The sequence below is a fragment of the Plecotus auritus genome (assembly GCF_963455305.1).
Source record: "Plecotus auritus genome assembly, chromosome: 4".
NCBI lineage: Eukaryota > Metazoa > Chordata > Mammalia > Chiroptera > Vespertilionidae > Plecotus > Plecotus auritus.
The window spans coordinates 66,712,413-67,000,770 of record NC_137775.1 but is presented as its reverse complement, the minus strand read 5'-3'; the positions used below and the strand labels follow the sequence as shown (position 1 = coordinate 67,000,770).

At 38.5% G+C, this 288,358-nt stretch overlaps 1 protein-coding gene across 1 annotated transcript; it reads right to left on the bottom strand.

Annotated features, from left to right (window-relative positions):
- Positions 1 to 158,245: 158,245 nt before the first annotated feature.
- On the bottom strand, positions 158,246 to 270,165 carry COL12A1 (collagen type XII alpha 1 chain). The gene is made up of 66 exons (XM_080665369.1): positions 270,074 to 270,165; positions 266,963 to 267,076; positions 260,113 to 260,229; positions 257,919 to 258,062; positions 257,407 to 257,466; positions 254,438 to 254,701; positions 254,096 to 254,260; positions 253,256 to 253,429; positions 250,701 to 250,991; positions 249,873 to 250,475; positions 248,370 to 248,642; positions 246,118 to 246,390; positions 244,189 to 244,461; positions 235,479 to 235,751; positions 230,327 to 230,593; positions 229,686 to 229,878; positions 228,499 to 228,620; positions 225,679 to 225,828; positions 225,478 to 225,597; positions 225,214 to 225,378; positions 224,503 to 224,649; positions 222,080 to 222,219; positions 221,409 to 221,538; positions 219,289 to 219,431; positions 218,856 to 218,985; positions 216,856 to 216,992; positions 215,658 to 215,787; positions 213,033 to 213,172; positions 212,656 to 212,788; positions 212,534 to 212,560; positions 212,024 to 212,166; positions 208,603 to 208,732; positions 208,058 to 208,197; positions 207,524 to 207,653; positions 206,267 to 206,409; positions 205,060 to 205,189; positions 204,473 to 204,615; positions 202,565 to 202,694; positions 200,403 to 200,522; positions 199,149 to 199,295; positions 198,289 to 198,405; positions 197,990 to 198,136; positions 197,375 to 197,449; positions 195,606 to 195,745; positions 193,507 to 193,630; positions 193,190 to 193,333; positions 191,473 to 191,637; positions 190,108 to 190,146; positions 189,873 to 190,011; positions 187,490 to 187,632; positions 186,968 to 187,077; positions 183,045 to 183,194; positions 180,996 to 181,073; positions 179,651 to 179,737; positions 177,989 to 178,042; positions 176,891 to 176,986; positions 175,645 to 175,698; positions 175,237 to 175,290; positions 170,953 to 171,006; positions 168,859 to 168,930; positions 165,161 to 165,196; positions 164,987 to 165,053; positions 163,676 to 163,864; positions 162,700 to 162,768; positions 161,499 to 161,669; positions 158,246 to 159,280 (listed from the first exon to the last, which is right to left on the bottom strand). Exons 2-66 carry the CDS (start codon positions 267,033 to 267,035, stop codon positions 159,108 to 159,110), a joined length of 9,360 nt encoding a protein of 3,119 aa, XP_080521495.1. The 5' UTR covers positions 267,036 to 267,076; positions 270,074 to 270,165; the 3' UTR covers positions 158,246 to 159,107.
- Between the last annotated feature and the right edge of the window lie 18,193 nt (positions 270,166 to 288,358).

Genomic DNA, 288,358 nt, shown 5'->3' with positions numbered 1-288,358 from the left:
TATTTGTCTTTTTATGAATAAATATTGTTCTATTCATTTATTTAACAAAGTTTTCTGAGTGCCTAATACATGCCAAGCACTGTTCTATTTTAGGCACTATAGACATAGCAGTGTAAAAAGATTTTAGAAAATAACAACAATGATGATGATAGAGAAAAAGAAATCAACAGCATGAGCAAGAAGAAAAAAAGGAAAACAAACAAAAGAATTAGATAGAGAGAGAGGAAAGAAGGAAGAGAGGGAAGAGGGAAGGGAGGAAAAAAGTAAGAGAGAAATAATCCCCATTGCTCATCTGACAATTTATCTATATATATAAAAGCCTAAGAGGCTGAATGACTGGTCAACCAGTCACTGACACGCACTGACCACCAGAGGGCAGACGCTCAACACAGGAGCTGCCCCCTGGTGGTCAGTGCACTCTCACGGCGGGAGTGCCCTCAGCTGACTGACCCATCCCAGGGGCCCACCAGCCTGATGACAGCCATTCACTCCCTCGGTAGTCCTGCAGGTCCACTCTCCAGAGAATGGACCAGGCACCGTTGGACTGGCATCACCAGCAGGATCTCAACAGCACCACCAGCCTCCTGGAAGTTGGCCTTGGGCACCGTGGCTGCTTTCCCTCCCTAGATGCTCCACAAGGAAGAAATGATATAAAAGCAGCCACCAGGTGGCTCCTGACAACTGGCACAAACATCAGCAGGACGGATTCGGATCCTGGGCTGGCAAGGGTATCCCATTGCTCACTTGGAGGGCCAATCGTGTCCCAGCCTCCCTCCTCTCCTTGGGACAGGGGCCAGATGTAGGGCTCATGGCTGGCGAGTGCAGCTGTAGTGGCAAGAGCCTCTCCTGATCAGGACTGACTAGGCGCGAGCCTGTGGCAGGCGCAGCTGGGCCGGGATGAGCAGGAGCAGCAGGCAGTTGGACTGCTGGTTTCAGCTCAATCCCTGCAGGCCACGGCGAGGGACCCCACCCATGCACGAATTCGTGCACTGGACCTCTAGTAGAGACAATAAAATGTGAATAAAAAAATAACAGATAGTGATAATTGCTATGAATGGGAAAAAAAGCAGAAAAGGGGAAAAGAGAGTTGGAAGTATGATAATTTTAATATATTGATCAGCAAAGGCTTTTACTGACCAAAGGGAATTTGAGCAAACACTTGAAAGAGGTGAGGGAGCGAGTCACTGACTGACTATATGAGAGAAAATAAATGAACAGCAAGTGACTGCATGTTTGAGGGACTGTAAGGAAAATCACGTGGTTGGAACAGATTGAGCAAGGAGGGAGTAAATAAAGGAATATGGGAGGGTAGAAGAATGTGGGGGACTGGAGCATGAAATAAAATGATCCAGAATTACATAATATTTTTAGGCATTAAAATTATGATGACAGCCCTGACTGGTTTGGCTCAGCGGATAGAGCATCGGCCTGCGGACTGAAGGGTCCCAGGTTCGATTCCGGTCAAGGGCATGTACCTTGGTTGCGGGCACATCCCCAGTAGGGGGTGTGCAGGAGGCAGCTGATCGATGTTTCTCTCTCATCAATATTTCTAACTCTCTATCCCTCTCCCTTCCTCTCTGTAAAATATTTATATTTTATTGATTTTTTACAGCCAAGGTACATGCCCTTGACCGGAATTGAACCTGGGACCCTTCAGTCCGCAGGCCGATGCTCTATCCGCTGAGCCAAACCAGTCAGGGCAATAAAATATATTTTTTTAAAAATTATGATGACAAATGTATTGAGAATAATTAAACAGGTTTAAGGTGTAGAAGTAAGGCAACCAATTAGGAAGAGGTCAGCAAACTGTGCGGTTTGCTGCTCTGTTGACTAATGAGTTTGCCGACCACTGGTTGAAAATGGAGAAAAATGGCAATATTATGGATATGTTTTGAAAGTAAAACAAATATAATTGGCTAATAGATTGGATTTTGAGTGTGAGAGAAAGAGAAACATGAAAGATGATAAGATTTTTTATTTTAAAAAGTGTGAGCAAATGGAATTGTTATTTTAAGTGTATTGGGAAGAACATGGCAGAAACAGGCTTTGGGAAAGGATTAGATTGCTAAGGATTATTGTTCATTTTAATTCTGTATCACAGATGGACAAATTAAAACAGTAAAAACTAGAGCCAATTGCTATAATGCCATGATGCTTATAATATTCATTAGGGCTACTCACAAACATTCTAGCTTTCTTTTTAGGGATCTGGTAGTATTATACTTCTCCATCCAATATGAACTTACTAGGTGTACCGGTTAATAATGCAGATTTTTTTAATAGATGGAGTTACACATATGTTGATATATATGTGATTTGATATGTATGCTATTTTCTTGTATTGACAGCAAGCTTTAAAACTTTGTATGTCAAATTTGCTGAAGGTGTTAACATCATTGATATTTTTACTCTTAAAAATGTCAAATTTAGTGCCAAAAAAGAGCATTTGTGGGAAGTTTTAATTCATTACTTTAATTTGAAGAAAAAGTTATCGTATACTTCAGGAAGCTTATGGTGAACATGCTCCATCTCAAGACACTTGTGAACACTGGTTTAAACTGCTTTAAAAATGATGATTTTGATGTGCAAGACAAAGAATGTCCAGGTCAACCGAAAAAGTTTGAAGACCAACAATTACAAGCATTATTGGATGAAGATGCGTGTCAAACTCAAAAACAACTTACAGAAAGATTATATGTTGCTCAGCAAACAATTTCCAATTGTTTACAAGCAATGGGAAAGATTTTAAAGGATGGAAAATGGGTGCCACATCAACTGAACGAAAGACAAATGGAAAACCGAAAAGTCATCAGTAAAATGTTGCTTCAATGGCATGAAAGAAAGTCTTTTTTGCATCAAATTGTGACTGGCGATGAAAAGTGGATTTATTTTGAGAATCCCAAATTTACAAAATCATGGGTTGATCCAGGTCAACCTTCAACTGTAAGGCCAAATCACTTCAGAAAGAAGACAATGCTCTGCATTTGGTGGGATCAGGAAGGTGTGGTGTATTATGAGCTTCTAAAACCAGGTGAAACCGTTAATACTGATCGCTACCGACAACAAATAATCAATTTGAACCATGCTTTGATCGTGAAACGACCAGAATGGGCCAGAAGACACAGCAAAGTAATTTTGCTTCATGATGACGCACCATCACACACTTCAAAACCAGTTAAAGACACATTAAAAGATCTTGCCTGGGAAGTATTAACTCACCCACTATATTCACCAGACCCTGCTCCTTCAGATTACCACTTGTTCTGATCGATGGCACACGCACTTTCTGAGCAGCACTTCAAAACATACAAAGAAGTGGAAAATTGGGTCTCTGAATGGTTTGCCTCAAAACAAGAAAAGTTCTGTTGGGACGGTATCCACAAATTACCTGAAAGATGGGGGAAATGTGTAGCTAGCGATGGACATTACTTTGAATAAAGTGCTTTTGATGTTTCTCCTGAAATTATCGTGTTTTCTTTGATTACAAAATCTGCCATTATTAACCAGTACACCAGTAGGTTTAGCCAAGTAACTTGCTGTAGTCAATGAAATCTAGTTACATGGACCCTCCATCAACTGGAGCCTCCAACCTGAGTCCCTGAGCAACCACAAGAAGCAAAGCTCTTCTATTGTCCTGTATTGCACATGTAGCTGGAGCAAGAACTAAACTTTGTTGGGTTAAGCACTACTTAATATATTCTTACTGATATGGAAATTAGTACTCAATGTGAAATGAAATCATGGTATACAACATACAACCAGAAATACATAGCATTGCTTAGTAACCAAGTGGTGGGCAGCAAGGAAAGGAAACTGTTATTGGAAGCTGAAAGGATGATGATTAAAGCTATATACCAAAGATACTTAAAGCTGTTGCCTGAAATAACTTGGAATGAAGATAATATATACAAACAACCTGTATGCTGGTTGTTGCTGGCTTCACTTTGATAAGATACAGTAGTCCCACGTATCCATGGGGGATAGATAGGTTCTAAGACACCAGTGGATGCCTAAAACTACAGATAGTACCAAACCCTACATGTATTCTGTTTTTTCCAATACATACATACCTATGGTAAAGTTTAATTTATAAACTAGACATAGTAAGAGATTAACAACAATAGCCAAAAATAAAATAGTGTAACCATGTAGAAACTCCATTTCTTTAATATGACCTTTTCTCCTTTCTTTCCTTTTGATTCAAACTGGCCTCATCCAGCACCCTGACTCACCCACCTCCTTCTCCCTAGCTGGACCACTCCCTTAATCATTAAGGCCTCTGGACAATGAGGTTCTGGTCAGCATCAAATAATCTTAGGAACAGAGTCTCCTGTCTGTTGACCCCAGAGACAGAGTTTCTGGGGTCAACAGACTGGAGACTCTGAGGCCTAGATGTTATCTCGGACTAGAGATAACAACTGAGACCTAGATGTTATCTCGAACTAGAGATAACATCTACGCCTCAGTTGTGCTTCAGCTCCAGGCCCAGAAAATCTGTGAAAACAGAAAAAGCGACGCCATGGCTGATACCAGGCCCAGATGCACTGATTAACAACCCCCTACCTGAGTGCAGACCAAACAGTAGAGACCATGATCCTGACCATGACCCTAACTCCCTTAGTCACCATGATTAATGATTTTTCCCCTATGAAGCACATCCTGAGGAAGCCATCTGGAGCCAATTCTTTGAGCATTAGCTCACCTGTGATGGGCATGGGCCACTTTTCCCAACTAATAAATCCTTACTTTCTTTGCTGCAAACTCCTATTTGTGTCTTACCAGACTTTGATGTGTACAAGCAAATGGACCCTTTTAGTCCAATAACAATTGAACAATTTTAACAATATACTGTAATAAAAATGATGTGAATGTGGTCTCTCTCTCTCTCTCCCTCTCTCAAAATATCTCATTGTACAGTACTCACCCTTCTTGTGATGATGTGAAATGATAAATGAGGTAAAGTGAGGTGAATGATGCAGGCATTGTGACTTAGCATTAGGCTACTATTGACCTCCTAATAATATGTAATAAGCACTTTATGGCTTCTCTTCCACATATCCATCACTACTCTTGAGCTTTGGGGCCATCATTAAATAAAATAATGTTTACTTGAACACAAATACCATGACAGTCAATCTGATAACGAAGATGGATACTAAGTGATTGATTGACAGGTATCATATACAGCTGGATAAGCTGGACAAAAGGTAGTCACCTCCTGGGTGGGATGAAGCTGGACAGTGCAAGATTTCACCACACTTCTCAGAATGGTGCTATTTAAAAATTATGAACTGTTTATTCCTGGAAATTTTTATTTAATATTTTTCCACCATTGTTGACCATGGGTAACTGAAACCAGAGAAAGTGAAACCTCAGATAAGGGGGAGGATACGGTATTATGAGGAAGAGATGAGTTCAGAAAAGAATTGGCTAACTTCAGGAGTAAATAAAAGCAAATAAAATGGAACAACAAAAACCTACAAATAAGGTTCAAGATGCTGCTAATTCTCCTTTCTCAACTTGCAAAAGAAAAACTTGAGGATTTCTTAGAATAATAAAGACCAGTTATTATTGAAAGCCAATTAAGGGTGTGGCTTTCAATCTCATTGTTAAAACCTCTGAATAGATTAAGGAGATGAGAACAGCAAGAAACAACTAAAGGTTTAATGCTCATTTTTTTCTCCAATTGACAAAAGGGTTTAGGGAGAAAAAACAAAAACAACAATAACAAAAGCCTGGTAGTCTCCTAATTAACTCAAGATGGAGACAGAAGAACTTTAGCAAAATGAATTAGTATGTCTAAAAATAAACTGTGTTCTATTGGCACATAGAACTGAATGGAATCTAGTAGATATGATGCTTGCTATGTTTTCAACAAAGTTATACTACCAAAGAAACCGCATATCTGAACTGAACAAGGTCAGAGACTGTTCAAGACTTAAAATTATCTTAGGTCTCTGACTTCTCACAGTCATGAAGCAGATTAATAACACTGCTCAGTACTCCACAGCAGACAAATTTACTAGTATCTGTTTTGATTAGGCCAGAGAGTAATGGAAAAGGAAGAATCTTCTAGAGTGACAGGTTCAAGATCCATGGGACCAGTGGACCAGGGAGCTCTCCTAGGGAGCAGAGTCAAGGTCTAATCAAGAAACATTCTTCACTGTCAGGCTAGACCTAGCTGGATTTAAGATTTGCTATGAATCTGTAGTCGCTTTGTGTCTCTCACTCTTCCCTCTTTCTAGATGGGAATGCTTATTTTAGTTGTCATAACCTTCTTCCACCATTGAATAATGGGTGTGTGGGAGATAGGTAATTTGTCTACTACATTCATAGATCTTCAGACTAAAAGAAGCCATGTCATGTTCAGACTTGGTAAAGAAACTATGGAATATCACTCAGAGATTCTAGACTTGGGGCTGGATGGAATTTTGGGTAAGAAGTAGCCAACTATTTGGGAACCAGAAAGGTAAATTATGGTGGTGATTAAAGCTGCTCACTTTGGCCAGTAAAAACTGACTGAAAGTGAGATAAGTCACTTCCAGATGGCAGCTGTGAGAATGTGGGATTCCCCACATTCCCTTTTTCCTCAATCTGTCATTAAGGAAGTATATGAGGGAGTGGGGAAGTGTAACTCCTTCATGTGCCAAGGAGAATAGAAACACTTGTGAGTAGCATTAATGACCCACAGAGACTGCCTTTTCTAGTCCCAGCCTCCACACAAGTGAAAGAGAAATAAAAAAGCAGACCCTTCCCATTCCTCATTTTGTTTATATTTTTTGCAGTATCTGTATTGTTGAAAATTTTACAGATTTCCCCTTCCCTCCCCGCCCCCCATTGACTCCCTCCATCCCCCACCAACCCCCAGGCCTTCACCACACTTATTGTCTGTATGTCCCACTCCCTATTTTAAATCTACTGGGAGAGAGGAAGAATTAAAGTTTCAATCAGAATGGAGATTAGAGTTTTAAAATCAACTCACTCAATAGTGACCCCAATTTTAATCTGTCCAAGATGTCACCCATGTTACAAGAAAGAGAAATTCATCTGAGTGTGGTTCTAGTCAGTGACTGGAGAAAACAGAATGGTTTCATATTCATTCCCCACTGAGTTCAGACTGTTCAAGAAACCAGTTACAGCTGTGACCCTGTTGGAGAACTGTTGTATGAAGATAAATGTGGACTCTGAAAAAGATGAATGTGGGAAATACTAATGGATGAGATAGGACTGAGTTTAAAAGCACATAGAGAATGCTTTAAATCTCCTAAGAAAGTGTAAAGTGATACTCAAAATGTTTAGAAAAGGGAAAAAAATATGAGTACAGTCTTAAGAGTTTGCCAAGAGATGGATTTCTCTGTCATTACTAGGGAATAAAATAAAGTAGCACATAAATTGATTTTTAAAGTCCCTCTCTCAGACCCTGAATTTCAAAACAGGAAACCTCTTCCTAAATAAGAAGTGTAGGTGATGATGACCTAAATGCCAGGATCCTGGGATATGAAAACAGTCCTATGTGCCCACACCTAACCACATGACCCAAGACATTGGCTAATGTGAAGAAGTAGACAATGGGGAAGGCTGTATTCCCTTTGATGCAAGAAGTAAATTACCAATTACTGAGTTTACTTTTTCAAGAGTGGCATTCCTATCCATTAGTGCTTTAGTGACTATAAATGAATGTCTCAACTAATCAAAACAGACTCTTGGATGTGTTGAATCCCAGAATTGGAGCCTGTCAGTTTTTTGGATAAACACCAAGAGGCTGGTTGAAAAGGTGTCTGCTAATATACAGACTATAACAATGGACTGATCGGAAGGCTTCTGGACAAGGTATCTTTAGACTTAAAACATGTGGATGATCTCTTTAAAACAAGTGAAGCAGGACAATTTTGGCAACTTGCTTTGCCATGAGATCAATCTGGCTAAAAGTCTGACATTTCTTTCATCTTCTTTCAGCTACTGATGTTAATAAAGGTAAGAGCAGAGGAAGACAGTGATGGCTCATATCTGAGATTTTAGAAACAGGTGCCAAATAGATGATTTCAGGGGAATCAGCCTAGTCCCTAACCAAGTAGAATAGACAAAGCATTAATCAGCTGCTAGCCAGCTTTTAAGGAATCGCAGGGTAAACACCTTTGCTGAGGTCCCTTCCAAAATACACTGGCAAGGTATGAGTGGTAGTACCTGCAAAGGGACAGGCCCATCCACCCACCTGCCATGTGACTGACTGGGCGACAAGCAAAGGTACAAAATTTACAGGTCTGAGCCCACAGTGAGGCTGAAAACAACACTGCACAACCACAACAGGAGGATTCAGAAGTTAAAGAAGTGCAACTGTCCGTCTTTTAGCATTGCTTTCAACGAAGGTACACATTTTGTGGCAGGCTGTACTCAACAATATAAAATTGAAAGCATGAGAATTACATAAAAACAAAGGTAGACCTGGTGGATCTTGAAAATCACAAACCAGTTTTAAGGGGAACATTTCCCTGGTTTCACAAGAAACTTAGTTTCTGTTCCACTTAGGGGAGAGAAAAAAAACCTGAAATTACCTCTGGTGATGGACACATAGTTTCTAGGAATTGGCTGTGACTTGGCAGCACTGGCCTCTCATGGGCACAGGAAGGATTTGCAATGCTTACAGTCAGGATCCTCCTCTCCCGGGGACCTAAGTAGAAATAGGAAGGGGATTAAAATGTGATAGACTTCCTTAACCAAATGGTTGCAATTCTGAGACTGAGGAGAAGTGAATAATGTGTTTGAGATTGGAAGATTGACCCAAACTTTTGTTCAAAATTAAATCCTTTATGACTTCCTGTAAGGCAAAGCAAGTTTTCAGTACTTGATGAAGCTCTAGTTGCCTTGAGCAATCAACCATGGGAAAGTGAAGAACTCAGAGGATTCTTGCCCAAGTTTTCTGACCAGTTAAGCCATGGAACTTTTTCCAAGGCCTCTGAAAGAATATAACCCTCTAAGAAAAATAAAACTAAGGATACATTTCCAACCCAAAACATATGAAGCTTTACAGATTATATTTGAGTACCAAAAAATATTCAGGGAGAAAATTCAAGTCTAAATACATATATTGGAAAAATATGTCTCTAATCAAAGGCTTTTTTCATCCAAATACATTTTTTGCAATATTTGGAATATGTGGATAAAAAAAGACACAAAATATTTCCATAATTTTGCCATTAAAATAACCGGCCATTAGTGACTAATTGGTATATGATTTCAACTAAAAGAGTCATTCTAATGGGTCAGAATATGTACCTCTTGAAACAAACAATATTAGAGTTGCTCAAGGTTTGATGTAGCTGTTGTTGTTATCTCCGGTCTCATAATTTAAATATCATCTATGTATTCTGATGACTCAAAATTTATATTTACATCCTAGACTCAATTCTAAGCTCCATGCATCCAACTGCCTACTTAATACCGCCACTTGATGTTCACCAATCAACCTTAATATGCACTAGTCTCCTATTCCACTTATGTTCTTCACTTTAGTCAAGGCCATCCCCAGTTGTTGAAGTAGGAATTCTGAGAATCACTCTTGGTAGTGCCTGATCACTCATTCTTTTTTTAAAAAAAAAAAAAAAATCCCAACTACTGTCAGTTCTACACACACAATAGGTGTCAAATTCATTCACTTTCACCAGTGCAACTGTCCACCCTAGATCTTCCCTCTTGTGGACCATGACAACACCCTCCTAATTTGTCTCTACTCTTCCTCTCCCACTGCTCTCTATACTCTTTCTCCATCATCCAGTATGTTCCTATCACATGAAGTCTTCTTTCAGTTCCTCTGGGCTTTCGACCCTCTTTACTCTCTCCCTGTAATATTCTTCTCGCCTCTTTTCCTCTAACTCATACTGTAAATTACAGGAGCATCGGTGAATAATTTCTGCATGGTGTTATCAGAGTGTTCGATAAACACTTAATGCATAAATGAGGTGATCCTCCTAGAGATTATACTAAAACAATGTTGCAAAGGAACTTAAAAGCCATTCACTCAGACCCCTTCATTTAATGACTAAGAAAAACAGCAGGTATCTGGTGCCTCACTCAAAGCCGTCCAACTGGCCAAGTGGCAGAATGAAAATTTCTGATTCTTAGTCTTTGTATCTCCTACAATACTACTTAAGTATAATAAGCTTAAAACATCAGCCAACACTCATTCACTTTTTCCCATCCATTCATTGAGTGCCTATCATGCTGGCACTGGGGCAACAATAAAAAACAATATAGACACTGACCCCCATGGAGCTTTTAGTTAAGTGAAAATTGGTTCCTGGAATGAAATATTGGGCATTCAACATAATTTATAAAATTCATTAATTCACTGATATTTCACAAGAATTTAAGAATAGTTTATTTCTTCAAAAGAAACAGTTTATTCAGGAAAAAAAACATTTTCCTGAATTTAGTAATATAATCCTACATGAAAGCAAAAGCATCTGAACATTAAAGAGCTCAAGACTAATAGCCAAGCTCATTTTTAATATCTTTATCTTACAAAATCAACAAAGCTTGTCAATGACAAGAAAAAATATTGACCACTCACTTGAATGTTTTGTTAAATTCAGGTCTTTGGTATTACAATAAAAAGTATTTAATGTTCAAATATTTTAATTTTTATCTGCAGGTTTTTAATATTATTTAGGCATCTGATACTTTTTTAATGTGTGTGAGATCATTGTGTTCTCTGCTGGTCATCTGCTTATTGTTCAGCTATCAGGTTTCCAATGCAACTGCTCACAAAACTCTTTGGGAGATATTTTTAAATTCCTTTTTGTTTATATGATATCTTACTTTATTACATTTGCTTTTTTTAAAAAGAAAGGTTGTTATATAGACTTTGCAACACAACTTTTTGCAAGAAAATATTAATGAGGAAATCACTATCAGATTTTTTTTAACTCTTAAAAGAGCAAATGTGATATATTCTGAAAAGTTCTACAATTTTTAATGACTGTTGATTTCATTGAAAAACAAGAAAATTGTGCAATAAATGAATTTAAACAGGAACAAAAAGTGTGATGTGCTCAATGAAGAGATTTTATATATATAATACATATATGTGTACATATATATGTATACTGTACACTAACTAATTGTACATCTAAAGACTTTTACTAGGAAAGGTTAGGAGGTCAAAAAATACCTAATAAAGTTAGATGTTTATTTATGAAAGCACTTTCTTTGAACTGAATTCAAGGCCCTGAAGTGCATGATGCTGGAAATAGTTAACAATGATGGGTAACGGGGGGTAGAGTAAGAACAGGTGGACTTCTCAACAGATAAAAAAATTTTAATGTTAAATAGATAGAAGAATTAGCTTGTTTTCAAATAGAGAAGAAACATGGACATATGAAGTTGGGTGAGGCTTAAAATACTCTATTTCATTTTCTCATCAGGCCCCAAATGGCCTACTTTAGCACATGCATTGAAGAATCCCCATGTGGGAGACTCATGTGAACTACTTATTCAACATTTTTGGTGATTTAATCCCTAAAAGTAGAAAGAAGCACCAAGATTCATGACTGTGCTGCTACTGGTGTCACAACATCAAAAGGAGCGAAGACGGGAATCCAGCTGCTAGAATTTGAGTTAGAAGAAGAAACCACGGCGGATTGTTTATGGAAGCACAGATGGCTAAAGGGAAAACAGCCGTCTCTGAGCCAGCGCGCCAGGAGAAACACTGGCAGGACACAGTTGCACTTTGTTAACATTTCCCTCCAATTTGAAAGGGTCCTAATTTTACTGCTGGACAATGATATTTGACACTTTTCGTATATGACTTGTATACAGACTGCAGCTATAAAAGTTTGAACTGGAAAACATCTGGAGGGAGAAAAAAAGCCGTTCACCTAGCAGGAGGTCAGGGCACACAACGACCTTTTGGAGCCCTCAAAAGAATTACAGAAGCTTAGGAATGGCCAAACATGGAATGAACCGCCAAGCATGACAAACACATAATTTAAAAAGCATGGTCAGATTCAGAGTTATAAAAAATAAAATCAAAGGAAAAGAATGCATTCGTAGACACTTCATGATCACTGTCCATCAAAAACAAGAGGAAACACTCACACTAAAGCTTGAATGAATATACAAAAACAAGTTGTTTAGGAACAGTTTGAACAAGTTTGCATAATTGTTTATAGAGAGTGATACAATTAAATACGTAGTGTAGTTTTTATTACTTTATTTTTACTTTAACTTCTTATATTTTCCACTCAAAGAGAATAATGACTAAAAGAAAAGGAATACATCATTCACCTCATTCTACTTTCTAACACAGGAAAAATTTTCATATCACACAATGGCCTGATCAGGACATATCTATGTAGATTGAAGAAGAAAAAAAGGGTGGCGATAATAATTCCTTAAGCATTTATTTCATTTTTATTTAAATTTTTTAAATTTATATTTATTTAATTTTCTAATAAGAGTGATCCAAGAGTCCCGATCCTAGAGTGACAATGGACATTCCTACACACTCACGCATCCCACACCCAACTGGAGGCCATTTGAGCATCAGGCACAAGAGGGTCTGGTTTCTGAAAGTGATGGTTTTCCTCAACTTCAATCTAAACAAAGCAAGGAATGTGGGAAGAAAGAAAATGTGACTTATCCCATCATGTCTACCCAGTTTTACATAAGGGAGGACTCAGACCAACTAGTGTTTAACTATGTTACTACTACATTATTAAACTATGTTAATAAAACATATATTTGACAGCCTGGGAAAACCAGATACTTCAAAAATAGCTTCAGAACAAAGTAAAAAAAAAAATTGAACACATACTTCCACTCTTATTTTCAAGGATTATGCAAATCCCCACTCCTTAGACATTCTGTTATTGCACATACACCAACCTTGCATAGGAATGAGCATGTTTACTCTCAAGTTCTATTCATATGATGCCAAATATCCAGGGACATGCAGGAGAATTCATTTGGTTTTTCATGGACTACCATCTGCTCCTCAATCTCCCCCCTGCCAGATTCCTGCCTTTCACAGCTTCATTGCCTCTTCTGAATTCAACCAGAACCCTATAGGACAGTGATTGTCAATGTGTATTCTGGACTATCAGCATCAGCATCCCCTGACTAAAGTGTCTAGTAACAATAGAACACCTTAGAAGCCTTCTGAGAATATCGCCCTGACCGCCATCTGTGGTGTCACCAGGGAAAGGCTAGACACAGTAGACCCATCAGAAGGCTGTGGTAATTATCCAGGTGAGTGTTGTGAGTCTCAGTCAGGGCTGTGGTAATCGGGATGGAAACTCTGCAAAATATTTAGGACTTTAAAATGGCAGGAATTATGCTACACTGAGTCAGACGGAATGGAGTAGGGAGAGAATGAAGCAGCTCTGTTTGTGACTAAAGGCAAGGATCTGGGACGTGTAGAGCCCCAGCAGTGCCACTTACCAGCTGACCTTGAGCAAGTTACCTTCACTGCTGAACCAGAGGCTCTTCATCAGAAGTAGTGCTGACTTAATAGAGTTGTACAGGATGAAAGGAGATCAGAGATGGTGCGATTGGCATCAAGGCTGACACACAGCAAGTTCTTGAGAAATTCTAGCAGATTTTAAGACTATTCCAGAAAGAAGGAAGAAAGGGAGAGAGGGAGGGAGGGGGAAAAGAGAAAGGAGAATAGAAGAAAGTGTGTGTGAACATATTTTTGGAAAGTAAACTTTAGTTATTCATTATTTTTAAATATTTGTACATTCTTAACAAATTCTTGTTTTCTATTTATAAACTTCTTTTTATGAATTGTCTTGTACATCAAAGGATATTTTTTCTACTTCCCACCCACCCACAAAGACACACATTCTTTCCTTGAGCAAAATACTCCTCACTCTTTAAGAACCAGCTCTCTGGTACCTCCTCTGCTTTCATGTCACCATCCCACCTCATGTAGAAAGGACAACCACCTGCCTTGTGCCACAGGTGTGCCTACCAGTAATGGGCACATAGCCCTCCTGCATGTACTGATTCCTGGGCATGTCTCCCAGAGTGAGGTCCTTAAGAAAGCACATTATCAACCTCTCCAGCCCCATTACCCAGCTCAGTACTTGGAACAAAGCAAGTGTATGCACCTCAGCTTTATTTCTCTAAAAAGTTATGTCCCAGATATTAACACAAAATATCTTAATGTCAGACATAAATCTCTCTATCTCCTTAAATCATCAAACTATGTTGTCAAATTTACTAAGTGCCAGAAACAACAACAGACATAACACAGTAAACTTCGTGCTTTCTGCCTCCAAGGAATTAAGGAAACAATTGAAGGAGTAAGAAATAAGTAAGTGAAAAGTTAAATAGCAATAATACATCTCTATAAAAGTTCAGAATAATATGGAACACCATGTCAAGGCATGAAGTGATTAACTTCCTAACAAGTTAGTGACTAATTTTAAGAGCTATTGGAGTTCAGATGGTGACCATGGTTAGGGGTGACTTTGCAGAAATAATTGGACTTGACCTTATCCTTACAAGATTTGGATAGGTGGAAAGGACTTCCAGAAGAAGGTGGTCCAGGTGAATAGGACAGTGTGACCCACATTAGGAGAGCATGAAACACAAACTCATTTTTGAGGACTGAAAACTCTGGTTGGCTGGAGTGCAGTAATCAAGTATGCAGAGGGAGAGTACACTAACCAGGCAGCTTAGAGTCCGGCTTTGGGCTGCCAATGAGTACTGGGGAGTCCAGAAGGTGGGGATAATATGTTGGAGGTGTTTTAGTTAGATTGACTTGCTGATGGTGAACTTGGAAGGGAGGGGAGCATATAAAAGGAAACTGATGAATAATCTTAACTTTTCTTCATAGACTCTGGTTTGTATCAAACATTGTGTTTTACATATATGATTTTGCACAGTTACCCCAATCCTGTAAGGTAGCTGTACCAACCCTGTTGTAGTTATCCAAGCTGGTCCGTGACATGGTTTGGATTTGATCCTAGGATGTCTAACTCCAAAGCCCATTCCAGATCAGATGTGTGCTATTTCCAAAGCATAATGTAACACGGGGCTGTGGGATGCCCCAGGGGGGTCAGAGACCTGGGAAAGATAGAATAAAGGTCAAGTCACCAGGGCTTGGTGACTCTTTGGATGGGAGGGAGAAGTCAAAATTAGTTTCAAGCTATTATGTTTTAGGGATGGGAAAACACTGATGAGCTTTAACCTAGGGAAGGTAGGAGAGGGAATAGCTTTAGAGGACAGCAAACAGATGAGTAGAACATTAAATAAGGTTCAGATGGCAGCAAGCTGATAATGGAAATGTTTGCTGGGGGAGGACGGTATTGTAGCGCTCGCACCGCAGTGGAAAATGAAAGCGCCTGTGGAAATCCAGCTTCAGTCTGGGGTCACAAGATCCCGTCTTTCCCAACGCTTCCTACAAGTTTGCTTAAAAATGTGAAACATGAACAAAATATATTGTACATGGTTTTGAAGGACTCAAACATTGTGGTTCAACAGAGCAGACTTCTTTATTTTCCGACCAACCAAGACTTTCCTGCCTTCTAATGCCAATTTATACTCAAATACCCTTTTTCCCCTAACAACTTAAAGTGTGAAAACATATGCTTTCCTCTGCCCGCACCCTGTCCATAGCACATCCTGTAAAATTCCATACATCGGAGGTTCACTTGTAGCTTCAGAATGATATAGGTCTTAAAATAAAAGTTGGAGGGCTCAAAGAAAACAGTGGGTTCCTAATGTAAATATACCACGAGGCCAAACATTTAAGAAAATATTCACATTTCATCATTTCAGCCTTTCTGAAAAGAGTCTTTTGAGAGCTAGTGCTTTTCTTCCTTTCCATTTTAAAATATGAAGTTTGTGCAGGAATCATTTCCCGTAGGGTTGCAAATATAGGCGAGCTGGACTTGGCTCTCCAAGAAAGGTACACAAAGCCTAACTCCAAAGCGGTATACTCTGGAAAATGAACCTTGGTGGGATAAATTGAAATACCGAATTTAGTGCATGTCTCACTCTATGAGAGGAAAGTTTTTTAAACTTCAATAAACTTTTATTTCTAATATAAATAAGATCCAAAAGTAGATAACGTGGCATTGTTTCGTAGCTAAAAGTTAGACGGTGAATTGCTCTGTAGCCAAGCCATTTCTATATGAATTCCATAACCACAAATAGAAAGTCCAGTGAATAAAATGAGCATGAATATCTCATATTTTGTCAAAACCTATAATAATGAAGGCAGAAAGGAGAATGAAACTAGTAATTATAGTGCAGGTGGATTCAATTGGGGGTGGTGAGGTTTGGGGATCCAGAAATTGCAGAGGCATAATAGGCATCTTTTGAGTGGGAAAGAAAAGGGGTATTCTTCTATTAATAGTAACACTCAGAGTAAGACTGATAGGGTGGCCAGAAGAGGAGAACAGCAGACAACATGTAACCAGCCCTGGAAGTTCATTTCAGCAGACTGGTTGACACTGCCTAACTTATTTCAAGGAGTGCCCGATAATAGGCAGTGTTTCTCTGCGGTAGGAGTTTGGCGTGGTTTGGTCTCTCCCTGGTCCATTTCTGAACGTAAAGGATGTGAAATGATAATGTCCGAGGGGCATGCCTGTGTCAGCAGGCTGTACCATTTGCCCTAAGAAAGGATTACGTTATATGTAAACCTCACTTAGACTATCAAAACTCAAAAAAATATTAAGTAGCCTCTGCAAAGTATAGCCATTCCTGTAACAGGAATCCCAAATGCAGTTCCTTACAAAAATATTGAGTTCAAATTTGACAAAGAGTATGAATGATTAAGGGTTGTTTATTTGTTTTGTTTTGTTTGCATGAAAAGTAACCTTAGTTTATGTGTGCAGATCATTGGAGGGCTGAGAAAGATCAAAAGGTCACAAATAGAGGAATGATCAGCCAAATTATGTTATCCTAATGAAATATTATGCAGTCATTAAAAATGTTAATTATGAAAACTAAAAAGGAACATTAAACCCATTATGATTTAATTACTATTGATAATAATACATCATTGATTACAATTATGGAACACAATATTTTTGTAAAAGGCTAGAAGGGAGTATATCACATGAAAATTATGTTTGGATGACCATATAATGGGTGTTTAAAGAAAACTTTAGATCAATTTTAGTATTGTTTTATAAATTTGAAAACGATTTTTGAACAGCAATTGCATTATACTTTGCTTATATGTATAACAAAAATAGATATTTAAAACTCAAAATAAAGCAAACTCTTACCTTCATTAAAGAGGTAGAAGAGCATATTGTTTGACTGGGTTCAAAGCCTTGCTCTGCCACTGTATTAGTTGTATAATCTTGGGTAATTTTGCCTTTCTGAGCCTCAATTCTCTCCTCCATAAAATGGAAATACCAACAGGACCAACATGTCATGAGTGTTGTTAAGGTTAAATCAGATAATTCATTAAAAACCTTAGTGGAATGTTTGGCACACAGCAAGTTTTACTAAATGACAACTATTATCACTAACCTGTAAAATATAAACGTGTGCGTTACATATAGTTTGTATGTGCATTCCTGTCACATACACTCAGTAAGTGGAAGCTATCATACAGTACTCATACAACTACACTTAGTGAGCACTAGCACATACAATGTGCCAAGAATTCTACTAAGGATCTTAAACACACATATTATGCATTATATGTGATATGCTATAGGTTCTATGTGATGGTATTTCATCCTTACAAAAATTCTGAGATTTAGGAATTATTGTTCCCATTCTACAGATGAGGAAATGGAAGCTCAAATAGCTTAAATAACTTCCCCCAAGATCACAGAACTGCTAAATGGCCGAGCTAGACAAGAACCAGACTAGCTGACACTAAATACCAGCTATAACTGATAGCCATACTGCTTTTTGTAAATGAGAAATAAGATACACTTTGCTTATGCTTCAGCCCTTATGCCTCATCAGTCTGGTGGCATTTAACAAAATAGAGGTGTCACTTATTTCCTGCTGTGAAGCCCTTTGACTTTTCTTCTCAGAAAGAATTCTGATCCTCCTCACCTTAATTGGACCCTGGAAAGCCCATTGGCGACCCTACTTTCAGAATGAGGATGAAGGGTGGTGAGGTCATCCCAAAGTGGTGCTGAGGGAAAATAACTTCCCATTAGAAGAAAGGTGTGCAAAGAAAAGCCTTCCTCTGCAAATGGGTCATTTCAACAATTTAACGTTATTAAATAAGTTTCTATCTTTACTGTCAGAACTCCTCTACAGTTTTAATGTTGTACCATGAAATTTGCATCTTCCAGAGAAAGATTTAGCATGCAATACTCCCAAGAGTATTTTCCTTTCCAGAATCCTTTATTCTGGGAGCCCCAGTGAACACCTTCCAGAATGAGTATCCTAGGAGCCCATTCCTGAGGTGCTGATCTAGTGGAAAAGCCACTACCCAGCATCAGGGGACTGGAGCTTGGATCCCAGCCCTCCACACATTCAATGTGATGTTAGGCAGCTGCTTTACACCTCGGTTTCCTCCTATAAAATTAAGAAATGGTATCTAATACGATATGCAGGTAAATAATATCTTCCTGTGTCAAATGCTGAAAAAAAAATCTATGCCCATAATTATTCCATTCCACGGTGTGGCTATTAATTCCATCCTTCCACATGATAGAGAACTGGTTGATAGAGGAACAAGTGTTAAAAGGATTGGAGCCCATATATATCGGGTGCTCTCAGTGTAATACAGGAGGACTGTAAGAGTTACAAAGCTAATAGTGAAAACCTTAGCAATCTAACAGGAATCAGAAAAAAAAATAATTTTACTCCAGGCAACACACTGATGCCATGCACAGCAAGCAATCTCAAGTGTGTGTGTTTTTTAATTGATTTTTTAATAGAGAGGAAGGGGGACAAAGAGAGAGAGAGAGAGATCTCCCTGCCATGTAATGTTCTACTCTTCTGTCCAAAATAGTGCCTCTCACTTGAAGCCTTCCTTGGTTTAGGAGATACTGAGCTTAAGAATAAGAATTCTGTCTTGTATTTCTAACTCCTTACATAATACTAGGCATGTTGTAAAGACTAAATAACGCCAGCTGACAGTACTCTCTCCTGTCTCTAACTCTTTTTCTACTTCTGTAATCATATGGATAAGCATTTTTTAAAATAGATTTTTATTGATTTCAGAGAGGAAGGGAGAGGGAGAGATAGAAACATCAAGGATGAGAGAGAATCACTAATAGGCTGCTTCCTGCACGTCCCTTACTGGGACCGAGCCCACAACCTGGGCATGTGCCCTTGAGTGGAATCGAAGCTGGGACCCTTCAGTCCGCAGGCTGACACTCTATCCATTGAGCCAAACCAACTAGGGCCAGATAAGCATTTAAAACTAGAAACCAAGATGGTGGCATAAGGTATACACCTGTACATGCTGCTTCTCACAACCACACCAAAACTACAACTAAAAGACAAAACGACAATCACCCAGAACCATGGGAAAGCTGGCAGAGTACAAGTTCTACAACTAGAAGGAAAAAAAGAAGCTCATTGAGACTGTGTAGGAGGTGCAGAGGCGCGGATAAGCAGAGGTAGGGAGACTCGCACAAATTGGGCTGGCAACTGCATGCGCTGTTTTTTTTTCAATTGGGAGGGAGTTACAAGCTCCAGACTGCTCTGAACTCCAGTTTCCGGCGAGACTCTGGGGACCCAGACTCATACGGGGAGAAACTGGACTGTCTGCCATTGGGTCGGAAAGTGAGGGTGGCTTTCTTGCAGAGGTGGGCGCAGGAATCATTGTTTACTGCGCTGGGGCATGGGGCGTGGGACATGAATGCGGAGACGCCACTGCTGTTTGCCACGCCCTAGTGATTCCCTGAGACCCCACCCCACCCAATTTACAAACCTGGCTGAGCTGTGCTCAGTGGCTTTTGCATATGAATGGCCTGCCCTCTCGCAGCTTAACCTAACAAATTGCAGCTGGGTCAGACAACTCCAAAACTTCCAAACCCCAAGCAAAGAGAAGAAATCTGCAGACCTCCCTGTAGCTCCTGCTGGGTGGCCTCACACAGTAGCTGACTTGCACCTCCTTGGAGATCCAGGAACCAGTGTATCTAGAGGTCAGTGTGAGACAACACCAGATTTCAACTCCTCACATACATAAGTGACACACTCAAGAGGCAGACTCAGTGAGCACCAAAGCCCCACTGAAGCAAGTCCTGCCCCTTAAGGGTGTCTCCAACACAGCAGTTCTTCCATTATAGACACAGCTGATCCTCACAGCCAATTGGCCTGGAGGTCAATTCCTCCCAGTGTACCAACAGCAATCAAGGCTTAACTACAACAAGACTGTGCACCCAGCCCACAAAGGGGTGCACCAAGAGTGTCCACCTCAGGTGATTGGGGAGGCTGAGCCACTGGGCCCTATAGGTCACCTACCACAAAAAGCCACTCCATAAACACAGGGAAGCAGCCAAAATGTGGAGACAAAGAAACATGTCATGAATGAAAGAAATAGAGGAAAGCAAACTACTGGATATAGAGTTCAAAACCATAGTTATAAGATTACTCAAAAATCTAGAAACTGCTGAGAAACTTAGTGAGACATCTGAGGAACTTAGTGAGACCTTCAAGGATCTTAATGAGAAATTGAAAAGGACCAGTCAGAAATTAAGCATACACTGTCTGAAATAAAGAATAATATACAGAAATCCAACAGTAGACTAGAGGACCCCAAGAATCAAACCAAAGATTTAAAATATGAGGAAGCAAAAAATACCCAACCAGAAAAACAAAAAGAAAAAAGAATCCAAAAATATGAAGATAGTATAAGGAGCCCCTGGGACAACTTCAAGCATACCAACATCAGAATTATGGGGGTGCCAGAAGAAGAGAGAGAGCAAAACATTGAAAACCTATTAGAAGAAATAATGACAGAAAACTTTCCCTACCTGGTGAAAGAAATAGACTTACAAGTCCAGGAAGCACACAGAACCCCAAACAAAAGGAATCCAAAGAGTACCAGACCAAGACACATCATAATTAAAATGCCAAGGGCAAAAGACAAAGAGAGAATCTTGAAAGCAGCAAGAGAAAAACAGTTAGTTATCTGCAAGGGAGTACCCATACGATTGTCAGCTGATTTCTCAACAGAAACTATGCAGGCCAGAAGGGAGTGGCAAGAAATATTCAAAGTGATGAACAGCAAGAACCTACAACCAAGATTACTCTACCCAGCAAAGCTATCATTCAGAATTGAAGGTCAGATAAAGAGCTTCACAGACAAGAAAAAGCTAAAGGAGTTCATCACCACCAAACCAGGATTATATGAAATGCTGAAGGGTATTCTTTAAGAAGAGGAAGAAGAAGAAAAAGTTAAAGGTAAAAATTATGAACAACAAAGTGACAACAAATACATATCTATCAACAAGTGAATCTAAAAATCAAGTCAATAAAAAATCTGATGAACAGAATAAACTGGTGAATATAATAGAATCAGGGGCATAGAAAGGGAAGAGACTGACAATTCTCAGGGTGAAGGGGGCGTGAGGCGTGCGGAAAGATATTGGACAAAAATCTTACACCTATGGATGAGGACAGTGGCGGGGGGTAAGGGCATGGGCTGGGGGTGGGGAATCAGGTGGAGGGGAGCTATGGGGGGGAAAATGAGGGATATCTGTAATAATCTGAACAATAAAGATTTATTTAAAAGAATAAATAAATAAAACTATAACCTGCCACATAAAATTATTTTCCTATATGTCATAGATATATGTGGTATCTCCTTTAGGAAGTTATAATAAACTCTTTTATTCCTTCATTTGTTATGATACATAGCATAGTATTAAGCAAGTAGAACATATTCTTTAATAAATGTTGATTTTCTATTTGACTGTAGTCTCTTTTTAAGAACAATTATATAATATCAATATTGGTAGACTATGATTAGCACTTAACATAAATTATGATATTTTCTCTCATATTTAACTTTGAGAAATGTAATATCATTCCCATTTTGTAGATGAGAAAACTAAAGTTTAATGAGATTAAAAAAATTTTTCAAGGTCATGCAGCTACTAAAATAAGTGATTTTATTTATCAACCAGGATATATCTGAGCATGAGCAAAAACACTAAAAATCATTAATTATATGACTTCTGGATATTTATGTATGAACTTATAATTAGTTTTATTATATTGTTAAGTATGTAAAATTGTTTTATTTAGAAATTTTTCAAAATGATAATTCTTTTCTTAAAATAATTTTTTATTTTTCAATTACAGTTGACATACAATATTATATTAGTCTCAGGTGTACAACAGTGACTAACATTTATGTAAGTTACAAAGTGATCACTGTGATATTTTTACTGTGATTCTTTTTTAAATAAAAATAAAATATATAAAACAAAGTAGAAAATATGATTAGCTGCACATTAAAAATACAAATTTTAATAATTGGTTTTGATATATATTTTCATCTCCAAAATTATATTATAGTGACTTTTAAGAAATGTTTTTCATTATGGTCTCATTAGTTTTAAGTTTTTCACAAAATTTTCTGAACAATTTTAAATTACCTGATATGATAAGTAAATTTAAAATTGCAACACTCTCAATAGAATTTTCTCTATAAAACAACATTTTAATTAAAAAATACTTTCTAAAAGTTTTTATGTACTCAGAAATATAGGTCCTATAAGTAAAAATATAGTGAGAAAGTTGAAAGTACTATTAAAGGGCATAAAACTACAAGGGAAATAACAGAAAACATTAAAAATGGTAAGTAGAGAAAAATAACAAATGTGTACATATAAAAGATGAATTGTTTGATAGTGGGAATACTTGTGGAGCCTAAAGAACAAGGTTTGCATGCCAGAGTTGTGCCTGCCTGTGCAAGACAAAAATCAAATAATCCAAATGTGACCTTCATCAGGACAGGGACCATGTCTGATTCTTCAGCTTGTTTGCCACGCCAGGCACAAGTTCTGTTAAATATTTGTTGAATAAGTTCATGATTCAACCAAAAACAATCTATTAGGTCAAATAGAATGACATTGTAGTGTATATTTAGAGTATCAGCATCAGTGTTTCTTAAAGAATAAAAGGAAAAACTTAAAGCCTGAGCCTGATGAAAGTGCTCATGCCCATCAATTATTACTATCCAGGGATAATTCAGTGCTTTTGAGACCATTTATCATCTTCAGAAGAAGACTGTGTGGCAAAGTAGTACATGCAGTATAGTGTTGCTGCTAAAGAGCTTCCTACCACATTAGAGGAAGGCGCTACATGAATCAATGTTGCCCTGGTCTAGGAAAATGACTGGATTTTTTTAAATGCCTGATAAAAGTTGTCAACTGGAATCACATGATTGCATTGGTTTACAAATGAGCAAAGAAAATTTATTGTTTCCTCACAAGTCCTCATCACATAGTCTAAGAGAATAAGATCTTAACTTTGCTGATTAATGCCTCAACATCTTCCAGGACAAGAGACTCTTTTCTGTTATTCTGTCTTTTTGAATAAATGCTTAGTCATTCAAATTTACTCCCTCTCCATCCAGAGGGATCTGGGTGATAGCTGGAGGGAAAGTAAGTTTACATGACTTTAGCCCTGCATCAACAAGTCTGCCTTTCTCTAGTCCTGGTGAAACATCCATTTTCCTCTATTTCTATAAGCCCTTCTGTCAAGTTCACCAGTCAAACTCTTAAGTATACAGTATTCCACTTCTGCCCCAGAACATGACAGGATTCCTAGGTCCCTTCCATAATGCCAGAGTCCAAGGTCAGCTTGAGAACTCCCAGCCAGACTCATCCACTCCTGCTGCACCAATGTACACCACTGCCATCCCCCGCCATGTCTTTGAAATCACACTCTGAAGCAGTCACTTTCTAAGTTCCCAAAAAAGGAATGATATAATATTTCTCTACTTTTAATATTCTCTTAAACTAAAGGACACAATTTGTTCCCTGATATTTGAGGCCATAGTCAGAAGTCTTAACATATTTGATCTTTATCTTCCCCTTCTCGTGATCCCAGTTGGCCTCCTAGTTCTTCTTCCTTTCTGAGTAAAACTTTGTCTACATCTTACCCTACTTCTTCCAGAGAGGAGACATTTGTCTCAGTCTAAATGGCAAAAGTTATCCTTTCTTTAAACTAGATAAGAATTGTGAATCAGCCAATTGAAGATCTTCACAGAGAAATCATTAAATGACTTGGAATTGGGACTTATAGATGACAAAAATTTATTAGTTCAAATCTTTGAAATTTTATTCCCATGTTTTCCAGTTTTAAAACTGAAGAAACAAATCACACTCCTAGTTGACACCTAACCTGTTTGAGGAAGAAAACTCCCTATAATCTGGGCAAAGTTATTTGTGAGAAATATAGTAGACATATAAGTTACTTACAAGTACTATAAAAATGCAAGATTTAGAGATAATGTATAGTATAAATCCTATTCATTGCTTAATATGGAACCACACAGCTAGGAATTTAACCATCCTAATCTTCTAATTAGTCTGCATAAATACCTTCAGTTGTATCCCAGATAAGCTCCATTAGCTAAAGTAAAGAAATGAAGGAAAGTTCAAATTCTGTGTTATAATACACATAAACTTTAACACGTTGACAGAGAAATATATGTATGGCAATAAATTATCACTTTGTAACCATTTACAAAAATAAATCATTAGCAGCTCAGGGAAGAGTAATGAATTTTACTGCTCCTGAGATAATCTAACTATACAGCGAGGACAAGATAGACAAAGGGATGATTCATGTCCTGTGCAGGATGGAGCAGGACAGCATGAGATTTCATCACACTACTCAGAATGATGCACAACTTAATACTCATAACATGTTTGTTTCTGGAATTTTCCATTTAAAATTTTTGGACCATGGTTGACCAAGGGTAACTGAAACCTGGGAACACAAAACCACAGATAAGGAGAACTAACATAATAACATTCACCAGGGTTGATGTAAGGACTAAATGAGATGTCGGTGTTAAAAGCTTATCATAGTGACTGGCATAGACATATCACTTCTCTTTCCAAAGACCATTTAGGTTATGTCATCTGTTTCCTTCCCCCAGAGCTGTGTTTGATCCTCTGAATTTGTTCGTTCTCTTTGAGAGCTCTGTGTAGCTCATTTGTTCTAGAATATATTTCTTCTTGTATGGGGATGGAGAAGAAGAAGAACCAGAAAAAAACAGGATAGGGTGAGCTATGGAGAATCAGGTGGTTTATGATTGACAACTTTGGTTCCAGCTTTATACAAAGACTAGAGGCCCAGTGCATGGATTTGTGCACACTGAAACAAAATTAATTAGAAGGTGGCTGGCGGGGCAAGATGGGCTGGACACACCCTGGAGCCAACCTCCTGTGGTCCCTCCCCGGCCAGCCACACCTGGGGTGGCACCAGGACTCGAAGGGTGTCTGCAGAGTAAGTGGGGGTCCCTCTGGCAAGTAGGGTCCCTTGACCTGGTCTGTGGGCATCAGGCCAAAACTGGCAGTCCGACATCCACCAAGGGGTCCCCAGAGTGCGAGAGGGCAATCTGCAAAGTTTCTGTTGCTCGGCAGCTCCTGCATTGAGCATCTGCCCCCTGGTGGTCAGTGTGCATCATACCTATCTGCCGGTGGGCTGATCAGCCAGTCGCTTAGGCTTTTGTATATATAGATATTACAATGCTTGGCCACACACATAAGTTTTCACTGTATCTTATTTTATGGTGCCTCTAAGGGTTAACAATATTTAATCTGCTAAACTATTTCAGATGTAAATTTTTAACTTTATTTTGTCCTTTCCTTTGTATGTTTTATATGGAATCTGTTCATTTCTGTTTTTCCCATCTAGAGACTTAGTGAATTCAGCGAGTAAATTTGGTTTCTTGAATTGCCTTGTTCACATTTGGTTTAATCATATAAAAATGTCAGAAAAAAATAGATCATTACATGAAAAGACCTAGAGACTTTAAAATAATAATAATTAATCAAATAAGAAATTACTCTATCATTTGATATTTATAACTCTCTAACATCTCCCCCCCCCCCGCAAAAGATTCACTTATAAAATTACAGACAAATAAGATTTAAATTCATTGAACAAAATTCACCTTAATAAAAACCAAATCCAGTTGAAAACAAAGGTCCAGGATCTGGAGCCCAGAATAACAGCAACTACTGCCATTGAGAAAGCTGCTCTCTTTTCCTCAAAGTGGTGGTTTTACCACCCACTATCTGACCTTCTACATACTATTCTAATAAGCTCCCTTAAAATTAAAAAAAGAGGAGGGGGATATAAATGCACATTCTATTGAATTGTATCATTTTTGAGAATTCTGGCACTTTTTATTATGATAGAAATCAGTTTCTAAGAAATGTGTGTGTGTGTGTGTGTGTGTGTGTGTGTGTGTGTGTGAGAGAGAGAGAGAGAGAGAGAGAGAGAGAGAGAGAGAGAGAGAGAGAGAGAGAGAGAGAAGAGAGATGTGTCAAATATACCCTTAAAAGGTGTGGAAAGAAATGTAATTAGTTGTTAATAATGCTCATCTCTGAGGAATGAGATTACAAAGGGAGAACTTCATATACTCCTGTATTGTTTAAATTTTCCAAGAAATATTATTCTTAACATTTTTCAAATAAAGGGCTAAGATGGTTTTGTTTTCTGAAGTGGGCAAACTTGAAGGAGAAATTATTTCAAAAAGGAATAATATTTCATGTGCATATAACATAAAACATAGCAACCTACATTTAAGGGTTAGGATAATTTCTCCTTCAAGTTTGCCCACTTCAGAAAACAAAGCCATCTTAGCCCTTTTACTTAGGTACAAAACTAGGATTCATATTTGTTTCTCTTTTCTTTACATAATACTTCCAGCAAGATCTGTTGGTTCTACCCTCAGAACATACCCTGAACTCAACCAGTTCTCACGACTCCACCAGCAGCAGCCAGGTCCAAGTCATGTTCTCTTCTCATGTGGGCTACTGCACATGCCTCCTGCTTCTGCTCTAACTCTTCAAAGTCTATTTTTCATGCTGCAGTCATAGGGCCCTTCTTTAAACGTACATTACTCATGTCAATTCCCTGCTGTAAAACCTGTTCACATTTACTAAGAACAAAATCCAGCCTCTATATCATCAGAATGATCTGGCCCTTGTCCTTCTTTCCAATCCCACCTTCTACTACTCTCCCCAGCTTTCTTTCTGGCCTACCTGTTGCTTACAAACATATCCAGCTCTTACCTGTTGATTTACTTGTTGATTTTTTAGAGCTGCCATAACAAAATACCACGTTCTGGATGAGTTAAACAATAGAACTTCATTTCCTCCCAGTACAAGCGACTAAAGATATAAGATCAAAGTATCAGCAGGTTTGGCTTGCAGATGCTGCTTCTCCCCATGTTTTCACATGGCTGTCTCTATATGTGTCAGTGTCCAAATCCCCTGTTCAAAATATCCTATATAATAAAAGCCCAGCGACCAAAACAGCGGAATGACCACACCCTCCAGCGAGCGGTTAGGGGCAATCAGGCAGGCAGGTGAGTGATTAGGGGCAATGAGGCAGGCAGGCAGAGGTGTGGTCATTGGGTGATCAGGGGTGATCAGGTGGTTAGGGGTGATCAGGCAGGCAGGCAGGTGGTTAGGGGCAATCAGGCAGGCAGCCCAGTGGTTAGGGGCAATCAGGCAGACAGGTGAGCAGTTAGGGGTGATCAGGCAGGCAGGCAGAGTGGTTAGGGGCGATCAGGCAAGCAGGCAAGCAGTTAGGAGCCAGGATTGCAAGAGGAATGTCCCAGATTACGATAGGATGCAGGCCAGGCTGAGGGACACCCTCCCATGCACAAATCGTGCACTGGGCCTCATATATATATATTTGTATTGATTTCAGAGAGGAAGGGAGAGGGAGAAAGAAATAGAAACATCAATGATGAGAGAGAATCATTGATCAGCTGCTTCCTGCACACCCCACACTGGAGATCGAGCCTGCAACCCAGGCATGTGACCTGACCAAAACTGAACCACGACCACCTGGTTCATAGGTGGATGCTCAACCACTAAGTCACCCTGGCCGGGCATATCCCTTCTTCTTATAAGGACACCAGTCATATTGGATTATTTACTTATCGAATCAATAAACAGATTAAGATTTTGAGAATTGTGCACATAAATATTTATGAAGTCCTTCTAATGGCATAAAGACAGTAGGTTAAAAAATGACAATCCCTCATAACGACTATGCACAAAAATGAGCATGGAATGTGTTAGCAGTGGTCATGATCCTTAAAATTAATGTTTACTATTAGCTGATTAGCAACAAATTTAATAGACTATGTTTTATCATGGTTGCTATAATTTATTAATTACTGAATTAGACCAGTTGTTTTCAACCAAGGACAATTTTATCTCCCCAGAGGATATTTGGCAGCATCTGATATATTTTTGGTTGCCACAACTAGGTTAGGGGTGCTAATGACATCTGATAGGTAGTGGTCATGGATGCCATTAAACAATATGCAACTCAATAGAAAACTTGTCATAACAAAGAAATTTTGGCCTGAAATGTCAATAATGCTGAAGTTGAAAAACCCTGGTCTAAAATAATTTTAAATCAGAGTAACAGTAACAGAGATTCTTTGACTAATCCACCCCTAATTTACCCTTATGGCATATTTTTAGCATAAATAATGGGCTCTATCTAATAAAATATCAATATATCTATTTAAAATGCCCTATTCCTAGCCATCTCTAGACAAAACTGCAAATTAGTGAACTTTGTCTTAGGAAACTTTCATTTTTCCTTTTCTGCCTCACTCCTCTTTTGATACCTTTTTATTCTTATCAGTATAATCCTTTAAAGGCTAGAATATCCCACCATCCAAGCTCATTCCCAGAATTTTTACTAGAGACCATACCAGGATCTATCCTTACCTAAGCTCCAGAACACCCACAAGCGATGCCAGCTCAAAATGCTAGAACACTGGGAACAAACCATGAAAAAATTTAGCAGAGAAAAATGTAGAGTTCTGCATTTAAGTTTCATGGACCAAATTTCACCAGGATTAGGAAGATGCTTTAGCAGGGGTCATGTTGAAAAGATCGGGAATATTTTATTTACCCCCAAGCTCAACATGAACCAGGACTATACTGGAAATTTGGTGCCCCAATCCAAGTACATAGAAGACTAACCATACCTGAAATAAATAAGAAAGTATTGGGGACCCATAATCATTATGTGAGCATCAATTTCTAGGGGTACATTCAGAAATCACTACCTTCAGAGGAACTTACGAAAATGGCTGGGAATCCCAAAGTCATGCTTTACATGGAACAACTAAAGAAACCTGAAGTACGGGTGCAACAGAAGAGAACACTGAGAGTAGATAGAATAACAATCTCTAAATGTTAGTGCGATGACTACAAAAAAAAAAAAAAAAAAGAACAAACTTTTTCCCTTGCTTTAGAGAGAGCAACTAATACTATTGAGCTGAAGTCTTAAGGATGGCGTGGCTGACATGCTCAATATGGAAGAATTTTATGACGTCTTGGTAAAAAGTGCTGCTTCACAAATAGTGTGTTTCTTATTACTGGAAATATGCAAGCAGAGACCACAGGACTGCTTCTCAGAGACACTCAGAAAGGATTCCTATTTGGGGTAGGAAGTTAGACCAGAAATCTCTACATACCCTTCCAATTCTGGGATTCCATGAGTCTAACCATTATTTTTTATTAAAAGCAAAATATTCAACAATTCTCTACAAAAGAAAAATACATTTGAAATAAGTTTTTCTCCTTATTCTCAATAGTTATAAAAAATCTTGAAAGAAATGTATTATTTATTATCTTTCAAACACTAGGTTACATGATTAAATAAGTACCCCATTTTGATGTTATAATGAAAATTTAATTGATGTCATTTTTTTCTGATATATAATCATAGGCTACTTTAGGTATAAAGTAAGAATATGTATCATTTCTAGCAGTACAATCCTTCCCTTTTATCTCTTTTGGTTTTTATTTAAATGCTTTCTTAGATTTTTTTTTTTCAGGTAGGTATAAAAATCATCTGTAAGTTTCACTTTTTACCAGCCAATAGGAAATAATGAAAAAAAGCTATTCATTGAATACCAAGAGACAATTTCTTAGTTTTGGTTTGTTCCCCGTGTTCTAATATTTTGAGCTGGCTTCTGGTATTCTGGCCACTAATAACTGTGTCCTCTGTCCAATTAATAAGTCTCTGGATCGCATTTTTCTCATCCTTAAAATTGGGGTTTGTACTAGTTATCACTGAGATTTCCCTAATCTCTTACTTTTTATTATTCTATTTCTTCACATCCTAGATGAAATTACTAAATCTACCAATGTAAGTCTAGAAGACTTTGAAGAGTTATAAAAATGAATGAGGCCAAGAAATCAAAAGAATAGAACAGGCCACAACCTTTTCTATATCCTGGTGTTTCATGTGCTATTACTGACATATAAAGGTTTGAACAGGGCTGTGGTGCTCCTACCCACTTAGTTTAGAAATCATGGGATTTTAGGATTAATCATTCATGTAGTCCTGTTTAGTATGATGCGATCAAAGAGGATAGAATGCACATATGAATAAGAGCAAGAGGGATAAACCTATATCACATTTGTTCTTTTTCTTTCGTTCAATTCTTCTCAAAGACCCACCACCTTGCAGCAGTTAAGAAAAATTGAATTTCTTTGGCATGTGTAAAGTGGCCATTCTGAAATGTCTACAGCAGCCTGAAATGTCAACCCACAGTGCTGATTAATATTGGTTAGAGTACTGATTGATGCCTCAAAGTTGATTTTCTTCAATGCCACATCAATGTGACTGTAAAACCACATGGTAGCCAAAGCCAATACTATGAGTTGACTAGTGAAATACAAGTCACCATAAAAGCTGCTGTCTTCCCCTCTTCACCAGATGGGGACAATTTTTCTTTGATCAAAATAAAAATTCAACCTCAGTTCCCCTGAGTAGCATATGTATCACTTAGCTATTGATTGAACATGGATTATTAAGACTCTAAAACTTTTTAAATAGGCTCTTGAGATTCCCTAATCAGAAGCTCTATATGATTTCAAAAATTTAAGCAAGTTATGCTCTTGACAATAACAAATTATCATTGCACTTTAACAAATTTCTCAACTTGATGAAAAAACAAAATCATTGTTCAGTTATGTTTATCCTACATAAAAAAACCGTCAATATTGTGGCTTAAGTCAATAATGTATTGATTTAATAGTTCATTGACTATTTTTTATAATGTATGTCTCAGATTTTTAAGTGACAATATACAATTTTCTAGCATATGATATGTAAGAGGTATTACTTGGGATTGAGAACTCACACTCAGAATCTGATAATGTTGCTGATACCTCAGAGTACCCCTCCAGAAGAACTCTCCACCCTTGTCCTCCCTGCTCTATGCTCCAAGAGGCCAACTTATACTGACCATATCAGTGAATTCCACAAACCAATGTGGTATAATCCATCTCAGAAAGACAAAACTAGATTTAATTTTGAAAAAGAATCCCAAAACATAGATTAATTATTGATTTTTATGCACATGCTAGTGATGCAATGAGTTTTGGTTTTTTGGGTTGTTTTTTTTTTGGCGGGGGGTGGGGGGTTGTTAATCCTCACCCAAGGATATTTTTCCATTGATTTTTAGGGAGAGTGGAAGAGAGAGGGAAAGACAGAGAGAAACATGGATGTGAGAGAGACACATCAATTGGTTGCCGCCTGCATGTTCCCCGACCAGGGCCCAGCCAGGGAGGAGCCTGCAACTGAGGTACATGCCCTTGACTGGAATCGAACCTGAGACCCTTCGGTCCGCAGTCCAGCGGTCTATCCACTGAGCCAAACCGGCTAGGGCTACAATGAGTTTTATGATATTCATTTCTCTTACAAAAATATCTGAAACTACTAAAAATAAACCTTGACTTTGTCTTGTTATATGTATATCCTCAATAGTTTAACAATCATTAATTTAGACTTTCTAATTTTGAACTATATGAAAGTTAAGCTGGCACAAAGCAATATTTACTTAAAATTGTCCATGAAAAGGGACTTCTGGACAAGTTCATCTTGTTAATAAAATTTCATGAGGCATATCTAATCTTCATCAATTAAATATTCTTATTAAAGAACTTAAAATACTCTATATAAATTGAAGATGCTAAATTCAATTAAATCTTGTAGTATTTAGCAGCAACAGCTGATCAAGCGCTTCAGTATTTTTTTTTTTTTTTTGCTTGACATTAATGACTAAGCCAACTTGGTAAAATAGGTTTAGTTCTGTACTAATTCTTCCTGCAATTAGTCAGGACTAGGGAAGTGTCAATGTTCTTATAGCTAAATATATTTAACATAAATTCAAATTTAGTTTGTTTTCCTCATGTAGAGCTGAATTAAGCATGTTGATACTGCTGCATTGAGTCCTATTCAGAGCTTACTCTTGTACATACTTGTGATGTCTTTATCAACCTGTAGATAAGTCTGTATACTATTATCAGCCAAATGGTTTGACAGATTTATTCCACCAATTGATTCTAAATAAAATTGTTCTCCTTTTTAGTTCTGTAACACTTCATTTTTTAGGGTTCCGAAGAACTAACAACTATAAAACCAACTTAAGTCTACAAATTATTGGTATTGTTAAGCAATGAATTTGATGTATACACAATGGTCTCGCTGAGGCCAAACTTCTTACCACCAGTGTTTGGCCCTGTGACAACATGGGGAATCAGATTTCATGCTGTCTTTGAGAGTTTTCCTCTTGAGCCTTTAAAATGTGTCCATGTGGCACCATGTAAACCAAACATTCAATCATTTTTTTTTTCTTTGTAACACGGTTATTTTTAGTTTGTTATATAGGTGAATACTGAGTCAACAAATAATGTTACCTTCAAAGGATTTTGCTTCTCTTTCAAGTTAATTATTATTTGTCAAAATATATCAACATATTAGGATTTAAGTCAGGGTCCTTTTTTTTGGTATATAAAATTCTTTCGAAGGTATTCAACTAAATATGGTTCTAATGAAATGCTGGCAGTAATGTCATAAAGTAGCTAAGCCTTCCAGGCAGTCTGAAATTTTGTTTTCCAGGAAGCACAAAACGTAAATGGTTGGAATGCATCTTGGGATGAGGAATATCAGTGGCATGCTTATACAAACAGAGGAGATAACTTTTCCAGTTTGCTAATATACTAGATCCCTAAGAGCACAGGGAAACAGTTGGCATTATATCATATCATCTTACTCGCTGTGTGCTGAATTGAACGCATTGTGCTCTGCCTTAAATTATCAGCTCTTTCCCATTCATGGTTAGTCTGAATAGTTTCACCTAGCCACAGAGCCAGAGCTGCCAAAAATGCATGCAGGCACACCCTCCTTCTTAAAATGGATGTTCTTACAAATTTCAGAAGCTCTCTTGCTTAATGTCTCCAGATTTTCTGCTATCAGTCTGTCTGTTCAACTTTAAATAAACTTCTTCATCTAATCACCCAGAATTTAAAAGTGTTCCTTTGCCTACATTCTGGGTCATGGTTTGCAAGCAACCTCAGTCGTTCATTTTTGCATTAACTGGTTGGCATTTGTTCCAATTGGGGCCTTGTTTCCTTTTGGATGAAGGTAGAAGTCTCCAGAAAGGACGGAGAAGTATGTGGAGAAAGAGAACCTGTACAGTCCCCTACAAGTTTCCACAGTCACTCTTTACTACCCATTAGTTTGGCTGGTTAATGTTTTTATGTGAGGTCGGTGTTATGGTCTTTCCTACAATGGATGATGAACCCAGCGTCAGTAGTCAAATCTCTATAGGCTGAGACTCCGGTCGAATATGGTGGCCAATAAGTAGGGTCAATTGTTAAGTTGGCTGCCTATGGCAGAGTCTCCCTCAGTTCACTTTATTATTTTTTTATTTTTTAAATATATTTTTATTGATTTCAGAGAGGAAAGTAGAGGGAGAGAGAGATAGAAACATCAATGACAAGAGAGAATCATTGATTGGCTGCCTCCTGCATGCCCCACACTGGGAATCAAGCCTCTTGGCTCACAAGTTGATGCTCAATCACTGAACCACGCAGGCCGGGCCTCAGTTCACTTTAACTGAGGATACTTTTGGTCAAACTGGAACTTCAACACCCCAGAGCCCCACTAATATCTCTTTTTGACTCTCATTGTTCTCTTTTTATTCCACAACCTTAATTAATTAACTGTCATCCCAATTGGACAGTGCTTCATGACATACCCACTCATTAGACACTTGCCAAGCTGCAACTGGGCACTGTTGGATCAAAAGCCCAAGTCTGATGCAATGCAAGTCCACCTCTGAGCCTGTAATGAGAGTGTAGTAATTTTAGCAAGATGGAAAACAGCATGTGATTTGCACCCTGACTAGCTCACACAGAGCAGATCACCAGTCCCCAAAGCCTTACAAAATGTCTTTTAATGTGGCATGTCCTATATGACAGTAATTTTCACTTAACTTTTGGTTACTCTTGAGTTTTGTTCAACTAATTTTTAGTAAAACTTTAAATACTGACTTGGGTTGACAAAGTCTTAATTTTGTTTTCTTATTTTGACAACTAGCATTTTTAGTAATCAGTCTATTGAATTCCTCTAACTGACTCTAAGACTTATATAAGCCTGTTCTTCTGGTAGATAAAATTTTACATTTTAGGGTGGGGGGGATTGAGGGTGAAACTACACAGATGTAATATTGCATTTTTTAGCTGGGCCCTCCCCCACAAAAAAAAAAAAAAAAGATTATACTAAGGTAGAAATTCATAAGATGGCATGACAGGAAGGTTAAGGTTATGGAAGCCAACAACAGGGCACTTGCCTAAAATAACTGCCCTTCCTGGGTTCTCTCAGATAATTTAAAAGTAGGAATGCAGTGCAACCTGTTGTTTTACAAAGTTGACACTCAGGACTATTTGCCCTGCTCTGGAAGTGTGTCCAGGTCCAGAGGGTGAGTCCACATTTACTGCTGAAGGGAGCATCCCATTTATATGATCAGCTATTTCAATAAATGTCACAGAATTATGAATTACAAAAGAGAAAGGGTTAAATAACTTCAACCCCTTAAGAAAAGCAGATTACTATCTTTATTACTTAAAATATGATTCTCAGACTTCAGATACATTAGGACAGCCACAAAAGAAACTAATCCAAAGTAAACCAGAAAGACAATGAGATAAAACAAGTTGTGCCAGGTAAAGGAAAGAAGAAACAAGCCAATTCTATGGCCAAGATCATTAGTCAGTCAGAAAGTTACCTTCATTGATATTCCTGCGGTTCTCATTTCCACCTCATGCTAGGGCATAGCATATAGCTGCACAGGTTGTTCACTGCATAGACCTAGGGCAGGGGTGGGCAAACTTTTTGACTCGAGGGCCACAATGGGTTCTTAAACTGGACCGGAGGGCTAGAACAAAAGCATGGATGGAGTGTTTGTGTGAACTAATATAAATTCAAAGTAAAGGAGCGGAGGGGAGAGCAAGAGAACCCTCCGCTCTTTCAGCTCCGCAGGCCAGATAGAACAGCCGAACGGGCCGGATCCGGCCCACGGGCCGTAGTTTGCCCACAGCTGATCTAGGGAGTGCTGTTCACATGGGTAATATTCATATGAACTGTATGATAGACTGTGAGCCCCTTGGACCTGTGCAGTGCAGCAGCTGCCTTCTAGTGTATGTAGCATAAGAGTTATTGCATTAAAAGACACTTGTCTGTTTGCAAGTGTTTCTCTTCTGGTGTCTCAGTGGATGTAGCATTTCTTTATTGTGTATGGGAATTTAAGGCTTCCCAGCCTGAACAACAAACAAAAGACAAAACAGAAGTTGGAGTCAATTCTTTCCCTAAAGTTTCACCTCTTCCAAGGTGACCCACATCCACAGATTAATTGATGTGGGCCTATAAAGGCTTGTCTTCTCCTCTATCTGCAGACAGCTCAGAAAGGCCATCCCATCATAAGAACGACCCTCATTGTCAGCTGAAGTCTCCAGGGAGGCTGCAGCAGAGTGCAATTTCGTCCTCCCACCTCCTTTTTCTCCTTCCCTTCCATGGGTGTTGATCTCAAGCTCACTCCCTAATAAACCTCCTACAGACCCATCTTCATGGCAGATTCTATTTCTGGAGAACCCAAGGTGAGGTGAATTCCAAATGCCATGCTCTTTTCAGCAACTCACACTTGGCATCCTCATGCAGTTTGTCCATAGTAGATTCAGAACAACTTATTTATACACAGAAACAACAATTAGACCCTTTTCTGTTATTTTAGGGGGAAACCACACCTGCTCTAATTTTTCCATCCCCAAAATATCTCTTTCTCATTGTTGATTTGTAAAATTCCTTTAACAATGCAAAATCTTTCATTCTATAATCAGAGTCTATTTTTATAAAAATGCCCACAAAAAAGCAACCCAATAAAAAATGAGTATAGTCCATGATATGCAGTTCAAGGGTAGGGATCCAGCTACTAGAAAGGTATGCAAATACTAGTATGTAGAATAATAATACAACCTACCTGGTAAATGGATGTATAACCTGGTCATTATTAACTCTGTATTGCATCTGCATATTCAACAGACATGTATGCATTACTCCCTCTGCCCTCTCTATGTCTAAGCTGCAGTCAAAAGTTTTAATGTTCTTTTACTCATGGTGATTTAGTCATGCCTATCATTTACATATAATAACATGATCTCATAAGCTAGACAGTCTACAAATGGAATCAGATTCAATTTCTTCCTAATAATTAAAGAAAACAAAATTTTGTTCTCCTTGTTGTCCTGTTCTTACCCAAGAAGAAATGGGTGAAACCACCTACAAATTTGCTCATTCTCTACTGTAAATATAAAAGATCTACACTAATAAAAGAGAAATATGCAAATTGACTGTCACTTCGCAATGTCCACCAGCCAATCAGGAGTGGGTATGCAAATTAACCCAACAAAGATGGAGGCAGCCCCTTTCCCCAGCTGCTCTAGGCCTCTGGGCAGCATGGATGCAGGTGTAGAGCAGCCAGGCAGGGTGGGATGCTATGAGGGGGAGGGCAAGGGCAGAGGGAGCTACAGGAGTAGCACTCCAGTTGGAGCAAAGACTGAAGGCGGTGGCCAGAGCGAAGGCCTGGGCCCCAGGTGCCAGAGGAAAACGGTTGCCGGCAGCCAGGGGAAGGAAGGCCTATTGCACAAATCTTCACGCAACAGGCCTCTAGTTAATTATAGAAAGAAGTGAGAATGCATGGCATGAAGGGAGAAGGGTAATCCTCCAGTGCCTATGTAAGCACATATGCCTGCATTAGCTCATGCCAAATTGTACTGTGACAATCAGAAGCCCTGATGGCTTGCAGCAACCAAGCGGCTTTGCACTCATATTACCTGCTCATCACAGGCCTTGCCCACGTTATTTCATCCTGGATCTCAGGCTGAAGGAGCACCTCTGATCAGGTTTCTTCTAGGACTTAGTAAATATTGGTATAATGTGAAATGGTAGAAGAAATTATTTAAATTTCATAAGATATACATGGAATAGCAAGCAAATTAATTGTTTTTCATCTTAAAAAAAAACAACAACACTGGAAAACTGAGTAATAAAAAGCTTTCTGCGCCATGATTTGCAGCATATGAAAAGTAGATTTTGTTGTATAGGTTGAAGACTTCCATTTCAATTTCCTTAAGAATATAATCTAGGAAGATGCGCTGTCCATTTAGAAGTGAATAGAAGGCAAATATGGAATATTTTGTCCTAACACCCAAAACTGAGGTAAAAGTGATTATTCAAGTCAATATCAGATTATCACTTGGTAAGTTTATCATCTTCCATCTTTGTTCCTGACTCTTTTGTCCAAATTTGACTCACAAACCTCTGTGACTTCATACCTGCTGAGACAAGTGCCTCCACCTGAGGATCTTGGCCATAGTGACTGCACACACGAGAGAGAGAGAGAGAGAGAGAGCGCACAAATAGGAAAGTAGTGAAGAAAAGAGTAACAAGAACAAATGGTTTGAATGGGTATTTTGTAAAAAAAGAAAGAAAGAAAGAAAGAAAGAAAGAAAGAAAGAAAGAAAGAAAGAAAGAAAAAGAAATCTTCAATAATAAGGACCTTGTTTTGATGCGAAATTGAAACAGAAAGCAGATACTCATACTTAAGAGGAAGTTTACTATCCTAGATACCAAAATACCACACCTGGGACTTTAGGGGGAAAGTGACATAAAAATAAGAACTTTATTCCCATTATTTGGATGACCTCTTGCATTTAAGTTAGAGAAGCCAGCCACATCTTAACTCCAGTGTTGTCAATTACCAAGAGTACTGTCCCATTCTTGCCATATCATGCTGCCTAATATTAACTGAAATTAGTTGCTTCTTTGGATTACGATAGTTAGGGCCACTGGTCAAGCGTTAACATATTAGATTGTCTTTTTAAAAGACGAAGACAACCCTAGCTGGTTTGGCTCAGTGGATAGAACATTGGCCTGTGGACTGAGGGGTCCTGGGTTCAATTCTGGTCAAGGGCACATGCCTAGGTTGAGAGTTCGATCCCCAGTAGGGGGCATGCAGGAGGCAGCCAGTTGATGATTCTCTCTCATCATTGATGTTTCTTTCTCTCTCTTTGTCCCTCTCTGAAATCAATAAAAATATATATATTTTTTAAAAGACACAGACCTTATTCAGTTATTTTTTCTACCATTTATCAAGACCTGAGACAAAAGATTTCCTAGAAAACAAGAGAGAAACATGTAGGGTTAGTAACAGCACAAAGTGGTCCCCTTGGAGGACTTAACCCCCACTACTCAGAATCTCCTCCAGCCTCCCCCAAAGCCATCTCAAATACATGTTCAATCTGAAGAAAATGGTGTGTCTGTTCCCAAATGCAGCTTCACAGCAAATCTCACAGACCTTCCCTTCCAATCAGATCACCATCCTAACTTCCTTACACAATCTCTGCTGTGGCCTGACCACAGGCCCACCCCACTATGAGTGGAGCCAGATAGCCCCACAGATAAAAACTCTGGTGAGCAAGACAGGGACATTTGGTATCTGAGAATCTGACTTGGGAAACAACGAGGGGAAGGCAGCCTGTCAGTTCATGGTCCTGTCAAAACATGTTTCAGTGTAGTTTGCAGAAGTGACAGCAACAAGAATTCCAGCCTAGCTAGTGGGACAGAGCAGCAGGCATTGGCAAGGGCAAGCAGGGACAGGACAGTGTGTGGCATCTTGGTCCTGGGAGGTGGACACATTCACAGCAAGGTCCCAACCAGGAATGGGGGTTCAAAGGACAAGATCAAACTCCCTGGGAAAAGGCTGCGAAACATTAACTACAGTGTCAGGATCCCAGGTGAGGAGCTTGGTTCAGCTAATGTCATTACAAAGACAATCTAACTCAATTCTTGCCAAAAAGATCCACCATGCCAGGCCACTCTTGGCTTAGAAACCAGATGATGTTTGGGCCTAAGCATAGCTCTACTTTTTGAATGCAAAAGAGGCAGGAAAATGGGCTAGACATTTTTTAAAAAAATAATCTATATTTTATGGTGCATGTGCTAAGAAAGTTCTTATGAAATGAAACATATAGTTGTAAAAATTAAAAATAGTTGGCTTATGCTATTCTGATTTTGCTAAGTTTTTACAGAAAGAAAATAGAAATGATAGGATATCTTTTGCAAGAACTTGCATTTTAGAACAAATAGCTACTTTATTTCCTTTGAGAACATTATACAGTAATCTGATAATATATTAACATTCAAATTTGACCAAATAGTTATATTCAGAAGAAACAAACATTTCCACTTGGTTTGGTGTTATTCACCTAATGTTTAAAATTTAACATGTGGTCCTTCATTCATATCAGCTCTCTATATGCCCCACTGTAAATATTTAAATTCAACCACACTAGAACATCACAAGAAGCTTCCCCCTGGGATTGTGATTATGTATTTAGAAACTCTAGGTAAACATGGCCCATCACTTCAACTGTGGATAAAACAAAGGCCTCTTTCAAGGGCTGAAACAAAGCTAACCATGGGGCAGGGGAGCCAAGGAAAAGCTGATGTGGAGACGGTAAAGTATATCTCTGGTTTTCCTTTTAAGAAATACATTAGATAAAACAAACTATCATATACAAAGATGTAAAGTCTCTTTTAGATAGGACTCTGCCCCTTTTATGGCTTAATGTCTTTTAAAATGTGGAGGAAATGACTTATATCTCATGTTCCATCTTGGCTCGTGTGGAATTTTATTGGCTCTCAAAAAAGAGGGATAAAACATACAAACATATCAGGTTTACAGAGCTGTTAATAGATGTGAACCTTTGTTGCATGTTGCTAGCTCTACAGTGTCAGTGCAATTCCTTGGAACCACATAGATGTGCAGGGTCAGAGGAAGAGATAGTCAAACCAACAGGGAATTCCAGCATTTAGGGCGATTGATATGCCTATGTCTAGACCCCCTAGATGTCACTGTGTGTGGGCATACCTCTGACTTAGACTGAGACATGCAGAAGAGGAAGGAAACCATCACAGGAGAGAAACCCTGTGATGACAGAGGTAGAGATTGTCATGGGCATCTATAAGATATTGAGCACCTAAGACTGACTGCAGCACCAGAAGCTAAGAGAAAGGCATGGAACAAGCTCTGCCCTGGAGGCCTCAAAGAGATCCTTTGATTTTGGACCTCTAGCCTCCAGAACCATGAAAAATAAATTTCCATTGTTTTAAGCCACCGAGTTTGTGGTACTTTGTTATGGTAATCCTAGAAAATGAACCCAACCCAACCACATCTAAACCAAGTTACCTGACCAGCAATGCCCCAAGTCTAGTCATTTCTGGCCACACTCCCTGTTCAGCAATGTCCAAACTTCCTAGCTGTCTGGATTACTGATAAATGCTCTTTTCAACAGCTACTACTTATTTTTCCCAAGAAGTTCCAGTTACTTTTTCCACTTCTGGCTCACTGCAAAGAGTTCCAGAGGTTTAGGAAATGTTTGGGAAACCAGAGGTTTCTTTTTTCAAAAGGAAAAAGAATTCTCTCATCTTAAACGTCTCTCCCAGAATGACCCTAAAAAAGCTTAAAATTATAGGTTATTATCGGTAGCTAAAAAGTACATATTTGAAGACTTGTTTGGGGAATTTCTTTTCTGGGGATAACACTGGCAAAAGAAGATAAGAGACATTCTTGCTTTAGGTTGGCTCTCTACTGCTGTTTTTAGGTCTACCTCAGGAACAATAGTAAGTGGCCTACTTGACAGAGTAGTAGATAAATAAAAAACATTTTCTCAAGTTAAAACTATTCTATCAGAAACTAGGGTTCTCTTCCCATATACATGTGATCTGAGTCAAGACATTTACCTTCTCTAGACAAATTTCATCTCTTAAGGTGTGAAATGGCTCTTCATAAGATCCCTTGCATCAGTAAAATCTGACTGATCCATACATTGTTTGGTCAAATTCTTTACCCTCATGTCTTCTAACCTAAATTAGAGCATAAAACACATCTTTTCTCCAGCACTGGTACATATGTTTTATTCAAGAACATGGTTGGCCCTAGCCGGTTTGGCTCAGTGGATAGAGCATTGGACTGCAGACTGAAGGGTCCCGGGTTCAATTCCAGCCAAGGGCACATGCCTGGATTGCAGGCTTGATCCCCAGTACAGGGCGTGCAGGAGGCAGCTGATCAATGATTCTCTCTCATCATTGATGTTTTTATCTCTCCCCCTCCCTTCCATTCTGAAATCAATCAATATATAATATATATATATATATATATATATATATATATATATATATATATATATATATTAAAAAAAGAAAGAACGTGGTTGGTTCTTCAGACTTTTGTTAGACCTCTGACTTTTCCCAGAAGACTTCAGCTTTTACACTTTGCAATGCATGCTGTGGCTTCATCTCCCAGTCATTGCCAGCATGAATGGAAATCACATTTGTATAGCCCTTCAATCTCTAGAAACTAAATAAAAAGATATAGAATATGATTGCAATCCTGGCCAACCCTCCTTTATCCCATGTGAATAACTCGGGGAGACGTTATTTGGAAGAAATGGTGAGTGGAATAGAACTAAGAGGAGTGAGAAGCTTACACCAAAGCTGCTCTCCCTCGTGCATAATTTGGGGGTGAACTTCTCAGAAAACTTGGAAGGGAGTTATCCAGGTAATACATTAGCAATCTTAGTAGAAAGGTAACTGAGTGAGTATACATACCACACCTCTTTCACAAACTGTGTTTAAAATTTTATTTAAATTAGCTGTTTAGTCTAAAAAAATCTTGACCCCAATTTCTTGGATATGGCAATCTACTGACAAAATTCCAGCCACAAGAAAAGCCAGAGATAGTTACCTAGGAATTCACATTCTCTTCCTTTTTTCATGTATAGAGTTGCACCTACCAAGATTACAGCCACTAGCCAGATGTGACTATTTAAGCTTCAATTTTAATTAATTAACATTAAATGAAATTACAAATTCATCTTTTAAGTCTTGGTAGCCACACTTTGAGTGTTCAATGCCCCTCTGTCTAGTGGCTACTATATCCAAGAGCTCAGATATAAGCTTCATTCAGAAGAGGCAGTAGGTCCAACAATGAACTCATAAGAGGGTCTCAGCCTTGCATCACCATGTGGAGCATCCTTTCATTAGAGCAATTCAGCTTAAAATTCACAAAAATATAATAATGTATGTATCAAATTTTCTTCCTAATTAGAAAAATATGCAAACAACTTTGTTTAACAGAATTTTCAGTTTGAACATGTTTTTCCTCTAATATTTTTCTATGCCCTTAGAAATGAAATGTCCAAGATCATTGTAAAGACAGCTAATCTTGATATTTCACTGCATAATGAACATGACTCTGCTCTCCTTGTGTTGGAATACATAGGTAATTTGGTTTTGAAATATAAGATTCTGAAAATACGATGAAATACCATGAAATGAATACGTTTTTAAGGAAACTTTCCCCCTCGATGTTTAAATTTTCAAACCTGTTTTAATTTAAAAATGAAAATATTTTTTAAAAACATAGACACATGTGGCAATACAAAGCTATGAAATATTTTATGGTTCTCATAAAGTAAAACAATACTTATATCTATATATTTGATATCATGCTACATGTCATCCCAACTTGCACTGACTCTATGCTTTGCTTTGTACCTCACCATATTTTGAGCTTTATAACAAAGTCATATCAGCAATATTCTGATGACAAAGATATTCCCAAGTCAGTTTCAATTCTAAAAAACAGTAACAATTGTATTTCTAGGTTGTTTGTATTAGCTAAAATCTTATTTTAAATAAACCATATAGAGTTGACCTATAAATGTGGGTAGAAAAAGAGGCCATGGTTATCAAAAATAAGACAGTAATACCAGTAATTTGTGGTTTTCCTTATTTAAATCCTGAGATTCCTAATAAGTAAAGTTATAACCAGACACCTCCTCTCCCAATATACGTTCTATTGGAGAGTGCATATGACTCTCCAAAAAGTCTAATTACCTTTCCAGTAAAAGAAACACATGCTCTGAACATTGAGTCAGTAGCTCCGTTTTCCTACATGAAATAACACATTGCATCTGAGTCACTTAGAGGTTGATGAGCATCAGAATAGACTAAAAATAAACTACAAATTTATATAAACATACCGTGTTTATGTTTCTCCTCAAAGACACTTTGTAAAAGTAATATAATCTTCAATGAGTGTCCACATAGAGCCGAATCAATCTGTCACTTTTAAAGAAGGTGTGGACTACATGCATTGTATTATATGCAATATAATACATTATATGTTTATTTAGGAATGACTAAAAATTTCAATATGAGACCAAAAGCATACAGAGAGAGTCCATGAGTGAAACTCAATTGTATGTCAACTCAACAAACATTAAATAAGCAACTACTATACATAAGACATGTGCAACATGAGAAGGTTAGGGGCTGGAGGTGGGAAAATAAGAAGTAAAAATTAAGAAAAAAATGACAATGTTAATTTTCATTACTTGTATCTAAATTGGCCTGATTTTTTAAAAAATACAACTGTTCTCCTTACTAAACTGGATGCATTAATACTATCTATAATAATATATCTATAATAATAAAAGCATAATATGCTAATTAGAACGGACATCCTTATGAACAACCTTCTGGATGACCTTCCAGACGAAGTCGGGGCTGTGAGGGAAGCCAGGGTCCCAGGTGCTAGAGGGAAGCCAGTGCCTGCAGCCAAGGGAAGGAAGGCCTACTCTTGCACAAATTTTGTGCATCGGGTCTCTAGTTGAGTAAATAAATGTCATTAAACTGAATTAGGTTTAGTTTTTCTCTGTAACTTTTCATTGAAAAGAAAACATAGATATATCCAAATGGATCCTATGCTATGTGGTTTTTGGATACGTTACCATGTATGAAAGGCATGCTTACCACTTTTGCTGAGTTAAATATTCATAGTGGTTATCTACATGGTTACATATATATTAAAGTGCAATTTTTAAGATATTACATATGTGGAGGAAGTTTGACGCTACATAAGAGGCTCTTTGCAGATACTATAATAGAATGTTTTAATTTTCATCTAAAATGATACTGTACAAATACAAAACATTAAATTACCTTATTTTAAAAGAGAGCATCAAGAATACAGGAGAGCATTATGTTAAGTGAAATAAGCCAGGCAATGAAAGAAAAATACCACATGATCTCACTCATTTATGGAAAATAAAGAACATTATAACCTGATGAACAAAAAGATAGATACAGAGGCAGTAAAGCAACGAACAGACTGTCAAATTACAGTGGGAAGGCTGGGGAGTGTTGGGGAGGGAGGGAAATAGATCAACCAAAGGACTTGTATGCATGCATATAAGCACTCCAATGTACACAAGACACTGGGGGGGGGGGGGGTGGGATGAGGGCATGCGACAGGGGTTAGGGGAGGCTGGGGGAAGGTCAATGGGGGGAAAAAAGGAGATATATGTACTAATATATGTAATACTTTAAACAATAAAAAAAGAATTAAAAAAAAAAGAATACAGGAGATAATTTTTTAATTTCACTGCCAAGCAAGTTATACTGAGTAAATTTAGTCTGTCAGAAAGATCTGATGTTCTGAACTGTGCTTCTCAAACTTTAATATTCATGTGAATCACCCAAAGATGCTGTCAAAATGCAGATTCTGATTCCCAAGGTCCAGGGTGGGGCCTGAGATGGTGCATATCTGACAAGTTCCCAGGTGCTGCTGTTCCTCCTCACTTCAACTAGCAGTGGTCTGAAGAGTATTTTTACGAGCAAGATCTTCTCCTTGTAGACTTTATAACAGAGCAACTTAAAACTTTTGGAGTTTCACAATTAATTTCGAAATTAAGATCTCAGATTACCGGTAGACAAGAGAGTAGCCTATGTTTGTGGCTTAGGGGCCATTAAAGATATATACACAAACTCCCCCCAAGGAAGAATAGGAAAACAAGCTAATCATGGAGGATGACACATAATGATCAGAAACTGAGTTATTTGCCTTAAAGTCATTTTTCCAAATGCCTGAAAACAATTGCTGAGGTCATTATTAAAACTATAGATTTTCTGGAATCCATCCTGGACCAGCTAAACTTGAATCTCCAAGGATGGGATCTGGACGTTTAACAGTCTTGGGTGTTTCTTGCCACCAGGAAAGTGAGAAACAAAGAATTACTTCTTCAAGTGTTTTATTTTAACTACAAATGCCACTAGGAATGGCCACCTCCTAAACTTGTGTCATCAGTCATAACTCATCCAACTGCAGTTCTTGTGACAACTATGATTAGAGTTGATGGGGAAGAAATTTGGGTGAGATGAATAGAGGTCATTTTAAAGTGCTATCAAGAGAAAGCTAGACTAGGTAAGGTGTCACAGGAGAGGATCCCTAAGCAATCAGATCATGAGAAGTGCAAAAAGATTAAACGGAAATAATAGCTCTCATTTACTAGCAACTTAATGTGTGCCAGACTCTTCTAAGTGTCACGTGCAATAACTCCTTTGACCTTCAGAATGTCAACAGAAGGTAGGTTCTACTTTTAGACCCATTGTCCATATGAGGAAATTGCAGCAAACCAACTACAAAATGGCAGCTCGGTTTTCAAACCTAGACAATCTAGCTCCACAGCCCACATTTTTATTCATTATATTAAATCCCTCCCCTCTCCAATAAATTCTGATGATTTTACAAAATCTACCCAAAGCCAATCATGTTTATCTGGGTTTTATCTGAAAAAGGAGGTTGATTTTGAGCGAGTCACAATACTATAAACTTAACTGTTTTTAGATTTTAAAAAATCAAATATTGGTCATTTTTTATGGTACAATCTACATTAAATGTTCGAGTCTTTGAGCATTCACTTTCTGTCTAATTCTGTGCTAGTTACAATAATTCCCTAAGGTACATAAAGTATAAGGAGTAGCAACTAGGTCAAATGGCTATTTAGGGCTTCTGTGATTGTGAGCCATACAGTCTCTAAGCCAGTCTCTCTCTCCTGAATCACTCTACTCTCCTTCTAATGGTCAAAAGCACAAAGGAAGATTTTTTTCCTCCTTAAGGGCTTTCTCTGGAAAAAGCAGGGCAGAAACCTCCCAGTAATAAAGGCTGCTCGGCTTGGCAAACCATCTCAGAGTTTGCAACCTATTGTCCCACAGACCAATTACTAATTAGATATATGTTTTATTTGGCTTGCACAATATTTTATTTTTTAAACAAATGAATTAAATATCGGTATTTTAAATGTGAGAGATACTTTTACATGAACAAGTGGATTTCGGGCTCCTCTTGAAACATTGGAAGACCAGACATGCCCTCATCTCCTTCTGACAATGGATTGCTGAAGATGTTTAGCAGGGTACTCACCACCAGCCTCTGTTTTCTCCTAGACCTGCAGCATTTTTAAGCCATTGGAGTTTGATTCTCCTTGTTCTATTTTGGGTTCCTTAAAGTCTTCTCTCTCCTAGAAGAGCCTCAAGCAATTCAATTATGTTATCCTCCCAACATCACCTTCAGAGGTCATTCACAGGAAAAGGAAAGATCTAGGAACACAGGTTTTGGAGGTAGATGAACTAGAGTTCAAAGGCCTCAGGAAATGGCTCATGTGATAGCAGTTTCACCCCCAAGTGAGTCATGGAGACAAGACAATTCACAGCTTTTTTCTGTTTGATCTTTTCATAATTCTGTCTGTCCTCCCCTGACTTCTTCAGTGCAGGTCTTTTTTGCACCTGGAAAGTGACTTATTGTTTCATCTTTTCTCTCATTTTCCTGCCAAGACCGTGTTTCCCCTACCGTGCATTTGGCCTGAGTTGGAATTTACTGTCTCCAGGCATAACCAGTTAAATAAAGCCTATTTAGAATTGGTGTACCTTTTCAAGCCACCAGCAAGACTTCAAATATATCTGTAAAGTGGAAAAGTTGTTCTTTGGTTTTATTTTGTCTGTTGGTTCCACTTTCCTATTTTAATCTACAATAAGACTATCATCTGGTTAGTATTGTACTAAATATGCCTATTAAAAGGAATTTGTTATACTTTACATCATCCTTGAATTATTTTCTATGCATAATTTCTCCATGTGAATTTAAAGATGCTTACAGGCAGAAACCACTCTTCTATGTCTTTTGTGCATCCTGGACACTTAAAACAGTATTAGACATATCACAGGCCTCAAATAAATACTTCTTGGTCAGTGACTCAATTTGTATTAGTTCATTTTATTTGCTTAAAATTTAGTGGGTTTGCTTTCATTTGAGAAAATATTTGTTTTTATTTACTTAAAGCATAATCAATAAACAAAATATTAGGAAATCACATCAGGAATTTCACAGATCTTCTGTATCATTTGTTTGAGATTTTAGTCAGGAACGAAACTTTGGTATTCCATTCATATTAAAAATAATGCTATTAGACAATGAAACTTCAATAAATATATGAAGCAAGTCCTCTGCCTTAAAGAAACCGATGTCATTCCTACTTTAAGAAATGTCTATCAAAGAAGGCATTTTGGCCTGAGTTGCATCTACACATTTGGTATATTGTCCAAAATATTAATTCATTGCTTATATTTTGAAAAATTTTAAATGTCACTTCAAAGGGAAACTCAAGATCATAAAATCAGAAGAATGGAGTCAAATAAATGACAAGCAAAAGTGGAGAAAAGCAAATATAGAGAAATAAGCAAAAGTTGCATGTTAGGAGGAGTAGGAGGATTAGAGAGTAGTAAACAGAGTTGACAAAATTCAGGATTAGCTTTGCAAACCTGATGTTTGGCAGGACATGTAGCATTGCCAATCCTGAGGCACATGCAGCCAGGCTGGCTCTGCACTGCCAACTCCACAGGGCACCATGCACACAGACTCCAATGGGAATGGTGCCCTGACCTGGATAACAGAGAGGCCTGGACAGTCATGAAGACACCAAACCAGTCCAGACCAGCAAGCCCCGTATTGCGTTACCAGAGTAAGGGAGCCACGTAGACAGTTTAGAACACACCAACATATTACTTTACATTTCTGTACCTTATCATTTTTTCCCATTCCAAGCAAGCAGCAAGATCTTTACTGTTTCCCTGGGCTTACATTAAAAGACTCTTCTTATTTTTTTGTAGCAGTCTGTACTACTAAAGATTGTCCTATATATCCCAAAAGGAGAATGGAAGAATAAAACATTGTCTTGCGAGGAAGAAGAGAAATGAAAGATTTCCAGAGGCTGGACGGGATATAGTGTCTGCATGGTCCCAATAATATTGGGGAGCCACTTTCCACATACAGAGCCAGAACTTCAGAGAAATATTTCAAAGCCTGAAAAGACTGCAGTAGAAGGTGAGCCCCAGACACCAGTTGCTCTCAGCTTAAGCAAGAACTTCACACTCATAGTGGTCCAGAAGGGTCAGCACCCCAGACCACCTCACCCAGGCCAGCCTCACCAGTGCGATGTCAGCAAGCACTCAGGAATGAGATTAGAGGCTCTCTCACAGCCCCTTGAAGCCTTCTTGATTCTGCTGTGACCTAGGGAAACAACTCAAATTGAATATGCTAATATGCTGCTCATTTATAGGGTACAGACTTCTAGACAGGTCTTAGTTGAGACCATTTAAGTGAGTCTCATTTCTTACTCACCCATTTGCATCTTTCTTCATTCAGAAATAATACTTCTAGCTGTGGCATCCAGAACTAGAGTTATAGAAACAGTCAAGAGTACCACTAGTATTGCTACATAACCATGAAATGTATTCTTATTTTTTGATTGCTATATGTCAAACCTGTGGTCCCTCAATAATTATCACTATCCTAGCAGCTAACAGAAATACTATTTCATGCTTATCCACAGATTTATTTATTTCATCCAAGAAAATAAAGTCACACCAATAAAAGAAGGAAGGGAGGAAAGGAGAGAGGAAGAGGGAGAGGAGAGGGGGAAAGATTCTATTATCTGACTTGCTCATTTTAAAATAAATGGAAGTAATCTGATCAGCCTTATGTACAAAGAAATGCCACCTGAATCCATAACTATTGAAAATGACAAATTGAATCCCTTCAAAGAATGGTTCAAAAACCACATCAAGTACCCTCTGTAGAAAAACAAATTGTATTACAGATTTTAATCACTATCATATGTTCATTATCAAGAGGTTAGATATATTTCCTCTATTATTTTTAATCAATGAAATACAGTCAAAATAAGATAATTAGCTAATAAAAAGATTTCAGAGCAATTTAGTGCTGAAGTAAGTGAAAGCAGACTCTTACCAATTTTAGTTTATATGCCTTTGTTATTTAACTCCTTAGCCTCACTACTCACTGGATGGAGTATTTTACATTTGTTTCTGAGTGGCACCCTGTTGCCTTGTTTGAAATGAAGAATGCTGTTGGCTTAAAAACTATTGGGTCTATGCTGTACCTGTTTCCCCTCACCTCCCCACCCCAAGGGACACTGGTATAAGATAAGCACACAAGCAGTAAGTAGTGTAGAAAATTCACTGCCCTGGTAGCACAATCTCTTCAACAGAGAACTCGAATAACATTCCATTAAAAGTAGGGTGTAATAAGAAAGTAATTTTAACATGCTAGAAAACATAAAAATATGTACTGTGTACCCTTGTCCTGTGGTTCAAATCATAATGAATGACAACAACTATATACATTTGGTTCTTATCAACTGATAAATAAGAAATATTATTTAGCAATACAGCTCTTGGAATTTCTAAGCCAAATACAAGAGCCCTCTACTGATTTTAAGATAAGAATCTTTTCCTGGACCTAGAAAATTGCTTCCCAGATTGTAAGAAAGAAAGAATGAGAGAGAGGGAGACGAAGAGGATAGGAAAGAAAGGGACAGAAAGGTAGAAACAAATATACATGAAAGGGAGGGAAAAAAGAAATTACTATCTTGACTATTTTTAAGTATACAAAAGTCTCTTTTTAAAATTATATAATCTGGGTTCATCTTTGAAGCTTGTAACATGATGAAGCAAAAGCACTCATCTTTTACATGATCTCCAATAGTGATCTCTCGCCTGATTTCCTTACATCCAACTTCTTGCTTCTCACATTTATCCTTAATTCCCAGTTATCCACCGAAAACACAGATTGGATCGTGCCACCCCTCACTCTACAACATCTTTTATATAAATTCTGTTACCCAAATAATTTGGCCCGAATTTCACCATGCAGGTCTACTTCATTCACTTACATTATCACTCTCCCACACAATCTCCCACAGCATTTATCCAGTCTTTATTCCCATAAATCCCAACCACTGAATTACTCAGTCACAAAGAAGGCCCCCTGTGTGTCACAAAGATGCTTGTGTTTTGGTTCATACTCTTTCCTTAGAGTCCCTTTCCATTCCCTTCCAAAATCTTTATCCCACTGCACTGCAAATGTCTCTCCCCTCTGCTGTGAACCTCATGAGACTTGGGACCAACTTCTATTTTCTTCTCACCACCCTATTTCCAGCATCTGGACACTCTGGAGGGCAGACACCATGTTTAATTTATCTTTGTATCCAAGGTGCCTTGCCCCACATGAAATGAATGGCTCACCAGTGTTGGTTGAATTGAACAAGTTGAAATTTTACATTTTGAAATTCTGCTATTTTTCATGACTCACCTCAAATGCAACATCATTGTGAATCCTTGTCAGATCTATTCTCTCCTGGCACATTTTTAAAAAGTCCTGTGGTATCACTTGGTTCCTCCTGTGTTGTAGCATCATAACGGCTTATGTGTCTTTACCCTGTAACTTTATCCTAAATCCTCAGTCAGAAGCAGATAAGAGTTTATTTAGTACAACTCCTCACCATTGTAGTACTGCTCCTCCATCACCCGATGTTTTCAGCCACCAAATCTCCTATCCTGTCTCCTGGCATTTCACGTGGCAGTTCTAGACCTCTCACTACCCCAGTGTTGTAATTTTGCTAGATAAACATTTGCTAAGTAGTGCCTTGGGGTGTCAGATGGTGAGCCTGTTTTAACCAAAGACCACAGGGAAATTGAAAGAGAGAAGTTCTTTTTAAAAAAAATAAATCTTTATTGTTGAAAGTATTACATATGTCCTCTTCTCCCCCTTCCCCATTGACCCCTTCTAGCATGCCCCTGATCCCTGCCCCAGGCCTTCACTACACTATTGTCTGTGTCCATGGGTTATGCATATATGCATATAAGTTCTTTGGTTGATCTCTTGCCACCGACCCAATCGCCAAGTTATTAATCACAGGCTCTGGATGCGGTACATGGCACAACTCAAGGGGCCAGTTGGGGAAGTCAAGGCAAAAAGTGGAAAGAGAACATGACAGGACCAAATCACATGTCTTTATCAGGGTCCAGAGAGGAGTGTTTTGGGGTTTCTGGACCTCAAGAATTGGTCTTTTCAAACCGTAAAACCTGGGGTTTTGGTAAGCTACTGAAAGTCCTATCTGAGGGATATACAAGAGGAAGTCCCAGGGGTGGGGGTGGGATGGGGAAACTCTTTATCACAAGGCCATTGAAAAAGTTATATCAGGAACTCACTTACTTGTCACTTTGTGAGCTATCTAGGGCATGCACTTGCATGGGGGAGGGCATCTTTAGTAGTGATCTTTCACTTAATTTCCTCACCTCCAACCTAGTGTGAGTTTAGGGCCCCTGCAGGCCACTTTGCCAAACTAAAGGGAAGCCAAGGCAGCAATATCATGGAGTAGCCTAGCTAAACTCTCAACACCCAGACTCTCTTTTACTCTCTTAAGTGGCAGCCAGAATTAAACTTCTTAATTCAGCTATTCTCTGCAACCCAGGGTTCCTTCACATTACTGTTATGTTAGACCTATATTATTAATATACTAGAGGCCCCGTGCATGAAATTCATGCACTGGGGGGGGTGGGGGCAGTGTTCACCTCAACCCAGCCTGCACCCTCTCCAGTCCGGGATCCCTCTCACAATCCAGGACCACTAGCTCCTAATTGCTCACCTGCCTGACTGCCTGATCACCCCTAACTGCCCCCCCTGCTGGCCTGGTCACCCTCAACTGCCCCCCCTGCTGGTCTAGTCACCCCCAAATCCCCCCACCGCCGGCCTGGTCACCCCTCACTGCCCCCCTCTGCCGGCCTGGTAGCCCCTCACTGCCCCCCCCACTGCCGGCCTGGTCACCCCACACAGCCTGTTCAGTAGTCCGTTCAGTTGTGATGGTCGCTTAGGCTTTTATATATATATAGATTCTGAGGTAACCTTAGGATTTTTAGAGGCTCTTTTGCTTGTTAACCCTATATTAATTTTATGATCAGAACTTGTCTTTAATTCCTATTAAATCACATTTCATTGGTTGGGAGCAAGTTTCAATCTGTAATTCTGTGTTTTGCCTACATCATTATTCTATTTTTTGAGTGAACAGTTTGTTGAATGAATTGTTCATTGAATGAATAAAGTGTGGGTCAATCATGAAAAAATCTTGACCAATGGAATATTATAAAAAAGCATTTTCAGATGCTTTTCTAAAATCAATACAAATGATAATAATCAAATTCCATTGCTTCTCAACACATGATCTCCAGACTGACAGCAGCAACAGGACCTGGGAGCTGGTTAGACATGCAGATGAACTGGCCCCATGCCAGACCTACTGACTCAGAAACTCTGGAGGTGGAGCCCTGAAAGCTGATTTTAACAAGCTCTCCAGTGATTCTGAAACACACTAAAGTTTTAGAACAACTGTCCTAGTTTATCAAACTGATCATTCTGATGTGGTCCCTTTGATTTGCTGTCCTCAGTAGCTCTTTCCTTGTAATAAGGAACAGCAGGCTTTATTTCCAATATATAGCATGTGCAAACATGGTGGTCTTTAGCAAATTATTTAAACTGTTAGACCTTCATTGGTAAAAACAAAAACACAATAACAACAATCTTGCAGCATTGTAGAAAGAATTACATGCAATCCTATATAATAAAAGCCTAATATGCAAATCGACTGAACAGTGGAACGACCAGTCAACAGGGGGCGGGGCCAGCAAGAGGGGAGCAACAGGCCAGCCAAGGTGGGTGCCAGCGGACAGAGGGAGGGGACAGTGATCAAGGGCAGCAGTGACTGGCAGTGGCAGAGGGGTGATGAGGGCGGGGCTGGCCGCTTGCTGACCGGCCCATCCCCCATGGGCCCTCCAGTTGCCTCCCACAGAGGGAGGTCAGACAGCAGCTTGTGGGGAGCAGGCCTAAACCATCAGTCAGACATCCCCCGAGGGCCCCAAGACTGCGAGAGGGAGCAGGCCAGGTTGAGGGACTCCCTCAAGTGCACGGATTTTCATGCATCGGGCCTCTACTCCTATATAATAAAAGGCTAATATGCAAATCGGCCAAACAGCGGAATGACCCGTTGCTATGACGTGCACTGACCACCAGGGGGCAGATGCTCAATGCAGGAGCTGCCCCTTGGTGGTCAGTGTGCTCCCACAGGAGGGACACTGCTCAGCCAGAAGCTGGGCTCAGCTGGCGAGCACAGCAGCAGTGGCGAGAGAGCCTTTTCCACCTCCATGGCAGTGCTAAGGATGTCCAACTGCTGGCTTAGGCCCACTCCCCGGACAACCCCCGAGGGCTCCTAGACTGTGAGAGGGTGCAGGCTGGGCTGAGGGATGCTCCTAAGTGCATGAATTTTGTGCACCAGGCCTCTAATATATATATATATATATATATATATATATATATATATATATATATATATATATGGGCACTAGATACACTACGGTACTTCACATATTTGTTCTCATCCCCTTTCCTCCTCCTTCATTTTATTTTCATATTTATGGCATCACCTATTTCTTGATACTCTGTCTCAATTGCCCAGTCTGATTTTTACACAGTAGTATTTCCAAATACTTGATCTTCATAATTCTCATTTAGCTAAATTTTCATGTGTCCATGAAGTTTCTACCCTTGGTGATTTTATATGCAGGAAATTACATTTAAATGCAGAGTGGATGTCATGAGTAGGCTTTCCATCTAGAGCTCACTTTCAAAGGTCTAAGTTCTTTAACATCACCTTTCCTGAGGTTCTTCCATAACAAATATTTGCTGAGTCCACCCAACAGTTTGGGTGACAAGCCCTGGGTACTGGGGACACCACGGTGGGTACAACATAGCCCATTTCCTCCAGGAGCTGCCAGCTGAATGGGTTTATCTTATTTATCCATTCATCTTACTGATCCAGTTGACTTCTCCCTTAATACCAGAATTTACTTTTCTGAAGAAAAAGCTACTGTTCAGTGACTAAAATAGGAAACATGATGGAAATAGAAGTATAATTGTGTGCAAGATTGATAAGATAGGCAGCCTGTCTCAGAATACAAAACCCTGATTTTTTAAATCTGCCCTTCAGTAGCACTCACTAGAAGGATTTCCAGTGGTAAAATGCTAGTACATTACTAAGAACAAATGCTAGCCCTGCCAGGAACTTCTGGGAATTTAAACTCTCTTTTAATCACTACTGAAAGTAGAAAAAAAAATATCTGTTTAGAAAAGGCTTGATTAATTTCAGTGTTCTAATTACAATTGTGGTCAAATGCAATATTATTACTGGGTATTCAGAAGTTTTGGTGAAAAGTCTCTTGGTTTCTTTGTGAGCTTGATTTGCTCAAAAGTGTGTATATCACTAGCTACTTGAGAAGAAGTAGAGAACAAAAATGTATCTTGCCCACAGATCTACCACAGTGTGCAGTCCACAGTAAGACCTCAATAAGAAATCATTTATAAGAGGTCATGGTGTATTTTCAGCCAAAAAGTAATCTACAGGGGATCTGTTGGTTCCCAGGATATGCTCATTAAAAAGCATAGATTGCCCTGGCCAGCTTGGCTCAATGGATAGAGCATTGGCCTGCGGACTGAAGGGTCCTGGGTTCGATTTTGGCCAAGGGCACATGCCTGGGTTGCGGGCTCGATCCCCAGTAGGGGGTGTGCAGGAGGCAGCCAATCAATGATTCTTTCTCATCGTTGATGTTTCTGTCTCTCTCTCCTTCCCCCTTCCTCTCTGAAATCAATAAAGAAATATATTTTTTTTAAAAAGCATAGATAACCTACACCCAAGAAAGGTGATACCAATTTACATTTTCCACTAATAGAAAAAAAAAGTGTACATTTTCTCAAATACCAACACTGAATTTGTTAGTCAATCTATTCTTTGGCAGTCGAGTCAATAAAACATTATAATTCAATGTCCTTAATTGTATGGCATAGACATGAGGCTGAACATAATTTCTTCTCTACATTGGTCTATTGTTATTCTTTCTGTGAATTGTCTGTGTTCTTATATATGTTCTTTTTTATTTTATTATTATTATTTTTTAGAGAGAATGGAGGGGAGAGGAGGGAAGAGAGAGAGAGAAACTGTTCGCAACCCAACTGGGGTGGGAATCAAGCCTGCAATGGAAGTACATACCCTTGACCAGGAATCGAACCTGCCACCCTCCGGTGCTCAGGCCATCACTTTAACCACTGAGCAAAATCAGCCAGGGCTCTTGTATATGTTCTAAATAATATGTTTATCTTTTGGCTTACTTGCAAATATTTTTGTAAAATTAGTGGGTATGTCTTTGTTTTGGCTTTTTGCCTCGGATCTTACAAATATAGAATTTAGTTAAGCAGAAGATAATACATGTGTAAAATGGAATATTATGCAGTCATTTAAAATGGTGGTGTAGCTTTCTATTTATGAATATGAGCACATATTCATTACACATTGCTGAGTTTACATAAAAACAGGATAAAGACTGGCTTTTGTTTTATATAAAATGTATTAAACGTATGAACAAGTGCTCAAAGAACAACATTTTCCAGATTTTTTGGTTTTGTTTTCCAAAAAGGAATTCCAGTATCATAAATTATAGATATACTGCATACTAACAGTTTCTTAGTGATTCTCATAGCATAATTCAGATATTAAAGGTCCTGAGGAGGTCTACAACAGAGAAACAAGCTTAACCTAGCATTTATACCTAAACTCTTCTCATTAAAAAAATAACATATATACAAAAGGCCAAGAGACATATTTAAAAGAAAGGCTCAAAATCACTAATTATCTGAGAGATGCAAATCAAAACAACAATAAGGTACAATCTCACACCTGTCATAATGGCTATCATCAACAAATCAACAAATGACAAGTGCTGGCGAGGATGCAGAGAAAAAGGAACCCTCGTGCACTGCTGGTGGGAATGCAGACTGGTGCAGCCACTGTGGAGAACAGTATGAAGTTTCCTCAAAAAAGTAAAAATGGAACTCCCATTTCACCCAGTGATCCTACTTCTAGGAATATATCCTAGGGAATTGATAACTGGATTGGTGAGCTGAGGTTTTTTTTCTTTTCCTGGGTCGTGTCTTGCAACGCCAAAGAATGAGCTCTGCAGACCAGAAGATTTAAGCAACGGTGTGGAAAATTTATTACAAGCAGATTCAGACTCCCTGCACAGGGAGGCGGCCTGATAATGGGCTGCCCATGTAGCCTTGTAGTCCAGGGGTATATATTTTCTACAAGCATGCTTCTACTAGTGTATCTATCCATGTAGTCACCTGATTGATTCCCTCAATAGTTCTTGCCCAGCAATGGACCTGAACTTTCTCTGTTCCTATGCTGAACTTTCTCTGTTATGTGTCAGTACACCTTATTGTTGCTGACCCTCCCTACTTTCACATGCCTCCCGCTTTGAGTCCAGAAATATTTTATTATTTCTATATGGTTGGTTCTGGTGAGTAGGCTTGCTCAAACTGCCGTGTGTCCCCCTGCCTATGTTCCACCTGCCTTTGTTTCCCACTGGACCCCTGCCTGTGTGCTTGCATGTCAATTGAACCTTCTCTGAACCAGAAACACCAATCAGAAAGAATATAGTATATGCACCTCTATGTTCACAGCAGCACAATTTACAATAGCTAAGGTTTGGAAACGGCCCAAGTGCTCTTCAGCAGATGAGTGGATAAAGAGATTGTGGTACATTTACACAATGGAATACTAAGCAGCTATATAAAAGAAAGAACTCTTACCATTTGCAACAGCATGGATGGAGCTGGAGAGTATTATGCTAAGAAAATAAGCCAGTCAGAGAAAGATAAGTATCACAGAAATCTCATGAACAAAATAAACTGATGAATAAAATAGAACCAGAAACATAAAGCATGGAACAGACTGATGAATTCAGAGGGAAGGCAGGGGGTGGGGGTTGGGGAATGGGGGGGTTGGGGAGTGATTAACCAGGGAACTTATATGCATAACCCATGGACACACACAGTAGTGTGGTCAAAGCCTGGGATGGGCAGGTGCCAGGTGGAGGGAGTCAATGGGAAAAAATAAAACAACAACAAAAGGGACATCTGTAACACTTTCAACAATAAAGATAAATTTAAAAATAAATAAATAAATAAAATATCAGAAAACATTATAATAATATGTAATCTGATCCAGGGTTGAGTGGGGCACAATTTGAGAACTCAAGCATGGAAAACCATTTGGAAAGACATTCACCAAAATGGTAAGGATGCTTTTCTCTGGGTACTGGCATTTAGGTAACTTTTACTTTGTTTTAATATTTTTCTCTAATATCAAGAATTTTTGCACATATCATTTTACAGTTTGAATAGGTAATATAATCTTTTTCATTTTGAAAGAAAAAGAAAAGGCTTAAAAGAAAACCAAATTTGGGACTTTTAACAATAAATAAATCACCATCAGTTTAACTGACTTGTCACCAAAATGTTAATGACATTTGTTTTGTAAACAAACACATTGTCAACATTAACTAGAAATGTTTTCCCAATCACATGGGAGAATTTGGGCTGATTCCGCCCTACTCGTTTCTCAAGTACTAGAGACTATGCATTTCTGTACAGATACACTCAACTAGAGGTTTCCCAGCAAAGAGCACCTGTTGTGTTCCACTGGGCAAGGGGATAGAGGGAGGTTCAGAGAAGAGAAAGGCGTGCATTGACGGACAGCTGGACGGCATCCCCATCCCCATTCCACCCCCAGTTGATGCTCAGCATCCGCTCTCATCTTTAAAGACTGTGTTTCTGTAAAAGTAATGGTGCTGTAGTACAGTCCTGTGGCACATGACAACATTTCAGTCAATGGCACATCCCACACACAACAGTAGTTCCGTAAGATTATAATGGAACTGAAAATTCCTATAGCCTAGTGACATCATAGCCATCATAAAGTCACATGTTTGTGGTAATGCTGGTATAAACAAACCTGCATTTCTAGTCTTATAAGACTGTAGCACATACAATTATGTATGGTACATAATACTTGATAATAATAATAAATGCCTGTGTTATTGGTTTATGTATTTACTATATGGTACTTTTAATCATTATTTTAGAGTATATTTTTCCACTTATTAAAAAAAACATTTTCTGTCAAACAGTATGCCATGTTGTGCCAGAGCAGTCTCATATATTTTTATTACAACTCTTGAATGCATTATTTTCTCTTGTGCTTTGAGGAATCTCATGCTGTTTTGTACAGTAACATGTTGTACATGTTTGTAGCCTAGGAGCTACAGGCTATACCATAAAGCTTAGGTGTTTAGTAGGCAATGCCATCTCAGTTTGCATAAGTGCATTCTATGATGTTTATACAACAACAAAATTGCATTTCTCAGAAGATATTCCTGCTGTTAAGAGGATCATGAAGGTAGTAGCAGTGTTGTTCCAAAACCAGAAGAAAGGCCCAGCTGGTGTGGCTCAGTAGTTGAGCATTGACCTATGAACTAGAAGGTCATGGTTCAGTTCTTGGTCAGGGCACATGCCCAGGTTGTGGGCTTGATCCCCAGTGGGGGCATGAAGGAAGCAGTTAATGATTCTCTCTCATCACTGATGTTTCTATCTCTCTCTTCCTTCCTCTCTAAAATCAATAAAAATATATTTAGTTTTTTAAAAGATGGGAAGAAAGTAGAGATATTATTCAAGAAAAATGTGTCTGATTTCTTTTAAATAAAACCATCTCACCATTTTTATTTACATAAACATTTTTTCCCAGTATTTGCTGAAAGTACCTATAAAATTTTTTTCTAAAACAAGCTTCAACTTGGGTAAAAATGCAGCTGAGCCTGAATAACCTGAGGTTTTAGGGAGAACATCTCTTCATCAACATCTGTGAACAAAACCAGAGGCAGAAATTTTGCAAGAGATTTGCTCATATGGTGGCACTTATAGGCATTGACTTATTGGGCAAGCAGCAACTTGGAAGGGGCAATGCTGATTCCAATAAAATGTTTTATTAAAAGCGTAGGCAAATTAAAAATGGTATTCATATCAGAAAGACTGCTGCCAACAGCCTTAGGGGCAAGAAAAACTTAGAGTAGGGTGGCACCACAGTCTCGTGACTCAAGCTTAGTCAAAGTGTTATGTCGGAGTCTTTCAAGGTTACTTAAAAAAACACACTAAACATCTGGGAGGGACAATTGGTTCTAGACATAGAAATTATTAGAGCGAAAACTGCAAACAAAAGTAAGCTTCCACTTAAAGAAAGCCTAATAAATCAGGAGCCCATTGTTACTCAAGAAAGAACTGTCAGTGGCAATCCTGGTAACCACTCCACATCCCTGGCACAATCTAATTTTCATCCACATGGTTGAATGTGCCAGCTCAGCCAGTAGAGACTAACACAGAGCTGAGGAGATCATGCTATTCAACAGTGACTGACTTCTAATCCAGATTAGGGAATGGAATTCAGGCAGAATTTATGTTTACGTCATGCTATCCAAGACAACTTACATGTTCTGAAAACCTAATCTGCGTCAGACGGGCAGATCAGTCTCATTTTTTCCATGGGAAGGGAAGGTAATTTGTGTAAGAAAGACAACCTATCATAAGAAGCCTTCCCAGATTCCCTGAGAAGTTATTGGTCTCTCCCTTCACTCTAACACGTTCTTAGTATTTCTGTTTGGATTTGAGAACACAGATCTAATTTTCCATATTTCTATCCTTGCACATATCTTTTTAACAGTGAAAATAAAGGCAAACATGGAGCATCATTAACCAAAAATCAATGTTACTTAAGTTGTTCTTCCCAACTCTAGGCAAAAAAACACCTAATCTGTTTAGAGCCATGCCATCTACGTAATGTACACTCAGGAAAGATGACTTAAATACAACTAAATTGACAGTCACACTTTGCAGGTGTGTTTTTGCTGCTTTTTTTTTTTTAGATTGTAGCCAATACTTCTAACATGTTTGTATAGCACTAAATTATAAATATTTTTCAGCTTGAAGAGATTTTAGCAGCATCAAGTAATAGTAAGAGTCAACACTTACATTATACTAACAGTTTAGTAGTTATTACTCATTAATCCTCAGAAAAAATCAAACAAACTGGACATTTTCATTATCCTCATTTTACAACCGACACTGAGGCACAAGGAGTTAAGTAATATGCTCATAGTTATATTAACCAGTAAGTGACAGAATCTGAATTTGAACTCAGGCAGTCTGGCCAAATGGGTTTTGCCCACAGAGCATGCTCTTGCATTTTTGGCTTAACTGCTTCTTTTACAAATAGATTCAGGGAGAATCCTAAAGTTGGAGAACAGGGTATGCACTCCTGAGCTAAAGTCAATGCTCTTATTTTCAAATTTGGATACAATCTACCAGATACCTGCTACTAGACAGATTCCCAGAGATGGACCACAATATTGATTCATAAAACTCCCAAAGAAGAGATTTAATAGTTCAGAGGAATGTATGATAGCCCTCACCGGCAAGTCCTTCTTTTCATCCATCAGGTCACTGCTTCCCCATTGCTTTCCTTGCACACCGAGGACAGCACCCTCTTCAGAGCAGCCCTTCATGGAGAGCCCAATGGGAACAGAAGAAGCAGCCTGGAATCAGGCATCAGGGTGTCTGAGTTTCAGTCCTGGCTCTTCACTAACCAGCTTTGCGAATTTACAGAGAATATTTCATCTCTTGCAGTGTAATTCTTACCTGGAAATTAAATGAGTCAGAGTGGTTGTTTTTAAAACTCCTTCTAGCATACATATAAGAGCTTGACAAATGTTTGCTGCACTAAATAAACTTCTGGCAAGACATTCCGTGTTTTAATATTCTCTTTTTACACATTCATAGTGTACTTTTTCAACCATTGATTATTTTGTCTCTGATTTCAAGCTGGGGACTGACAAGAGAGAAGGACCACAAGTGACCCTGGGAATAACTCAACTTTCCCAATTGCATTCATGACATCAATAAGAAGCCAGCCCCTCATCTCAAAAAAGTAATTGTGAATAATTCTACTAAGAATACTCTTATTCAAAGGTGACTCAAGCTTAGTCAAAGTTTTATGTCAGTCTTTCAAGGTTACTTAAAAAAAATAAACACTAAACATCTGGGAGGGAAAATTGGTTCTCGACAAATAAAATATTAGAGTTAAAATTGAAAACAAATATAAGCTTCCACTTGAATGTGCTTGTTAATCCATAAATTCTTTAGAAGCTTTGGAGAGTAAACTAGTATCTGAGGTAATCTGAACTGTAGCTGTCCCCTACTTCTTCTAAAGTCCTGGGGATAAGTGCCTAATTGGCACAGTGTGGGTCTCATGCCCACATACTGAATATACTCAGGGCAAATAGGAGGATTGGACCCCCTTTGGCTATTATAGTAGGAGGGGAAAACTGGAAACCATTGACATTGAGCCACATATGATAGTTATTCCCCACAAGGAATTTCAGGTTCTACTGCAAAAGGAAAGGAATAGTGGGGTACCAAACAACAAACAAATGTGCACTAAAAATAATAATGCATACATCCGTCCAACTTTTCTTTAGCAAAGTCACTAAGTGACTTTTCATTTGCTATTCTGATGTAATGTGACTGGCATATTGTAGCCAGATTTCATAGATTACAATCTTCCTGCTGAACCTGAGGATAAGATGTTTGACTGCATTGAAATATTTTTTATAGAGAAGCCAGCATAGCCCTTTAGCTCATTGTTTCCAGGCTTTCCTTATAAAATACCCCTGTTTGGAATTTCACAATCACATTAGTATATTAAAATCTGTGCATAATTCTGAAAAAAAAATGAACCTTTTTCACACTGTTTAATCCAAACTTATTTAACCATGGAATAATTATTTTATTTTTTCATTTTTATTGAGAAATAATTGACGTAGATCACTGTATAAGTTTAAGGCATACAATATGATGGTTTGATTAACCACATTAGGCACAGCTAACATTCATCTTTTCATATAAATATAATTAAAAAGAAAAAAATATTCTTTTTAGGATGAGAACTCTTATAATTTACTCTCTTAATAATTTTCCTATATAGTATATAGCAGTGTCAGCTCCAGTCATCATGTTGTATATTACATCCTTAGTATTTATTTATCTTATAATTGGCAGTTTGTACTTTTTTACCACTTTCTTCCAATTCCTCCTTCCTATTCCCTTAACCTCTGGTAACCATAAGTCTGATATCTTCTTCTACAAGTTTGAGGATTTTTTTGTTGTTGTTGCTTGGTTTTTTTTTTTTTTGTTGTTGTTGTTTTGTGTGTTTTTTTGTGGGGGGGGGGTTGGTTTTTGGTTTGGGGTTTTTGTGTGTTTTTTTAGATTCTATATATAAGTCATATCATACAGTATTTGTCTTTCTCTGTTTGACTTATTTCCCTTAGCATATTTCCTTCAAGGATCATCCATATTGTAAAGATGGTAACATTCCCTCATTTTTTAATGGCTGAATAATATTCCATTGGATAGATGATAGATAGATAGATAGATAGATAGATAGATAGATAGATAGATGACAGATAGATCTCACAACTTCTTTATCCATTCATCCATTAATGGACACAGGTTGGTTCTAAATCTTGGCTATCCTATATAATAAAAGCATAATATGCAAATTGACTGAACAGCAGAATGACCACTCCGCTAGGGGCAGGGCCGGTGAACAGGTGGCACCAGGCCAGCCAAGGTGTGTGCCAGTGGTCAGAGGGAGGGAATGGGGGTTGGGGGGGGGTGACCATCAGTGGTGGCAGAGGGGCAATGATGGTCTAGGCTAGGACAATGATAGTGCTGCCCCATTCACCACCCTGATTGCCAGTCTGGTCACCTCCCACAGAGGGAGGCCAGGTGGCAACAGCGTGGTGTTGGGGGCGGCGCTATCCCCTGATTGCCTGTCCAGTCACCTTCTGCAGAGGGAGGTCAGACTGCAGGGAGCGGGCCTAAGCCATCAGCAGGACATCCCCTGAGGACTCTCCAACTATTAGAGGGCACAGGCCAGGATGAGGGGACCCCCCCCCCCGCCAGTGCACAAATTTTCATGCACCGGGCCTCTAGTTATAAATAATGCTGCTATGCACTTGGGAGTGCAGATATCTCTTAAGATATCTCTTAGAGTTAATGTTTTCATTTTCTTCAAATAAATACCCAGAAGTAGGATTGCTGTTTCATACAGTAGTTCTATTTTTTATTTTTTGAGGAACCTCCGTATTGTTTCTATGGTGGCTGCACCAATTCATACTCCCATCAACTGTGCACAAGGGCTCTTTTTTCTCCACATCCTCACCAACTCTTGTTATTTCTTGTCTTTAATAATAGTCCTGTGCGGGGTATCCCATTGAGGTTTTGAGTTACATTTCCTTAATAATTGGTAAAGCTGAGCATCTTTTCATGTACTTGGCCATTGTATGTCTTTTTTGCACATATAGTTCTATATAGCAGACTCTACTTGTTCATAGAAGAATATCATTTTAAAGGAATGCTTAACAGGGTATATACATATCAGAATCATTTGTGAAAAATTTTTAAGCTATGTATATGTAGCATTTCCAACTCCAGTTGATGGGAGGACAGAAAAAGAGAAGTAAGCAATATCTGTATTTCTTAAATCTCCAGAAGTGACACTCACTCCTAGTTGGGAATAAATAACCTAGAGGAAGATAAGAGTCTCCTAGAACCCAGCATGAACCAGCGCCCTCAATTGATATGTAAGAAATATTAGCCTTTTGTTCTTTATTATTCAAAACACAGATTAATATTAGGTAATAATTAACAATCTATACATGCTAGCAGTTTATATTAGATGGCATACCAAAATAAAATTATTTTCTAGATAATATATGGCCACAAATGAAAGAAACCTGCAGTAAAATATAACATAGTAAAATTGGGTTGCTATTCCTCATTTAAAAGCTTAACAATTAAAACTTAAACTCACCCACTCAGTTCGCTTTCCTCCCAGCTGCAGAATATTAGACAGAATTCTTAGGATTTTGTGGATTCATTGGTATGGCTCCTGGGGAGTGTTGTGGGTTTAGAAGGCCTGCCATTCCAGAATCATGTTACTTTCTTTAACTGTAATTCTTTGAAGGCTGAGTTTTGTCCCTTTCTGGTTTTGATTGCTGTTGTGGATTTTCCCCCCTAGTTTTTGCTTTCTTGTTGTTGTTAATTTCATTATGAATTAGAGCAGGGAGATTCTACAAGGCAGCCTCATTTCTTATCCAGAAACTTTCTCTTAAATTTTGTAATTATGTTTATGAAATTATAATAATTTAACTTTATGTTAATTAGTTCTTTCTATCTCAATTACTTTGCTGAAATATATGGCAGGACTTCTTACATTTATCTAAATTGGAGGCTATAGAGATCTCATTTTGAGAAAGAAAATACATGAAACCAGAAATATGAGTCTCATTTTTAAAACAGAATTAGCTTTAATTTTTAAAAAAACTGAACACTCACCTACTATGTTGTACAAACCTTCACTTTGCTGGTGAGAGAAGCTAGAGGCTACAGAACACTTATGACCCAGAGAGCTAATCTGAGGACTATTTTCTAATTATACTCCAGTGTTGCTGATACTGTTTTCTGTTGTGTTTTCCACTACTAAGTGTAAAGAAATAATAATCTTATTGCTATTACATTCTTTATTTAATATAAAACCTGGTTTTTAAATTTCTCAATGCTTTTATGTATGTAAAGGATCATAAAATGTGTTTTTTATGTGATTGTGGTAATTCAAAAACTGGTGACAAAAAATGTAATTTTTAATCTTTAATTTCCCCACGCAAAGTTATACCCTTGTTTCCACCAGCTCCATTGTACACACCCTTGGTAGTTGCGGTGTTTGAAACAGCAGCGCTCTTTCTCTGCTCTGACATATTTAAAACAAAAATGACTTCTAAAGCCTCAAACCCTGTAACTCAAAACTTTGTTTATTCTCCAACAAGTTCAACTTATAAAAAAATTGTTATTAGACTATTAATCTTAGTTTTCTTCTCCTTTCCCCTTTATCTTAACTTCTTGTCTCTTTACTTATGCTTTTTCCCTTTTATCTGAACTCAATACCTATAATTTTCTGCTCCTTTTTCATAGTGGTCAGGTCATTGTGTACCCTACCAAGGATGCCAAAGAGCATATAAAATGTTTCTTTGACTTCCAAGGTAAATCGTTTTGAGCGGTATGCTACAAATGGTGTCCTTTCTCCACTCTCCTCTTGTATTTCTATTGGCCCTATGTAAGTTTTGTTCTGTGTTCTTATCCTCCAGAAAGAAGATCCCTATAAAGACCTGGTGTTTCCAAAAGACTAGGGAAATAGCAGCTCCTTGGCCCTGCTTATTCTTCAGTTGGATTCCAGTCAAAATTCCATCTGAGACTCTCTGTGAGGAGCAGGTTAACATGTGCCGTTTCTAATCCAATTCCCGGTGTACTTGAGGCCTTCATGTAGCACAGCTAAACCTACATGCGATCATCTTCAAATCCTACTCCCTAAATGTCTTACATTCTTAATATATTGTGCACATGTATAAAACATTGCATACATGCTAAATCTAGGTTTTTCCCTATTTCTACCCTCTTCACATAGGTTTTAAATGTCCCAGGATTCAGTGATCACTTACCCTTCTCTCCCTGCTTCCTAACCTGTGAGACCAGAGACCACTTGCATCCACAGAACTTAACTCCCAGGATGGAGAAATCAGGCCACCTGTGTCAACATGAATTAACTATTTACTCCAGGGCATTATTAGAGAAATATAAGGATGTAAATAAACAATTTCACTGCTTCTTTCAGTAAATTAAGGCAAACTGAAAGCTAGCCAAACAGCTTGCTTAAGACTCACTCAAGATTCTCCATTGCATTCACAGTCCTAAACTATTATTATGTCATGAACTTTGCTCAATCCCAATATGTTCCCCTCCTTGAAAGACCACCTTTAATCCCCTTGAGCCCAGATACTAACACCCTATAAATATCCTTCCCTGACCTCTCTCTTCTGAGATTCTTTTAAGACAATAAAGGTAGAGTTCTCTTTTATTGTATTAGGCCTAATAAGTATAGTTTTGATTGATTAGCAGGTTTTCTAGTAGTCTTCTAGAGAGTTGACATCTTCTGAGGAGACTTGTCATCTTAATGAGCTTGTTGTTGTTTTTTAATATGGAGAACAAATGGGAGTAGAATAGTATCATGTTCCCCCCCAAAGCCTGAGTCTAAGAATCACTTGCCTGATTTTCTAGCTGGTTTACCACCTGTGTCTAAATCTGAGACTAGTAAGAAAGGGAGATGTCCTCCATTGTTTCAGGTATGTGGGGTTTGTTTTGTTACACTAGGCAAAATACAGCTAGGTTAGATTCATAGAGTATTCTTATCCAGATATTGGCAATTTATATTGTCTTGGGAATTCTCCAAGAATCTGCAGTAGATTGTTTATAAGAGTAACATTTGGATTGCATTTTTTTTTACTACATTTTTATTTTTTGAACCATTTTAGAAGACATTGGAAGATAGTTTGTAAAGGGCTTTCAGGCAGATGTCATTTTCAACCATAATTTTCTGTTCCTTTACAAAGCAAAATATCTGTGTCTATTATTCAAATTGGCCATTCATTTGGTTTTTTCTTCTCTTCATTAAACCAATATTTATGGAGTACCTAGTCTGAAACAACTATTGTGAAAGGCGTTGAAGATTTGCCTTCCTTACTCTCAAAGACAATATACTAGTATTAGAGTAGTCCTATGAAAGTATAGCTTTTATATGCCTACCATTTAGGTAGATACAGATATTTCTTCTCGAGAAGAAAATGGTATTGCATAATAAAAAGTGGGGTTAAATGTTAAAGAACAGAAGGTGTCAAAAATAATCCCAACTATTTAAACTAGGAAAAGAATTCTTGTCTCAATTTTTTTTTGGAAAGACCACATTTCCAACAGAATTATTTTATCAAATTTCCTCTAGAATAGTCTTATTAATGGTCACTTATATAAATACTTGAGAAAACCTGTAATTGCTCCAGGCTAGAAGTGAATATTGACTTCACTCCTCTTCTTTCTCATGCACCTCTATGTCAGAAAGCAGCCCATAAAAAAATTACGAAGAACTGGTGTTTTATTGTGTTTTTTTGAAATGAATTTCAAATAAATTCAGTAATTATATACTGAAGTCTACTTACACAAGTCCTATGAGTATTACTGAAATAAAAGTGACTTCTAAGAATTTTTAACAATGTGCAAGCTTTCCCATCAATGTAACTCATGCTTGACCAATTTCTAGAATTGATATAAGTAGTCTAAATTCACTGTTTTTTTCCAATTAAAGAAAAAAAAAACAAAGAAGGTCAAAATTTAGACTCAGAATTAATACAGAATTAATATAGTAAAAGAAGAATTTATCAAGATATGATAGGTGATCTCTCCAGTGTGTGATGATCTTTTGTCTTGATTTTTCCAGAACAACCTTTATTTCAAATGTTTTGCTCTGTCATCACATAATAACTATTCAATATAATTAATTCCAGTCATAAATTATGGTCCCAGTTCCTATATTATATTATGTTTATGGAGTATAGTCCACTACATAGGACTCTATCTCACATACCGATTGGTTGACATTCCACAAAAGGTTTCACATTTGATTTTACTCATCAAGCCTTGGCATGAATAGTCCTGATAGGCCTAACATGAATGAATTTTTCATCTCCTCTTGTGTGCAAATACATAAAAGGGAGAATGTATAAGAGTGCTAGGTACATGCAGAGTATGGAAATTAGTATTAGAGAATATTTATTAAGATAGAATAGTACACAGATATGGAGATTTTAAAAAATAAAAATATATATACTATCTTCTCAGAATTTGCCTAGATTTGGCCCTGCAATGGCTTTTGTGCTCATGAACAATAAGAGTTACATGTCAGTTATATCTTATTTCACCCACTCTGCATATCAATAGCTATTAAAAGGAAATTGTTGTCATTTTTCTTCTTTCCCTTAATACAGAGGGGAAAAGGGATTTCACGGCAATCTAATACCAAAGTAATTTTTAAGAAAGGAAGGTATTTGTCCATCCCCAGGAATTAATCAAATTCTAGACCAGCTTTAGGAATATATTCTGAGGCCAAATTACACAAGTTAAATCCCAGTCTTTGCACCCAGCATAAAAACCTTAGTAGTTTGGCCAGTTCTGAGGCCAGCTTGATATTAAGAACAGAGTTTTCTCAAAGTAGGCATGAGAAGTTTTCAACAACCCAACCTCTGAAATTTGACTTGAATGTTGAATTTGGAATTCCCAGTCCATTTCAGTGTCTGACTATCCACTGAAATGAAGAGGAAAAATTTGACACCTTGTCAGTTCATATCATCTATAAGTGTGCTTAAACAGAAGGCAGAATTTCTTAAGAGACATCATTAAGATACAAGAGAGGAGGTAATAAACTTCCCATTGGCAAAGAGTCTGTGGATGAAGTAGGTGAGAATCTCCCTGGAGGTATAAGATGGCCCTCAAAATGTCCAACCCAAGACATTTCATGACTAATCAGTGAACTTCTGTTGGACATAAGTTATTCTGCTCATAGTAATAAATAGTTTTATAAATAATTTTGTTTTATATTACATAATGATAAAGGAATCAATCCAACAAGAGTATATAACCCTTGTAAATATTTATGTACCCAAAATAGCAGCACCTAAATATACAAAGCAAATATTGATGGACATAAAGGAAGAGATTGACAGAAATACAGTCATAGTAGGGGAATTTAACATCCCATTGACATCAATGAATATGTCTTCCAGACAAAATATTAACAAGGAAACAGAGGCCTTAAATGACACACTAGACCCAATAGATTTAACTATATTTTCAGAGCATTTCACCCCAAAGCAGCAGAATATACATTCTCTTCAAGTGCACATAGAATATTTTCTGAGATGGATCACATGTTAGTACATAAAACAAGTCTCAATAAATTTAAGAAGATTGAAATCATATTAAGCATCTTCTCTGACCACAATGATAAGAAACTAGAAATTAATTGCAAGAAAAATACTGAAAAACACACAAACACAAGGAAGTTAAAAAACATGTTACTAAACAATGAATGGGTTAACAACAAGATCAAGGAAAAAAATCAAAAGATAACTTGAGACGACCAAAATCTATGGGACAGAGAAAAACTAGTCCTATGAGGAAAATGCATAGCAATACAGGCCTACCTCAAGACAAGAAAAATCTCAAATAAAAAATCTAACCTTACACTAGAAACTAGGAAAAACAACAACAAACAAAATGCAAAGTGAGTAGAAGGAAGAAAATAATAAATATCAAAGCAGAAATAAATAAAAATAGACTCTAAAAAAATGATACAAAGATCAATGAGACCAAGAGCTGAGTCTTTGAAAAGATAAACAAGATTGATAAACTTGTAAACAGATCATCAAGAAAAAATAGAGAGGACCCAAATAAATAAAATCAGAAATGAAAAAGGAGAAGTAACAACTGACACCATAGAAATATAAAGGATTACAAGAAAATATTATAAACAACTATATGCCAACAAATTGGACAATCTGGAAGACATGGATAAATTCCTAGAAACATACAATCTATAAAAACTAAATCAAGAAGAAGCAAAATCTGAACAGACTGATTACCATGAACAAAATTGAAGTAATAATCAAAATGTCCTAACAAACAGAAGTCCTGGACCAAATAACTTCACAGGTAAATTTTATAAAACATTCAAAGAAGAGCTAACCCCTACCCTTCTCAAATTATTCCAAAAAATTCAAGAGACGGGAAGACTCCCAAGCTCATTTTATGAGGCCAGCATTATCCTAATTCCAAAACCAGATAAAGACACTACAAAGAAAGAAAACTATAGGCCAATATCCCTGATGAACATAGATTCTAAAATCTTAGCAAACAGGATCCAGCAATTTATTAAAGAGATTATATATCATGGTCAAGTGGTATTTATTCCTGGGATGCAAAGTCAGTACAATATCTACAAATCAATAAACATGATACACCAAATACACAAAATAAAGGATAAAAACAACATGATCATATCAATGATGCAGAAAAAGCATTTGATAAAATCCAATACCCATTTATGATAAAAACTCTCAACAAAGTGGGAATAAGAGGAGCACATCTCAACATAAAGGCCATATATGACAAACCCACAGCTAACATTATACTCAACAGGGAAAAACTAAAAGTGTTTTCCTTAAGATCAGAAACAAGACAGGGATGTACACTTTTACCACTCTTATTCAACATAGTACTGGAAGTCCTAACCACAGCAATCAAATTAGAAAGAAAGAAGTAAGACTGTTATTACTTGCAGATGACATGATACTGTATATAAAAAACCCTAAAGATTACACACACACACACACACACACACACACACACACACACACACACAAAACTATTAGAACTGATAAATAAATTCAATAAACTAGCAGGATATAAAATAAGTATTCAGAAACTGGTTGCATTTTTGCACCAATAATTACCTATCAGAAAGGGAAACTAAGAAAACAATCTCATTTACAATTGCATAAAAAAAAATACCTAGTAATAAATTTAACCAAGAAGGTGAAAGACCTGTACTCAGAAAAATTATAAGACACTGAAGAAAAAAATGGAAGAAGATGCAAATAAATGGAAGCATATGCCATGCTCATTAATAGGAAGACTTTACATCATTAAAATGTCCATAATAGCCAAAGCAATCTATAGATTCAACACAATTCCTACCATAATATCAATGGCATTTTTTACAGATAAAAACAAATAATCTGAAGATGTATATGGAACCACAAAAGACCCCTTATAGCAACAGCAATTTTAGAAAGAATTACCAAGTTAGAGGTATCAGAATACCTGATATTAAACTATGCTACAAAGCTATAGTAATGAAAACAGCATGGTACTGACACAAAAACAGACCATAGATCAATGGAACAGAATAAAGAGCACAGAAGTAAATCCATACCTATATGACACAGGAGGCAATAACATACAATGGGGTAAAGATAGTATTCGATAAATGGTGTTGGGAAAATTGGACAGACACATCCAAAAGAAAAATGAAACTAGACCACCTTCTTACACCATATATACGAATAAACTCAAACTGGATGAAAGACAAATGTAAGACTCAAAACCATAAAACTCTTAGAAGAAAACATAGGCAGTAAAATCTTTGACATCTCTCTTAGCAATATTTTTTTCTGATATTTCTCTTTGGGCCAGGAAACAAAGAAAAATAAACAAATGGGACTACATCAAACTAAAAAGTTTTTGCATAGCAAAGGAAACCATCAACAAAACAAAAAGCCAACCTACTGAATGGGAGAAAAATATTTGCTAATGAAATATCCAATAGGGGGTTAATATTCAAAATTTATAAAGAATACATACAGCCCTAGCTGGTTTGGTTCAGTGGATAGAGCATCAGCCTGTGGACTGAAGGGTCCCAGATTTGATTCTGGTCAAGGGCATGTACCTTGGTTGCCTGCTCAATCCTCAGTAGGGGGCGTGCTGGGGGCAGCCGATCAATGATTCTCTCTCATCATTGATATTTCTATCTCTCTCTCTCTCTCCCTGTACTTTCCTTTCTGTAACCAATAAAAAAATATATTTTTTAAAAAAGAATACATACAATTCAACACCAAAAAAATATACAATTGAAAAAATGGGCAGAGGACCTGAATAGACACTTGTTCAAAGAGGAGATACAGAAGGCCAACATATATGAAAATATGCTCAATGTCACTAATCACAAAGGAAATACAAATTAAAACCACAATGAGATACCACCTTACACCTGTCAGAATAGTTATCATCCATAAATTTACAAACAACAATTGCTGGAGGAGATCTGGAGAAAAGGGCACCCTCATGCACTGTTGGTAGGAATGCAGATTGGTACAGCCACTATGATAAACAGTATTGGAAGTTCCCCCAATATTAAAAGTGGGACTGCCTTATGACCCAGTAATTCCACTTCTGGATATGTATCCAAAGTAACCCAAAACACTAACTCAAAATATATATAACTTTATGTTTATTGCAATGTTATTTACAATAGCCAAGATATGGAAGCAACCCAAGTGCCCAACAATAGACGAGTGAATAAAAAAGGGGGTGGCACATATATACAATGGAATATTACTAGGTCAGAAAAATAAAATAAAATCTTACCATTTGCAATAGCATGGATGAACCTAGAGGATATTATGTTAAATAAAACAGTCAGAAAGAGAAATATAAAAACCAAATAATTTCACTTACATGTAGCATCTAAAGAACAAAATAAACAAACAAAATTGAAATGGATTCATAGATACAGAGACTGAGTGTTGCCAGAGGGGAGTGGGGATGGGAGATGGGTAAAAAAGTTATAAAATAGTCATGAGGATGTAAAGTACAGCATAGGAAATATAATAAAAAATTTACACTAATAAAAGAGAAAGATGCAAATTAACCTTACCTTCACGACGCTCACCAGCCAATCAGGAGTGAGTATGCAAATTAATCCAACAAAGATGGCAGGTTAATTTGCATATGCAGGTGCCGAGCGGCCAGGGGCAGGACACTTGCATTGTTCCGCACCACCCCAGCAGCTCCGGGCCTCTGGGCAGCATAGGAAGGCAGAAAGGCGGCTCTGGGCCGGAGTAAAGGCGGTGCCGGCAGCCAGGGGAAGGAAGGCCCATTCTTGCACAAATCTTCGAGCATCAGGCCTCTAGTATTATAATAACTATGAATGGCGCCAGGTGGGTACTAGAAATGTGGAGAGAATATTTTACAAAATAAAATTGTCTAACCGCTATGCTGTATACCTGAAATTAATACAAAATAATACTGAATGTTAAAAAAAAGACATAATGAAGGAGAAACCAAGATGGCGGCACAGATAAACACCTAAACTGCTGCCTCACACAACAATTTCAAAACTACAACTAAAAGACAAAACGGACATCATCCAGAACCACAGGAAGGCTGGCTGAGTGGAAATTCTACAACTAGAAGGTAAGAGAAAAGCACACTGAGACTCAGAGGAGCTGCAGGAGGCAGAGAGGTACCTAGACGCGCACACGAAGAGGGCGGCCAACTGAGAGCATGGCTGGCTTTCTCAACTGGGAGGGAGACAAAAGCTCCCAACTGCGCTGAACTCCAGTTCCAGGTGAGACTCCAGGAAACCAGACTCATACGGGGTGAAACTGGACTGTCAGGAAAGATAAAGGCACACTGAGACTCAGAGGAACTGCGGAAGGCAGAGGTACCGAGGCGCGCACGCGCAGAGCGGGCGGGCAACTGAGTACACAGCTGGCTTTCTCAAGCGGGAGGGAAACAAAAGCTCCAGACTGCACTGAACTCCAGTTCCATGGGAGACTCTGGGGACCCAGACTCATTCAGGGAGAAACTGGACTGTCTGGCAGCGGGCAGAACTTGAAGGCGGCTTTCTCTCAGAGGTGTTTGCAGCGATTACCAAGGGACCCTGAGACCTGGGGGCCTATTAGGGCAGGGCTGCCAGGAAACCAATATTGTCTGCTCCGCCCTGAGACTCCACCCATTCAAGCTGAGCACAGAGGCTTTTGCAAGTCTAGTCTCATAAGGGTGTCTCCAGCACAGAAGTTCTTCCATTATAGACACAGCTGATCTTCACAGCCAATTGGCCTGAGATCAATTCCCGCCCCCCCCCCCCAAGTGATACCAACAACAATCAAGGCTTAACTACAACAATACTGTGCACACAGCCCACAAAGGGGTGCACCAAGAGTGTCCACCTCAGATAACTGGGGAGGCTGAGCCACTGGGCCCAATAGGACACCTAGCACACAAAGCCACTCTATCAACTCAGGGAAGCAGCCAAAATGTGGAGACAAAGAAAGAGATCACAAATGAAAGAAGTAGATGAAAGCAAACTACTGGATATAGAGTTCAAAACCACGGTTATAAGGTTTTTCAATAATTTTCTAGAAAAGGCTGATAAATTTAGCGAGACCCTCGAGGATATGAAAAAGGACCAACTAGAAATTAAGCATACACTGACTGAAATAAAAAATAATATACAGAGATCCAACAGCAGACTAGAGGATTGCAAGAATGAAGTCAAAGATTTTTAAATACAAAGAAGCAAAAATCACTCAACTAGAAAAGCAAAAAGAAAAAAGAATCCAAAAATATGAAGATAGTGGAAGGAGCCTCTGGGACAACTTCAAGCGTACCAACATCAGAATTATGGGGGTGCCAGAAGAAGAGAGAGAGCAAAACATTGAAAACCTATTTGAAAAAATAATGACTGAAAACTCCCCCCACCTGGTGAAAGAAATAGACTTACAAGTCCAGGAAGCACACAGAACCCCAAACAAAAGGAACCCAAAGAGGACCACACCAAGACACATCATAATTAAAATGCCAAGAGCAAAAGACAAAGAGAGAATATTAAAAGCAGCAAGAGAAAAACAGTTAATTACCTACAAGGGAGCACCCATATGATTGTCAGCTGATTTCTCAACAGAAACTATGCAGGCCAGACGGGAATGGCAAGAAATATTCAAAGTGATGAATAGCAAGAACCTACAACCAAGATTACTCTACCCAGCAAAGCTATCATTCAGAATTGAAGGTCAGATAAAGAGCTTCACAGATAAGAAAAAGCTAAAGGAGTTCATCACCACCAAACCAGTATTATATGAAATGTTGAAAGGTATCCTTTAAGAAGAGGAAGAAGAAGAAAAAGGTAAAGATAAAAATTATGAACAACAAATACATACCTATCAACAAGTGAATCTAAAAATCAAGTGAATGAAAAAAATCTGATAAACAGAATAAACTGGTGAATATAATAGAATCAGGGGCATAGAAAGGTAGTGGACTGACAATTCTCAGGGGGAAAGGGGTGTAAAGGTGCAGGAAGAGACTGGACAAAAATCGCACACCTATGGATGAGAACAGTCGAGGGGCGGGTAAGGGCAGAGGGTGGGGTGGGAACCAGGTGGAGGGGAGCTCTGGGGGGAAAAAGAGGAACAATTGTAATAATCTGAACAATAAAGATTTATTAAATTAAAAAAAGACATAGTTATTTTTAACTATTCTGCCATCAATTAGGTTAATCAGTTTTATATTGTTGATCACTCAATCATTTGACTTTTTTAAATAACAGAAACAATTGTGAGATGATAAAATTTTCACATGAATTTTTTTAAATCTTTTGTTTGTGGGTTTTTTGTTTGTTTGTTTGTTTGTTTGTTTGCTTTTATTTAATGAAGGTGCAAACACCATCTAGACAAAGGAGAACAAGGCAAATACCATTCCCTCCAACCACCTTGAAGAGTGGTCATTTTTAAGAGGACAAAGAAAGGAGGAAGCAGGAAGCAAAGGAAGTACCTGGTCAGAAAAGGAACAGAGGGCAAATGGATGAGCAAGAGACTTATTAAAAAACACTTCACAATGAATGCCCAAAAGCCAAGGTGATAAGCAAATCCTATTAATTTCTGTGTTCCACAGAAATGTAGCTGTGGGCTCACCAAGGGCAAGAAGGAACCTGAGTCTGAGGAAGGCACATGTTGAATGTGGAAGTAGGGAGAATATATGGTATCAGTTAAAATCTTCAAAGGTACAGAACCAAGTGTGCAGTGTGCAAATGTTGCTGTGAGCCAGTTTGAGATCTCTCAAAACAAGAAATTCCTGGAAACAGAGGGAGGAGGTTGATCATGAAAGAGGTAGAAGAATTTTATAGCCAAAGAAAAGGCTTTCTGCAACTTGGAACTCCTTTCAGGTTAAGCTTACATGCCAAGAAATTATTCATGCCAAGGGTTTTTCAAAGAAGTCTGCAAGTGAAATAAAAACACCTGTCATGACTGTGGGTGAGCCCTTCTGGACAGTTTGGCACAAAAGAGATCCCCTTTCTCTGTGGGGAAGAGTGCAACCAATTACACGTTGTAATTATTGAGTAATCTGTTGTTTAGAAGGCATAGTCTACAGAGACTGGCCTGGCACTTGAATTATACTGTTACATTCTGTAGCCCAGAGCATTTCTCCATCTTTAAAAGCATGAGAATGTGTTTTCTATTTGTATGACCTAGTTGGGTCAGCTAACTACAACGAACTGCAGCATCGGCTCCCAACCATGCCTCACCACCTCCACCCACTGCACCTTCCACAAATAGGTGGGCCATCTGTGAAGCCTACAGATTACCCTACTGAAGTCTATATAACTGGCTGCCAGGTGCTCCCTGGGCAAACTAAAAAAGTAGGCAAAATTAATATATTTCTAACACTTGCATGAGGTAACAGCTGCCTCAGTTACTCAGGGTCAAAGTGATAATAGCCCAAAGACCTGGCCAGCTTCCATTATTCCAGACCATTGTACCTCCTTAGGGAATCAGCTTGCCTGGCCTTGGTTACCCTCATTTTTTTTTTAAATGCCTGTTGGTTTTATACACTTTGTATTCTAGGCAAGCTTTAATTTGATGAAAGGGTTCTACAATGCTATCAGTGTTCATAACCGCAAGCAACAAAAACCTACTAAGAAAAAAATGTTTAAGGAATTTTTTTAAGGACTTATGCAGAGGCTCTCTAAGATGGCTGCAGAACCATTATCACAGCACAGACTTACTCCAGTGAAGACAGCACAGGCAACACTCGCCCAGGCTCAGTCCAACACACACCCCAACTGGGCACAGTAATCACCACTCCCGCCACCTTTTGACAGAATTTAGTCCATATTACCCCTTACTCTTCTGTCACTAGGTTCTTTAACAATTGTAAACTACATTGGTATTATTCTAATTTTACTTACATGTGGTTATTATAAATAAAACTAAATGTCTTTTCGAATAATCTACAATTCAAATTTTCTTATGAGTCATAATGGGCTTTTTTTTACCCTATAACTTATACCAAATTAATTACCTTTTTCTTATAATCAAATAAATTGTAGTTCACATCACACAAAAATTAGACATCATGAACAAAATGTCAGAGAAGGCAGAAAGATAGGAAAAGTTTTAATTCTTAAAAATCCATGCTTGAACCATGTTGTCTCAATTCAAATTTTTGATGGTTTGAGAGAAAACATGAAGTAGTGGACCTAAAAACTTCATATAGATTCATCCATGTGCATCCATGCAAAATAATATTTTGGAAATGATTTAATGATATGGCAAAATGCTCGTATTTTTTGTTAAATGAAAAGGGGAGGTGACACAATAGTGTGACTACTATGATCTTAATTTAGAGTATGTACCTGTGTACAAAAACATCCCTGTGTGTAAAGACTAGGGATAGATATTCCAAAATTTTTAATATTTTTAGTTCTAAAAAACAAAGTAATTTTAACTCACAATATGTCATCTTTCATCTTAAAGTGGTAAAGTGGTCTACTACTGGGTGGTAAGGGTACTTAATTTTTTACATTATTTTGGCAATCAAATGCCTTTGGTAATCAAAACTTCTTGAATTATTACATCAAGTATGGAAGAATTGAAAACTATCTTCTACCCACTTCTAGCACTCTTTCCTTTTGTACCTAATTTTAAATTAAAATGTATACAACTTTAACCCTCATGAAGTTCTAAACATATGGGTTTCAGAAGTGAGATAATATGGCTATTTTAAGTTAAAGAATTTCAATTTTTACTTCTGTCTCATAATGTTAGAAAAGGGTGCAGTTCATAACATCCAGCAACACTCTTCATAGTCCCCTTACCAATAACCATACAATCAGACTCTGGAGACTTACATTCCATAGTACCAACTCTTTATTTTTTCTTCTTTGCCTTTGATTTTATCTCTCTTTTTTCTAATCTCTCTCTCTTTTTTTACAGCAGGATTTGAAGCTAGTTAGGAGGTAAAGAATGACAGAAAGGAGGTTGTCACTTGAGTAATTTGGTACAATGTGATAACATCCACTGACATAGGAAACAAAGAAGAAAAAAAGGAGAAAATAGTTAATATTCATTGAGTACTTATCATTGTTGAAACCTTGTGCAAAGAACCTTAATGAATTATCTCACTTGATATTTACCACAAACCAATGAAATGGATACTATTGTAATCTTCATTTTATAAATAAGCAAACTAAGGCTTCAAAAGGCAAAATTACATGTGCAAGGTCACAAAACTAACACATAATAGTGGCGTTGTCGTTTGAAAGCTAAGTGAGCATGTCATCTTAAATTTTTAGCCACTTGGAGACAGCATATATAATGACTTCTAGTTGGAATTTGGATAAATAGTTCTGACTCACAGAGAACTCAAAGAAGGTGAATATTAGGTAACTAGAATGAAATCTTTGAAGAATATCATAAACCACTTAGAAGTTTTAAAGTAATACTTGGACTCTGTTTCGATCGCTAACATTAATAAGCTGTGAAACTCATAGATAAAATGAGAGAATGGGATAATAGATATGATTTTCAAGGATTTTCTCTTTGACAATTTATGCTTGTAAAATTCACACACACAAAAAACTGCATTTCAAAAATAAAAGCAATTTACTTTTCTATAAAGAAAAATCAGAGAGAAACATATTCAGACTGAAAGAATTCTTAAAGTTACCCAGTGAATCAGCAATATTGGGATTTGCACCATAGAAAGAAGTGAGAAAATCAACAGGAAGCGTAAACCTTCTCTACCCCAAATAAGTTCTGCCTAAATCTTCAAAAACTGAATTTTTGTATTTTAAATATCTTGTAGGTAGTTTAACTGAAGACTAAAGTGAAAACAAATCTACTCATTTGGAAAGATGACTACATGCTATAATAACATTCAACTTGTCTATAAGTGTCTATGATTCATTCTGTCTCCTAGACAGGTTAAATGAAAGTCACCATGTGTAGAAACTTGTCAATGAAGTAAGAGGGATAACTAGAAATAGTAAGAGGGGGAAAAACTGGAAGAAACTAAAACAAACTAAGCGTTGGATAAATGATCTCTTTTAGTCAGAAAATCATGAGTCTATGATTTTTATGGCACATAAAGCTTTATAGAGGTAGAATTTACATACTATGTAATCCACCCATTTTAAGTATATAGGTCGCTGATTTTTGTAGTGGATTTATAGAGTTTTGGAACATTTTCATCACCCTAACAGGTTCCCTCAGCCCATTTGCAGTAAATCCCTGGTCCCATCCCCAGCCTCTGGCAACCACCACTTTGATTTCTGCCTTTTGTAGAAATTTTATGTACTATAAGTGGAATCATGTAATATATAATGTTTGTCTGGCATCTTTCTTTTAACATAATTTATGACATCTGTGTATGGTACAGCATATATCAAACAGCTTGTTTCTATTGATTCCTGAATAGCACTATATTGTATGGACATACACCTTTTGCTTATCCTTTCACTAGTTGATGGAGGTCTGGATGTTTTTCTAGTTTTGGGCTATTGTGAATAATGCTGCTATGAGCATTCATGTTGCAAGCCTCCATAGAGACATATCTTTTGATTTCTCTTAAATAGATACTTTGAAGAGGAACTGCTATCTCATAAAAGTCTATCATTGTAACAGCATAATCTTCAGAAAAGTGATTAAAGCAAAGATACTTTGGAAACCTAGAATCAAAGAATAAAAAGCCACATTTTTCTCCCTAACAGTCATCCTCCTTTCAGGCAAGCCCATTGTTTATTTTTATATTTCAGTTCTTTCTCCAGCAGTCAGCCCAGCAAAACTACTGCACACCACAGAGTAGATCATTTTGTTTCCGTTGAGAACTGCCTTTCCTTTGCCACTTAGAACATGAGAGGAAGCAAAGAAAATCAAGGTCATCTCTTTCTAGCTTTTCTTCTCAACACACTTGCACACTAAACATTTATGGGATTTAGACTTCTTTTAATAACCGGAGACTACTCAGCTCTTTATGAATTTGGAAGGACTTCACAAAATTGCACACAAATTTTTCTGGCATTTTTTTCTTTGACTCCTTCGTTGCTTTCTCTGCCTCTCTCCATCCTTTAAATAACCATGTTTTCTGGGGAATCCATTTCCAGGCCTCTTTTTGTTCTGAGCCTTCTTCAAGATAATCTCATCTACCTTTTTTTTTTTTTCCATATACCCAGGACTCCCAAATTTGTATTCCTTGACCTCTCATCCTACCTCAAGACTTACATTTGCTGATTCCTTTTTAATCTTCTTCTCAGTAACCTACTATAACTTTTCATTTCAACAAATAAATTCCTCTTCTTCATCCAGAGTCCTGCTTCCCCGACTCAGTTTTAGGAATTGGGATCACCTTGCACCTAAGCCAGCAGCATAAAAGTCATCCTTGACTCCTTCTCTTCTCTTTAATCTTTCCTCATATGTAATCAAATACCCATTCTGTGGATTTTATCTCCTTAAGCTCGTATCTGACCCTCCTCTCCATTCTAAATTCTTTTTTTTTTTTTCCCCTTTGGGCCTGGGGTAATCCTCACCCGAGGATATTTTTTCATTGATTTTTAGAGAGAGTGGAAGGGAGGGGGAGAGCTAGAGAGAGAGAGAGAGAAGCCTCAATGTGAGAGAGACACATTGATTGGTTGCCTCCCTCACACACCCTGACCAGGGCCAGTGATTGAGCCTGCAACCAAAGTACATGCTCTTGATCAGAATCAAACCTGGGACGCTTCCGTCTGTGGGCCAGCGCTCTATCCACTGAGTCAAACCAGCCAGGGCTCCATTCTAAATTCATATACCTTGGTTATAGCCCTCTCATCTCTCACCTGAACTACCCTGTCTACAACCTATTTGTTCTATCCTTTGTATTGCTTCCAGGGTGGCCTTTATAAAATAAAAGGCTGGTCATGTCTCTGCACATTTTAAAATCTGTCAATGGCACCTCATCACTTTCAGAAAAACAGCCAGCATCTTAAGAATGGTTTCTGTGCTTTGTATTATCTGGCCACTGTCTAGCTATTATTTCATATCCTGCCACTCTGAAATCACCACCACAGAAAAAAAGAAAAGACAAATAGTATGCAGATCCTCAAATATATGATGCTTGCTTCTCACATCATGTGTGTATCTTTTGCACATGCAGTTATCTCTGCCAGATGTGGTACTCATCTCTGCCCTCTTTCCATCTCCATGTTACAAATTCGACTTCAGGAGGCTCCCCCTGTGTCCCCTGAATTCCCTTGTGCTTCCAGGGTTTTTTCCATACCTTGTAATGACAGTCTCAGTCTGTGTTGCAGTTTTTCTTAGTTTTCTGACTTCCCCACGCCACTATGATTGGTTTGAGGGCATGGACAGTATTATAGCAATATCAGGGCACAGATTTTTTGGATTCAAACTTTGGCTCTGTCTCATACTAAATCCATATTCTGGGCCAAGTATTTAAACTCTCTATGCCTCAATTTCCTCATTGGAAAAATGGGAAAATAATAGTATCCTGTGCATTGGATTTTGGGGGAAATAAAATTAGTTAAACCATCTAAGACACTTTGAAGTTTGGCATGCTTCATCATCATCATTATCAACATCTATATATATTCAGTTCCCAGCTGGGCACACAGCACATGAGATATGCTATTTATGGAAGAAATTCGTATACTAACAGCCTTTATGGAAATAATAGCTCAAGTAGAAGAATGTAATATTGTTCTCTCCCATCCCAAAGGCTACAAAGACAGAAGTACATAGAGTCAATGAAATCCTAAAGAGTACCCATGATTAATAGGGTGATATAGTGTTACAGGGCAAGGGAAATGGTAAAGGGGATTGTTGATTGGTCTGGCATGTTTTGGAGGAAGTCAAGCAGACAAAAAACTGAAACTAGGCCATTTAGATCTGGATACTGATATTTTCGAGAGTGCACTTTTAGTGGAATGGGCACAATGTGAGTAACAGTGCTGGAGGCTGAGTGAGTGATGAAGAATTGGGACAGAGGTGCAGACCAGCTCACGAGACCTGACAGTCCATGAAAAGGGTAAAAGTATGATGGAAATTAAGGGGAGAAAGAGAATCACACCAGTCCATTAGTTTTCCCTATTGAGGGGATAATGTTGCCTTTATCAAAGGAAAGAATTGCTCGTCACCTTGTGGCCAACTTTTCTATTCTCCAATCATTAGTATCTTGCCAAGAATATCTTGCCAAGAATAAAAAAATAAAAGGTGACAAATCGTATGGGGAATGTCTTCTTTTTATTATCTTTTTTTTTTTTTTTTTTTTTTTTGCATTACTCCATTTACTTGAAGAAATCCATCGCACCACACTTTAAAAGTAAAGAGATAGATGTGGAGAGAGAAGAGCAAGGATGTCACCTGCTTGCTAAGACTTGTCAGGAATATATTAAATGACTGAGTCAGAGATATTAATCAAGACATTAGTCACTTTTACATCGCTTATCATGAGACACTATAAATTCAAAAATTCCAAGTAAACTGATCTTATTACTAAAAATAATAATGAATTTTAACTTTAAAATGACATTTTTCTGATCAAAAACTATACTAAATTTTATGTGAAACTATAAAAAATACAAAGTATACAACACAAAATTAAAATCTACTGCACAGCCTTTAAAATTTCTCTTCCCTTAAACTAATCCAGTCTAAACATATCAGTGATTGCATGAGCAATCTAAACGTAAGCATTCTCCACCAACTTGGGAAAGTACTTTCTTTTCTTTTTTTATTTTTTTACTCTTTTTAAATTAAATTTATTGGGGTGACATTGGTTAATAAGGTTATATAGATTTCAAGTGTACATTTCTATGATACATCATCTGTATATTGTTGTGTGCCCACCACCCAAAATCAAATCTTCTTCTGTCACCATATATTTGGTCCCCTTTACCCTTTATTACCCCCACCCCCTCCCCTCTGGTAACCACTATAGTGTTGTCTGTGTCTATGAGTTTTTGTTTGGTTGGGGTTTTTTTTGTTTGTTCATTTGTTGCTTTCCGTTTTATATCCCACATATGAGTGGAATCATATTATGTGCCATATCTTCTTTATCCAATCATCCATCAAAGGATACTTTGGTTGTTTTCATGTCTTGACCACTGTGAATTACGCTGCAATAAACATAAGGGTGCAAATATCTTTGCAAATAAATGTTTTCAAAATTTTGAGGTAAGAATTCATATTCCAAAGAGATTGTTTTTACCTGAAAACATTGCACTGCTTAACCTTGAAAATAGCACTGTATTTGATAGGAGGGAGCAAAGATGTCGGCATTTTTGAGAGGTTTGGGGTCTCTCTGTTTAAAGATGCTCTAATAGACAATTCTGAGACCTATGAATAAAAAAATATGATAGTATTTAATAAAATTCAATAAGCTTACCTTTGTTTTATTTGCAAAATAATTAGAAGAAAATTATTTCTGTTCATTGTAAAAAAGTACCTTTTCAGCTGATAAAATTCCTTCTCATGGTCCAATTACAATCCTTACATTATAACATGAGAGACCTTGAAACCATATTTAATGTTTTCTTTGTCTTCATATTTAATGCCTTGGGTTAATCAGTCCCAAATTTCAAAGCTAATGTTACTGATCCAAATCTTCTAGGAAATCAGTAATGATTTGGCACTAATTTTGATAGATTTTGACTTTTACTTACTATAAACTGTCCTATAGTTTCTTCTCACATATCATTTAGCCTGAAGCTTTACATAAGAACTTAAAGAGATTAATGGTGATCTGAAAAATGTAAGTATTATATAGAAGAGAATGGCTCTCATGTTGAATAATCAAATATTAGAATGGTTGAACTACCAATAGGATAGAGATGTTAGATTAAGCAATAGCTGGTGCCCAGAACCTAAAGGAACAAGTACCCCTGGCTTAAAATGAGTACAAAAAACTTTTCTATTGATTTTTCCTAATCAAGCATTGTGTAAACTTTTGTACAGCCACATATATTGAAGTAAATCTTTAAAGATTCATTTCCTAGGTTGTAAGTTAAAATTCAAAACCTACTGTATTTAAAATAATAAGTTCTATTTCCTAAATGCATTGTTAGTTATACTTAATGACCCCAAATCAAGAAAACGCACTCCTAGATTGCATTGAAGAGGTTTGCCCCTATTCTGATTGCCTTTCAGAGGATAGCGTGCATTTTCTCATGAAGTATAAGATAATATCTGCCAAACTTCTACGATATTTATAGTGTCTGGCATTCAGTAAAAAATTACCAGTGCTCCCAAGAAACAGAATCAAGAGAATAAATAGATTAAAATAATTCACTGGTGATGCAGAGTTGTGAGTTATCAGACAAACCCTTTAAAATAACTGTGATTAATTATTTAAGAAAATAGATGACAATAGAAACTAGAGCTGCAAAAATTTAAATCTATAGGAAAAACATAAAATAGAAATTCTAGAACTTAAAGATAACTAAACCAAGAACACAGTAAATGAGTTAAACCTATAGAATGGCCATCACTGGAGAAAGAAATTGTGAACTAGAAGACAGATCAACAGAGTATTTCCAAACTTACACATAAAGAGAAAAAACAGAGAATATGGAATAGAATGTGAAACATATGGACCATAGTGAATGTCTACATATGTGTCATTTGAGTCCCTGAGGGGTAAGAGAGAAAGAAAATGGGGAAGAAATTATGTTTAAAGAATAATAATGTTATCTAGGTTGACCAAAGAAAAAAGATTTAAATTACTAAAATCATGAATGAAAGAGGGACATTACTACAGACAGTTGGAAAAAAATTATAATAAAATATTATAAGTAACTACACACCAACAAATTAAATAAATTAGATGAAATGGAAGAATTTCTAGAAATATAGGATTACCAAAATTTACTTAAGAAAAAAGTAGAAAATCTGAATAGAACTATAATAAGAGAGAGACTCCTTTATTAATTTTAAAACTCCACAGAAAGAAAATCCCAGACTTTAATAGATTCCCTGGTAAATTTTACCAAACATTTAAAGAAGAATTAATACCAACTCTTTACAAACACTTTCATAAAATAAAAGAGAAAGGAACAATTTCCAACTCATTGTATGAGGATGGTGAATTACCCTGATACCAAAACCAAAGATATAACAATAAAAAGTAAATAACTACAGACTAATAGCTTTTATAAATATACATGGAAAAATACTAGCAAACTGAATCCAGCAAACTATAAAAAGAATTATGTAGTACTAGAGGCCAGGTGCATGAAATTCATGCACGGGTGCAGTTCCTAGGCCTGGCCAGTGATCGAAGCATGAGCTTCTGGCATGGAAGGGCATGTCCCAGCTGACCTCTGGGCCCTGGGCAGCACCTGGGCCCCCAGGTCACTGTGCGCACCCCTCCGCCTGAGTCACAATGCCCGAGTCCCCACACGGAGATGCTGTGAGTGCAGCCTGATGCCACAGGTCGGGGTGCAGCGTGGGCCTCTGAGCCACCCAGCGGCACTGCATGGAAGTCGAATAGGCAGGGCGGGCAGTGTGCTCCCTCCCGGCTGGCCTCACAGACTGGCTCCCACGGGGAGCCCAAACGGCCCCTGTGGTCCCAGTGGCTGTGGCCCGGCTCACCTGGAAGAGGCCATGTGGGTGCAGGGCAAGCTCCTCGCAGGTGCCTGGCACCTGAGCACAGGGGTTTTCCCAGCATGTGAGCCCTGGCATCCTTGGGGAGGATAACAGGGGGAGTGAGAGCGAACTCGGAGGACACCCCTCATTCTGCATTCTCACTGCACCTCCGTCCCCATCACCCCTGCCCCCAGGTAGCTGGCAAAAGGTCGCAGCACATCGCCAATGCCCACCATATTCCATGCCGCCCCCTGCTGGTCAGCGCACATCATAGGGAGCAGTTGAACTCCTGGCCTCCCAATCAAGCTCCCGGTCCAACGACCACCCAAGGGGACAATTTGCATATTAGGCTTTTATTATATAGGATAATTATTCCAGGAATGTAAGTTTGTTCAAAATCCAATTAATATAATATACTCTATTAGTAGAATAAAATACAAAAACCATATGGTCATTTCAATAAGCACAAAAAAAGCATTTGACAAAAATCCAACAGCCCTAACCAGTTTGGCTCAGTGGATAGAGCATCAGCCTGCAGACTTAAGAGTCCCAGGTTCGATTCTGGTCAAGGGCATGTACCTTGATTGTGAGCACATACCCAGTAGGGAGTGTGAGGAGGCAGCTGATTGATATTTCTCTCTCATCAATGTTTCTAACTCTCTATCCCTCTCTCTTCCTCTCTGTAAAAAAAATCAATAAAATATATATTTTTTTAAAATCCAACACTCTTTCATGACAAAAAACAAACTCAATAAACTAGGAATAGAAGGAATCTTCCTCAACCTGATTAAGGGCATCTATGAAAATAACAACTAATAATGGTTAGAAGACTGAATACTCTCTGCATATGATAAGGAACAAATCAAATTATTTGTTCTCACTACTTCTGTTCAACATTGTACTAGAGGTTCTAACCAGAGCAATTAAACAAGAAAAAAATAACAAAGGCATCCAATTTGGAATGAAACAAATAAAACTAAATTCACAGAACATGATGTTATAAAGAAAACTTCAAGAATTTACTAAGAGATAATAAGTGGGAATTTTCCAAAACTAATGACAAGTACAAGCCATAGATTCAGGAAGTACAAGAAATCCCAAGCAAGATATATACAAAGAGAACTACACCTAGGCACAATTTTTTATCACAAATAAAAACCAAAGCCAAAAAATCTTATAGTAACCATATAAAAAAACAACCATTATATTTAAAGTAGCAACATTAAGACTGACATCCCACTTGTGAACATAAAAATTGAAACTTTTTAAAAAATGGAATCACATCCTTAAAATGCCAGAAGAAGAAAAAAATTGTCTCGAGTTCTATCCCAACAATTTTTTAATGAAATTGAAATAAAGATGTTTCTGAACAAGTAAATTAAAGAACTACTTGCTAGAAGGCCTAAGGAAAAAATTATATGTATAGTTTTTCAGGCAAAAGGAAAATGATCCTAGATGGAAACATGAAAATGCAGTAATGAAGAACAATGGAATGTGTAGATATGTACTTTTTGGTCATATTAGCTAAAGCTGAACATCCTATGAATGAGTAATTTCATCATTACATATAATGTCTCTTAAAAGCACATATTTATGTGCACCAACAGTCATGTATGAAAATGTAGAGTAGCGCTATTATAAACAGGCCAATACAGGGGGAAACATCCATCAACAAATGTCCACCTACAAAACAGATAAATAAATTGTAGGATTTTAATACAATGGATTACTATTCAGAAATGAAAAGAATAAACAACTTCTATACACAAACATGGATGATCCTTTAAAACATAAAAAATACATACTGTATGTCTTCATTTGTATCAACCTCCAAAACAAGTAAAACTAATTAATGGTGTTACATATCAGAACACTGGTTAGTTCACTGGAAGTAGGCAAAAATGGGTTGCAATGGTCAACATCTTGATGCAGGTACTAGTTATATGAAGACATGTATTTTGTGGAAATTCTTCCAGCTATACGCTAAAACACTGTGCACTTTTACTTATGTACATTACATGTCAATCAAAAGTTTACTCAAATAGTCACAAAGATGTAGATTACAGCATAAGAAATATAGTCAATAATATCATGATAACTTTGTATGGCACCAGGTGGGTACTTGAAGCAGTGGGAGTTCCATTGTGTAAACTATGTGATTTTCTAACCACTTTGCTATACATCTAAAATTAATACAGAATAATATTGAATATAAACTGTAATTGAAAATGTTTTAAAAAGAAGTTTCATTTTTTTTTTAAAGTTCACTTTAGAAATATCAGTATGGTTGTTATGGTATTTGCAATGATACATTTTCACTTCACAGTTTTACAAATAGGTTTCCAATGGTCCTTGCAAACCCTTTATGTGGTGTCACTATTAGTATGTCAGCCCCTTGGTATCAGGCTTGAAAGTGGTCCTTGAGTAGTCTGAGACTATGAGATCTTGACCACTGCTTCAAATGCCTATTAGGGAATAAAAGGCCCACTAACATCTTCATCTTCTTTCGGGATCAGATTCTGCCCTGCTCAAGATAGTCATATTTCACAAACACCTAAATTGTAACTTTTTAAAACATTTAATGTTAAGAGTATTAATCTTGATTACACCCCATTGCAGGAGATTCTTATAATAATCTTTTTGACTGAAATTATGAAACAGAGCTATTATTTCTGTATATTGTCTTTAGAATAAAATAAGATGTCAGTAGGTATCACAAACATTCATTACACAGACATGTTGGCTGATATTTATGCCAAAAGAAGTTATTGCTCACTCTCTGAAGGATTTGTGTTTCATCTGCAATAGACTGGGTGGTTCCTCACACCCTACGGCTTTGCATGTAAGTGCAGGCCCCTGTAATCGCTCTCTATGCAGACCCATTATTTGGGTCTTCCATTTGGAATTATTTTGCACACACCTAAATTCATACTGGAGGTGGGGGGGAGAGGCAGACAGAGAGAGAGAAAAGAGAGAGAGAGAGAAAGATGACTTGCAAAACTATCTTCGTAGTTAATCAGGTGTGTTGGACAGGCAGACCAAAGGCCATGCCAAAGCCATTTGTTCTACCTCAGATAACCCCTTCCTTGTGTGACTGGATATGATATACATCTTCATCTTCAAACTTGTTTATTTTGGCTGCAAACAACAAGTTCACACTCTTGCAGGAGAGCAAGTGAAAGAAAAAAATCTCTCTTTTCCAATGTTAGAGAAAGCCCAACACTTGGCTGCATTTTCTTGATATTTTCTGGCTTGGACTCCATTTCATACCCTAAGTTGTTAGGCAGAATCAGAGGTTAATAAACCTGTCACAGTGAAGGGGCACCACACTCCGAATGTCTCCTGGTCACCTCCGCCAACCCCAGACCAGCTTCCAGTCCTAAGATCTGGCTAGAATAATGTCAACCACAAAGGTTTCCTGTAAGACATCACAGATTAATGGCTAAACACAGATATAATAACCTTCAATTTGTAAAATTCTGAGAAAGAATCAACATTATTTAACCAAACGTTGTGCTTAAAAATTAGAATTTAAAAGTAGTTTTAATTTCATAAGCCATTCATCTGCTTAGTACGGAAACTGCAGCCAAAACCAGTATCCCTTTAAACATCATCACATTACTCCTCTGCTCAGACCCTCCATGGCTTCCTCCTCACTCAGAGTTAAAGTAAGAGTCCTTGCAATGTCTATAGGCCAGTGAGAATGGCCCATCCTTCCTCCCTCCCTAACCTCTCACCCCTTATTCTGGATACTCCCACCTTAGCATATTTGTATCAGCCATATTCTCTGCCTGACATACTCTCCCCAAATGTATGCACATCCATGACATCTTCTCCATGTCTTTCCGAAACTATCACTTTCTCTATGAGGCCTTATTCAAAGTTTTAACACCAACCCTACCCAACACTCCTGATTCCTTATTCTCCTTATCCTCTATGGCAATTGTTACTTCCAAAAAAGTATATAATTTTCTTATTTATATCCATTACTTATTGTTGTACTCTCCCCTCCAAAATGTAAGCCCTGTGAGGCTAGGGATTGTTGTTTTATTTATTGGTTTATCCTAAGCATCAGAACAGGGCCTGGGCCATAATGGTTGTGCAATAAATATTTTTGAATGAATGAATTACTGAAACAAAAACAACTCCTCTGAATTCGGAAACTTGACAGTTGCTAGAACCAAGTTTCAAAAACATCCTTCCCACTTCCCAGTGGACTGACTCACAGGACACTGTGGCAAACAGAGCCCTGTATTCAACCTCTAAGCAAGGTACAGCAATCTTGAGAAAACAACGGAAAATAGCACTTGTTTAGTGCCTTATAATTCACAAAACATTTTCATAAACATTGTCTCATTAGACCTTCACAGAAACCCTGTGGAGACCTTATTGTCCTAATTTTTTCATTGAAGAAATGCAAATCATATATTCAAATTTAGTTTTCCAAAGTCTCTTCATGATTGATAGTCAGGACTTAAAAGTGGATCCAGGTCATAGTTTTCTACCATCCCCAGCCTCTCGTATAATAATAATATACATCATGTGGAATAGACCAGAGATACTTAAATTTAATAAAGATGTAAAAAAATCACAGAGTTCAGTAAAGGACAGACAAGCACTTCCCAAAATTACGTTATGAAAGATATAAAAAACCTGAGCCTTATAACCATGTGCATGTGACATAACTCTGGCCACTTCTCTTGTTGTATATCAGTGAAAGATAATGTCAATATACTTATCAGACAATAAGGCACCTTAGGAAAATCTAACTGATATCTGTAATATTTTTTAAAGCAGGTTAATTTCTAACAACCAGAACAGTTTTGAAAAATGCCCAGAACTTAACCATTATAGATCATTTAATATAGGAAAACGTATTTTATACACATAATAATTATAATATTTTCCATTATTCTACCATTTCACAAAAGGAGAATAATGTGGCTCAGTGGTTGAGCATCTGCCTATGAACCAGGAGGTCACAGTTTGATTTCTGGTCAGGGCATATACCAAGGTTGTGGGCTAGATCCCCAGAAGGGAGCATGCAGGAAACAGCCAATCAATGATTCTCTCTCATTGTTGATGTTTCTATCTCTCTCTCCCTCTCCCTTCCTCTCTGAAATCAATAAAAATATATTTTTTTAAAAAAGCAGAAAGGCTGGTGCGGACAGTCTAAGCATTTACTGGGAATTATTGAGTTTAAACAAATCAGTCATTTTCTGAAGTAACAACAGGTTAAGGCCTCGCCCATAAATTCAGAGTATCTTTTACATTAATTCAACATCAATTTATTGGGCACTTCATAGATGACAACCACTTGTAAAAAGATAGGAAACAAAGACAAGCATTAGAGTAGTCTCTATTCTCAAGGAGCTGACTTCTTGAGAGTTTCCAGGCAGCAGTGCAGAGAGGGGGGGATACCAAATGGAGCCCCGTGGATTCCGTGAGTTGAAGAGATGGAACTGAGACCAAGTGGCTAGAGTTGACAGGACAGAGTGCTGACAGTGGGAGAGCTTCACAGAAAAAGAACTCCAGAGACAGGCAAAGGGCTTCCCCCTCGAGTATTTAGCAGACTGCTGATCAGCACATGCATGTGAAAAAACAACCCTGGGCCAGGGATAGAGCCATGGATTAGAAAGAAACAAGGCCAGCCCTGACACAGGACCGAGAATAGTATCTGATCCTCCCAGGCAGATAAAAAAGACACGTAATTCATAGGACCTTGGATAGAGTAATTAGAGGGATCTTGCCTCTGTGGTGGAAAATAACCTCTAGACTGGTCTCATTAACAAACCTTTATATTTATTTATCTTTATTTTTGCAAGTATTACAGATGTCCCCTTTATTTGTTTGTGTGTGTGTGTTTTCCCATTGACCCCCTCCACACTGTACCCACTCCACCCACGCCTTCACCACTCTATTGTCTCTATCCAGGGTTATGCATATATGCATATAAGTTCCCTGGTTAATCACTCCCCTCTGACTCCCCCACCCCCACCTTCCTTCTGAAATTTGTCAGTCTGTTCCATGTTTCCATGTCTCTGGATCTATTTTACTCATCAGTTTATTTTGTTCATTGGATTCCACACATGAGTGAGATCATGTGATACTTTCTCTGATTGGCTTATTTCACTTATTAACAAATCTTAAAGTCAAGGCATAAAAGAATCAAACAGCTTCCAAGTATTTTATCTGTGTCCCAGAACAAAGCTCAAGAATACTTACAGGCATACAAATATAACCATACCTAAGAAGGCAAAATCTCAAAATATTCTGAATGAAGGAAAATAAAGCTAGACCAAGAACGAGTACATACTTTATGGTTCCATGTATATAAAACTTTAAAGAAGCAATCTAATCCATGGTGGTAGAAAGCAGATCAGTGATTAGTTGGAAAAGGGGGGGTGAGAGGAAGAAATTATAAAATGGCACAAGAAAACTTTGGGAAGTGATGGGTATTTTCATTATTTTAATTATAGCAATAGTCTCTTTGGGTGTAAAAACTTTTCAAATTGCACACAATAAGTATCTACATTTTACTCTATATCAATTATAGCTTAATGACACTGTTTAAACAAAATGTATAGAACTGCCCTAACCGGTTTGGCTTAGTGGATAGAGCTTCGGCCTGCAGACTGAAGGGTCCTGGGTTCGATTTCGGTCAAGGGCATGTACCTTGGTTGCGGGCACATCCCCATTAGGGGGTATGCAGGAGGCATCCAATCAATGATTCTCTCTCATTGATGTTTCTAACTCTCTATTTCTCTCTGTAAAAATCAATAAAATATATATTTTTTTAAAAAATGTATAGAACTGCTTCACTAAAAATCTTTCCCTGCTTGGGTCCTGTATTCATGTGAGTTTGCAAGAGAAGAGCATACCATTTTGTTTAATGGAATGCAGAATATATTTGGAAAAATAGCAGAGGACAAATAGAAGGGAAAGGTATGCGGATGTCCTTAAATGGCATCATGTTTGGGTGGGAAATGAGTAGGATGCAAAGGGTTTTGTTGTTTTAATTTTTTTCCCCAAAAGATTTTATATACTCAGAGTTACACTTGATTGAGCTAAATTTGCTAAATTGGGCAGTAGTGTTTCAAGATGTATAGAGAAGTCTAAAAACATAAAAGTTGTTTCAGAAGCCATCAAAATAGCCTGATTAATGAAATAAAAATTGAACTACATTGGTGCCTGTGTGATTTTCAAGGAGAGGATAAAGGTAAGTGTTTTTGACGAAATAGAGGAGGAGAATGACAAGGAAGGTCTTGATCCTGCATGATCAAAACAGAGGTGCTTTTGAGAGAAATTATCCCAAGGGGTTAATTTGGGAATGGGTAATAGTAGTAATTAGTTCAGATTCATAGACACAGTTTTATTCATTTAATAGTGATTTAGAGGTGCACTCCTATGGTCTATCTTAGAGTAGCCTAACTGGGAATTCATTGGTAGATCTGTGAAGGAAAATATGTTTCTAACTTCTCAAAAAGACAGTTTATTCCCAAACCATTGTTTCATATAAAATGTTCTTCACATGCATTATTTTTAGGATCACCCAAGAACTCTGTTACACTGACTCTCTATTTCTGTGCTATTCACTCCACTTTTAAAAATCATAGCTGCCAAATATGCATGAAGTGCCTATTGAGAAGTTTATAGCATCATCGGGAGATTAAAAAGACTCATATCCTGCCAGAAAGGATCAAATCCAAATCAAAAGATGTCATGCAAGAATAAATTTCTTTAATGTACATACAATTTTCCAAGCTTTGTAACTGATTTGACCAGACAAGAATGAAAATTCTGTTTGAGAAAAACTAGAAAGAAGCCATTAGATTGATGTACATCCACAGGATTAAAAAAAAAAAAAAAAAAAAAAAAAAAAAAAAAAAAAGACTGCTTGGTTTAGAGTCCATTTAGTTTTAGTTTAATAAATGGAACCACCATCAGTCTTTGAATTAATTATGTGGGTGACCAACTCTTTCAAAAAAATTCACTGTAACTAACAAAACATATTATGGTGGTGAATTTTTTTTAAATATCTTTTTAATTGTGAGGTTTTTTAAAATACTGCAATAGGGTATCGGTTGCAGAGGAGGAGAGATGGATGGGGATGAGAGTGCCAGAGACCATGCATAACAGTTTATATTTCCAAGGAAGCAGGAGAACAGGAGGAAATGTTCATGTGAAAGTTAGTGGGTTATATTTAACAGTCTCCAGATGGATTTGCAATAAGCAGTTCCATTTTCACTTACAGGCTTTCAGCTACCATTTTGCGAAAAAGTAATATAAATACATGGATTCAGTAAGTCAGATTTAACCAAATCTTAGGCTGAATTGCAGGAGTTCACACTCTCAATCCTTTTATCCTGCCTGGCTCTATTCTCAACAGTGGCATTAATTTACATTAGCAATCACATACCCTCCCACCAGAAGAGCTGGAAACTTTACTCATATTGAAGACAGGAACTTTGGATTAAATAGAAGCCACTAACTCTGACATGTTGGGAGTTCATATCTGGATAAATCAGATTCTCCTGTCCTTTAATTCTTTAGATTTTTGAATATGTACAATCTTTTTGGCTAAAATACTATTCACTACATTTCTATAACTGCACTTCATTAATAAATCCTTCCATAGGAGTCTTCTGTGAATTGAAAATCAATAGAACTGCAATTGAGCAAGGTATTGAGATGATAGAGGAGAGTAACAAAAGATACCCTAAAATTATAAAGATTTCCTCCCTGAAAAGCAAGAGTATTATAAAAAAATAAATGACAAAATATTCACATGGTATTATGTTATTGACAATGTATTTTAAACTCCTTATATAAAAACTATTTAAACAATAATAGAATCTTCATATCCTAAACTGCATTGCTGGAAAGGAAAGGAAAGGAAAGGAAAGGAAAGGAAAGGAAAAGAGAGGAGAGGAGAGGAGAGGAGAGGAGAGGAGAGGAGAGGAGAGGAGAGGAGAGGAGGGGAGGGGAGGGGAGGGGAGGGGAGGGGAGGGGAGGGGAAGGGAGGGGAGGGGAGGGGAGGGGAGGGGAGGGGAGGGGAGGGAAAGGACACGAGAGGAGAGGAAAGGACACGAGAGGAGAGGAGAGGAGAGGAGAGGAGAGGAGAGGAGAGGGGAGGAGAGGGGAGGGGAGGGGAGAGGAGAGGAGAGGAGAGGAGAGGGGAGAGGAAGGGAGGGGAGGGGAGAGGAGGGGAAGAAAAGGGAGGGGAGGGGAGGGGAGGGGAGGGGAGGGAAGGGAAGGGAAGGGAAGGGAAGGGAAGGGAAGGGAAGGGAAGGGAAGGGAAGGGAAGGGAAGGGAAGGGAAGGGAAGGGAAGGGAAGGGAAGGGAAGGAAAGGAAAGGAAAGGAAAGGAAAGGAAAGGAAAGGAAAGGAAAGGAAAGGAAAGGAAAGGAAAGGAGGAAAGAGAAAAGAAGGAAGGAAGGAAGGAAGGAAGGAAGGAAGGAAGGAAGGAAGGAAGGAAGGAAGGAAGGAAGGAAGAAGTTACATAGAGGTTTACCTAATACCACTGCACAGAACTTGTCAAATGGTCTGAGTTTAACATGACACTGTGCACATTGTCCTATCAGCTTCCAACAAATACTTGTCTGTGTCTGACAGTAGAATTCTATCTCTCCTTCCCAGGCATTGCATTAATTTATTAGAGAGATAATAATTACTATTGAAAGCAGAAAAAAATAGGTAAAACAATAAAATGGAGCCTAACCTACATTTGTAACTTCATCTTTTGATTAATACAGCCATCTGCCCACCCACCTGCTCTTTCCTCAGGTTCACTCTTTTCATGTTCTGGTGCCCTTAGCAAGTACTGTTTCCCTCTGAAGCGCCCTACCCATTTCCCCTTGCTATTAGCCTCAAAAGCGAATTTCTTTTCATAATATTTCCTGACCCTTCCCCAACGCTCCCTGGCACCTGGCCTGCATGGCCCCCGCACTCAGCACATTGCCTTCTTCATGTGCTTTATGTCTCTCTGCTGACAGACTGGGAGACTGATCGGGCAGCAGCCACAGTCTATCTCTACATCTCCAGCGTCTGGCACTGGGAGCATAAATGCAAACCCTGCATACATCACACTCTAACTCTGAGCAGTGTGAAAAATTGGTTTTGGCTGCAACTGAGATAAATACTGTGATGCCAATGTCTGCCAGGTGGAAGCTAGAGCTGAGCAGGTCATGTGATGACTGGGAAGTACAGAAGTCACCTTACTGGAGCACTCATGCTCCAAAAGGCATGCCTGGCATTCTGCTCCAAGGACAAGCATTTGCTTCTCAACACCAAACTGGAGTTTGCCTTGGAAGCATATTGAAAAGTCAGGCCATGACATGGCAAACTCTGTTATCAAGAATTCAGAGCAACTCACTAATGTGGTTTCTCAGTTTGTCCTAGGCTACCTGTTTTTAACAGACACTTTTATGCTCTGTATTTTAGGATAGTTTTCACTGCTTTACACTTCTGATTTTGCAGTGATTTTCTTTTAATTCTATAGAACCTTTTGGATTATTTTTAATAATAATCTCACTACTATACATACATTTCTTAGACAATGTCCAAATAACAACAAACAAATATTTTGAGATAGAATTAATCGGTAGAGAAAGGCTTAGTTTTTCCTATTTTACAAATGATTATACCTGTTTGGGCCATGGTCAATTCTACAAAAACATGGACTTGAATCTCTTTGCAGCTTATAGTGGCATATTTCTAAGCCAGGGTGAAGAAGAATAGTTGACCTTTCCAGGACATTTTAAGTTCCATGATTCTATTTTAAAATAGTTTTAATTTGTCACTAGATCTTCTCCAATCCAGCTGGAAAATAAGTCACCCTCGAAATCACTCTAGGAGGCAAATGAAATATGACTTCAATAAGTATATTTTCATTTTGTTTTCTATGAGAATATTTAATGTTATTTACTGTCAGTTTAAAGATCATATGCTGAATCATTTGCTATAATTTATGATTACAAAAATGTTATTTTTAGTTGAACTTCTGAATCATCCATTTACATGAAAGAGCAAAGGTGATGATTTCCAATTTGTATGGTTATCATTAGGGCTGCAAATGGAATTCATTCGTTTCTGTTGGCAACTTGGGGCTCTTACCAAGTGAACTTGAAAGAGCACTAGAAGTTAAATAAAAACACTCTAATTAACATATATCTGTTACACTTGGAATTTCCGGCATAAAATGGCTCCCATCTTCAAAGATCTACATACTATTTAAGAAGACAAGATTCATGCAAATGTCATATCCAGAATTCAATAAGACATCTGTCCAATAATGAAGTGTGAAGTCCGTGAAACAGAGGCTAAGTGTCTATGAATTTAGAGAAAGTGAGACCACCATGGCTGGCACTATTAGGAAGGCTCCATGGAAAAGGACATTTGGTTTGACCAGGGTCCTAGAGAAGATGTAAAATTTAAGAAGAAAAACAAGAATGAGTGGCATGGCATAAAGAAAGGTACAGATGTGCAAATAACTCAGTGTGTACAAATCACTGTGAGCATACCAGCCTCAGCAAATCAATGTTCAAAACTAGCATTTCCTAAAGTTCTTCCAAGAGTGCTAGATCCCAGGGAAAGAACAAATAATCAAATGGGTAAGCATGTGGTCACCTGAGACCAAATAATTGGGTCTGAATCCTACCCCTCCACCTCTGGATTGTGTAACCTTAAATGAGTTACTCAACCTCCCTTGTAAAATGAGGATACCAAGGGTGCCTTGGTATTGATACGTTAACTATTTTATTAGTACCTCGATACAATAAGCACATGATGTGTGTTAATTCTCATCAGTTATTCTATTTTTCTAAAAGACATTGTGTGATCAGATAGGCCTTTGAAGAAGTAATAAGTTAAAGTTCACAGCTTTATTTATGCATGATTTTCCCGAGACATTAATAGAATAGCATATGTCTTGTGAATCTGAAAACACGCAGGGTTTCACATATTTATTAAGCTATGGAACCCTTTTGGTGTGGAGCACAATTAACCTTCTGTGCAAAGTTTTGGAAAATACTATCATATATAATATACAGTACGTACCTACCGCACACAGTAAAATTGTTGACATATAAAATAGTTTTTATTATTATTAACAATAACTAGCATACACTGAGCATCATACTTCTAATTCTGCTAGCAGCAATCCTAGGAGATAGATTCTATTATGATCACCTCCTTTTCCATACAAGGAAACTGAGAAGTAACATTTTAAGGTTCACAGATCTAACACATGGTAGAGCGAGAATTCCTATCATGGTTCACAGACATGACCAGTGATTACGCTGTGCTGCGCAGAACAGCTCTGTCCTCTTTTGTTTCTTATGAACTCACCTTAAGCTACAAGCTGGCTTATCAAGGACTGTCTTCTTTTTTATTAAAAAATATTATTTTTATTGAATTTATTGGGGTGACATTGGTTAATAAAATTACATAGATTTTAAGTGTAAATTTCTATGACACATCATCTGTATATTGTGGTGTATGTTCAATCCCCAAAGGCAAGTCTCCTTCTGTCACCATTTATTCCCCCATGCTCTTTTCTTCCTCCCCCAACCTCCCTTCCCCTCTGATAATCACCATACCATTGTCTGTGTCTATGAGTATGGTTTTCTCTTCCGAAAAATATAAAAATAATTTTTATATTTTACGAAAATATAAAAATTATAGCTCGGTCAACTATGATTTTATCCATCTCTTTACAGAAAGCAGGCACTTAGGAAATCACATTCCAAAGCATACACTGTAGGTTTTTCATGAGCTTGCCATTGGCTTTGGTTCAGCCTTCCCACACCCGATGAGCCCTTAGTTACTTAGCCTGTCTTGGCGCTTTAAGAAGTGTGCACATTTCAGAGCCAAGCATATTATGTTCCTTTCTTTGTCATTAATTATGTCCCATTATCATGTTCTGTTCCACACCATGGAGAATTTCTTTTCTGGGAAACTGAACTTACTATGGACAGTAATGTCAAAGACAGTTCTCAAAGTGAGGTTCACTGCTGTCCAGGGCCAGTCCTGAGCTCTCTGCTGCTATCTGCGATAGAATTCATCCAGAACTTGAAATGGGCATTTATAAACTTTCACAGCAACTTAACAGAGTAATTTTATCTTTGTTAAATCTTATATAAAATGTGAGGGCTTATAACTTGCATGTTTGGGGGTCTTTTGTTATGAGTTCATTGACTTTCACAAAGATAGCAGTCTACAGAAACGGGGGGAAAGCTAGTTTCCTACCACACAGTTTAAGAAGAACCAACCTGGAAGGTAGGAAACAACTTTAGAAAGCCAATTCTTGCCCACTTTAGACATTTTATCACAATCTAATACTCCCCTAAAATGCCCAATGAGTTCCTATCTAAAGTTACATATTCAAAAAAATTAGTCACTTTAACTCTGGAATGCAAAACTGAAACTGGAATGTGAAAATAAAATAAATTCCTATTTTGTCCCTTTTCTCTTTTTTACATAGCTTAACTATGCAGTTTATATAAAGCCATGGCTAGGTAAAAGGAGTAATATTACAAACCAATATATTACAGGAAACTTTATTATGGAGGTTAAGTTTCTCATCTTTTCATAGTGGTTTTATGAAGGGAAACATGACTTTCCTCAAAATGCCCTGTATGCCACTGTCAGAAATGGGATTATGAGTTGAATGAATGACATTGCTGCACAATATGACATTTATTAAATCTTTCGTATCTTGCACCAATACAGAAAGAAGGAATAAGGTAAGAATGTGGATGTTTCTTGCTGAAGGAGTGTATGATCCAGAGGATGGGGGTGTTGGGGAGCACACGAGACTTGGTTGGAAAGTTTGTAAGGAGGACATTCCAAGAAAAGGAAAGTGTGCTGAAGACCACCTGTCCTGTTTATTGGAATTCCGACTTAGGGGAGTGCTGAAGGTGGTGCCCCTAATTATTCCTTGACCTTTCCAAACAAGTCTGTGCCCAAGCAGACCCCCAGGTGTTTACTGGAATCCTTATGCTTAATCTTTGGGTGTCCTTGCTTAAAGGACACTGCAAACACTTGTGCTCTCCCAATATTACTTATCCTACTGATTATAACTAAAAGATAAACTTTATCTCAAACTGCTGTTACAAGAAAAGCCTAACAAGGCAGGTGATCAAGGCTGTCTGGTTCCTTTAGCCAGGCAGTCCCTTAGTCCTCACTTTCACAGTGAACCTGTGTCAGAGTAATCATTCATCCTTTGCTCAGGGTCTGCTGGTCAGCCCCTGCATGGGAGCTCTGAGAGAAAGCAGATGACTTGCCACGTTGCACATAGGAAATAGCCAACAGTATGCAAAAAGGGACCCATAAGCCAGGTAGATAAAAACCGTCTGGAGAAAGGAAAGCCAGAAGGAGTCACCACAAATGTTATATTATCCTTTCCAAAGTGTTTAAAGAAATCCCTTCAGAATTGCTTATTAAATCTAATTGTTCACTCCTCCATTTTAATTGATAATTCAGTGTCATTCTGGAACAAAAAGATTAAGGGCCAAAATGGTTCTTCCTGCATTGTTGCAGAAAGAGATGCAGAAAACTGAAAGAATTTCCAGACACTCATTAGTTGCATTTCAGTATTTAAAAACAAAAACAAAAAACCTGTTTTTTTTTTGTTGTTTGCTTTTTAAATTTGCTCAACTTGTATTAGCCTGGGAATGACTTGGCTACTTTATTGGCACAGAAAGAATTTGTGTGTGTGTGTCTGCATGTGTAATATACATCTTTACAAACAAATTCTGTGTATCGTCTGCATTTCTATTTTCTCCTATTAGTTTATATGATGATCATATAGTATTTTTTCTAGTCTTACTCCACATTCTAAAAAAAAAAAAAAAAAGGTCCCAACGGATATGTAACAAAAGACTCTACATAATTCATAATATGAAGAAATTATAATAGCATTGTACTCATAGGCCAAACATGTATCAAAAGTTTAACCCACTTTATAGTTTCCCTTCATGTGATAGCTGTGCACTATATTACTCTTCTTATGGACAGTTTTATTTTGACATTCCCTGTTCTCTGACAGCTGTGTTTATGCTGTCCTTGCCAAATTATTTGTTGCCTTTTGCTGTTTAAAATTGTTTTCTTCTTACATCTCATGTTCTGAATTAGTCTGATTCACCCTTTTACTTCTACTTATAGCCTCTATTTCCTTCACATTTCTGCTTTTCTTCCATTCTGGTAAGATTTTAGAGGTTTAAAAATAAAACAAACCACAGTTTAACTCTGTTACTGTATTCTTTCTTTTAGCATAATTCTGTTTGCTAAATACAGAGAAACATGGATGGAGACATGTAAAACCCTCTTTATGCCTATATCACTACAACAGCTTCCCAGCTACTCTTCATTCAAGCTACCTACAGCTTTGCTAAGCAAAAAGCTTTGCTAAGCACTATTCTGTGACTTTTTCTATCCTAGCTGATTCTCCTCCAGCTAAATTTCAGGTCCAACTCTCTCCCTTATCACAATACCTAGTACACTCCTCTCCCATCCTACCAACCCAGTGTTACTTCTCCCCATTGTCCAGCATGTGTTTTTCATGGGAGACAAGCTTTCCTTGCTGCTCAGCAAACTTGGCAGCAGCACCCCTGCCTCTGGGAGGTTGTTTGTGCTGTTCCCATCCTCTGGAATGTTCTCTGACTTCTTTATAGTTCAGGAGTTCCCCTTAAGAATCTCTCTTACTGCCTTAACACTTAACTTTTCTCTTGTTTACATATTCTCTTAATCACCAGTCATTTTAAGGTTACATTTGTCATATCTTCTTGACTAAAGTATAACCCATCAGTTTAGAGAAAGAAAGATTACGTAGTGCTGATAAGGATCCTGGTAAGTGGACAATCTGGTTTTTGCTTGTGAAAATGTAAATCCCTACAATCTTAAAGGAAAGTAATTTGGTGATAACTATTAAAATTTAAAAACATTTCTCCTTTGACACAACAATCCTACTTCAGGGACTCACCTTAAAAAAATGAAGTACTAATATAGAAAAATGTATGAGCAAGAATGTTCATTGTTGTTCCTTTTGCTGTAACAAAAGTTCATAAACTTCCTCAATGTCTATCAGAAAGAGATTGATTAAAGGAATTTTAGTACATTCATGCTGTATGCTGTAGAGTTAGATCAAAATAGTTTGACCTTAGAGAAAACTCATATTACATTGTTAAGTAAGAAAAGCAAGTTGCAGAGTAACATATATAAAAAAAAAAATGGCTGCATTTTTATAAAAACATAACAAGTAGAAAGACATTTACTAGATTAATCGTGATACTTGTCTTGGGACATAGAAAATTAAAAGGAGAGAGGGAAATAAAGATTAAAGCAAAATGGAAAAATGCATGTCATGGTCATTCATTCTGCTCACTGATGCTTAGCTCTCCTCACCTTTTGGGCACATGAAACACAAATTTCCTGGCATTTTTGTGGTTGGGTGGAGTCATGTGACTAGTTGACCAAGAAGTTGTGAGCTGCAGTAATGTGCCACACTTCTGAGCCAGAGCACTTAACTACCAATTAGAAAACTCCAGAATGTCCTTTCCACTGCCACAGTGATTGATAAAGCGCCATTGATACAAAGCCTCCATCTCGGGGATTTTAAGTGACTACAGAAGAACAGAAAGCAGAGACTTTTGCTGAGTCATGTTAGACATGAGGTTTAGGCATGTCTGCTGAATTTGTGCAATTGTTTATTAATGCAAAATAACAACCCATCCTGATGGATATAATAAAAGGCCGTTAATTTTTTTATATTTATGTTTTTATTTAATGCAGGAACATAGCTAAAAAGAAATTCAAAGAGAACTAAAATGCTATAAAAAAGAAATCTTGCCTTATCTTTCTCAAAACCAGTTCCATTCCCCAGAAGTAACTAATTTCAAACTGTCAGCTAATTTTATGGTAGCCAACTCTGTAACACTAAATAATGTGCTTTTACAGCTGTTCCTTGATATATCAGTTTTAAACACTGCTTCTTATTATGGTAAATCAAGATTCTATTCTCTTATACCACAACCACCACTCCCAACATCACTAACCATAATAAACTTACTTCACCCCTCTCTGTTCTCCTAATATATCAGTTTTTTGGTTAAAAATAATAGTCAATGTTTACATTATTATGATTATGGATATAATTGTTCACAGGAATAACTGTCACCCTCAGGCTTCCCTTGGCCACCATTCTGAGAATCATTGTCTCTAAAGTTTTATGGATCCCATATTTCTATTTCCTAAATCCTCTAGTGGTTCTCAAAAAAAGGAGCGAGGACAGATGAATTTTCAAGACCTTGAACCATCTAGTACTATAATTTCTAGGGAGGATATAATTGTTCCTCACTAATCTGGTGTAATGAGTAAACCAAAATTAAATTTATATTGTAATAAAGAATAAAAAGCATTTATTTGAGCAAATTAGCCTGGAAGACAGATTTAGGTAGCAACATTAATTGTTCTCCAGAGAGAACAAAGAAAGTCAGGGTTTATACAGGCAAAAACCGTTAAATGTAATTCTTTCCTGCAAATGAAGGATTGCGGATAAGGTTAACAGGGGTTGGTTAGTTTCACTGTGCAAATGAGAGAGGCAAAAACAAAAGGAGGAGGTAATGCCCATATGTGTCCAGGCAGCAGCTATTCTTACAGGATGTTCATGGGTCAGCCTTGAGCTGAGTTCAGCAACAGGTTTAGCAACTTAATAGCAGCTCTGAGAACTGAGGCACAGACATGCACAGGCCCCGCTTCCATAAAATCCTCCCGACTCTAATATAAGTGACTCTGTTAGCAATGCTTATTCCATTTTAATTTTTTTCCTAACAAATGTCTGCAAAAAAATAAATCTCCAGGCTGCTGCACTAATACAGGAGGAGCACTCTCCAGTGCTCCAAGAGGGAACAAAGACAAGGAGTTTGCTTCTACACAATTTTTCCATTAACCCACTTGATTTTAGTCCCATGGCTTTGCAGCCCTTGGTGCCCCAACCTTCTGAGGCTTTGCAGGTTCTGTGGGGAAAGCTCAGCTTGTTTTCCTGTAGACACTTTCAGCTGCATCTTTCATTTAAATCAGTTAAAAACCTAATTTCTAAGTTCTGAAGAGAGACTTGTTGACATCTCTCACATGCTATCTGCTCCGTCTCTTTATTCCTTTGCGTTTCTATTTAATTTCCTTATCATTATTTCAGCAGTGTTCTGAAGGGCAGCAGATACAAACACTTGTGTTACTTCTGTTAACGTTTATCCAGAAGACAAGTATACAATTTTAAATAAAATAAATAATAAGAAAATCCAAGTTCTCTGAAGACAGGCCTCACACCCCGTTGACCAGGTCACCACAGCACCTGTGGCAGCAAGGAGAAGACGGGAGTTACCCAGTAAGAGCTCCATTTACATGGAGAGGCGCTTACACATTAATTCGCTGAGTACACTAGTATTTCAACAACTAGAACAAAGGATTTCTCACTTACTGTGATGGGGCCTCTTTCTGGAGGCATTTACAGTAAATTTGACCAGATCCTTCTCCCACTCATTCTTCTATTTGTTTTCTTTTAGGATAAAAAAAGAACATAAGAACATTTTGTTTAGTCTTTTTCTTCTGCTGACATGTGTAGGGGTGGGAAATGGAAAAGGGGTTCGGTTACCATTACTCACGTGGGTTTAAGTGGCCTGGGAACCCATGCACGTGGCCTGCCAAACCGCAGCCTGTGACCCACAGAACGCAATGCTGACTTTCTCCACGTATCCATCCCAGATAAGTGTACAATGTGTTAAAGACGCTGGAGCTCAGCTGTTCTAAAGGACAGCGGTGGAAGGAGAAGGGCACATTTTTCAATGATCTGTTGTGTGCCCCTTCCACTGCACAACCTGGGCTTTCTCAGAGCCTGACACTGAGGGATCCAACAGATGGAGAATGTGGTTTTAAGTTTGCCGAGTTAATTGTACTTTTTCCTACTCACAGCCCTCAGATTTAGATATCAGAGATGCCTGGAGCCTGCATCTAAATACACAGACCCAGTTATTGCTGGAGGAGCATATCTGGGGGATGTCTGTCTAAGTAAATCCCTCCTCTCTGTGCCAGTTTCACCACAAAATCCTTTCTATGTGATTCTCTTCGTGGAGAAATTGTCACTAGGGGTTTAGCTTATTACAAGTTGTGAAAACTCAATTAAGTTATTCCTCATTTAAAAGTCCGAAAACAAAGATCTTTTCAAGAAAGCTTATAACAAAACTTAATCAAAGGAGCATTCTTGAACTTATAATTTAAAATTCCAAAATGAACCACAAATTCAGCTCTTTCGGCCTCAGCCTCAATCCCACCCCGCCCTATCACAAAAACATCACCATTAAGCAATAACAAGCAAAGAGAAGGGGAAGGAGAGACAAATATTAGTTTTTTTTTCCTATGTTTACAGGTTGCTAATTTCTTTTATCATAAATTTAAATGGTATGGAAAATGAGTAAACCCTCTGCTATTAAATATTTTAATTAGGTTTTATGAAGATCATATTTGAAGGGGAAGAGGAGAGGTTCATAATTTTTTTTAATCCAGTGCATTGAGTGGAGAAGCATCCAGCATTTGTTAGCTGTCGACTTTGTGCCAGGCACTTTGCTGTTCCTTTATATAGATTCTCTCCTTTAATCTTCGCAGCAACCCACTAGAATAGGGATTATTGTGCCTATTTTATAGATGACAAAACTAAGACCTGGGTGGCTCAGTTAATGCTGGGGCTAGCTGGGATTTGAACCAAGTCTCCTGAGTGTGAATTATGTGAGAGCCGGCATGATATAAAGCACAGAGTCTTGCTCAAGATTGGCTTCATTTGAATCCTGACTGCACCCTTTCTAAACATTAGGCAAGGTGTTTCTATTCTCTGTGCTTTAGTTTTCTCATCAATAAAATGGAGACAATCAAATTAATAATCTCACAGGTACCCTGTAGAAATTAATGAAGAGATACAAATCCTTAAGCACAGTACTTTGCAAATAGTAAGCATTCATTGTATGTTAACTATTATTATCATATTGTCTCAACTTCCATGAAAATATTTTTCTTACTTATTATTTCTACTATTAAAAATAAGAAATGTTATAGATAATTAAACTAATAATAAGACATTCATCTCCCAAAATTTACTTCATACATATGAATTGAATTTTCCCAGGCATTCAACCAAATTGGAAGCTACAAATAAACTTAGTCATCTTACTCATTTATACATCCCAAAGGATTTCTAATATGTTCTTAAAATTTCAAGTATTTTCATTGGATCTGACATACATATTTTGATATTATAATACTTGAAGCATAAGAACTTATTAGGAAGCAGTTGGCAGCCATTATGGTCAGAAAGTACTTTTAGTTATCCATATTAAGAAGAAAAAAAGGCTGAAGTCTCAAGTACTGAATCTTAGGAGAAGGACCATGATGGACAAAATAGTACAGTGAAGTTAAGCCCATGTTCTTAAATACCTCTTTGCTTAATATTTGACAGATGCAAAATGTTTTCACACATAATTCAAGAGGTAGGTTATATTTCTGCCATCACTATCTGTTCTCTGCTTGAATATTTCTAGTGATGGAAAACACATTGCTTTGGGAAGAGAATTAGGGAAACTAATATTTGAAACTTGCTGTATCACATCAGAGTCTATCAGAGATTTTAAAGAAAATAAATTTTACAAATTATGTCCTTTCTGTGGATACTGGCTTTCTTAGAATTGATTAAATTAACTAAGCATTTACAGTCTTCAGGTTATTTCTTCAACCCATAGAAAGAAACTATTCATAGACTCTCAGAGTCCCATTAATATTTAGCATATGCTGTTTTAATGCAATTTTCAGGTTAATTAGCATGTATGTAATCAACGTGACAATACAATAGGTGGCACAAAAACTGGAGGGGGGGAAGAAAACAGAAGTTATTTTTCTGCCAACAAAAATGTGTTTACAGTTACATATATTATTCTTATAAAATTAAACAAGATGGAGTCATAAAACATCAGATCAGGTATGTTCTTTTGGTTTGTTAAGTGGTTTATCTTTAAGAAAAACAAAATACTTCTAAGCTGTCTATCTTCTTTCATAAACATCTTTTTTGAAATTTAAAAAATTATTACATTGCATGTATGCTCGTGTGTGTGTGTGTGTGTGTGTGTGTGTGTCCAAAAACTGATGCCACAGCTGGATGAAGATAGATGTGGAGCCATGTGGAAGAGAATAAAAAAAGAGTCAGGGATGGTAAATCCTCAAAATTGATAATTGAATCTTCAACCTCTTCCACAAATACTACCATTGCCCCACATCCAAAACAGCCCACAAAAACTGTGCCAGATTTTGTGTCATACAATGAATCCAAGTATTCCTTTAAAATACAGTATAAGGGAATCTTGCTTAAATATTTTTAGGCCCAAAGGTATGCTATTATGCCTCATATGTGTCTCCTTTTTACTAAGAGGCTTTAAGTGGCACCAGATGGGAGGACAGAAGGAAGTTGTAACAGCTGTCTATCTCTTCATAGTGACTAACAGAAATGAAAATAATAGCTCTGAGTTATTTAGAACACTATTCATCAATCTCTATATTTCACTTACATTAGTACCAATCCTCATAGTTGGTCAAGAAGATAGTTTCATCTTCCTTTGAAGACAAGCAATTGTTCTTCGTGATGTTTCCTTTCCACCTAGTTAAAATGATTCAACTTGTGTCTCTTACTATGTGTCACTATTTCAGAGCATTTTTCTTGGGCATTTAGACACCAATTTTATTCTACAGGGGGCTGAGTTTCAAATACTGGTATAGTGTGTTTTCCAAGGAGCTCAATCATATGACCTTGGGTTAAATTCAAGAGTAAAAATGGCCTAGCCAGTGTGGCTCAGTGGTTGAGCATTGACCCATGAACCAAGAGGTTACTGGTTGGATTCCTGGCCAGAGCACATGCCCGGGTTGCAGACTCAATCCCCATTAGGGGGCATGCAGGAGGCAGCCGATTGATGTTTCCCTTTCATCTGGTGATTCTATCTCTCTATCTTTCTCCCTTTCTCTATCTCTAAACATCAATAAAAACATATTTTTTAAAAAAGTAAAAATAAAGAACAATAGCACAATTCTAAAATAGGTCTTGATTTTTTATAATCAAATATCTCTATGTATTATTTTTCTTTTTATTTTCTCGACCAGTTTTGGTTAGGGAGGTCTCCCCTGACTCTATATAACACATCTAGTCTCACAAATTTTCTTGTAAATTTTTATTTATTTTTCAATTTTTGTTATTCTATCTGAGATTTATATTTGTGTATATATTTGTGTATATATTTCAAGATAAGGGTTCAGTTTTATTTTCTTCCATATGACTAGCCAATTATATGAAGGCACCATTTAATAGCTAAGTACTTATTTCCCACTAAACTGAAATACCAACTTTGTCACATGTTAACTTCTTGTACCTATGGGAAATATTTCTGCTTTAGCTACTTTATTCCTTCTACTTATTTTCTATTCCTATATTATTATTTTATTGATTTTATGACAGAAATTTTTAGCATGTTAGACTTTTGGTTATATCTAAGGAAAACAAGTATGTATTTCAATCTAAATAAGCATTTTTCTATATTTTCTATCTATATCAGATAAAAATATTGCTTGACATAGTTTAATTTATGTATTCTTCAGTAATTAAAAATGCAAAATATTTCACACATGGAAAAGTCAATAACTAAACTAATTTTTTTTCAAACTCATGCCAATGATGAGATTAGTTTCAAATAAACAGGATACCCAAGCCTGGTAATAGGGCAATACCTTAAGTGCAAAGGACATATCGCTCTGCTTTCAACCCTGGACTCCATTCTGTGATTCTATTCTAGATTCCATAGTAATTCTATTCTTCTCTTTGATTCCTAAGAACTAAAATTCCAATATAATATAAGTACTAATGCTCTGACAATAGGTCTGACTCAGGAAAACAATCTGCAAATATCATACTGTCTCAAACTGAGTGCACACAAGAAAGGTAGTCAGGAAGAGAAAAGCCATTCAAAAGGAAGCCTTGGGCCTAACAGATGTCTGAACAGTATCATTGGGGCTAAATCCATAAACAGGTTCAATATTAAACTAAACTGAAATATTATTTATCCAGGAATCATAAAACAGTGGGCCTGAAGAAACCAGGCCTCAGAAAGAGCCCCATGCTCTCCTGTAGCAACATATTCCAGATGCAAATGAGCAACAAGCTCTAGAATTGTACTTTAGCTGGGAAAACTGCAAAGACCCCAGGTAAGTCTGTTGGGTCAAGTTTCCTCATGCATATACAAAACTGAAAATCATGGTCCAAGCAAATAAATGCTAATTGGTTTAATCTAAAGTACAATGTGTTTCAGACACTTTATTGTAAGTACACATAACAAACTTTGGTAATACTGAATCTTTTATAAACTAATCTTTTATAAACATGCAATGTTTCAAAGGGGGAAATATTCCAGCCTAATGACCAAATTGAATTATTCTTCGTCACAAAACTCTTATATCCAACTGACCAGAAATATCAGAAGTACACTATGTACAAATTAGATTTCTAGGGCTCATCCCCCTCTTATTTTATAGTGTATATTTTTGGGGCAGAAAAAAAACAGTAGTGATGTATAATGCCATCTAAAACAGTGATGGCGAGAGGAGAAACCAAGATGGCGGCATAGGTGAACACCTGAACTGCTGCCTCGCACAACAATTTCAAAACTACAACTAAAAGACAGAACGGACACCATCCAGAACCACAGGAAAGCAGGCTGAGTGAAAATTCTACAACTAGAAGGAAGGAGAAAAGCTCACAGAGAATTGGAGGTACGGCAAAGGGGCTTTGTGCGCGCAGAGAGGAAGGGCGGCTGAGAGCTTGGCTGGCTTCCTCTGGCGGAAGGGGGAAGGAAGCCTCGGACCGCGAGCTGGGAAAGGCAGAAGTCTGAAGGCGCATCACGGGCCAGTGCGCGCAAAGGCTGCGGAGGTAGCCATAGGCTTTCCCTAGTGAAAGGGAGTCGGAGGATCCTGACTGAGCCCCAGTTCTGACTGCAGTGAACCCCGGTTCCAGGCGAGCCCCTGGGGACCCACGCTCTTGTAGGGGGAGTCTGGACTCTCGGGCGGAGACTCGGGAGCCGGGGAAGGCGGAGGACTGGGGGTGCGCACACGCTCCGCGCCGGTGCGCACAGGGGCTGCGGGGGTTGCCACAGGCTTTCCCTAGTGGAGGGGAGTCAGAGGATTCTGACTGCACCGAGCCCCAGTTCTGACTGCGGTGAACCCCAGTTCCAGGCGAGCCCCTGGGGACCCACGCTCTTGTGGGGGGAGTCTGGACTCTCAGGCGGAGACTCGAGCTGGGGAAGGCGGAGGACTGAAAGCGCACATGCACGCAGGGGCGGGGCTGACAGGAAGCCAAGACTGAGACTCCACCCCATCCAAGCTGAGCACAGAGGCTATTGCAATTTGGCAAGTCTAATCCTATAAGGCTGTCTCCAGCACCGGGCTTCTCCCAGCATAGACACAGCTGATCCTTACAGCCAACTGGCCCAGAGGTCAATTCTTCCCAGTGATACCAACAACAATAAAGACTTAATTACAACAAGGCTGTACACACAGGCCACAAAGGGGTGCACCAAGAGTGTCCACATCAGGTTAACTGGGGAGGCAGACCCACTGGGCCATATTGGAAACCTAGCACACATATCTACCTTACCAACTCAGGGATTCACTGAAAATGCGGGGTCAAAGAATCAGATCACAAACGAAAGAAATGGAGGAAAACAAACGACTGGATATAGAATTCAAAACCACCGTTATAAGACTTTTTAAGAATATCCTAGAAAAGGCCGATAAATATAACGAGACCCTCGAAGATATGAAAAAGGACCAACTAGAAATTAAACATACACTGACTGAAATAAAAAATATTATACAGAGACCCAGAAACAGAATAGAGGAACCCAAGAATCAAGTCAAAGAATTGAAATACAAAGAAGCAAAAAACACTCAACCGAAAAAGCAAAAAGCAAAAAAAAAAATCCAAAAAGTTGAAGATAATGTAAGAAGACTCTGGGACAACTTCAAGCGTACCAACATCAGAATTATGGGGGTGCCAGAAGAAGAGAGAGAGCAAGATACTGAAAACCTATTTGAAGAAATAATGACCGAAAACTTCCCCCACCTGGTGAAAGAAATAGACTTACAAGTCCAGGAAGCCCACAGAACCCCAAACAAAAGAAATCCAAAGAGGACCACACCAAGACACATCATAATTAAAATGCCAAGAGCAAAAGACAAAGAGAGAATATTAAAAGCAGCAAGAGAAAAACAGTTAATTACCTACAAGGGAGCACCCATACGACTGTCAGCTGACTTCTCAACAGAAACTATGCAGGCCAGATGGGAGTGGCAAGAAATATTCAAAGTGATGAATAGCAAGAACCTATAACCAAGATTACTCTACCCAGCAAAGCTATCATTCAGAATTGAAGGGCAGATAAAGAGCTTCACAGATAAGAAAAAGCTGAAGGAGTTCATCACCACCAAACCAGTACTATATGAAATGCTGAAAGGTATTCTTAAAGAAGAGGAAGAAGAAAAAAGTAAAGAGAAAAAATTATGAACAACAAATACATATCTATCAACAAGCCAACCTAAAAATCAAGTGAATTAAAAACGTGAGGAGCAGAATAATCTGGTGAATATAATAGAATCAGGGGCATAGAAAGGGAGTGGGCTGATAATTCTCAGGGGGAAAGGGGTATGGGGGGGTTCATGAAGAGAATGGACAAAAATCATACACCTATGGATGAGGACAGTGGGGGGGAGGTAAGGGCAGAAGGTGGGGTGGGAAAGGGGTGGAGGGGAGCTATGGGGGGAAAAAGGAGAAATAATTGTAATAATCTGAATAAAGATTTATTTTAAAAAAAATAAATAAATAAAATAAAATAAAATAAAACAGTGATGGCATTATACAAAATTATACAAAATAAAGTAAGGTAGCATAAATTGGAAATAAATGAGAAAGGAAAATTAAAAAATAGATCCATGAATAAAGCAAATACAAAAATTCATGTCACAAATTTCCATATATTTGGTGCCAATGGACAACAAGAGTAGATCTAAGATTTCCAGCAAACAATATAGTAGCCTCATAGCTCTAGTACCTTTTTGTAGATTATCTCACTACTACCACTGTGCCTGCAATGCAGGTGAGGTGATCCATTACTCAAGTGTATATTCTAACACTCAGGACATCATGGAGCATAAAGCATTAAGCCTCTCAAAAAAATGTATCCCGTAAACAGCCCTCAAAATTTTCTTAAAGAGTGCTATGGAAGCATCATACTTTAAGAACCAAATGGAATATACACGAAAACAAAATAACTTGCTGAATGTCTGCTCTACTCTATGCACTTTTTATCTAAATAGTTTATTACTGATGAGTCTCTAAGCTGGTTAGCAATAGCCTTGTTTAGATTATGAGAAAACAGAAGACCAGAGAGATGAAAGAACATATACAAGACTGAACAGCTAGGAAGAGTTAACACTAGGGTATACTATTATATCCCAGCTTTGGGCCCAGCACCAGTGTTCTTTCCACTGCTGTGTGCAAGTAATGGCTTGTTTTAGACTGAGGGTCACCATGAAATACTATCAATCCAAAATCTAAGTTCAAAATGGGCTACAAATTAAATATAAACTCCCTTACAACTGTTTTTATTATTTGGATACAATGGAGTGTCTAATCTAAGCTTATTTTATATTTGGATTGGACCTTCTAATCTAATTATTTTAGTAGATTTAGTAAACATTTTACTCAAAATGCCTGAAATAAATGTCTATAACAACAATGATAATAACTGTAGTTTAGAGTCCCTTCTAACTCTGATATTCTATAATTACATTCCTGAATTTTACATATCAGTTTACATGAATCCCGGAATGACTCTAAGTTATGTTTAATATATATTTTATATAAATTTTCAATTTCTACATCAAAAAATAATTAAAGTGAGGTTCTTCTCTAAAGGATTCAGTATCTGGTGCTCATTTTCATGAGAAAAAAAGGAGAATTTCCAAAGTAAAGATTTTGTAATTGACATCAAAATAACTCTAAAACTAAAACAGATACTTTCTCTACCTCAGTAACCAAAGCCATACAACTTTAATATACAAGCAACCATTTAACAGATATTATTATTGGCAGAATAACTAAAAAGAGCATAAGGAAGATTTAGGTTCTGTTGATAGGTTTTTAAAAATGCATGAATAAAAAAGAAAATGAAAGTAATCAAATAATTCAAAAATGTAAATAAATATATTGAGGCAGATTAAAGTAGATATGTCAAAATAGTAGAGATTCTTCTAAAGGAAAAAAATTACTATGCAAACAAGGAAGGCAAAATTCTTGTGGAAAAAATAAGAAAAATATACATGAGCAAAGAGATTGTAGTATCAGTTAATTCTGCCCTCCAATAATTGTAAAATAGAGAATTAATATTTTGCTAAAAGTTAAACTGGAAATTTTAGGTCCTGAATTTGATCTACCCTCTTTCCCATCCTAAATAGTCCTCAAATATAATGCTTTATTGGAAAATTATAAACATTTGAATAAAACATTTCCCTTTGACAAATACATTCTTTATTTAACAAGCAAAACTATATTTGAAATCTAAGTATAACACATAAAATTCTTATTCTTGGAACCTTCCATAAAGCTTCACTTCCTAGTAGATAGGGCCTTGTTAGGCAGAATCTCCCATTAACACTAAGTCAGCATGAGGCAGGCTCTCAGAGAAGTCATCAAGGTCCAGCAGGAAAAGGAATTAGAGGTTATCTCAGTCCAAACTCTTCATGGTAGAGTTGAGGAAACTGGAGCCAAAGGGTTTAAGTGACTCATTCCCGATTACATAATTACCAAGTGAAGAGTCTGAACTTGAACCCATATATCTCAACTCCTGGCCTGGTCTTCTTTCCACTCTGATCTTCTGACTTCTGGTTCAGTGGATACAGCTCCAGACTACTAATCACAATTGGTTGCCAACTTCACTTTGATCACTACGCATGAAGACTGTAATTCCAGAGAAAAGATAGGCACAGCAGTATTCACAGTCATGTACACCACATTAGTTTCCATTGCTACTGTAAGAAATTACCACAAACTCAGTGGCTTAAAACACAAATTTATGATAATATAGTTATGTAGGTTAGAAGTCCAACAGAGGTCTCACTAGGCTAAAATCAAGGTGTCAGCAGGGCAGCATTACTTTCTGGAATCTAGGGGAGAATTCATTCCTGTGCCTTTTCTAGCCATAGAGATTGCCTCCATTTCTTGGCTTGTAGTTCCCTTCTCCATTTCCTTTTCTTTAATATATTTTTATTGATTTCAAAGAGGAAGGAGAGAGAGGTAGAAACATCAATGATGAGAGAATCACACCTCCTGCACACCCCACACTGGGGATCAAGCCCGCAACTCGGGCATGTGCCCTGACTGGGAATCAAACTGTGATCTCCTGGTTCATGGGTCAAAGCTCAACCACTGAGCCACACTGGTTGGGCCTCTTCTCCATTTTTAATGCCCACAACATTGTACCCCTTGACCATTCTTTCAGAGTCACATCTCCCTCTCATTTGACTACAGCATGGAAAAAAAATCTCTGCTTTTAAGGATTCTTGTAAATAGATTGGGTTCATCTGTATAATCCAGGATAATCTCCCCTGGTGGGTGGAAAAAGCCTGCTACTAGTCCATCTCCAGGGGAAATTTTAGTTTTAAATTAGAAGTCTTGAGACTCTAGTGTCTGAAAGCCAGTGTTTGCCATTACTGATGGGATTTCAGGTATAAAATCTGAGCAGTGGGGGCAGCAAGAGAACTCTCCAGCATTCCTGGAAGTATTCTTAAATTTCACTCCATCTGTGTAAAACCATTCTAGCCAGGGATAAGGTCTCCACTCCCCTTCCAGCTTCCTTACTGGCAGGAAAAGGGTTTATAGTCTATTACCGTCAGAGAGCAGAAGATACTCTGAGTGAAATTTTCCAAATACCAAGGAAGGGGATCCCAAACTGGGTAAGTGAAGCATCCTATTCCAGCCCGTCTCTCCTCTGAGTCGAAACCGGTACGGATCAGAAGGGGTCACTGTAACTCTGTCAGATGACCGTGTGGTTGAGTTGCCATATTCAAAATTGACCAAGGGTCCTTAGATCTTCAATCTAGAACCCTCTAGTCCTGAGCATCCATGATTCCTGACTTTTACCTTCCTCTTTTGTCTTTAGAACCTACAGAAACCAAATAATTATACCCAGTTAAGATTCAACAATATCAGTAGATTCCAAGAATGCTAAAACTTGGAGGGAATTCACAGATGGTGTAATTCAATCCTCTTTCCCCTCCCCCACTTTGCAGACCCAGAAGTTTTAAGGTCTATCCAAAGAGATCACTCTGTTGGTCACAGTGCCAGAGCTTGAACCCAAGAATGGGACCAGGGTTCTTTCTAAGGCATAATGCTTTTATCAGTCTGCCCTCCTAACCTTTTGGAGTTTATAATAAGATCTTTGTCTTTATTTTAGTCTAGGCTCTTTTGGCTGCAAGAAACAAATTGCTCAAAGTGAATCAAGTTAAAAGGAAGAGGGACTCTCACAGATCTGGGAGATAGCAGGCATCTTGAGAACCTGGGAGTAAGAACCCAAAAGCCCTCATGCCCCCTTGTGGGACAAATAGTCCCTCTCCTCTGATTTCCTCTAGAGCATTCATAGATCAGCTTCTTTCACTTACTCATACTCCAGTTAAGCACATAGTACAATAGGTCACCAGCTCCAGTGTTCCTCCTATAATCTCCGTAACCCCGACTGCCTGCTTCCTTCTGTGTCCCCTATTTCTAAGTTTACAAAATGAAATCTGAGCAGATAAGATCAGCTATGTGTGGTCGCAGTTCTTTGCTCTAGAAACACACATGAGTCAGTTGTCCTCTTTTGGTTCAATCAGTGGCCACATCTGAATAAAATCTTTTTCTGCTTGGTGGGTGGTGGATTGAGCTCATTGGAAATATGGATATGACAAGGATTTTGACTTATATGCCTGGAACTATCTTTCTTTGACACATTTTTCCCTTTTAGATACAGAGGCCAAATTTTCTTTAATAATTTATTTTTTTTAATTTGCTCATGTTCGCATTGTATGCTGAAAGACTGAGTGCGCTTGATTCACTGTAGCCACATAATATCAGCCCAGGTCAGAGACTAGGAACTGGAGAATTTTCTGACCCTCAAGGCCAGACAAAGACAAAAGGGTTCCCTGAGAAGACTAAACGTTTAGCAGCCCTTCAAACCATGGATATATACAATCTCCTTGAACCTTTGTTTAATCAGATAAAAAGAATCAGATTTTTCTAATAATAAAAACTGTATGTTCTCTGCTCATATTCAAAATAAAGGATTTGTTATATGCATTCCCTTCATGTACTTCTGAGCCAGTCAGTATCTTGGGAGGCATATGAAGGGGTTTCACTTTAGTAAAACAAGCCAATTACCTTGGGAAATACCCCAATATCATACATCATTTGTTTTCAGAATAGCTGCTAACTATGCCTGACAACTTGAGAAGAGTGAAACTCTTGTCACTTGGTGAAGTGGTTTGGAACCGTTCCATTAAATTTGCACACGTAAAAAAAAAAAAAAAAAAAAATTGCACACGTTCTTAATAGAGACAGACAGGCCCTGGTGGAAAGTGTTTGAATTTATACTAAGGGCACTGTCTCTATCCGCTGGATCAAGACAACTTTCATCAATTATGTAACTCACAGTGGAAACCTCAGTTAACTGGTACCATATTTCTATTTATTTTAGTGACTTTCTTTAACACCGTTTAACCTGGATCTTGTTCAGATTGATGACTTGAGCCTATGAAGTCTGAGTTCCCTGACTATAATCAGACCCATGTATTTCCTTAAGTATTATTTAATAAAAAAAAATACCAACTTCATATATGCTTTTCATAAAGATCCTTGTCTACGAAAAAAAGGCTTGGTGCTCCACTTCACGAATATTATTAATTTTAAGGAGATAAAGTAAATCCTCTCCCACAAGAAAGTGGAAACAAATGTTTGAGCTGGTTTTTGCCTCACACGAATCCATAAAGAATCCTTGTAGGACTCCAGACAATATTCTAACTTTAAGTTATCGATCTCATAGAACAACTATTCTAATTAAATACAGAGATTCCCTACCAACTTTAATCCTCAATTAAGACTTGTTTTAAAACACATTAAAATGAGTGGCATTAATAAAGATGCTGACAAACTCATGACCATGGAGAGCAGAAATGCGTTTTCAATGAGCATGATGGTTACTGTTGCTATTATAATAAATGAGGTCTCATAACAAGGAAGGTCTGAGCTCTTCCCTCATGCTATTTAAATTAATCCATAGAAGTCTGTATGTGCAGTTTGTTCCACACACACCCTAAAAAAAAGTGTGAATGTAAAAGGCAATGAAAGTCCATATGTCTACTGATTGTAAAGGATGCTCACTCAGAAATCCTTTGTAAAGGCTTGGATGTCCATGATTTAGGTCAAGATTCATACACTGAGATGAAGAGAAACATCATGGATACTGCTCTAGAAACCCGGGTGCTCAAAAATCTCTACCCACCTTATAGTTGCAGGAAAAAAAATAATAAAAGAACAAATCCATGTACAATAATGACCCTCACAAGAGACTTTCGTTTCCTGGTTGTAAGAACTGTCTCCTTTGAACCTCACAGTCACTCTTCCTTCCTAAAATCTGAAGAAATGAATGTGATCAGAAGTGTAAATGTTATATGGAGTAATTTATACCACTTGTGATTTTTAAATCCAAAATTCGAAAAAAAAATCACTATATGTAGTTGCAGGAAAACTTCTTTGAACCCAAAGTAATATTAACTGGTTAATAAATAGAACATGCTGCTTTGTAATAAATGTACCAAAATATTATTTCAACCAGAAAAAAAAAAAAAAACTTACTAAAAGGGAACTAATGTGGAAGAAATTCATTCTTCTTCCAACAAATACACATCAAAAGTTGGCATTCTACAATCCTTAGGCAAAACTAGCATTCCATTAATAATCAGAGGTGCAAGCATTTTTCCAGATAAATGAATTCCATTTCTGGTCTATTACTTTGAAAAGTCTTACAACTTAGTTAAGTAGGTGGCAGTATACACTGCATCTAACAATCTCCAAGCCTCAACATCCTGGGGGAAATTATCAGTCTTTGTTTCTAACATATATAATTAACAAACAAAAATAAATTGTGAATTTTCCATGTGCATTTCCAGGTCATAACAATAAACATTTTAAAATAAGATCTGAATGCTTAACAGAGAGGAGGGCATACTATCTTCCTAAATGGGAAGATTTACTACCATTAAAATGATCATTTTATCTCAAAATAAAATACAAATTTAAGGAAATTCCAGTTGGAATCCCAATGGAGTTTTATGTAGAACTGATTAAAATAATTATATGTTTCATGTGATTAAAATGTGTATAAGTGAATAAATGAGTGAAAATTGCCAAGAAGCGTTTAAAAGAAAAGAGGAGGGTTGAGGTGGAAGAGACAATTAGGGACACTTGCCCTCCTGCATATTAAATATGACTATAATATTACTACAATCTAAACAATATTTTATTTACATGAAAATAGACAAATAAATAACTGGAATTAAGTAGAAAGCCCAAAGAAATCTTGCTATATGACAAAGGTGGCATTTTAGCTTTTAATGAATGGATTATTTAATGATATTAGCACAACTGCCATCTATCCAGAAAAATAAAATGTCATTAACATAAACAAATTTCAAATGGATTAAAGATCACATTGTGTATGGGAGTGTTTTAAGCTTTTTTAGATTTTATTTTGGTAAGAACACTTAGCATGAGCTCGTAGATTTTTTAAGTGCTCAATATAGTATTGTTATCTGTAGGCACAGTGTTGGACCTCAGGTTTCTAGAACTTATTCACCTAGGACAGTGGTCGGCAAACTCATTAGTCAACAGAGCAGCAAACCGCGGCTCGGGAGCCGCATGTGGCTCACGAGCCGCGGTTTGCAGACCACTGACCTAGGATAACTGAAATTTTATACATGTTGACTATCAAGTCTCCATTACCCCCATCCCAGCCCCTGGCAACCACCATTCCATTCTCTACTTCTATAAGTTTGACTATTTTAGATTTCTCATGTAAGTGGAATCATGCCATAATTGTCCTTCCATGTCTGGCTTATTTAATGTAGCATAATGTCCTCCAGGTTCATCCAAGCTATCACATATTGCACACGGAGGATATGTATAGACTTTCATCACAACGAAGAACCCAGAATTCCCAAAAGAGAAGATTGGCAAATTTGACTTCATTAAAATGTAAAATGTCTCCATGATAGAGATTGCACTTTCTCACTAGAAGAAAATATTTGCAACCCTTGTAACTAACCATAGGTAAATATCTTTTCAACAAAAAGCCCCTCAAATTATCCATTAGCAAAATAAACAAAGAACACAGAAGAAAAATTTGAACTGCTAATAAGCATATGAAAGTATTCAAATTCATTGGCAGTCTTTAAAATGGGGGGGGGGGGAGGCAACAACTGTGAGAGGCCATTTTTTACTCACCAGATGAATAAAAATTAGGACTCAATAATAGCTAGTATTGGAAGGGGCTCTCATATACTGGTGGTGGGAATATGAGTTGATACATTTCTAGAAAGTGGTTTGACCTATCTATCAAAACTACAGATGTGTGTAATCTTTGTTACACGAAGTCCATATCTAAACTGCTACCCACAGAAATAAGATGACCAAAAGCTTAAGGTGAATGTTCATTAATGCTTCTGCAGCACTGTTTGTAGCAGTAAAAGCTGTTAACCTATATCTCCATCAGCAGAGGAAGAGCTGAAAAAAACTATCATAAAATCACACTAGGAATATATGCAATATTTTATAGCTACTAAAAAGAATAGATTTAATTGATATATAGTGACCTAGAAAGATATTCATTATATACTTGTCACATTAAAAAGTTACCAAATAATATGTATAGTATAACATTAAACGTTTTAAAAACTTTGTGTCTGGGTCTATTTGTAGATAAACAGAAAAAAGCATGGAATGATATATACCAAGTGGTTAGCATTGATTTCAAAGAGGACAGAGAACTAGAGATCAGAAAGAGAAAGGACAAGGCTAATATTTGATTTGCTACATTATTACTTTAGGAATTTAAGAAGTCTATCTAATAAAAGAGTAATATGCAAATTAACCATCACTCTGCTACACCCACAAGCCATGCCCACAGGCTACACCCACCAGCCAATCAGGAGCCAGTATGCAAATTAACCCCACCAAGATGGTTGCGGCCACAGAGAGAGCAGGAGGGAGGCTTGGGTTTCCCCGGCAATGGAGGAAGCCAGGCTTTCCGCACACTCTGGCCAGCCCAGGGCTCTGCTTAAGGCTACAAAGTTTCAATTATAGAAGATAAATAAATCCCAACAGACATGGCTGCCGCCATGGAGTGAGCAGAAGGCTTGGCTCAGCTCCAGGCTACAAAGTTTCAATTGTAGAAGATAAATAAATCCCAGATACCAGGGCCTCTGCTTGGGTCGCGGGGGGGCGTGGCCGACCTGCAAACCACCACAGGCCCCTCGCCCAGGCCACCCCACGCCCCAAGGGAACCCCAACCCTGATCCGGGACACCCTTCAGGGCAAACCAGCTGGCCCCCACCCATGTATCAGGCCTCTATCCTATCTAATAAAAGAGTAATATGCAGATTGACCATCACTCTAACACACAAGATGGCTGCCCCCATGTGGTCAAAGATCCTGCCCCCATGTGGACACAAGATGGCCACCACAAGATGGCCAGCAGGGGAGGGAAGTTGGGAGGGACCAGGCCAGCAGGGGAGGGCAGTTAGGGGTGACCAGGTCGGCAGAGGAGGGAAGTTGGGGGCAAACAGGCTGGCAGGGGAGCAGTTAGGCATCAATCAGGCTGGCAGGGGAGTGGCTAGGGGGTGATCAGGCTGGCAGGCAGAAGCGGTTAGGGGCAATCAGGAAGGCAGGCGGGTGAGCAGTTGGGAGCCAGCAGTCCTGGATTGTGAGAAGGATGTCCGACTGCCCGTTTAGGCCCGATCCTGGTGGGATCGGGCCTAAACGGGCAGTCGGACATCCCTCAAGGGGTCCCAGATTGGAGAGGGTGCAGGCTGGGCTGAGGGACACACATACCCATGCACGAATTTCATGCACTGGGCCTCTAGTATAAATATATTTATAAAAGCAACATAGTACCATTGTTCACTGATACTTTTTTATTTAAAATTTCACCTGTTCCTTTGGCCTGCATTTGTCCTTACCTCTGTCTTCTGACCTCTCAAACTTGGTCACTCAGGGATAAACTGATCAATCTAAGACTTAGTGTGAATCAAAGCATTTTACTTACTGAAACATTGCCCAAGTGTGAACTAATAGAGGCTCTCTAGTAATTAGTAATAAAAAGGAAATAACTTAATTTTTCCTGTGAGTTTTTAACAAAGAGAAGAAAAAATATAATTCAGACTTCTGATATTCTTAGTCTCAGAAACTGTGAAAAATGATCTGTAATCTGAGCTTTCTGTGGACACAGGAGGAAGATATCCCAAACCAGTTCAGTTAGTTACCAAATTATTCTCTGAAAGCATATTCATGGACACATGAGTATTTTTATACACAAATATTAATATATTTTTACTTCCTAAAGAACAGGCAAAATTTCAAGCACTTTCTTATATTTAAAAAAATAACTAGCATTTTTTTTGAAGGCTTGCCTTGTGTCAGGCACTCTGCTAAATGCTTCATATATATAATCACCATCACAACAATTCCATTTGGTGGTTGTTATCATATGCTCTATTTTGCAAACAAAGAAGCTAAGGTTCAAGATTCTATGTAATCTGTACAAAGGTACACAGCCATGGATTGCCACTTTTCCCCCTACAAAGTAGCAGAGGTCCCAACTTGAACATGGACTCCCTCAGAATGTCTTAGTGCTGGTGAAACAGATTGGTCAAAGGTCCACTCATAGGCAGAACCACAAGTGTTCCAGAAGTTCCATTCATCTTAGGGTGGACATGTTGGTTCAAGAAAGTGAGCCATCTATCAGCCAATAAGTTTTTGCTTCACTACCTAAATCCTATAGCAACAGGGCTGTGATAAATGAGCAGGTAAACATTATAAAAATAGAAACAGTAATATTTCCATAGGACACTGAGAATAAGAGGAATCAACAGACCTCACATCTGCACAGCATAGCCATGGACACTTTACTATTCATTCATTCCCCAGGAGCAAACCAGAAGCAGACACATTTAGAGATGAGTCACAGTGGTAAGAGTTATTACCCCAAGTCCCAGAGCAACAGGATCGGGAAAAACTGGTCAGCAAGCATGTGGCTCTGAGTAGGCCTACATGCAGTAAGCTTCTGAACTATGCAAAAGCTTCCATCGAATGAGTAACATGCAGAAAAATGTTTATAAACAAGCATCATCTTTGCTTAAGCTTTCCTAGATCTGACCTAGATTTTACCACACAAAGAATTTTGGAGGAGTCTTCATCATCTTTCAATTCTTTCAGGGAGACAGCATTTAAGAAGAGAAGTTCATTCTATTTAGATGTGAGACTCAAACATGGCATTAAGGTATATACAACCATAGATAAGAGAACTCCAAAAACTTACAGAACAGAAACAAGTTTTAACCAGATTGTGTTCAATTAACTTAATAAATACACAAAACTAAATGCCTACTGGAAATACAAGGTTGATTTTCCAGTTTTTTTATTGCCCATGGGAATTTTCTGATTAATTGATTTCAATTTATGGAAGCCAAGTTAAGAAGTATATGGCAAGGCATAAGAGAAGTAAAAAAAAAATTGAAAAGAGATTTGTTAGAGTGATCCTTCTATATCAGTCTAGATACCAGCAGGAAACAGATAATATGTTCAAATAAAGAAAATATGAGAATTTTAAGAAAGGACTATTTACAGAGATGTAGGCAGGGTATAGGGAAATCAAAGAGGCCTCAAGAAAGTTGTTCTAGTTACCATTCCCACCACCTAAAGAGGGAAGGGGAGACAGTGGATACCAAGAAAGAGCTGTATGGAGGAGACCATCTTATAGGAGCTGTGACCCTCAAATGAGGGACATAATCAGCCACTTGAGAAACCACAAGTAGGAGGGCCTCCTCATTGACCAAATTTAACTCATAACCATATAGCAAGAGACTACTGATGCAATGCCCAAAGGTCAGCCTGCTTTCCATAGACAAAGGGGAAGAAGGATGGAGAGTGAGTCTGGAGAGACAAAAGGCAGATGCCCAGTACAGCATGTATCTTACATCTTAATGCCTGCAGCAGGCTAAGCTGATGATGGTTTAAAACAAGGAAGCACACAGTATCTTTTGGCATAATCCATACAACAGAAACATTTCATTCAGATGGTAAACTGAACGGCACAAACATGCCGTTGGCAGTGAGGTCGGAGGACAGGGATTCATTCACTGCTAGGGAATGTACCCTTTCCAAGAACAAAAAGATCATTAATTTTAGACTTGGCATCTTCCAATCTGTTTGTAAAACCAAAATATACTAGAAGCATACATATCCGCAGGGTCAACATAAACCCATAAACCCATTTCCATAGCTTCTTTCTTTATGGCACCCGACCTAGAGAAAAAATTAACTAGGAAGAAACAGAAAGTAAAAACGATGAATGTTCTTAAGGTGATTACAGGCCACACACTCATATTTTAAGCATTACTGGTTTTCAACAGGTCAAACATTTATTTCTGGCTACATGTAGGTGAGGGTATTGTGATGGTTTCCACTTGGGCAATAATCATCCCATGTGTCAAGGAAGGTTCATTTTCCTGTGATAGCTATTGGCAAACTATCAGCGTGTACACAGGGCCTGGACTTCCTTTCTTGTTGGAATATTGCAAGAGCAATCTCAACTGACATCCAGGATTTGTGACTGTGAGATGAGACGTTACTATGAGAGTACCATTTAACATATGGTAAGTTCAGATGTTAACCTAAGAGTGACATATAGATTAATACCTCTATAATGAAAAGTATGCTAAAATATATTTTATATGTCTGCTTGCTAGGTTTAAAATATCTTTAAATAGTTTTTTCCTACTTCTCTATTTTTTTAATTTAGAAAAACAAAACTTGGCTTATTTCTTATACTAAACTAGAGGCCCGGTGCACAAAATTCATGCACGAGTAGGGTCCCTAGGCCTGGCTGGCAATTAAGGCTGATCAGGTTCCCCGCCTCCCCAATTCCTCCTTCCCTTGCTCCCTCAGCACCCCACACCGCCATGTTCCACACCACCCCCTGGTGGTCAGCGCACATCATAGTGAGCAATCGAACTCCCATTCTCTTGGTTGAACTCCTAAGGGGACACTTTGCATGTTAGCCTTTTTTATATATAGATAGATAGATCAAACTTTCATCAGAGAAAAGTTCACACTATACCAAAAAAAAAAAATCTCTCTTTTAGTAGTCAGTTATTTGGTGAAAAAAAAAATTTTTGTCAGAGAGGGATTCACAGTGAAGGTCTCCATCAAGCATCCCTTCTGACCATAATGAAATGAGCTCGGCTCCAGAGCCCAGTCACTGAAGGAAGGCTGATGTAGAACTCCAGGCGCAGATGGTTTCACCGGTGAATTCTACCAAACATTTGAGAAAGAAATAACACCAATTCTGCACAATCTCTTCTAAAAAAAATAAAAGAGGAAAGAATACTTCTTAACACATTTTCTGAAGCCAGCATTGCCCTGATACCAAAATAAAGACATTACAGAAAAACTATGGACCAAAACTACAGACCTAATGAACATAGACCAAGGGTCAGCAAACTACAGTGTATGGGCCAATGGTCTGTGACTAAGTTTTATTGGAACACAACCACATCCATTCATCTGCCATAGCAGAGTTGAACAGTTGCAGATGCAACAGAAAATATGTGGCCCACGAGTCAACAATATTTACTATATGGTTCTTTACAGAGTTTGCCAACTCCTGATGTAGATGCAAAATTCCTCAACAAAATAGCCATAAAGTTGAGTGAAGCAATATATAAAGATATGAAATACACGGTGACCAAGTCCATGCAGAGGGAAGTGAGGTGGGGTGCACACCAAGCTGAAGCAGGCTGAGGAGGGCAGGATGCATGGGGACAGGGGCAGCAGCCCAAGCAGACACAGAGAGTGTCTTTCCAGAGTGGGCAGGGACCCAAGTAAAATGAAAAGAATGTCACATTGTAGGTGACAATGGCAATAAGAGAATAGTGAATCACACAGGGTATTGAGAGATAACATGTAAACATACAGAGAGAAATCTTCTAGCACCAGAAGGTAACTAAAATTCCTGAAATAAAGTCCCAAAAGAATTATGAGGATATGGCTAAAAGTAACAGATGGCCAGCTTCAAGGGCCTCCCGCTGGCCAAATTGTGGGCAATTTGAGCTTCAAAACAAATTATAATATTAATGGATTATAGTCTACTGAATAAAAATGAGTATCAATGAATCCATACTTATAAATAAATAATCAAATAAATAAATAAACAAACAAACAAACAAGCTGTTCTTTAGGGTTATAAGTCCAAATAATAAGTGTCCAAGGAACTATTGAATTATAAATAATCTCCATTTGGTAGCCAAAATAATAATAATTAATTCAACCAAGAAACACCAATGGATATTCAAACTGGAGGCATTGGTGGGCTGGAGTCAATTGTTAACATCTTAAAGATTTGATTTTTTGTGACTCAGTTATTACAATTATCAAAATTTAAATTCTATGAATGTGCAATTAAATAGATTATATTTAAACAAAGGTAACAAGTAATCAAACTTCACCACTTGGCTCAAACACCTCTCTCCAAATCACTACAGTCCTGAGCACATATTTATTTGCTTTGGCCCTGACACCCTGTACCACATCACTGCTGCCCCTCTCCCCTGCATGGGTGCCTTCTTACCTTGCTCAGGTTCTAACACCCCATCACCCCTCTCTTCCTCCTAGGTGAATGCCTATCTCATTTCCTTTAGTGGAAGTGAAATTGTCACCTGCAGCTCTAAACTTCTATTTTAAGACGTCAACATTGCCAGAGACAAAATCTTTCCTTCCCAATAGTTCTAGCAATGTTCCAAGGCTGACTCTGATTGGCTCAACTCAAGTCACACAACTATTCCTCAACCAATCACTGTGGAGGCGGAGAGCAGAGGACTGAGGAGGAATATGCTGACAGTAGAGCTGGGTTGGTCCCTCTGGGACTACATGGGCTGAGAATGACATGCAAATTGATTCTCTGAGGGAAAACCGAGGTGCTAGAACCAGAAGAAGGAAGATTGGAAACAGGGCAGGCAAGAAAACCCTGCAGGTACCCAACAGAGTTAGGAAACAAAGGGGAGTAGAACTATCAGACAAGAAGTTTGACAGTAAAAGGAAGGAAAGTGATAAAGTGTGTAAAGCCATGATTTTTTTTTAAAGGATAAAGCCAAATATATTTACAGGCAGACAGGAAGCAACTCATAAATTGTGCCAATTTTGAGAACTCTGAAAATTTATTCAGATAAAAGGATTAGATAGTTAATTGTATATTATTTGAACTTATATATAAGAACTTGTAAAGGGCAGGAAGTACAAGTTCTTCTCTATAGCATAGGATACTCTTACTAGTACTTCATGGGTTTACCAAGAGGCTCACGCAGTGCTTCTGAATAAATTAATAAGAAGAAAAAAAACATATTTTAAGTGTGCTCTGTTAAAACAGAAGGCTCAAAATTGACACATTGCACTTGGAAAGCCCCGGCTTTAAAATCTCCACTATCAAGCAAACAGAAGCAGGCGAAGTAAAACAAAACCTAGCCAAAGCTCTGAAAATCCCAGAGGATGTGTCTGAGTAGCTTAGTCTTGACCCTGGAGCATCATATGTCTATAAGGCAAGTCTTTCATTTCCCAGGAGGATTTTGCTCAATCGTTTATTCAAAAAGTATCTGAGTACCTGCTATGTGTTTTAATAATAACACATTTATAATGGGTATTACTATAGATGGAGAAGCTCTTTTACTTTATTGTTTTTCACACAATTTCTCTAATTTTTCAGTATAACCTAAAAATATCCATCACTGGGACAGTATTCCTGTTTGCAAATCTTGATGCATTCTCAAATGAGAACACACTGTGCCTCAGGCAGGAACGGAATCTCCTTGTGTTCTCTTTTCTCTGTCCTCCTTCCTTGAGGGTAAGACTAGTTTAGAAGAATGATTGTCCTTTTGAATAGTGAGCATAGCTGCATGCTCAAGAGAGTCCTTCTAAGTCTCCCTCTGTATCACCCTAATGAAAAATGAGAATAGGGAAGAAGTGAAGAAAAGTCCCTTAATAATAATGTAATTCCTCTCTCAAGATTTGTAGGATTTGAGTTTCCATTTAGTCAGAATTGGCTAGGAAATTCAAATATGTGTTAAATGCAGTAAAGGGCAAAAACAGATGCACCATGATGAAGCGCTATTGCTCTTCTGGTCTACTGACTCTACAAACAAATAAATTGTCAGGTCACCTAATTGAGATTTTATAAGCAAGTTTAGCTGTCCCTTTGAACTCAGCAAAATAGTCATCATCCCCCAGGCAAGAAAGGAACTCTAAGTAACCCTCTGCCAGTCTCATTCTCTCCCCTCTGCCTCCTGGCTGCCTTTCTATTGCCCAGCCAATGACTGGAGGAGAGAATTCCTGAGTGACTATGAGACCCATCTGTGCCAGGGAAAAGCCTGCATTAAATGAATGGCAACTTCTGATTATGTCACACTGGGAAGTAACTAGCTTCCTCTCTATTATCTCCATGGTCATCCTCAAAATAAATGCTGAGTTTCTCAGCTAGACCACAAGACCTTTGCTCCACCATCAGGCTCCTGTTTTCCTCTCCAAACCAAGCTCTGTGCCTGCCCCAGTCTTCCATTCCCACATCCCATGTTCCTTGACACTATTTCACAAATGGCTCCGTCAGCCAGCAATGCCTTTCCTCTGGGAAACTAAAATTGCCTAGTTATGTTGCAATGTTCTTATCTGAAAAATAGAGTAACATCTCAAATGTAGGTACCTCTTGCCACCTACAAAATAAACCTAAGTTTCAGTCTCAAGTTTTATTTTTGGCCTTTTTTAGGGAAGCCTAAACTCTATCTTTGGTAATCTACTCTGAACTGATAGATCATTAGGATTCTAATAGAAACAAGAATAACACCAATGAAACATCAAAGGAAATACTCAAAATTATATATATGATAGGCACAATTTGACTTTCAGTTAACTATGTATCTATGTATATAAAAGCCTAAGCAACCGACTGACCAGAACAACCGGTCACTATGACACACACTGACTGCCAGGGGGCAGACACTCAACGCAGGAGCTGCCCCCTGGTGGTCAGTATGCCCCACAGCAGGAGCGCCGCTCAGCTGACGAACCCGTCCCAGCAGCCCACCAGCCCGATGGCAGACACTCACTACCTCAGTAGTCCTGCAAGTCCAATCTCCGGAAAACAAGCCAGGCACTGATAGACCAGCACCACAGGCATGATCCTGACAGTGCTGCTGGCCTCATGGAAGTCGGCCTCGGGCACCACAACCGCTTCCCCTCCTAGACATTCTGCAAGAAAGAAACAATATAAAAGCGGCTGCCAGGTGGCTTCTGACAACCAGCGTGAATGTCAGCAGGACAAATCCAGATGCCAGGCCAGCAAGAGCATCCCACCACCCACCCAGAAGGCCTATTGAGTCTGGCCCACCACCCTCTTGGGACTCCACCTGTTCACAAATTCATGCATTGGGCCTCTAGTTGTATTGTATTATACACTATATTTGAAGCCACTATTGCTGGCTACTTTTGCTCACTTATGGCTGAAGCGCTGAAGGACTTATCAGTGGCAATAAATGTCATCATTTTTAAGTAAAAAAGCCACTTGAAAACCATAATTAAAGCTCATCATTTTAAAAGTCTTTGGAACCTATAATTTAAGCTTCTGGGGCACTTGTGTATTCAGAAGTTCATTTCAAATAAACTCTCATAACTATTACACATCATTTCTATAAAGCCAGCTATAGCACCAGAATAACCAGAAATTATTTATAGTTTTTAGTTTAATAGAGCTATCTATTCTAGTGATTTATGAAGATAAAGAACCACTAGTCTGGCCGGCTCAATGGTTGAATATTGACCTATGAAGCAGGAGGTCACAGATCGATCCCGGTCAGGGCACATGCCCAGGTAGTGGCTAGGTCCCCAGTGTGGGGTGTGCAGGAGGCTGTTGATCAGTGATTCCCTCTCATCATTGATGTTTCTATCTCTCTCTCCCTCTCCCTTCCTCTCTGAAATCAACAAAAATATATATATTTTTTAAAAGAACCACTAGTTCTTTTTATGATAAATAATAAAAGAGAATAATATCTTAATAATATTCATTGGAATATAGAGAACTGCTCCACCAATATCTTCTTTTGTGTTCCTCCTATATACTTTTCTTTCTTACATCCCCAAATTTTCATGGCTTATACACTAAAACTTAGGCCTTCTATTGGTTTGCCCAAGATAATTTCTTGGTGTTTTGGAGAGAAGAAGCATGAGCTATGGATAAAGCAACAAAGAAAAAGATGAACACAGACTTAAGTGTCATAAATAATGACCATATACATGCCAAAAGATGACATACTAATAGAATGAAGCATGTAGGTCTTGATGTGCCAGAGCCGAATTGATTCAAGCTGCTCTTGAAATAAGGATTCCTTGGAACCTTGATGTGCAGATGATCCTGGCTGGGGGAAAAAATCCCAAATAAAATAAAACATAACTGATGGAAGCTGGAAGAACCTCAGAAAGAAACCATATGGTATTGGAATAATAGAAAGTGTTCCTTATCTTTGAGAGCTAAAGAATTCTTACACCTAAAGAAGCTATTCCAATCACAGACATCAATTCAATGATTGTTCTCAACTTTTAATGAGAATGCCTATGCTCATCTCAATTGACTTTCCTTTCTCATGCTGAATGGAAAACAATGAACAAAATCAAGGGATTGGTGTTATTCCATTTTTTTATATTTTCAAAATTTACCAAATGATATTAGACAACTGTCCTTGAGATTTCCCATAAATGCATCCATCCAATATTTATGTGAATATTTTATTTTGGTAAATCACTATCTTCAGTATTTCTTTAGGAGATTTTACTTCCAAATTAAATATTCCATAAAAAGCTCTAAAAATATCACTGAGATAGTTTTCCTTTCTTGTACATTTGGTCATTAAGCTAACATATTATAGCCATCATTCTTCTTCCCATTGTTGAGCAAAATTTAGCTCTCAATTTCTCTGTGTTTCTTTCCAGATATATTTCTTCTCTTCACCAATTTCTTTATTTGTTTATTTTCTGCTTACTTTCCCTCCATACTCTCTAATTCATCCCTACATTTGACGTTTTAGTAGCCAGCCTTCTAAAAAAGTCCTAATAGCATATCAGAGCCCTCTAGGAAAGCAGAACTCTGTAAGCCTAATGAATAAGTATGCTTTTATTGAAAATTTGCTTTTTAATAAAAAAAATAATAGTTTTTTTTTAACTGTTCTTTCTTGTAGTTTCTGAAAGCTGGGAATGGAAAAGTAAGTTTTTTAAAAAAGTGTTCATTAGGAGTGGCAAAGTGGAGCCTGATTCGCCAGCTTCTATTATCTACAACTGTTGAGGTTTGTCATTCAGTCCAACCTGCCGCTTTCTCTTTCAGGTCTAAGTACTGAATGAAGACACTGGACATAGAGGGGCAGCTAGAGCATTCTAAATCTGGAGTCCACGGGGACATGAAATCTTTAGGCTGCAACTCTCAATGTCTGTTGTTCAGCACTGACGGTAACCCACTGGTACTCTTCTGTGACATAATTCTCCTTCCAGCATTTAGGAATCAAGGGAAAAGGTGCCTTCTTCCACATGCACTTGCAATTCCAGTTCTCCCCAACTTTTGTGCCATTGCATCAGTTTTCCTTATCTAGAGGAAATTCAACCTTGGATCATATGTGGCTTGAGACAATTTTCTCTTAGTGTTCCTCCCTTACAAAGATAAAATTTCCCCACAGCGCCTGAGATGGCTTCCAATTCAGCCTGTTTGTACTTGTATCTGTTCCCACGATCTAAAAATGACAAGACTTGTCATCTAATCCAACTCCCCACTTGCATTTTCAGCCTTTTGTGCCATCTTTGGTTTTGAGTCAGAGTATAATTTCCTGTCCTTATTACACTAGGTGAATTAGAGGCTCAGAAAAGCTAAAGCACTTTCCCAAAAAATCAATGAATCACTTAGTGACCAGTCCAGTTCTAATTCCAATTCAGAGTTCTTTTCTTAAACGTTGTCCCCTGAGTTATCAGTCAGAGTCTCAGAAGAAAAGAAATTTCTCCCAAAGGGCACAAATAATAAGGCTTTAATAAAGGGATAGTTTCTAAAAGTGTGAGCAAGTTAAGAAAATCAACTAAGAAAGGTAAAGCAGCCAGAAACTAGCCATGGGAACTTGCTAATGGAAAGGCATTACCACCCTCAGCGTGGAGACTCAGAGAGCAAATGTCAGGGAGAAACATAGCTATTGTTATTGTTATTGTTGTCAGAGTTCAACGAGAGTTAAAGCTGAGGAGAGGAAGGCACCCAGCGGGAGGCACAGTGTGGTAGGAAGTAGCAATTGCAGGAGGTGAGACTTCAAAAAGAGTTGTCTCCTCCCTTGGGTCTCCTGCTGCTGTTTCTCATTGCCCGAACCCATTTGTGAACTAACAAATGTATTTTTTAAAGTGCCATTCATACCACTAAAGATGTGAATTATTCCATTTAAAAGAGTCAGGAAAATACTTGATTTGAAATTTCATCTTTGTGTAATCTTAATTATAAAAAGAACATATAACCTCAAATATTCCTAAAAACTAGAAGACTCTTGTTTTCTGGCCAACAAATCATCCAGCATGAAGTGCAGTGTGAACCTCCCTAGGAGATTCTACATAGACCACATGAGAATGTTTAATGCCCTTTCTGATGGCAGGCTCTACTGAAAAAGCTGGATAGAGGTCTTAGCATGTGATCAACACAACATCCTAATTGGTGAGCTAACACTTTTTCTCAGCACTTTACAGTCACTGATTCAAGCGCAACCCTCCTTCCACTGCACCAAGGACCAAAGCACCCTGCATCTCATCAAAAAAGAATTATCATTTGTTCCTGACTTCTATATCCTACTAGTCCACAGCATTCTTTATCAACACTTCCAATTCCATGTTTCTAGCAGTGCTTTGTCATTTGATCTGCATATTTGATCTCCACTGAGAGGACTGTAGAGCTCTACTATCTGTAATTTGTGTTACTAACAGAATAAGTATATTGAGCTTAAATCTTCAAATATCCACCCATTCCCATCCTTCAAATTCTGACAGGATGCTCACCCATCCCCAGGGAAAATGCTCCCTCCAGTAATTGAAAATTACTAACCTAGAGTCCCTGGCCACGAAAGTAGATAGTGTTCAGGCTGAAGATACCTAGACTGTATTTTGCTGGCCCACATTTTCTCCAGCAAGTATTCCCAACATCCCAGATAGGAGTTCCCCCAGCTTCCCATGATTTGGTCTAGACTGGGCCTGTCACACAGATATATCTGATACAGCAATTGGCTCCAGAAGTCCTCATAAAAGTGGAACAAAGACTTTCTTGGCTAGTCAGACCCATATAGTGTAGAACATTTACCTGTGAAATTAATTCATGTCTACAGAAATGTGAGGTCTAGTTTGAGCTGTGGTTTTAACATCTCTTTTCTATTCTTCTTTTCGTGGTATCTGGGACCTGCATGGGTTCTTGCCTAGTTCCCTAACCAAACCTTAATTCAAAATGCATTTGCTCTGAAGTATAAATCATTAATAAGAACTTAAATTGCTTTCCACTGTCCTCACACCCACACTCAAAATAGGATTTGACTATAAGCAATGGTCAAAATCAGACATGCAAGGACCAAGCCAAGCACCTGCGGAAACTGAGGGTGATCTCCAAAATAAAAAAGTCTCTGCATTAAGTCCCCTGAGTCTATGACCTCCACTCAGCTTGCCCCTACTTTTGCTTTCCCTTCCTAGAATTCTGGGATCCCGCTACCAGGCCCAGATGCTGGCCTCCTTTTTTCTAATAGAATAGCTTTACTGAGACATATTTCACCAATTTAGTGTGCACAATTCAGTAGTTTTACTAGCTACCTAATAAAAGAGTAGCATGCTAATTGACCATACCTTCATGATGCCCACCAGCCAATCAGGAGTGAGTATGAAAATTAACTCAACAAAGATGGAAGTTTAATTTGCATATGCAGGTGCCAAGCAGCCAGGGGCAAGGCGGGATGCTTGCTTCGTCGCCATGGTAACGATGCAGGCATTCCACACCACCCAGCCACTCTGGGCCTCTGGGTAGTGTGGGAAGGCGGAAAGGCAGCTCCAGGGCCGGAGCCAAAAGCTCCCGCCAGAGCAAAGGCGGTGCCAGCAGCCAGGGAAAGGAAGGCCCATTCTTGCACGAATCTTCAAGCATCAGGCTTCTAGTATTTAGTATATTTAGTAATATTAAATTCATGTGTGGTGTGATATATTTTTTGGTATAGTTCCTAAGAAGTTGCATCATTTTGCATTATCATCATCCAATGTGTGATGGTTCCAATTTCTCCACATTCTTGCTAACACTTATCTCTTTTTTATTATAACCATCTTCATGGGTATGAAGTGGTATCCTACTATGGTTTTGATTTTCATTTCCCTAGTGAATAATGATATTGAGCATTGTTTCATATGCTTATTGACCATTTTTATATCTTCTTTAGAGAAATGTCCATTGAGGTCCTATGCCCATTTTTAAATTGGGTTGTACGTCTTTTTATTACTGAGTTGCAAAAGTTCTTCATATACCCTTATCAGATATGTGATTTGCAAATATTTTTCCTGTATTGTTGGTTGTCTCTTTGCTTTCTTGATGGTATTTTTTAAAGCACAAAAGTGTTTTATTTTGATGAACACCAATATATCTTTTTTTTTAACTTGGTGTTCTCTGGTTTTGGGATTTTGTTGTTGTTGGTGGTGGTTTTTTATTTTAGAGAGAGAGGAAGGGAGAGGGAGAGATAGAAACATGGATCAGCTGCCTCCTACATAGCCCCAACTAGGGATTGAGCCTGCAACCCAGGCATGTGCCCTGACCAGTACTCAAACTGGTTACATCTTGGTGCATGGGACAGTGCTCAACCACTGAGCCACACTGGCTAGGCATCCAATATATCTACTTTTTATTTTGTTGCTTGAACTCGCATCTAACAAGGTTTTGCCTAAAGCAAGGCTACAGAGATTTACTCCTATTTTTACTTCTAAGGGGTTTATAATTTTACCTCTTACATTTAGACTTATGACCTATTTTGAGTTAATTTGCATCTTGTGTGAGGAAGGAGATTATTTCATTCTTTGCATGTGGATATCCAGGAGTCCCAGCTTGAAAAGACTATTGAAAAGATTATTCCTTGCCATTGAATTGTCTTGTCAAAAATCAAATCAACATAAATGTAAGAGTTTATTTATGGACTTTCTATTTCATTCCATTGTTCTATGTGCCCATCCTTAAGCTTATACCACACTGTCTTAAGTACTATAGCTTTGTAGGAAGTCCTGAAATTGGTAAGTTCAGGTACTCCAACTTTGTGATTCTTTTTCAAGATTGTTTTAGTTATTCTAGTCTCCTTGAATTTCTATATTAATTTTTAGAAGCAGTTTGTCAATTTCTGCAAAGAAGCCAGCTGGGATTTCAATAGACTGTGTTTTATCTGTAGATCAATCTGAAGAGTATTGTCATCTTAACAATATTATGTTTTCAAATCCATGAATTTGGAATATCTCTCTACTTAATTAGGACCTTTTTCATTTCCCTCAACATTTTTTTTGTTCGTTTTCAGAGTATAAAACACTGAATGTACTTCTTTTGTTAAATTTATTCCTATTTGAGTATATTTTAATTTTCATTTAATTCATTTGGATGACATTGGTTAATAAAATTATATAGGTTCCAAATATACAGTTCTATGATACATCACCTGTATATTGTATTGTGTGTTCACCACCCAAAGTCAACTCTCCTCCTGCCATCTCCTATTTTATTCTTGTTGATGGCATTGTAAATGGAATTTTTCTCAATTTATCACATTGTTCATCGCCTATGGGGCAAAACTGTTGTATATTGATCCTGTATCTTGCAAACTTGTACATCTCATTTAGTTTTCATAGTTTTATATTGGGTTTCTCAGAATTTTCTATACATTATGTCATGTTATCTGCAAACATATAGTTTTATTTCTTCTCCTTCAAACTGAAAGTCTTTTATTTCTTTTTCTTGCTTATTTCCCTGCTTAGAATCTCCAGAATAATGTGAATAGAAGTGGCAAGAGTGCTCATCTCATTTCCATGATCTTAGAGAAAAAACATTCAGTCTACCACCATTAAGTATGATTTTTGCTGTGAGGATTTTGTAGAACCCTCTATAAGGTTGAGGAAGTTCCCTTTTATTCCAAGTTTGCTGAATGTTTTTATCCTGAGGTAGTATTGGGTTTTGTAAAATGCTTTTTATGAGTATATGGAGGTGATTGTATGGTTTCTGGTTCTTTGTTTTATTGATATGGTGTATCACATTAATTGATTTTCAACTGTTAATCTTCCCTGAATTCCTGGGACAAATTCCACCTTGGTCATAATGTATATAATTTTTTATCTGCTATTGAATTTGGTTTGCTAGTATTTTGTTTGAAATTTTGGCTTCTACATTCATGAAAGATATTGCTCTATAGTGTTCTGTTTTTCTTGTGATGTATTTTAATCTAAAGTATGTCTCATGTAGATAGCATATACTTGGATCTCGTTTTTTTATCCAGTCTGACAATTTCTGAGTTGATTATATTTTTCTATTCATTCACATTTAATATTATTTTTATATCATTGGGTTTGTGTCTGCCATCTGCTTTTTCTTTTCTGTATGTCTCATGTCTTTTAACTGATTTAAATCTCACTTAATTAATAAATTCTGTTCTTGAAAACATACAGCTTGTTATCATGCCTTTTTAAAACGTGAAGAGCAATAGTCTAGGTTAAAGTAATGTGTATAACCTCATGTTTGCCTTACTATTACCTGATATGAATTTAACTTGTAGACTGTTAGTGATTAATTTTACTAAACTGGGAATAATATTATAATGATTTAGAGTCTGGGTTCTCAGTTAGAAATTCCTGAATTCCAATCCCAAATTTGTTATTATATAGCTCTGTTGTCTATAAGTAAATTACTCAATATCTTCAAACTTTTGTCCCCATGTTATTATATAATATATTAGTATAATTGCTAAAAATGTTTTGAGCATTTACTATGTGCTGGGAACTGATCTAAGTGCTTTCCATGTATTAACTCATTTATTACATATCACACATTTGGCACCATAGTGACACAAGATAAAGCACTTAGTAAATGTTTGCTATTATTAATAACTAGAGGCCCAGTGCACAGATTCATGCACATTAGAAAGGAAATTAATTAGAAGAAATATTTTAATATCGCTATTCACCCTTTTTCTATAATAGAAGTGTCAACCAAATTCACAATTGACAATTGCAGATTGAAACACACACATGTGATTGGCACCAGCAAGAGCTTTATATGCATCATGCATGCACGAATCAACTTAGCCTTTTATAGGTACAGAATAAACTTGCTTAATTAGACCTGCTTTCTGATGTATCTAAACTTTTTCCAGCCCAGTGAAGCATGCCAACTTCTCTTTCAGGTAATTGTCAGCAATACAGCAATAAATATCAACACGAAGCAGATTATTATTGTAGATCACACAGGGAGAACAAAGGGTAAAATATTTAACTGCAGCAGTGTTTGACTATATCCTGCGTAGTGAGAAAACCTGAAGTCATTTTCAAGGTCCACCATTTCTTACTTCTTTTCAGTCAGGTTAAGTTTCTAAACTTTCTAAATCTCCATTTTCTGGCTAATGAAAAGAAAATAAGATTCTACTGAATCTCCTACCTACCTACTCCAAGACTTCTGTGAGGATCAAATGAGATGAGGCACAGGAAAACACTTCACAGACATTCGGTTAAAGTGTAAAATGTTTCCATCTGGCTATAAAGCAAGTCGTGTTCCTGGGCTGAAGAAACTCCAAGGAGGCTAGTTGCTAGGGAGAGGATGCCGGGTGTTGCTATGTGATGTCATTACCTGGCGCCCACAGCTACCATTTCCAGGCTGGGCTGGGCTGTGGGCCGCATTTTGTGCCATGGGATCTCAGCAGCGTTAGTTGTGATTTGGTGGGCTGTCACTCCGGGGTGGTGGCAGGGCCTGTGTCCCACTTGGAGGAAGCCGAATGTTGCTTTGTCGGCACCAGGTCTGCAGTGCCGTTTCATTGTAAATGGCCAGTGCACGTCACGGCAGCTCCTGCATTGAGCGTCTGCCCCCTGGTGGTCAGTGCACATCATAGCGACCAGTCGGAGGGTCGGAGGGACAGTTAGCATATTAGCCTTTTATATATATAGATGTTAATGAATCATCTTAAATGTTAACTACCCTTTAAAAATCAGAAATAAAACAAGGAACCCTCACTTTCTCTAATAATAAAGACTTCCCTAGCCTTTACAGAATATACTCATTCTACATATTTTTTCCAAGTATGTTGTAGGAATAATGCCACATTTTCAAGAGATTCAAATTAGCACAATTCTTGATGGTGATAAAAGGGAAGGCTTTTTTCTCTGTTTTGTTTTAGCTGAGGCATAATCTTCTCTGAGAAGATTCCCTCCTACTAAATCCCCCACTGCCCCTCACCCATCCTGCCAACCTGGTCCTGTTGTTCCCATATCACCCATAACTCTTCTCATATTATCACACTCAATATTTTTTAAATTTTCATAAGAGCTTATTTAAGTCACACCGATATGTGCTGGGGAGCAAGATCTCAAATGCTCCAGAGAATAACAGTTTTGTAGTTTATTTTAGGCATTCAAAAATACATAGGAAATGTAAGGAAGATTACATGGAGGTGGAAGAAGCAAGGCAGGGATTGGATTACAGGATAGTTACTATTCTGTGCTCTCTTGAGGGTGGTTATTTCAAATATGGGTTAACCTAGATGAACAGAAACAATGGACAGGATTTGCTTATGGCAAAACTAAACCTTTAACTAAAAAATTATATGCATGTGGTGTGAATGCTGACCATGACCTGCCCAGTTAGGAATTTATAATCAGATCACACAGTGAGATTACTTTCCACAAAACCCCTTTTTTTCATCCACAGTTTCCCCTTTTGGTCATAAATTGTTCTGAAGGGTTGATGACCAACCTTTTGAGCAGACTGTGTATCACACTCAATTTTAATAAACTTTTTAATAAGACTTCACTGAAAAGTTGGTATATGAGTCCCCAGTCATTTTAAGTGCACTAGTCACCAAAGCTTTAATGGGCCAGATTTTTAAGGAAGTTTCTCGCTATCCACAAGTTCCAGGAACAGACTTTGGATTTCACATGGAAAGTACTCAATGGTTATGGCTGTTGGCCCACAAGAATCAAAATCCCAACCAATATCCATCTTAAATAAAGCTCCTGTGTCCCACCCGGCCACATGCCACAGTATATCAAAGAGTGTTTTGACGCCTGGTTGACATGTGTGATTATTTTTTATCCAATTCTAAAAGAGTGGAATGTTTTCGGTGGTTTAAAAATTAAATTTGGCCAAGAGGCATTAAATTTGTCCATAAAGAGATTATGAAGCTCTAAATTTGTTGAAGTGATTTTCTAGACATGTATTTTATTCATCTGTAGATCAGAACATTTTCACATTGGATATGCTAGAAGTCCAAGGAATAATTCAGTCAACAATTCACTCAATGGCCAGCCCAATTTGAGGAAGCTCTCAAAATGCCCAAGATAAAGCCATCTATATATATATATATATATATATATATATATATATATATATATATATATATATATATATATATATATATAAAACCAGCAACCGGAATGCTGTAATGACCCAAGTGACCAGTCACTATGATGCCCACTGTGGCCAGTGAACCAGCCCAATGGGGGTGTGGCCCGCCAGCCAACCTTCTGCGGCCCTCCCCCCCACCCCCCCACCCCGGCTGGCCACACTCCCAATTGGCTTCTCCCACCCCAATCAAGGGCGGGGTGGCTGGCCAACCCTCCTGTGGCCCCTCCCCCCAGCCAACCCCACCCCCTATCACCCTCCCCTACCCCAATAGTGGGAGGGGATAGCTGGCCAACCCCCTGCAGCCCCTCCCGGCAGCCAGCACCACCACTGATCGCCCCCCTTACCCCAATAGGAAGTTGGGCTGGCTGGCCAACCTCTTCCTGCAGCACCTCCCCCTACCCCACCCCAGATCGGCCCTCCACCCTGATAAGGGGTGGGGCCAGCTGGCCAATCACCTGTGGCCCCTTCCCCTGGCCAGCCCCGCCCCCAATCGCCCCCCCACCCCATCAGCTCTTGGCCCCTCTGCCCAGCCAGACCCACCCTGGTGGACCCCTACCACCCTGATGGGCCCGTGGCCCCTCCCCCCAGCCAGCTCTGCCCCAGATTGGTCCCCCCACTTCAATCAGGGGCAGGGCTGGCCAGCCAATAGCCTGCAGCCCCTCCCCAGGTCTTGCCCCACCCCTGATCACCCTACACATACCAATTGGGGGCGGGGCCGGCCAGCCAACCACTCACAGCCACGGCTCCTCCCCCCAGCCACTGGCCCCCGGTCAGCACCCCCCCCCCACCCCATTCAGGGGTGAGGCTGGCCAGCCCACTGCCCACAGCCCCTCCCCATGGCCAGCTCTACCCCCAATCAGCCCCTCCACCCCAATCTGGGGCAGGACCCGCTGGCCAATCACCCGTGGCCCCTCCCCACTGGCCAGCCCAGCCCTGATTGGGCCCCAATCAGGGCAGGTGGCCAACCTCCCACCATCTCCTCCTCCTGACAGGCCTGGTCCCTATCCACCCCAATCTGGCCGGGCCAGCCAGACCCCACCCATGCACAAATTCATGCATTGGGCCTCTAGTAGTAAATAAGTGGACCACATCCAGCTCAGACAGTAAGTGTAATTAACACCTTGGTGCCATTATATGAATCAACAGGTCTTATAAACTATTTTCACTAGAACAATATCTATCATTTATTTAACACATGCCTTTACTAACATGATGACATCTAATCTTTACATCGGTTCTAAAGATAGTTACTAGCTTCCCTGATACTCCTTAAGACTTGAGATATATATGTGCTAAGAAATATGCCATGATAATAATTCTGCTAAACAACTGATTAATTTGAGGACTGTGGAGGAATTTCTAATCAGCCATAATTTAGACAGAGTATAAAGAATGTTTTTGAGGAAAACTATTTTTTTTCTGGTACATTCCCTCTAACAGCTTGCTGGTATCATACTCATTATAATGAATGACAGAACATCCATATGGAAATAATTCCACCCATTTAGGAATTTCCTAAATTAATTACTATAGATCAAGTGTTTATACATGTATTATCTCTAATACAATATTGCAATAGAGATAATATACCCATTTGTAGAGTAGAAGAGTAAAGCTCAGAGAAGTTTTTACTTTTCCAAAGCAGCTAGTAAGTGGCAAAGCCCAGACTCATGTCTAGGTCTTCCTGGCTCCAGAGCCTCTCTTTTTCCACTCCTGCACTGCCAGTCCCCAGGTGGGCTGCTTGCCCTTATTATTTTATCCTTAAAATGTAACCCTTGGCTCCACAACCTAAGAACACAATGTTATTTAAGAAAGACATAATTCCAATACCTTTAAACAGTATGGAAATACCCTCATTAACAAATTCTGATAGAGATTTTTTTTTAAGTGTTCCCAGAATTTTCCTGTTCACACATCACTTTTATTTTCCTCCTCCACATTCTTCCATTTGGTTAAGTCAAAGCGAGGAACGTTCAATTCCTGTGGTGTAAGGTTCTTACTAAAACCTTGTGTACGAGTCTTTTCCATGATCTCCAGGAAGCATTGAGAAACCCAATCACTACATTAAGACCAATTTACTGGAGCTATTAGCTGGCAGGAGCAGGAGGAGAGGCAGCATTTATAATTACCTTCCATCACTCCATTGATAAGAATGAAAAGATAAGGTCAAAGCTATTAAAATGTGAAAGGAGAAACAGATGTTAAAATTTAAATTATGGCATGAAAGCTGAAGAGAAAGTAAGAAAGCTTCCACTGGGAAGTGAACTGGAACAACCTTTTTAGGAGCTGAAATGGCGCCTGGGGAGTCTCTAATGCCTTCTCCCAGGATTGGTGTCTTGATTTTTTAATAAGGTAAAAAATATCACAAATATTGGCCTTGATCTTCCCACATCTCTAGAGGTAGGTATGAAGCCCAAGTTTTCAGAACTTTGGAATCAGAGAGGTTAAGAAACTTCTTAAAATTACATTTGAAAGCACCTGTGTCATGATTCAAACCTAGGTCTATGTGGAAACAAAATCTGCACTCTTAACCACATCATGATTTACAGACAGGATTATGCTTTCATGGATGCAGGTACACAGTATGGACAGCATCGTGTAGGAGAAAGGCATGGATTGGAAACCTCTGTGTGATCTTTGGCAATAGTTTAATATTTTGAAACTTCTTTGTCATCTATACAATAGGGATAATAACACTGCAAAAATGCCTAGGTGGGATTCTTAACACCATGCCAGGCACAAAATAGTTAACATATCTGTTTTACTTCCTGTCTTTAAATACCCATGGAAAATATTTTATAATTTTATTAGAATTTTTCTTAATATCTAACTTAATATGTCCTTGCATCAATTACACAGCTGAGAAAAAACAAAACACATGTTTCCAAGAACATCTAAAGTTGAAAGGTATACATAGAAGAAAAAATGTGTAAGTTGTCTTTGTTATTTGAGCTCCATTCTAACAAACTGAACTTAAACATCGTATTCCAGTGATATTTGCTTTGAGGGATTTACACAGCAGAAATTTAAACTGATCAATATCTCACCTCTGCTTTGATTTGACAATCCTGTGAACTGTTCTGATTTAAGTTATTTCCCATTTGACATGCTTGGTTTATTTTATTTGTGGTAACTTTAGCTACGTTCAAAAGCGCCAGTGACTGACAACAGTTCTCACCAATACCTCTCTCAACAATTCATAACAAATTCAATTTTATAACAAACTCCATTGTCTAACTACCTGGTCGGGGGCTGACACTTGGAGAAGTGTCTTGGGCAAAAGAGAACATGCTTTCTTTGGCATTTCCTGAACACCCAAGGCTTTTTCCATTAAACTCAATGAGACCTTGTAGCAACCTCTACCTCTTACTTTCCAGTTTATGGCCTCGGAATCCTTTGGCAGTTTGCCTTGGGCATGATTTAGAACACACAGGACATGCTGTTAACTGCAGTAATCAAATCACTGTATTTCAAGGGCAATCTGCATATACGTGGTAATATGCTATCCTATTCACACACCATGGTGGCCATTCTTTCCATGCACCTGAGCTAGGGCATCAGCTTGCTGATTGCCAGGGGGTCAGCACCTGGCAGCCTGCCAGCCGGGATGTGGAAGACAGTGAGGAGTGCCTCAGGCTCTTGCAGGCCGATGAACCCAAATGTCTTTCCACATATCTTGACCCCACAAGGGCTTATTTATGATCATTTGTCCCTTGGTTTCTCATTGTCCAAGCCATAGGACTGATTCCTTCTGAATAGCCCACGTGTCAGAGCAGAGTTAACAGCCAGGGCTCACTGGCCACTGCACTCATTCCTGTTTCCATCCAGATGGTGTCAGTGTTGGGATAAATAGCAACTCCAGTCTTTGTGGATGCATTGCTCTGACTAGACCTATCTGTATATCAGGCATCAGTAGGAATTTCTCACACACCCTCTCCACAGATTGAAGGGGTGGCCACAGGAATAGGGGCAGGGGCATTTGGAGAATCTGCATACCAGTATCTACAGGGCCTAGGCACACGCACATTTCTAGAGACAGGCAGGTGGACAGGGTGCTTCTCTGCTGCAAATGGGCACGTCACTTGGACAAAGTGGATTTTGCGCCTTGGCGGAGGTGGGTGGGTAGAATGTATTTTCAACCCACCCCTTGATAGGAAGGGAAATTCTAACCATGATATGCTGTCATTTGTGAGAAGCTCTACCTGGAGGAGTGCCGTAAGTACAACTAGGAGCTGTTGCTTTATGGAAGTATAGTGGAGTGTTTGCCCCCTTTTAGAGCTGAGGCCAAAATCCTAGGGTACTCTCTCCTACTGCTCTCTCTGCCGCAGTGCCTGACCCATACCTTCCAGAGTCAGAGACACATGCAACTCAAATGGTAGTCCTACTTGGGAGATGCCTAGAGCTTTAATCTGCTTCACTAGTATATTTGCCTTCAAAAAGGTGGCTTTCTGATCAGCCCAACATCCTAAATGACTTGTCCCATAGCTGGGCTCAGCATGGTTATCAGAATCTCAAATCAGGTGTGGGAAGCAGACTGGAGTGTTTTGATTTTTATTTTGCAGCGAGTGTGGCCTGACCAGGACATTCAAAGAAGGAGCATAGATAGCCCTTCTCATTCCCAACTCCCTAAGAATTTGTTGTGCCTCCTCTATAGATTCTCAGGGTCCGGTGTGTCCAGGGAGATCTTCCTCATTGGGACAAACCACCCAACAGGTACAGGGGTGGGCAAACTTTTTGACTCAAGGGCCACAATGGGTTCTTAAACTGGACTGGAGGGCCGGAACAAAAGCATGGATGGAGTGTTTGTGTGAACTAATATAAATTCAAAGTAAAGGAGTGGAGGGGAGAGCAAGAGAACCGGATAGAACAGCCGGATCCAGCCCGCGGGCCATAGTTTGCCCACGGCTGGCTAGAATAATCTAATCTACAAGGTAGTGAGTGCCTTGAAACTAACCCTTCTCCCTCCCCCAGTGCCATGCAAGTGCTGGTGAAGGGCAGGGTGTATGGTGATATTGCTCATTTTCTTTGCCTCCTGCTGATCAAAGAAATGTCATACCCCATCTCCCCAGCCCACCCCTATATCCCATAGCTGCACCAACCACGCCTGGATATTTTCCCTGGCCTTGTGCTGGAACTTGGCAGCTATATCAATAAGCTCAGTGGGAGTATATTCTCTCATCATGAACGCTTCTTGAACTGGGGGCTGCCCCACTGGCTGGACTTTTGCTTTCCTTTGTATTAGGGGTCAGACAGCTCAGGGAGTTTTGTCCATTTCACTGTTAATCACCGCATTCTGCTCCTGGTTCTCCTCACTTTCCCAGGGATTCCATCTCTTAGCATCCCAATCAGGCTTTGTCACAATGCTCGAACCTTCATTTGAGCCCTCCTAGCTTTTCAAAAATGGCATGCTAAAGTCTCTAACTTATTATCCTCCTCTCCCACCTGTCTGCCAGCCTGAAGCAGGCAGAGTAGTAAACAACCACACACTCTTTTCTAGCCTGAGCGCTTCTTCCAACTTTCTAACTTCAGCTTCAGCCTCTAGTTGGGCATAGGTGGCCAGCTGAACTGCCCATGATAGAGACCAGCCCACAGAGGCAGCCATATCACGTCCCTTTTTGGCTGCAGTGGGCTAGGTGCAGTTCCTCAAACAAGCACATCAAACCAGCTGGTGTTTTCCAGGCATTCAGCTCCCATGCAGCAGTCAGTCCATACGCATTTAGCACATGGGCCTCACCTCCCCACAGAGATGCTGACAGCCAGTGCAGGATTTCCCTCATCGATGCCTCTTTCCCAAGACCCATTTTTCAACAACCCCTTACTCTCTGAAGACTGTGGCCTTGAAACAGCTCCTAATGTGGGAATGGTGGCTGGACCACAGATTCTAAGGACATGGGTGTGGGTAAGCAGCCTCCAGTTGACTAGTTTTAGCTTTCAGGTCAACCAGCAGTGACATCCTCTTGAAGACCTTCTCAACAATAGGTTAATACCACGGAAAAAAGCACAACTCTTTAACAGCCCAAAATAAGGAATAATCAAGCCTTCCTGTCTTCAGTGGCTCCTACACAGGGTAAAAAATCCCAGCTGCATTTTCCCCTGTTCTACAACAAAGTGGACATGAAGAAGTTCAATTACATGTGAATTATCCATCTTCATACAATATTTTCGATATTTCAAATAGAATCTGGTTTATCAAGGAAAAGAGGGCTTTTTTGTTTTGCTGTTTAAAACAGAAATTTATCCCCTCACAGTTCTGGAGGCTAGTAATCTAAAATCAAGGTGTTGGTTCCTAACAGAGTCTCTGAGGGAGAATGCATTCCAGGCCTCTCTCTTGTGGTAGTGGCTGGGAAGCCTTGGCACTTCTTGGCTGCAGATACATTACTTCATCATCACATCATCTTCTGCCTGCGTGTCTGGGCCTTCCTGTTCCTCTAATCTGGGATACAGGTGCTGTGACCCCTCCTCTTAGGTCAGTACTTCTCTACTGGGCTACTGTTCAGTTTTCTCTACTGGGGACTCAGTGATGACAACTCCACCAAAAGAACTACTGTTCTGGATTGCGACCTGAAGACCATTCCTTGTTGCTGTAGCATTTAGGGGTAAGGCTTCTTGGAAAACAAGCTTGAGTTTTGCATGGACCTCCAAGAGTCTCCTCAGTAGGCCACTTGGCCAGTACACTTCTCTCCACAGTCTCGCAGATGTCACCTTTCTCTGTGCTCCTTTCATTCTCTAATCTCACCCTAAAGTACACACTTTGGCCCTTGATTATTATGTTGTTTTTTGCTCTGCTTCTTCCTTGAGGCAGGTGCTGTTTATGAGCGGTTCCCTAAGCTCTCAAGGAAAAGAGTTTGTTTCACCAGAAATTAGTTATTCAACATATATTCATTGAGCACCTCCTAAATACCAGCACTTTGGTTGCTGCTGGAAACACAGGAGTAAACAAAATAAATACGTTCCCTGCTCTAATAGAATCTTGTCATCCAGCAGGGAGAGCAAATATTGAACAGGAATTGCTGGTATGATAGAAGGTGTCAAAGGGAAAGTAAGGGGTATGAATGTACACTGCAGGGATCTTGAACTTTGGAAGTAACAGGACAGGTGTCCGAAAGGAAGTGGTTATTTCAGCATGGAACAAAGGATGAATAGTGTGTGACCAAGTGAAGTCAGTGTATTCTGGATAAAGGAAATAGCACCCATGAAGCCTCAAGATTAAGAAGTGGTAAAGCAAGAAGTACAGTATAGTTTGGGGGGCGGGGGAGGATGAGATAAGTGAAATGTCTTGAGGTCAAAAAGTAGGAAGAAACCAAATCCTTGATGGCATAAGAGTCTTGATAAGGTTTCTGAACTAAACACCACCAAATGATTTTAAGAAAGGCAGGGATATGACAAAATTTGCATTCTTAACAATCATTTTGTCTGCTAAGCTGTGAGAAAAATGAATGGGAGGGACGCAAGAGTGGCTGGAAAGAGATCAGATGGCAGACCTCTGAGAAATCCAGACAAGACAACAGGTTCTAGAGGAGGAGAATGGCAGTGGAGATACAGAGAGGTGAACAATTGAAAGACGCTTAGTAGATAGAATAAAAAAGATTTAGTGATTGATGGTTTGTAGGCGGTGAGGGAAACTCCAGGTTTCTGGCTTAAGCAGTTGAGAGAGTGGTTGTACCACTCACAAAAACAAGAAACGTCTTGTAGTCAAAAGCTCCTATGGAAAGGAGGGTGAGGACTATCACTTTTTTCACATTGAATCTGAAATGCCTGTAAAATGTCCAACTAGAGATGTACCAAGGCAGTTGAATGTACATGCCTAAGGTCAGAAGAATGGACTGGGCTAGAAATATCGTTTTGGCATGAAAATTGTACCCAAAGTCAGAGAGGTGTAAAAGTTTCCCATCCTGGCTGATCATATGACTCACCTGAAGAATATATTTAAAATAGACAGATTCTTGGGCCTCCTTTTTTAACAAGCTGAATCGGAATCTCTAGATAGCAGTTTGGCCCCTTATCTGTACTTTATAATTACTTAGGGAGCATTTACAAAGCCTTATCAGCAGATTTCACCTTAGTCCAATTACTCAGAATTTATAAGTGGGACTCAGATTAGAGGATTTTTTTTTAAAGGTGATTCCAAAGTGTATGAAAGTCAAGAACTACAGCTCTAGGGATACAGCTGGTCATCTACATAGTTACAAAGCATCAGATTACACAATTATCAGCCAGATTTGAGCCTTGTGTTTGCAGCCACCCTTCACTCGGGTCTCTGCCTAAATGAGCATTTCCTCACCACTCTACCTAAACTCATGCACATGCCACAGACACTCAGCTTTGTCTATCCTTCAGCCCTGCTCTCTTTCCCTTCATAGCACTCATCGCTCTCTGACTGTGTATGCTTTGCCTGTTTATTTGTTGTCTGTTTATCACTCTGAAAATGTGAGCTCCATGAGAGAAGGGACTTTCCTATCTTCACTATAGAACCCAGCACCATTTCTAACAGCACCTAATACTTATTAGGTATTTAATCCAGTATTTGTGGAAAGAATGGAAAGGGACTCAAAGTTCAAGGAGTAGTGTATGAATGTATATAAGCCTAACCAATGGACACAGACAACAGGGGAATGAGGGCATGAGTGGGGGGTGGGGATGGGGATGTGGGTAATGGGGGAATAAGGACACATATGTAACACTTTAATCAATAAAGAAATTTTTTTTTTAAAGTTCAAGGAGTAGAGAGGAAACAGGAAGAAAGGATGGGTCCAGATGCAGGCAGCTTTGTAGCCCTGTTTGTAGAGAAGTGAGGTTCCAGTTTGGCTTCTTATTCATGTATGAAATAGCTGCTCTGATGAAAAGTAGCAGAAATCTCATAATCAGGATGAGGTATAGGATTGAAGTTTGGGAATTTTGGAAAGAGTTGAAAATATAGCTAGTCAAATTACTGAGCAGTGCTGACAGGCAAGTTGAGGTTGATCATATGGATTTATAAACATAACAACTCCTCCCCGCCCGCCATGGGTGATTTTCTCCAACTGTGCTTAGAATCCTGGGTACAGTCATGGAGATTACAAGCAGTTGGGATAATCTGGAGGTGGGACTTTACTACGTGAGTGTGACTAAAGGATGTGAAAGCAAGGAAGTTTGGCTCTTTTGGTTAATGTGATATTAAATAGAATTTTGCCTTTGACTCAGAAGTGAACAAATGGCCATAAAGAAAATAAAATTATGAAGCATCACCCTCATTTAAAGAGAATCATAAAGCACATTCCCTCGGTACTTCTAAGAATTGGAAGAACTGGCTCATCCAAACTATCTCCCCATCACCCCCAAGCAGCTTATATTTGCAAAATAAAGAATCAAGAAGAATCCACTCAAGCAAATTATCATTGATATAAAGCGGAACGTTTTTAGCTTCTATTTTATTTATAAAAAGACTGCTTCAAACCTTCACCCAGTGAGACACATGGGAGAATTAAAAATATAAAAAAAAAACACTCATAGAAATTAAGGGGTATCTTCAAGAAAAGCATGTTATTCCATGGATGAACATTTACTATGCAGTAGACTTGCTGACCTAACTTGCAGGCCTATGTGCCTGAATGGGGAAAAATTAATGGGAGGTAGCTAGAAAGGGGGCATTTGTGAGGGCAGACTTTCTTCTTTCATTTGGCATGACAAGGATGCTTGGGTCTCCTGTGGTCAAATGAGCACTTAGAAAGTAGGCAAACTTGAGCCAGCTTACTGGAATCCCTCCTAAGAGGGCTTCAGGTGAGGAGAGAAGACGTGAAGTAGTCCATGGGGACAAAAGTTCAGCAGAAGTTTGAAGAGGTCATTTTGAAGATAACTGAGCAGTAGACAGAGCCCCTGCATGACCTTCTGAAAAAGAGAAACAGACACTCAACAAGAGGAGCAGCATTTGGGCACCTGGCACACAGTGAGCATTGACATTCAAGAGAGGATTCTAGTGGCACATGTAAATGGAAAAAGCCTTTACCTCCTTTTTCCCTAGTCCTCTTCTCCCACCTGAATTCTTAAGAAGCTGGGGTGAAAGAGCTGGCCTAGCATCTCTACAGTCCAGGTCCATAAGTCTAAGTTCTGACTTCAAGGTAGAAAGAAAAATGAGTACAAAAGTGAATTTGAGATTACATTTTTCAAGTGGATTGAATTGCTCACAATGATCTAATAGCAATGGGACCAGCTGCTGTGGCTCAGTAGTTGAGCATTGACCTATGAATCAGGAGGTTGAGCTTAGATTCCCTGTCAGAGTACATGTCCAGGTTGCGGGCTCAATCCCTAGTAGGGAGTATGCAGGGGTCTGCCGATCGATGATTCTCTTTTGGCATTGATGTTTCTTTCTCCCTCTCCCTTCCTCTCCAAAATCAATAAAAATACATTAAAAGCAATGGGATCTATCTGAGGTATGCTAAGGGATAGAAAAAGAATATATAATAGAACATAACTGAAGGAAATGACTAAAGAAAAAGAAACTATTTTGTAATTTTTGGAGTTCAGTATTCAATAAACTGGGTATGTTACCAAGACATGGAATCCAAGTTGGATAAGGAAGGAAGTAAAGACAAGGAGGAGCTGATGAGTGGTAAGAACATGGAAGGTTCACTGTATTGAGTGTCATAATGAAGCTGAAAACAGTTTCAGTGGAGGTACTTGAGCAGGTGAGCTGGAAACCCAAGGAGAGTGGAAGGTCTAAGTTAGTGATTTTAAAGCAGTGACAGTTGGACACAAGTCCAAAGTAAGTCCTTGGAGATACTGAGTAGCTAAGGCCAACTAAAAGAAAATGCCTTTGACAATAAGTTCGAATAACTGAGATAATGTTAGATTTGTTAGCCAATGGATACGATACCTAGAAGATGGCAGATACTGGGGTGGATAAAAGCACTAAAGTCTCTTCTGAATGAGGTGGAGTGACCATGAGGGGAATAGATGATAGTGATGGGAGTCAGATATAAGCCTCAAACAATAAAAGCTTTTTATAAAAGGAAGCATTGTTGGTCTGGAAACAGTGCTAAGATATGAGGGGGACATGTCTCCATTCACCAACTCTGGGCAGCATAAACTGTCTCTACAGTATCTTCAGGGTCATGCCAAGAGGTGCTGGGGTTGTTCACTGAAGAGGCTAAGGATTTGGAGAAGTTTGTCAAAAATGGAATAGGAATTCCAGATGGTCCAATGAAAGTGTTGGTGATAGAGAGAAACCAAGATGGCGGCATAGGTAAGCACCTAAACTGCTGCCTCGCACAACAATTTCAAAACTACAACTAAAAGACAGAACGGACACCATCCAGAACCACAGGAAAGCTGGCTGAGTGAAAATTCTACAACTAGAAGGAAAGAGAAAAGCTCACAGAGAATTGGAGGTACGGCAAAGGGTCTTTGTGCACGCAGAGAGGAAGGGCGGCTGAGAGCCTGGCTGACTTTCTCTGGCAGAAGGGGGAAGGAAGCCCCCGACCGCACTGAACCCCAGTTCTGACTGCACTGAACCCCAGTTCCAGGCGAGCCCCTGGGGACCCACGCCCTTACGGGGGGAATCTGGACTCTTGGGCGGAGACTCGGGAGCCGGGGAAGGCAGAGGTCTGCAGGCAAGCACGCGCGCAAGGGCAAGGCTGACTGGAAGCCAAGACTGTCTGCTCCGCCCTGAGACTCCACCCCATCCAAGCTGAGCACAGAGGCTATTGCAATTTGGCAAGTCTAATCCTATAAGGCTGTCTCCAGCACCGAACTTCTCCCAGCGTAGACACAGCTGATCCTTACAGCCAACTGGCCTGGAGGTCAATTCCTCCCAGTGATACCAACAACAATCAAGACTTAACTACAAGGCTGTACACACAGTCCACAAAGGGGTGCACCCAGAGTGTCCACCTCAGGTTAACTGGGGAGGCCAACCCACTGGGCCATATAGGAAACCTAGCACATAAATCTACCCTACCAACTCAGGGAAGCAATGAAAATGCGGCATCAAAGAAACAGATCACAAACGAAAGAAATGGAGGAAAACAAACGACTGGATATAGAATTCAAAACCACGGTTATAAGGCTTTTCAAGAATATCCTAGAAAAGGCCGATAAATATAACGAGACCCTCGAAGATATGAAAAAGGACCAACTAGAAATTAAACATACACTGACTGAAATAAAAAATATTATACAGAGACCCAAAAACAGACTAGAGGAACACAAGAATCAAGTCAAAGAATTGAAATACAAAGAAGCAAAAAACACTCAACTGGAAAAGCAAAAAGAAAAAAAAAATCCAAAAAGTTGAAGATAGTGTAAGAAGACTCTGGGACAACTTCAAGCATACCAACATCAGAATTATGGGGGTGCCAGAAGAAGAGAGAGAGCAAGATACTGAAAACCTATTGGAAGAAATAATGACTGAAAACTTCCCCCACTTGGTGAAAGAAATAGACTTACAAGTCCAGGAAGCACACAGAACCCCAAACAAAAGGAACCCAAAGAGGACCACACCAAGACACATCATAATTAAAATGCCAAGAGCAAAAGACAAAGAGAGAATCTTAAAAGCAGCAAGAGAAAAACAGTTAATTACCTACAAGGGAGCACCCATATGACTGTCAGCTGATTTCTCAACAGAAACTATGCAGGCCAGACGGGAGTGGCAAGAAATTTTCAATGTGATGAATAGCAAGAACCTACAACCAAGATTACTCTACCCAGCAAAGCTATCATTCAGAATTGCAGGGCAGATAAAGAGCTTCACAGATAAGAAAAAGCTAAAGGAGTTAATCACCACCAAACCAGTATTATATGAAATGTTGAAAGGTATCCTTTAAGAAGAGGAAGAAGAAAAAGGTAAAGATAAAAATTATGAACAACAAATACATATCTATCAACAAGTTAACCTAAAAATCAAGTGAATTAAAAACCTGAGGAACAGAATAATATGGTGAATATAATAGAATCAGGAGCATAGAAAGGGAATGGACTGATAATTCTCAGGGGGAAAGGGGTATGGGGGGTTCAGGAAGAGACTGGACAAAAATCATACACCTATGGATGAGGACAGTGGGGGGGAGGTAAGGGCAGAAGGTAGGGTGGGAACCGGGTGGAGGGGAGCTATGGGGGGAAAAAGGAGAAACAATTGTAATAATCTGAATAAAGATTTATTAAAAAAGAAAAAAAGAAAAAAAAGAAAGTGTTGGTGATAAAGGAGGAATAGGAAATTGACAGACAGAATTAAGACTTGCAGAAAAATCCATATACCATTTGAAGAATGTTAAGCAGGGAACATGTCATGTTCAGGCTTGCATTTTAAATAAATCATTCTGATTTGTATGGAAGATTTATTTGAGTGGAGCCAAGTTTACAAGAAAGAAGACCATTTAAGAGAATGTTATGATAGTCATGACAAGAATCTCAAGAGTCTGAAATTGAGTAGTAACAACAGGGTGATTATGATATATGTAGAAGCTCAATCAGCTAGACTTGATTGTTTGGATATAAAAAGTGAAAGAATATGAGCCTAATCAATGGACACAGACAACAGGTGGGTGCGGCATGTGTGGGGGGTGGGGAGTAATGGGGGAATAAGGACACATATGTATAAAAATAATAAAATAAAAAAATAATAAAAAAATAGAAAAGAAATTGTGAGGTAACCAGAACCCCAAGAACGCCTGAGAACATGTTTCTTGCCATGCTAGCAGTCATCAGCTGTACAGTAATATTACCTGGGGCAAATGGGGAAGTATTTTGACTTATGTTCCTGACCCTTCATGGGTAAGAGCCCTTACATGGGCTGATCCCCCGCCTAATGTAGTCACCAATAATACCAAACACCTTGGTCATCCAGGAGGACCATGGGTGGGGCAAGGAAGTATAATTACACAGGGGTCGCTACCCAGCTTCCCTTTTGTATGACACAAAATCAAACCACTGCTCCTTTGTGTGTAAAATTAAAGAGAGATTTCTGGCTTGCATGGACACCAAAGGAAGAGACTATCACTACTTGCTCCTGGGAGAGGTACAGAAAATGTAACTAAGACCTTGTTTATACAAAAAGAAATTGACAGCCAGTTTGAAATGGAATTGCCATGGCCTAGAGCAAAGAATATCCTTACATGATATTATTCTACAATCTCATTATAATTTTTCCCAGGTTTGTATTACACCCATTACCTATAATAGTACCTCGCACCCTTGGGAATCAATAAAAAATCATCTTTTTGGTGCTTGGAGACAAAGGTAACACATCTCTTGATATTTTAGAATTACAAGAGCATAATGTACAATTATCCCAAACAAACGTACAAACTAATTCTTTGAATGTCTGGCAGCAATTTAAAAAGGACACAAAGGGATTTAATCCCTTCCACTGTGTAGAGGGCCCCCTGGGAAGGCACCAGAGCATTCTATATTGGCCCCTCTTGCCCTTTAGCCAAGAGGGATCCTCTTCTCACAATCCAATTGCCCACAGCTGTTGCCTGAGCTTTCTGTTCATGCCGAGGTTGAAACCTCTTGGTGGCTGGTACCATGGATCTGTCTCTCGCCCAGTGGGGTGAGCTGGGCCCTCCCTGGAGAAGAAACCTGGGTTTCCCAAGATATGTGATTAGTGCCAGGGGCCCTGCCAGCAGGTGCTGGGCGTGGAGGCCACGGGGGCATAGGCCACCAAGGAGACAGAACTGAACCTCACATCACCCTGCTTGGCCCCAGAGGATGGCTGGTTAGCCAGAGACAGGTAAGATTCCTCAGGGAAGGAACAACCTAAGACAGGCACAGTCGCAGAGGGGCCATCAGGAGAGAACTTGGGAGTCAACAGAGGTGGGGCACAGATCCTCACCCCCGCAACTTTGCAGGGGCCTGAACCCTCACCCCTTCTGAGGGAGGTCTCCTGCCCCCATGGCTGCTTCGCTTCCCATGCCCAGCTCAAATCAGGACCCAGGTAACAGACAGAGACTTGGCCAACAGCAGCTGCCCTCTCACTGCAACAAGACTTGTTTGAGTTGTCTTGTACCCATGGTGTGGGGAAGTGGATTTTTGATATCTAAATCCAGCCTAGCACCAAGAATGCTCAGGGCCTACTCAAGAAGACAAATAATCCTTCCCACTAATATTTACAGGGTAAAATAAGATTGTTGATAGAGTATTAAATTTGACAGTAAAATAGTAGTCAAGTTCTCAGACTAATTTAAATTGGCTAATTGAAATAAGCGAATATTCTAGAAAAATTAATGGTACTGGACAAAAAGCTGTTCCTAAAGTGTTAACTAAAATTTTTATTGGTAGTTCATCTCATGGTAAAATTGCATAACATGAACCTAAAGCAGTTATGTTTTAGTGCAAAAAATTAAAATTTAAAAGCTATCAAGACTACATTATAAAATTTCCAAAAGCCTCCTAATATTTAAATCAAAAAAGGGGGGACAGTAGAAGAATATCATGTAAGGAAAAATATCCTGTAAGTAAATTACATCTAGAAAATTTTTACTTTAGAAAATTAACTTTCATTTGTAATGCTAACAGCAAGACACCCATGAAAAACACACATGGTATCAAAACAAGCCAAAGGAAAATCGTTTGGGAAATAAAATGAAAAAGGATCCCAAGTCAAATTTATAGAAAAGATTCCTTTATTAACTTTTGGTCAAGAATATGTTTGTATATTTTCAGAAAACAACTCCAAGACCATGTGGATTTCTGCAACAGAGAGGAATTGCTCCAGCCATGAAGACAGAAGAGAAACAGTCCAGAGATGGAAGACGCTGACGATGCCTTGCCATACTAGCAGTCAGCAGCTGTGCGTTGCTGCAGGTTGCCCAGGACCAAACTAGAGAGGGTCGGACCTGCATTACCACCATTTGTCCACCATCCAGAACTGAAATATCATTGCTGACATGTACACATAAGGAACTGTTTGACATTGAAATTGGGACTCAAAAGAACTGTTGGCCAGAAAGAAACTCACTACAGACTGATTCATTTGCCTCTCAGCATAACCATTACTGCTTGTCTCATTTTCGGTTCTTGTAAGTGTATTTCTAGTATCACATGATCTCACTCACCTAGGGGAAATAATGAACAACATAAACTGATGAATAAAAACAGACCCGGAGACAGGGAAGCATCGATCAGACTGTCAAACCTCAGGGAAGGTAGTGGAGGGTGGGGGTAAGGGAGAAAAATCAACCAAAGGACTTGTATGCATGCATATAAGCCTAACCAGTGGTCACGGACAACAGGGGGGTGTGGGTATGCATGGGGAAGGGTTCGGGAGGGGAATGGGGGGATGAGCACAAATATGTGATACCTTAATCAATAAAGAAATTTTTTTTAAAAAGTGAATGAAAATTTTACAGTGACTCTCAAATTTCAGGCCTGGGGAACTTGGTGATTGGTGGGTTCAATGAAGGAAAATCAAATTTATGGGGAAATATATTTAGATTTGAACATTGTGTCAAAGACTAAAGACTTGAGTTCATCCCCAGTATTCATTTCCCCTCTTACATTGTAACAGAATGGCTGATTTTAGTTTGGCACATGGCCACCCAAAATAAAGATAACATTCCACACTTACAACTAGATGTAGCTAAAAGACTAAATTCTGGCTAATGGTCTGTAATATAGATTTGTTGTTTCAAATTGTGTAAGAACTGTCCTTAAAAGAAGGGGTGGTGTTTTCTTCACTTTTTCTTCCTTCCTGCAGGGGGAATATGGACATAATAGATATGTCCGGTGGTCTTAGGCTCTACAGCAGTGGTTCTCAACCTGTGGGTCACGACCCACAGGTTGAGAACCGCTAGCAGGGTCGCCTAAGACCATCAGAAAACACAGATATTTACATTATGATTCATAACAGTAGCAAAATTACAGCTATGAAGTAGCAACGAAAATAATTTTATGGTTGGGGTTCACCACAACATGAGGAACTGTATTAAAGGGTCGCGACATTAAAAAGATTGAGAACCACTGCTTTAGAGACATTCACATCGAAATCCATTTTCTAAACACAAGTAAAAGGAGTCTTAGAAATCAATGTAATTTGTATTTAAAAGATTGCCTTTGAAAATAAAAGATTTATCACAGCTATTCTTTGTATAATTGGTCACTCTTTATAAGGCACTCAGACCACATGAGGGTGTATCAAAACCCCTTTTGTTATGGAGAAATTAGAACTAAATCCAAATGAAGAATAATCTTATGTGCCAAATACAGGGCCATGGACATAATAAATAATAAATACTCAGGGATAACTACACTGACCTTATTTGTAATGTAATTTTGAGGAACTGCATAGACAGCATAATTCTTTATAGACTCAAAAATAGACACCTACAAATCTGAGAAAATATATGTGTTAAATTTGCTAAATGGTTAATCCCATTATACAAAAATATTCTATAAAAAATATTCAGGATCTATTTAAGTGTTTTGAAATTTTGAAACCTAACTATAGCCCCCTTTAGAAGTTGTCACCTCTTCCCACAGTTATTTCAAGCTAGTCTCTTAAAAATCAGAACCCGAGTTTCAAATATAAGTTATAAATAACAAATTTTTTATAATGCTTTTAAATTTGAAGAGCTAGAAGTTGTTCTGTAGTCCTTCAAAGAAAGTTTGACTAAGTAAACCAGCACCTACAAGTTTGATTTTGTGGGGTATTAACATTAGTTCTTAAACCCAGACCATCTGGCCTTTTCTCCCTATACTTTCAGTATGCACTCACACAGAGGAAACAAAAATTATTTTCACATAGATTCAGCACACTTAATTACGGAGGAAATAGGCTATGAAAATAAAAATTACAACATATATCTCAGCTGGTTAGTAATTTTGTGCTCAGCCCTGGTTAGAACTGGCTTGACCCCTCATCCCCTCTCAGAGAGCACAGATTAGAAGATAGAAAATGGGTGACGGCCAACATCAGGAATCAAACCCACATCTGCCATTGAAAGAAGATGGAATTCCTTTGTGCCTCAAATCCCTGTGGCCTTAGAACCCAGCTGAGTCATTGACCAGGAACTAACCCATCTTCATGCTCCTGATACAGAGGCTCTTCATCAAGGAGCATCAGAATCCCAAATGAGTCAGAAACTAATGAAAATAAATTCGTAGAACTTTGAAGTTTGAAAACTCCTACCGAGGGAGTAAGTGTTCCCAGGAAGAGAGATGAGAGGGGGTGGAGGAGAGTATCTGATGATAAAACAGGGTTAAGAACCACAAGATCTAGAAGTTTAGTCTTGTTCTGATACTACTTGGCTGAGTCTGCTTCTTCCTTACATAAAGCAAAGAGTTGAACTGGAATGATCTCAATGGTCTCTTCTAACCTTAAAAATAAAGGTATTGGGGATTACAGATGAATACTATGAATTTAGCCATCTGCTGGATACCTGGTGAACACAGTACATTCATTTATTGTCTATTCCTTTTGATCTTGGTTGCCGGAAAGTATTTAACTCAGATGTTTCGCTCTGCGGAAAATTTTCTATCACTACCTCTCTCCAATTGGTGTTGGTTCTTACATTATTTTCTTTGATATTTAGAAGGATGTTATTTGCATTTGTAAAAGTGTAAAAGGAAGGTATTAAATGTAAAAATTTCCATTAAGGAATTTTCCATTTTGCAATTAAACATGCTACTGGGTAAAAGCATGGTATAGGAAAGTGATTAAATGCATACTAAATCATGTGGCTTGTTAAAAGTTATTTGGTTGTTTGGGGTCTCCTAGGATACCTAGTTGTTTTTCCATCAACCCACACATCCTCTGCATTCCTAATAGAGCCTTTGGAATCAGCTTGGCTTTTTAAGGTTCTCACCACTCTCTATGACTTCACCATATCATTAAAAATCTAAAGTTATTTAGCATAATTTAATATATTAGCAAGATCTGTAACCGTATCCAAGGATATAAACTTGTTTGTTGTAACAACCGCCTGAACAGACCAAAAGGCCATTCAAAGAAAAAACAGACCATGTCAAATTTTCAGTAGTTTTATTGAAAAATGCCTCTTTTGTTTCAGAAATAAATAATATAAGGCAGTGAAATTCACAATCTGCAGTTAAAATATAAAAGCAGCAATTCTATGTTCATAGTCTTGCAAACATTTCCAACTGCTTTTGATAACTAAGAAACATGTTCTGGAAAAAAAAAGTTCGTACTAAATATACAACACAAACATGCAATTCCATCTCTGCAGAATAATCTGCAATTTGGCATAAATGTTAGTGTGTCTAAAACAAGGAGGTTTAAGGCAATATGAAATTGTATCCAGTGATACAATAATTTCAGCTACATGGCTTAAGGTTTGTGGTTGTTAAAGGAGATGTATAAGAGCATTCTATGCCATAATGTGTAACAGAAGCTAGAAGAGGAAGATAAATAATTGCGATGCAGTTGACCTTTCCCTCCTTTTTGGTTTAGGAGGGGCATTCCTTGAATGGTGTTGTAATTGAATTGCAAATAAGTATTGGAAAAGATAAACTGCCCTCTCCAAATATACAGTAGTTCTGGGTTCCAGGACTTACTGCTTAACCTAAGAGTTCCACTGAGGCTGCCAGCTGTGCTAACGAAAGGCACACAGCACGTTCTCTCGTTGCAGCTTTTGTGAACAAAGGATTTTGCAAGCATTTCAAGGGCGAAAGCAAAGACGTCTACAGACTGCGTGCGGCTGGCTAGGCTTCCTGCAGAAACAAGGTTCTCTACAGTAAAGAGGGGGACTCTTGGATGAAGCATCGCCGGAAGAAACATCGCAGATACGGTGTACACTGCTCTATTTGACCTGTAAATGATAATCTCAACACCTCCCCCAGCCTGGCTTCCCTGGGCACAGTCTCAGGTTCACTGGCCCAGGCCGCGGGGCAGAGCGCGCCGCCAGCGCGCGTGGGGAGGATGCTCATGGCCCGGCTCGTCGGCGCCGTAGTCCTCGTACTCCTCAGTCCGCTCCGGCTCCACCGGCACGATGAAGGGCTCGCGCTCAGGCAGGTAGGCCCCACCCTCGGGCACGTATGGCTCTGTCCGATTCAACATTACAGTTATGATTTGGGAGGTACAGACACAGCAAAAGCTAAACCATCACCCGAGGCGATGGCACTCCAGTCTTAATCTCCTAACTATAAATATATAAATTACAATGTTCTGATTACTAACATTTGCATAGAGAATTTGGTGATGCTCAAATAAAGTGACGGACTTGAAAAAAAAAAAAAAAAAAAAAAACACCTTCAAAGATCCAGCAGTAAATACAATCATTGCACAAATACCTGGGAAGGGTCAGACTGGGCCAAAGAACTGTAAACGCAGAACCTGGGAAGGATTTTCACAAATCCCCAAGTACCTGTTCATGACTTCAACTCCTCAGTTCAGAGAACAGTTTGGAAAGGTGAGGAGGTGAGGGGACGTATTGATGGCTCCTAGAAACTGAACTCTGGAGGTGAAAATCAGCTATCACCAGGTAATATACAGTACATGACAATTTCTGTGGCTGTCTCCCCCACAGACTGAGTTACAGCTGGTGGGCGAGGAACACCAGTGGCTACAGCGAACAGGAAGAAAAGAAGTGACTATAGAACTTTGGTTTGAAAATGGCAATGACAAAACCCAAATGAGAGTACATGTACAAAGAACAGTACTAATGTGACGCATGCCCTGAATCAGACACATCGCTAACAAGCAAGAGAGATGAGGAGATTCCATTCGGTGTTATTCCGGCACAGAGCAAGCAGCAGGCTTGGATGCAGAAGCTTACTGTAGAATTGTTAAGTGATTTTAGTGGACAGGATCACATACAAATCATTTACAAGCCACAATTAGTTTATTATTTACATAAGACATTTCTCTTTAACCAGGTTAATTGTTTTTCTCGAAATGGCACGATCTCCGCTGGTTAGTAGTTTTATTATGCGCCTCTTTCACAGTCGAGGCTCCTCATGGCTGTATGTTTCAACTTTTTTTTTTAATAATATTTCTCTACATTATTACTGAAATGCATCAGGCGTATAGACTAACACCACTGCTTTTGTTTCATTCAAGTTAGTATAGAGTCTCCACCCTCCTTTATGATGTTGACCCGGTTCATTAACCATATCTGTGGTGAGATTTCCATACAGACTCATTTCCTAATAAGCATGTGCGCAAACATCTCAGAAACAGGATTTTCATGTATTCAAACTGTAAGCAGCACTGGCGACTTAGAAAATGTTAGCCGGAACCTGAAACAGGTCAAAGATGATAGTTTTAAAAGTTGAATTACTATGCAAAAAACATATATACACATCCATCTAAGTATGTAATGGTTAAAGTATATATACATATATATCCATATATTTCCAGTTATTTGTACATACCATAAGGCAGAGGTAATTGAAATGTATTTTATAACACATTACATTATAATTTTGTGAATGGGTTGTATGAGAAATGTACATTAAGATTAATTATAACTTTGGCCAGATGTAAGTATTCACATAAATATATAGATATATAGATATTTAGATATTCAACTACTCATGCACTATTTGCTAGTAGCCAACCATATCAAACAGCAGTATCATTTTTAAAACTTGCAAGATGCTTGAGGGTGCGCTGATGAAAAGGTCACCACTGACCACAGCATGACTTTCTTACTTCCAGATCAGCATATGTCCCCTGTCCCCACAGTCCCAAAATCAGACATAAGAGAACTGAAACACTAGAATTTCATTACTAACTTTTAAAAAATTACATTCCAGAGCTTATAAATATTAATTCTACAATGTGAGTGAATTATTGTCAGTTGTCTGCATCATGTTATCAAATACTAGTTTGCCTACACGTTAGATTCCCAAAACAAATGTGTGTGTGTGTGTGTGTGTGTGTGTGTGTGTGTGTGTTCTTAGCATTCTACGATTTTATTCAACAAGTCACTGTTCCCAACCGTTAGGTTAGGAAGAAAAAAGTCAATTGGTAGCATTCTTTGAACTTCCAGGAGAAATATGGAGAGTTTTATTATGTGACTTGGTGATTGCAGAAATATTGGAAAGGAGAGAAAATAATTATTTAACTCCTAACAGTGAAGTAATGGTTTATGCTTTGAGAGAGAACAATATTACTACCTAATCAAAACACACAACTGGAAGAGTTGCTATCTTCAAGAAATACTCAAATCAATCTTCCTTCAATCCTACGGCACTTCATTTCCATAAAGGTTCTTTATTCAGGTGAATTTGAGTTCCTACAATGACAACCACATACCTGGATAGCCTTGCCCGTTGTATGGGATGCTGGCACACTGGGATGAGTCACAGTATCCAGGAGGACCTGAGGGTCCTCGGATACCTGCGTTTCCAGGACGACCAGGGGGGCCAGGAGGACCTCTGGAACCTGTGGACCCTGGTGGGCCCGTTCTGGATTCTCCTTGTGGACCTAGTGTGGGTTAAAACAAATATTTCTCCTCTTGTTAAATACATCTCCTGAGGCAGTCAACAATACTTTGGTCCCTCCATTGCCTCAAGACTAGGCAGCTCCCTACTGTATGGTAAGAAAATATTTCCTTATGAAATCACCAATTGAAACAAAGTGTGGAAATTTCTTACCAGTGATTCATAAGAAATTAAAGGCAGAAATCTAACTACTTTAATGGTTTCATCCCAAGAAAACAGACTTAGCAAGAATGAAGCCAAACTAAAGATATCAATGAGTTCTCTGGCTTGCTCTTACTCTCACAGAGATAAGACTACCTGAAGGAAATGGCTCTATTAGCCACATTAGACTGTGGGGAATCACGGAAGTGCCCACTCCATACCTCCAGGCTATGTGAAGCAATGTCATGTCTACATCGAGTGGTACTTATGGCTAACATAAACCTAAATATGTTACCACTAGGGTTGAACTTGGGTTGTGAGGGTCTCATGGACATTATCATGAAGAAAAAACATTCATTTTCAACCTAGTAAAAGAAATGCATAAAACAACTAGATAATTATTTCTTTCCAAAGCATCAATAAAGGACCTGGAAGTGAAATCTGGTGATGTCTCAGACTTTTAAGTGAGAATACTTTTTTTTTTTTTAGTCTACTAGCAACATCTTGAAGAATACTAGAAAAAAAACAAAAAAACAGGAAGTGATACCATTCTTAAAAGCTATGAGGCCAAACAAAACAAATAAGAATTCCATAAAAAAGAAAACAGCAACCCTCTGTGTCACATATTAAAGTTACACATATTAAAGTTACAGTGAATACTTAATAGAACACATGCAAACATTTTTTGAGCAAAGAGAATATAAAAATGAGGAGGTTATACAAGTTTAACTTCTTGCTAAAATATGAAAATACCATGATGATAGCCATGCCTGAGGCTAACATGATGAGGTTGTGACTCTCTTGGGGGGAAGGGAGCTGTATGCTCTCCCAGTAGTTACACTGTTTATTATTTTATATACCAGCAGACCTACCTGGGGGGCCAGGTGGCCCTCGAGCCCCTGGAGACCCAATACCCCTTTCGCCTTTCTCTCCTGGCAAACCTAAGGAAGGACAAAAAGATAAAGCACAGGAGGAAAATTATCAGGAAACATGTAGTCTTCCTTTTAACTGATATTACCTGATTCAAGTCATTGACTTCCCTCAGTGGAAGCACAACCCAATTTTTCACAGAAGTTCACTCTTTAAGCCAGATTCTTTCTAGACATTTGTGTAATTCCAGACTCATGGCCAGGAAACAAATCTGGCTACACATCAGGGGAAAAACTATTTGAAGAAAACAAACATGTCTAATATATATTTTTAGAAACAGTTGTTACAAACAGAAATCAAATAAAGAGTTATAACTCATTGAAAAATATCTTATCTTTAGTAGCCCAATTGGTGCAGCATCCAAGCCATCAGAATTACAGAAATATCTAGGTTTTTTACAGAATGTTAACTGCTACTTTGACAAAATCAGTACCCAGAATCCTGAAACATCTGGAATCAGATAAGACTATTTTCCTTCTTTTCCTCCAATTAGACTTATCTACCATAAAATTAAAGTGAAACAAACACATCAGACCAGTGCCAGGCTCTGAATAAAAGAACAACACCAACAAAAACAATTGGGTCTAAAACTGTACATTCAGTTGCTGCCCAACTCTCTTGCCAGTCGCAACAATTAATAAGTTTCTAGTGCCTGATTTAGTTTGCCAAGATACAAGTTTTCCCATTAACAACAACCAGATATTCACATGATCTTTACTGAGATCCTAAGCTATGGGGCTCTGTGGCTTGTGGCCGCCTAAAGAAGACAGGGTCAGGGACACATAGCTCTTCCGGGACTGTTCAAACAAGACTAAAGTAGTTTGCCAAGTTCAGTCTTCTATGTACTTTTCAACATCCCCAGGCTCCTACACTTCTAGTTCCTTCCTTTATGCTCATGCTGCAGCCAGAAACACCTACCTCGTTCCCCCGGGGGACCCTGCATGCCCGGCGTGCCCGGGAAGCCTGGTCGCCCCCCAGGTCCTGGTTCTCCCCTGGCTCCTGCGCTGCCTGGGGGACCTGGAGGACCTGGTGGGCCGGGCTGGTTCCGACTGGAGTGGTAATCATTTGGAATCTGATTTAGCATTTGATTGAATCTGTTCATCTGACCTATAAATAGAAATAACACTTGTTAGTAAGAACCCTAATAAGGGAGGGATGAGAGGGTGAAATTGTTTTCTCTTAGTATCTAGTGAAATACATCTCTATTACTCCTCTGTCCAGGAGACATTCCAACCTTAACCCTAAAAATAAAATAAAACTCTCCAGTCACCAAGGGCAAACTGATCTCTGATAAATAATTGTCTCCACAAAATACCAACCAAGTAGGCCACAAGGCTTACTATAAAGAAAAATGAGTTGTGAAATTTTAATATGGCTCTGATAGAAACCCCTGAGATTTACCCGACAATGTCACTCAAAAGAGAAACTTTTTTAAACTAAGAAATGATACCATTATTGTGTGTACATAAGGCAATGATAATTAGGATTTAGTGTACACTGAAGTTGCCTGTTGGATATGTTGAAAAATACAAATTTCTAGGCCTCATCTTCAAAGACAATGATTCACCAGGTTTAGAGTATGGCCCAGCAACCCTAATTTCTAAAAGCAACATAGATGTCTCTAATGCGGGTGTTCCCCAGGGCAGCACTTCAAGATATAGTGATTAAAGCTTCTGAAAGAGGGAACCTGAGTTTAAGGCCACACTTGGTTTTCAGGCACTGAACTTTATTAATAAACTTAATAGGCCTCATGGAATATGAAGAAAGAGTCTGTAAAAAGTAAGGAGGCAATATTAAAATGTCCCCACCAAGATGGACTTTCTATGATTAAACTAGTCTGGGTGGGCCTCCTTCCTTAAAGTCATATGACAACTTAAAGGTTTTAACTTGAAAGATCCAATCGCTGCTGCTTCCAGATATGCCCAGATGAAGATCACTAAAAATCCTACATTTTGGAAATTGAAAAGCCCCTTTAAAATATGATTTTGTATCAAACCAAATGTAAGGATAACTGGCTTTATTTTACCTTAAGTTATTATTTTACCTTAAGGACAATCATTAAAATATCACTAGCCTTATCTAAACAGCTACAAAATTGACAATGTATAAAAACATGAGATCATCAAAAATGAAATAGAAGCATACATCTTAGAAAATTTATGACTCAAACCTTGCATTTTCCTGCAATTAATTAAAAACTTTTCATACATTAAAAAGAAAGAAATTTACCATTTATCAATTGTTCACAGACTTGTCTTGCAACTGCCCGCATCATGTTCTGAGAAGCAATGTCCCCCTTGTTAATTAAATCAATGAGATTCATTAGCATATTATTTCTATAGTTTCAGACTTCAATGTTTTACACACGAAATAAATGTATTTCAAATTTTAAGAAATACATACTCTATCGCCTTTTTCTCCTTTCAATCCAGAGGCACCCTAAAATGCAGGAATTTCATGTATTAGAAAGTGACAAACATGATCTAAAATCATTCATGAACAAACATGATGATGAAGATCTGCTTTCTAATGAATCAGCAAAATGACACCACATTCACATCAATGTTATTCACATTGTCTTGTCTATAAAAGCAATCTAATTGCCTCTCTTACCTCCTTCTCTGTGAAGCATATGACCTCCAAAAGAGTGCTGAGATGTGAATTGGAGGATAACAATTTAAAAGTTATGAACTATGCATACATTTTATGAAGCCATTCACAATATAAGCCTGGAACTGAAATGCGTATGAAAATTGCTCTCGTACCATTATACTTTCTTTTATATCGCCATAGCTGGGTAACTCAGCTGGTTATTGTGGATTCTCCATGACATTCATCTTGATTCAGTTCCAGTAAGAACCATTGGGCTTTTGTCAATTCCCTAACTAAACATATATCCATAACTACTTCCAGTGATTTTTTGTGTGCATTGGGTATAAAAGGAACCACATGTCTCCTTTATTAGATAATTAAATCCAAATGGTGGTCCCACATCCAAACACAACTACAGAATATTTGTGTCTGCTCTGTCAGGCCTCTCATGGGCCATGAGAGGATCCTGGGAAAGTTTTCCTTGTAGTGCAAGAAGTTTTTGTCTTTTAGTAATGAACTTCCAGGCTGCCAACTGCTGTCACAGAAGGAACATCCGAACTATTGAAAAATCTGATGGTCAGATAATACATCCCAAACCAAACCACATCTTACGGCCTCCAATACTTTTGCCTGAACGACTGACTCCAATATCCTCCTAACTGGTCTTCCTGCTTCCTGGATTGCCCTCCTAGAGCCTGTTCTCCACACAGAAGCCAGACTGACATTTTTAAAAGGAAAATTAGATAATGTCACTCTTTTGGCTCCAGGGGCCTCTTGTGACACTTAGAATAAAAGAATTCATTCTCATTGGCCAGATGATCCACATAATCACCTCTGCTCAGCTCTCTGACATGATCTTTCATTTCTCTCTCCTTCACGCCCTTGATTTTGGGTACCCAGGGCTCTCCGCTGTTCCTTTCACATACCAGATTCCTTCTTCACTCGGGGCTTTTATTCATGCTGTTCCTACTGCCTGGAATCACCTTCCCACAGCTCTTCAAACAGCTTGCACTCTCAATTCATTTCACTGCCTCCAACAGGCTCTGACTACTATATCTAAAATAGCCACCTCCCCACCATCACAATTACCCTCTGGCCCTTAGTCTGTTTCTGTTTTCTTCATGTCACTCATCATCACCAGAAATATTTATGTACATGTTTTTGGTCTATATCCCCCACTAGAATCTCCATGAGGGCAAGGACTTTGTCTTGTTTACTCTTATATCCCCAGACCCTAAAACATTGACTAGCTCATTTAGGCACTAAACAAGTAGGAGTTGAGTAAATGAATAAAAATAGCCCATAAGCAGCTTTTGAAAACATCCACTGTACCGCATCAGGTGTTGTAAGTTAGCAGGAAGATATCAGCTGGTTTTAACAGCTAATGACATAAGCCAGAGATCTGATTGTCAACTGGTGTGCTGCAAGAATTTTTTAAATATGCAATACCTGAATAGTCAGAGGCACTGATCTCTTTTCCCTTAGATTGTCAAATAAAAAAAAAATGTCAACAGCCATCATAACAATAGCCATACAGTATGACTAAATCAAAATTATACCTATGGTGTGTTTTTTTGTCAGATTGGCAAATAATATATATTTTGGTGTGTCATAGAATTTTGATAATTAGTTGATATGTGCCATGGAATGAAAAAGGTTGAAAATCACTGACAATAGATAAGTGATTGAGTCAAGGTCTCTGCTAACACCTTTATACACCCCTCTGCTACTTTGGTGTATAGAAATGAAAGATAAGATAGAATAGTTAGGAAAAGAAGAGGCAACTTGCCACCTTAAAGGACAAGAAAAATAAAAGGAAAAAGGTCAATAAGGTCCAAATAAATGTTACAAGTTACAATCATAAGATAAACTAGAGTTTGGCTCTCCCTTTGCCAAAAGTATCAGACACTGTTAATGGAAACATATTATTATTGACTTTGGAGCCTTATGTAAATTTCAGGGATTTTTTTTTTTTTACATTTACTGCTATTTTGATATTGCTCCTGGTGGTGGTGGGCTTTTTTTATTTACTACCACTCTGAGGTTGTTCTTGTATAGAGGATATGTAGAAATCATTGTTATTGCCAGGATCTAAGGTCACATTTCAAGTCAAGGAAATGCAAATTTCCTTTAGGTTTCAGTGGTAGCCATCAACGGCATCAGTAATAGTCTTGTGTGAGACTCTTCGGTCATAGTAAAACAAAAAGGAATTCTGACTAGGCAGAAGAGTCCCATGTACTTTAAACTGCTCTTGTGAAGTTTCTGCCATGATTCACTGAGGAAAAGAGAGTAATTAGATCACGTGTTAGGGTACACACAGATTATAAAGTATATCAGGAGTCCTTTAAATCTTTACGTTGCTTGTTTAATTTTATGTAAACATAAAAAGCAACCAATGTCACATAAAGATTCTACCCTAAATTTGCGTGGCATTAAAAAAATTTTTAAACTCAGGTTTTTGTAACTTAGACAACACTTAAGAAAACAGAAGTCTAGTCCAGAGAGCAGCTAATAGTTAGACTCAATTATCTTTAAGATAACTTCTTTTATATTTCAGAATTCTATTTAGACGAGATATATCCACAATTCATAGGCAAAATAAGGAAGAACTTGTAAAGTATGTGAAGCCCACTAGTCATTACAAATACTCCTGGATATTTTAAAAATGTTAAATTCAGTTTTGGAGATACTAATTTGAAAATACCAGATATGCATAATACCATCTCAATGACTATTTTAACCAAAACACCTGACTAAAGGAAAGTTAAACCGGACATAAATTGGGCAGTATAAAATAGTAAAATAGCAGATTCGATCAATCCTTTTAATCCTGGGACTAATGTTCTTAGCATCCTCGAGGAAAGAGAAAAGAGCAAGTGGCTTGGCTGGATGATACTGCCCAGGGTGACATCTGCACACTACCTGTGGAAGCACCATGCACCATCATCATGTATTTTTCTGTTAAGAGCATAGTACTCCTAAATAAAGAGAACCATTCTAGCCTTAACTGGTTTGGCTCAGTGGCTAGAGCGTCGGCCTGTGGACTGAAAGGTCCCAGGTTTGATTCTGGTCAAGGGCATGTACCTTGGTTGTGGGCACATCCCGAGTAGGAGGTGTGCAGGAGGCAGCTGATCAATGTTTCTAACTCTCTATCCCTTTCCCTTCCTCTCTGTAAAAAATCAATAAAATATATATTTTTTTAAAAAAGAGAGAATCATTCTGCTGACCCAGCTTAAAGTGTTTCTACAGTGCAGAAATATGTGTCTTGGCTCATAATCTTTCTCCTTTTAAAGAAACCCTATAACCACAGTTTTCATCCCAGAATATTCTAACTCAGAGAGAAAAACTTTAGAACTAGTACCAAGTTAATTCCACTGGTTTGGCATCGTTTCAACAAACGCTTCAAACACATTACAGCAAAGATAACATAAATATGCCAGAGCCTTTCCGTCTCCTCATTATTGAAGGCCACAGTGAAATAACTCGAGACGTGCAAGCGGTCCACTTACGGGCCTGCCGTGGTCTCCGGGCTTGCCTGGTTTCCCACTCGGTCCTGAGACTCCTGGAGAGCCTGGGCTTCCCTACAACACACAGGTCAAGAAAGAGAATGATATGAGGAAATTAAAATCCCATCTAAAGTGAACTAATGAAGTGGCCAGCTTCAAAGCTTTTCAATGAAGCAGCATATAATCACATGTTAAGGAAGAGTAAAACCAAATTATAAGTTGACACAAAGAGAAACAAATCTTGAAAATTCCCATTCAATTTTTATTGACTGTATAGTTCTAAAATATATGTTTAGGCCATTTGACATATATATGTATATATATACACACACATACATGTATATATATATATATAAAATCAGTTTTACAGTTCACAGACTGTGATCTCAGTAAATTGGTACAAAGTGAACCTGCAGAAAGCAATTCCTGTTTTTAGTGTATTTCTATTACATAACCAGACAACCCATCAAAAGACAGCAGTGAAAACTTTGGCTGGGGAAGAAATTAAAAAGGTAGCCAGTTTTTTGCTAAATTTGGCATCATTGTGGCAGCGTCTCCCCTGTCTGCTGGCAATTGCATGCTCAACCTAGAAATTCACTTTTCCTTTGTGCATTCTCCACACTTCCACTCTCTTCTGTCACATCAGCACCCTTCACCCCATCAAAACCATAAGAATTTCTCCTTGTTCCTTTTAACCCAGCTTCAAGATACATTAGTCATCTTTTAGTAGAATATACTGGGTGAGCCCTAGCCTGTTTGGCTCAGTGGATAGAGCGTTGGCCCTCAGACGAAAGGGTCCCAGTTCGATTCCAGTCAAGGGCATGTACTGTGGTTGCAGGCTTGATTCCCAGCCCTGGTAAGGACGTGTGCGGGAAGCAACCAATTGATGTGTCTCTCTCACATCGATATTTCTCTCTCTGTCTCTCCCTTCCACTCTCTAAAAATCAGTGGAAAAATATCCTTGGGTGAGGATTAACAACAACAACAAAAAATATACAGGGTGGGGCAAAAGTAAGTTTAGAGCTGTGAGTACTTGAAAACAATTTATTCTTGTAGTATTACTTATTAATTATTGTATTTTTTCCATATGAATGACTATAAACCTACTTTTACCCACCCTTATATGTAATACCTATTAAGCAATACATTATGTTTTAAAGCAGGGGTGGGGAAACTTTTTGACTCGAGGGCCACAATGGGTTCTTAAACTGGACCGGAGGGCCGGAACAAAAGCATGGATGAACTAAGTTTGTGTGAACTAATATAAATTCAAAGTAAAGGAGCGGAGGGGAGAGCAAGAGAACCCTCTGCTCTTTCGGCTCTGTGGGCCGGATAGAACAGCCGTAGTTTGCCCACGGCTGTTCTAAAGCCTGAAATTTCCTTAAAATGAAATAATCAGATTTGGTAAAATAATTAATCCTTTACTTCCTCAATTATGCAAATTTTAAGCTCTGTAGTAAATACATTAAATTAAAGTTTATTATACATTTAAATTTCCCCTTACCTGAAAATATATATTAGAAATAAATTAGATTATTTTAATATATGCTATTGAATCTTCATACCCTACCATTATACATGAAAACCTCCAACATCTCAAACAGTCTAACTGTGATCTCACCTGGATGCAGGTATATAGATGCCACTTTCAAAATCATTGGCTTTAGTATTTTCCCCAAAGATCTTAATTAGAAGACCTACTTGAATAAAACTTACCTCCTCAGAATGACTGATAACTATTCAGTAAGAAATGTCCTTAAAACTCAAATATCATAGACCACAGATCCTTAAAATTGTATAACAGGAAGTAACTAGTAAGGTCATAAAATGCCACCACTCAATGTGGGGATGGGAGGGACTAAGACACTAACAGCTAGTGACCAAGTTATTTAGGGATATTTTCCTTTTTTTTCAAATATAACTTGATTAAACAATAAAGCTGTATTTTAACACATCTGTTTTCTCTGGCCCGTTTTTATTTAGGAAAATAAAAATAAAACAGCAGCTCCAATGGTGTACCCCCAGCACAGAAGCCAGGTTACCAGTCTCTTCTCTAGCAAAGTGGAAAGACAGCAAGGTAACGAATTCTGTTCTTACCGGAGGCCCAGGTGGACCCCTGGGTCCCATTGCACCATCTTTTCCAGTAAAGCCCTATTGAAAAAATAAAATTAATTAGAGGGTAGTGAGAGAAGGACCACGTGAAAAGGAAAGATGCTAAACAGGTTGCTAAGCATGAAGGGTGAAGAATTTAACCCAATTTGCTGTTTGCAGGTAACCTTGCAATATAAAGACAAATATACCACCAAAAAAAAACCACACAGCACTTTCAAATTTAACTTAGTGCCTTTCACTGAATAATTAATTTCTATACTCATTTATTTATGTAGTTATAAATACAATCATTTCAAGAGTCAAATTCACCTTCTGCAGAGAAAACATTTATTTCTTGAAGATACTAGCTTTTGCTTTTGTAAGAGTATAAAGTCTAAAGGAAAAACTAACCCTTTCTATTGCAAAGTCCATGTCCACAAACTGGCCCAGGAAGGATAAAAATGGGATGAAGGATATGTTGCTGAGAATAGCACATGGTCTCATAAAAGAGGAAGGAGAACCCAAGTAACTGATTAGTAAACTCCCTTGCTCATTTCTTGAGCAATGGCCAGGGCAGGACTTTTGAAGTCTCCACTCCTGATGATCCCTCCTCCACCCAAAGAAAGAGGCGATGCTGTCTTAACCACCTTCCACTGGAAACAAAGGAAATCCTCAATCATTTAATTTATTTTAGTGGCCCATCTCTCCTCATCTCGCAGAAAAGGCCAGACCGGCATTGGTGTCTGGTTGACTGGGAAGGAGAGATCTGTCTCAGAAGCACAGCGCATCTCCACACAGGCTCACTTTTTGGCTGTCTCACCCCATCTCCATACAGTGCCAAATGACCTCTGTCTGGAATGAGTCACTCTGCTACCCAGCTAACATCCATCCCAATAGCAGGTCTCTGAAATCCAGCCGAGGATTTCTGAGTCAGATCGTTTTTTATGGTTGTCCCATTCCTCTGTTGAAGGAGATGTTTGTCTCATTTTCTGCAGAGAATAAGAGTGATAATTTCATCCATATTCCTGGATCCTAGCAAAAATCAGGAACATTTGGATGAAGTATCCATGTTTCCATTGATTTTACAATAGGAAGTTTAAATTATTTCTTTAAAATGGTGCTACATATATTCCACTATAAAAGTTTCTGAAAATTTTTTTCAGAAAATTATAGAGATAAAAATTTCAAACTATTTTCTGGAAGATCTAATCCTGCAAAATGAAAAACAGATTTCAACTTCATCTGCTGTAACATCAACACTGCTTCTGAGAGCCACTTAAGAAGCAAAACTGAGCTGGTAGTAGTATTGCTTGAATGGTTTGAATGGATTTTCTTCCATCTAAATTTCTCCAAATGCTATATAGGACATGCTCTTTCTTTCTTTCTTTCTTTCTTTCTTTCTTTCTTTCTTTCTTTCTTTCTTGTAACTATCATATTTCTGAATAACCCTTCTTCAGTCAGCCTAAGAACATTTTCTTTTTTTCAGCTTTATTGAGGTGTAATTGACAAAAATATCTATATATTTATGGTGTATGAGGTGATATTTTGATATATGTATTCATTGTGAAATAATTATCACAATCAAGATAATCACTTGAATCATGATTATATCCATCACCTCACATAGTTAATTTTTGAGTGTGCTGAGAACATTTAAGATCTACTCTATTAACAAATTTCAATATACAATATAGAATTATCAACTATAGTCACTATACTATACTGCAGATCTCCAGAACTTATGCATCCTGCATAACTGAAATTTTGTACCCTTGACCAATTTCTCCCCATCGTCCCCTCTGTCTGACCCTGGCAACTACGATTCTCCTCTCTGCTACCCTGCATTCAACTCTTCTTTAGATTCCATACCTAAATAAGATTATGCAGTATTTGTCTTTTTGTGTTTGGCTTATTTCATTTAGCATATGTCCTCCAGGTTCATCCATGTTGTTGAAAATGACAGGATATTCTTATTTTTTAAGAATGAATAGCAGTCTATTCTACATATATTACAATTCTTTGTCCATTCATCCATCAATGAACACCTAGGACTGACCAACTATTTTCTTTCAGGAGAAACGTATATTTAACTTGTCCTCAGAAGGGCTACCCACTGAGGCAGCTGCAGATCTTTGTGCCATAACTTCTTTACTTTCAAAGCTCTAGCAGTTACTGTTGCTTGCCCTCATGTAAGGGGGGCTGAAGAGACCTATGGTTGTCTTCATAGATACACATGTATTAGATACCAGCACATGTGGTGCTTTTGTTACTTTCTAACACTCCCCAAAGACTCTACTTTGGTAACAATCTTCCTTCTCCACCATGGTCCTTTCGCTTGCTCTCCTGAGGGTTCTTCTCTTCTTCTACCACAGGGTTCGAGTTTTGTCCTCTCTCTCTCTCTCTCTCTCTCTCTCTCTCTCTCTCTCTCTCTCTAGCTAACATGCTTGCACCCAAAGTCTACCTAACTTTCCAAAATTATGTTCTATCAGTACTGTACTTTCAGTATTAGTGGTAGAAAACTAAGTGGTGGGTAGGTGTACAAGGCTGTGAGGAAAAGAGTGGAATGATTTTCTGAAAAATCTCCTGGCCCTAGGAAACCTGGGTGGCCTCACCACAAAGTTGGATTCTCAGATTAGAATTTGAGAGTGAAAAGCAGAATCCTTCCCACTCCCTCATTTTTCAGGGCAGCAGTGATAGTGGTGATGGCTGCTGATTTCCAGTTCAAAGAGAGCATGTCAATGCGGTTAGCACTGGCAACCCACCATGTCTGCATGAAGCCCACACTGAGTGGTGGCAATGGGCCCAATAAGGTTTCAGTAGTAGCAGCAGCAAGCAATTCAGCCCATCATCACTTCTTGTATTTTTGGTTTTGTTTTCTATTGAGTAGACTGACTCTTGCTATCTCACTATTGTCTTTTATTTTTAAATAAGAATTTTAAAAAACTAATTCCAGTTTCAAGAGTCAGAAAAAAAATCCATACACACACACACACACACACACACACACACTCATATGTGTGTGTATATATACGTATATATACCAGTATATGTGTGTATGAGTATATTATATATATAAAATATCATTACAGATAATATAGATATAGATACAGATACAGATACAGATACAGATACAGATAGATATAGATATAGATATAGATATAGATATAGATATAGATATAGATATAGATATATAATATATATAATCTCCAGGTACCATACTCACAGAGAATACCATTTTCTCTTTGACCTCTCTCTCCCCCAAACTCTAAAGTAGGCATAGGAGCAAGTAAAATTCATTGCCATATCATTCACCATTTGGTATTATCTGGGAAAATTTTTGCTTCATCTGAATAACCTCCTTCTTCTGTCCAGTGGTGTCTTGGCGGTATTAAGGTAAGCAAGTCAATGTTTTCAATGACAGCTTTTACAGCACCAGCCCTCTCAGATTCTGCTGCTAGGCATATGTTTTAACTTTTGATTAGGCAGAATACAGACTACTCTCAGACTGTTGTCTGAACCATAGGATGCTAAAAAGTCCTTAGTTCTTTGTTCTGAGCAACTCTAAAATCTCATTAAAACATTCATGAATTTTTATGAAACCAAATATTTCTATAATATTAAATAGAAGCCCTGTTTACTGTACTTATCATAGAAAATACTGGATTTCCTGCACTGTTTTCATAGTAAGTCAAAAGCAAATCTGAAAGCTGTCACTAATGAGCAAAATTCCTACTAAATACCATTTGTCTATCTCATCATCAAGGCCTAGAGGTGATATTTGTGTTCTAAAGATGTAGAGAGGCAATGCTGACTTTGAAAAAAGTGCCCTGAAAATAAAGACTATTCTCTTACATAAGAGCTGCCTCATAACAAAGATTTTAACTTTAGGATTTAAAATAATCTGTAATACTATCAACAATAAAAAATATATTTAAAATTTTTTTAAATTTAAAAAATAAAGAAAGAAAAAAAAACAATTTGGTAGAATTCTTAAATCTCTTGCTAATCAGCTAAAATTGCTTTTATGGACTTCTTTTCCTAAATCTGATAAGTTAAAATTTTTCCCAAATTAAAATTTCAAAGACTCTCCTAAAGTCCCGCCATTTTGTTTCATTGACCTTGAGATTAATCTGATGTTGGTTGAGCCACTGATAATTGTTTTTCAGTCTTCCACAAAATATGTGAATTCTGCTTTCCAGCCATGCAAATGAATTGTGGAGGGTTCTTAATTAATAAGCAGCAAGGTGATATCATTTTCAGCATAATCATATCTTGCCCAAGAAAACTTACTCGATCTCCTGGCGGTCCCATTGGTCCTGGTGGGCCAGGTAATCCTGGGGTTCCCTACATGAAAAGAAACAAAGTAATATGCTTCCTCTGTGGAAAAAGATACTTGTTATTCCCCCAAACATTTTTTTTAAAGAAAGGAAGTTCAAGGGGCTCTGAAAAGAAAAAGAAAGCCAGAAGCAAGCATAGTGTCAGCCATATTGTAGGTACTTAGTCATCAAGCAGGTACCTGACCTGACAAGCATAGACTTGAAGATTAAGACCAGAACATGGAATGGAAATAATGGGAAGGACACAGCCAGGCTTCTGCTTTGCTGCTTAACCTTGGTTCACCTCCTGAGGCAATACAAAGGCAGCTTGTCAAATAACACTTGACAAGTGAAAGGAAAGGTAACTTCATGAACAACTCACTGCTCGGCCTGGAAGTCCTGGCTCTCCAGCATCACCCTTCATCCCTTGGCGACCCTAGAGAAAGCAGCGGGAAAACAGTTCCCAGGCGTTTTACAGAGATTACATGGAAAGGGAAGACATGAGTCATCTCTGAAATCTGCATCACTTCATAAATCCAATGTAAGAATATTTTTGAAGGGTGATGAATAAATCACTTTGTGTATTGATGCTCACTCTTTAAGCTACAAATGCCATATTGTAAATTTCATTTATAATACTATGGGATAATTTTATATAATTATGGGATAATATACCTACTTGAAAAGAACATCCTTTAACATAAGGGAATTTCATAGAAATAAAATTTGAAGGGAGAAAGCTATTTTATCTTAACATATTTAATTTGGTGCTAATTTTAATAGATATTCAATGAAATATTCTAAAAAATAACGTAATTTGGTACTTATTACTACTTGTTTGAAGACTCTTGTTACAAAGGAAAAGCTGAATTAATTAAAACTGGTAATTTAATAGTAGTAGTTTAAAAAAAAAAAAAAAAAGGTAAAGCCTCTACAACTTTCTTTTGGACATAAGAAGCTCACAGTAGATGCATTCAACCCTCTTGAGCAAGAAAGCCCTGTTCCTTCACACATCTCATTTCTAGCTATATCTAATATAGATTTTATTTGCTTTAAATGCCAACAAAAGTAATCTATCTTCCTAAAAGGGAGTTTAGACTTAAATTTAAGAACTATGCAGTTATTGTATTCTTATTCATAAAGTATGTTTACTTTATCTTAATATACAGAAAAAGTTAGTTAAATGCAATATGAGTCTTAAAAGGTAAAACATCCTTTATAATTCAGATTAGCATTTTAAAATGTTTAAAGAAGTAATGACCTAGATAAATAATGCAAGCTTGCCTTGAGGTCCTAGGTATTAGGAAAGGACTCCAGGGAAGCCACAGATTGAAAGCAATTTCAAAGTCTTCAGGATGTTGAAGGATATATGTATTATTTATTTTAAAAATTTTATAGGTCAAAGAAGTAGCGTAATTTTTGTCTACACAGTTATATATTATTACATATACTATTTACACATCTGAAATCATAGTCCTCATAGGAAGTTATCTCAATGACTAACTTTGTTGAGTTCTCTGAGAAAACATTAGATTTGGCAAAATATAGTAAAAAAAAAAAAAAATGTTCCAGTTAAATTCAGTGTTAATCTGCCATCTTCACTTAATACAGAAAGCCTTTGTACTTACTTGCTCTCCCGGAATAGAGAGTCCGTTGGGTCCCTGGGGACCTGGAGGACCCTGGGGGCCTGGAGGACCTGAATCCCCACGAGGGCCAGGGGGCCCCTAAAATACACAAGGAAGAAACAACCACGTGGTCATGTAATACTCATCCAGTGCTAACATCCAGTCGGAAACTTGCCTTCCTAACCCTAAAACACCATCATATAATTCTTCATATAAGAACAACTGGAAAATTAAATAAATTCACAAGAATAGTTAAATTTCCAAAACTCCTATTAGAAGTACATTTTTTTAAAGAAGTAAAATATATTGACTATAACGTATTCAGATATTTATATTCATATACTCATGAGATCAAAATTCAAATGTTATTAGATTTGGTTTATTTTAAGCTAGTCCTGATTTCTCTTAGACTTGGGCTTATTTCTGGAACTAACATGTATATGAATCAAGCAAGGAGCGGATATCCACTGAGTAGATACTCTGTACTGAAGCTTCTTTGCAATGTGTCTAGGTGTAAAAGGCACAAACTTGGAACCAAACAGACCTGGGTTAGCATCCCAGCCTTTCCTAACTGACTTAGCTTATCATTTGTGAGATTGTGACAAAAGCTACACATTATCTTCATAAAATATGCCCCTTAAAAAGCTTGAGGTGGTTTATGGAAGACCAGTGTGAAACTGGTAAGAGGGGCAGGTGACCCCCAGCAAACGCACATGTGGCCGCTCAGCTCTTTCTCTGAGACAGGTGTAAAGCCGAGCAGCAGAACTGTTCCCAACCCTCTCCACTCTCTCATGGGACTCTGCTCCCTGTGGGGTCTTCTGATTGGTGGCTGGGTCACCCCCTGTTTCCACATGTTGCGGCAGAGCCCATAGGTTCTGCAGATCCCCTTGTGCAATTCCTACAGCAGTGACATACCCCTGTACATTTATTTCTCTGGCCCATCATTTTGACATCCAAAGACAAGACAGAGGAAATATATTGCCAAAGGCACACTAAACGTGAACTGACTCGTTCAAGATTACATACCCCCTTAGAAGAAATTTGAACAACCAGACTTCAACATATAGATGAACATTTAAACGCACTCTAAAATATACTTACAATTGCCCCGTTGATACCTCTTTCACCTCTGGGACCTTTAGCACCAGGTCCTCCCTAAAATACATAGTAAGAACACATTTCAGGGTGAATGTAAGGAAAGTAGGAAAAAGATGATATATAAAAATTGTTTCAAGAAGCAGCATATTCTCCAATCAATAATTCTGCAGCTACTTACAAAATACTGAAGTAAAGACTTTATATCCCACAAATAAGTGGGGAAAGGGAATTTTAAAACCTTGTACACCCTAAGTGTCTCTTTTTTACATTCTGAACTTTCTTAATTGTTAGCAAATCTTGACGTTTATTTGAAAATGTGAGGTTTACTGAAAAAAGCAAGTATTACTTAAATACAGTAAAGAGAAAATTCAGCTTTGGAATTATATGCATGCATTCTTCAGGAGAAATAATATGCAAAAAGAAGAGTATCTTGGATTACTCAGAATCTCAGAATATGTAGTTTAGTAACAGGAATTCAGAGACTACTGACCAAAGAAGAAATAAATATGGTAGTGATATCTAATAATGTTATCTTACAATTAGAGAAAAAAATCTCTACTTCTCAAAAACATCTAAGTCACATTGGGATATAATTTTATGATTACAAATATAAATCAGGTAAATCACTATTAATAGAAATTATGGTAATTCCAGTGACATTCTGATTCTGTACATGAGAAGCTGGCTTGTAATTAATCTAAAATTATTTTACATTATTTGTTATAGCCTCTGTATAGTAAATTGGGTATTATGAGAATCTCTGGGCTGTTTCTATGTTAATTAATCATTTTCTTAAAAGAGGCCATTAGGCCTAGAGGAATGACTACCACTTCACAAAACCAGCCCAGCTTGATAAGAGCAAAGGGTTGATTAATGAGTCATATCATTGCAATCTTCAATGTTTTGCCTACACTTTCTTGGTCTCACCTCCCCCATAAATAGATATAGACTTTATCTTCTCATTCAAGTTACTCTGAACCCCAATACTTTCACCCAGAGTTTATATCATCACATATGTAACATCTTCATATGTTATTCCCATGAGATGTCTGCTACATAAGGTACACGTATCCTTGTTCTAAACAAATTGTTCTTGGGCTAGCCACTCAACTGTGGTTCCATAACGTACACAGAAGAAGGTTTTAGGAGATTAAGGAATTTTCAAAAGCATGTGATTACAGATGGAAACCCAGATTCACATCTTTAAGAGAAAAGTTCTTAAATACGAAGCCGGTTTCATTCATTCCTGCATGTTCAAATTTGTTTACATTTTCTTCTTGTATTACTCCACCAAAATATACCACAAAAGTGGTCTGCAATATGGCTTGCTCTGTCCCAGAAAATGCGGATGGCTAGAAGCATTTTATGCAAAAGAATACATGGAACAGAGAGCAGAATCTCAGAGGGAAGTGTGTGTGTGTGTGGGGGGGGGGGGGGTGGATCAACCAAAGAACTTGTATGCATATATGCATAGCTCATGGACACAGACAATAGGGTGGTGAAGGTCTAGGATGGCGGGGTGGGGTGGGAGGGCAGGCTAGAGAAGTCAATGAGGAGGAAAAGGGACATATGTAATACTCTCAACAATAAAGATTTAAATTAAAAAAAAAAAATGATTACTCCAAAGCTTTAAAGGAAAAACTAGGGCTTTTTCAGTTTCCTTACAGCAGGGCCTGGTGGTCCTGGAGGTCCAACGCTGTCCTGTGTGCATGTGCAAGCATTCGGAAGAGCGGGGCATTTTGCTTCATCTCTCTGAAATATTGAAAAGAATGTTTACCTATGAATTGAGGGTAAAAATGACTCCTTATCCCCCACTTCCACTTATCGTATTTCCACAAGGAAATCTGTTTCCCAATGTGCAGAAATAATTTTAGCTATCATTACAAATAGTCTTGGGTTGAATCTTGCTTTGCTCCTTTATGTCTTTATTTCACATTTACTCTAGGAAACCTCACATAACAAAGAAATGTCTACAAAACTGCCACTGGGACCACTGGTTATCTAATCCAGTTTTCTCTAATCTGGTGTTAGAGAAAGGCCCACTTCATTTAGAAAATCTGAAGTCCTTTCCATGGCCTATAAAGCTTTACATGCCCTGCAAAGCACCACCTTGGTCATCCCACTTTCCCCATTCACCCTGCTCCAGCCCCACTGATCTGATTAACATTTCTCAGATATTGTGGCACATTGTGGCCTTAGGGCCTTTGGGTTTACAGCTCCCTCTGGCTCTGGCTCTGGTATCCACATTATTGTCTCCCTCACCCGATTCAGGTCTCTGCTTAAATATCACCGATCACTGAAGGCTGATGGTACTCACTTGGCTGTCTATCCCTTTACTCTGATTTGTTTTTCATCCTAGGACTTTCGCTCTATAACATAGTCTATAGCTACTTGTTAATTCTTTCTTTTCCCCTGCCTTTCACTAGAATATTTACCTTTCACTGCTGTGACCCTAGCACATAGAATAGTGCCTGGCTTATAATAGGTGCTCAATAAATAAATGCACACTCTTCCTGGGGATGTATGCAGTTCAGTGCTTGCCCAGTGCTTCAAATCCATCATCAGTATTTAACTTTGTAACCATTTTCCACTCACACAGATACCATGGGAGTGAGTCATCAGCTCAAAAACAAATACAGTTAGTCCTAAACTTTAGATATCCAGAGAGGTGACAGCTTATTCTATAAAATGCTGAGACTTTATAAACAACAGAAAGGATCTGCTGTAGGTGTATCAAACATGCTGACGCAGCAGGACTTTTCTAACTATGCCTAACACCCTGGCTGCGAGAGAGAATTTACAGATGCGTCTTATCCATCCTCCATTCCTGGCTTCCAAGGTTGGGGTCACTGGCCCGAGCTCTGGTAGCTGATTAGCATGCACAGTGATGTGTGCATCCTGAAGAAGAAGTTGCTGAGTGCTACTTCCTCTCCCAGACCATCCGCATCCGGATCCCTTACTCCCAGGTGGCTAATAAAACTGCCACAGGTTTCCATTCCGTTTTACTTACCCTTGAGGGAATATCACAGCATCTGTCTCTACTGGTCCACACTGGACTGCAGACGATATCGAAATTCTGGATTTGGAACTACAAACAACCAACAGCAACATCAGCTAAAGATGCATGAGAAACATTTTATATTAACATTTCCACATTTTAACCTTTGCCAACTTCTCTGTCTCAAGGGTGCACGTCCTTGGGAGCAAAGGGATCCTTACTTCATGCAGAAAGAATATAAAAGCCTGTGCCTAAGATAAAGAGACAGTAAAGCAAATGCATATGTGAAATCCCCACTTCTGATTCACTTCCTTGGCTAAAAAGAAATGTTTGATTGAGTTTTGTTTTTTAAAGAGAACTAATTCCCTTGTTTAATTGTGAATTTATTTCATTAAGAATTTGAAAATAACACACAGTTAAATCAGCTTTTAATAATCTATCCTTGTAGAAAGGTAAAATTTCAAAATCCATTCCACATTTATTCTACCATTAATGCTCTTTTTTTTTTTTTTTTTCATAAATTCTTACCTAGGGGCTGACTAATAATTTTTTTTAAATATATATTTTTATTGATTTCAGAGAGGAAGGGAGAGGGAGAGAGAGATAGAAACATCAGTGATGAGAGAGAATCACTGATTGGCTGCCTCCTGCACGCCCCATGCTGGGGATCAAGCCTGCAACCCGGGCATGTGCCCTGACCAGGAATCGAACCGGTGACCTCTTGGTTCCTGGGTCGATGCTCAACAGCTGAGCCACACCTGGCTGGGCAGACTAATAATTTTTATGATTACCCTCAGCTTAACTATTTCAATATAGTACTTGTTATTCGCAGAGGGACTAGTTCCAGAACCCCCACAGATACCAAAACCCAAAGATGTTCAAGGCTATGTAAAATGACCTAGTATTTGCATAACCTAAGCACATCCTCCCATATACTTTAAATTATCTCTTGGTTACTTATAATACCTAATACAATGTAAATTCTATGTAAATAATTGTTTATACTATATTGCTTAGGATTTGACTTTTTGGAATTTATTTATTATTATTTTCAATCTTCTGTTGAATCCACAGATACATAATCTGCAGATACTGAGGGCCAGCTGTAATATATACTTTCTATCTTTCTACTTTTTAAAAATAAAACTCTTTTAATAAGAAGGAAAAGATTGTTTAGCTATAACTTATTTTATAACTCTGATATAGTTGTTCTTTTTAAACATAAAATACAGCAGTCAATAGAAAGTCTGAATTTTAATCACAATTATATTAAACTTGCACTTATTGTTTTTTATTGTAGAATAGAAATTTCAACTTTTGAATCTAGGAGAAGAAAATTCTGCCTATGGAAGAAAGCTAAATTAAATTAAGTAAATGTAATTTAAAAATTAATAGAAGCCAAAGACAGCAGACTTGCTTTTAGATCTCTGTGATTATCGATTGACATTTAATATGAACTTCAATGTTCATACGGCTTGGTACAGTGGAAACCTCCATTTAAAACTGTCTCACTAGATAGACCCGTGAATAGGGTTGGCATGCTCCTGCCTCAAACATGCGCCAGTGAACTTGTTAGTAATGCGGTCAGTTGGCTGCTGTTCTACACTGATCTGCCCTCGGAGACAGACGACAGCTCCTCTGCGAGAAAGCACGGGCTCTAGTGATGGTCACAGCCAATGTCCACAAATGCTTAACGTCCCGACTGCACAAATTTGTATTAGCAATTACTCTCTTTGAAGAACAAAAAAAAATGAATTATTTTAGATGTCACTGATTATCCTGGCAGCGATTTGTGTTGTACTCTCCAATTTGATCCTGTTTCAAGATGACTGCATGATGTTCTCTGTTGCCTTGACATCTTATTTTGCTTTTAGCAATAAAACGCATTATTATATTCTGTCAGTAGCATATTTTCTGGATATAACGTTTCCCAAGTTTCAATCCGAACAAGAAATTTAACAATTTAAAACTCACTAAGAAAAAAAAAATTACTTATTACTTAAAAAATGCCCTTTCAATCTTAACACAAGATACCAAGAAAAATAAAAATGTGTTACTTACTGTGGCTGATTTCCTCTCCCCTTTAAGTAGTTTCCCAAGAATTTCGTAACCATCAGTTGTGATATTTCCAGCTTCCTTGATGTCTTTTTCTATAATTTCATAGCAGTCGATGTAAATCTTAACACTTTTTGAGGTCACTACGATATGAACCTATAAAGATCATTTGTTTCCGTTATAAATTTTTCACCACCGAAAAATTGGCTGACTTCTTCATATTTCATATCACAGGTTTAAAAATGTGCTCTTTAAGCCATTGTCATCCCAAATGAAGCATCTTAGACTAAAATCCAAGACCAGGTTGCAATGTCTTGTCATTTGTTAACATCAAATCAAATGACCCGTGTAACCTATCTAGGTCTGTTTCCTTCAGCCACATATACATGCATACTTTCCTATTTTCCCACCATGTACTTTTACTAAGTTGACCAGAGATAATATAGATAAGATGACTCTGTAAACCATAAAGAATTATTCAAATACAAGCTAATAAACTAATAATTTATTATTATATTCAGTAAAACAGAGCCTCTAATGTCTTTCACTGACTTTGCTAAGTTGAATTTTTAATTTGTTTTCTCTTATATTATTTATTGATTTAAAAGAGACAGAGATAGAGACATCGATTTGTTGTTCCACTGTATTCATTCATTGGTTGATTTTTTTATGTGTCCTGAACAGGGATCAAACCCACAACTTGGGTATATCAGACGATGCTCTAACCAACTGAGCTACCTGGCCAGGAATAATTTTTTCCAAATTTCAGTCAAAAAGAACTTTCATACTATATAAATACCTAATACAGTAAGAACTAGCATATGTCTTCTATAGAGATTCAGCTCTAGAAACCAATAGATTAAGATTCAACTTTATTTTTTTGTCTGATATTGAGGACACTAGGAATCTTAAGAAATCTATTAGGACAGATAATTAATAAAACATGTGTATCTCAACAATGTAAAGAATGGTTGCAGGTAATCTTTAAAGTTTACAGTTTTGCTGATAGTTTCCACTTATCACAGCACAAATACTCAAGTAAGCACTTAATGATTATTTTGAAAAGTTCAGCTCAAAGTTAAAAGAAACAGAAGTTCCCTTAAATGCTGTGAGTCAATAAACATAAGAACAATCCCTAGAGATTTCTTTAAACAGTAAATATTTTTCCCACAGAGAATCAGCACCAAAACACTAATTTAGTGCATCTGTAAGTGGTAAGTATGAATTACATATGGCATTTATATAAAAGTAATATATAGCTTACTAAAAATAAAGAAATTTTAAATGCCCACAGCAGAGTCATCTAACATTGAATTCAAGAACAGCATCATACAAGCATTTCCAAGACATTTATTATCTAATAAGAAGTAAAACTTGTTTTCTTTCCTTAATCCCTTCACCCTTTTGGACACAGACAATAGTATAGTGATTGCCAAAGGGAAGGAGGGGTGGGAGGAGGTAGAAGAGGTAAGTGAAGGGGAGATAAATGGTGGTGGAAGGAGACTTGATTTGGGGTGGCGAACACATGCAATATACAGATGATGTACTGTAGAATTGTATACCTAAAACCTGCGTAATCTTATTAACCAATGTCACCCCAATAAATTCAATAAAAAATAAAAATTATAAAAGGAATGCAACCTTATTTGTTGGCTCTTGTGTAAACAATCTCAGAGGTAAGTATTACAAAGTACTTGAAAAAAATTATAGTATCCAGAATTATTTCAAAATCAAGACTTTTAATTTGTAACAAAATCATCCCTAATATACTGGTCATTCAATGTCAGCCATACTAAGCACATGCTAAAAACATGTTTTGCTACGATCTCTTCCGCATGTTTTACTGCACTTTAAACACATGCATATTCACATTTTAGAGTGGGCTCTACATCTGCAGACCATTGTCCTAAGTACTTAGAAACCATTTCTAAACTGTGAAACATTGTTGGTCACAGACCAGCAGAAAAAATAGAAACACACTTTCCAATCCCATACTCTGCCATGCCCTAAAACTTTATTTTTCATCTATTCCTCTTTTACCTCATAGTAGAAATTTCTCACTTGGATATATGTCTTCTGTTACAACAGAATGGAGACACAAAAAACTTTTCAAGAGAATTTTCAAGAATCAATAGCTGTCTACTAGTCCCTGCTTAAGCTCTTTTAGCCTACCTCTTCTTTCCCAAGAGCCCCTGCATGTCATTTCCACTCATTTCCTACTATCGGAGTGCTACTCATTATCCCAAGGACTGAAGGACTTCAGTTCCTGGATTAGATGGAAGATGAAAGAAGAATGTTTGAATCCTTGAATCAGTAAAGAATGTAATAGCCAATAGTGATTGAACTTGTTACTTGAATTGGTAAATAAATGATGTAGGAGAGGAGGTTAAAAGAATGGGATAAGGGAATGGAAGAAGGAAAAGAGTATAGTGAAAGGTGGAGAAAAAACTAATAAAAGAAACATAGTATGGCAAAAAGAAAGAATTTGAGGAGAGAAGAAAGCTTGTAAGAAGAAAAAACTAAGACTACAAATACCTTTCTATAAAGGCAAATAAAGAAGCAATGCCAAAAATAATGATCTTGGATTTGCAATAATTGACTGTCACTATAGACCTCTGCAAAATACTTTTTTTTTTGCTCAAGTAAAATGAAACACTCAATGAAAGTTTAAAATTTAAAAATAAATGGCAATCAGTTGGCTAGTAGAAATTAAATTTCTAATATCTTTAGAGGGTATGGAAGGAAAAATGAAATAGTCCTTTTTAGCAGGTTACTCAAATATAAATTTAATAGGTGTAGCAATGAGCCAAAAAAAGTTCATAAGAACTTTGCCAGATTAATCATCTAATATTGGATGAGGAGAAGTTGAAGCTAATAATATTTGCCAAACTCGAGTTTGCTTTCCCAATGAGGCATTTATTTTATTGCATGCACTTCACTTCATGGAAGTCAATAAACTGTGAAGTGGATATGCCATTATTCTCAAAGAGCTTTGTTTTCTTTCATTGTATTTTGCTAATGTGCACATCGGGATGCTTGTGAGAAGAGTCCCTTGCCATCCTTACTGAGAATTTAATTCATGAATTAGAAAAGCATTCTGGAAAGAACTCAAATTCTCAGGAATAGAATCAGCAAGAAATACAGCTACATCTACTCAAATACAGAAAAGTTCTTCAGTTTTCACTTGAGAATAGATTGAACTGGAAATACTTGTCTTCTATATAGAAGATTAACTTTCTGAGTGTCATGCTGGAGAAATTTTAGACCACTTGTGCAACCAGAGGTATTCCTCCTGCTAACCCAATGGATGAAGAAATACTATTAAAAAGTCCGTTCCTAACCTAGCTTGTTCTTTTCCTCTCTAATATGTCAAACTTCAGTACTTGTGTCAATTAATCATCCTTTAAAAATCTTATAGGAAGTTTCCATTATCCTTGGATGTTGACATACACAAGAATTAATTAAGATAAACAAAAATAGACAATCCCATAAGAGCGCATCTTAGAACTTTCAACAAGATATTTTAGAAAATCCATAGTGTGTTAATGTAAATGTTAATCATATAAATATTTATCTTTATTATATTGGTAGATAGTGATAACCTTTATACTGGCATGTCTGTAACTTTATAACAAACAAGCAAGCAGAAGCAGCTTTATAAAATAATAATCCTGTCAATTAAAATATAATAAAAAATTAAGCATTGGAAATGAAATAATGTAATGGTTCACAATAAAGAGGTAGGTAGAAAAAGTAGTTATATACTAAATGATTCAAATTTTGAAAAGATATTAGCAGAAGATTTTATTTTTAAAAGATATAGCTATATTTTTGCCAATTTAGCATAACATTTTAACAAATAATAAAATAAATCAATTTAAAATATTAAGCTATAGTCTTTTTTCTATAAGTAACTAGATAATATTTACCTTATGAAAACTTCCATAAAATAATGACTTCACTTCTTCTGTGTCAAATGAAATAGTCTGCACCTCACCTCTTGTATCCTTGTTAAAGAATGATAATGTCTTGCTAGAAGCTGTAATTAATACATAATTATTACTAAATCACATGCCTGGTATACTTTATATTGAAAGTATTCATGATGATTCTTTTTTGGTAAGTTGTCTAAAAAATTCAATAGTTTTAGTTGGGATAAAACATGATTAAAATATTTACTAATAAATTATGTTTTTAAAACTTTAAACATAAAAGCATATGTCAAGTAAATATATACAGGGTGGGGCAAAAGTAGGTTTATAGTTGTTGTTATGGAAAAGAATACAATAATTAATGAATAATACAAAAATAAACTCTGTGTTTCTCATATTCACAACTATAAACTACTTTTGCCCCACTCTGCATATTCAGAAGGTTCTTAAAAAGAGAAAAGAGAAAACCTAATCAACAATATGTACACATGTGCCTTAAAATAAGATAAAAATCCTTACGATCTGCAATCACTCCAACTTGTGGTTTGTAGTCTCTGTCTGTGATTTGCCAAATTGCAAAAGGGTCACTGGGAGTTTCTGGGAGAAGTCTGAACAATAATATAATCGTGTATGAAGGAGGGAGTCCATTTGGGTGTAGATCTCTGTGGATTAAACAAATGAATGAATTCACTAATAAAAAATTCTCATCAGAAATAGAGAATATTTTAAATCTTTGGACCAGAATCTTATTATGGGTAGTTTTAGAAGTCATTTGTAATAATCTGGCAACATATTAGAAGGAGAAAAATTTAGGAAAGACATCAAAAGAACAAGCACTAAAGGTCCATTATGTAAGTAGTAATAGATTATTTATAATCTGATAAAGTCACAGAAGTCTGGGAAATTGCCAAATGGTCTTTTATCCTAACAACTAATTTTTTCTAGACACATAAGCAATTGCAAAATTACATAATAATTTTAGAGTGATAAACATTATACCTATGGATATACCTTAAAGAAAACGAATCTCACTAAATATACTTAATTCCCAATGTCAGAGATTATAAAATAGCTTAAGGTTTTAATTTATCCCTCGCTTTCTCTAGTAGTTTTTACACTTCCAAATTCCTCCGTTGAAATAAATAAATCACATAATCTCCAGAAGCTTACATGTTCCCAAAAAGAAAACAAGTAATAAATGTTAAGGTCATGTACATGTGCAAACGTTTAGTGCTGATAAAGGGATGGAATTCAATTAAAAGAAAATGTTTCTTTGCTCTAAGGCTGTTAGACAAAAACATGTGGTTCCATGTGTCCTCGCAGAGTTGACTCTATCATTATTCAGGGGAACCATCGAAGCTAAATTGATGGTGTTCTGTCTGAGACTATTTAATAACACATTATTTCTGAAGGCAGGTAAAAGGCCTTGATCATCAGCTCTCAGACAGGGAAGAACCTATTCTTCATGAACCTTGACAGAGGGCCCAGAATGTCTCTTCAGTTTTTAAGCCCTTGCACCAACCACACCACTGGTACTTCTGGAATATGATGCTGCTCTGCTTCTTAAACATGTATTCTGGGCAAGCAGACATAATAACTTCATGTGTTCAAAAACCTACTATCTTCATAATATCCCATGTTAAAAATAATATCTTCTCCATATTCATTCATGTCTAACCTTGCCCATTTTTCTTCTTCTTTCTCAGTTAACGATTCCTTCTGGGAGGGGTGGGGGGAATGAATTGCACTTATGGTTCTTTTAGCCATAAGCTCTGACTCGTGAGAGGACAGTAAGCTATCATGAGTAAAAAGGTAGGTATTACCCAGCCGAGGTGGCTCAGTGGTTGAGCGTCGATCTATGAACCAGAAGGTCACGGTTCAATTTTCAGTCAGGGCACATGCCTGGGTTTCGGGCTCCATGCCCAGTGTGATTCTCTCTCATCACTGATGTTTCTACCTCTCTCACTCTCTCTCTCTCTCTCCCTTCCTCTGTGAAATCAATAAAAAAAAAATTCTTTTAAAGGTAGGTATCAAATCTTGAGGTGACTGAGAGTTAAATACTGGGACTGAAGGTTTACTGAAAAACCTAAAATTGGTTGACCATCAAAGCGTTAGGAATTTCCAATGTGGCCACACTACAATACGACCTCTGCTTCCTTAAAAGAAATTAGTTTCAGTTTTAGTCTGAATTTTCCGTCAGCTTTCCCAGAGCGTTTCACATTTCAGACAGCATTTTCTGAACCCGTCCTCAGTTACTGAAAGCTTTATTTCTTCGTGTTCTTCGCTCTCTACGTTGCCAAACACATATTTCTCAAGATTAAAATGTTTCCATTCTAATGAATAAAAAATACATATTGGGGTTATGGTTCCCAGGTGCAAACTTGCATGGAGTATAAAATAAAAGATCTAGAGCTACCCGGCAGATAGCTGGATCATCGGCCAATAAAAACCAACCACTGCCTCTCAGAAGGCGAACAAGCAGAGTTGCAAGGCCTTTCATCTTCTGGAGGTTCTGAAACCCTGAAAAGAATGCTGCTCTCCTTCTGCACCTATTCCAGCAGTCCCTCTGCACCACCAGGGAGCAACGTTCCAAATAAGAAGTTGCCTTCCTGTTTAAACAGCCTCCCTTGGAAAAGCATAGCTATGATCCTCGCCTTGAATGCAAAAGGGCCAGGAATCCATAATCCTGCAGAACCAGGATGAGATGCTTAGGTTTGAGAAGAGCAAGGCTGGAGTCCTCATCTCCTGTGTGACCTGGTGGAAGACACTTAACCCAACTGCATTTAAGGAAATCAAGCTAGGTCGTTCATAAGGAGTCTTCTGACCAACCTAAAGTTCCAGGATTCCAAGAGCCTCAAAAATCATCATTGTCAGAAAAAGACCCTCCTGCTGTCACACTTACGCTGTGGGCTGGTTTATGAAGGCGTTCTTCTGAAGCCTGTAGGAGGAGTAGCTGGGGAAAGACCCTGACTCCAAAGAGACGCCTTGGACGGAAGCAAAATTCTTCTCTGTGAGGTTGTATGCTTCAAGCATCTTAAAACCTTTACATCAGAAAATAAAATATTGACGTGAGGTCATTTAAATTATTTTATGGCTTAAATCCTGAAACAAATTAGCCCAAGTTTATAAATGCTTACCTGGTGAGGTGTAGCCATCCAAATAAATGAGAGGGCAATCTGCAATAGACAGTGTTCTTTAAGTATGATTCACCAACACAATATGCAAACATTGTATATAGACACAAATCAGCGATGTGCATATATCAAATAATGAAATTGTTGATGCATTTATAAAAACTAACATTGATCTAATTTTTTGTAATGGATTTCTTGTAGACTTCCCATGTGTAGGAGAAATTATACTATTGACCAGCATTAGCAATGTTTTCTGAACATTCTCCAGCCCAATTAGAATTCTACAATGTTCTTAAGAATAGTAAAATACAATTAAAGGGGAGAAATTCAGATGTTTTTAAATAGCTTAAAGAAATTTTTTTCTCCCACCCAGGAAATTTCAGATTTATGCAAAGGCAAGAGGAGTTTGTTCCTATCCAACCCTCTTCTGTCCTCTGCCAAGCTTGCCTACCAAACATCACATAACAATTACATGTCTACAGCAGTTTTCACACTGGGCGCCCCAGAGCCAGGAATACCAGAGAGTGGCTTTCAGGACCACTGGGAGTGGATATGAGACAACTGTAGTTCCCTGCCCACCTTCCACCAGTACAGCTCCTTTCTGAGTTTCAAGGTCAGTTTTCACAGTAAAGTACTGACCATTGCTTATGATTGCCATCTCTCCCAGATCTCTGAGGATTTAATATAATGTCTAATAGGGGAAACTGTAACACCTGCAAATCATAGCCCTGCCTAGGATCAAACATCTAGACTAGCTGCATAACTGTCTCCATAATCTAATGCCCCAGGAATCAGTGCTAATGGATGGGGAAGAGGATAAATTGACAAAAATAATGAACATTTTGACCTTCACTGTATTTTAAAAGTGGAACTTGAGATCTTGGCATAAGGAGAAAAATCTACAACCAAAAAGACAAATGGGAACCAAATGAATTTCTATGGAGCACACATGTACAAGTCAGTTTTCTCATTGCTCCCTTGAAGCATGAATGTTGACAGAACAAACACTAATTGATTACTAATAGGGGGAAAACCTTCATCTCACAGTAATGCTTCTATAAATGCATTCCTGAAGCTGAAGATTAATTTACTCAAATGTCACAGGCATTGGGATGGTGGGGAAAGGATGTATTAAAACACTCTATTTCCATATAAGGAATATATTACATCTTCAAAGCTTAAAATGGACCTCTGACAAGCACACATTTAACACAATCTCAATAGGAACAATGATTCATAGGGTTCTCAAGGGATTTCCCAGGATCTATTTATGCACAGGCTTGATCCCATATAGGATAGGGAATGGCCTACCAAGTAGTTATTTTTCAAAACAAGTGAGATTATGGTCCCATGTAGACCATGACTTACTTGAGGTGGCAGTTTCACAGACAAATGTAATGAGGTTGTCCTCTATCTTCTCAAAAGATTCGAAGTCATCTACAATGAACACGTGCCGTTCGCTTGGTTTGCTGGCAATATTGGCAAGCTCGTTGTACTCAACATCAGCCACACCAACGACAAAGACACTAAACCCTGAAAAGCATGTTTATAGAGTGAATTACGTCTTTTATTGTTTAAACAACTCAAAATAAAATCTTATCAGAATCGATGCTGTATTTCCTCAGTGTGTAAAGCACATCCTTTTCATTGACACAAACTCTCCTTAATAAATATGCTCTTTCTCCAGGCCTTCCTATTTTCTGGCTTATAAAATTCAATTAATTGGACTTCCTAGAATAAAATCCTAACAAAAGGCAAACATTTTCAGAGCAGAAAGATTAACATAGTGCTCATTTCCTTCCACAGATCTACAGTCCTGATAGACCCAAGAATTCTGCAGCTCTCTTGGGCACCATTAACATTTTAAGCTTATGACTCAGAAACCAAGAATGGGCTCACTTAAAATTTTGATTCTCAACAAACTCAAGCTCAAAGGCAGCATTCTGGTCACTTTTACAATGAAATATATGGCCCAGCCAGCATGGCTCAGTGGCTGAGTATCAACCTCTGAACTAGGAGGTCATGGTTTGATTCCTTGATCCCCAATGTGGGGAACGCAGGAGGCAGCCAATCAATGTTTCTCTCTCATTATTTGATGTTTCTATCTCTTTCTCCTTCTCCCTTCCTCTCTGAAATCAATTTTTTAAAAAAAAGAAATGTTTAAAAAATAAAATGAAATATACAATTCCCACTAGCAATAACTTTATTTATTTAGATAATACAAATAAAGTTTCTACTCCAAAAGCTTGATTTGACTGTTAAAAAAAATAACCATGTAAGGAATTAGTTACCTAATTAGGTATAAATAAGGTAACATAAGGAGTATAGCCCCAAACTTAAGTCAGCTAGGAGCACAAAATATGCTGAAATATGCTCAAAGTACATAAAACAGTAGCAGTAATTTATAAAAAGATCAGTGCAGTTCCATGTAACCAAGAACTTTTCAATCACTACAATAGATAATGCACAACATACCTTGGACCTGAGGGGGCTTCAAAGAGGGCGTTAATGCAAGTACTAGAAAGACCTTGTTTCGTCTCTAATAATCCTAAACAACTCATCCAAAGGGCAGTGTTGCCAGGAGGCACTGAGGATATTTGTTTGCCAAGATGTGCCCCAGAGACGTGTCCCTGAGACCTGGCTGTTCCTCCTGGGCAGTGTACCTTTGAGAAACCTGCTTTGAGCCTGCATCTGCAAGGCTGTGCTAAAGTGAAAGCTTCCTTATGTTCTCCTTGCACAGGAGTCAGCATCAAGACTCCCGTCTGCTATGGCAGGAAGCCTGCTCTGGGATCATCCCATGTTTGCATTCTACAGCCTTCCAGCCGCCACGAGAAATCTAGTTTGCTCATTGACAGACCCTGAATCACATCTTACACAAAGAATATACACCATGCTATTTCTGAGCAATTACCAAACCATTCCACAATTAAACATAAACTAATATTATATGAGTATGAAATACAGATTCAACAGAAACAATGAAGTAAATCAGAAATTTGGGCTTTCTTGAAATCATTTCTGAATGTTCAAAACTGTTAAAATAATGAGTGCAAGTACTAGGCATGGAACTCAGGCCTGGGCTTACCTGACTGCTGGATGACAGAAGCTGCTTTCTTCACCTCGTCCTGTGACCGACCGTCTGTGACCACAACCAGCACTTTGGGGACATTCTTCCTCATGCCACTCTCCCAGGTCAAGACCTTTTCCTTGATAAACGTGAGAGCCTTACCTATAGAGTGTGGCATGAAACATTTTAGTGTCACCTCAATGCAAACCATCCAAGTGCCATTAGCCATGCCCAACTGTTAAGAATTTGAATGTTAGCGTGAGATGGTACACTCGGTTCTTCCACACCAAACACTTTGGAGAGTGAAGGTCTACATATACTCTGATCAACTGTACCTGTTCTTGTGTTTCCTCCTCTGTACCTAATATTCTGGAGGGCCCCGAGGGCTTGGGCCTTGTCATTGTACGTGTTCAGCTTGAACTCAGACTTGACTTCATCACTGTACTGCACAAATGAGACCTGAAAGAAAATGTTGTTTGTGGGGAGGGTAAGTCATCTCTTTTCATGTTTCAGTTTTCCAGTGAATCCTCTAACTGCCAAATGGGAAAAAGAAGTGTCTCAGACCTGACAGAGTATTATAAAGCTCTTTATAGCTAGTATTATAACACTGACTACTGTTGTCTCAGTAAATTATCTAATTTCTGATCTTTAATGAATAGACAATAATTGATATGAAAATACAAATATGCTATATTCATATGGTACCTTTCTCTAGGGTATAGGGAGGGATGGGTAAAATCAAGGAACAATGAGAACACACTATCTTGAACTCAAATGTGGGCAAAGCAATTGGTTCCACAGCCAAGTGCTCCTTCTCACTGACCACATCCACGCTTTAGGGTAATATGAAAATATCACATGTGTGATAAAAATCAGCACTCATCATAAACTTAGTGACAGTGTGACTTAGTGGAAAGAATACAGACTTTGTAGTCAGGAATCACTGGACTGAAATCCTAGCTCTGCCAATTAATGGCTATGTGACACTGGGCAAGTTCCCGACATCTCTGGCCTTTAATTTCCTCCTCAGAAAAATTGAGATAATTATACTTGCTTTCTAGGATTGTTTTAAAGACACATGTAGTAATCATGTATGCAAAATAGTTGGCACATATAAGTTAATAAAATATGATAGCTATTTTTTTATTTTTTATTAGAAATCTTATATTTCTAAAAGGACGGAAAACTGGCTTAGCTGTTGACACATTAAATTGAGAATATAACTGGCCTGACTTTTTACTCTTCTTGGGTTGGAATAATATCCACAAGGTTATTTGAGGATTTGAAATTTAGTATATTCCATAAAGTACTCTTCCATAAAAGAAGACATGATTTGCTTATGAAATTATTTGTGGTTTATGTCAAAATCTCTTATTTTCATAATGTCTCTAAGATGCCACATGAAAAAGTATAAGCTGCCAAAATAAAGAAAAAAATTCATCAACAAGGAATGGGGAGAGAAAGAAAAAGATTTGGAAGAAGAATGATACAATACAGTCCCTCGCCTTAAGGAGTCAATGAGCTAGATAGAAGAGAGTTGCACACAATAATGACCATAAAGAGTGATACTTGCTATAATAGTAACCCAGACAATATCCTTCAGGAGTACGGAATGTCTAAAGCCATCAAGAAAGCCACTCTAGAAAGGGGGGAATTTGAAGTCTTCAAGTTTACAGAATCCAAGAAATAACTAATAATAGCTTTATTCAGATTCTCAGAGGGGCCTGGGAAGAAGGGCTCACCAAAACATAGTTTAGAGCCACTGGACTTAAGTGTTCAGTTCATTGGTTTATTGGGAGTAGTGAAGAAGATTCTCCAATTTACAGGTAAGTTATGGCTATATGATGAATTATTCTTCAAAGCCTCTTATGGAAAGATAACCTTCTCTAAGTTCCAACTCTAGTAAAACAAATACTTTTGGAGTAATTTCACAGCAACATAATTGGCAGTTATTTTAGAAAAACAAATGAAATACCCTTTGAGTCAATAATGGCCATTCTTTTGGTCAAGGTAGGATCTGCAATGCCATGATAGAGTAGGCAGCAGGGTTCCACACACCCACTCCAGTCACTATTCCTCACTGACTCTGCTGACTTAACAGAGGGTGATAATCACAGTGCATTTAATTTCTAGAACATTGGCTGACCTTTCACGGAAGTGTATCATTGTAAGAGTTTTAAGCAGGAAGTTAGTCAGAACCCCCTAAATTATTCAATAGGAATATCATCTAGCCAAAGAGAATACTTAAAGAAATATTTATTTTTCTGTTTACTATTTATACCCAACTCCTTCCCAAAAATACATGTGTAATGAAAATATAAATAACAAAAGTCAAAACATAATTTATAGTGAAAAGTCTTTCTACTTAAAAAGAGAAGTTCGAAGGAAATAGCAAGACATTACAAGTGAATAGCCACCATGAAAAGACACCCACCTGAATTCCACCAGGATTGATTTCATCAAAGGCTCCCACAGTATTGAAGATGAACTTTACAACTTTGTTAAAATTGTCATCCCCGATACTCCAGGAGGCATCAGTCAAGAATACAATATCTGCCTTGGCCCCTTTGCATACTGGGAAAATAAAATTTTAAAAAGGAAGTTCCAAATATCATGAATTCTTTCATTCAAGTGAAATTACACAACTGAGAAATGCAGCCTATCACCTTGCTACTCAAAGTATGGTTCAGTGGCAATAGCATCGCCTGGGAAGCTTCTTAGAAATGCAGAATCCTGGGCCCTACCCCGGAGTTCCTCAGTTAGAATCAGCAACAAGATTCCCAGATGGTTCTTATTCACAATAAAGTGTGAGAGGCACTATCTAACTGGTCCTCAATTTCTGCTCTGGAATTACTCCACCTATTTAGATCCATTATGCAAATAAATGCTCTTTCCTCATGGAACTCTTCAAGTAGCCTCAAACAATAAATGAGGAGGAGAGGAAATGAAAAGCAACAATGTCCAGGATTTAAAAGATTAGAAATTTTGTATATACTTATCAAAGATTTGGTGCAAATAAGGTGTCTTTTAAATTAGGCCACTATGATTATATGGAGGGAAGGAAGGGATGGAATAAAATAAATATCTTTCGTTGAATCTTCAGACTTAAAGACTAAAAAAAAAAAAAAAAAAAATTCTGAAAATAAAAATTTAACAACATTTTATTCTATAAAAATTTAACATGTGGGATGTACAACACCAAGAGTGGACCCAAATATAAACTATAGATTTTGGGTGATAACAGTGTGTCAATATAGGCTCAGGGAGGGAAACAAGTGTGCCACTTTGGTGTGGGAGGGTGATGCTGGGGGAGGCTGTGCGTGTTAGGGTACAGGGTATAAATGGGAACATTATGTACTTTCTGCTCAATTTTGCTATGAACATAAAACTACTCTGAAAAATAAAGTATTAAAAGAACTCAACAAGCCAAGATTATTTACTGAATTTCTTTCAACAACTTAAATTTCAAGAAACCCATTACTGTTTTACCCTATAATAATACACTTTTAACTTTTATCTTATTCAATAGGTTTAAAGAAGTTGTGGCAGGCTAGAGCCTTCTAAGATAAAAGAAAAATACTTTTAAAATCTGACATGCTTTCAGTTTAACTCAGAAAACAGAATGGGCGGGGGGGGGGAATAAGCCAGTAGTTAATTAATTTAAACTTAATTTGATAAACCACAGAGAACTGACCCAAATTACTTGAGAGACCAGCTTTAACATTTTCAAGTAACAATTATGCCTCAGACTTTAGTAAATAGAAATGTTTTAGCTTTGTGTAATCCAGGGCACTTCTCAGATCAGAAACCAGGACTTCCAAAGTCAAAGGCCCAGGAGTTAGCTTGCAGATATACCCAAAAAGATTCATGGATCCTACTGATGCCAGGAGCCCACAGAAACAAAGGCCCACCAGGTGACCATGAACTATGTAAGATATCATGAGACATTAATAGGCAAAATGAAAGAAAACAAGTTCCAACTGAAGAGCTGAAGTAGTTTAGGATTGATTCCATTCACACCAAAATGCTCCTGGACGGGGAGAACAAATTACTGGCAATCTTTTCTTTTAACCTAAAAACTCTTCAACAAGAATCATAAACCAGAAATGTTCTATATGAATTGTAAATTATGTGCAAGCTGCATTAGTCAGGAGGCAACAAATCCCTTCTTACTTATTACATTTCCAAATCAACTGTACTTACCATCTCGAGCGGGTGGAATTGTGGGAGGGGGTGGAGGTGTGGGTGGCTCGGTAGGTGCTTCTGTTGGTTTTACAGCTAGAATTTAAAAAAATAATAATTAGAGAAACACAATAAGTGCACATTTCATAACACAGAAAGTAAATTTTAAGAGCGATTTAAATTCTTGATGACAAATCATGTCTCATTGGCACGGACACACTGGGAATTCTATTGTATCTGAATTTGGTGTCATTGATAGTCATTCAACATTGACTATAGCTATAAAACACAAAGCCGAGATTCAAAGGGTGAATGTAAGCCCTTCAGATAGGGTCAAATGAGTAGAAGTCAATAATATAGATGCCCATCAACTTCCCACTGTCCACTGGAGCCATATCTCCCTCCTTTAGCCCTTTCCTTAAAAATAATACCAACTCTGTAATAGGGGCAACATGGATTTTCTCCAGGTAAAGGTCCTGAACCAGGCACAGACTCCACCTTCAAGAACCTGCCATCATTACATCGTCACTGCTGCCCATACGGAGTAGTGCCTGCTCAGGGGTCACGTAAGTCTCCCGCACCCAGAGAATTCCATTCTGAAGCCTGGCAGACACTCCAGGTTACTCAAACACTTACTGGTGTGTTCTCTGACAGAGACACCAGGACCCTCGAGGTTTGGTGTCTGCACGAAAACAGTGATGCCATAATCAGTATCTGGTGAAAGGCCAGTGAAGCAGTGACTGGTTTCTGACCCACGCACTGTAATTTCCTGTCCTCTCGCTCCTGATCATGACAACAAAGGAAAATGCCAGTGTCATCATCAATTGCATTTAAAGGCATATTATACACAATTTTGTAAACAAAACGGCATCTTCTTTACTGAATTTTAAAATGTTGCTATGAGCTCCAGTTCTTTTTTTGTTTTGCACACATACCATCTGCAGGGTTTAGCTTTAGTCTGTAGGAGGTGGCTGCCCGGTGAGGTGACCATCTAACACAGAATGTGTCCCACCCAACCTGGTAAGGGTTCAGATCTGTCACATTTAAATACACTGCAAAATAAAGAAAGAAAGACAATAGATTTACTTTTTAAATAAAGGCAGAAAAGCATACTTTTAATTATAACAAAATTTTAGAACTTCCACTTGGCTGAAAAAGAATGTCTAAAATCTTGTTGTTTCCTTATAAGAAACATACATGAAAATGTGGTGCAGCCAAAACAGATCTCCCTTTCCATCACTGATTTTCAAGGGGAAAGAAATATCACATAGGCCCTCTCAACACTACAAATGTCAAAGACATCTCGTGGAAAATAAGAAATTTTTCCAAAAGGCAATCTGCTAAGTCCTTAAGTGATTATTAAAGCACTTGGTGATAACAAATTCTATCTGGGCTGAATCAATAATCATGGCATTTCTGTGAAAACTTGCAATTAAATCAATGTATTTAGGTAATAGATGTTTTAACATCAAATGTCAAGAAAAACTATGAAAAAAAATATTTTTTGCATCCCAACTCTAATTCTACAGGATTATTCATGATGAAATGAAATATAATTTTTAATCTTTCAAAATTCAAAATATAATATTTTTGTGAACTAAACATATCTCATCATATACTGATATTTGTATATTGAATTATATTACTTATAGATTTGTTTAGCTGGGCACAAAAGGGTCACCTACTTATAACTAAGGAAACATGCATATGTTAAGAACAAATAACATTGAAACAGGCTAACCTGGTAATTTGTACTATACTTTTTCTCACAACCATGCAAAGACACGTGACTCACATGTAGTGCCTTGATCTGTCAGGGGGACACTGAGTCCAGAATCATACTGAGCATAAACATTTACATCATAAATGGTGCTGGGATTGAGATTGTGTAACGTGTATGATGTCACTTCTCCAACAAAGACTTCCATGGGCTCATTGGAACCTTTAATAACAATCACAAAAATACATAGATATATGTTATCACTAATCTCAAATTTTTCCTAAAAATCAAAATGCCTTAACCTATACTCAAATGATAGTATGAACAGCATTAATTCCAAAGCCCCTTATGCTCTTGTTCAATGTAGCACAAGCCACATTAATATGGTGAATACAAAACTGTAAGCAGAGACTGGATTCTTTACCCTCTGATTTTCGAAGCATAGCACAGTACCTGGAATGTAGCAGGTATGTAATCACTGTTTCTTTAATGAGTTAATCAATCACACAAACAACTACCTTAGAATCTCAAGCCTTTTCTCTGAGCCTCCTTTGCCAGCATTGTGCTTTGCCCATAGTAGGTGCTAATTAACATCTTTAATGTAGAGATGATTTAAGAACATCCATCTTGGACCTCATTCCATAAGCTTAGTGACAGAAGGTCCACAGTTACTAACATCTCTTCCTCCTTTAAGTTCTCTCTCCATTTCTTACACAAGCTCACCTTCCCTTTCTCTTCCTTCTCTACGTTTTGTTTTTCTAGGAAAAATTTCTAGCTCATGCCATTCCTAGTACATGGAAGACGCCCTAGTAAATTTGGTACAAAGAGTATTTTCTTCCACTGTTCTAAGCATGTAGACAAAATAGAAATACAGCAAATAATTTAATAAAGGTTTTATCCAGGATCAATGGGAAATTGAAAGCAAGCCTGTCATAAATTAAACTAAAATACATATGTCCCAAAAGGAATAAAACCTTGACATCATGGGAAAAATACATAAGTTTGTATTGATTAAATATACATTTTTTCATAATCATAATAACATGGAATGTCTGAACACAAACACCTTCAATTTGTGCAACTTGATGGACCAGATAAAATTTTCAGTCATGCAAATTAACGAAAATCTCACCTATACCCATAGTAACAATGATACTAGAAATCATTGGCTTAAAATGCTATTTCCAGAAACATACCTCTGATCAAAGAAGACTTGATATGAGAACTGAATTGTCAGTAGAATCTAACCATAGGGAATGGAACAAAGAATACCCTCATACCCAAATAACTCCCCTGTGCATTTATATGGTGATAAAGGTGTTTTCTTACCCACTGGCTTATACACAATTTTATATCCAAGAACCGGAGAGGGCGAAGGATCCCAAGATACCCTGAATCTTGTATACCATTCATCAGAGATGTGTATGTTCTGAGGTGGAAGTAGTCCCACTGCAAACAAATATTGACACATGTTACTGACCTTTTATTGATACACAGGAAGAGCAAAGAACTTGATGAGTATAAATTATAAGTATTAATAGTACAATCCCATGAGTGAAAATTAATAAAATCCCATAAGTTCCTTATTCAGAAAACAAAAGATATTAAAATATTCAACAGAAAGCTTAGGGGGTTTTCCAAATTCAAACTGCAACTCAAATGGACTCAGGAACTGGTGATTTCCAGAGCTGGTATGTTATATGATGTAGAATGACAGAAAACAGGAAATCTCATACCACTTTTAGAATGTTAGAGATTACAGAATATTAGAGCCAGCAAGCAATTTAGACTCTATCTAGTCCAACCACATAATCACATAAATAAGATATGATTTGCCCAAGTCCACAGAGCTAGCTCGTGACTAAGATGGGTTCTTTCCCAGCACCATTCTACTCTCCATGAACAAATCCTCAAACCTTCACAGGCGATTCCTCCAACTCCACGAGCTAAAAAGCAACGCTGCGAGGCTGCATGGTAAGTAGCTGCTGAGTTATTATTCATAGAATTACACAAATAAGAAATTCACCTTGAAAAACTTCTTCAGAACAACTAGAAATGGCTTTGAGCCTTCCTGGAAAATTCAATATCTAGGAAATATTTTTTTAAAAAATATATTGTGATAAGCACAAAATTCTGAAATATGCTATTTCCCCTGAAAAATACCAAAATATATTCTAAAACCTAAGGGGATGTTTTAAAAATGGGAAGTTGTTAAATTAAATCATCTTGATTTTAAATTCAAATCACTAAACTGAGTCTCCTTTGACTCTGTCCTATAGACAATAGGTATCAATAAATATATAAACTCCTGGTCTTGGGAGACTGAGCTGAAACCACTCTAGTCTTGCTTTTCTCTTAAGAGTTTTCGACTCATCTAGGGGAAATAATGAACAACATAAACTGATGAACAAAAACAGACCCGGAGACAGGGAAGCATCGATCAGACTGTCAAACCTCAGAGGGAAGGGAGGGGAGGGTGGGGGTAAGGGGGAGAGATCAACCAAACGACTTGTATGCATGCATATAAGCCTAACCAGTGGTCACGGACAACAGGGGGGTGGGGGCATGTGTGGGGAAAGGTTTGGGGTGGGAATGGGGGGATGAGGACAAATATGTGATACCTTAATCAATAAAAAAATTTTTTAAAAAAGAGCTTTCGAATGGTAGGTCTTTCAAATTCTGTAGTGTTGCTAAGGTCATTTAAGCACAAAAAGAGTTTGGGCAACTGAGCATAGTAAGGATCCTGAAATCACGCTGAACGAAGTAAAATAAAAAAAGGATTGCCAATACTTACCAGTAACAGAAACCAGATCTATAGACCAGCATGCCTTTATGCTGAAGCAGTGGCTCTCAGTCTTGGCTGCACATTGGAGCATCGGCAGGTCCATCCCAGTTACATCAGTAACTCTGGGACTGGCTCCCAGGCAAAGCAATTTTTAAAGCTTCTCAGGTGATTCCAATGAGCAACCAAACTGGAGAACCTTTGCTAAACCCCAAGCAACTGCCACCAGTGTAGGCTAGAAAAGGGGGCGGGTCTCAGCACTGGTAATTCTTTGTAAAGTACTTGGTACAATAGAAAAAAATATTTTTGTAAAAAAGCTACTTTTGTAAAGAGAGAAAGTAAATGCTAAGCATGTCGATTATTTTTGACTTAAGATGCTATCATGATGGAATGTTTTTTTGCTGATACTAAACTGACTTATCAGCTACAGGCTTAACTGACACCACACAAACTAAAACAATCCTCAGAGAATACCAAATGGTTTTCCAAAGGAGAAATAAAACTATCTCAAGCAAAGCAAAATATGCAGATTTTTGTCTCCTTTTTCTTCTTTAAGTGGACCTTTGAACGGTTAAAATACAAGTTCTGTTCTCATATCCATCTGACAAAATTCAATGCCTAATATAAAGTTAATGCAATACCGATGTAGTACTTGAGATGCACTGGTAAAGGCAACATTTAAAGATTGTAAAAGGTCTAAGACACTTACCAGTTCTTCCATTTCCTACTAGATGGCTACCATCTCCATCTTCATAAATAGGAATAACAGTAATTTTATATGGAGTATCAGATTGCAGGGGCTGCAGTATTACATTGTTCCTTCTGCCTGGGACGGTGGTCTATAGAGGACATTAAATTATAAGTTTATTATCAGCTAGAGGACTTCCAGATCAAAAGACAATATTGTTTTATAGATTCCCATAAACAGTAATGTTTTCTTCATATTTTCTTTTTGCTACACAATAGCTCATGGCAAAGCAGATCATCAACACTGCCTGTGTGTGGCATGGGAGAATGGTTTTAGAGTAAATGCATCTGGGCTCAAATCCCAGAGTAGCCATTTACCAGCTTTATGACTTAGCACCTCTGAAGGAAATTGTGAGGTTAAAAAGCAATAATTCGTACAACACTTTCGTACACATTACTGAGTACTGCAGTGCTCAGTAGTATGTTTTTCTCCTTCATCTCTCATTGGTACATGTTATGTTTCTGTGTACTCCTTAACAAATGTGTGCCAAGTACCCACTGCGAGCCAGGCATGGTACCAGCCACTGGAAATACATTGGTGAGGGTTTCTACTCTCAAGAATTTCAGTTTGGCTAATACTAATGATGTGAAAAAGATGAAAAAGAAGAAATTGAAAATACATTTAACTTCCTCCATGAAGAGGAAACGCATCAACTAGATATATATCTTTCTCTCTCTCTCTCTCTTTATCTCTCTCTCTCTCTCTCTCCCCCACTCCCTGCTAAGTTTTGCTTCCATAAGCAATGTGAATCACTTATACCAGTGATGCCCAGAGTAGAGTTCCTTGCTTGCAAATGGTGAATTGGGGGAAGAAATTATATTTTTACAGTTTTTAGAAACTGAAGGGAAATTGCTTAGTTGTACATGGGAAGGCTGAACAAACACTAAGAAATTATATTTTTACAGTTTTTAGAAACTGAAGGGAAATTGCTTAGTTGTACATGGGAAGGCTGAACAAACCTCTGCTTTGGCAAACCAAGTGTGGCAATCCAGCTCATCTCATTTTGATCAGAAACATTAAATGGCAAGTACAATTGTTTCAGATTAATAAAAATGGGGTGGGGCTTAAATTAAAGCTTAATAAATCAAGTTCAAGTAGTAGATGAAATATTTTATAACATAAGAATAATGGAAGGAGAATGATCAAATAGAATGTATGTAGCAAAATGGTTGCAAACCACAGACAAAACTGCTTTATAATCAGCATTGCGTGTAATTTTCCACTAAGCTATCACTGAACTTTAAAGCCAGTGCTGACTTTTTCTATCCATAACAAATGGACATGAATAATGAGGGTTATGCTACCAGAAACTTGACTCTGGTTCTGGAGAGATAAAACATGACACTCAAAAAGTTTGAAGCTGATATTAGAGTATGTATATTCCAAAACCAGAGTGTATGGAAAAATGTTAAATTTAGGGAAAAGGGAGATCAATTTGCCCGGATATTTAAGAAAGACCTTGTAAATAAATTAGATTTAAAGAAAAGTTAAGATTGGAATGGTCACAGCGTTTGAACATTAATTTAGTTAGCTCAGAATAATTGTTACCATGTTTCACCAGAATTAATTCCCATGGTGTAGGTAGGTGGTTAGAAATATGCATTTCATGAGATAAGACAGTTTTTTCCATCTGTATTTAGAATAAAAATTGAGCCCGAAGACATCAATTCTCTGTAGTATGGAAGGCCATACTAGGTACATTCAAGTGATACCAATCTCATGTCAGAGGAAGTCATAGAGAATGTAACTGACACACAGAAGTCAAGGACTCAATTCTAACCCTGGCTCCGTCCTAAAGAAGGAAGCTGAAGCTCGCACTCCAACCTGGTCAGATTATAAAATGCTCAAATAAACGAGAGTCAGACTCACATATTCATCAATTGGATCGCCGACGGTGGGAGAATAAATGATCCTGTATTGCTGAACCGGCCCGTCGGCATGATCCCAGGCCACAGAGAGGCTATTGGTTGTCTCCCCAAAGACTCTCAGATTTCTTGGTCCACTCCGAGGTACTAAATAAATAAAACACAATAGAGTTATGTGCCTGCCTGTGAGCATGACAGACATGGGGAGGGGAGGAGGGGTAGGAAAGAATTTTCCCTTGGCCAGATTAAGGAAGTGACTCTCAGGTGTTTCACCATTCACTAGGTTGTTCACTCCCTATGCTAAAACACACATCTTCTATGGTTTTAACGTGAAAACATAAACCTAGAAAGTACTGCATTTCAGAGCTACAGTTGCATGCTGAACACCCAGTGACATAAAACTAGGTCTGAGTCTAAATGCACAGACTGGGAAAGAAATGGATGATTTTAACCACTATAACCACTTCCTGTTAAATGAAATATAGAGGCCAAGTCCTCATGTTTGCTAAGTACCACACACCTCACTCACCCAGAGAAGCCCTACCAACTGAGTGACAAGGGAATGGGGTGAAGAAAGGATTTCTGCCTCACGAGTTCGGCCCTGGGCGGGGCTGGGGTTCCCCTCTCCATCCGAGTAGAGAGCCACGACGTTCACGGAATAGGGTGTGTCTGGAATCAGCCGCTCCAGGTGCACCGTGCGGGTATTTCCCGGCACCACAATCTGCAGGGGAGGAAATGCCAAATTCTGTCTGATGACAGCCCATATGCTTATCAAGTATTGTATTAGTCAGCATAATAACTTTGATAATAAAAGGCTGAGCCCAGACACGTCAGAAGCCAACCACTGTGCTTCTTCATGGGATCTGCCCAACCCACACCATTAGATGCAATTTATCCTCACAACTTTCCTCTCCAAAGTGAGTTCGCACTTGATTTCAGTAACTTAATCATCTTGCATTTATGCTTATTGTAAAGATTATCAAATATAAATAACATCCAGGCTGTTGATAGTAACCCAAAGAACACTCCTCCTGTTGTTAGAGATTCATAAGAGACTTCTACACTGGTGGGGGAGTAATTCTGTATTAAAATAGACAGCAACTCTATACAATGGATAAGGACAACATTGTCTGAATATATCCTATCATACACAGGGACATGCAGGTCAATATTCTTACAAAACACATGTATTATTCATCATTGTTGATCATTATTGTTTCTTTTTATAAAGACTTATAAGTAAAGCTAGTTTATAAATTTACTTTTTCTTAAGTGTTCTGATATTTTCCTTGTTCAAACCAGTAATTTCTGATTTCTAAATTATTAATCTACTTGCAAAACTACATAGTGCTATGTAACTGAGGAGAGACTGAGCAATTTGTATGAGCCAGTGAGGGAATGCTCAAAGTTTCATAAGACATTTATACTTTACAACAAAAGCCTTATTGACAAGGTTTAGTAATAATTTACATTTATTACTGGGGTTTTTAAATCATATTACTAATTTGCATTTTCCCCAAAATTCACTTTTGCTAACTAACTTTATAATGAATACACCTGCTTTAATTCATCAAAAGCAATCATTTAACCATTATACCCTGGCATGTTTGTGGTTTGCATTCTCATAGACTACTCAACATGACACAGACATGAGCCTACATTCATCAGGAAATGAAGTTTCCCTGAGACTCAGTGCCACTCCAACAACTGGCTTATTGTTCTGGGCCAGCAACCATTGGAGGCGCAGTGGAATCTACAAAATTCACTGGCTGCGCTCTAAGAAGACAAAGTTACTTACAGATTCTGAGGGTCTGGTGCCATCCACAGGAGTATACACAACGCGATACTGCTGCACAGGCCCAGGGGCAGGGTCCCAGCGGATGTCCAGGTTGTTGGGCGTGGGATTGTACACTTGGACATTTCTCGGTAATCCTCTCACCACTGAGGAAGGAAAAACCAATGCATATTTCTTAAGTCTGTTTATACATGTGGAGTTTTGTTATCACTTCTCCAGAACTTACACTCTGTAAAAGGACAAAATACTATCCTCCTTAAACTCCCAATTATCTATACAAAAGCAGATTTAAACCCTCTCCAAATCCAAATTTACCAATGTGAGCCAATTATGGCCTTTATCTATATGGAAGCAAAGTTGTTGCCAATAAAAACAAGTTAATAATTGCAGTAATACTGGGCTGGCCATAAAGGGATAAGGAACACAAAACTGGAAAAGAAGCTTCACTTTTCCAACATGGGCAATGGAGAGACAGAGAGGAGGAGTTTCAGAGTGTTTGCAATTCTATGAACGTCTTCTATGACTAAAACTAAAGGCAAAAGGAGGGAGAGAGATCAATGATCTGCCCCATTAGGGACATAGAAAAACATAAACTAGATCCACATATTAACCCCAAACTGTAATCAAGTCAATAGTGTCATCTTTCTAGACTACTAATCTTTTATCAAAAGAAGCCATCCATACTTGCTTCATTTCAGCTCTCAGAAAGTATATTTTTAAAGTCAAAGAAATGTTTATAAATACTTTCAAAAACCTATAAGCAATACTACAAAAAACAAACCATAAAACCACTATACACTAGTTTTCAAGTTAATGGCAAAGGAAAGCACACATATTTTTAATGCCAAAAGGCATTTCTTCAGCAAACCAGAGAAATGTGCAATCAAGCAATGTCATAAACAGATTTCAATAATTCACTGAACAGCCAATTACAAAACATGGCTTCACACAGATTTATAAAGCACAGAGCAAAGTTCAATGATTTTTTTTTGTCAGTGGAAGAGAATGACCAAAGTGGCATACTAATTATGGTATATACATTTATAAATCTTGAAATTATTATTTGAGAAGACAGATGCCATTGTAGATTTTTTATTTCATAAAATAGTAACAGTTGATGTTTGGGAGGTAAATTATGGGTAATTTTTATGTTTTTATTATTCTGAATTTTCCAAATTTATTCAATGGGTCTATACGGCCTTTATAAAGAAAAGCAAAATTTATCATGAAAAGCCTAGATATTTCTGCCTTTTTACTTACATGTCCTTGCAGTGTCTGAGGTGCGCCCTCCATCACCTTCAGTGTAAACAGGAACTACTGTGACAGTGTACGGGGTGTCTGGCTGCAGATTCCTAAGAATGGCATAATTGGTATTCCCAGGGATTGGTACCTAAAGATTGTAATAAAACATAAAGCACTTGATTTAAAAAACTTGTAAAAAAATATTTCAAACAATAGAATACTCAAAATCCTAACTCAAGACCAAGTCAAGAAGCAAGCTCTGTAATATTAGAATATAATGCCCTCCTATAAACTGTTACACAAGGTTTTGAAAGCTTCTGTAGACCCCTGCACTCACCCTCAGCTCCCCCTTCTGGAATGATTGCTTCCCCCAACCCCAACTCCCCACAATCTCCTTATCACTCAGGCACTAAGGTCCCAGCACTAAGCTGTTAAGTTCCATTAAATGAGTGTAAACTTCATGGATGCTAAAACAAATCTGTTAACTCCTTCAGCTCCACTCATTCAGCTACAGTTTAAACCCACACATTTTTCACTATAGGAAATAATTACCAGTTCCTCTGGACCACCTCCTGTTGGTGCATAGAAGAGCTTGTACTGACGAGGATTTCCATCCGCGTGGTCCCAGCGAACATTCAAGGAACTGGTAGAAGGGTCATACACTCTTAGGTTCCGCACAGTATTCAGAGGTTCTGGAATGCACAGAAATCACATCACTATATGATCCTAACAGCCAAGCACACATGAAACACAGGTTCAATGGTATCTCCCAGGAGCCCTAGGACATAGCAGGCACCTCATAGTAGGCACCCCACAAATATTTGTTGAAGCAATGAATAAATGAAAGAATATCTGCAATAATCTGGTATACATGTTTCATCTTGCCACCAGCTATTTTTTTAATCCTTGAAAATAGTAAGTGACTTTCTCCACAAACAGAGACAGTTAACTCCAAGCAAGGATATTAAATCAATATTATTTTAATGCATTTTCAGAGATTAGCAAAACTCTGTGTCACCTCAGTGTTTCCAGATAAAGATGTGATTTCATTCCAATTGCAATTATTAAAGAAGCTACAGGAGCCTGAATTCACTTACTGGTCTTGCCTGTTCCCGTCATCCGACCTCCTTCACCGTCAGAATACAGGGAGGACACAGTGATCTCGTAAAGAGTGTCGGGCTTCAGTTTCTGCAGGAGCACACTGTTCTGTCGTCCCCCTATTGTGGTCTTGAGTAAAACAGGAATTCATGTTAACCTTGTTCTCTCCATCTCACTAATCTGTTAGAAAAAGCTCTTTCTACAAGGGAGCTGTTTGAGACCCTTGCAAAGATCTGGAAACACGTACAACAGTGAAGGTTTAGGAGATATCTTATGGTTTCATTCTAAATATACACTACACACCTTAAATCACATACGGGACCCTAAGCCTCACACTGGCAACTCAAAGAGATATTTCAACTTGCTCGTCGCCAGCACTGAAAACTGCATCCAAAACCACATTTCACAGGGCTTTCCCCACAAAGGCATTAATCATCAGTGAACTACAAAGGAACTTGGAGATCTCAAGGACTTGCATACTATTAGAGGCTCAGCACCATTCAGTATTATTATCTTTACCTTTTTTACAGATGTTTTTTACTTGCTTTAGAAACACATTATAATGATTCAGCAAAAGATCTAAAGCTTTTAGTGTTTTCCCCCCAAACACTGCCACTCTCAGAGCATTAGCTGTGTAAACTACGTGGCAGGCCCCTTTGCCAGGACACACTCAGGCAGATGTTCCCAGTCATCTCCATGCAGTATGATGCTTTTTCGATTTCCTTCAATCACACAGTTCTCCATATTTTATTCATTGCTCAAGGCCATCTAGCTATCTTGTTGAAAGAAAATTTGTATGATTTGTTAACAGTTTACTGAATTCAGATGTTATGCCATTCTAATTAAAATCACATGAAGATGGCACGCTGCCCACCATGAGTGCACATGTGGGTGGCTGGATGTGCTAGTACCGTCCAGATGTTTCCTACGTTGCACCCATCCTTCCAAGTTCCAGAGGAAACCTCAGTGAATCACTGTAGTCATCCTAACAGAAGCAAATTGAACTACAGTGACTAATTTTAATAAATGTAATATTTGAAGTGATGAGAAAAAAGTATCAATGTCATAGCAAGCCTTTGATATTTAGCAAATCTGGAAGTATCCACTTAATAGAACTAGCCTATGACTAAGCAGGAGGGAGCCTGCCTACTTCTTCCATCCAACTCTCCAAGATAATTCTAGCATCAGTGATTTGTTACTTTGCTTAGTTCATGGGCTAGCATTGAAATTGAAAGATCCCTAACAGTAACAAACCTTAAGGGATCATCAGCTAAGAGAAATGTTAAGGTCAAGTTCATCCTGCTATACAGTTTTTCCTAAATCTGGCCTAGCATAGACAAAGGAAGTTATGTTTCTGATATTAAAACATCAATCCATCAAAGGTATCTTACTTTTTATAAAAGCTATATGAATACAGTTGGTATTTAGTTTACTCAAATAGACATATTTCAATCCAAATGTATCAAACCACTTAAGTCAAGTTCTATGGAAACCTCAAAAGACCAACTCAAAAGTCACAGTGGGGAGGCAAGGATTTCTGGTTCAGCTAAACCCACTTACTACTATAGAATACCAGAGACCTTTCACCCCTGCCAGCATCTAACTCTGCTGACCCCTTTAAACTGGTAAGAGGTATGGCCCACTTGCTGGAGCTCAGCAAGTCAGATGATTAAGGGTTAATGACTCATCTGTCTCTCTCTAAAGCTACGTGAGGAAACATTATAGCCCCCCAAAAAAGTCAACAAAATACTGGACCTCACTAAAAGTATGACCCATCTGTATAACAATCACAGTGCTTTGTGAGCTAGGATAACGTGTGCAGTTCTAGTCACACAGCTCATAAAAACAAAGCTGGAGAAAGTTCTAAGAGAGACGACTAAAGTCAGCAAGGTGAATGGACAAGGACTTTGTTAAATAAGGGAAGACTGGGAAGATAAAAAAAGATGAAGGCTGAGTTTTTAGTCCTACCATCTTTCTTAGGAACCTCCATTTATATAAATACTAGAGGCCCGGTGCACAAAATTTGTGCACGGGGTGGGGGGCGGTATGTGTCCCTCAGCCCAGCCTGCACCCTCTCCAATCTGGGACCCCTCATTCACTGGGATCGGGCCTAAATGGGCAGTTGGACATCCCTCTCACAATCCAGGACTACTGGCTCCCAACCACTCACCTGCCTGCCTGCCTGATTGCCCTAACCATTTCTGCCTGCCAGCCTGATCACCCCCTAACCACTCCCCTGCCAGCCTGATCGACGCCTAACTGGTCCCCTGCCAGCTCAATTGCCCCTAACTGCCCTATCCTGCTGGCCTGGTCACCCTTACCTGCCCTCCCCTGCTGGCCTGGTCACCCCCAACTGCCCTCCCCTGCAGGCCTGGTCCCCCCCCAACTGCCCTCCCCTGCAGGCCTGGTTGCCCCTAACTGCCCTCCCCTGCCAGCCCAGTCATCCCTAACTGCCATTCCCTGCTGACCTGGTCACCCCTAACTGCCCGCCCCTACAGGCCTGGTTGCTCCCAACTGCCCTCCCTTGCAGGCCTGTTCCCTCAAAACTGCTCTCCACTGCAGGCCTGTTCACCCCCAACTGCCCTCCCCTGCAGGCCTGGTCCCTCCCAATGGCCCTCCCTTGCAGGCCTGGGTCCCTCCTAACTGCCATTCCCTACCAGCTTGGTCACCCCTTAACTGCCCTCCCTTACCAGCCTGGTCACCCCCAACTGCCCTCCCCTGCAGGCCTGGTCCCTCCAACTGCCCTCCTCTGCTGGTCCAGTCACCCCTAACTGCCCTCCCTTGAAGGCCTGGGTCCCTCCCAACTGCCCTCCCCTGCTGCCTGATGGCCCACAACTGCCCTCCCCTGCTGGCCATATTGTGGCAGGCATCTTGTGTCCACATGGGGCGGCCATCTTTGACCACATGGTGGTGGTCATCTTGTGTGTTGGAGTGACTGTCAATTTGCATATTACCCTTTTATTAGATAGGATAAAAATGACAAATAGTATGAATTAGGTGAACAGGCATGCAGATCTGGAAACACCAGATCTAAGAGATATGTTATGGCATGCAGAAACAAAAATGGAAGTTTAGGAAACTCTTAGCACTGGATTAAGACAGAGAGTATGGATTGAAAATCAAATAGACTCAAAAATCTAGATATCTTCATGAATAATACAACTTGAGTAGTTCTTAAGGGAAATGTGGATGCTTTGAGGCACATGTCTGATGCTGTGAGGCTACTGTGAAAAGCAATTCTCATCTCCCATGAGAATGTCCACTGAGTCTCCATCATGGAGCAAATATTTCCATCTAATACAGCAAATCTTACATCTCTTAAAATAATAAGTGTGACTAACTAAATATTGTGGGTGAAAGGAGTTTGAAGAGGAAAGGGTAGAATTTGTCCAAGTAACAGTTTTTTATAAAACAAATTACCGTTTGTTCACTGCCTTCACCTATTAAAGGCTTGTAAGTGATTCTGTATTTCTGCACACGGCCACTAGCAGGATCCCACTTAACGGTCAAGCTGTTAGAGGTTGCATTGTACACCTGAAGGTTGCGTGGACCACTTTTTGGAGCTGAAAAAAAAGTTGATGAGAAACATACTAAGCATACAGAACAATGCTTCCCCCCCAAAATATGCATTGTTCCCTAGGAAATCAATAGAGCTGTAAATCTCTAGGTATAAAGCTAATTGGTCATTGAATCCTAACTAACTCCTTAGCAAATAATAGCTGAGCAAAGTTTTTCTAGAAAGTCCTGTTTAAAATAGGTCGCCATCAACGCCTTACAATTTAAAAGCAAAAAGCCTGTTTGCAATGGATTTAATGGTGCTTTTCCTTCCTTCCTTTCTTCCTTCCTTCCTTCCTTCTTTTTTTCCTTCCTTCCTCCCTTCCTTCCTTCATCATTTGGTCATTCATATAATTCAGCAAACTAAATTCTTACCTTGTGTTGGTAAGGGTGTCACACGCACTAAAAAAAGAATTTTGAAAAATATTAGTAATATAGCTATAGCTCTTTCTAAAAATTGATTTTAAAATAACAATATCTGAAAGTTGAACACCTACTTGTGCGCTCACTGCCAGTCAACCCATCACTTTCTGACTCATCAGGATAGATGGCAGTCACAGAAACTTCATAGAGAGTGTTCGGGTTCAGGTTTTCAAAAACCAAAGTATTCTCATCTCCATTTAAGATGGTCTTAGGGAAAGAGGAAGAAAAAACAAACCCACACAAATTAAGTCACCAGCTATATCATACACTCAGGGGCAGTTTGTTGACATTATTTAGCCAGATGTTCCTGCTCTGATTCATGCCATGAGCTCAAATATCACTAGCAGGAAAGGATGCTTTTCTGGTAACATAGGTAATACCTATTTAAAACAAGATTTCCTATCATTAAATGGGGCACTAAAAAAAGAAAAAGAAAGAGAGTTAGCACTACCTCCATCTTATCTGAGCTTCCAAAAGGTGCCCAGGTTACTCTGTAGAGAGAGACGTCTGAAGCCGCATGATCCCAAGTTCCTCTGAAGCTCTCTGTGGTCACGTCAGTGATCTGTAGGTTTGTTGGGGCTGGCACCGTGTCTGTCATGAGAAAAGGCAGGACTAATTTTTTAATGTGATCTACAAAATTTAATTTAATGTAATGAACCTGTCTTATTTTAATGGACATGGAAAAACTGACTGAAAACATTGTTTAGAAGCAAGTATCTCCCCAATTCAGTTCATTTGAAAGAAAAATATTAAGAGAACTCTGAAAACTAAAAGCACTGTATAACAGGTGATTAATCATTTAGTTTTACAGGTGATTATTTATATTCTATTAAAATGGGGATTTTTTTTTAAGATAATATTTAGTCATACTCTCCTAATCAGTGGTTCCTAGTCATTTTGCATCTCAAACTTTTTGAGACTCTAATGAAAAACATGGGCTCTTTCCACACCGCAGAACACTTACGCAGAAAGTCTGGCATATCATATGAGAGAATGCATGAACCTTCATGGTCCATGAAATGTTATGATCAAAGTAATCCATGCATAAGCTTTTCCCATAGTCACTAACCTTCAACACAATGTGAAGCAGACTGTAACTGCCCCTATCCAAAGAGAGGAAAACCCTGAGTGCTGATGACTGCTGCCATCCCAGTAAAACAACCCTGCATGAATCAGGCACACTGGTTAGTGTGCAGCACAGGCAGTTTGGAATGTCTGCCACCAGCCCTGAACTTTCACTGTCAATTATTTCTCTATCTCCTGGTAACCAAGCCTCACACAAAACCCAGAGCCATAAAAACTCTGTTTCTAATAATTACAATGAAAAGGCCCATTGAAATAAAGAGAGTGGTAGCACTTTCACAAGCACATTTGCCATTAAAACATCTGTTAAGGATGCACTTTGGGTTTATCCAAGTTATTAAGAACTATTAAGGATTAAAGACATGTATTGACCATATTCGTTTAGTATACTAAATTCCCTGCTTTCACTAACCTTTTTTCCTGATTTCTTTTTCTCTTTACTACACATGTTATGTTTATGCAAAGCTGTCAGTCTACTCATATGCATCAATTTTTGTCCCTAGCCACTACCCTTACCAGATAAGAACTGATTTCAAGAAAGAGACTGAAAATAGCAGAGGTGGATACTGCCTGATGTTACGGAGCAGGCTGTGACATTGCGCAAGGTGCTCTGGTCATGTACAGACAGCTGGCACTAAAGGAGAAATTTTGAGCCTCTGGTGAGGGAGTTACTGTATAGGAAGTAAAAGTTGCAGACCATAGCCGTGATCCCACCACTAGATTACTGGATGAGGCAAGTCATTTAAATTCTCCAGAACTGTGCTGTCCATTCTGAGAGCCACAAGTAGCTATTGAGTAGCTTGAAATGTGGCTAATCCAAATGGAGATATGCTGTAAGTATAAAATTAATAAATGATAAAAATGTGAAATATCTCATTAATAATCATTATACTGATACATGTTGAAATGATATTTCGGATATATTGGGTTGAATAAGACACATTATTAAAATTAATTTTATTTATTTATTTTGACCTTTTTAATGTGGCTACTAGAAAATTTGGAATTACATATGTGTCTCCCATTATATTTCATAGGAACACTGCTGGCTCTAGACTTCAATTTCCTTTTTTTAAAAAAATGTATTTTTATTGACTTTAGAGAGGAAGGGCGAGAGAGAAATATCAATGATAGGAGAGAATCATTGAGCGGCTGCCTCCTGCACACCCCGCATAGGGGATTGAGCCCACAGCCTGGGCACATGCCCTGACCAGGAATCAAACTGTGACCTCCTGGTTCATAGGCTGATGTTCAACCACTGAGCCATGCTGCCTGGGCTAGACCTCGATTTCTTAACTGCTATTTAATTAGAAAATTATGGGCTGAGCACGTTCCAGTCACTTAAGATACAAAGTTGAACAAAATAAATATGTATCTACCTTCATTAGGAGGGAGCAAGGGGAAAATGGAATCAATAAAACAGACCAACAGGCAATAATAATTGGATTAAATGCTGTGGAAGTACCATGAGAAGCAGAAAAACTAGGGTCCCTTGAAGAAGCAACAAAATGGAGCAGGGACGCGGGGAAGTCTCCCCTTCCTCTGAAATCCAAATGCATACAATCTGCCATACACCTCTCCTCCTTGCATGATCCTATGTATTGTTAATTAATTTTATCTCCACAACAAAATCATGAGTTATTGAGGGCATATATGCTTATATTTTGTTACCCCTGATGGCCCTTTACATATAGTAAGATGTCAAAAAATATTTGCTAACTAATGAAACTGTCCCAGACAAAATGTCCAATATACATCAAGAATGTACTATCTCCCCTACATCCATCCCCAACCCCACACACACCAGTTAAATATCTAGAAGATGAATTAGCAACAGTGGGTGATAGAATAACTAGGGTAGAAATTATAAAAGAAATGGACATAAAGGTAGAAGAGAAGATGAAAAACAATCTATGAATGCAAACATTATTAAACACTGGCAAAAAGAGCATTAAGAAATGAAATGACCCAATAAAGCGTGATCACAACTCACGGGTTTTTTCTTGAGCAGTCACTGGGGGAGACTCCCCCTCATCATACACAGCAGAAACACTGACTGTGTACAAGGTTTGTGAGGTGAGGTCTTTGAGAGGGATGTTGGTCCGTGATCTGTCCACCTCTACCTATAAGAGAGCAGCGGAGCTATTTTTACAAAGGGTTGAGTTTGGACATCTCTCTGCTGTTGACTGAAACTCTCGGTACAAGAACATACGAATTGTGGTACCAAAAAAACAATGTTTTCCAATTTGCATGAGTCCAGAAACTGGAGACAGTTCCTATGTTTCTGAAGTGGAAAAAAAGAAATATGTACTAGAGCCATATCTGACACGGTAAATGATGATTGCCTACGGATTCAAACAACTGAATCATTTTTCAAGTGTTTCACTTTATATCACTGCCTTCTTTCTTTTGGAAATGTTGTCCTGTGCATTATCTGATTTGCTATGCACAAGAACCCTGTGAGACCCACTGGTCATTGTACCTCTTTTGAATTGAAACCCATAATGAAGTGAATGTGTGCACATGGATAAATTAGCTTTTATAGAACCCAAATGACAGCACAATCAGTAACTGGATACCCAGAGAAGCTATTGCTATATGCCAAAGATTTTAACATTAATGCCCCCATCCCAAGCACACACATGTTTTAAACCCATTCACTGGAGAAGCCCCTCAATTTGCTTCCTCTTTGAGTTAGGTTGTCCTGGAAACAGCTTCCCACCCCATATTTACTCAAGAACATTCACTGTCAAAAGGATACTCCTCTAACAACATATTCATCCTCTCTCTCTGTCCTTTTCAATTGTCCTATCTTCCTATTACTGGACAAACTCCCCATATCCCCTTGCTAGTTTTTATTTTTAGAAACATTATTGACATTTTTTAGTAATTCATAGAATGCAGAGAACCATATACAGTAAGGCAACTAGATGAAAATGAAATACCACCTAAATTATATAACTTTCTAAGATGTAATGTTTTTGAGATTATTAGATTATATATATATATATATATATATGTGCAAGACAGTCCAATATATTATCTATATTCAAAAAGTGATTTATTAATATAACAATTTTTCAACACTATATTAATAAAATGACAATATTTAAAACATGCTATCAACTATATTGTTTAGGTTCTTTTGTTAAACCTGCTAAAAAAACAAATGATTCCAATCTCCATCCTACCTGTTTGACATCCTCTTCTGGTGTTTTGTAGCGAACAATATATTTTCTGACTTTTCCAGGTGCAGGCTCCCAGGAGACATTTATGGTGCTGTGGGTCACGTCTCTGAGTTTCAGATCTCGAGGTTTAGGTAAAGGCACTGGAGGTGCATGAGAAATGAGGTCCAGATGTGATTCTCAAACAGGAAACTCTAAAGAATCTATATAAGCTTTTAAGAAGTTGTTTGGAGAAAACTTCAAGGTGTGCAGCAAAATAACTTAAAAAAATGATTAGGATGATAAAAGTACTATGATTCTACCAGGTAGAGCTGAATTATTCTTAAGAAGGCGTTTTTAAAAAATAGAATAAATTGTAATGTTTATGACAACTCTACTTCTCATGTGTATGTTAATTTCTTCTACTCTATTTAAATAAGATCTTGTTTGCATAATGAATCATAATTCACCACAAATTTATGGCTCATGGTTCTTTAGCAGGTATTTAAATTGATTAAGGTAAAAAACAAAATCAAAAGAGTCCAGCTCCCATAAAAATGTAATAGGAAAACAACTTGTTATGAGAGTGAAAAATGAAGATGAGCCAAAAGTAAGCATCCAATAAGCTTATAAGAAAATCCACAGAAATCTAAATGGTTAAGAGAAAATAAAAATGATAAATTTTTACCAAGTCAAACAAAGCTATACCTTAAAAAGAATGGGAGGAGGATCACTAATAACAAGGTTTTCTGTTGTTATGTGAGATATATCTCACTCTTTCTAGCTCCCAATTTCCTTTGTCTCTTATTGAAACTCTGTACATCTCTCTTCCTTAATCTCTCTCTCCACTTCCATTTCAGCACCTCCATCCCTTCAATGTTTTTATATCTCTGTGCTCCCCTCCCCCATATAGAATTAAAGTCCAGCTCTATATGCTAATCCATGGCCACATTTGTCTTTCAGCCCACTATGGGTCTTCGTTCCCAGCTTTCTCAGAACACATGTCTTCATCCTGGGTGACTCCCAACTCTTTCCATCTGCCACTAACACATTTCAATGAAAACACCAGCTCCAAACAGGATCTAACATATAAAAGGTGATTTTTTTTTTTTTTTTTTTTGGTCTATGAATTTATATGGCCCCACCAAGTAGGGGCTCTTTCTCTTTTCTGCCCCATCATGCTTTTTGTCTCAGGCTCTTTTTCCCCTTGGAAGATTCCTTCCAACCTATTTTATTCCCCTAGAAATGTGGTCTGAGGCTCAACAAATTGAAGCCAAGTAATTTATCCCGGCATGCCCACCTCAACAAGCATGAAACAAAACTCCCAGCTAGGTCAAGCAAAGGTCCTAAGTGCAATCATTGTCACTTTTTAAAAAATGGTAATAAAACAAACAGGAAATAAAAAAGGGATAATTAAGAGAAGTGCAAACCAGGAAGGAATCGATGTGCTCTATGCTGCTTTGTAATTATTATTGACACATCCCATACCACAGTGATTGAAGTATAATAGATGATCAATATATTTTTGGATTGAGGTGATTGATTAATTCATATCATTGAAATTTATTCATAAGTGCCATAGAGTTTCTACTTCAATAAAAATTTGGAACATCTTGATTTTAAACTGAATACCTTCCTCCAAACCACACTCACCTAACATTCCATTCTCACCAACTGTATTTCATGGATCTACAACAACATCAATTGTAAGATGTACCATTGTTTTATATTTTATGCCCTGATAAACATCTGGCTAAGAATAATTTTAAGACAACACTGATTATAAGATACATCTCAATATTGGGCATGTTAAATGTGAAATAAAAAAGTAAATCCTAGAATAAACTTAAGATGCTGCCATAAGTCTAGAATTAATCTTAATTCTCAAATTTGATTGCCATGAGTAATAATCCTATAATTTATGCACAAATAATCAAATGGTGGTTAGCATCATTGAGTAAAAGAAAAAGCCTAATGAACATTATTGTTGCAGCAAAAGGAAAGATGCAAAATTAGCAATGTCTTACAGGTGACTTCCCGAGCAGTGACAGGTTCACTAGTGAGGTCATGCAGGGCGGCCTGGACTGTGACCATGTACTCGGTGTTGGGAAAGAGTTCAGTCAGCTGCACATCATTCACTGCTGGCCCAACGCGCATCTGCATATGGACATGCCCAGGGGAAATCAGACATTCAAGTCAAACATTTCCACTTAATGGGAACAACCAATTAAAGCCCATTGATTATAACACAATTTTTATTTTTAATTTTTCTGAACTGCATTTTCTTTTTCAGGCCAATGTTTTCTAAAATGTGTCACAGCCCACAAATTTAATTTTCTATTTTTCTGTTTTGTGTGCAAGGGTATAAATGAGTTAATTCATAAATAACTGCAGTTAATAAGGACTCTAAATCTGAGAAGTCTCCGGAAGGCCCAATGAAAAAGAAACAGTATCTCCCACCTCTTTGGGCTTTGTTGGTTCTGTGGCATTGATGGGTTCGTAAGTCAAAGTGTAGCCAGTAGCCCCTCCCACTGGCTGCCACTGCACATGCATGGTGGTAGGACCAACATCATAAATATTCATGCTGACCACAGGGACAGGCACTGTTGGGATGGAAAAACAGACATCAGTCTAATTTCTGTCATTTTACTCATTTTTTAATTGTTTCCTACTTAGTTATTGGCATTTGTATATGGTAAATAGATAATGAGCTGCTATGAGAAATCAATGAGAGTTAGTATCATCTCCTCTCCATCCAAAAACCCTAATCTCATTGTTCATTGCTACCTCACACCCAGGACTATGTGTTACAACTATCTATATATATAAAAGCCTAAGCAACTGAACGACTGGTCAACCCATCGCAGCCCGCCTACCTCCCTCGGCCCTCCCCCCGGCTGGCTGGCCAACCTCCCGCAGCCCCAATCAGCCCCAATTGCCAACAACGAGGCCTAGGGACTCTTACCTGTGCACAAATTCGTGCACCGGGCCTCTAGTTTTGTAGGAGGAAGAAAGTTTAAATTTCAAATAGCATTCTATTGAGTCCACATGGAAGCCAAAATAGATACTAGCTTCCTGAGATTTCAATCTCTTTTTCTGGAACATCTCTAATTTGACTATTTTCTTTCTTCAATCACAGAATTCCATACATAAGTAACCAACATAGTATCTTATTTCACCTTTCTTAAAAAGAACTTTAACTGAGAGTGCCATACATTAATAACTGGAACTTTGGGGATTTATGGGTTTTTTTGGAGTCAAGCCCATGAGGCAGAGTGAAAGGTTTACAGTTTCCTCTTCACTTAATACCAATATAGCTTAAAAAAAGATTGAGTTTAAAGAATTATCAAATTAATCCTGCCTACTATGAAATACATTATTTCCTACCAGTGGTTGGCAAACTCATTAGTCCAGTGGTCGGCAAACCGCGGCTCGTGAGCCACATGCGGCTCTTTGGCCCCTTGAGTGTGGCTCTTCCACAAAATACCACGGCCTGGACGAGTCTATCTTGAAGAAGTGGCGTTAGAAGAAGTTTAAGTTTAAAAAATTTGGCTCTCAAAAGAAATTTCAGTCGTTGTACTGTTGATATTTGGCTCTGTTGACTAATGCAGTGGTCGGCAAACTCATTAGTCAACAGAGCCAAATATCAACAGTACGACTAATGCAGTGGTCGGCAAACTCATTAGTCAACAGAGCCAAATATCAACAGTACAACGATTGAAATTTCTTTTGAGAGCCAAATTTTTTAAACTTAAACTTCTTCTAATGTCACTTCTTCAAGATAGACTCGCCCAGGCCGTGGTATTTTGTGGAAGAGCCACACTCAAGGGGCCAAAGAACCGCATGTGGCTCACGAGCCGCGGTTTGCCGACCACTGTTTCCTACTCTTGTGGTCTAATATGAAGGGAAATAAGAAAAGAGATAAAGACCTAAGGAATGGAACAATAGGTAGAGTCAGTTTCTGCCTTGGACAGTGTACCCACTCCCTTCTCTTACAAGTGGCCTCCCTTTCCTCTGGAACCCAGACAAGAAAATGGAGGAAAGAAAGAGTATTTTCATATGGCTTCATAAACCCTACCAGGAATAGGAGTGAGAAACATCTCTCCTCAAAGTTCTACTCAAGGTTAAACCCATTAGAACTTCTCTAGTAAAGAAAGGCCCGAGGGCAAAGGAAAGAAAAACAATGGGAAGATCTCATTGCCAGCAGGAAGATCTGGCCTTCAACAGAAGGAAAATAGATCATCTCTGTACAGCTCCTCTTCCTAATCTTAGTCCCACTCCCCACATGGTATCTTTCCTTAAGAAGTGAATAACTCTATAAAAGGTACGTTGCACTCTAAGTTATCACAGCTATGACTACCCATTCCACCAGTGGGCCCCATGATGGCAGGAGCATCCAGTAAGAGCAGAAACCACTGAGTATTTATTGAACACCTACACAAAGAATGCACTCAGTAAATATTTGTTGAATGGATATTGAATAAAAGAATGATTCAGAAGACTGAGAAAACCCCACATGGACTGTCATCTCTTTATCTTAAAAAACAAAAGAACAAATTTTTATTTTTAATCTGACTTACAGGTTTTTTCTGTGCCCTTCAGAGGCTCACTATATTCGTCTTCTACTACTGAATACACATTCACAACATACTCAGTTTCAGGCTTCAGATCTTTCAGTACTGTGCTACTTTCCAGTCGGCTCACATAAAACTATAGAGGAAAATTTTAAACAATAACAACATATTATAATCACTTTCTTCTTTTCTACTATAAAGTAGTTAATTGCAATGAGCTTAGAAATTATATTTCAGTAAAATCATTGTTTTTTGTGTTTTGCAAATTACCAGATTACCATCTTGGACAATTCATATAATTTATTCTCCCAGCTGTTGTTTCCTTATTTGTAAAATGAGTGTGTAAAACTAGATCATCTTTAATGTTCTCTTCCAACTCTATGATTCTAGTATAAATTCATGAACCAATCAAGCATCCTCTAATTAAATTTAATTTAAAATCATATTGATATCATTCAATTCTTAGAGACCTTAAGAATTTAAGCAAAGCTCTTTCCCTTTAATTAATCTTAAATGGAAGTGTTTGCTAACGAAAAATAGAAAGCACCATTGCTGACTCAGTTCTGCACTGCTCTACATTTTTCTTGCTCCTCATCCAACATTTTTCTCAGAGCCCTACTGAAGAGGACCCATTCTGAACATCAGGAAGAAGTGGACTATAGGTGTTGATTACTCACTTCTTGACGTTTCCCTCCAGAAACTGGGTAGTATTCCACCTTATATCTATCCACACTGTCAGAAGGAGGAGTCCAGCTCACTCGAAAAGAACGATGAGTTCGCTCTGAAATAACTAGGTTGGAAGGCGCTTCCAAGTCACCTACAAGTGAAATAAAGTACATATACTTTTTTCATTATTATTACATCAAAGTGATAACATTTGAAATTAGATTGAAACATTATTAGTTTCCAAATTAAGCTTGTTCACACATCCTTTCACATACTAAGTGGCTACAGTAAATCATGATAGAGGCCCATTACCCATAAGACATCTCTGATTGGGTGACCAGAGGGTTCTTGAGCTCATTTCTCTCATTGAAACTTGATCCCATTCTTCCTTATGGCATCACCAGTTTCCCAGTCACCTATTCTCAAAACCTCTGACTCATCCTTTGGATACTTTCTCTTCTCTCTAGCCTTGTAATCAATTTATAATCTAGTAAACTTAATAATTTATAATCAATACAAATCTTAATTTATAATCAATAAACAAGGATATGGGACCTGACAATTGCATTGTCATTATCTCTATTGGCACCACCCAAGTTCACTGCCCTCATTATCATTTTGATTATTTATATTCATGTCTTATCTCTTTAACTATAGGTTGTGCTCTGTGAGAACAGCATTGATTTCTTATTCATGTTTAGTTCCCCTACAGGACCTAGTTCACTGGTAAGAGAAATTAACCACTTTCATACTCAAAAGAGAGAGAAATAATAACCAATTTTTTTTTAATTTGGTAAAATCATACTGTCTGTGATTGTGCTCTCTGTGGGTAGATATAGGTGAAATGACTAACACAGAACAATATCTGGAATAAATATCGATAAATATAGAAATATTAAGCTCCATAGGACCACTAGAAAGATATACAAATAAAAATTTAAAGAGAATTAATTCAGTGACTCCATGAGCATGGCAAATCATTCTCATATAAATTCTTTCTACTTCCTTTGTAAGCCAAAGCTGGAGAAAGCATTTCCATTCTTAGTATCCTAACCTTTATTGTACTTGGGTCATAATCAAGCCTACAAAATTATCAAGCAAGTTTACTGTCTGGGAAACTAGAATGAATGCAACTATTACATAGTTGACAAAAAATAAAATAAAGGAAAATAGATAAAAGATGTTTTCATCCCTATTCAAAGTTCTCTCCAACTAAATAAAACTACAACTCTCTCAGCTAATCCAGAGCCAGAAGCCTACAAATTCTGGCTTCCTGGCTGGTCCATTTCTCCAGGGAAAAGGTCAGTCTGTTGTACAAAATCCAAAAAGAAAATCTGCAAAAGTTTGGAGCGAGAAAGTCAAGGAGGAACAGTCAAATAAATGTATCCCTAGTGCCCAAGGCATGTGAAAAATTTTACCACATTGTTTATAAAATTCATTCTAACTTTTCCAAAACCAGAACAAATTAATAAAAGTCCATCTTTACCATAATCTGCATTGCATTACAAGGACTTAAAAGAATGTCATTAATTTTCCAAAAACCTTCCATTTTGGTGCTCATTGTGTTTTGTCCTGTGATCTATAAAAAATAATCATTTTACGCTATCCTTTGTCAGTACAAATTCAGTTCCATAATTTTATTTCTAAATCTTAATTCCTTATCAATACCTACTTTTCTTCAAAGACCTCTATAGACATCTCTAACCATTTGACCCTGAGTAATTTAACTTCAGTTTCTTCACAGGTAAAGACAGATTCTATCATTTCTAAAAGTGTAAACTCTAAAATTGCAATGTCTCTGTATATTTAAGGGTTACAAGTGACAAAGTATCATATCTGATCATCTATAGTTGAGGCAAAGCAAATCATATATAAGACCCCTCTTTCATTCTTAATAGAAAAAAATGTTACCAAATTTTAAAAAACAAAAGTCTGGGAATAACCATTTCATAGAAACTTAATAATTATAGAGCAAAGATGCTTTAGAAAAGAAAGCATCTCTCTTCCCCAATCTCCATCTCTCTCTCTCTCTCTCTCTCTCTCTCTCTCTCTTCTCTCTCTCTCTCTGTGTGTGTGTGTGTGTGTGTGTGTGTGTGTGTGTGTGTGTGTGTGTGTATGCACGCGCACACAGGGACATATAATTAAAAGTATCCTCAAATAAGCTAGAAGTCATTTCTAATTTGATGGCATCTGAAACAAATCAGGGACTAAACCAGTGATTCTCAGTCGGGGGTAGCATTCTCCTCAGCAGACATTTAAAGAGATTTTTAGTTGTCACAAATCAGGGGATGCTACTGGCTTCCGATGAGCAGGGCACAGGAATGCTACTAAACATCTCAGAATGCACAAAGGAGTCCCCTCCCCCATTCAAAATAGGAATTGTCTGGCCCAAAATATTACAGTGCTGAGGATGGAAACCCTGGGCTATCCTTACCTGGGCCCTTTACACTGTTGCACAAGTTAGTGGTCAGGTCATCCACGATCCTGGAGAGTGACTCAAAATCTGCCACATTGTATACGTGGATCTCATCGGGATCTGATCCGATCATCTTCAACTCAAGCTCATCGGCATTTTTGATACCTCAAAATGAAATGGATATATACTAATTAAAAGAAAAAAATTCATGGAATGAAATAAAAATTTTACAGGCTACCCTTACACAGTCAAGGTTAACTAGAACATATGTATCATTTTCCTCAACAATAAAAGGATTACCTACCTATACTTACAAAATAGAAACATATAAAAAAATAATATAAACTGAAGGCTATTATGAATTAAATACTTCTCAATGCTTCTAGCATCAATTTTTCACCAAAAAGTGTCTCTTCAAATTTTTTTTTCTGAAAAGTAAAGTAATGGATATCAAAAATAAACATGGTGCCATGGAAAACCAAATAGGACTTTTCTGAAATCCTATTAAGAGTACATCTGTCCTCTTGAGCCATTACTTTCTTCCAAGAAGACATGTAATGTTGTCTCATTACAAGGAGAGCATGAATCAACTCCCTGGCACGTCATTTTGATAAATTATGTGATAGGGAAAATGTGTTTGTTTTTTTCACACTTCAGAAAATATTTTAACTACAAAAATATCCTCAGCTTTGTAATGCCGAGAGCATTGCTAGCCTTTCTAATGCTTACCAACAGCAAACAGCTCTATGCCTTCATCCCTGAGTTTCTTTGCAGGTGCCTCAACATCATCTTGGGACTTTCCATCGGTGATAAGAATACCAATTTTTCTAGCTCTAGGCCTCATTCCAGCTTGGGTTCTGAAGCTCTGTTGGCGAATAAAATTCAAAGCCATGCCTAGTGGAATTTTTAAAAGAAAATCAATCATGTTATTATTTAGCCACAAGCGTTGACCAAAAACAAGAGCTAAAACTCAACAGAACCACCCTGACTCACCTGTGAGCGTATTGCCTCCTTTGTATGGTAAGTTTGCCACCGCCTGCATCAAACTCTTCTTGTCTTTGTGAGTATTTAACTGCCATTCTGTTCTGGGGTCCCCACTGTACTGAGCAAGACCTAAAATAACACCATTGGTATGAGCATATATAAAAGAGCATAATGAAAATGTCTAAATGTCTTCAATATCATCAGACCTACCAATTTGTACTCTTTTGGGGCCAATCTCAAAGACCTCCACAATACGAGAAATGAAACTCCTCACAGTTCTAAAATTTGCCCGGCCGATGCTCCATGATCCGTCCACCAGCAACACCAGGTCTGCTTCAGCTCTGGTGAGACACTCCATCCCTGACATGGCAACAGTGAGACAGGACAGAGTAAGGGGCACATTCTCAGCAGATTACTTCCTAGCCATGCCTCCGCCACCCCCCAGATGCTCAGTGTTGCCTAACTGTTTCAGTTTTGTAGCTTTGGAATTTGAGACTCTGAAAATATGTCCATGTGATTTATTAACCTCAAAAACAGTCGTGAGAGTCATCAATTCCTCCTATGATTATTTCAGTGGCAAATGTTTCCTTCATCTGTGACTATAATTCCTGGCCACAGTTGTAGACCCTGGAGACAAATTAAACTATCATTATAAATTTGAATGAGCTCACAAACTCAAGAGCTGAAATAAATGTGAATGTACAGTCATCTAACTCTAAGGTGTTAATAATTTTAATAAAAATGTAATGTGATCTAAAGATTAGATTTGCATTTTTCTGTAATATTCGGTGTTCATTAGCAGACAAGTATGAGATGAACTGATAAATGTGTAAGCTAGAAAAGGTTTTAATGAGCCAAAAAATCTATTAAACTAATTAAGCTCCCACATAACTACTGCATGTATTATGAAGGAATAGGAACATAACTCAAAATTAGACCTTTTTAAAGTAAAGATCATTGTTTTAAAACCTGGTAGCTATTACATGATATAGTTATTAACTGCTCAGTTGCTATATATATAACAACCAAGTAAATACAGATAGTAAAGTCTGCACATTTAAAAAATCAGAGAGAAGAAAGACAATTTAGAAAAAGTAGGCAAACAAATATACAAATTGAGAGCTGTAGAGACAATAAGCACAAACATTGATACAAAGCTAGGGTGCTTTGGAAAGAGCATAATCCCAATATCCTCAGTGCACAAGCTACAAAATAAAAATACAAGTCAGTTAATATCATCATAGGAGAAACAATAAAACATTAAAGCAAAACAGCAAGATCTGACATTTTATTTTGTCCACATCCATATTTTCAAATGCTCTCTTTTCCAGGAGCTTCCATTACCAGCTGTGAACTTTCTCACCTCTTGCTATGTTAGCCTCTGATCTTTCTATTACAAAAAGAAGTCATGGGGGAACATTACACAATGCTCATCACACTGCAAAGTTGTCATCGTGTATTATACACTAAGTCAGGATTTCAGATTCCCAAATGCCATTCTAATCACCTAAGCCTTTGCAAGCCCTCTCCTGGGCAGCCCAGATCTACTCTTTTTTTAGCAAATGATAGGAAATATTTAGAAGTAAATTCTACCCACCACTTGCACCTCTAAGAATGTTCGAAACTAGCTTCATGTACCCGAAAGCTGTAATCGTGGCAAGCGCAAAAATGTCTAAAGGGTTTATGTTACTATTTTGCTTCCCAAGTGGTGGTTCCCACCTATTTATGTAACCCGACTTTGCTGGCTCAGCCCAAATGAATCATTTCTACCATTACTTTAACAATATCAAATTGCCTTTTAGTCATTAAAAAGAGAGAAAAATGTATATTATCTAACTATCATAAAACTCATCCTATCTAATAAAAGAGTAATATGCAAATTGACCATCACTCCAAGACACAAGATGGCCGCCACAAGATGGCCTGCAGGGGAGGGCAGTTGTGGGCAGTTAGGGGTGACCAGGCCAGCAGAGGAGGGTAGTTGGGGGTGACCAGGCCGGCAGAGGAGGGCAGTTGGGGGGGACCCAGGCTTGCAGGGGAGGGCAGTGGCGGGGCCAGGGCTGCAGGGGAGGGCAGTTGGGGGTAACAGGCCTGCAGGGGAGGGCTGTTGGGGGTGACCAAGCCAGCAGGGGAGGACAGTTGTGGGGGGACCAGTCCTGCAGGGGAGGGCAGTTGTGGGCCATTAGGCCAGCAGGGAGGGCAGTTAGGGGTGACCAGGCCGGCAGAGGAGGGCAGTTGGGGGAGACCAGGCCAGCAGGGGAGGACAGTTGGGGGAGACCCAGGCCTGCATTGGAGGGCAGTTGAGGGGGACCAGGCCAGCAGGGGAGGGCAGTTGGGGGGACCAGGCCTGCAGAGGAGGGCAGTTAGGGGTGATCAGGCCAGCAGGAGAGGGTAGTTAGGGTGACCGGGCCAGCAGGGGAGGACAGTTAGGGGCGACCAGACTGGCAGGGGATGGCAGTTAGGGGTGACCAGTCTGGCAGAGGAGGGAAGTTGGGGGCAAACTGGCTGGCAGGGGAGCAGTTAGACATCAATCAGGCTGGCAGGGGAGTGGTTAGGAGGTGATCAGGCTAGCAGGCAGAAGTGGTTAGGGGCAATCAGGCAGGCAGGCAGGCGAGCAGTTGGGAGCCAGCAGTCCTGGATTGTGAGAGGGATGTCTGACTGCCCGTTTAGGTCGGGCCTAAATTGGAGGTCGGACACCCCTCAAGGGGTCCCAGATTGGAGAGGGTGCAGGCTGGGCTGAGGGACACCCCCCCCCCCCGTGAATGAATTTCATGCACTGGGCCTCTAGTCTTTAAATAAAATAGTCCTAGGTAATGAATTCAATGCTGACAAGAAAAGCCTTAAAACTATAATGTAAAAAGTATGCTTAACTGGATTTTTTAGGAAATTTTTAAGTATGAAAATTATTTAGATAAATTTTAGTGTAACATTTTTATAGTTACTTTTCATTGCATGATTAACTAATGATGAATACTTGAAATAGTTTGATAATATTGAGGTTTTTTAGGGAAATGTCACTCAATTTCTTACCAGAGGATAAATATGGAATTACAGTTGTGTCAGAAAGGGTTGTCATTTCTTGTCCAACAAGTGGTGAACTTTCTCCTCCATCGAACATTCCAAAAACATTTACCTTGTAGGTGGTACCTGCCCTGAAATGTGAAAACATATAGTCTGTATGTATAATTGCCCCAAGTGGTAGCATTTTTTGCTTTGTTAGAGATATCAATCTTCATTTACAAACTTTCACTACTCAAAGTAAATTATAATGCATAACTTTTCAAGAGAAGAAAAATAATTTCCATCACAATCTAGTTTAAGCTGATAGTGTGAGGTATCAAGGGAAGCTAGCTAGGGCTAGTAGGGCTTCACAGCACCAGCTTCCATCTTGCCTTTCTACCAGGTGTAGAATCTCTACATGCCACTGACCATGTCAAGGAAGGATCTGAACCCTTACTGCTTCTAAGCAATGTGCTTTAAGAAAATAACTTAAATGTTGTACCTTGCAAGGTAACATAAAGCACCCAGCGCAATGCCTGGCACATAGTAGGCTCAGTAAACTTCATCCTCCCTATTCTTTATCAAGTAAATAGCAAGCTTTTATATAGACTTCAATATCATTGAATGAAGGGCTGAAACAAACAAACTTTAAAAAAGGCACTGCACAGTGGTCCATTCTTCCTACTTTAATGAATGTAGGGTGCTGTTCAAACTCAAACTTCCTTGTTTTCCACTGCACAGCCTGGAGCGAGACTTTTAATCAGCTCACCCTTCCCCGATCTTGCCAGCTGGCACCACGCGCAAGTCCTGCCTTCTCTCTCCGTGGCCCACCCCAGGAGAGGATTCACACTCAGAAGCTCCGTGTGAGTCACCTGGGCCTTTCCAGAAGGCGCAGGAACCCACACATTGCCACAGGCCTTCCTAGGGAAGAGCTGCTTTTAGTAAAATTGTGTAATAGGAATGCTAATTTTTTTAAAACGGGGTTATTGAAAAAATGCCATCCCTGATCACTTAATACAAAAATCATTAAAACATTACCAAAATAAAACCTGCTCAGGCCTAAATCCTGTTGCTAGTCTCTGAATCCTACCTCAACTTCACCATCACCAAGAGTGAGAAAGCAGCTTCAGTTGCTGGCAAACTCTGCTGTGCCAGGCCTGCTAATTTACATAAGTTATTCAGTCTTTTAACACAAACCAAATACAGTTCATTCCTACCTAAGTTCCTCCAAAACAACTGTGTTGTCATAAGGTCCAACCACTAACTCTCCCAGGGTCCTCTCCTCCCCTGTCGGGTGGAACGTGACTTTGTAACCCTTCACTTCCCCGGGGGCAGGCTCCCAAGTCACTCGGAAGCTGGACATGGTTGAGTCAGATGTTTTGAGGTTCCTGGGCGACTTAAATCGAGAAGCTGTAAAAATAAGATTTTAAAATATTATTCATAAGACTAGGCTTTGGGGTTTTTAATTAGCCCCTACAATAATAAATCGAATTGGAAATGTCTAAGTGGCATACATGAGAATCGTCACAAACATACCACTTCGAAATGTATATTTATAGGAAAATTAAGGCTGATATCACAATATACAATACACAGTAAAAATGCTGATTCACAGAGTGCTCCTCAAGTGGAAGTGTAAACAACTCTGACAATTCAGAATATTAGATTAGCATTGGAGCATTAATATGTAAAATCACTTTACTGGGAACTCGATTGGTAAAAATAATAGACCATTAGGCATCCTATCAAATTATTCTAATTTAATTTATTACAGAATTAATTTAGACACAAATAAAGTAGATGCCTAAAGTCTTCCTTAAAATATGACACACTTTCCAAAAAAGTTATTGCTTTGTACCTGTTGTTCCCAATCCTTGCCTAAGCTTTCCTTCTCCTGTCTTGTAAATTGGGAGGACTGTGATGTTATACGTGGTTTGGGGTTTAAGCCGCTTTAGCACTGTTGAGGTGACCGTGGGTGACACTTTGGCAACCATCTGTCTTCCTCCCCCACGGGGGCGGTATACAACACGGTAGTTGACAACTTTTCCTGGTGCTGGTTTCCAGGTAACTCTCATTGTGTTTTCTGTTTCTTCATCCACTTTCAAGGTTCTCGAATCTTGGGATACTGTGAGATTAAAAAAAAAAAAGAAGAAGATTACAATGTGGACCATGTTGAAAGAAAATATATATGTCCACCTCCCCATTTATGTGAAAATACACTATCTATGGTTTCTTCAATATGTACACTGTTCTCTTGCTGAGCATCATGGTTTCTCATAAATTCACAATAGCGTGTGAGCCTAATCTCAGTGAGATCACAGTAAGAAGTTCTTTTTCTTCAACTGGCTAATAAATAAAAAAAATAGAGGTTCATATAGCAAGAATTTCCTATTTGCATTTTAAAGATCCATTTCCAGAGATGAGCTCTTAAACTTTTTATTATATTTCCATCTTAAAAAAATTACTGTAGCAAACATGCTGTGGGGAATAGTAAAAATCATGAATGCAGAGTCAGAAGTCTCATTTGGGTCTTTTAAGAAAAAGGTACAGTCCACAAATGACTAGTCAGAGTGACTACAGTTAACACTGTTCTTTGTAATTGCCATGAGTATGTAAGACTATGAACACAAAGGAAAATGAAACTTAACACATAAAAATATCTCAAGAGCTCTAAAGATAATACTGAGTGTTTTAGGAAGCACTGTATGTAAAAAGTGTTTGATTACTATATAGTAATTTATTATTAAATTATCTTTATTAATATTTCACAATTATTAATAAGTCTATCAATGCCCATAAATAACCAACATATTCTTTTTCTTATACATAATCAGAGTTTATAAGCAGGATCATTTCATTCAGTTTAATAATCTTTTAGCAATTCAAAAGCCATAAGCATTTTCTATAAGAAGAAACTAAAGCTTAAAGAAACAATGCAAAGAATCTTTCTTTTTTAAAATATATTTTTATTGATTTCAAAGAGGAAGGAAGAGGGAGAGAGAGAGATACAAACATCAGTGATGCCAGAGAATCATTCATTGTCTGCCTCCTGCACGCCCCCTACTGGGGATGGAGCCTGCAACCCAGGCATGTGCTCTTGACTGGAATTGAAACTGGGACATTTCAGTCTGTAGGCTGATGCTCTATCCATTGAGCAAAACCAGCTAAGGCAAGAATCTTTCTTGATTCTAAGAGAAAGTTTCATGTTCAAATGGACAAGGACCATCTGAAACAATTAAAAACCTAAAAAATTTAAGAATGTACATATAGCCCTAACCAGTTTGGCTCAGTGGATAGAGCGTCAGCCTGTGGACTGAAGGGTCCCAGGTTCGATTCCGGTCAAGGGCATGTACCTTGGTTGTGGGCACATCCTCAGTGGGAGGTGTGCAGGAGGCAGCTGATTGATGTTTCTCTCTCATCGATGCTTCTAACTCTCTATCCCTCTCCTTTCCTCTCTGTAAAAAATCAATAAAATATATTTAAACAAAAAAAATAATATACATATATAGAAAATTATTTTTCAGATATTGGACATCAGATAGCACAGGACAGTGATCCCTGAGAGATGAGAAATGAATGCGACTTCACTTTATGATCACCCTGGCTCATTACTTAGGAAGAGTTTTCAGCTCCACGACAGGAAGGAGGATCCAGGTGGAGCATGGTGATCTCCCTTAATTCAGGAGATGGTTTTGCAACTTTGGGGAGTCCAAGGCCCCTAAATTTGCAGAACTGAGTTCTATAGAGGAGATGGTGTTACAGAGAAAAAAATCCAAAAATCTGCAAAAGGCCCTCCAGTACTAATCAGTGCTTATGTATGAGGAAACTACCCAAAATGAAGGAAAGAACCACCCAAAAAGAGCAGAGGTAGCAATTCCTAGAGATCCCACATAGCCAGAAATGTTCCTCCTAACCAGAGTACAAAACCTCAAAATTCTTGGAATATCATGTATAGTACTACAGAGGTTATTGCCCCAGTAATGGGGCAAAATTAGCCGTAAAAATAAAGGTTTATTTTGTCTATCTCTAACAGAGGATAAAATAAGTTTCTAAAAGATCAAACCACTTCCAAGTAACATAACTACATCCCAGAATAAAAATTAAAGATGTTTATAAGAATATAAAAATATCTGGCATCCAACAAATTCACAATGTCTAGCATCAAATAAAACTTACAAGGCATGCAAAGAAGAAAAAATTATGACACATATTATGGGATGAATAATTGTGTCTCCCCAAAATTTTATGTTAAAGCCATAACCTCCAATGTGGGGGCAGTTGGCAATGGAACCTTCGGGGAGGTAATTAGGGTTAAATGGGGTCATGACAGTAGGGCCCTAATCTGATGAGAATCCTTGTAAGAGGAAGAGGAGACACTAAAGGAATTGAAGTTAAATAAAGTACAACACGCCTCATCCTAGTTGTAATAGAAAACTTGGATTTTAGGGAGAAATTTAAAAAAGCTTTGTTGGCTTCCAATAAATAAAAATCAATTTTTACTTCATTGATAGGTGTGCCACGTGTTATATAATGCTGTAATACTCACATTGTTAGTTCTATTCCTGTTTCAGTAATTCTCAGAAGCTTTCCAACACCCACTGTTCTCTGCTAAACCAGCACTGGAGGGCCGGTAGAAAGTTTCTCATCTGCTGGCTTTATAGCCACAACACACGGTTTTCATTCTATCAACAGCCTGCATACCATGTCTCTGAGTTGAAAGCAATCCTGAAAATATTTTCAAAATGTCCCCTCGGAAGTTTATAAGGAACTCTGTGAGCATGACCTAGTGACTCTGCCCCGTTAGCCACATTTTAGGATTCACCCACCACCTAAATACCACATCTGACTCTGATTTCTCAAATGCTTTCTAAACTGCTTTGCTTTCCACAAAGTGGGCAAAGTAAAACAACAAAATGGTAGTAGAACAAACAAAAGTGCCCGGATTCTCTCATATTTGCTTAGATGTTTAAGCAGTTTGCATATACTCTATAAAGTGTATGTTTCATTCCTGTTTAGTCTACTGCTAGTTCAAAAGAGGACTTTATCTTCACCCACCTTTAAATCAATCAATTAGCCAAGAAAAACTGAAAATTTCTTACATGCCCAGCTTCTTAGAAATGAAAGATTATTTAGGATTTCTGTTACTATATCTGCTTTTGGCTAAAACATGTCCCTTGTGGAGATTTTCAATCATAAATAAATAAATGAAAACTCAGTCTTTGGGAAGGAGATGTATTTTTAAAAAATGAAAAATCACACTTTTCTCCCTTTAAATACATATACTTGAATAATTTCTCAGCCACATGAATTGCATTTTTACTCCCACAAATAAATTTAGCTTTATGTATCATATCTGGCCTAAGTTTACAACATGGCTTCTCTTTACAAGTGAATTTCTGTCAGAAATAGAGATGAATTTCTGCCAGATTCTTAAACAACATCAGCCAACATATTCAAACATAAGATTTCATTTATTACTATATAAACCAATCATATTTTTCATATCTGAGAAATATGCCTTTCCAACTACTTAAATTTCCTAAAAGGAGCTTGATGGGGTTTTTTTAAATATTGTTAATTTTGACACAAATTTAAGCTTGGACATAGCCAACTGAGTTTTCCAGTGATTAAAATGAAAAGACGAATTCTCTCAGACCAAAAGATTTTAATTTAAGAATAACTTAAAATCAAGATATAGGACTTAAATGAAAATGCTCTTTGCCAAAAAAAATCACCCAATCCCTCCACTTCTTTCTAATAAAAGGAAATGTAAGAATTCCCCATTCTTTCCTCTTTTCCTAAAATTTTCCCAAAACAAAAGAAATAAAGTTTTCCTCTATAAATTTTGAGACATGCCCGTGATTAACAAATATTTTTTTAGAAAAAAGAATTTAAAAATATGAACACATATTTTACCAGCCAGCTAATAATAAATGATGGTATGTCATTCAGAATTATTCACAAGAAAGAATATTAACGAGATTAAGGCAAATGGGAGCCACCAGAAAACTGAGTGGACTTTTGATTTAACCTCACCAACCAGAGTTAAAGAATCTGAGATTAATCATAGTCTCAGTAGGTACTATTAATTATCAGTCATCTCTAAGTGGCTAAACACTCTGCTTGGTGCTTTGAACATTTTTGTTTCATTTAACCCTCAGGACAATTCTTAAAACACTGCATCCTACAGATTAGAAAATTGAGGCTCAATGAAGATTAAGTAACTTGCCCAAGGTAATATATCTATAACCATGCCCAAATTCTCTTTGTTTTCATAGCTCCCGATCTTTTTACTAGTTGAGTTTCTTATCTAGTTGATCATTCCACAAAGGTGGGGGGATATAAATTTTATATTTTTAATATATTTTTATTGATTTCAGAGAGGAAGGAAGAGGGAGAGAGCAATAGAAACATCAATGGTGAGAGAGAATCATTGATTGGCTGCCTCCTGCACGCCCCGCACTGGGGATCGAGCCTGCAACCCGGGTATGTTCCCTTGACCAGAATCAAACCTGAGACCCTTCAGTCCGCAGGCCGATGCTTTATCCACCGAGCCAAACCAGCTAGGGCAGAGGGGTATAAATTTTAGATACAAAATGAACCTAAATTTAAACCACATTGGTTTTTTTGTGTGTGTTTTTTTAATCCTCACTCGAGGATATTTTTCCATTGATTTTTAGAGAGAGTGGAAGAGAGAGGAAAAGACAGAAACATCGATGTAAGAGAAACACATCGATTGGTTTCTTCCTGCACTACCAGGGCCCTGGCCGGGGAGGAGCCTGCAACCAAGGTACATGTCCTTGACCGGAATCGAACCCGGGACCCTTTGGTCCGCAGGCCAATGCACTATCCACTGAGCCAAACCAGCTAGGGCCAAACCACATTCTTTCAAGGTTCTCATTTTTCAGTCCTCAATGATCATATAAAGAAAAGAAAAAAGCAAGTAGTTCAACTTCCTGTCACTTGAGAGGGTAACTAACACACCCAAACACATTTGTGATGTTACCTACATTCAGTTGTGGCTTCTCCATTCAATGGTTCTCCTTCTCCACTGCTGTAAACAGCAAATACTGAAAGTTTGTATTTGGTCTCCGGCTGCAGGTTTTCTATCACCGTATGAATTGCATCTTCAGGAAGATTTTTCTCTCCAGCCTCAACATCATCATAAAGCGATTTCCACGAGACCCTGTAACCTCGAACCATTCCCGGAGCAGAGGTCCAATAAGCCCCAATTGATGTATCAGTGATATCTTTAGTAATTAAATCCCGAGCTGAACCACGTTCTAGAATAGAAATTAAAGGGGAATCATTACTTAATGTCTACAAGATATGTCAGTATTACTTCGTCCTGGTAGACATCCTAACTTGATGGACTCAAACTCAATTTGTCTAAAGTTGCTCATTTCTCATTTCTGAGTTGACTGTCCTGTTCTATCAGTGGAACAAACTGATGGATAGAATATTAGAATTTTATCTGATTCCTGCATAGCACTCTGGCCCCGATCTATCCAGTGAGATGGTAAGGTCCTTTAGAACAAGGGTAACATCTAAATATGAAGGAGTATACTAGTATGCCTAACAGAAAGTTTTCCAAAGAAAATAATGCATCTGAATTACCACATATCAGTCCATCTTATGACATAGCACATTGCTCACAAAGATCTTTATTTCTTTATCATCGTCTTTTCCTCTCTAATTTAAATAAGCTCAGTTTCAATGTATGATTTGCAATCATTTCAACAATTTCATATCACTCTCAAATCTTAATTGCGACAATCATTTTTTTTGGTGGAAACTCTATTCGTTCATGCAGTTAAAAAAGCAGAAGTGCAAACTTTCAATTCAGCTTACCCCTAAGGAAACTAAAAACCACCAATTCTTCTGGAAAACCTAAACGTGATTAGTCATCAAAATAAAACACACCACTGGTTCTAGCTGATCGAAAATATCTGTTATGAAATTTTGGTTCTTTCATTAAAAAAAATACAACCCAAATGGAAAAATATGGAAACCTCAACTTAATAGGAGGCACAGATGTCTTCCAATAAAACCCTCACTTTCCATAATTTAAATGTAAGTTAAACATACAGGTCACTTTATATTGGCTACCTTTACTAGGGTTTATGCCACAGTATGACATAAATATAAAACTATCTGCTCCTACAGCATACATTTTACCAGTAATTGTATATTCAAGCAAATGGTATATAATGCTATTACAAGAGTTTTGAAGGTTATTATTTTAGTTGAATCAAAGAATAAAAATGAATATAACAAAAATACTCATGCTTACACAATTAAATTTCAGCACAAAAAGTAAAGATAACAAACAATAAATGAAAAAGAAATCTGGGTGAACAAACACCAATCATATATGGTAGACTTCAGAGGGGGAAAATAAATAAAACAGAAGCTGGGCATCCTACCAGACCCCAAGTGCAAATGGAAAATTCTAACTCCATTATAAATAACTTTAACTGCTGACAAGAAATTTCATCTCTAGATGAAAATTAGTTACATATTTCACTGTAACCAAGAATACTTATTTTCAAGAACATGTTGACTTCTTCCCTCAATACTTGAGATTAATTTCATCTAAAGGTCTTCTTTACCTGTATTTGCTACTTAAATGGCCATACATCTATATTTTTCTCTACTAACAGAAATGTAAGCAAACTTTTTCTTTGGTTCGGTTGGAGTAGGTGTTGTGTTTGTTTTTTGTTTTTTAATCATTGATATCCCCACAACTGGTTTTCCATATGCAGTGCATGTTTGTTTGACATACAGCCACTTTTCATACGCATCTGTCCTCCTAAATTTCCTAAATTGCAGTTAGGAACAGCTATTATAAAATAATTGTACTTAAATCTGACTTTGAATTTAAATGAGCTAAAAACTGCATTAATGACCTTCCAAAAAATATATAAGACAAATAAAGTTAGCTGGAATGTGGGAATTATCTTCCACATTAACCCTGGAGTGATTTGCAAACAACAATTTTAGCTTCTGGTCTTCCCAAGGCCATTTTCCTCCCTGCTTTCTACCGTGTTGAATTTGTGAGATTGTTTCTTTCCATGACAACAGACATCAACTTCACAAACACAAGCTAATGATTTCACTGGAAGAAAATAAGAAGAGAATTGTGTCTGAAGCAAAAGTACATTCACAAAGACATTTGTAGGCTACAAACAAAAGGTGCCTAGATCACTAGACATGTATTCCCATGGATTTGAATCGAATATTTTAACACTCTCAAGACCTGTAAAGCTAGAACAAAATGCTAGTAAAGTGGCAATAAACACATTTGCAAGGTTTATCGATGCCTTGAAAATAATCTGTAAAAACACCTTTTAAGATATAAATAAAATATTAACTAAAAGATATTCCTGAGTTCTAATTGATGGCTATCAACACTAATTCAAGTGAATGCTAAGCTCTGAAATGCTAAGCTCTCAAAAAAAAAATCCTCAAAAAATTATAGTTTCTGCATGTGTCACATAAAGGCATTATTTGCCGGCACCGGCATTGCAGCATTCCATGTTAATGACGAAGAAAATGGGAAGAAGAAAGACAACTCAATCCAGTAGCCAAGATTGAAAAGATAAACCATTTCAATGGGCTTCTTATATGTCAGAGAGCTTGATCAGAATACTGCTAAATATTAAGTTTATACTATTGTCAAACACACTGATAAACTTTTTCTGGAAAAAAAAAAAAAGTAGGAGGGTTGGGTATTCCAGCTGTTGCATGAATTTTGAGAATATGATATACCCATGACAGTAAACTTCATCTGGCCTATAACCCTTGAAGTTTTTAAAAATGGAATCTTGGCTTGGCCAAATATTAGATTTCAAAAAAAATGAAGCAATTAGTTTGTACCCTATGATTTCATTGGCAGGCTGCCCAGTGGCAAAGCTGGTCTTGAAACTAGATATGCAATCAGCTGAGCAGACCACCAGCAGGCTGTGTCACCTCCTGGGGCGCTGGGGTCCTCAGGAGCAAAATAGCTGGACTGGACCTAATCAGATACAACTAGTAGAATCACCTAGAGAGCCAAAGATTAGGCCATGCCCAAATCAACAAATTGGGATATCCAAAGAGATGCCTAAGCACTGATGTTTCCTAAATCTCCTCTGTGATTCTTGATCCTTTATAACTCTTTATTCTTTTCTCATTTCTTTCTTTTCCCTTCTTTCTGCTACCCCTCTTTTGAGGCCTAGAGAGACATTTACTTGGAAGGTGTGCTTGATCAGTGTGGGAAGGAACCCTCATACTTGCTTTCAACTCTGAAATGAGGCTCCTTCCAAATAAAGATGTGTGGTGAAAGCAAAATGGCGCATCACTGTTGGACAGAGTGATGCTGTGCAGGACACAGTGATGCTGTGTCAGACTGCTTGATGGTTCATATATTATGTGGGTCTATGGCTGTGCACAACAAATCACCTTTAGGTAGTGGAACAGGCTAAACGCTGACCCTCCAAAAATTAAGTTGATTGAAGCTTCTCATCACATCCTTTCCATTACAAACACACATGGGAAGCTCACCACTGTCTCCTCCCCTTATTGTGTCTCAAAAGGAGATGGCTCTCAATACACAGGGTGGGGCAAAATTAGGTTTACAGTTGAGTATATGAAACAAGTTTATTCTTATATTATTATTTATTGGATTGTTTTCCATACAAACACCTGTAAACCCACTTTTGCCCTACTCTGTATGCTTCTTATTCAAGAGTTGACCACATTTTCCTGTAAATGAGGTTCAATCCAAGTGTTACCCAGCAAAGCATTTGGTTTGGTTTAATATATCGAATTGTAGGTTTTGTCCCCAGTCTAAGAAATGTCAGACATCAATGACTACAGAAAGAGATTACTTGTCTTGGTTTCATTGGATTGGGTTTTGGAGACAGTTTCTTTTTAGAGTATCTGGGAAGGGAGAGGAATAAGAAAGGGAAAACGTCATGAAACCTCTCTCCAGGGAAGATTACTGCTCCTCCAAGGGGAAGGCATAGCAATGGTGGCAGTCAACAGAAACCAGCTCTGATAGACTGTTTACCACTTTGCCACTACTTTTCCCCAAACCTGGATCCACTTCTACTCTAGCAAAGGCTCCCTTCCTCTTCGAGTTCCTCCTTTCCCTCTGCCCAAGACCTACAAATGTGTTTTTGTTTATTCAGGCTTTTACAGAAGTGATATTGTTTTCAGTAACATTTAAGCTCATAGTTCTGCACTACATGCCTGTGCTTTGCATATTACTTTACCTCTAGTAATAGAATTTCTGGCAATCGTATCAAAAAGATAATCTTCTACGCTGAGGGTATGCCTTCATCTTTATTCCTTTGATTTCTTCTCAATAGTTTTTCCCTCTACCCTATTCTCCCCAGCATTGTGCCAGTATAAGAATAAGGAATAACAATGCTTTTCTATCATAAATTTAAATATACTAAAAAACTCATCATTTTTGAATGTTGATACTCAGCATTTCCACCTTGATTATAAAGTGTTTTAACATAAGTTCAAAAGGCACTTTTCTCATGCCTGCTTGCATACATCTCTGTGCTGCTTCTGTGGGAAGTAATTTAGACAGGTGCATTTCTCATGATCTGAACATCCACAGGGGTTGATTTCTACTTTTTTCCATATACAAGGCCAAAGAACTAATGCCTTATTTAAGTAACTTTCCTATGTATCCTCAGCCCTTTTCCATTTGCTTTCTGAAAAGCAAATCATCATCCAATTCAAATATAATTATAATACAAATTAGCCAATGATGATAACTGAAAAATTAATCATAATGAAATGAAACTATATTTCATCTTATAGATTGTTCCAGCCAGCTTTCATTGAGTTTCACATACCACTTTCAAAAATAGAAGTTAAATTGAAAAAGTAATGTAAACCCTCTTCTAAATCAATTTGTCTTTTCCATTAGAGCTCAACTCAAAAGTCATCCAACTTTCCATAGCAGAATATAGAAGACCTGCTTCTGGATAATGTTCATGTGGAAACACACTTGATTTACAACCAATGAATTAGAGCCACCTTTGAAAAGGACAAAGTTCACTATTGATAAGTGAACTTAATTACTGTAAGCAATACATAGTTCTTAAAAACCTCTAAACGATTAAATCACTCTTCAACCTCAAAGCCTGTGGCATTTCTTCCACAATTGTTACCTCTCCAGTTTGATTTAGATTCTTCTCTGATGAGCCATTAATTTGCAGAAAAGAAAATATGAATTACTGTTTGGTGATTGTGCTAGTTCCCTGGAAACGTCAGAGTAGTTATACCCAGAATGTATGATTTTTTCAAGTTATGAGACAGCAGTAAATCTAGGGAAACATAGAGGCCTTGTTCAGTCCATCTTTGAGAGGCCCCATGTTACTCAACACCATGCAGAGGAATTCCTTGATGTGTTAAAAACCTCATTGTACCAAAATGTCAGCTGAGTTAGCTTGTGTGATGTACAGGAAGCCATTCATGTCTAGGACCCTGGCAGGTTGCTATAGCAACTGAAACAAAGGAAATTCTGGAAAGTCATCTTTTCCATAGCCAGAAAACAACACTCAAAAATAAAAAGAACCGTATTATTCCCAAACTGAAATTTTCATTCATTTGTGGTAAAGCTCTGAATTATTCATTTCGAGGTTTATAAGAACCGGTTTTCCTCTCTCTAACCACTAACAGTGACAAGTAAAAGTTCTACCAAACTTAAAGTGCATTTACATCTACAGCAGTATTTTAGTAAGCACATTAAATCTACTTTAACAACAACCGGAGGGGGAGGGGAATAATGTAAATCAAACCTAATGGTTTGTGCTCAGATTCCTCTGAAGTTGGGATCTGAAATAGTAATAAACTCTGCCTTTGTGATTCTATTTCATGCAGTACTAGAGCCAGCCATGAACTTCCCCAATGCCAATGCTAATAAATCTCTCTTCCAGGGACAGGGGAATTTTCTGATCATTGGCTGCATTTCAAGAAAGTACTAGGGAACATTTTCAAGTTAGGGATGGTTGTAGACAACACTAAATATTGTTTTAATTCTTTCTGAATTAAATAGAATGCACTTCAGGCAATCTATAAAATTTTCAACCTACAGAATGCTCTTGCCTGCTGATCCATGCCTCTGGATTAAAGAAACATTCCTGCCTGGTAGGCTCTTACCACCTCCTCTCCCAAGAGAAACACAGATTAGAAAAACAGCAGCCCTCCAAAGCACTTGCCTGGCTTTGTTTCTAGGCTTTCCATCCCCTGCATTTACCATCATATCCTATTCCTGTGTACGGTATGTGGATTTGGCTGAGTTAATACAATAAAGTGAAATGGAATAACCAGGGGCAAAAATCTTCTATTATTTTAATTTAGTCTCAACTATGCTTTCACATATTTGTCAAGTTTACCACACGTAATGCTATGGGATAAATGTGTTAATAAAATCAGGCTGGCAGCACTTAATATAATCCTTCAATATAGTAAAAGTTTGGTGTAAATGGAAAAAAATTTTTTTTGACAATTTAGGTATGAATTAACTATATTTTTAAAGAAAACTTACAAATCATCTAGCTCACCTCCTTCTTAGGAAATGAAAAGGGATAATTTTTTAAATTTATTTTACTACCCATGTATCTCCCTTAGAGATAATTTTTGATCAACTATGTCCTGGAGCATACACTCATACATGCATACAAGTTGGTAGATTTTCTACACAACTTGTGCAAAGCTATAAAATTATAAGCAATTTAACCATACACCTAACCTAGAAAAATCACAGCCCAACAGAATGTGTTTGCTGTTAAATTAAAATTTGTATTGTTTTTTCTAAAGTTTACTTATATATTATTCTTAGCAAAAAATACCATAATTTTTTAGAATCGAGAAGATTTGGGTTAAATATGAATATATTTTTGAAGTAAGAACATGCAGAAGAATATCAGAAGATTAAAAGTTACAAGCAAAAGTAAAAAATTATTAAACTATATCCAAGATTTTCTTTATAAGGGAGACATCTAGCCAAATACAAATAATCAACAACTGTTTTGTAAAAAATAAAAGCTTGAAAGTTTATCCTTAAAAAAATCCTATGAACAATCTGTGTTGAAAACCTCTGGAAAGCACATGAGAAAGAGAACTTCAAAAGGTCAAAAGAAAAGGACATACTTCTCAGAAATTCTGGATGTTGCTCCACTATAAAGATCACATGCTTTTATTGTTTGGATTATGTCTCTGTAATTAAGACAATTTCTATTTCTAGCTCTTATTGTTTTCAAAACTTTCGTGTAGCCAATCAATGTCTCTGAAATACTTATGAAAGTATTAGTAATCAGTTCTAATTACTAATTATTTCTTATTGATACACTTATAGACATATCTTATTTTACAGTTCCCAAAAAGTTTCACTTACATTCTCCCATTTGATCTCCACAGGTCTGGTACAAAGGGGTAACAATGATCATGCCTTCTTTATAGATGGGTAAACTGAGGCTCAGTAGGATTAAGGAATTATTTAAAGGTTACATGGCTAAGTAGCCAAACCAGGACTTCAGGTAATCAGTATTTTACACACAGGTATTTTATCTTTTGTTTAAATCTTCCTCTAAAAATAAATTTTATAGACTATTGGAATTGAATTCTTGATCACTATTCCAGAGACAATTTTAATTCGAATATTTTTGTTTTTGTTTATTTGTTTTTAATTCTTGACTAAGTATTGAAGCTTACCTACCTACTGTAAGCCTGTTCCTGCTAATTAAAACATCTACAATCCTCCAAACTTCTGGATCCATCAAATTTAATGGATATTTTGCAACCATCACTGTGATTTCACATCACAAAAGATACTTCAGATTTGTTTTCTCTCTCTGACCATTTTAAATAAGTTATCTAAAAGAAAGTAATAACAAGAAAGCAAGCTACGCCTGGTTTTCCATTTAGGCCCCCAACTATGGTACTGACTCATCGTTGTAACCATCCACTGACATTTCTTTTTAACATTATATTCCATTCTCGTGTGGTTAAGTTAAATGCATATTTTCTCTCTCTTACATGACTTGCTTTGTAGTTGTGGTGAGTTAATTCTAAACTTCCATTATATTTCAAAGGTCCTAAAAGATATGAAGCTTTCTGACAATTTACTCTAGAGAACTAAGGAAACAGCTCCAGTGTTGTTCTTACTAAGTACTGCATTAACTTTGAACCTCTAATATACAACTGAAATTTAGAGGTCAGTTGGAAAACAAACAACAGAAACTTGGATTTTCAAATTTCTCAAGCTATTATGAATGCTTTCCGACCTGGTGAATAAAAAGAGACTGGAGTCAGAAAAGGGCTCCTATCTGCTCCTGGGAGATAGAAGCAGCGGTGTGACCATGAGCTGTCCAAACCCTCGTCACCCACGATGTTTCCCAAGCTGCCTTCCCACTCTGAGTGTCACACACCTTTTCTCCATTTAACCAACCCATGGCATTGCAACACATCTTTCGGGCCTTATTATGCACCCAGCTCCCCAATACACTTCTTCCTAATCAAGTTAAATTTTTCAGCTGCTTATACTCTACATCTCTGAATAAGAGGCAGTTTTATGATTGCTTATTTTTCCATACAAATGTCTTTTAAGAAAAAGGATTGCGCATTTCTAAATTTCATTCACTGAAAACATTCTCAGCTTCCTACATGCAATGGCAAACAAGCTGGGGGGTCTCTATAAACTATGACAGCAATTACCTTCAAGCGTTGTTCCTTCTCCAAAAAGGGCATCGCCGGCCCCAGAGGCATACAAGGCCGTCACGGATAAGGTGTATTTTGTCCCTTCGTTTAATCCTCTCAGAACAGCGTTGGTTGTGTCCCCCCTCACAGTGACCTCTTGAGTTTCACCTCCTGCCACTGGGGTGTATGTGACCAGATACTGTTTCACTTTTCCTGGTGGCGCACTCCAAGATAATTTCATAGATGATGTGGTAGGGTCAGAAACTCTTAAGTCTCTTGGGTTCCCTCTAACTTCATTAAAAAACAAACAAAACAAAAAAACACATAAAAACTCATTATTTAATAACATGACTTGAAAAATGCTTTGTTGCTGTAGATGCATATGTGCATATGAAATTAAATTTTATCCTGACTGTTGACTAGCCAATAGAGTTCAAGCACTTCTAAACTGGGCCTCATATATTAGAGAAAAAAAGCAAAAGTTATGCAGTTCCTCTTCTGTGCTTACAGGGTTGCTTAAAATCTTTTATGTTAGAATCTGGCATGTAAAAAACTACAAGGTTTTCTCTAAAAGTGGAACAAAGCACCATAAAATGTGTATACAGTATGTTGATTGGTAACACAATGTGAATTTTTAGCTCCTCTAAGAAATTTGCAATAAAAAAGGGTTTATTGGCATGATGCTATGAACTTTTAAATGTAATGGCCAGAAAATACACTAATGTGATTAAAATGATAAATGAAAATACTGCTTTCCCTAAAATATATATATATATGCTTTCCCTAAAATATATATATATATATATATATATATATATATATGTGATGAAACAGCCTAAGAGAGGCCTAGCCCAGGGTAAAACTCAGGGGCTGTCCATCCCTGTGCAACTATGCTTGACATTTCATGACTTTCCTGGTAGAGTGGCCGTGTGGCCTCTGAAGGGTCTCAAGGCACCCAACTCTGTGACATTCCACTGGGCACACAACAGCCAGCCACTTTCACTCCAGAAAACAGCAAGGTAACGTCACCGGGTCCTGTTGTGATACCCAGCACAGAGAGCCCTAGATGCCCAGGAGAAAAGAGATGAAGGGAAACAGTGACTTCCCAAAGGGATGAGAGGAGGAAAAAGGCAGGTGGACAGGCCAAGGCTTGTGCAGAAAAGGCTAGTCAGCTACATTACGCGGGGAGGGAAATAGTGATGCAGGCCAAGCTAGAACCAACATTCCTTGTGAGTGTCTGCACTGGGACAACAAAGTGCACAAACTCAGATACATGGCTTATTAGCAACATGATTTAGCCTTGATTTCCTTATAAAACTAGAATAATAAAAACAGCAACTTCATTGACTCTATGCAGGGTTAAACAAAATAATACGTAAAAAGCCCTTTAAACGGAACCTGACACACACAGGTGCTCAGTAACTTTTCATCACTGTTAATATGGTGTTGTTATTATTGTTATGTTTTTAAAACTTTAAAAGTAGGGAATAAAATGAAAATTATGAATGCCTTATTTTTTTCTCAATGAATAACATTAAATGTTAATCATTGGCCACAATCTATCCTGGGAGCCAAATCACACCATTTAAGTAAAAATAGGGCAATATTCTAAAATCTTTCTGAAGAAGTAACATATAATCTGTTTCAACTGTGCATAGCAGTTTGATTTTTTAATTGCTAGTAATCCTTAAATTTCTATTAAAATATTTAATAATATTTTAAAAATAATATTTAGACCACATCACAGCATTCACGTTCTATTGAACCAACTAAATGCTATCATGAGAAAGTAAAAAATGTAACTCAAGTCTAAAAGGACTACCGTCCAAAATATCGGATAATTGAGACCAACGGGCTCAGGGCTTGTAGTATCTGGACAGTTGTCCAAAGTCTTTCCTGCAGACTAAGAGTTGAGTTGTTACCACGTGGTCAGCATATTTCCTCTACCTTCTTCCGTGGCTGCATTTCCATTCAATGGAGAGCCAGGTCCTGAGACATATTCAGGAATTACAGAGACTTCATATTTTGTGTCTGGAGTCAGGTTCCCCAAGGTTCTCCTCCTTTGGTTGGCTGGAGTGGTAACTTCTTTGCTTTCTCCACCAGCAGTTGGTCTATATATAATTCGGTACCTTAACACTCTCCCTGGGGCTTGAGTCCAGGTAATTTTAAAGCTATCTGTAGTCTCATCTGTCACTTGTAGGTTTCGAGGTGCTCCTTTTACTGAAATTTAAAAAATAAAGTTGCCTTTTTATATGAAAAATACAAAACTAGCTTTTGATCACTAAATTATAACAGTTCTCTAAACAAAGCCGTGAGCAGTTTTTTGCCAAACATCCTGGTTACTTCATTCATTTAGCCAGACATTAACTAGATTCTGAAAGAGCAAACAAATACAATGTCAAGAAACAGACCAAGTACTATTAACTTTTTAATCAAATAAAGAGGTATATATAATAGTAAACCTTTAGAATCATAAATACTCTATTAAATGATAAACTCATATCGACATAAAATTTAAAAATAAAATTTTGTTTCTTCAAATATAAGTAACCAAGACTTTCACTCTTACCAGATTTTCTTAGGAAAATAGGAAAATAATACCTAACACCCAGATCTACCACATTTACCCACTTGAATGAATTGTCTTATCCAGTCAGCCCCACAACTAACTTTTTATCTGCACAGTCCTTTGACTTGGAGAATAATTAGACCATACATGTGATGGACTAAACACATTACAGATACTCAGTGAATGCTAGCCAGATCTAAATATCAAGGTTAAGTTGCAATGTGGGTAACATGAATAGACTCACAGTCTTAAATGAATTTTTGATTGAACCCAAATGAGAACATCATTTGACTTTGTGTTTAGTAAACATGCTTAAATAACCTATTTGTTTAATGGGAAAATTGTCCACACAGACATCACATTCAGGAAATGAACTAACAGTTTTTCTCTTCCCAATCCACTTGGGTGTAACCACAGTGCAACATGCCTTCATGCACCTCACACACAATTAGAAGTTTATATAAAAATCCAACACATAAAAGAGAAAGAAATTATATCCCTTAAGAAAAAAAAGAAATGGCTGTTGGCAGACTTGCACCACTGATTCATTTTATATGACAAGGAAAAAGACTAAATTATTCCCCCAAAATTAGGCAGATAAACTAATGGGTTTGAATACTGGCTCTGAAGCTTAATAGATGTGTGATTCTAAGTCTGTACCTTTTAAATGTCAAATGTAGTGAAGTGTATCAGAAAGTATTCAACTCTCCCTAGCAAAGAGAATATATCTAAACAAACAATGCTCAAAGCATTTGGTAAAATTTGTACATTCATGTTCTTAGCAGCATTATTTACAATAGCTAAAACATGGTAACAACCCAAGTATCTATCGTGGGTGAATGAATAAACACAGTGTGATTTATACATCCAATGAGGTATCAGTCAGCCATAAGAAGAAAAGATATTCTGGCACATGCTACAACATGGATGAACCTTGAGGACATTATGCTAAGTGATATAAGCCAGTCACAAAAGGACAAATATTGTATGATTATTCTACTCATATGAGGTATCCAAAGTATTTAAATCCATAAAAACAGAGAGTAGAATAGTGGTTGCCAAAGGCAGGGAAAGTGGGGAAAGTGGGATACAGGGGTTTATTGTTTAATGGGTATAGAGTTTCAGTGTTGCAATATAAAAAATTTCTGGAGATGGATGTGGTGAGGGTACAACAATATAAATGTCACTGAAAATACATTTAAAAATGGTTGAAATGGTCAATCTTACGTTACATAAATTTTACCACAATTAAAATAGAAAACATTTGGTAATATATATTTATCATTAGATCCATAGATAAGGTAAGGCAGTTTCAAAAGTACTTGAACATGAGACTTTTGAAACATGGGACAGAAAATGCTGGGTAAGCAGTATTTCAAGAGTTAATTCCATAATTATTAACAGTTCTCTATGTCTCTTTTCAAATGCACCAAAAGAAATCTAGGAGTTTTACTTAAAAGTTTTTTTCTCTTTTTAAAAGGGTTTATGTATAGCTGTATTTTAAAGATGCTAAATCTTACAATGGCACTCACAGTTCTGAACTATAAAGCAGATGGTTATTTCAAATGCTAACTTTGTTCCACAATAAGTTCCTAGATTTTGGAAAACAGTGGCAGAAGCCCCCTCACACCTTCTTCGGTGGTCTCCTCTCCAGCCAAGGGAATGCTGAAGCCATCCTCGTACTCTGCCGTCACATTGACCAAGTACAGGGTCTCTGGCTTCAGGTTGTTGAGAACAACGCTGGTGCTCGTCGCTGGCTCCACCACTGTGACCTCATCATCCCCAGTAGCTTCTTTATAGGTGATGTGGTAGGAAAACACATTTTCTCCAGCAGGTGACCAGTTAGTTTTAAAACTGTAAGAAGTCACCTCAGAAAAGCTAAGATCCCTTGGAGGCACATAAGCTAATAAAATAAAATAAAAAGGACATAGTTTAACATTTTTAAATCTATAAAGCAAAAATAGACTTAATGACTACATGTTCCTGAAATGGCTCATAGTCACTTGGGAGAAGAATGACACTGAGGCTTAATAAATATTCTACACATGACCATTGAGAGAAGACCTCTCACAGCCCTACAAGGAGGTCCTGATCATGTGTCTTGACCATACATAATACTAAGTTATAATGTTTAAATGACTAATTAAAATGGAATTTGAATTTTGAGCTTCTTAAGACAAAGAAGTAATGCAATGGTCCTACCCACAATTGGGATTTTAAATAGTAACAGACCTAAGCAAACCATCAAAATGTTCCCATTCATCCCTGGCAATCATATATTAACCTTTGGTGGTAAACAGTTTATTTCAAAGTAATAATAAAGAACATTTTTTCTAACAAAATAATATTTGTTAAACTAAAACCTAGAAAGAGACAGTGTTTAAGGCACACAGCCTGTCCTCAGGGGACATACAAAGACGTTGGAAAGCCAAGAGAGTGTGAGGTTATCAACAAAACAAAGCAGGGAGAGATCAACCAAAGGACTTGTATGCATGCATATAAGCCTAACCAGTGGTCACCGACAACAAGGGGGGTGGGGGCATGCGTGGGGAGGGGTTTGGAATGGGAATGGGGGGATGAGGACAAATATGTGATACCTTAATCAATAAAGAAATTAATTTTAAAAAAAGCAGTACGTATGAATGTCAAATGACTGAAAGTAATGCTATAGCACTAGAACAATTAAGGAAGGCTCAATGAAAGAGATAAGATGAGTAACAATGCTGCAGGGGGGGGAAAGGGGGGAATTTGAACAAATGAAAAAAAAAGAAAGATAGGGAAGTCTGGATGTAAGGAATGATGCACAAAAATGGTCCAGGAAAGGGAATGCATGAAATAATTTAAAGATCCAGGACTATGTTCTAGTTGCCCTTGATTCAAAGGACATAACTCAGCATCCACCACACAGTAGACGCTAAGATCAGAAACATCTCATGACTCTATAAAGCAAAAATGTCTAGGAGAAAGTCATATCTCAGAGTTAAATAAACTAACTTTGACAGTTTTCAATAACATAGGAAAGTTACTTTTTCCTGTCTATAAAAAGAATTGAAGAAGCATATTATCCACAATTTTAAAACCAAAAATTCTTTGTGCACAAAGAGATAACTTTTAATCTACAAAGACTACTAACCTTTTTTCTTTATAGCTGCCAACTCTTGCTCAATTCTAAGGCAGATGGACTGTGTGAGTTCAAAAGATATCCTCTGAAAAGCATCAAAATCTTCTACTGTGAACACATGGGTCTCAGCAGGAGGAGAGGCAATAGCTTCCAATTCTGAGCGGACGGCATCTTTCACACCAACTGCAAAGATTTCAACGTCTGAATTCCTTAGTTTTATAGCAGGATCTCTGAAAGCATCTGAAGATTTGCCATCAGTGATAAGAATCATGACCTTTGGTACGTTGCTTCTTGAACCCTTGCTAGGCACAAATATCTTCTCTCTGACGTAAGTCATTGCTTTCCCAGTGTTTGTAGATCCTCCTCTGTAGGGGAAGGTGTTTATTGCTTCAATTATATCTTCAACTTTGGTGAATTTTTCCAAAGTAAACTCAGTATGAGGATCCCGGCTGTACTGGACAAGGCTTATCTGTACCCTATTTGGTGAAATCTCAAAACTTTTTATGAGAACTTCCAAAAAGGCTCTAACTTTAACAAAGTTGGCAATCCCGATGCTATAGGAACCATCAACCAAAAACACAATATCGGCTTTTATATCCACACCACGTGAGCATTCTGTAAAAAGAAAGAAATAAGGTTCAACAAGTATGAATTAATCATTAAAATATAGCTATCTTGTTTTCTTAGTAAGCATGCTTCTTTCAAAGAAAACTATTGCAAATATGTTGTTTAAAACTAAATCTGAAACTATGTTGTTTAGTTTTAAATCTGAATCAGTAAGACATACTATCAAATGGACCTTCACATATTCCAAACCCAGTGATCCACCTGTTAACTCACCCACTTGAACTTTCATTGGCTGAGTCTTCTCCATTATTGAAACAGGTTCACTAGATGTCAGACCCTTCATGGCTGAAACACTGATCTGGTATTCTGTGTCTGCTGAGAGGTCACGAACACTGAGTGTGGTCGTCTGAGGCCCCACACTCAGAGCATGCTGTCGGCTGCCAGTGGTCATTGGTATAAGGAGGACTTTATAGCCAGTCACTGGGCTTAGAGATGGAGTCCAACTTAGCTTAATGTATTTTGATGAAACTTCCGTGGCAACCAAATTTGAGGGAGGTTCAATAACTAAAAAGTAACAAGCAAAAGTGATTTAAAATAGCGGTATGCAACCCTATTGATTAAGGTCTTTAGGTTTGGACCTTTAATTTCCCTTCTTCCAATTAATCATGAATGTATCAGGAAGAGTTGGCCAACCTTGTTCCACGTCCACCTGTACCCAGCAAACCGAAAGAGACTCAGTGCCAGATTTTTTTCAGGAAGCTGAGAAGCACAGCGGAAAAAACAAAGTCCTTGGAAGAAATTAATGATAGGACATCTGATATCTAATTCTTCTCTGGGACCAAGATTTCCATTTTTGTTTTGGTATTTTACTCATTGCCTTTATTCTCAGATATCAGAGTAGGTACTTGATAAATATTTGTTGAATCAATGACTTCTTACTCAAGTCTTTAGAAAGGTTTTCCCTTTTAATTATACTATGAAAATAAAAACATAATCTTTAAAAAAAAAAACACACCTTATAGTATGCCAAGAAAGATAAACTCAGCAAATCCAAAATGACAGGCTTTTTATTTTAAACAGTTTTATTCCCACTTATTTCAAGGTAAGAAAAATAGTTCAATGATGTTCATAATGCCACCAATGAGAGGTGAAACAATGGTTTACAACATGCATGCTGACAAATATTGAAATCTAAAGAATTTCTATCCTTACTCAATTGAGAACATAGTCGTGTACTTAATAGAAAACATAAAATACTTGAAGATATTTTAGAGAAAATCTTCAAGTTTTTACATTTGTCAATGGAATCAGTTTCCCAGAAGATATAGTTTTAATTTGTACGTCAGCTGCAAGAAGTAGATGATAAAACAAGCACAAATTTTACTCATCATCTCCTCAAAAAGGCAATCAGATGTAGTATTTAAATGATGCCTAAAGAAATAAGAAATGGTGGGAGGGAAGCAATGGATGTGCCAGCTGGAAGTCTGGCCAAATCTTTTGAGTGATTCAGAGATAGTACAGGGAACAGAAATCTCAGGCAAATTTCATCAAGAGCGAGAAGGCCATGAATAACACCTGCCACATGGCCTGCACCCATAAGGGGGGGGGGGGGGGCGGGGGTTCAAACAGTGACAGAGCAAAAGTTTGGCCTTCCCTTAGTACATGCATGCCAGTGAAGATGGAGAGGAATTAGAATGCTTAACAGATTGAGTAAAGAGAGGTTAACTAGAGAAAAGTGGGGTGGAGGATGGATTTTGTACTAATATCGATCAAAAAAGTCACATTTAGGCAGTTAAAGCAAAGAAAAAGATTCGGAACCTATGAAGTAATGAGAAGGAATTCTGAAACAGAATTAGGGCCAATGAACACTGCCAAAATACTTGGAGTTTGGAGATTAAAGAGTTTATGTAATTGAAGATGTAGCTATTTAGAATTTATCTTTAATCACTTGTCAATTCTCAGGCAAAGATGAGATCATGGAACTTGTGACTTTTTAATGCCCAAAAGGATGGTTATGAAATGTCTTCTCTTTCTCCTATATATTCAGAAGCAATAGCTTATAAAAATGGGAAAATTTTCCAGATATGGAAGGATCAAATTGACTGATTTTGAAATATTCTTAAAGCTTTGAAAACATGATGCAAAGTATGATGAAGGAAAACCCATTTCCTTCACCATTTAATAGAAACAGTGTTGCTATTAGTCTAAGTTGCAGAATGCTAAAATTAATGTCTCCCCAGACTGTCAATGTTTAAATCAGAGTATGAGGTAATTAAAGCAAGTACCTGAATAGCATAATTATGTACACTCAACATGTACAAAATGGTATTAAAGAAAAAGAGCAAGTCAAACATCTAAAAATATCTATACTATATTTTTATTGATTTCAGAGAAGAAGGGAGAGGGAGAGATAGAAACATCACTGATGAAAGAGAATCATTGATCATCTTCCTCCTGCACACCCCACACTGGTGATTGAGCCTGCAACCTGGGCATGTACCCTGACTGGGAATCAAACTGTGACCTCCTGGTTCAGAGGTCGACACTCAGTCACTTACTAGTAGCCACACCGACTGGGCTAACAATAATTTTAAGAACTTTACAATGCTAGAAATATTTTATCACTTAATGTTCCACTGAGGGGAAAAAACAGTGCAAATGATATCAACAAGTTGAGTACTAAAATACAATACAAGTGGAGTACACAGTTGGAGAATCACTGGAGGATATGGTTGAGTAAATGTGTCTCCTCCTTGATACTGTAAAGCTATAAATGCTATCAAATAATGAAAAAGGCTAACACATAGAACACTCAGCAGTCCACTCACCTTCTTCTCCACTAATCAATTCACCAAGTTGCTCATCAACACCTGAGCACACCTGGGAGATGATCTCATTCTGAATATCCACAATTGCATCAAAGTTGGCCACGTTGAAAACATGGTTTAGTGAAGGTGTGGAGGCAATTTGTTTGAGTTCTTTTGCATCTGCAGCTTTAATGCCTTAAAAACAACATAAAAGGGATATGGTGAAAAGGGAAATGTGCTGAATTGGGGAAGATCTGTGTTTTCTCAGTCTTGCACAAGTAAAGGCATTTTTAAATTCTTATTCAGTCATAAACCAGGATAGCTTTGCTTCATAACGAATGTGCAACTGTTCAAATGACAAAGACATTTTATAATTTCACATCCAGTGGCCAGCCAAAGATGAAAACGAATGCTTAGCAAAACAGACTGGGCCCTTATCCCAATCATGCCATCATTTGTCCCTGCCATCTGCAAAGATAATACTTTTTTCTTCCAGAGTCCTGAATGAGCTGGATGGAACCCTCTAAATTCTTTAAGGATTACATAATACAGGAAACATAAAAAACACTTAATGATAATACAAGGAGGATCTTTATTAGGATCATTGGCTCAGCATTCTTTGAAAAAGTAGTGGTCTGTCAAAAAGCATGAATACCACCTCACTTGATGCATATGTTAAGGGAGTGGGGTGAGAGAGAAATAGACAAGCCAAAGTTTTACTCAAAAATTATGTGGCTTGATATTACATTATAAAATACAATAACATTTTTACAGCATCCTTCCCTGAGGACTCAAGCCTTCATCTTCCTAAGCGTTAAGTATTGAAAAGTTCCAAAATGAAAATAACCAAACTTGGCCTACCCAAAGAGAAAACTTCCACCCCGATACTGCGAAGCTCTCTGGCTGGAACTTCCACTTCATCCTGGGATTTGCCATCCGTAATAATAATTGCCACTTTAGGAAAGCCAACTCTTGCTCCAGCAGATTCCGTGAAAGTATTTTTAATTAGATAATCAATGGCATCCCCTGAAATGAAAGACAATACTATATTTACTCACCCTGCACTATACAATTTTGCGCAAGTCAAAAACAATGTGATTGATTTAAAAATTATTTAACACATGATAATCGTGCAATGCTTCATTTCTTTCCCAAACAGGTCTTTCATTTATTTTCAACAATAACAACATTTGGAAAACATACCTGTCATTGTGTTGCCACCTTTGTATGGGATTTTTTTAATTGCGGCAAGAAGCTCATCCCTTTGGTAGTACTGGTTTAAGTTAAATTCGGTCCTGGTATCAGAGCTGTACTGAATGACTCCAACCCTTGTCTTCTCTTCCCCAATGTCAAAAGCAGACACGAGAGCAGCAATAAAGTCTAAAATGTACTTGAAATTATTTCTTCCCACACTCCATGAGCCATCCACGAGGAACACTAAATCAGTCCAGGCACTGACAGAGCATTCTGAAACACATTTGAGATATTTTTAAGTGATGTGTTATTAAATCTATCCATCATAAAAGAAGTACAAACTCACTTTTGCCAAAATGTTGGCTCCTCAAATCATTTTGTTCATTAGGACATATTCACATGGTCTTCACCCACAACTGACATGCACAAGAGAATATAAAATTTTATTAGCACACATAGAAGCATTTTCAGTGCCTTCACGCATTTATGGAACTATATGTCTTTAAATTGCTAAATAAGAAATGCAAGAACAGATAAACATATAGATGACCTACTCTCCAAGGGCATGTGACTCTAGTATTTATGCTATAAACCTATCTATTTTTATAGACTATGTCCTCACTTCTCTTTTCTCCAAGTAAAAATTATATCTCCCTGTATTCATCTGGGAGATTTAAAAAAGAAATGTAAGCAAAGTGTTTTTACTCCTTGGTATTTAGCAATAAATGAATACAAAACAATTGCTGTACCATTCAAGCAAATGCAGTTGAGTTGAAGAAATGAGCAAATCTTTTAACATTCTCCTGCATTTTACAATATAATTGTCTGAAGTTTGCAGTGGGTTTGTCTGGAGTGTTCATAACTCTAACAGGAGTAAAAACAAGCATAAATATGATGCAAGATAGCTATAATATCTTGTTGTCCTAATTATCAATGTATTTGAATTCGATAACTAAAATCTACTTTTACTAAACAAAGACAGGGAAGAATTATAATTCAAAAGCAAAAATGCACGTGGTATCTTTAAATTACTAAAATGCTTTTACAACTCTCTGTGGTCATGAGGAACAGGTTGGTTTTCATGAAAACCTGTATTCACAAAGCAACACTGGGTGAATTTTTTTTTTTAATATATTTTATTGATTTTTTACAGATAGGAAGGGAGAGGGACAGAGAGTTAGAAACATCGATGAGAGAGAAACATCGATCAGCTGCCTCCTGCACACCCCCCACTGGGGACGTGCCTGCAACCAAGGTACATGCCCTTGACCGGAATCGAACCTGGGACCTTTCAGTCCGCAGGCTGACGCTCTATCCACTGAGCCAAACCGGTTTCGGCACTGGGTGAATTTTTTGAAGATGTTTTTGTTCTTATAGTCACTTTTTAAAATATATATATATAATTAATTCCAGAGAGGAAGGGAGAGGGAGAGATATATAGAAATATCAATGATGAGAGAGAATCATTGATAGGCTGCCTCCGGCACACCCCCTACTGGGGATCGAGCCAACCTAGGCATGTGCCCTTGACCATAATCGAACCTGGGAGCCTTCAGTCCACAGGCCAATGCTCTATCCACTGAGCAAAACCAGCTAGGGCTGATGGATGATTAAAATAAGGATTTGCCTTGGAAGAGGAAGAAAATACAAGCTGCATGCCCAAATAATTTTTGCACACTATTTAATGAGCCAATTTAAGTCTATTGAAAAGTCAATATTTGGCAGAATGCTTTGATCTAAAATAAATATGATGGTTCAGGGGAAATATTAGCATTGTCATTACATACTTCATTTCAGTTTATTAGACATCAGAAAGAATAATGAACAGTGATCTAGAACAAAAAATTCCAAATAAAGGAGACTTTGTGTTCGTAATCTTTTTTATTGTCTCCTGGGACATAAGTTCAACTTTTACAAGGTAGCAAAATTAGAAGTCCAAAAGACCCCTAAGGGTCCATTCCACAAGTCAGACAAAGCAGTATAAAACAAAAGGAGGCAAAACCTAGACTAAATAAAATTGCTTTCATTTTATTACAAATGTTCCAACTTATCAGTTATATCTTACAGAGATTCTGTAAAGGCTACAACTGCCATCAACTAAAGTCATGTAAGTACCCTGGACATGAGCATAACATATACACAGACCTGGAAATACATTTTCATGGCAATGGAATTGCTTAAAACACTATGAGGGCATCTCTCTTCTGTTCCAGCCTTATATTTCTCATATAACCCTAAGCTGCCACCTATTTCTATCCGTTTATCTTTGAGATAATGAGTTTAGTCCAGTGATGAGGTTTGTTTCTCACTTACTGCCAAAATCCTTCAGGAAAATTTGGACATACACAAATTCAAAACACCCCCAGTAAAAAGAATCCTATATAATAAGAGGCTAATATGCAAATTGACTGAATGTAGGAACAACTGGTAGGTCGTTATGATGCACACTGACCACCAGGCAGACGCTCAATGCAGGAGCTGCCCCCGGTGGTCAGTGTGCTCCCACAGGGGGAGCACCACTCAGCCGACTCACCACTAGTGAGCGCAGCGGCGGTGGCAAGAGCCTTTCCTGCCTCGCAGGCAGGCAGTAAGGAGCAAGGGGTCCCAGACTGTGAGAGCCCCAGACTGCGAGAGGGATTGGGCCTAAGCCAGCAGGCAGACATCCCTCAAGGGGTCCAGGACTGCAAGAGGGTGCAGGCCGGGCTGAAGGACCCTCCCCTCCCCCCCCCCCCCCCGCCCAGTGCACAAATGTCCTCTAGTATTTAATAAATAAAGTGAAAATTTGGCTAGAAAGTCAAAACATAGATATTATAACTACTTAGTCATATATTACTATTTTATTGCCTATAGTTCTAGATAAAGCTTATAGAAAATAATATAAAAATAAGATCAGACTATGTATACAATTGAGACATCTCCTTCATATTACATTTATGACTTCTACAAATCCAAGCAAAAATATTAAGAGAAATACTTACTTTGTATCTCAGTTTTTCCAGGTTTCTTCTCCCCTGGCTTCGTAGGACCACCTGTTTGAACTGAGTCAAAAGCCTGATTATTATTTGAACCCATACAAATACTTCCTAAAAGTAAAATACATATATTGTCTTTCACCATTGTCTTTCAAATGAATGGTCCATGCCTAGCTGGTCGTAGAATACAGCCAAATAAGTATTTCCGTGCAACTAACTCATTTTTATTGAGTATTAGATATATTTCAAAAAGACATTAACTTTGTTGGTTGGCAAACTTTAATGTTTTTAATAGTTTTCATTCATAACATTCCTAATGATTCCAGAGACCAAGCTTATAAATCAAGAATGAGTTATTCGTATCCACTAATAACTAGGATCATAAAAATGACTATTCTAGGAAGAATAGTTAATAATGATATAAATTAACTCTTCATGGTAACAGATTAAATGTGAAAGTGGGAGAAACCTTCTGCAAAAATATTAAAAGAATAAAAGTACTTTATATGTGCGCTTACTTGTTAGTTGACCTATAACTGGTACACTTTCTTCTACTTCATCATATGAAGTGATTGTCACCACATACTCTATTTCAGGTATTAGATCTGATAATAAAGTTTCAGTGGTATCAGCTGCAAGGGTAAATTCTTTAGTTGGCCCATCTGGAAATATAGAAAGGAATATATGAATGCAACAAAACATTTTTACATATAATACAATATAATGTAATCCTCAGATATACAGAAAATCTGAAAAATTCAATATATATTATTTTTCAGAACACCCAAACATTATGTTTTACTGTTCTTCAAAATCAAAACTTTGAATTCTAGGAACTCAATAAATAGACTTGTTACAAGCATATCCAATATTCGTTTGAGGACTTAAAAAGTCCTCTAGATTAAAGATATTCCAGAACAGCAAACCAAAAATCTCTTATTATTTTGGAAGACTAACGATAGATAACAAAATTTTTTATAAATGAGATATAAAGTAGGAAATAATTTAATATTAAAGTATGCATTGGAGGAGAGCAGAGAAAGCAAAAAAAAGGGGGGGGGGAATGAAAATCGGCTCCTGGAAAACAAACCCCACAGGCTAAAATTAACCTCTACTGGGAGACAATTAGTGTGGAGGCAATGCATCCTCCATACTCAAAAGGGTGCATACCTTAATGGGTAACAACCACTCCTCTGAATTCACTAGATAGCAAACGCTTCAAGGCACAGTATGCATAGTGTTTATTTACATATTAACAATTTTTATACTTCTTTCTAGATTATGTTAAATTTCAAATCAATCAGGAAATACAGTAGTTCCAAAGGGCTAAGTGCCCATTAAGATTTTTAAATTATCTTAAAATTTCATCAAAACATAATCAAAAAAGGTAACAGATGTAACAGAACTCTGAAAAGTGCTCTTGGTTTTCTGTAGAACATTGCAGAACCAACTAGGGCCCTCATGGAACAGGAAGACACCAGGGCTCTGCTATGTTGGGTGGTCCTAGTACCAGCTTGGGGAATTTAGGAGTCAGTGATTTACAACATCTGGAAACAGAATGGATGCCTTTTCAACTGCTTTTCTGTTTTGGAATGAATGAATTAGTTGACTACAAATATATGTGGGGAGAAAGGATTCAAAGAAAAAGTAAATTCTTGACCTCTTTTTTAAGTTCTCAGATCATATTAAAAAACAGTTTCCCAATTCCCTGTTAAATCAGCATTTAAAATAATTGGTATTTTTGATTTATTTTTTTAAATATATTTTAATGATATTTTACAGAGAGGAAGAGAGAGGAGAGGGATAGAGAGCTAGAAACATCGATGAGAGAGAAACATCGATCAGCTGCCTCCTGCACACCTCCTACTGGGGATGTGCCCGCAACCAAGGTACATGCCCTTGACCGGAATCGAACCTGGGACCTTTCAAGTCCGCAGGCCGACGCTCTATCCACTGAGCCAAACCGGTTTCGGCAAAAAAATAATTGGTATTTTTTAAAGCCATAAATAAACACAGATGATAAGTTATGTTGACATCATCCATCTCTAATGTCAGTCTATCAAGTCTATCAAGACTTGATCCTATCACTTGGACGGTGTTAGTGAAAATAGTGATTTTTTCCCATTCAATGTTAGAACTAAAAGTTAATCAGCAGAGATTGGTTCCCCACACTTGGGCAACATCATGAACACTAAATATAACTCTTGAGAAACAAAGCCATTTTTTTTTTTTTAGACACTTAGCCTGGGATCTATAGAATCCACACAAAGTAAATTCTTATCTTTTGTCATAGTAGCTCACCATTATCCCAGAATAATAAAATTCCCTGAGTACTGAAGTGTGTAGGACATGGGGTAAGGTATAGCAACTCACTCTATCACTTGATACTTTACATGTTGAATATTAACTAATTCAAGAAGAATGTTAAGAAGTAAAAACTATTTTATAAAATCAAAGATGACCAGCAATATTCTGATCAGTTTAAAAAACAAAGTCCACTTTTAATAACAACAGCTTAGCACAGCAAACCATGTTAATGAAGCTCAACACTATAAAAATATAACAGTGAGTACTAGACTGAGCCCACCAAATACTTGGTGACATTGGCTAAATCTATCAGGTTTTCTAAATCTCAGATTCTTCATAATAAAATGAAAAGAGGGGAAAAGACTGCATTATATTATCTTTAATGTTCCTAACAATAAAACTTACCTGTTGTAGGATCCACTGTTATTCTATAACCCACAATTGGATCAGCTGGTCTTTCCCATGACATATGAACAGTATTTTCATCTATTATTTTAAAATTCAAGTCTGAAGGTGGGTCAACTGCAAAAGAGAGAGTGCCTATCAGTTACATTTTCCAATTTCAGAAAATGGTCAATTTAATTAATAAGAATTGTGTTGAGCAAAGCTTACTAAATTGTCTTTGCATAAATTTGTTTCCAACAAATATAAAATATATCTTGTTGGATAAGAATAAAATTAAAAGCTGACAAGATATGACAAAACATCAGAGAGTATACATATTACAGAAGACAGCACAAAACACTTTTGATTCTTGAGTTGCTAGGTCATCCAAGAATGGCCAGCAAAATCAAGCATACTAGAAACATATTTGGATACAAGTACATACAAGTACAATGAGATCACATATAATAACCACATATGCAAACAATTCACATAACAATTAAAAGAATTTCAATACATGCTGAGTGCAATTTGAATAAGCATGCCATATCACGACCTGCTTACAACCATAGAACTTCATTTAGAACATTGACACAATACTTTTTTTCCATAATGTGGAAAAGAATCAATGATATTTTTGGTTCATTCTCTGCATCCAAGTCTTGCTATTAATTTTTGTTTGACACATCTCAATCTGTGGCAGAGATGAAACTATATTTTAATGAAAAGATGGAATAATGGGAAATTTAGCACTGTTACGTTTCACAAGGAAATATACATTTAATGTATATTCATACAAACAAATATTTAGATAGTAATGAGATGTTAATAATGTATAAATAGATAAAGAGTGATAAATAGATGTTTATAAAAGGAATATTCTGCCCGTTTACACCAATTTGCTGTATGTTTCCAAGGTGTAAACCAACACTGTTCTTTTCCTTTGCAGCAGGCGTACTCCATACTAGAAATGGCATTTTAAATTAAAATGCCAGTATGGCCCTCTACAAAACAATGGTTAATTATGAAAAGACAACATCAATGTATATTTACGGACATTTATTTACAGAACTTAAAGAAAACAGTGAAGAAGGATCAGCAATCTGGAGACATGACTGTGCATAAAAACTTGGAGAAGTCAATGAAAGGAATAACCGAAAAGTACAGAAAGAAACAGTTTACATACAAAACTGTACAGCATCATGCATGTGTCAATGAAATGTTGACTGGTTTTTAGTTTCCCACAATAAACAAAAGCCTCCATGTACAATAGTCATTACACAAAGACGTTTCAGAAATATTTTATAATGATATTCTCTCTGCAATGTTCATGCCTCATCATGCAGCATTGTACTGACTCACTGTCAGTGCATGGTCAATGCATTACAAACTATTACTCTTGAAGCAGATTCACAAAGTAAGAAGACTTTCAGCCATACTCTTGTTAAAGTATTTAAGTCTGAACATATTCCTGTGAGTCAGAATTTTTGAGAGATTAAAATCTCTTTGTAGGTTTTCACAGAGGTCAATTGAAATACAGCAGTAGCTTTGAGACATGAGTCATAGAATTTAACTGGGGTTAGCAATTTATGTAATATTAATACGTTTTAATGGAAATAAGATAAAGTAAGCAAACGTTTGCTTTAATAAACTGCTGCTTACAACTGTAGGAGATGGCTTTTTGTTTTTATTGGATACACTAGTAATGGAACGAATGTTATTTTCTTACTATCCATACACAGGCAGTGAGATTAGACTATTAATCTACATGCATAGTTTAATTATCCAGCATTCTGCTCTCCATTACCGTATTGTGAGGTTCAGCTGCCATCATCACTTAGTATAACAAGCATGCAACAAATGTTAATAGGACAATAGCTATTAAGAATATCATTATAAAATATTGTTCCAGTAGCAATGGCTCAGGACAAATTTAATGCAAAGGCAGACACAACTGGCCTGAGCATGCTTTAAAAAAAATCAGTACATGGAAAAACAGTACCACCAACCTTGTAGGGAAATTGACCTGAAGCGGCAGACATTAGGTTAAAACTGCTGAAGGGCAGCAGCGGCCCACCTTGTTGATTTCCAAATGACCAGGATTCCAGAAAAACTGAAAAATTGACTGTTGGGAAAAGTCTTTAACATTTCAGAGGAATTTAAGGTGTTCATAGAAACTCAGATGTGGTACTTAGGAATCAAAAGTAAGAAAGACTGGCCAACCAGCATGTGTACAAAGACAGCCCACCCCACTTTTCCTCTTGCCACTTTTTTCACATATAAAACCTTTCAGGATTGTCATGTTATGTATACATTTTTTTATTTGTTTTCTTTTTTTCTTTTTCTTTTTGTAAAAAAGGTAACAACTTAAATCAATGCAAAATGTATTTTCATTCATTTTTAAAAATATTTTCTTTTACATAAAAATAATTCACAACTGCCCTTGTATTGTCACAAGCAGCACCTGTGTTCCTTGAAACACTTTATAATTGTCTCTTTTTCTTCTCATAACAACCCAGCATGGTGGCCCTTATTATCCCAGTTTCATAGATCAGTCAGTGAAATTGAGGGGTTAACACAGCTAATGAGCAGCAAAACTTTGATCCCATGATCTGACTCAGCACATACAATTTTCTTCCATACTGAGTTAAATGTAAAGAATAAGAAATATTTGAGTAAAAGATTAACTTTAAAAAACAATATTTAAGCATAGTTAACTATTAATATATACATATATTTCTCTATTTTATAAAAACCATTATTTGATGCCTATTCAATAATAAATATATGATACTCATATATCTCCAAATTCTTTACACACTTGGTCAAGCAATTTTAAAACTAAAATGTCTGTCTTGATATATAATTTTTTTAAATAATGTTTTTAATTATGGCACCTAAAAGGAAGAAACATCCAAAAATTTACCAGAGGTGGATGGATGGATGAATGAGAAGATGGACAGGTAAGAGTGGAATAGCCTAAGTTTTGGCAAGTATATAAAATGTGTTGAATATAAAGAAAAACTCAGAAAACACTACAAATAATAATATTGATAAACTAGTAAGAATTTTAATCTAATCTTTGTGATAATAACACTGAAATGATGCTAAAGTGCTATAATGACAGAGAACTTTAGAAATGTGCAAAGAATGATTTTACTATATTCAATAGGCTTTCATTTAAGTTTTCCATCCAAAGTTAGTACAAATTTAATAATTTTGTCATGATATAGTTGTTAATTTCATTTATGTTTCTAAAATAACCACTTGAAAAGTTAATGTTTCAGACAAGTAATGAATCCTTTGTGCACATTATGTAATGTGTTCCCTCATTAAACTAGCTAGGTTGACCAATTTTTGAACAAGAAAGAAGCACGGTGTGGGCAAACTAGTGCTAAATCGGGACTAGAAAACCTGGGTCTTGTCGTCCTAATTAACTATGTTAATTGACTGAATTATTCAGCCTCCGTGTCCTCATTTTTTCATGTGGTAGAGGAGAAAATTAGAATAGATGATCTATGAGTTCTCCTCTAGTTTGAAATTTCTGATACAAGTTTGACACAGAATTATATAAATATATATTAATTAGCCTCTTAATCTAAACACAAGATAATTAAAGCTTATGGCCTCAACTCACTAATGAATTGGTAATATCAAATTGTTCATTATATATTACTAGAGGCCTGGCGCACGAATTCATGCACGGGTTGGAAGGACCAGCCAGGGGAGGGGGGAGGGGCCACAGACAGTTGGCAGGCCGGCCCCACCCCCTGGTAAAACTCCTGGTCGAACTCCCAGTCAAACTCCCAGTTGAGGGGACAATTTGCATATTAGCCTTTTATTATATAGGATAATTCTAGATCATGCAAAGTACTGGCCAAGTGACAAGGTTAATAAAGTCTATGCTGTATCTAAAAATTACAAACAGTAAAGGCAAAAAAATCACTTTCACCCTTATTTTTATAGGATTAACTACTGTATTATGAGAAATAAAGTTCCTTGTATAAGTAGGTAGAAGGAGAACAATATAAAGGTTATTCCACTTATAAAAAAGGAGAAATGCAAAAAGTGAATGTCAAATCTTTTAAATAATTATTAAAAAGTATTGGGCTTTCAACATATAAAAAATTAAGTAAGTATAAATTGATTGGAAAACAGTAGAAATATAAAAATATAAGTATGACTTGCAAAAGGGAAAGTAAAGTAACTATGGCTACTTTAAACTAAAATTAAAATGGCATAGCAGGAAACAGGGGTGCAAGTTAAAATTTTGAAATGTCCCCAACAGTAATATTTCAAAGAAATTCTGTTCTAGCCCATTGTCCCCAGAAAGGTTTTGGCCACAAATTTTGTTAGCCTTTCACAGGCTCCTAGGACCATTAGTTGGTCATTAGCACAGAAGCTGTGCTGTCCAGAACAGGAGCCACCAGCCACATGTGGTTCTCAAGCACTTGAAACGTGGCCAGTCCAAAATGAAATGCACTGTAAGCTTAAAATACACACTCAACTTCAAAGACTAAGTACAAAAAATGTAAAATATTTTACTAATAATTTCTATATTGATTATATGTTGAAATGATAATGTGATATTATTAGGATACATAAAGTTATCCTATATAATAAAAGGGTAATATGCAAATTGACTCCAATGGCAGAATGACCAGAACGACCTCTGGACCAGCCACTATGAGGCGCACTGACCACCTCTTGGTCCTTTTCCCTGGCCGGCAGGCTCCAATCACCCAATGGTGAAGGGGGAACCAGTGGTGGGTGGCGGTGGGGGGCTGGGCCAGCTGTAGGCAGCTGGAGAAGATAGCCCTGATTGCAGGCCAGGCCTAGGGACAAATTTCGTGCACTGGGCCTCTAGTGTTAAATATATTATAAAAATTAGTATCTCTTGTTTCTTTCTCCTTTTTTAATGTGACAACCAGAAAATTGTAAGTTATACATGTGGCTTGCATTTGTGGCTCTCAATATATTTCTATTTAACAATTCCAAACTAGAAAATAAAGAAAACAAAAAGAATCCTATTAAAATTATTAAATGCTTATGTAAGGGGATGAGAGACAAGAAAAGACACAGCTTAAGAAAGAGCTGTACCATGTGGAAATAAATACAAATTAAAAAGACAAAATGTGAGAAATGTAAAAATAATCAGTAAAAGATAATAAAATGTTCTTTTGAACTGTGCTTTGCTAACCAGCCATTATCCAATTCAGAATTGATTATTTTCCACTTACATCATTTCCAATCTAATTATTTTCCTAAGATTCTCAAATCTTTCTGATTTTCAAATAACTATTTTCTTAATGAGCAATAACTAGGCCACTTCAGTGAATTATCTAAAAATATCTTTAGTAGGGCTCCCAGAGTTCCTCAAATAAACTTCCTTCCTAACAATGAAACAGAGAGGAACATTAAAGGCAACCTCATCTGAACATGATTTCACAGAGGCCACTCTGAAAAGCCCCTCCATTCACAAAATATTCATCAGCTAAAACGAGCCAGCAAGTTTCTGTCACTTTTCTAAACATACCATACATTTTAGAGACTCTGCTTTTCCTAATCTTCATTTTTTTGTACCTGCAATCTTGAAGTAGAAAATCAAACACAATAGAAAGTTTTGAAAATCTCAGTGTTGCCATGAAATAGCTTTACAACTCTACAGAAGCAGAGTTCACCCTGAACTTCCACAACTGGCCCATGCAGAGTATTTCTTTTTCCCTTAACTCCATCAGGGGCATTTCTTTATTGAAAAAGAAGAAAAATATTAATTTGTCTTTTATGGTATTACTCCATTCACCTTACAGGACAAAAAACAAAAAAAAACAAACCTAGTTTGTCAGGTTTCCCATGATAATTTAGGGCATACAGAAGCCCTCACTGGGTTAATATATAGAAATGGCTTCTTTAGCAAATAGTGAGAAATGAAGGCGTCAAGTGCACACAAGAAAAAGAAGTGAGGTGGAGAATCTATCAGAAGCCCTTCGTCTTCCAGAGGGCGAGGTCATCAGAGCCATTTTGCAGACCTTGGGGTCAAGGCTACCCATCTCCCAGCCCCTGACCAACTCCATGCGCGGGTCTGATGCTGGAAGCAAGAGGGAGAGGGAGGTGGTGCCCAGCTGGCCTGGCGCCCGCTGGCTTCCTGGATTGGGAACTTTGGCCCAGACCCAACCTTTCTGCTGGGCCGGGGCCACGAGCCTCCGAGCCCCGCGAACCAAACAAGCAACAACCCTGCGCCACGCGAACACAATCCGGGTCCAGGATCTCTACTTGCCACCCATCCCCTGGGGGTCTGGCTGCTACCTCACTTGTCTGCACCATTCGACACTCCGACTGAGATGCCGACGCCCACAAAACACACAGACGCACAGAGCCGGCGCGGTTGGAGTCTTTTATTTTGTGCCGTCACCAAGGTCGCGGCCCAAGCCTGGTGGTTACCAGCTACTCGGTCGGGGGAGCCCATCCTCGCACCAGGGCTCCTGGGTAGCACCTGGAGGCATCCTGTCTGTAGACATGGGAGCAGCCGTCGCCCCCTCACCGACGGACAGCTGGTCCTCTTGGAAGGCCGCAGTGCAGGGGGCAGTGTGGACAGCACACCGCAGAGACAAGCGCAAGGAGACCACACAGCACTGTACGGAATGGATTAGGCAGAATACGAAAGAGCTGCACTTGAGAGCTGAGAAATGGACAAACCTCAGTAGAAGAGGGAGTTTCTCTGGAGGAGAGAAACCCCTGGAGAAAAAGAGAAGGTGCGGGGAAACAGAACAAGCTACAGAAGGAAGATTCACTTGTTCTTTTTTTTTTTTTTTTTTTTTTTTTCTATAATTCTGCATTGTCCCTGGGGGAGGGTGAAGGAAGAGTCTTTTACCTTCTGCCTCAGTGGAAGACAGGAGCAGGGCGGCACCCAGGATGGCGAGCGCTGGGGGAAGCCTGGTCTTCATGCTTGGCCTGGGCCTCGGAGCTCACAGCCACATGAAGGGATCTGAGGGAGGAAGCAGTCACTGCATCAGAACCGGGTCTGGGCAGGCCTAGAACCAGGTTAGAACTGGAGCCTGGTCCTGGGCCAGGACCCAACCAGATGGGCCTTGATAACCACCAGCGTGTAATGAATGGGCTTATTGTGGAGCGGTGGAAGTCAAGTTCATCTAGAGCAGTTTAATCATGGCACTATGAGGGAGTTCACGTTTAAAGAGGGTCCTGTTTCCTGGAGGTGGGTCCTGCTGAGCATCCAGGGTGAAAGCCTTACCAGACCCCACATGACTTCACCCTGCCTGGGTGATGGCTAATTCAGAGGTCATTTTATCCCTGACTCAACCAAATGTCTCTTCCAGCTGGGGATTTTATTTGGCCCGCCACTTTTTCCTAGCTGCTGAACTCTTTAGGTAACTGTACTTTAGTGGTCTCAGGGTAATTTGGAAAAGTGTAATAAACCTCTTTTACTCTCTTTTTTCTTCATTTTGTTCTGCCTACAAATATGCAGCTCTTTAGTTCTGAAATGGATTATACAGAAATATGAAAGATCCCCTACTAGCTGTGTTGTCTTCACGTCTAATAAATCCTTCACCCAAAATTAGGGGAAAACAATTCTAAAATACATAATAAATAAGGGACATGCAATAGAAGAGACAAAACACTCCTGTTTCCCAAAGATATTTTTTATAAAAATTCTCAGTAATAATTAATCTTTTCATTTAACTGTTCATTTATCCCAGAAGATTACAGGTATGTGTTCTCCAGAGAAGAATATGTCCTATTCTGATTTTTCCTGACTTAATAACTAGATTATTAATTCCTTAAAGACAAAGGGTCTTATTCATCTTTTGTGGTCCCCAGCACACAGTAGGTGCTTAACCCATGAGGGTAGAAGGGAATCTTCTAAAACATTCTAAGGTCCAATCCAGAGACAAAAGCTGCTAGCAATGAACTGAACTGGGAAGCTGCCAGAGGTAAAACATAAAAAGAGAGTTGACTCTGGATACATAAATTATTGTAAGGGCAACAAACTAGGCCTCATGCTCGGGAATCCAAAAATGAGCCAAAGGTCGAGCCCTCTCTGAGCAAAGAACCTGACAAGCTCCAACCAGGTCTTTCCAAATAATTGGCACAATGTATTAGGGCAGCTTTCCTCGGCCTGAGTGTAAATTGCATTTTAAATGTCTGCTAAGCAGGCATGCCAAATTTGCCCGGAGCACTTGTTTTATGAAGCCAAAATTAAGATGTTGGCACTGCTCTGGAGATCCAAAGGCTCTAGCAATTTCTTTCTCCCTAATTAACAACTGTTTGACATTTCTAACCCTCTTCTACATCAGTGAAAAGCAAGAAGTGAAACTGGCCTATTGTTCCCATCATCTGGCCTTTACTTTGCTATAATAATTTCCAACTCAGTTGGCAGTCGTGCTCGCGAAAAGTTAAAGGCTGACAATCTACCCACCGAAAAGCTGTGTGCAGATATTTTTTAAAACCGCTAGTCTCCACCAAAAAAAAAAAAAAGAAGAAGAAGAGAGCAGTGGAGGCACTTTTGTCTGGGTCTAGAGCGCCACCTATCGGCTTCCTTTTTTAGTGGCAAGAATGAATCACATTGCGGCCGAGTATCTATCTGAACATACAGTCAGTTCATCCAACCAGCCAGGCATTCGTCCATATGTCTTTTTCTTTTCCTTTTCCTTTTTTTTTTTTTTTAGCTTTCTCTCCTTTTAGCCAAAACATTTACCTGAATGCTTAGCAACACTTCATTGAGCATTCTCAGACATAAATGTCTGAAAGCTGCCGTCCCTACGTGGCAGCAAGGATTCCCTCACTTCACCCTCATGAATGAAAATGAGTCATTTGGGGGGCGAAGGGGGGTAGAGGGGGGAGTCTTAAGGGATACGTCTCCTTCTGCCTATTTGCCCCCTCCCAACCCCGGTGGAAGAGGCCAGTTCCTTAACTTAAAGTTTAAAATGGAAATAAAACCTCCCCCCTCCCATCCCGCGGAGGTCCCTCTAGAACCTCTGCTTGTCATCTACCCACCGCTACCTTGACAATAGTTGGCCAAGGGCGAGTTTAGCGCTCATTTCCTTTCTTGCCCCCTCCCACTCCCAGCGTACCAGCACACTTTAGATGGTCCCGGTTGAGGTGGGGGGCAGGGGTTCCTGGAAAGCCCCAAATGGTCACCTGAGGTCCTGAGGATGCTGGATCTGAAGTACCTTTTCTGTTCCCTGGCTCCCGGTCTCCGATCCGTAAATGAACCCGGCGCCCACACTCTCTGATCCCTACAGTCTCTAGGATTTGGGATGGAAACTACCTAAGAGGTTCCACTGACCCTGCGTAGGGCCTCCACCAATGCACTCGGGAAGAAGTCGGGAGAGGGAGCTTTCTCCAGAGGCTCGGGAAATCCGGCCAACGCTGAGTTCCCTAGAACTAGACTAACCCGCCATCTCGGACGCTTTGAAAAGCAGAGGAACGAGCCAGAACACTCGACCAGGAATCTGTCTCAAGATGCCACACACACCCGCGCAGCCACGACCGACGAGCTGCAGAGCACTCAGCCGGCCCTCCAAAGAATTCCACACCATGCGTCACCAAAATACCTTCCCTGCGCCCGGGCTGCACGACGGCACCCCGGCAAAACTGCAGGCGCGAGACAATGAGGGACCGGTGGCCACAACACCGGGCGCACCTTCGTTGAAATCGACAGCACCTATAGATTAAATTGCTCTACAAAGAGAAACACTGATCAGGGTACTGGACGCACACACCGCCGCCTGCATCCGCTCTTAAGAAAAGCTACAATTCTTCCTCTCTCAAAGATACAAATGAATCACAAAACCCAAATATACCTGGCAAATCTCAGGCACATCTCCACACTTACAAGTCCAAACGGTCCTCGCCCGGGATCCTTAATGGCTTAGGGCGGAGCAAGCAGCAGGCTAGAAGCAAGTTTCCCTCGTTATCGTTGGGAGGGATGGGGCCAGAGAAAAGGGCTGGAAGCCGAACCGACCTGAGACGGCTGGGATCCAGGTACAGGCAGCGGCAGCGGCGGCTTTCCGACGCCGTGGAAGATTGCGCTCGCGGCGACCCCACCACGCCCGGACAACTGGCGAAGCGCTCCGGGAGCACCTGGCGGCTGCCGAGAGTTGGGTAGCGTCAGGGACACCTGGAAGGAGGAGGAGAAGGAGGAGGATCCCGGCAAGAGCGGCTGGAGCGACTGAACGGGCGGAGACGGCAAGGGGACCGCAGCTGCCGGCGCACGGACGCGTCTGGGGCGGCTCGCCTTCGTCGAGTGGGAAGAGGCTCCGCGCCGCGGGCTACTTAATAGAGGGCTGTTCCCAGCTCTCAGTTTACTCGGTTACGAAACGCCTGGGAAGGTGGACGGCTGCCACGGGGTGATGTATGTTCCTCCGGCGGTGAAGGAGGTCTACTTTTGGGAACGTGTGCATACTTCGAGCATTCCTTCGGCGTGAGGTGGCGTTCGCGGTAGTAGCAGTGCCCCGCCGGGGAGCGGGGGAGGGGGTGCAGAGAGGGAGGGGGAGGAAGCGGGGAGGGGGACAGCCGCAGCCGGGTTCACTGCCAAGGGAAGCCGCGCACTCCTCCGCTTGGGGCGGGCTGGGGAGCTCGGGTTTCCCCTGTGCGTGCGATTTCCTTTAATGAATTTATTTTTCTAAATTAAGAACAATGGGAGGGAGAGTAGCGACTCTCATTTTCAAAACTGCAAGAATGTGTGACCGACCCCACCCCATCCTAGCCCCATCCCTCATCATCACCATCTACACCTTCCTCCCACTCCGTCCTGGGTGCACTTAAAACCGATTTACAGGGTTTCCATTAACTAACTGTCTGTGCACGCGGCTCGCCTTCTGTCTTTTTCAATCTCGGAGCGGCGATTGGAAACCCGGACAGCCGCCCGCGCCGTGCTGAGCGATGGGATGGCTTTCCCAGTCTTGTCTCTCTCCCCTGATACTTGAGGACGGAACGGAGAGGCTTGGTGTGAGCCTATAGAGAGGGCGACAAACGCTATGAAACCCAAGGGTCCTCCTGACAGGAAGCCGTTCAGGAACTAGTTCCATCCCCTGTGGAAAGTTCTCACTCGGGTCAGTGCAAAACCTGGTCCCGAGCGGAGGATTCGGACCAAAAGTTCTATCCTTGAAACCCCGTGGGGTCAAGGCAAAGAAGGGAAGTAAGTTTTCCCCCACTGCTGGGGAGATGGAAGCCAAACGTGGGGCTGACATTCCGCCAGCAGCATCTCCAGCCTGCCGCCTCCTCTCCTCTCCACTCCACCCCTTGGCCCCGAGCAGGGAGCCTGGCAGTCAGGGCTGCCAAATTGTACTAGACGCACGGGAGGAAGCGCGGGCTCTTACATTGTGGCATCTGAAAAGCGCTTCAGGAGAGGTTCCAGTTACACACGTCTGTGCGCGCAGCACAAGCCCTGCGCCCTCGGGCCTCTTGAAGCCCAGGGGTTATCTCTTCAAGGCTGAGCCAACGGGGATGGAGGAGGTGGCGCCACGGGGAACGCGGGAGCGGCTTCCGTGTAATTCACCGGCTGCAATAAAGTGGAGGTCTGGTCGCTCTCTTTCCCATTTGATAGGATGTCTGCTAACTTGGCCTTCCCTCCGTCAAGCGTGATAATCTCCGAACTTGCTTTAGAATGACAGGAACTTGCAGGGCGGCCCCCTGCACTCTGCCCCACGCTTAGGCTGCCTCCAGCCACAGGCAGAAAAGCCAGAGGGAAGACTGGAATGGAGGGAAGTGGAACTCGCCACCTTTGCACATTCCCCGAGTACACACAGCCCACTCGAAGTCCAGCTGGGCAGCTCGCACAAAGAGCCCACACACGCACAGCGCAGTCTTTTTCCCTTTCAAACTCTCACAGCTCGGCTGTCTGGCGCACACCCCCAGCGCGAACGCGTCCTGCCCAGGAGCACCTCCACGCGCACAGCAGGGCGCACGGCCATCGCCGCAATACCAATGAGTCCCTATCCTAGCCTGTAGAGAGCCGGCCTCCGCGCCCCGGGCTGCTCTACACCCGAACATTCCACTTTACTCCCCCCTCACAGATGCCCATGAGCGGATGGCAGCCTCCGGGACAAAGCTGAGCAGAGAAGTCCCGGCAGCCGCCTTTCTGGCACCCAGTAGTGCTCCACCGCACCCGCGGCTGTCCTGGCCCGCTCGGCGGCCTGGAACTACCCTGGGACACCACTCCCCCGCCCCCGGTCTAGAAAAAGACAACTGCCCGTCAGCCTAGGTTGGCTGGGATTTGCATTTAGCCCAGGTTGGGGCGGGGGGGGGGGGGTGGGTATGTGTATGTGAGTGCGCGCGCGCCTTTTCTACCTTTTCGCACTTTTTTTTTTTTAATTTGTGATAGTGATGTTGACTAGGAAGCAATGTAACAGTGGGTGTTGATATTTTTGGTTTAAAAGGAGTTCCCTGCTGTTTGTCTGAGAGCTGCAACTGAATCTATCAGCCAGGAATGCTGCTGTCAGTCAACCTCCGGGGAGCCGAGGGCACTGGCTGCCTCCTGGTAATGAGGCTGGAGAAGGCACACTGGGTGCAAGAGGCTTCTGTCCCCACAAGCACGCACTTTGCACCGCTCTCCAAACCAGAGCAGAGTGCTAGGGACCCGCACGGCCGATCTCTCATGTTCAAGGCATTCTTGCTCACATACTTAGATTTAACGCATTTGCAAATAGTTGCTACAAAGGAATGTAAGTAATATAAACCCCTGGCTGCAAACGCCCTCTGGCCCTCAGAAAAAAGGATTCCTACACAAAGTTTCCAGAGTAGGATGAGAGGAGGAGGAGGGAGGTGACACCTGGGTCGGGGAGTGCACAGATGCATAGCCACAAGCTCATCTAAACATATCCATTCCCAGGGGACACGCAAATGCATCCAAAGGGGCGCCTTAGGGGCCTCCCCCATGACGCCTGCATTGTTTACACTCCTGGGCATCTTAAACTGAACATCCAGTCTGGTAAACGGACAAATGTGTCAAAAATGTGTAAGCTCTCTTTCCAACCCGTGCCGCACCTTCAGTAGTGCGTCCAGTTCTTAATACCCCTTGTAATCTGTTAAAGTTTGAAAAAAAAAAGTAAAAGATGATATTTATCGACTGGGACAGAGATGGTTGCATTTATTCAGTTTGGCTCTTATTCCTGGGGTTATATCCTGGGATCTACCGCCCTCACTATCCCTAGCTACTGCTCCCACCTCTTCTCCCTTCGACTCCTGGGTTCCCGGCGGTTCCAGAGCTTCAGATTTCTTGTCCGACAGCGCGATCTAGCGGTCAGCGCGAGCTCTGGAGTCGGTGGTCAAAGTTACAGCCTGGAAGTGAACAGTCGTTTTTGCAAAGTGTATCATTGATCTATCTGATTCGCAGGATTGACAGAGGTAACAGGATAGAAGAACCAGTGGAAAGGTGACATAAACTTTCCTTGTGCCCATTAATTAACCGCCTATAGAAATTACTGCCCCAAGTTTGCTGTGAGGTTCTGGTCAGGGGTAGACGAGGGAAGAGGTGCTAGTTTAGATGACAGCAGGGCCCTCATCTTCTAAAAAAGCAAAAGTGGCCCCTCCTTGGTTTGCTTGGGGTTGACTTAGTCAGCGTTCCTAGCGACCGGTGCGAGTGCTTCCCTTGCATGTTCTTGCTGATTGACCCTGTGGGGAGGGAGAGAGAAATAACCTGGTCTCAATGTGCCCTGATTGTTCAGCACCGGCGGCTGCGCATGGGCTGTAGGGAGAGTGGGCTTTAAGGGTCTCACAGAAGAAAGCCCTCACAATCCCTTTGAGATAAGAATGTAAAGAGAGGAGGTAGTGCCACCAGTCCTATTTCTCGGGCAGAGAGGCAGTGACCAGCAGGAGCCAGAAATACTGCATCTGAATCCTCTCCCTTAGGTCCCTGCGGGCTAGGCAAGTAGAATACATGTAAAGATCACCTTGTATGCGCCTGTGCAGTGCCAAGCTCAAAGCATTGATACAAAGATAAGATGAGGCTTTGCCCTCAAAACTCTAAGTAACACATGGGGCACCTGAAGCAACTTCACATGGATCACTTAAATCTCCTAAGCTATGCCTTCAAGTGTTTTAACATTAAAAGTGAGAAGCAATAGGCAACCAATCTCTCTGCAATAGCAAAGCTAGGAATACAGACACCAAAGCCATCCCTAAGGAAGGAAGAGGGGTGCAGGGCACTCCCTCTGCCTTCTTGACTGATTCTGATTCTAAAAGTTCTGTTTCAGTGACACCCACTGGCTTCCATCCAGGTCTTCTCACCTGAACCGAAGCTACCTCTCCCATCAGAGAGTGAGCAACTCTTTGGCAGAATACGGTAACTGCATCCTCTTTATCCTGCTACACAAGGTGGCTAGCTCACATCTTCTGTGACCTCAGATGCTGTGGTTGCATGAAAAGCTATGAAGCTTTAAAAAACATTGCATCTAAAGACACCATCTTCTTAGGATAAACGATTTAGATTTCATGGAAGTCAGGTGCTGCTAGGAGTTGATCATTCAGTGAGCTCTGACTTCCTGAAGCAAAGTGTAAAAGACAAAAGAAATTCAGTTACGAGTTAAGAAGGCATAAGATCCAATACTGTTCAAGTCAGACTTACCACTGCAGGGGACTTGGAATGTATTTATGTTATAACTGTGCATGTAGCACAAGGTCCAGAATATCTAGTCAGGCACTGCTCTGTGTCAGCAGCTGGTATGTGTACACTGACATACACTTTCAGGCTTGAGGAAAATGTGAAAACTCATAGGAATTCATTTTTCAAGATTTTATCTTTGTCTTCAAACTTACTACCTAGTGCTCTGCAATGCAGTCATGATGAAATCATAGCCACAGGAACTAGGAAAAGGGGTTTCATTGTTCTCAGTTGGAGCACCTGTGTCTGATGAAGTGTAACCAGATCAAGGCTCCACTTGACAATGTATTCTTATGCACTAACTAGGTAATCCAGCTGCATTTGTGGAGCACTGACATCCAGGCATTCAAAGCAGACAAGATCCCAGACTTTGGAATGCTCCGAAATCCAGTGTGGAGTGCGCACCCTGGTGGGGAAGAGGGGTGGGATGGCCATTATCTGATCAGACTCATTGTTAAAACATTTTTATCTTGAGGATTAATTCAGCAAATGCTATTACTCTAATCTTGATGTTTCCTGAAAAAATCGGGGAGGTGTTTGGTTTTTTTTAAGGCAAATCAAAAGAATCCCATCCCACTGTGTACAGTGACCAGAAGTAAACATAAGCAAAAGTCAAATGTTTTGAGATGTGGAGACTGTGTAATTGAAAACTGAAAGACCAATGTGAAAAATAACATGGGGGGGGCCCTAGCCGGCCTTGCTCAGTGATTAGAGTGTCAGCCTGCAGACTGAAGGGTCCCAGGTTCGATTCCGGCCAAGGGCACATGCCTGGTTGCGGGCTCGATCCCCAGTGGGGGGTGTGCAGGAGGCAGCCAATCGATGATTCTCTCATCATTGATGTTTCTATCTCTCTCTCCTTCTCCCTTCCTTTCTGAAATTAAAAAAGAAGAAGAAAGAAAAATAACATGGGGGGAATACATGGTAGAGAGAAGTGCAGGAAGCAATCATCTCAATCCACCACTCAGAACATTCCACAGGAAAAAAATCAATTTCTCCACACCAATTTCACTATAAACCAATCTCTCCACCAACCAATGGGGGGTGGGAAGCGGAGATTGTTATAAAAATACATTTAGGAGCAATGGCAACCAAATAATACTAACAACAATAAAAGTTGTCAGGAACTCTGAAGGGTCTGAAATGTTATCCTACTTGCAAGCTAATAAATTACCATGGTACCGTTTCATGAGTGCTGGCAGAGCCCAAAAGGAACCAGAGACGTGGGACTACGTTACTCACAGCAGAAGCAGTAGCCAGGGTACCATCATTTGTGCCGGTTCCCCAATTCCCACAGCGTGATGCAGAGAGGGCCCGGTGACCCTTGCCTACACAGTGAGTTGCATTACAGGAATGGAATCTGAGCTTGGGGAGCCCAAGTCTTTTATAAGGACAGTTAGCCTGCTTGACTTTTGCCCTGAAAAGAAACATTCTCTTTGTTAGCGTGGGCAGTAAACAGACTTGCCCTTTGCTCCGGAGGGAGAAATTATCTCTGTCCTCCAAGGCTGCTCGTCTACAGATACCCTAGAAGAGGACATCTGGGACTAAAACAGTAAGTGTCTCTGCTCACAAGACATGCAGAAACATGAGAGATCCGTGGAGAAATGTCTCCCACCAATAAGAGCTGCTGGGCATTCATGGGAGGGAGAAAGCTGTATGTGAAAGTGGTTCCCGGAGAATTTCCAGAGGAGGAAGATGCCTAAAGGACTAGGAGTGGGCATCCTAAGCCCAAGATTCAAAATGAGATTTGGAAAGTGTAGCAGAGGACAGGAAATGTCTTGGGCAATAAATAAAGCAGAGTTGTTTTAGCAGAAAGTTTGTGAACACAACTGGAATAGCTATGGAACCTGGAAGTGGCTGCGTTTCTGGAATTCAATCCTCTAAATATAATAATTTACAGAATGGATTCCAGACACTGCACATGGCATTTTACATACAACAGCCCATGAAATTTAATTTTCTTGCTATAGATAAGGACTTGAGGCTCTGAGAAGTGATTTGCTGGTAAGTTTGGAATCAGGATCTGAACTCAGAGCTCTCTGCCATCTAAGTCCATGGTCTTTTTACTCCATTAAAATAAATGCTGTTGCCCTGGCTGGTGTTAAGTGGTTAGAGCATTGACCCATGCACTGAAGGGTCAAGGGTCTGATTCCCTGTCAGGGGCACATACTTGGGTTGCAGGTTCAATTCCCAGTCCCAACCAATTGGGTCTCTGGGACACGACAGCCTGCAAGCAAGCAAGGACACTGGGAGATGCTGTGGCAGAGCCCAGGTTGGGGACACAGAGGGTCTCATTATGGTGGCATGAAAGCAGGGAGGTGACTGGCTTTAGAAATAACGATGGGAAACTACCTTAAGGTGACTGAGCAAATTCATGACTGAGAGAATGATGACACCATGGGGAAAATTAGGGAAGTGGGCAGGCAAGCCAGTTTTAAGGGCATGTGACAAGTGGCTTTATTGCCTTGTTGTATGATCAAAATCCTCGGGGTGTTTTCTTCCTAATAAAGAAAATGTATTGGTAACTTCCTATTATATTAATAAAATTAAAATAGTATCTCAGATTCAAATACCAATTTTTTTAAGAGAGAGAGATGTACAATTTTTTTTGGTGGGGGGGGAGAGGGTCGCAAACTAAAACACAACTGAAGAGTCACATTTGCGCTCTCTGCCACCAGCCGTTATGCAAAGGGAAAATGACAGCATTGTTGTTGTTCCTTGGCTCTCCTGCAAGCTTGCTCTTGGGTGGCTGAGTACATAACACTGCATGTGATACAGAAAGCATCTGGGAAATGCCTAAACAATTTTCTCCGTCCTCCCCCTGTCTATCGGCTGCCTAAGTGTTGGACTCATCAAGCTGAAAGTACATCAAGTCCTCACTCATTGTTTAAATTAGGAAAATCATTTCAACTCTCACACATGGTCTAGTTTTTGTTGTTTTTTTTTAAAGTATAAGTATAGTTTTATTTATCAAATGGCTTCTTTTATTTATTTATTTATTTATTTATTTATTTATTTATTTTTTTCTTGGTAGCTAGAGCTTTGGAACAAAACCATTAACTGCCCCATAATAAAAGGTTCTAATCTCTGATGTTAGGAACATGTAAGGCCGTGTTTACAGCAGGGAAGTAGTTAGAAAACCAGGTTTTTTCTGATGAAGTCTTGTGCCTTTGCTGCTTTTTTTACTACCTATAAGAATGAAGCTGCATGTCTGGTTTTGCGCTCTTTAGCATGGCCTGATACTCTTTCAGGTTTTTCCACTGGAGCTAAGGTGGTCTCGGCTGATAAATAATGGGCTTCCACAATATGGCCATTGTGTGGGCTCTGTGGTTGGCTCAGCGATATTCCTCCCACCTCTGCCCCACTGCAAGGCCACCATGTGGCTTGAGGTGACCCTGGCAGGTCTAAGCCAATGAGTGGTGCAAGTCCTGCCTACACAAAAGAATCGCTCAGGGAGACTGAAAAACATCTGTACTGGTGTCTGCGCACCACCCTTAGACCATTTAAATCTGATCCCGGGGCGGGGCCTGGATAATTCTAATGGCCAATGAGGATTGACACAAACTCATCTAAGCCAAGCCCCCTTTGCTATCCATGAAGTCTGTGCTAAGGGGCACTGGGAACTCAATTGCCACTGGGAGGATTGAGAGGGATCGTCTAGAGCTGAAAGGACTAACACCTTCAGGGCTGGTCCTCAAATCAGTGGTCGAAATGGGTGTTTACATTTGGGTTCAGTCTTGCCAGCAGAGGTAAGGAAAATCATTATGAGGAAACCAGCAAACTGAGGGAACAGGGATTACCCAAGGTCATGGAGCTGGTAAGTGGAAGAGCCCTGAGCCTTCAGGACTCCCATTTCTGGGTTACGGCTGGAGGGAATCTGGTTCATTGTTGCCAGTGGCTTTAAAGTTAAATCAGACAAAAGCATGGTACAGTTTTACTTGCCAAAGCACTCAAGATATTTATTTTCTTACTAATGTTGGTGCTAAAACATATATCCAAAAATGAGAAAAAAATTTGCTTTATTTCTTCTGATGAAAATATTGATGATACTTTTTCTACTGTATTTATACTTAACAGATTCATTGAATACTTTCAGAGAAAGGAATAAAACTGTAAGGTAGGTCTCATCTACTGATGATAGGAATCATCAGAGTGATGGGACTAAAACAAATCTTAGAAATCATGTAACCTGCTTCCACATTTTTCGTTTGTAAAACCTGAGGACCAGAGCTGTTCAGTAGATGTCATGTTTCTACCAGCAGTGCCAGGACTGGAATCCAGATACCCGCTGCATGGCTGGTCTTCTTTCCACTATTCTGGGTACCCTATTCTTGGGCCTGTCATTCATTTTGCAAACCGTGTTAGGGCTCATTGCCTCACTGTCTCAAGAATGAAATTGAACAAAAGCAGTGGAAGGCTGCCACCTTTCACAATATATCTGCATCTTCCATATTTTAAAATTAAAGCAAAACAAAACTGGCCACAAATAGGCAGTGACATATGCAACTGCATGTACCTGGCCCACTCAGCACTTAACAGCACAGCTGACAGAGCTGCTAATAAGGAGATGAGATGCCTCGGGGCCATTCATTCCTGCTCTGGAGAGAGTAAGGTGGGGAGGTAGCTCCGCTACTTGCTGCAGGTACGAAAGCAGCACCAGAGCAGTGTCCGTGTGTTCTGAGTGCAGCTGAAAGGAAAGACCCAGCACAATGGACTTCCTCTCCCAGAGGCCACCTCTGGGAATCAGGAAGAACGTTGCCACATCCACGAAAGTGCTCACAACCAGCAACTGACTGCATCAGGAGTGCTGGCAACAGAGATCAGCAATACAAGGGACTAAAACAGCCATGAAAGTCCAGAGGTAGGTCATCGGTAGCTGACACAGCGGCTTTGTTCCATGGAGTTCTCAGACACTCAGGTTCCCTCCATCTCATTACTCCACAGAGGCAACCTCTGTTTCAAGGTACCACATGGTCCAAGTTGGTTGCTCCAGCTTAAGACGTGACATGAAAATGTTATCCAGAAGGAAAAGGCAAAGGACAAACAAAAAGATTGGGGGAGATGGTCACATGGTGATCTTTGTCGTCTTCTGAGGAAGGTTCCCACAAGCTGCTCTTCAATGATGGTGATAATAGCTCATTGGCCAGAACTTAATCACATGGGCACATCTAGCTGCAAAGGTGGCATGACAGTGTAGTTTATTCTGGTCACCCATGTGCCCATCTAAACGCCAGGGCTCTATGATTCTGAGGGAGGAGAGAAGGGATGATGGAGGATGGCCAGCAGACTCTACCGCTGATAGATAGCATTCCAGTGGTAAATATCCACCTCTGGTGGACATCTGTGCTAGGCACTTGGTAGCTAAAAAGCAAGCCAAGCCCTACTCAAGGTGTCAAATAGTAACTGACGTTAGACTTAACAAGACTCTAATTGAAACTTTGACTCATGCCATTCAGTCTGGAGAACTAGCTGCCAAGTACAGAGGAATCTCCTTTGCACGGCTGTCTTCAGAAATTCCCTAGCTTCTCTTAACTCCTGGCCCTCACACTTCGCATAATTCTGAGATGGCTTTACTTGAAAGAAAAACCATCCAGTGAGCTAGACAGCTTATGGAAACAGCAGGTCCCCAGAGAACAATGGGGCCATGGAACCCTCATCTGATGACATCATTGCAGAGACATGTGTTTTCCCTGGAGAGCCATTTACTCCATTAAAATTTCATTTCATCTTTCCTATCATAGGGGGCATTGAAAGGATTACATGACATCTTTTTTATAAACAAACATTATGCTGGAACACAGAGAAGGCAAAACAAATGCAGTTATAAATAGAAAGAGAATATAGGAAAATTTCCAGGAAAATGTAGGCGCTTTATAAATGACTATGACTGAACTTCTCTTGCAAAAAGATGCTTGTGCTTGTCTTCGAGACAACAGAAAAGTCACAGAAGGATAACTATATCCCCTCAAAAATGAAGAAGGCTCCTTCTAGCATCTCAGATTTCCTTGAACCCCACTTTGAGTTCATTGAGATGCAATTTGAGTATTTTTTGACATGTCACAGAACCTGAATGGCATGTCCCAGTCACATCTAAAACCTCACAATTTTGTTCTCTGGGTCTAAGATGAACTGGAGTGGAAAGAGATTTATGAAAGTGACACAGATTACCTACTCTAAAGTGGGTAAGATGTTTTAAAGGGGCAGGGAAAGAGATTAAATGAATCTGAAAGGGGACACCACTGATACAGTAGGTATTGAGTAAAAGTTAAAAGAAGATTTAACATAAGGGAATTAAAGGGCAGAAAAGCAGTTTAAAAAAATGGACCGAATGAAAAAGGACATTCATGAAGCATGTATATTGCACTTCACAATATGTCTCAGTGCAATGCCCACAACAATCACTTGACCCTGGTAGAGTTCACATTGTTTCTTCAGCATCCCAGACAGAAAAATAAAATGCTGATGTTTAAACAGGAGGTTACATGATTTGCTTAAAGCCACATGACTAGAAAGTGGCACCACTCGCTCTCAGATCCAGATCTACGGCCACAGCTGGCGGAGGAGTAACGAGCTTCTTGCTCAAGGCCCCTTCCCACCTGGTTGTTGGCCATTTGCTGTTCTCTCCCTCAGCATGGCTGGCTGTTCCTCCTGTCTTTTGCTCATCCCTGGACTTGGACTGTCCATTCTCAGAATGGCTCCCCCACCCAGCTCTTAGCTAGACCTTCGCAAAATGGTCCTGATAAGCCTTGATAGAGTGACCCTATCAGATCAGCTTCCTGGGGCCTTTGAATCCTAACAGTATTGGGGGTGGGGCAGGGAATGACACTGCCAAGAAGGCATTTCAAGTATTGCTAACTAAAACAGTGGATGAATTGTTTGGGGAGGAATGGGTCTTATTCAACATTTTTCTACTCTAGCATCCAAAAAAAGCAAAACCTCTGAGCATCTATCCATTTATTTTTTTTTAACTTAATAATATCTGACAAGTATAAGACCAAAAATCTAATACAAGTATACTTTGATAGTCACTTTAAAAGCACTAATAAACTGAAAAATGCATATACTTCTGGTAGAGTATAAATTAGTACAATTACTTTGTAAAAGGTGAGCATTTTATTATAAAGTCAAACCCATACTTACCATACACCCCAGAATCCCACTCCTATATATTTATCCAGGAAAAACGAAAATGTATGTTCATATAAAGACCTGTAGATGAATGTTCATAATAGCATTATCCATAATAGTCAAAAACTGAAAACAACTATAATGTCCATCAAATGGATAAATACTTTTAGACTATGCATAGAAAATAGGAAACTACTTAGACATGAATAGGTAAAAACTATTTATATGTGCAGCATGAATGGAATTCAGACTATTATGCTCCATGGAAAACTATAGACACAAAGGAATATACACTACATATGATTCCATTTATATGACAGTCTAGCACCGGCAAAACTATAGAGAAGAAGTTAGAGCAGTGGTCTCCAGAAGCTAGGGATGGAGTAGGAGATTGACTACAAAGAGCAAATAGAACTTGGGGGGAAGGGGGTGGGTGATGGAAATATCCTATATCATTATTGTGGTGTGGTTATAGGACTTTATACATTTGCCAAAATTCATCAAACTGTACAATTTTTTAAAATATATTTTTATTGATTTCAGAGAAGAAGAGTGAGAGAGCGATAGAAACATCAATGATGAGAGAGAATCATTGATCAGCTGCCTCCTGCACGCCCCCTACTGGGGATGAAGCCTGCAACCCGGGCACGTGCCCTTGACCAGAATTGAATTTGGGACCCTCCAGTCCGCAGGCTGACGCTCTATCCACTGAACCAAACTGGCTAGGGCCAAACTGTACAATTTTTAAAGTTAATTTTGTTATATATGTGTTACTCCTCAGTAAATTTAACTTTAAAAGTGTATTAAAGAAAAATGTGTTTGAGATTTTTTGAATCTCAAGTTTGAAAAAAAAATATGTTTAAAAAAGAATTTATGCATCTTTGCTATGACAGGCACTTTGCTGGGATCTAGGAATACGGAGATGAAGGACATAGTCCCTGACTTCAAGGAGCTTATAGTGCAGCAGAGGAGAGAGGGGCAGACAAAGCCACTGCACTGAGAAATAAGTGCATTGCTGGAGATACGCACTGTGGGCTGGAGCCACAGTGGAGTGTCTAAATTCAGTTTCTGGGAAGGATGAACTCCCAGAGGGACACTTGAGCTGAGCCAAGATACTGGCAGTCTTAGCCCGATAGGAGAGAAAGAAATCCTTACCTAAGGAAATAAAAGGTACAAAAAGAGAGAGAGAGAGAAGATTTTAATGGATCCGCTCTAGTTTTGAAAATGAATAATGTAATGAATAGGAGAAACTTTAGACAATATGAGCCCTGGCCAGGTGGCTCAGTTGGTTGGAGTGTCATCCCATATACCAAAAGGTTGCAGGTTCGATTCCTAGTCAGGACACATACCAGGCTTGGGGGTTCAATACCTGGTCAGGACCTGTACGAGAGGCAAACAATCGATGTTTCTTTCTCTCTCTTAAAATCAATTTTTAATAAAAGCATATCCTCAGGTGAGGATTAAAAACAAAATTTAGACACTGCGTCAGAAAATGAATGCCATGGCAGTGAGACATATTAAAATGTGAGTTGTTCTTTCTGAGCAAGTATAGATGATCTTGTTAATTCAGAAAACTGAATTCATAAACAAACAGGACTGTTACATATAAGAACATGCATTCTTTGCTTTAGCATAGTGATTTATCAATTCTTTAGTGACTCAAAGATCAACACAGACTTTAGTGATCTGTTCCATTTCTAATATCTACTTCTTCACTACTTCATGTCCTATCTGTTTACTTCAATTTTTTTATTGAATAGCTTGACTTCAATTTTCTTCTTCCTATTTTTTTCACCTTTTTAAGAAATAATAAACCCACAAAAATCTGGTTGTCTGACATACTGTATCATTGTGGAACACACAGATCTTATTTAGCATAATGGTTCCTTCACAGTACAAAAGTCTCTTCCCAAAGAGGCAACAATAACAGTACAATCTGATCATCTAACAAAAGCATATATGTCGCCTCATAAAGCAGGTGCCTGCAAGTTACTCCGTAATACTCCTATTTCTATTCCATTGGCCAGAACTTAGTCACATGGCCATACCTAGCTGGAAGGAACGATGAGAAATGCAGTTTTTATTCCAAGCAGTCAAGTGCCAGCTGCTAGAGATGAAAAGAAGGGGTACTGTAGGATAATCAGGAGTCCCTGAATCAAAGATGAGATCCCCTATCCCTCAGAATACTGGGGCCATAGAGATAAGGCATTTTCTAGTTAAAACATGAATTCTAGAATTTACTTACCAAATTTTCTTCTGATTTGGAGGCATTTAAAAAATGTTTTTAATCTAGTATAACCCTGGAGCATTGCAGATTGCTTTACAAAGTACTAAAGTCAGTTCCTGGCACAGAGTAAGTGCTAGATAAATATTGGCTTTTTGTCATGAAGCCATAAAACTTTATAGCGGCAAAAGAGATAGTAATTGAATCTAATCTTCGCCCCCTCTCCCGACCCCTCACTTATAGTCTTGGTAAGCTAGTTAAAAATAAGGAGGTGAATTTGGTACAATAATGCTATACAAAAGCAAATAACATTTAATAATATGTAGGGTGTCCCCCAAAAAATGTATACACACACTGTGAAAATTATAAAAGCAGTGTATATTAAAATACATTTCATTTTCAAAATTGAGCTATCAGCAGTTAAAATGTGTATACATTTTTGGGGGAACAACTTGTATTTCTAAAATGGAGGAAATGTCTTTGGTAGAGGTGTGTTTTCTTTTTAAAATATTTTTTATTCCATTAAATTCCATCTCTGAGGCCTTCCTTAAAGCTCCTAGGCCAGGTGGCTTGTCAAAGGTGCCTCAGGGGTCTTGCCTCTACTAACTGCAGCTTTTTGTGTGAATTCTTCCTTCATTTGCAAAGGTTAATATTTGTATTCCTGCACATGACAGTGCCAAAACTTTCCAAGCAGAAGTTCTATTTGTATATATGTTCATTTTCTAATTGTTGATCATTAATTTGTTATAACCAGCACATTTTTAAACAAATTGGCTACATTCTTGGTAACAAAACAAAATTAGTCGCCTTTTCCGGCGCTTATCCAGTAGTCTTTCCCAAATTTGCACAGCAATATGTCAACAAGCACTGGCTTTCTTCTATAAATTCAGGTTTTTATAGCCAAGAATGTCACTAAAAACTGGGTGAGAAAACGCTGTTAAAGGACAGCTTTCTGTGCACCTTTGGCTATGAACCACATTCCCAGGATTACCATTTTGTTGTATATGTAGTGTTCTATTTTGGTAGACATATCCTGATGGCTAATTTTGCAAGACAGACCTGAGAAAACCTAGATAAGATTGTTGCTCTGTTATTTTATTTTATTAGAAAACATCCTGAGTAATTTCCATAGCATCAAAATACCCGGGGGGGAAAGAGTAATAACTACATATTTCCATTAATTGCAATGTAATAACAAATAAATACTAGCGAGGACATTTCCATTGGATTTTATTTTTCTAGAAAATTAAATAGAAAACAGCATTGCAATTTACTTAGAAACAAACTGTTCTGAGAACTGAATTTATAATGAGGCCAAAGACTAATCACCTGAATTATTATACAAAGGAAACAAATTTGCCTCCAAACAACCTTAAAAAGGAGTCAATCCAATAGAACTTGGACCACTTTAAGAAACGAATTTACCTTTTGGGCACTCTCAGCAAAAATAAAATCTTTCAAGTGTTTCCTTATCCACTAATAGGTGTAAAGTGTTAGCAATGTTTCTGACATCTTTGTCTCACAGCTAAGCACAGTCTAAAATCAATAACTCGGATTTTATTCCATCTCTTCTCCTTCCAAAGACCTCATTATCACAGGAAGTAGCTCCAAGGTCTCCTTCCAAGAATAATCCTTCTCTCAATCTCCTTTCCAAGTTGCTTATTCTTTCCAAGGTTAGATTGAGACCTGTGGGCAAACTGGAAGCCAAATAATTTAATGCCACCTTCAAACCATAATTTGTAAATATCTATTCAGCACACAATGTCGGTGGTATGAAGCTGATGACCTAATAAAAATGCTATGCCCTTCAAAAGTGGCACAAGGTATAACATAGCACTTTAACTTATTTGGAAATGTTTCTTGAGTTGCAATTTTTTCATCCCTTCATTTATTAGTGATGAAAAATACGTAACCTACATCACCAGAAATCAAATGCCATACACCTATTGTATTAGGTTTGCCAGGGCTTCCATACAAAATACTGCAGACTGGATGACTTAAATAACAGAAATTTATTTTCTCACAGTTCTAATGGCTGGAAGCCCAAGATCAGAATGTTGAAGGTTTGGTTTCTTCTGAGGCCTGTCTCCGTGGCTTGCAGACGGCTGCCTTCCCACTATGTGTTCACATGGTTGTCTCTCTGTGTGTGCACCTAAGTGGTGTCGTTCTCTGTATCCTAATTTCCTCTTCTGTTTTGTTCTGTTTCTTTTCTTATAGCCATTTTCAGGGACCTTCATGACTTCTGTGTCTTTAAGGCTTGTAACATGGCTTTACTATTGCCAGCTTTCTCTGAATTTCTGCAGAAACACATTCAGGTCAGCAGACTCACTGGCTGGCTTCCAATCTCCTCTTCTTATAAGGACACCAAGTATATTGGATTAGGGCCCACCCTATGGACCCCACTATAATTTAATTAACTCTGTAAGGCCCTATTTCCAAAATTCGGTGACATTCTGAGGTACCGGGGGCGGGGATAGAGCTTCAACATATGAACTTGGGGAAGACATAATTCAGCCCATAACCACTGGCCATCCTGGAATGTTAAAATCAGACAGGGAAGAATCTATTTCAACCCCTGACTTTTGGTTACCAAATCCTAAAAGTAACAACCTGACATAGCATTTCATACTTCACTTTTGGATTCCAAATCATTTTCTTCTACACAAGAAAATTTGCAGAAACAGAAGGAACAAAAGATTCATTCGCTAATTTACTTCTTCTGGCTAACACAGTGTCCTGAGAAGGAGAAAAAACAGCAAAATAGTCCTTGCTTTTGTTAAGTGCCCATTCTCTCCTGAGCTTCCTTTGGGACTTTTGGAAGGTAACCTCTTGGGAGATACTCTAAAGGCTTTTTAAAAATGTTTTTATCATTCATTCCTTGGAAGCAACATTATGTCATGTGTATCAGTTATGTTTGGGGGTCTAAATAACAGAAAATCTTACTAAGAGGAATTTAAACAGTAAGCTCATTTGTTATCTAGCAAGAAGTCCAGTGGCCAGCAGTTCCAAGTCAGTGAGTTCAGCAGCAAAATGAAGATATAACTGGTGGTTTCTCATCTCTCCCCTCTGCAGAGTCAGGAGTTGGTTTCTGTCATCTCCTGGTTGCAAGGTGGATGCCAAGCATCAGCCCCTCACACAAGTGCACCCAGAGGCCAGAAGGGAAGCCTTCATCTTCCTGATTCTCTTCTCACCAAGGAGGAAAGCTTTGCCCAGATTGCCCTTATACCTTCTGATCCTCAAGGGCAGCAGAATATGTCATCCCAAAATGTGGCTGTAGGATTTCAGGACAAACCACCCCAAGATAGGCTGCTTCCATGTATTGATGTTTGAGCTGCATGCACATGAGAAACAACAAATGCAGGGAGAGGCTTTCTCTAAATACATCTTTTCTGTCTAAAGACAGATCCTCCTAAAGGAATTCAATTATCATAAATCTCATCTGGGAGTTTCATCACCAGGGAAGATTGGCTCTTGTCACAGGAGAAAAGACTAGAAGTCTTTTAGACACTATATCCAGATAAAACTTGTCACAAACTATCATACCTCCCATTTATTCTTCTAAGGGCCTGTTTATCTTTCTTAAAAATCATTTACTCTCCCTAAGAGGCCTACATCTCCCCTCCTTTTTCGCTGTTAGGATGGTATTTTAAGCCTAAATTCTAAGCCACCTCAGGAAGCTAATAATTTTCCCTTGGGTATCTTCCATGTATACATAAGGTAAATATATTAATAAACTTATTTGTTTTTCCCTGTTATTCTGCCTTTTATTACAGAGATTTCAGACAAGGACTCAGAAGGGTAGAGGAAAAGTTATTCTTCCTCCCCTACAGTTCCAACTTCCCTTAACCATCCCCAGTAAAGGGAAATGACATTCATTCCCTTTTCATGCAAATACACAGCAGAGATGAACACAAGCTAGAGAGACGTGCTTTTTAACTAGTTGCTTCACAAGGGCACCAGCCACTCCAGCCAAAATGGAATTTTTTTTTTTTTTTGCATTTTCCCAGAATTTTCATGAGAGAACTTGAGTTTATCCGCATCATTCTTTCAATGTATTCTGTAATGTTCTAGTGCCATGTTTCAATTATCTATTCCTACATAAAAAAGTACCCCGCCCAGCTGGTGGGGCTCAGTTAGTTGAGCGTCATCCCATGTACCAGGAGGTCACTGTTCAGGTCCCAGTCAGAGTACATGCCCCAGTTGCAGGCTCGATCCCCAGTAGGGAGTGTGCAGAAAGAAACCAATAGATGTTTCTATCTCTCTCTCCCTCTCCCTTCCTCTTTCTGAAATCAATAAAA

What these genes read in the sequence shown, in the direction of transcription:
- COL12A1 (XM_080665369.1), bottom strand. Translation starts at nt 267,035, where the DNA reads ATGAAGACCAGGCTTCCCCCAGCGCTCGCCATCCTGGGTGCCGCCCTG. An exon ending in GCAAGGATTGGGAACAACAG is followed by an intron (nt 229,879 to 230,326) that starts GTACAAAGCAAT and finishes TTATTTTTACAG; the next exon opens with CTTCTCGATTTAAGTCGCCC. An exon ending in TTCATAAACCAGCCCACAGC is followed by an intron (nt 187,633 to 189,872) that starts GTAAGTGTGACA and finishes TTTAATCCACAG; the next exon opens with AGATCTACACCCAAATGGAC.